This window comes from Podarcis filfolensis (assembly GCF_964270895.1).
Source record: "Podarcis filfolensis genome assembly, chromosome: 5".
Taxonomy (NCBI): domain Eukaryota; kingdom Metazoa; phylum Chordata; class Lepidosauria; order Squamata; family Lacertidae; genus Podarcis; species Podarcis filfolensis.
The window spans coordinates 76,734,870-76,996,241 of NC_139608.1; the positions used below are offsets into that span (position 1 = coordinate 76,734,870).

Here is a 261,372-nt window from a genome sequence, read left to right on the forward strand (position 1 = left end):
ACTACTGCCTCTGAAGGAGGCTAGCTGTTTGTGAAATTAGGAAAAGGATGGAAGATATTGCACAAATTGTATGTAAGGGTCTCGCTCGGAAAAGGGAAAATAGTTGGACTAATTGTGGTGTTCTGCCATTAATGCCACTCGACTGCTGATTGCAGCACCATTGCTTCACAGCTGGCAAAGATCTAAGTATGCTTCCCCCCCGACGGCAAACAGTTCTGAGGACTGACGGGGGCGCAGGGCAAAAGCACTTAATGATACATTTTCTTCAATGATGAAGAATACTTCAGATCCATTTGGGGGATGAGAAATGTGTCCTAATGAGGCAATTAGTCAAGACAAAAAGGCTGTAAAGCAATTTAATTAACACTGCTCCTGGTACATTTGAGGACAACTTTGTATCTTCTGGAGATTACATTTCTCACTGGAGTGAACAATGGGCTGCTGCAGTCCAGGTTTTGCATGGGAGAGTCATTTGAGGATGCAAATACATCTCATAAACGATGGGATGCATCGCAAAAGAAAGCTTGTGTAGCGGATAGAGTATTGAGCATCTAGGCAACTGAGATTCAGATCCCCACTTAGTTTGCTGGGTGCCACCGCTGGTTCCTTTCAGTCTCAGTTGGGAACAGATCATGGTGGACTGCGCTGAGGTCTTCGGAAGAACTGGAAGATGCAGGTCAGATCCACACGACACATTTAAAGCAGGACTGCCTTGTAATTTGATATATCTAGAAGACATCATACAAAGTCTACAGTCTGAGGAGTTGCAGATCCTGGGTAGATGCAAGACTAGCCGCTACCCAAACGTATCTCTCCAAATGTAGTCATCTGAGGATGGTGGCCTTATATCTTAATCATTGTTTGCACATCTTGATTGCACATGATCCAAGAGAAACAGAACTGTCATCCCACACTGCCTATCAAGCCAATACCAGCCCTGAGGTTAAATCTCTGTGGCCAGTTAAACTGCCTCTTCCACCTGGATGCTTTTAGCCACACTGGTGGTGAAATAAGAGGACTCAACCCTTTTGAAAGACAGGGTTAACAACGTAATGGACGATGCAAGGAAAGAGTCTTATTTACCGGTATTTGATGTGAGATTTGCTGTCAAGAGCACACACTGGGCCTCTTACTCAGTAAGCGTTTAACACTGCATGTCTAGCTTCTTGGCAAAGTGGGTCCAACAGGCCATCGCCTCCTGAGAGAGAGAGAGAGATGGACAATGTTAAAACATAAATAGGTAATTGGAGGTTTCCCCCCACCTCTTAAAAAGGACACTGCTGTTCATGGCTTCAGGCAGCATGGAAAAGTTTTGCAATGCTATTCAAGCCTCTTGGTTGGTGTGTGTGTGTGTTGATTTCCCCCTACTGTACCATATAACACTAGAATTCCTCAGCCCGGTATATCTGAAGGAGCATTTCCACCCCCATTGTTCAGCCTGGACACAGGTCCATCTCTGAGGGCCTTCTGGCGGTTCCCTCCCTGCGAGAAGTGAGGTTACAGGGAACCAGGCAGAGGGCCTTCTCGGTAGTGGCACCTTCCCTGTGGAATGCCCTCCCATCAGATGTGAAGGAAATAAACAACCCTCTGACTTTTAGAAGACATCTGAAGGCAGCCTTGTTTAAGGAAGTTTTTAATGTTTGATGTTTTATTGTGCTTCTAATATTCTGTTGGGAGCTGCGCAGAGTGGCTGGGGAAACCCAGCCAGATGGGCGGGGTACAAATAATGAATTCTTCTTCCTCTTCCTCCTCCTCTTCTTCTTCTTCTTCTTCTTCTTCTTCTTCTTCTTCTTCTTCTTCTTCCACCAGCCCAAACCTGGGCACTGTATACTGTATTTGATTGTTGTATCTAATATTTGTGGGAGGCTGAGGACATGTTGCTCTGGAGGCAGGAAGGGCTCTCACACGAGGGTACACAAACATCCAGGTCGATTTCATCTCCTGCCCTCCATTGTTCTTTTGTGTACGTGCTGTTTTCAACTCACCCATCTCAAACAACTCTGAACAATAACTCACAAAGTCAGCCTGAATAATAGTTTCCTCTCTGCAGGCTCAATTTCCACCAGTAGTCGTAAGCTTGCAGGATCTTATCTGGGTCCCCCCCACCTTTGGGTACCATTTTCTTTTAATTCACAAACATGTCTTCCATATACCTAGCTGTTTGGGGGCAAGCTGGGGGGGGAGGGTTTGGGCAAGCTGTGAGGGGAGAGCCAACAGAATAGGTGAGGTGTCAAGTGACGAGGGGTTGCCTAGTTGTGGGAGAAGGGATCGGCTATGGGGTTGGGGGCTAGGGGTTTTTGGCAAGCAGCTCCCATAGTTAGAATCAAAATCTATGAGCCCTACTAAAGAATGGAAGGATCCAGCTGTATTTCTTCTATCATTTTTTAAAACATTGTTTAGAAATGTTTTTTAAAAGCAAAACAGAAAAGAAGTTTATAGTGTACCCCCTTTGTACGCACCGAAATCCAGATCGTTAATGTTGCACTGAAACACAGTCTCTCCATTTACTATGAGCTGCACTTCATTCCAATCTGGTATTTCTTCAAGGATTACTTGGTGTCCATCAGCTTTCAGCACAGCTACAGAAAGGCAGTAGGTAGGTAATGTTGCTAAAATACAATGCTATTGACAACCAGATTCAGGTAAGAGATGGAGAATACTGCTGGTTTATAGTACTTCTCGTTACTTTAAAGGGTACCTTCTCCGAGTAAGCAGCTGAATTTCTTAAAGACACTTAAGATTTATATTAAGAAAGCTAAAAATAATATCGTGCATTCGTTTGGGAGGAATATGCAATAGTACGGTTTAAAAATAGGAGGGGCAATACCGAGTCGGACACTGAAGTTTCGTCATGTGTTCTCTGGGTCTGTAGCAGGAAAGCAACAAACATGGTTTCAGAGTCAAGGGTAGGGTACGAGGGTTTGATATAAGGCAAAAAAGATGGTTTAAGGAGCGAAAGTTACTTCAGACATTTTGGCTAATCCTACTATACATCATCTAAAACATTTTGAGAGAGGAAGAAACTCTGGCATATCAGGACCTTCTCACAGAAAGAGGTTTGCTTACTTTGGAAGTCGAATGGAATCTGTTCTGGAAGTCCGTTCGACTTCCAAAACATTGAAAACCAAAGCGCGGCTTCTGATTGGCTGCAGGAAGCTCCTGCAGCCAATCAGAAGCTGTGGAAGGCCCGTCGGATGTTCAGCTTCCCAAAAAAGTTTGAAAACTGGAACAATCACTTCCGGGTTTCGATCGTTCAGGATCCAAAACGTTCGAGAACTAGGCTGTTCAATTTCCAAGGTACAACTGTACCTTGGTAGCTGTGCACCAGAATGTTATGGAGAACGGCATTTGACAAAATGAACATGCAGGCGCAAGGAATATGGATTGCAGCAGACTTCATATCCCTTTACAAGCATTGTCACAAACACTTGTTTCAAAACTGGGTTTAGGCCCAGGTTCGGCACTGAAGTAGCCTTCATCACCCTGTTGACCTCTTGTGGGAGAAAGCATAGCCTCCGACATTTCTCTGATTAAAATAGGGGTGTCCTATTCAACAACAACAATTTGACTATTCATACCCCACCCATCTGACTGGGTTGGTTATATTTATATCCAACAAATATAAAAACGTAAGAAAAAAAATAAACATTATAAAAAATTCCCTATACAGGGCTGCCTTCAGATGTCTCTAGGGTTGGATAAATCCATACTCTCCAATATTTCTACAATGAAAATAGGGACACCCTAAGAAAAAGCGGGACATCCCAGAGTCAAATCAGAAACTCGGGCCACTTCTGTGCATCCGGGACTGTCCCTGGAAAACAGGGGCACTTGGAGGGTCTGAGAAAGATGAATTCAGCTCTGTTGATTCCTACTGATGTTTCACTGAAGCAGTGGATCCCATCAACCATGGCATTTCACTGGTTTTATAGATTGAGAGTAGGAGTAGGAACAGTGATACGCTGGTTCTGCTTCTGTTTATAGGGCTCCTTTTAGAAGATAGCACTGGAGGCAAGATTACTTGATTCCATGGCAGTTGTGCTGTGGAGTCCTGTAAGGTTCTATCTTATCTCCCATGCTTCTAAACACCCATATGAATCCTCTGGTTAAGGTCATCAGGGAATGTGGAGTGAGATGCCATCAATATTCTGGTGACACTCTGCTGTTCTCCTGCTCCTTGGCTTCAGAGACAGGCAATGCTGTGCCAGTACTGAATTTGTGCCTGGACTTGGCAAGAGTTTGGAAGAAGACCAATAAACTGAAGTTGAATTCTAATAAGATGGAGGCCCTATAGGTAGATGGTTCTCATGCCTGGGAATTAAGTGTAAAGGCCTTTCTGAAGTAAGCCTGGCTTTGACTTCTAGGGGATTTCTTTTTTCTTTTTAAGTGAAAGGGATCTAAAGTCATTGAATCAACAGATGGATTTCGTATGATTAAGAACAATGGGAGGTTGATTAAACTCAAAAGTCGAGAGTAACTTACTTGTTGTGGCATCACACCATAATAACCAATAATTAGCCTCCAAGTGGCCACAACCTTTTTATTTCTAATAATCTGTTTTCTCACTGCAATTCTTTACCCACTTACCTGGGTGTCAGCCCCACTGAACTCAATAGGATTTCTTTCTGAGTAGACATGCATAGCATTGCACTGTTAGGATGGTGTTTGTTAGGAGATATGACTGCTTTTCAAATTTGCCTTGCCTACAAATGTACAGGAATCACGTATGCTTGATTTAAAGATGGCCTTCTTTTGCTTTTTAGTCTACGGTTGCCATACGTCCAGAATTTCCAGGACATAGCCGGGATTTGGCTGTTGAAAGCAGTATCTGGGCAGGAATCACTGTAATGTCCAGGAAAATCCAGATGTATGGCAACCCATGCTGGAAGTGTAGAATTTGGTGAATTTCCTTTTAAAAATGCAACAACTTTGGCAAAAACTTGCTTTTTTCAGATTTTGCAAAAACAAAACTCAAAAACTGCTGTCTGGATTTTCACTTTTTGAAATATGGCAGCCCCTACTCTGGTGTGCAAAAAAAGAGTGAGAGACTCAAAGTTGTTCTACTCCCCGTACTATGGAAATTTCTCTTCTCTCCCTTCACAATGTAGCTTGGGTTGCCAACTAAGCTCATTTGCCCTTAGCTAGAGGAGGATGTGAAACCAGAAAAAGTCCGGCTATGGAAAAGAAGGGTATCCTTGGTTTAATAACAACAAAAGCAAAATGAAAGTCAAAATCATAGAATTGCAGAGTTGTGTTTTTATATTGTAAACTGCCCTGTGATCTTCGGATGAAGAGCAGTATAGAAATTTAATAAAGAAAATAAAGAAATAATAATAATAATACAGTGGTGCCTCGCAAGATGAAATGAATCCGTTCTGCGAGTCTCTTCGTCTAGCGGTTTTTTCATCTTGCGAAGCAAGCCCATTGACGGATTAGCGGATTAGCGCTATTAGCGGCTTTTAGCGGCTTATCGGCTTAGCGGATAAGCGGATAAGCGGCTTAGCGGCTTAGAAAAAGGGGGGGGGGGGAGGAAAAAAAACCGCAGGAACTCGCAAGACATTTTCTTCTTGCGAAGCAAGCCCATAGGAAATTCGTTTTGCGAAGCACCTCCAAAACGGAAAACTCTTTCGTCTAGCGAGTTTTCCGTCTTGCGAGGCATTCGTCTTGCGGGGCACCACTGTAATAATAATAATAATAATAATAATAATAATAATAATAATAATAAATTATTTCTACCCTGCCCATCTGGCTGGGTTTCCCCAGCCACTCTGGGTGACTTTCAACAGAACATTAAAAACAGAATGAAACTTCAAACAATAAAAACTTCCCTAAACAGGGCTGCCTTCAGATGTCTTCTAAAAGTTGGATAGTTGTTCATTTCCTTGACATCGGATGGGAGGACGTTCCACAGGGTGGGTGCCACTACTGAGAAGGCCCTCTGCCTGGTTCCCTGTAACCAGATTTACTGCAATGTGCTCTATGTGGGGCTACCTTTGAAGGGGACCCGGAAACTACAACTAATCCAGAATGCGGCAGCTAGACTGGTCAATGGGAGTGGCCGCTGAGACCATATAACACCAGTCCTGAAAGACCTATATTGATTCCCAGTATGTTTCCGAGCACAATTCAAAGTGTTGGTGCTGACCTTTAAAGCCCTAAACGGCCTCGGTCCTGTATACCTGAAGGAGTGTCTCCACCCCCATCTTTTACCCTGAACACTGAGGTTCAGCGCTGAGGGCCTTCTGGCGGTTCCCTCACTTCAAGAAGTGAAGCTACAGGGAACCAAGCAGAGGGCCTTCTCGGTAGTGGTGCCCTCCCTGTGGAACGTCCTCCCATCAGATGTCAAGGAAATAAACAACTACCAGACTTTTAGAAGACATCTGAAGGCAGTCCTGTTTAGGGTAGTTTTTAAGGTCTGATGTTTTATTGTGCTTCTAATATTCTGTTGGGAGCCGTCTAGAGTGGCTGGAGAAATCCAGCCAGATGGGTGGGGTATAAATAATAAAGTATTATTATTGTTATTATCATCATCATTCCCACCCCATTTTCCTTCAGCATGGGACATGTCTGGCAGGCTACGTCACAAACCTTGTAAGCCCTGCAGACGGAAGGTCCTATGTTCAACGACGCTGCAGCTTCTGTAGGCCCCATATCTGAGAGTCACCAGTGCATTCTTTGGCATTGCTGGACCACGTTGCAGCCCTTGCCGGGAGGGTCCAGAACAAATAGGGGGAAAGGCTGTTTCAGGACAGAAACAGTTGTGGACACTTTCTTTTCTCTGCTGGACACTATGGAAAAGCCTGCTGCTGCTGCTGCCTAAGTTGTGTCTGTTGTGTCATTCACTGCCTACTGTTGTGTCATTCACCGTAACTATGGTGAGCCTCCCTCTCTGAGATGTAACAAAGGACAGCTCCTGATGCCCAGCTCTGGTGTCAGGGACTGTGCGGAGAAGGGTTGCACTGAGGAAGAATGGTGGGAGCCTCCTCCTCCCCCTGCTCCTGCTCCGGATCCTGAATCTTCTCAGGAGCAGGAGGACAGTATACATTGGGAATGGTGGTTTGCAGAGAGGCATAGTTCAGAAGGCAGAAGCTGAGAAGTACTGGATGGGGATCAGCTAGGAGAAGAAGCACTGGGAGAGAGAGGATTAAAGATTCCCTGTCTCTGGAAAGCACTCATCCGCTCTCCACAAGGTCAAGAAGAGCTGAGAAAGTGGCAGAACAGAAAGCACACAATGCGCAGAGGGTACAAGCTCAGATTACAAGATGTGGGAGTGATGTGGATTAATAGGGGGTAGGATTCTTAACTGGGAGCACCGCCATTCCCAGGAGAAAGGTTCTTTGTTTTCTCGCTGTGATTATTAAAGTTTCTAACTGGTAAGAAGACTCCTTTTCCTTTCTTCTGCTTATCTACTGCCCCAGGGGGAGGAAGCCGATTCCCTGAAGCCTGTCATCTGGTGGTATTTGATTTCCAGAGGAAGAGAGGGGAAATTGCTGGGGCTCATACTTGTTTGAACAGACTCTGGTCACTTAGTGGCAAGGGGCAAGTGTCATGGACTGGTTGGACCCAAAGGAATGGTGGGAGGCATCAGCTGGGCAACCCCCAAGGGAAGAAGGCTCAGAGCCTGGGGATTGGTGGTAGGATGACAGTGAGTGGTCAGAGGGAGAATGCCTGGGAGGAGGAGGTGGTGGAAGCCGAAGAGGTAACAGGGTGTGGTGAGCAGGGAGAGTCTGTGGCAGAGAGGTCCAGAATCAGAAGCAGAGGTGGCAGCAGGAAAGGAGGGAGAACAAGAGGCAGAGATGAGTCAGACTGATGAATAAGCCTGGGTATCTCCCCTTCCCGCTGTGACAGGTCCCCCCCCCCCGGTGTCCCAGGACCAAGAGAGGTATGAAGAGGGAGGAGCAAAGGCAGCATGCCAGCATAGTCTCAGATTGCTTGAGAAAGGCCCAGGAAAGGAGGAGACTTAGGCAGCTCTGAGACCTTCAAGCTCCACATTGCCTCACAGAGGCAAGACCCATCAAGAACAGTTGTTCTGTTCATTAGGCTTGGAACTCCTGAGTGCATCCCGTTTCTTCTAATAAAGACTTAACTTCACTTCCACCGTGTGATTTATTGCTGGCTTGTTCCCGACAGCACATGTACAAAATGAAAGCCACACGTCTTTTCTTTGATGTATACTTTTTTATTGACTACAGATTTTAAACTGTTTTCTGGATTCATCATAGCTGGACTACAGTTCACTTTGATATCATCTATCAGAACGACTCGTAGGCCTTAAAGCATAAAACATATAGCTCAGTCTAAACAAAGACACTATAAATACACCTTAGATTTGCCATAAATCTACACTATGTTATAAAAATAAAATATCACTAAAATAGTAACTTTAGGTATATAATATAACGCTCACATTATAAAAAGTTTGGGACATATTGCCACTTCGTATTGTATCATTAGCTCCACGAAGACAGCTCACCTGAGTAAGTCCAGGAGCAAAGGGAGACTATGGGAGAAAGTTATTTCACTTTTAGCTATGCATTGGGGCAAGTTAGACATGACACTAACTTGTGAATGCAGCTGCCATGCAGTACATATGGAGGGGGGGGAACAACCTTTCCCCCATATACTCCAGTGACCTCCCACCAAGCTGTTGTTAGTCTCCAGGGGTGAATCTTCCATGGGAAACTCAGAAAAGCTCTCATGATCTTCCACAAGGCTTTGAACTTGCTCTGTGTGTGTACATACATGCACTGCAGCAAACTTGAGTTCTTCAAGTGAAACGTTGTACAGTGGTACCTTGGTTCTTGAATGGCTTAGTTATTGAACAAATCGGCTCCCAAATGCCACAAACCCTGAAGTAAGTGTTCCGGTTTGTGAACGTTTTTTGGAAGCCAAACATCTGATGCAGCTTCTGCTTGAGTGCAGGAAGCTCCTGCAGCCAATCTGAAGCCATGCCTTGGTTTTCAAACAGTTTCAGGCATCGAACAGACTGCCAGAATGGATTAAGTTCGAGAACCAAGGTACCACTGTACCTAGGAACATGGGCTGGTGTTTTGGCGCTTCCAATCCATGCAACACACAAAGGCCATTCCAGCTTTTCTGGGTTCCTCCAGCGATCCACCCAGAAGAGAGAAAGACTTGTATATTTTCTTTTGCCCAATCTCCAAGGAGCTCGGGACAGCATTCATAGACCGCCCTCATTTTTATCTTTGGAACAACTACTTTGTAGGATAAGTCAAGTGGTGAGAGAGAGACTGGTTAGGCCATCCAGTAACCTTTAGGAATGATCGGGGAATTAAAACTCAAGATCCCCAGTCTACATTGGGGACTATGTCTACTACATATCACCATCAGTCGGAAGGGTGGGGGGACCAGACCAGACTGTGCAGTGAGTCTGCATGTGTGACTTCCTACGGTGATGTGAAGATGCCCTGGAGAAATGCTGCCTTTTCCCAGGACACTTCACACAAACCCAGCCGTATATAGCAGTAGTACACTCTTGGCTTCAGTGGAGGCAAAATAAGAATGTGGAATAATATTTCCTAGGAGGAATTAGATTCACTTGAAGGACATTCTATTTCCAGTGTTCAGGTTCTGAATGCCCTTGGACCATTGGCACACAACAGGGAGGAATCAGGCTTATGGGAACCCCAAAGCTGGCAAAAATTTTAGGACATGCCCACAAGGAACTGAGTGTGCTCAGTGGGCACATAACTGGCTATTGGGGTGGGGAATGGAAACCCAGAGGAGAATGGAATGGAATATCCAGGAAAAGGGCATGGCTGGCTGGTTGGCTGGCTGGTTGGTTGGTTGGTTGGCCGGCTGGAACCCTGAACAGGAGCCCTCCATGCCACATCTTTATTGCAGGTCCCACGCGTAATATTTCTAAATTCAATCTCTCCATCGAAACGCTCAACATGCTCATTGTGGATGGTCCATCCTGCAGTTCTGTAGTTGACGCTTGTGTAAATCTACTGTTAAGTTTGCATAGATACACATGCTGCGGTTATATATTTCAAAGCTGCAGAATAAGCTTGCATTCTACTGCTCTAATAAAGCTAACTTTAAATGAAGTTATTGAGCACTAACAATTCCCTGAAATCCACACAAAAAACAAAACCCACAAACCTCTACTAAGTCACAAGTTATTACATGACCCGGCATGTTCACAGAAGGGTATTCAGACAGTATGTGCAGAAAACAGCCTCATTTCATTCGACAACACATTGATGAGTTACATAGCATCCCATATAAACACCGATTCCACCTGATTCAAAGATAGCTTGATGCATCCCCAACTCTGAAGTTTCCATCATTACCCAATTTTAATTGTGAGCTATGTTGCCATTTACGGAGCTGGAATCTGTGAGTTTAGGACGTAGCTGGAGCTTATTCTGCTACTAGATCTGAGCCTTAGCCCTAAACCTGAAAGTTTCAGAAGATACCCCAAGGGGAAAAAATGCACGATGTTATACAGGGCAACATATCCCTTGAGTTTAGATTGTCAGCTGCATCAACTGTTAGATAGATACAAACCTCCAGGTGACTTGCAGGGATCAGAAGCAGAACATTTTCACACAGACATATCCTAAGAGAGCCTTTGCCAACCTGGTGCACCCTCCAGATGTGTTGGGCTACAACTCCCACTGCCTGTGGCTGGAGTTGATGGGAGTTGTAGTCCAAAACACTGAGATGGCACCACTAAGATATCTTAAGATGCAGAGTAATGATGGGAAGGAGGAAGAGGACAGTGGTGATGATGGCAATGAAATTGTTCTTGAACAGATGCAGCCAAGAGAACACAGGATGAACATAAGAATCGGTCTTACACCAGAGCAGATTCTCTGTGCATCTGAACCCTTTTAAGAGAGACCCTATAGGTTCGCACCGGCATGTGTACAAGAGACTTCTCTGCACCCGACAGCAAGAGGAACTTCACCACTTATGAAGCTGCGACAAATTCCAGTCTTGCATGCAGCTTAGCAGCTGGGAAACATGATGCCGAAGCTTCTCAACCCACCCTGCCAAAAAAACTCAGACATACCACTTCCAAGTGGTCTGTGCACAGTCTGATGGGCAGCCCCCTGGACCAAAGTCGGAGGAAGCAATAGGGGTCTCTCCATGAAAACTATGATGACACAAAATTAAAACCCACAGTGACAAAAAATATAAAAATATATGCTGTACCACCTGAGGTCTGAGAGCTATTCTAGCAGACTTTCATCTGCCTGCTAGTTTAGTAAGTTAATTTGTATGAGGTGGTTCAGAAAGTACCTTTGGGTACATTATTATTATTATTATTATTATTATTATTATTATTATTATTATTCTGCCCTATACCTGGGGGTCTCAGGGGGGCTCACATCAGGACTTCTCTGCTTGTGTGTGTGTGTTTGTAGGAAAATATAATCTAATAGAAGCTGCTCACATTTTCAAAATGTCCAAAGTCTTTCTGCATTTCTATCTCATCTTTCTTCTGTGCATTTCTATCTCATCTTTCTTCTGTGGAGCTTAGTGCAGTCTTGCATGGGGTTATTCCCTTTCTATCCACACCTGTGGCAGGTTAGGCTGAGAGGGTGGGAATGGCTCAAAGTCATTGAGCTCAAAGTCATTCTGTAGCTGACAGTGGAGGTTGGTTCATGAGGGTGAGTGGAGCATTGCTCCATCAACATCAGTCTGCCCTCAGCCAGGCCCATCTTCCTGCCTTTGGCTCTGGCTCCATCTACTTTTGGTTTCGCTGCCTTCCTACCCCACCAGTCTCAATGGGAACTGGTCACAACCCATAACCGTGATGCTATCTACAATACCATGTTGTCTCCTGAGAGGTCAAGTGGTATGTTGGGGTGACCACTAAGAAAAGAAAAGGCTCAGAGTTGCTTCACATATCACATGTGCAGGACAAAAACACATCCCTAACATACATTCATGCTGGGAGCCTTGACTCAGAACGCTCAACAATGAATAATTTGGCTTCTGAGCAATGATGGAAGTCTTGGGCGATACACTGCGCTTCAGCCACAACCTTTCGCAAAATGTTACTTATTGATAACTGGATATTTCTAAGCTAGCATGGAGATGAGTTGCATTCTATCTCAGATTGATAATTAGCAGTTGTGTTCTGCAGAACTGAAACACCAGCTTTTTAGATCATTTACACTCTCTTCTTGATAAATACTGGTGGAGACCACAGCGAAAGATAAAAGAAATCTCCTCCCTGCAATATATAGAGTCTTTATAGCTTGCATTTGTACAGTGACAACATTCTACCTTAAGAAGCAGCTGCAAAATGAAGGAAAGACATTGCACCCTTAGGGCCATGGTTCACACATAACATGGTTCATACATAACACTTAAGCCATGGTTTGCTTAGACAAAGTGTGGTTTGTTTGGGTATCTGCACCCAGCTCAGCAGAGTAACTGTGGTTTTGTTTTGGCTTATGAACCATGACTTGTTTCAATTATAGTTTGGTACTATGTCTGAACTCAAAAGCCCTGCTTAACCATGGTTGGTTTGGCTAGCCCATCCTAGATGCTTTAGCACAGGCATCCCCAAATTCGGCCCTCCAGATGTTTTGGGACTACAATTTCCATCATCCCTGACCACTGGTCCTGTTAGCTAGGGATGATGGGAGTTGTAATCCCAAAACATCTGGATGGCCGAGTTTGGGGATGCCTGCTCTAGCAAGTATAGTTAGAAAAGTTTTGGATAAACAAGTTGTGGCTTGATTGTTCATCTGTGAGATAACTCATGGGTTGCTGAACAAACCACGGTTGAAACAAATCAGAGCTCAGCGTTATGTGTGAATGCAGCCACTTAGTGCTTACTGCCAGGTCGAGGTGTTGAAGGTGTTCCTTGTTTAGTCGGAGTGGTTGTCTTGGGCAAGTTGCATTTGTTGCACAGCTGTTTCATATCCATGAGGCTTTCTCCCACAGCTTTAGCAAATTTGCTGGAGGAGGTCTCTTTGCAGTCTTTAAAACTGGAGATGCAGAATAATATATGCTCTGGCTGTGGATTATAGCAAGCACCATAGCCGTTAGGAATCACAGGTCCATAGCAGCAGAACATTCCCATGGTGGTTGGAACCTGAACAAAGAAATGAAGCTACGTTAAGGTATCATTATTTTCTTATTATTTATTGAATATATATGCCGCTCTATTACCCGGAGGTCTCAGGGCGCTTTGCCGAATAAAAAAGTACTGTTGAAATAACTTAGTAATTGTAAAGAATTACATAGTGTCACATAGCTCAGCTCTTGCCTTCTTAGTCTAGGAGAATAGAAAATGCAAAGTAATAGTTACAATTGGGACTTGCAATAAATGGTTCCAGAATATACTAACCTGCCCCCCACGAGCAGGAGTGGTCCTGTTCAGGGTCCCAGTAAGTCACCCACCCATAACCTCTCATAGGATGCTATAAGCTCTGAGGGGCTATAGCTGCCCAATTTACCCCTCTCTCCAAAGTTTTCCAACCAAGGCTCAACTTTATGTTGGTCCTCAAAGCCCCTGAGCATGCTTAAGTCTTCATTCAGCTGTTTTTTCCCCACAAAAGGTGACCCCTTTGATGCTTTTTTTTTAAAAAAGGTGTCGTACTTCTCCAAACAAACATCCAAACACCTCCCACTTGTTTCTTAGTGGTCCTGCTCGGACTCTTATTTCTGTTGGTAACTCAGACACAAGTTTTGCTGTATGAAGGAGAGAGTTTTGCTTGGTTTAGTATTTATTCAAATATCTTTTCCTGGATTTGGACCGTTGCTTAAAATGGTTCTCACATACAATTGCACGATCTTGATACATTTTAATTTATTATTATTATTATTATTATTATTATTATTATTATTATGCCACCCATCATAATATCTCAGGGTGGTTCACAGCATAAAACACAGGATTAAAACAAGTAAGTCAAAACGGCAAAACAATAACCCCCACCCCTTCCCACAGAGACATTTGAAAGGCTATGGAATATTAGCCAAAGGCCGGGTTGAAGAGGGATCTGAAGACTGACACAAGAGGCATAGACAAGCCCAGTGGGTTTTTTGACTATTTTAATTTGAATCTCTCTCTCTGTCTCTCTCTCTCTCACACACACACCCCACAAAATGCTTTCGAAACCCTGATTTTCAAATATAGTTTGCCGCATGTCAAGGGAGCAGGTGGCACCTGTTCTAGAAAAGCAAGTCTAAAGTCTTCTTGGGTTTCTGATCTTGCCTAGAGATCTTGCCCAATATGATTTGATTAGCTTTGTAAAAAAATAAAAATGGTATGATCTTTAAATGTGCATAATGTGCTCATTGTTTCTTTTGCTCATTGTCTCTTTTGAATAAGAACTGTACTGGTGGTTAAAGATTGCTTCCGTATTCCTGTGGTTTTAATAGCCAACTGCTCTTGAGATTTCATTCAGTTTACTGGAAGGGCTTACATAAATCTCAAAGATTTACTGTTGGGAGGAAGCTTAGGAATCAGTACACGCTGATGGTATCGCTTAGCTGGATCCACACCCCCTCCAATTAAAGCTTTGATTATTCTATAATGTTGTAATGGGATAAAATGCTCCCTAGTAAAGCAAAGATGTTATTTGTTCAGAAATCCATGCATTCCTGCTTTTTCTTGTACTCAAGCTTTCAGAGATGACATTTGGCTTTTTAATGGCACAGGACAGACCATTAGTCCCACTAATAGAGTCATAGAATTGTCAGATAAATTTGCTGTGCAACAGCCGAAGGCTATGAAGCTATTCAGATTCACTTTTTTGCCCATGGATAGTTTCTTGGAGAATTTATGTAGTGGTATTCTGGTTACACTCTGTCATATTTGAAAAGCCACAGACATCATGGCTGGATCCAATTACTTATTAAGGCCGTTGTGTTTGTGCATTGTATTAGCACCACCCCCTTTCAGTCCAGAGGTCTTCTCCATATATATATATATATATATATATATATATATATATATATATTTCTTCGGGGGGACACAGGGGTATGCATACCCCTAAACATTTTGTGAATCTAAGTTTGGCCTCATTGAGGGGCAGTATTTCAATATGAGTGGGAAAATGAGAGTACCCCTAAACATTTTTTTAAGGAAAAAAAGCGCTGTAGATATCTGACATAGTTTCATCAAATTCATTATCTCAGGTGTATTAAATATGTCTTTAAAACTGCTACTGTATATACAGAAATGTGATGTTGCTAAATGCTGGTGGGCTTTGTGGCTTGAAGAACGCTTTAATTTAAACAGTAGAAATTACAATTTTAGAAACAAAGAACCCAGATCATTAATCAACTTGTAATGCCACACTCGATCTGTAGATTAAAGAATGCCTTTTGCATCTTGGAGTTTGTCCTGAGCACGATGCAAAGAGGGGCATGGGTGATTTCTGGGGTCAGCTGTGTGTTTTTTGCAGCTTAAATCCAGCAGATAGGAATTATTATAGGACTCCTTTTCTACAAAGTTTGAAAAATTTGGTGAGGGCATGCTGGATGCAGCTAGCAATTCAGGTTTAGGAGGAGCCCATGGAAATTGGTTTCTCTTGGCCCCAAACTTTCTGCTGAGGGGTAGTTGCCTAGGATAAAATTCCTACTTATCATGTAGTTAGTGGGTGGCTTTGAAGGAATATCTAATTTTCAATTCTCGGTCTGTAAAATGAAAAGAGTAGTGACCTATTTACATGACAGTGTTGTTTTGAAGACGAATGAGACTACACAGCACTTTGAAAATTAAAAGCACTTTCTTTAATTATGATACTAATAAGTAATACTGATGTATGAGCCATCGGGCTCTCGACAGTAGGAATGAGCCAGCAGGAGAGAGTGTTTTCCCTTTTTCTCCTACAGCAATGGAGTCCCATTGACTTTAATGGAAGTGGTCCTTGTATCATATTTGATCTTTCTAAATCTGATCTGTTTCTTTGTTGTGGACTTACACACCTAGGCACTCTCAGCTAGATGGCAGTGAGTGTAAGAGATAGAGAAGGAGAGCCTTATTTAATTAATTGGACTGCTAGCCTACTTTTCCGTAGTGCTTGGGGTGAGTAAATAATACGCTCTGTCCAAAGAGGGCATTTGCCTGGCTCTAATATTGCGATCCCCCAAGAGTCTGACAAAATACCCAGGTATTTTAACAAAGTTAGTTTCAGTCTGTTTTATGGCTTGTCTGCTGTTTTATTTTTGTTTTATTGTATTGATTTTATTTTGTACGCTGTCCTGAAATCTAATGTGACAAAGACTGTCATGTGATTTGTTTTTTATAACAAAAACAAGCATATCCACTCATATCTACTCAACTTGTAGCCACCAAAAGCCCATTTGAATAAAACTATCTTATGCTGCCATTGGGAGAGGCAGATGCTCTCCAGAGGAGCGGTCCAAAATTAAGCAGCTCTGCCTCTTTCTGTGCCTCTTGGAGTCCGAGCGATGTAACAAAATATGGACTTTCTCTTCCATGCAACATTTTGGAAACCACTTTCATTTCTTTAGGAATGAGTTAGATAAAACAGATTTATCTGGTAGTTTACAAATGGTGATTAGTCATGGCAACTGTGTACAGTTGTACCTTGGATCTCAAACGCCTTGGCTCCAGAACAAATCAGCTCCTAAACGATCAAAACCCATGAGTGTGTGTTCCAGTTTTTGAACGATTTTCGGAAGCCGAATGTCCAATGAGTCTTCCATGGCTTCCGATTGGCTGCAGGAGCTTCCTTCAGCCAATCAAAAGCCGCTCTTTGGTTTCCAAATGTTATGGAAGTCGAACGGACTTCTGGAATGGATTCTGTTTGACTTCCAAGGTACGACTGTACTACACCTGCTATTTCAGGAGAATTGACTCTAAATACCAGTTCCTGGTGATCATGAGCGGGTGCAGGCTGCTTTATTCACGTCCTGCTTGTGGCCTTCCCTGGGCACCTAGTTGGTCACCATGTGACTATGTAATTGGACCAGAGAGGCCTTTGCTTTGATCCATCTGGGCTCTTCTTTGTGGTAGGCATCAGGTCTGTGGACCACGGTTTGCCCATCCCTTAGATTTCACCCTCTTACCTTTTTGTTGCCACTGGGCTATTAATTTTGGTTGTCAAAAATGAAAGGGACGAGAACCCCCGAGGCATTTGGGAGTGCTGCCGGAGTCACTAAACCTCCACAACATATGTCAGAAGGTTGTCACTGATTCATAACATCTGTCAGGGCGAGAATAATGGGGTTCCTTTTTTATGACTAATCCCGATATGAATTTCGCTCACCTGGCTGGTGGAGAGAATAAATCGATTGCTTGTCAAATACGTTTCATCAGTAAATATGTCTGGCAGCTCCTTGAAATGTTCACGGGCTATCTCTCGCAGTCCCAGCAAGTGGTTGTCTATTGCCATCCCTGTAATAGCCTGGGCAAAACAGCATATAGAATGGGTTGTAACTGAACATGCCCCAAATTGAAGACACATCCCTTGGATGTCAGTACCAATGAACTTAATTTCATGCTGCTTGGTTGGAGTGGGAGGGATTCTCTATTTCCTCAATTTCCGGTTTTGGTTCAATGCGCACTTACCTGGCAGCATGTCCCACTGAACTCACTGGAACTTAGGTCAGCATATAAAGGAGAGCTCTATCAGTGTAATATACTGTTGCCTGAAATTATTTCTGGTGGGTTCAGAGCACACTTCCAGATCCTACACCGTGGCCCCGTTTGCACTATGGATTTAAACCAGTGCCATACCACTTTAAATAGTCATGGCTTTCTCCAAAGAATTCTGGGAACCATGGTTTGTTGAGCAGTGCTATTTTTCTTGAAAAAGAGGTTTCAGAACTCACCATAAATGCAACCCTCGTTCTCTTATAATGGCAATGGCACCCACCTGGGAGGTGTCATAACTGAGTTCTGGCTGAAAAAAATTCCTGGTGTTGATAGTTGTTCAGAGACCTTATACGCCTCACAGAGCTACTGTACTCAGAGTGACTGGACAGTCAGCGATGTGCAATGGAAATGTTTGCTTTTCTATACTTTTTCCACGAGAAAACCCCCTACTGTCTAGTGTTTCCTAAAATAAGCAACACATTGAATGAACGTCATCTGTGTCAATGTAGATCAGGCAACTGGAATGGATACAATATTAGTCTACTCTAAACTCAAAGTAGTAAATTAAGTTTGCAGTCCTAAACACACCTGGGAATACATCCCATTAAACTCAGTGAAGTTTCTCGCTAGACCTGCACTGCACATTTTTTCAGGTGACTATCCCTAGAAATCACATATATGTGTGTGCACAGCTCTTCAGGACGTTTAAATTTGTATTTTAACAGTGTTCAGTTCCTTAATTTCTCACATAAAAATCTAAATAATTGTAAGAGAAGTATAACCTATTGAGTTGCAGAATATTTTAAAACATGACAAATGCCCCTAATATTCCCCCCCCCCCAAGTTAAGGTTAGAATATGTTCAAACACCACGTTTAGTGCATGTTATTGATTTTCTCCCTCCTGATCAAATATTCAATTGAGGAGCCTGGTGACAGATAATTCCCCCCACCCACCCCCAGACAGCCGACAGTGATATCTGAGGCATGATAGCTTCTGGTATGCAAGCTGATCTTGTGGTCATCTCTGTTTAAAACAAGTCTTGCAGGTTGTTACAGTGCTTTGAAAACCTGCCAAACCTATTTAAACATTGGTGTGAGCACACTATCAGAAATGGTGTCTGTCTCATATTACCTCCACTTGGTTTGTTTCCACCTAGAAATAAATTGGGGAACTATTGATGAGTTAGAGCAGAAAAACTGCAGAAATAACATGAAGAGGCACAGGTCCATAAGAAATGGGAAAGTATGCATGTATTTATTTCATTTATCATTATATCTGTATAGTTATGTCCGTATAGTTAAAGCTATGGTTTTCCCAGTAGTGATATATGGAAGTGAGAGCTGGACCATAAAGAAGGCTGATCGCTGAAGAATTGATGCTTTTGAATTATGGTGCTGGAGGAGACTCTTGAGAGTCCCATGAACTGCAAGAAGAACGAACCTATCCATTCTAAAGGAAGTCAGCCCTGAGTGCTCACTGGAAGGACAGATCGTGAAGCCGAGGCTCCATTACTTTGGCTACCTCATGAGAAGAGAAGACTCCCTGGAAGACCCTGATGTTGGGAAAGATGGAGGGCACAAGGAGAAGGGGACGACAGAGGATGAGATGGTTGGACAGTGTTCTCAAAGCTACCAGCATGAGTTTGACCAAACTGCAGGAGGCAGTGGAAGACAGGAGTGCCTGGTGTGCTCTGGTCCATGGGGTCACGAAGAGTCGGACACGACTAAATGATTAAACAACAACATCATTATATCTTGCCCTCGGTGGCGGAACTTGGTGTCTCAAATTTCAGTGGGGCCCTGTGCGATGCCAAAATCTGGCACCCCCTGTCTCCCACCTTCTGTTGGATGCCATAGTTGTGGCACCCCAGAAGTTCTGTGCCTGGTGCCATAGCACCGTTCATGCTCTCCTAGATCTGCCTTTGCTTCCTTTCCTCCAAAGAGCAATGTGGTTTTGCCCTTCGCTACTTAATCTGCACAACAACCCTGGAAGGTAGAGTATGGTGGCCCAAGGTGAGCATTTACAAAAAGTACTTGCTTATGTTCAAACCATCTCTCATACACTGTAACAGTAATATTTACAACAACCCTATAAAGTAGGGTTTGGGGTTATTATTCTCAGTTTACGGAAAGGGATCTGAAAGTGGGAGGCAGTAGCTTTCCTTAGGCCATGTAGCGAGTTTGTGGCAGAGGCAGAATCTAAACGTTCAGTTTCACAGAATTGAGGAAGGGAGAAGAAGAGGGTTCCAGCTAAGCAAAATGGTGGTTGCCTTTGCTAATGTCTTAGATGGATGATGTTAAGGCCAAGGAATGAATTAACCTTTCATGCCTCATTTGGAAAACTTGCACCCTGGAGACTAATACTGGCATGTCCACTGGTGCACATATTAAATGACTTTTGAGAAAAGATCATAAAACCTAAGACTGGTCACCATCAGTTCTACCCCATCAAGAGGAACAGACTGAAGGATCAATGGAAATATTTTGCTATCCAACATGATTTATAAGCCTCTGACCCATGACGTTTTTCCAAGATAGATTAATATCATGTCGGAAGAGAAAGAGACTAAGCTGAGCTTACAAAATAAAAGGTGAGTCAACGCAGGGGTGGGGGGATGGATATACTATTTTTTTTAATATAAAAAAATAAGATGACAAGTGTAATCTAGCAGCACTGTTTTTTAAACAAAGGGGCAACTAAATAACATTACTCTGTGATGTATTTTGTTGTTGTTAATAATAATGAGAGGGGTATTTTTCCTATCGGGCCAGAAAGAAAACCAACTGTGGCTTTCCTGTTCTTCACTTTGAATGGAAGCCAGATGTGGTGATGTATTAATCCGCTCTACCAATTTGTGTTATATTTTGCACTACTTCATATGAAGGAAGTTTTATCGTCCATCTTCAGAAATGTTTGCAAATAAATAATAAAGCTCCTACTAACTGCTGCCGCAGATCAAGTGGCTGTTAAAGGCCCAGCAGTGGGAGCAAGTTCAAAAGTTGGCAAATCCGGCTCTGTCATCCTTCACACCCCAACTGATGAGCTACACAAATGTTTCAAAGTGTGCTACTTTAAAAATAATTAGGAAATATAAATGATCAAAGCTGACGGGAAATTTACATCTAGTCTCTGAGAATTAAATTCCTGAGTCTACTCAAGGATGTACCATTAATTATTAGTTTATTTCAGTCCGCAGCCCAACCTAACTCTGAAGCACAAGAGATTTGTCATTCATTAATTAGCATGCCAATCGTGGGATTAAGACAGTGGTGGCCAAACCTGGCCCTCCAGCTGTTTTGGGACTGCAATTCCCATCATCCCTGACCCACTGGTCCTTTCAGCTAGGGGTGATGGGAGTTGTAGTCCAGAAACAGCTGGAGGGCCATGGGAGAACCCTTGGATATCCTATGTAGGTGCAATATATAAATTTAGGGGAAGAGCTAGACTAAGCTAGTTGCACACAGATCTCACTGAAATGAACAAGTCTTCAGTTAGTCATTACTAACATTTCACATTGACTTCAGTGGGACTGAATTATAACTAATATGTGTGTGTGTGTGTGTGTGTGTGTGTGTGTGTGTGTGTGTATAATATATATATGTGCTGACTATTTGCCATAATAAACATTGATTGATGCTGTTTTGCACCCATCCCCCCAACCCCACTAATGAGATCTTGACAGCAAAACTGAATCTGAACATTCAAGAATACATTAACCATTTAAACTAGGTTCAATAAATTCCATTAGATTGTTTGGTCATTATGGCTTTTGTGAGAATCATTGTTTATTTTGATAACTGAGAAGAAGAAAGCATTCATTGTCACCCTATTATTCAGTGTGCAAATAATGATCCAGCTAATTCAATAGACCAAGGGTGGATCTACACACTGGGAAAAAGACCCAGCTCACATTCCAAATCTGGTAAAGATGGAGGATAGTTTTCTTTGGTCTGTATGCTCTACATTTTGTGGAATCATATAGGATGTTTGTCAGTATTGTGCTCCATTTTTTAATCTACTGACTTTTGAAGAATAAATTAATTTCATGGTTAGGCATGCCAAACAACTGAGTTTTATCAAGACAACGTTTTGCTTACCAAAATAGTGTAATTTGTTTGAGCTGCTATGGCATCCTTAAATTGTTGCATTTTCTCAGAGTCCTATAGGCAAAAAGAAATATTTAGAAATAATAAACTGGCAGAAGGCTTTGTAACCAAAGTACTATTACTATTAGATTACACAAATTTCATTAGAGATAGTGGACTGAAGCATGGATGTAGCCAGGATTGTTAGGGGGTGCAGTCTTTTGTTGGAGGCAGGGTTTTTTTGGGGGGCAGAACCTCAGATTTGTATAGATTTTATTGATTTGGGAGGGGGCAGCTGCCCCCTACCCTTCCTCAGCTACACCCATGGATTGAATGCAGCCTTTACAAGCAGTAGACAAGCAAATAAAAATCATTCTCATTCTCATTTGTCCAATCTTACATTCAGTTTGCCACATTTCTGTAGCAATTTTTTAAAAAATGCAATCTTCATGAAAATTCTTCAGCATTTTTGTGCAAATTTCTCCTAATAAGCACGTCTATGGATGTACACATTTTTGAATGCATTTTCCAGTAATATAATGCATTTTTGTATGTTGCTTTCACTAATATATTTATTAAAATATTTTAATGGATTTTCCATGTAAACCTATCAAACATACATGCATGTGAATAAACCTAGTGCAGATATATTACTTTTTATGCACATTCCCCCTCCCTCCAATGCATTTTTGTGAACACAAGTTGGTTGGACAACTGTATCAAAATCTGGATAAGTGTGCATTTTGAAGGATGGCTTGTTTTGGTTCTCATATTGCTTTGGAAGTGTGAATTTTATACATTCAGCTTTAAATGTGAACTGAATTGAATTGGTTCCCCATCCCTATCCTTTGCTATCCCAAATATTTATTGTGTGGTGGTTACTTAGAATGCATTGGATTCTTACTTTTGCTGAGAAGTTACAACTGAGTTTTGCAAGGTCTCCAGTGACATTGTCTAAGGAAACCAAGCCCAATGTATGTTGTGGCTTCCCTGAGGTCTTTCACTGCTTTTAAACTGGGGTTCATGTAACATTGCCAAATATTAACAGGGGCAGGTGGAACAGATGATGATGGTCCGCTGTTTTTAGCATCAGCCCTAACATGTACAGCAGTACCTTGGTTTTCGAACGTAATCCATTCCGGAAGACCGTTCGACTTCTGAAATGTTCGAAAACCAAGGCACAAAGGGCGGTCTGCAAATTCAATCGAAAAAATTGAAACAAACTCAGCGGAAGCCGTTCGACTTCTGAGGTGTGTTGAAAAACGGAAGCATTTCTTTCGGGGTTTTCAGCGTTTGAAAAGGAAAACATTTGACTTTTGAGACATTTGAAAACTGAGATACCACTGTAGTTTCATTTTTAAAATAGAGACAGATGAAAGGCTTTTTCAGAGTTACAAGTGAGATGGCAAAAGCACTATCGCCATGGCATATGGCACACTCATCCCACTGTCTTCTCCATTTGCACTTTTCTCATATTTTCTGGGTGCTTCTCAAACATGCACCAGGTCTGTTGGGTCAGAGAAAACACCTGGGCAAAACCAGCACGGGTGACAGAGTCTCTTTTACACCTCTGAGTCGTCCCCCCCCCAAAAAAAAACCCCTATTGTCTCCAGCTGCAAAAAGGAAGTCAAAATGTTGAAAGGAAACAGTAAAGTATATTGCATTTGTAGCTGGAAGGATTTAACGAGTTCAAATGCTATGAGGGGAGATGGGATAATTACCTCAGGGGGAGAAAATATAGTGGGAGAAGGTACAGAATTGGCCCACTGAGCTCCCTGCTGTGCTCATTTGTACTGCAAGCACCACTGAATTGCTTTCCTTAGGGGTGAAGGGCACACTTCACGCAAATGTGTGCCTTGGCAGACTTTTTGTTTGTTCGTGAAGAAAAGCATCTTTGGGACGTTGCAGTCGAGAGCTGCGAGTGGGTGCTTAATTCTTTGCTTGCCTGCCTACCATTTTCCCACACTGAAATGGCTCCTCCAAGCTGATTTCCCCCTGTAGGATTCCAGATGTACGTTTGTTTCTGGAGCTTTATGTCGATGTGAAGAGGGTGGGGTGGAAGGGTGGGGGAAGCAGCTGGGTTGATGTGATTTTGAGCTGAAAATTGCCAGATAGGGAAAGAGTTCATCACTCTTTTCCCTTCTCCCTTTTCTGCTTAGAATTGCAAACTCCAAACCACTGCTTTTCTTCATTGTGTGTACACTGCCCCGTAAAGGTAAAGGACCCCTGACAGTTAAGTCCAGTTGCGAACCACTCTGGGGTTGCGGCGCTCATCTCGTTTTACTGGCCAAGGGAGCTGGCATTTGTCCGCAGACAGTTTTTCCGGGTCATGTGGCCAGCATGACTAAGCCACTTCTGGCAAAACCAGAGCAGCGCACGGAAATGCTGTTTACCTTTCCGATTGGCAAGCCCTAGGCTCAGTGGTTTAGACCACAGCGCCACCCGCACCCCTACATTGCCCTTTACTAAATGTTTAAAAGGCGATCCAGGGCCTATACACACTGGAACTTATGTGGATTTGAAGTGGCTTCTAAATTAATTTGGTTATCATATTATTACTATTACTATACCCCACCCATCTGGCTGGGTTGCCCCAGCCATCTGGGCAGCTTCCAGCGCATATAAAAACACAATATAACATCAAACATTTTTTTTTTCCAAATACAGGGCTGCCTTCAGATGTCCTCTAAAAGTTGTGTAGTTCTTGACCAAAATTTGAGTGTGGACAATGAAAACGAAGTCATCTTATTACATTACAATATCAAACAAATTGAGAGTGCACTCCTTTAATTTTTAAAACAAAGGCGCACACCTTTCTTTGAGGGATGGAAAACCCCCTATGGCAAGAGGCATCATGACATGGGCCATCCCTTTATGATAGTGCAATGTGGGCAGCTGCACTGTGTGGAAGCTGCCAACTCTTCAAGTCACCCTTAAAAAAAACAAAAAAACCCACCCTTTACAAAATTGCTGCGGCCAAATCTGAAGTTGAATTAAAAGCTCAAATTTGCTTCCAAAAATTATGGGCAATCTATCACAACAATCTCTTGACAATCTCATTGCTTTGCCGACTGGATCCTTTAATTTAGGGTTCGTTAATCTGAGGACCACAGGCAGACTCCAATTTTTAACTGCAAGGGGGGCTGAGCATTTGTCAATAATATCTCTTAGAGTAGCAAATGGCACCATTTAGTGGGAAGAAATTCCAATGAAAATTCTTGTTACTATGTATTATGCATGGCTGTTTATTTGTATATATTTTAAAATTTTATATATGGATGTTTTATGATGGCCTATACTTGTAATGCCTAATAAAGATTTGGCGAAGTAAGTACTCCATTTTTTGTGTGAGTTCCCAACTGCCCCAATTGTCATTTAAAAACTTTTCCTCAAGTTTTTTATTATTAAAAACTGACGCATCCAAGTGGTACTCTACTGTGATGCCCAAAGGGGTTTTTTTTGTGGACCTCCAAGTCCCCACCCCTTTGTCCATTTTAGAAACATGAGCAGCAGTAGCTCTCTCAAGTTCCTTACAGGAAGTATTCCCAACTTTACCTGGAGATAACAGGTATTGCACCTTTCACCTTCTGCCTGCCAGGCACATGCTCTGCCACTGAGCTATGGCCCTTCCACAGGAACTGAGCAGGAGAAGGGCCAGAGGGAGAGAGAGGAGTGGTGAGAGTGGTCTCATTCAGAGGAGTCTTACTAAGGACATCTTATTCAAGCCCCGCCTCTGCAAATCCAGAGTTGGCCCTGTTCCTGCAGGATATAACAGCATAAAGGGGTGTGTGTAAATCTTACCTGCAGAGATGATTTTTTATCAACCATTCCTTTGACAAAAGTTAAAGCTTCGGGAGTTGCAGATCGGATGTTGTCTACTCTTCCTTCTTCAAACCGCCGTATGGAAGCGCTTTCATAGGTGGGAACAAGTCTCCCGTATAATCTACAGGCACGGTGAAATACATATAGTGATTTTAGCAGGGGTGACGGTATGAAATAAAAATAGGCTCTCCGGGTTTTCGTTTTGCAGCCTTGACTTTTATTTGGCATAATATTTCATGTTTATGCTAATAGAGTTCTAGACAAAGGCTAGACATGGCATCCCCCTTTTAAACGACAAGATTGATGCACATATGGCTGAATTCATTTTGGTTAATGCGGTACTAGTCAAGAAATCCTTTATGTCTGACGACAGGGCTAGTAAAGCCGTTTGCTTGCTGTAAGCTCAAGGAATATGTCATTTGTGCTACATAATGAAATCACGGCATGATTCATCATTGGCTTGTGGGATGGCAACTCTTTTTATTTCAATTCAATAGAGAAAAAACAACACCATACTGTTCTGTGATTAAAGGGAGACATAGAAGAGCGGTGATTCCTATGCTGTGTACCAGGGCGTGATACCGGTACAGTGGTACCTTGGCTCCCGAATGGCTTGGCTCCCAACAAATCGGCTCCCAAACACCACAAACCTGGAAGTAAGTGTTCTGGTTTGTGAATGTCCATTTTGGCTGTTGGCATTGCTTTCAGGGCCAATCAGCCAATCAGAAGCCGTGCCTTGGTTTGTGAACATTTTTGAAGTCAAACAGACTTTCAGAACGGATTGAATTTGGGAACCAAGGTACCACTGTATGCTATAAGAGGGCCTGATGCGTGTTTTGAAAAATTAAGGCATCATAGATGAGATGCATCCACCATTCTATGTCCATTGGAGTGGAGAGGTCCAGAGGTGTTGATCTTTCCACTCTCTGCCAAAATAGGAGTAGTTTCAAAAGTGCCAGAAACTTACTCCTGATTGTGGGAAGGCCACAATCAGCAAGTGAGAAGCAGGAGCAGACTTTGGTCTTCCAAATTTCATTGGTGCGCTATGTGAGGCCAAAAGTCATTACCTCCCTGCCTCTCACCGTATATTCTTCTCAATTCACTACATCATGCTTGGGATGCTCTGAGGCGCTCCCTAGGCCCAGGCCCCTGGGCGGAACCGGTCACGTTGCCCTAAATCCACCTCTGTCCTGAGGAACCTGAGTGTGCCCCCTTCACTCATCCTCCATAGTGCTGGGACGAATCCCTTGCTTAGAAAGACATGCACAAACCAGAGATCAAAGGTTGTTGTTGTTTTTGCTTTAAACCATGGTGATAAGTCAAAGTTTGTTCTTGGCTTACTGATCATGATTTACTGATCATGGCTTATATGAGTGAAACAAACCATTATCCCTAATTTGGACATGACACTAAGAGATTGTAGTTGGTTTCTCCCTAGCACTAGTGGGAAGGAGCAAAACAGCCCAGTTTGGCATAAATCATTAACAATGGTTTACTATAGTGTGTGAACTAGGGTGGTATATTTTTCAGGAGTTAATGTAATAATGGAAAGTATGAATGTGACAAACTGAAAACATGTGCATAGGCACAGATCACACTGGCTGCAAATCCCAGCTGAGCACAAACTCCATGTTTAAGACTACAAGAACATAAATTGGAGGTTCCATCATAGCTTATATTCATGAGCAACTGGTCTGTATAATCTCTTTTAAAAGCCATCTAAACGGGTGGCTGTCATTCTTGTGACACTGAATTCCATAATCCAGCTGTGAAGATGTGCTTGTTGCAATGGAATGTGTGAAATGGCCTTAAAGTTAAAGCATAGTATCTCTAGACACTCTAGCTGCAGTTCTCACATCTGTATTTCCTCCGCTGTGAGGTCCTCCAGGTTGTGGTTGACAGATGGCACTTGGCCGAGGCAACATTGGTCCTTAGCTTACAGTGGAGAACACATCGAACCAATTTATAGGCACAACTATCTTTCCTCCTCACAGTCTATTGCACAGAGATAGGATATCACATTGTTATTGTGGCACTGAGGCTTGCAGCTGAAGGAATGTGCTGCCCTACCAAGGCTAGAATGAGGCCAGGGCATGCTTTGATCAACTGGGTGGAAAAGCTTGCTGTTTCACGTTAAAGATCCCATGCTGAAAAGCAACACAGAGAAGGCTCCAAGGGAATGTGTATGTTGCTCCCTACCCCACTCTTTAGATTAATTTACTGAAGAGAATTTCAAAGCCATTTGTCTACACTGAAAGCAAACCTGGCTAGGTCACAGAGCAGCAGCTAAGCACCTTAATTTTGTAGAATGCCCTTTGTTCACCTCCATCTTCACATGCCCCTTTTTCTTTAATGTTACGCTGATAAATGTTTGCTGTCTAGCAAAGCTGTTCCCCCCCCTTTTCTTTTTTACATGGCTCCAGGGCATCTCATCTAATTTCCCAGTTAAATTCATGATGCTTTAAGCAGGGAATGTTTGCTACTCTTCAGATTCTAATGGCAACGAGGATAATCTGCATCTATATACTCTGATTTGTCTGCTAATTAGGGCCTATTACTCTTCTGCTTGTTCACTGCAGAGTGGGCTTTGTTTCCTTCCTGGCTGCACCACAGCTAGGAGGCTGGAAGTGGTTGAACAGCTACTTATTGGTTTGACCATTTTACTTTAGTAAAATGGCACCCTGAGTGAGGACAAAAATCCCCCCCCCCCAATTCTTATTTTCACAATAATTCTTTTTGGTACAGTTGCTTGGATCTTCTCAGTAGGCACCTGTGTTGTTGTTGTTGTTGTTGTTTTGTGCCCCCTTGGCTTGCCCCCCTGTGCAGGGGAACCAGGCAGAGGGCCTTCTCGGTAGTGGCGCCCGCCCTGTGGAACACCCTCTCATCAGATGTCAAGGAAATAAACAACTACTTGACTTTTAGAAGACATCTGAAGGCAGGCCTGTTTAGGGATGTTTTTAATATTTGATGTTTTATCATGTTTTTAATATTCTGTTGGAAGCCACCCAGAGTGGCTGGGGAAATAATAATAATAATAATAATAATAATAATAATAATAATAATAATTTTTTGCACTGCCCTAAATCCAGCACTGCTGTTAGCAACAGCCAATGAAGTGGATCAGAGGTGGGGAAATGCATCATGTAATGACATTAGGCCAAGGCCTAGGTTGTACTACAGTTTATGCAGAGAAGGAAGGAAATGCCACACAGGGCTGCCCTTTTCAGAGGGGCGTGAGGTTGGTTTGATTGGGCAACAGGAAGGTGGGAGTTGGGAACTGATCTGCACACTGGAAGCAGAATGACCGAAGACAGGTGTAGCAAAAGCTGGCCAAGGGGAGGGAGGATCATTTGTCCAGTTGTCCTATCTGTTTGCTTGCTTGCATCTTGTGTGTTGATATACCTCCCCCTTTCAATCATTTGGTTCTCAAGGTGGTGTGGAATAAGATTAATAGTGATCAAAACAATAGAGGCATCTGATGAGAGATGAACTTGGACCAAGTGCAAGAAGCAGGAAGGGGAAGGGGAGGTAGACCTTCTGCTTGCATTTCCTGCTTGCATTTTCTAACCATCATAGTTGGACCCAGCATTTAACACCCAGGATGGCCAGGTTCAAACACCACAGCACCAAGATGCTTCTCTAACACAACCTCTATTCTGTCATTCTACTTGGTGCTCCAAAGATGAGCAAGGATGAATTATAATGTTCTCTCTGGACAGACTGTGTGTCTCCACTGGTGATCTCAAGGCTTCCTGGATGTCAGGCTTGACCCAGGTGTCAGGCGGGAGGGCAGGGAGAGACAGAGACAAATATTAGCTCTCTTATTTTGTGCTCTGTGTCCCAAAATGCTGGAGGCAGCATAACCTTGGCCTTCCTGGATATCTGATGGAAACAGATATTCATCTCAGGGCCAACCTAGATGATATATTTGTGTGAAGAATGTCTTTAAGTGTAAACTGTAGGTGTGAGTGCCCATTCTCCACCAATCCAGACTTAGATCCTGATGGAAGACCCCCACGATGGTCTTGAACTGGATTGGGTCCTGCATGTCTGCTATTTGCATGAAGAAGAAAGCTCCCATTCATAGTTGTCAACTTTCCCCTTTGCTTGCGAGGAATCCTATTTGGAATAAGGGAATTTCCCTTTAAAAAAGGGAAACGTTGACAGCTATGCTCCCATTGCCACCAGTGGGAGCTTTCCTCCTGATGCAAATGGCTGGTAAAGGGTTCCTGATGTAGATTGGAAACAAGGGAGACATAGGGTTAAATAAGCATACCCACTGCTAGTGTCCCACTGTCCCAGTCTTGATTATTTCCCCAAAACCTGCAATTTATACTTACATAACCATCCACACAGTTACTAATAGTGTGAACAATTTCTACCTTGACTCTCACTCTCCTAAAGGTGAGCAAGAAGGTGGGGTCCCTGGGTCCTGAGAAAAGGCTCTGATATTTTGCTCATTCTTGCCTGGAGGTCTCCCAGAGCATAATCTGTGGTCAGCTATTGAACTGCAAGCTTCAAATAAGAGATGATAGCTGGTTTATTGATTTTATTATGTGAACTGCTCTGAGACCTCTGGGTATAGGGCGTTATATAAATTCAATCAATAATCAATAATAAAAAATAATCACATACCTGTAAAATGCCAGCTGTAGTGCCACTTGGATGTAGGCATCTGGGCTCATCTTCTGTTTCTTGATAAACTCTTTTCCGTAGTTTTCAAATTTATAAGCAATAAAATCTAGATTTTTCACCATCCTAGAAAATGATGAAAAACTCCAGAAGTGAGTACAGGAAAGTTATTGTGTAATTTATTTATTTTAATCTTTTTTTGTTTCTCCTGGTGTATGCCCCAAAGTAGTTAGGCAGGTGATGTTGTGATCTGGGCCATTGTGACAAATTCCTTGTATTATATGTCTTGTTCAGAGCTGTGTTATAAAAGCTATAAGATCATATCACATGTTGGAAAATGCAATGCAGGAGAAAAAGGCTTTGTAGGGACAGAAGGAAACATGCAAAGAGCTAATACTTCAATTCAAATTGTCTATTCAAATGAGTTGTTTGCTATCACTCTTGCCTATACATTTTCTCCCCACTCTGTATGTCTTGACTTATTCATTTGCTTGCTTAGGGTGCACCATATGTACAAATAGAGGTTGCTCTTTGCATTTTATGCAAAGGCTAAATGCTGTATCCAATTTACTTCCTGTCATGTTTGCAGTCATTTATTATGTGACAGAAACATAATAATAAGTATTACATTGCCATGGCAAATGTGGAGGCACAATCTTGTGTGACGCTTAGCCCTCATAGTTTGCTTTTGTTCTGTTATTCCTCCCCACCCCCTGTTATACTAAGGATGAGATATCATTATGGTGTTCTCAAAACCCTTATTGGTGCAAATTTCCAGGGTTTGCCACAGCACATACCCTGAATTTGGTTTCCCTGGAATGAGGCTAACTGGTGTTTTGTGGTATATCGGATATTTTTGCATATATACAGGTTTTGCTGGTGCTATTTTTTCTAGAAAAAGAGGTGCCAGGACTCAGCATGAACACCTCTCTTGTTCTCTTACAACGGCAATGGCGCCCATCTGAGAGGTGCCAAAACTGAGTTCCAGCAAATTGAAAAAATGTCCTGGATTTACCATATTGGAGAGTCACATCTTAAGTTGCTGCAGCAGATACTTCTTCAGAGCTGCCAGCAAGTCCTACAGCTCTGACCTTTTCCTCAGATCCCCTCAGTCAGAACCTGCAGCTCCTGCACAAACAGCTTGTTGACATCAACCCACAAAGCGAGGGGGAAGCGGAAGAAAGACACACCCCTTTCCCAAAGAAGCCTCCACCCATAGGAGCCAACTATTAGGGGCTGAGGTCCTTTAGGCCCCCCCAATAAAATATTTGAGGGGGCCAGGCCAAAGTTGATGGGCCTTGCCATTCAAATGGTGTGTGTGTGCCACATCATGTGATTGATTATGTGGGGCGGGGCTTACCAGTGCCCTCCTAATATTTTATTCACGTTATCACCTCTGGCTTCACCCATCTCCTTAGTTATGCATTGGACAACCATTTAGGCCCATTGGTGCCAATTATCCTAACGAAAGGGTTTCTGCCAGGCTGAACGCATATTGGCGATCCACTCTAGCACTCTATGACGATAAAAAGAGTCATGGAGATTATTCAGACTCCTACCATCTCATTGCAAGGCATTTGTCCTCTAGAAACGTGTCCATAGCTTATCCCCCGGGGGCAGACAACAGCTTTAGTAAAAGAAAGGGGGATGTTCATTGGGAAAATGGCAGAGAAGAAGAGTTAAAGCCCTTTTCTTCAGCCACAATCTATCTCTGTCGCTGACATGGGTCAAAGCAGAAAGAAATAGGCAATTCAGTCAATGAATATCCACCTTTACTGATTACAATCAGCTCCCATTCAGCGGTTAGTCAATCTGAAAGTCAATAAAAGCTTGCAGCCCTAATAACTTAAGCTGGAACAGCTATGATCTATAGCTTTTACTGTTTTTATTCATTTAAGAAAAGACCAACACATTAAAATAACCACCCATACACACACAAGTTGAAAATCTAATGAAACTATGGTACCTTTGAAGTTTTTCTGCTGATGACGCCAAGTGTCCCTGAATTTCTGGAGAACATTTCCACCTTAGTCTCCTTGGAGCAGGAAGTTCACTCACTGAATCGGCTCTGACCAATTTCTTTGCACCTTCTTTCCTGATTGTTTTAAATGACAGAATGCCAATAAATTTGCTGTTAGACACTCTAGAACTCAAAAAAGTTTTTTTGACATCAGACAGCTGACTGAAGATCCTACTGCAATTAACTAATCTACATGACATTTGCTGCCTGATCTATCTTCACTGCTGCTTCTGAATTGTTAATATTAATGTATTAGTAAGGTACTGTTAGTTACATTAGGTTGCATCCATTGGGCAAAATGGCCATGAATGGATTGGATACACCCAAGTATCCAGAGATGATCAATCCATTTGTGCCAGTCAGTCCACTAACACTGTCACCACTGATCAATACTTCTAGGCTGGTAAACTATTTTACCAACAAGACACACTAGAAAGCTCTCCTCCCCCGTTACTTAAAGTCATTGATGTAGTGACATCAAAGCTGAAATTCCAGGTTTATAATTTCATCACATTACCTAATTCTTTAGAGTTGTTATGCCATGGAAGCGATTGGCATCGCTAGGTGTCTCAAAAGACATCCCTTTGCAAGAGTCAAAAGTTTTTAAAAGGGTTTCACGGTGATTAAATTTCTGCATCTTTTTACATAAGCAAATTATAACCTACGTCAGCTGTGAAACAGCGGCACTGGTTTCCAGTTGGCTGCTGGGAGCAATTCAAAGTGTTCACATTGGTGTTTAAAGCCCTAAATGACTTGGGTACCAAACATCCGAAAGACCCAACTCCTTCCCCAGTGTTTCAATCAGCATATGGGGCCCTCTTGGTAGTTCCAGCGCCCTAGGTAACTTGGGGAGAGTGTCGCAAGTGAGGGAATTCTCTGTGGCAGCTTCTAGGATTTTGGAATCATATGCTGAACACACCTCTTTACCCGGACCTTCGACACCTAAGATATATATATTTTAGGACCCACCCTATTTTTCTGATTTTAAGTTGTTTTAACTGATCTTATTGTATTTTTGCATTGTTGTAACTTGCTCTGGGAATTTATGACAAAGGGTGGGTAAGAAATCTAATAGTTGTACCTCGGAGGTCGAACAGAATCTGTTCTGGAAGTCCGTTTGACTTCCGAAATGTTCAACAACTAAAGCGCAGCTTCTGATTGGCTGCAGGAAGTGCTGCAGCCAATCAGAAGCCCTGGATGCCCCTTCAGACATTCAGCTTCCAAAATAATGTTTATAAAACGGAACACTCACTTCCTGTTTTCAATCATTTGGGAGCTGGAACGTTCGACTGGAGCAAAGGTATGACTGTACGTAAACAACCAAATAAAATTTAAAATGTGCATCTCATCAAGGTGCTACCAATTTCCAAAATGTCACTGGAAGGACTGCATAATTCCAACAGCTGAGGAAGATAAGCAATACTCCAGTGACATTGGAGAAGAGAAGGAAGTAATAGCTTACAGGCCCACCACAGGCAACTTACATGTGTCTGAGCAAATGTTCAATGCATTGTACCAGGACGATCCCATCAAAAGGAGAATGTTCGCACACTGTTCCGCAAACTCCATCTCTTCCCACAACAAACTGAGCAGGGGGGGGGGTATATACAGACAGAAACAGCAAGTGAATCCTTCCACCTCTTTTACTGAGTTGTATATTTATTTTAAAACTTCTAGAAAACTTCTTAAAACTTCAGTTTTTGTTCCGGAAAAATATCCCGAAGCAGTTTAAATTCTGCAGGTATGTTCCCATACCCTCCAACATGCTGCAGTGGGAAAACCAGGATGCCTGGCTTCTGGGGCCATGCGCCTGCATGAGTCACATAACCCATTCAGCTTTAAGTGTGAATTGACCTAGATTTCATACACCATCCCTGTGGCTGCGCATGTGCATCAGTCTTGGCTGCAGGTTTTGGAGGGTCTTTGGGTAATGGGCCTCCCTTCTTCAGGGAGCTTAACTCCTCACTGCAGCAGGTCTAGGGACTTGTCAGTGTACCACCACCACCAACAGGGCATACACATTTATGAGGGTAAGGGATAAATGTGATTCTGTTCACATTTAAAAACAAGCCTACCTAATTCACACTTTCTGAATGAACCAAAACCACAGAAATTCAAAATTCACACTTCTCTCAATTTTGCAGTGTATTCTTCTCCCCCACCCCCCCAAGCCCCAGTCAAGCAATGCCTACAAAACGCACATGCTGAGGCAATGTGTGCAAAAGAATGCATTGGCTAGCAAAAAGAACACACGACAATGTATTCTTTGTACAGCCATCTATTCCAGCAACAAAATCATCAAGTTTGCTGATGACACTACGGTGGTAGGGCTCATTTCAGGAGGGGATGAGTCCGCCTATCGGGACGAGGTGGAGCGGCTCTGTGTTTGGTGTGGAGAGAACAATCTGGCTCTTAATACGGCTAAGACCAAGGAATTAGTGGTGGATTACAGGAAAAAAAAGGCGGACATTCAGCCCTTGCATATCAATGGGGAACGGGTGGAGAGGGTGGCGGAATTCAGGTTTTTGGGAGTAACTATCGATCAGGGCATGACTTGGAGCGCAAATACCACTGCTCTGGTGAAGAAGGCCCAGCAGAGAATTTATTTCCTCAGACTTTTAAAGAAGAACAATCTGAGTGAGAGACTGCTGGTGTCCTTCTACCGAGGCTCCATAGAGAGCATTCTTACATACTGTATTTGTGCTTGGTTCTCCAGTTGTACAGCTAGGGAGAGGAAGGTGCTCCAGAAGGTCATAACCACAGCACAAAGGATTATTGGTCAACCTCTCCCATCCTTGGAAGAATTGTACGGTTCCCGTTGTCTTAGGAAAGCAAACAACATCCTGCAGGATTCATCTCACCCGGGATACAGTCTGTTTGCACTACTGCCGTCTGGCAGGAGATATAGAAACATCAAGTCAAGGACAAATAGACTGAAAAACAGTTTCTACCCGAGAGCTGTGGCCCTTTTGAATGCTGTAACTCGATAGTGTGACTTGGGAGATTGATGGGTGTGGGTGTGGGTGTGGCTGGAATGTGGTTTGTGGGTTGTTGTTGTTGTTTTGCTTTTGTTGTTTTTAAGGGATGGCATCCAATTTCGTTGCACTTGTGCAATGTTGCACGTGTGTAATGACAATAAAGAATCTATCTATCTATCTATCTATCTATCTTTAAAGGATATTGCTTTGCAAAAATGTGTGTGTGTTAGGCAAAATTGCATACAAAAAGTATACAGTGGTACCTCGGGTTACATATGCTTCAGGTTACATATGCTTCAGGTTATGGACTCCACTAACCCAGAAATAGTACCCCGGGTTAAGAAATTTGCTTCAGGATGAGAACAGAAATCGTGCTCCGGTGGCGCGGCGGCAGCGGGAGGCCCCATTAGCTAAAGAGGTACCTCAGGTTAAGAATAGTTTCAGGTTAAGAACGGACCTCCGGAACGAATTAAGTACTTAACCCGAGGTACCACTGTATTAGGAGAAATGTTGATTTCTCATAAGGACTTTGGGTGGGGAGGGGAATCGGAAAATGATGTGGAAATGTATAGAACAGAACTTGATGACTAGGAAACTGAAATTGACAGATATGCCCGTCTCTAGGCCCTTTGCAGATGCCTGAGGGTGGTGACACTTGATGCTGGTCCTGATGCTGGTTCCTCCCCATTTTTCCATGCAGATGCAAATTCACCCCTCACTATCTGCTGTGTTGGGCTCCTGGTCTTGCATGCCTGTATCTGGAGTGGAGTCAAAGGCCACAGCCCCACAAAGTCTTTGGCTGCAGGATGACATTTCCAATGTAATTACGGAACCACTTGCAAGCAGCAAAGGTCCTGATAGGCTGCACAGAGGCTTCCAAGAAAACTAACCCTGTACAAAAAGGTCGTGTTTTTTTTATCAGTAATGTGTGTTAACCCAAGCGAATTACAACAGCAGATATGCTCCACCAGACATTAATATAAAATAATGCAAGATTGGGGAAGACTAGATTCCTCACCCTCCCATGATGGATTCTTTAGCTTAACATTTTCCATTTGACTTAATTGGAAATGAATACAGCTATTTCTGCCTGTTACGCACTGTAGGCCAATTAGACTCACTCTTGTGAGTGTGGAGGAAATTATATGCTGGGAAGCAAATTATATATAGAGGTAGGGGATGTTATGCCACCCCATGTGGAGTCTGACATTGAGAAACACAAATGAGGATAGTACTTGCTTAATGGGAAACCTGAGTGAGGTAGATCTGCTCCTCAGGTCTAGAGGTCAGGGGTTGACCATGTGTGGCTGTGATGCAGAGAGCCGGCCAGTGTAATGTGTTGGTTAGACTAGCATGGTTTTGGCTAGGGACTGGTGATTAGCTAAGCAAACCTCAGGGTCAGGGGACATAAAGTTCCAGGTAATCTTCTATCTATGTAAAAAGGTAAAGGTAAAGGACCCCTGGATGGTTAAGTCCAGTCAAAGGTGACTATGACTAACTAGGCACCATGTGTCTTCAGTCTGGGACAGCAGCTCTGGGAGTATAGGGAAGATTCAGTTACTAATGACATAGTACATGCAACTACAGGTAGGGATGGATGGATCAGTCCGTTTTGGTTCCTTTTGCTAAGTTCAGTCTGAGCTTAGTTCTCCCCATTTCCAAATCAGTTAGCATTTTTTAATATTTACTTTCTATCTCACCTTTTCTCCAAAGAGCTCAAGATAGTGTACATGGTTTTCTCCCTCCCCAATTCATCATCTCATCAACCTTGTAAAGTAGGTTAGGCCCAAGATCACCCAGTGAGTTACATAGCTGAGGTGAGATTTGAACTCAGCTCTCCCAGGTCCTAATCTAACACACTAACTGCTATACTAATTGCATTTAAAAAATGCATGCATTGTCTTGAGCATTTCACGTTTTTGCAAGTGATTTTGCTGAATATCTGCCTGTCTATAAGCAATTTCCCCTCCTGGACTGCATTTCTGGTGCATCGTTTTTGTGACCATTTTTGTGCACACTACCTGCCCAAATACGTTTTGTTATATGTAGTTTTCGGGTTGAAAAATTCAGAGAAGTGCAAATTTCAGAGGGTACCTGCATCCTGGTTCATGTTTGGGAAGTACATATAACCCTTCCATGTTGACCAGCCTTTGACATGAGAACTCACGTGCACCAATAGCAACTTCTTACCTGCATAGGCTTATCATACCAACGATTGGCACCATTTTTACTGTAGCCTCCTCCATGCAGAAGCTGCAACGCCATGTTGGTATCTGTGGGTTCCTCCCCACTTGGACTATCAAGGCATACTAAGCAGATGCTTCGTTCGATCATATCAAGAGAGTCTCTGTTTGTAGAATCTGAGGAGAGAAACAATGGGCTTGGTGCAATGAATTACCGTTGGTTCTTCCTGCCAGGACATGCCTCTTCTGCAGTGTGCCAATGAGAGTTCCAAAATTGTATTTTGCTCTTTGAAAAATAAGCTTAAACTTTTACAAAGGGTGTGTGTTTGTATGTATGATATGATGAAGTATGAGCTTGGTAATGTAGGAATACTTTTTCACACAGCATATGGTTAAACTATGGAACTTGGATAGCTTTAAAAGAGGATTGGACAAATGTGTGGAGATGAAGGCTATCAATGGTTTTGAGCCACGATGGCTCATCCTCCATGGTTTTCTTTTTTTCCAGTGTCTCATTTTTCTAATGTTTCTTCATCTGTTTGCTTTTTTTTTTAAAGTCATGAAAGTTCACCAGCATTTTACTGTGAATTTCTCCTAATACACAGTTCTCTATGCAATTTTGCTTACCACACACACTTTTGTGCAAAACAAGTTCCCCTACTATAATGTATTTTGGTATGTTCCTTTCAATAATATATGCATTTAAATGCACCCTTTACCCTAGTATATACATTTTCCCCCCTTATTTGGCTGGAGGACTACATTGCAAAATTCAGAAAAGTGCAAATGTCAAAGGATGGTTGTGTTTGAGTGGGTGCAGAGTTTCGGAAAGTGCAAATTAGGAAGGTTTGCCTTTAGATGCAATTGATTCAAAATTCTCACCCATCTCTTTTCTGTGCTGTGGCATTTTAGGTTACAGGTGTAGAGTCACCAGATTAAATGTTCTTCAATGCCAAAAATAAAAACTCTGCATGGGGGGCAGGGGGTGGGACATCTGGCATGCCATGAGAGAGGCTTGGCTAGAATCCTCCTCTCTGACATCTAGTTTTGTATGTGTAAGATGTAATGGAGAAGCATTCTGTTGTGTGGTCCTTTCGCCTGCAGTTTAAAGTGGCACAGCAGAGAAACAGTTTTGCCACCTTTTTTTTGCTGTTTATGAGGAGCTGGTCACTGTCCCATCTAGAGACACGATGAGCAGAGAAGATGGGGTGAACAGGGTGAATGGCAAGAGAGGCAATTTGGTTGCCGCTTCCTAACCTTCAACAAGGATTGTCCTAGCTTCAGCCCACTCTGTTCTTCCATCAGATGTCAGGAGACCAATTGGAGGCAGCCTCTCTTCTTCATTCTCTGACATTTTGGCTATCTTCCGCAACTGAGTAAACAGATCCCCCTCACTGAGACGGCGAAAATTAATGACAACATCCAAAACAAAAAACTGGAGAGAAAGAGGTGGGCGAACAGTTAAAAGAAAGGGCAAAGCAATAGCCGGAACACACAATTTTAGTAAAAACGACCCTGCACGTTTCAAAATGAGTTTGAGCCAGGGCACTTAGCAGGATCCACTGACAAAGCTTTATCCCTTTCCTTCTCAACCTCCTCACATCAAAAAACTACACCTTGTTCATGGGAAGATAGTATGTCAAAGCGAAGACTACTCTGCATGGGTAAATGTCCTAGAATTTATCATTCCAGAATATAATAAGTAAAGACAATCGTTCTAAAAATCGATCACTTCGTTCATTATTTGCTCTTCTGTCTTGTATCATTTTGGTCAATAGTACCCTATCCCCATATTTTTCTTTTCAAACAAACGGTGCTGGTGATTATTGTAGTCTTTAATAGATAAACTACAGAAGTGAAATGTGATGGAGCTTAGTGGGACTTACTCCCAAGTACAGATGGGAAGGCCGGGGGGGGGGGGGGGACGGACGGACGGAAAAATCGGGAAAAACTCAGGTTTCTCCCAGTTTTTTTCCAGGCCTTCCCATCTCTACTCCCAAGTAAGTATGCTTAGGCTTGCAGCTTTATAGTGGCCAGTTATGGAAACCCACCCACAGAAAGAACTCAAGTGACAGTTCACCTGTGGTACATTTTTGGTGGTCAGTTAGAAAGCAAACCAGCACCCCCTCCCCTTGCTTAGTCAATTTCATAGCAAAATAGCAGGCTCAAGTTTTGGAAAAAAACTGCGTCCAATGAATATCCACACACCTGATTGTTACAAGCAACAATGATATGTTCCGGTTCAGGCATGATATTGCTTTTCTGGGCCACAAGGGTATCTTTGGTATGTCCTGGAAGACGATAGGAAGAAAAGAGTCCATAGTATTGCTTCATACAGAGAGGATGACCAGACAGCTGTCCACGAGCAAAATCAACAGGCACAGCATGGCTGGAGGGACAGAACGAGAGAGACAAAGCAAAAGAGACAAAAAGAGAGAGAAAGAAGTAGACAGAAAGGAAGAGAAGTCTAATCTGTCCTTTGTCTGTTTACAATTAGGTTAGATACACAACACAAATAGAATCATGCAACAATAAGATTACGGCAATGGGAAATAGACGGGCTCCCAGAGCAAAGCTGAAATTCACGATTCTTGACATGACTTACGATGCAACTGTATTTGCATTCAGTGGGCGAGTGTTAAAAAAGCAAACGGTAATGTATGCAAAACATAAGGACAGAAGGACACATTCCTTTTCCACCTCGTCTCTGTTAATGCACTCCACCTGAACTTCTAACCACACAGGTGAAAATATGTATGTGTTGTCATACATGACAGTGTGGCCTTCTGCCCTCATGTATCTTGTGGGGAGAAAGGGGAGGCCTGCCTGAGTCTTTGCATGGCAAGTGTTTCATAAGGAGAACCTCTACATCTACACCTCTACAAGTAGAGTGGCCCACTGGAGCAGCCCAGCTGAAAAAAGAAATAACCAACACAGTACAACTGCTTCTTAAGGATTGACATCTTGGAAAGACCATGATGCAACAAGATCTCTCAGACAGGTGTTTTGTAAAATACACATGGCCAGCCAGTGATCTGGACTGGTGGGGATTGATTAATTGGATGGATCTGAAGCAGCCACATCAGACACATTTATCATTGCAGAGAAGAAGCTCTCACAGTACATAAACCACAGGAATTATATGAGAAGCATGCTGCATACAAGAGGGTTGAGCTGATGCGCTTTTATTGAATTGGCAGCACTGCTGAGGTAACAAGCTTTGAATTGCACAAATGGACGACCAACATTTATCGGACACATTCAGGAACCTCAATGGAATAAAAAGCCACTCGGGATGCTATGCTGGGCCCATTTATTTATTATTAAGATTTATACTCCACACACACATTATCAAAGGAGACTTACAATATGAAAGTTAGGTTGCTAACCTGACAGAAGTTCGGTTCAGTTCGGTAATGTCTACACTCACCAGGGTGCCATTGGGGCAGACATCTAGCGTCTTGCTCAGTAGAATGAGCAGAGGGCCCCCACAAATGTACCAAGATTGGCTTACCACATTTGGAAGCAAGTGTTGTAATACACATTACCATCTTAAGCAGGAGGCCACCCGTAAGACCAGTAAGTGCAGACTCTAAAATTACATAACCGCACCATTGTCTCTGCACTAGGACTGGTTAGTTTGCATAGCATGGCTTCCTCTCCAATGAACTCTAGGATATGTAGTCTTTGGAGTGCCAGGCAGAGGTTGCTCAGATGCTCAGAAATGCACATGCACACGGTCAATCTTGCCTTTATGCTTTTCATATATTCTAGGGCTAAGACCTGTCATCAAAAAGATATTCCAGAGGTGATGCTAGACTTCACATTCTGGGACTGAGCTGTCTAGAGCCCAGCCGTCAAATGGCTCCTGAGTTAGGACTTTCAGCACACTTCTAAAGTGATGCCAAACTAGTTTTTAGAAACAGGTTTGCTCTGGTAGTGTACATGTAACCTTAAACTACTATCTGATGCAATTGGATCCTGCAGCTTTGTGAATGTGATTGTGTTTATGCTCCCAGTGAAATCATTGATTCTGATCACAAAAGCCAAGTTGCTTACGTGTCCAGCAGTGCTTTGTAATCAAGAACTCCAGAAATGAGATTGGCAGCAAACCTGTAAAAATCAAAGACAGAAGGAGCAAGAATTCCCTGTGATGAAGATCGGGTGGCATTGTCTAAATAATAATACGAAAATAGAACAGATACAATTGACCCTTTACTAGCTGGTAAACACCAGTTACTGGGCGTGTTTCAGATTTCTGATGTGGTGCCCTCAGACACCTATTGGCACCCAAGGCCCCCATCCCCCTCATTTTAAAAATGAGTTATTTTGTTTTATTGTGTGTAGGTGTGTGTGTGTGTGTGTGTGTGTGTGTATCTGTACTTCTTGTCCATATTCACCCAGTGCTTTTCCAGCTGCACTGGCTCCCGGTGGAGTACAGGGTCAGATTTAAGGTGCTGGTTTTGACCTTTAAAGCCCTTCACGGCCTAGGACCCTCATACCTACGGGATTGCCTCTCCTGGTATGCCCCACGGAGAGCCTCAAGGTCCATAAATAGCAACACCCTAGTGGAAGTTAGATTAGCTTCAACCAGAGCCAGGGCCTTTTCAACACTGGCTCCGGCCTGGTGGAACACTCTGCCTCATGAGACCAGGGCCCTGCAGGATCTGATTTCTTTCCGCAGGGCCAGTAAGATAGAGTTGTTCCGACTGGCATTTGGCTTGGAGCCAATTTGATTCCCTCCCCCTCTTTCTTTTTTCTTTTTTTCTTTTTTCTTTTTCCTCCTGTGATGAGGCTGCATTTTAATATCTTAATGTTTCAATATTTTAATGTTGTATTTTAATCTTGTTTTTAAGTTGTATTCATTCAACTTGTTTTTATTATTGCTTCTTAGCTGCCCTGAGCCCGGCCTTGGATGGGGAGGGAGGGGTATAAATAAAAATTATTATTATTATTATTATTATTATTATTATTATTATTATTTATTATCCATGCAGGGATGGGGTAGAGCACACAAGTCTGAGACTCTGTGGCTCATTCCTGCTAGTGTACAGGAATATGCCCATTGGTAAGTTCACAATTCTTGGTAAAAAGTTATCTGTATTTCTCTTTATATTGAGAAACATGCCATCATTTGAGTCTCCACTGGCAGTATGAAATGGAACAGCAGGAACACAAATGCACCATCTCAATGAGGGCCAACCCAGAAGTGATGCAGCAGCCTTGCCAATAGATTTCCTTTATTCTTAAGTATGCCTCTGCTTGCTCCTTGCTTTATATGTGAATGAGGTGATGTGAACAGAAACCCATCTGCCCTCATTGCATTTAGTTTGGTCCTCAGAAGCAGACCTCCAAAGAGCTTTGTCATTGAAATCAATACCTTGGTCAAATTTTTCCTAAGACCCAGACAACAGCCCTATCATTTCCTCCTGCCACAAGGTTCCCCCTGTTAGTTGATAGGCTTCCCATCTGCTCATGAGAGTTTACTGTTTATGGGCTCTCTCCACTGGAGAGATGCAAAACACTGTTTTCTAGAAAACAACGGTCACAATGAAGCTGTTCAGTTTCATGAGAGGAAGTATGTGTTCATGCCAGCATTTAGAATAGGGTGTTGCTGTTGTTGTTTATCCAAGTCTGTGTCCATTGTCATTGCAAAACAGAGTAATTCTGATTGACAACTAGGCCAGAGGTGGACAAATGATGATCCTCCAGATATTGTTTGACATTTTAAAATAGCATTTGCACACAGTTCTAACAGCAAGGAGGAACCTGGCTACAGTTCAGCAGCCGTCTCATGCTCCAGCTGGCAAATTTAGCATAATGTGTAGTTAGGCCCTCAAACACCATAGACCAGAGATGGACACAATGGTGCCCTCCATATCTTGTTGTATTCCAATTCCCATCAGCCCCAGTCAATATGGCCAATGACTAGTGATGATGGGCGCTGGAATCCAGTGGTATCTTGGGGGCATCACATTTGGCTCTTCTGGAGTAGGCAATGCAGAGCTTGATAGACCAATGGTCTGTGCCCATACAAGGTATATTCCTGTATTATTCACCACCTTGCAGTATTAAGGCTGTAATCCTATGCATATTTACATGTACTAGTATGAACCTCTGGGACTTTCCTTTGAGTCCATTTGGCCTGTAAGTTGGTGAATTACAAAAGGGAACATCTCTACCCACAACACTTTACTTTTAGTCTTCTTTCACATGTCTCATTCCCCAATGAGATCTTTCTGATTGACCCATTTAGCGGAACACGTTTTCTCTCATCTTTTATTTCCCATCTTTTTACATATATATGGATTGCAAAGTGCTGATGTTTCCAAAACTGTGCCTAGTCCAGATATGGATCTCTCAGGAGGCTGCATGCCATTGTGAGCACTGATGGGCCCAATCAAGAAATGATTGTAGTGTCATTTTTGCCAAGAATACTTGCCAAGAACCAGTTTGGAAGGGGACGAACTTATGTATTCCATCCCCTTTTCAACAGAAAAAGAAGCCTAGGTCGGCATTGTGAAAGTTGACGTCACTGTTTATGGGTTCACTTGATATATTTGTGTAACACAATATTTCATTTTTGTTCCCAGGTTTTGGGAACATATTCAAAAATATGTTGCACCATCTCTGAATACAAAGTAGGGTGTAGTGACCATTAGGTCACATTGTACAATGTTACTCCAGCGTTGTGGATATTTTGAAATACTTGTGTCATTGTAGCTAAATCAGTGGCTCATCCAGTTTGTCTAGGACTGGGCTCATAAAGGGACCCCTGACCATTAGGTCCAGTCGTGACTGACTCTGGGGTTGCGGCGCTCATCTCGCTTTATTGGCCGAGGGAGCCAGCGTACAGCTTCCGGGTCATGTGGCCAGCATGACTAAGCCGCTTCTGGCGAACCAGAGCAGCGCGCGGAAACACTGTTTACCTTCCCACCAGCACTTTGACATGCTTTCGAACTGCTAGGTTGGCAGGAGCTGGGACCCAGCAACGGGAGCTCACCCCGTTGCGGGGATTCGAACCACTGACCTTTTGATTGGCAAGTCCTAGGCTCTGTGGTTTAACCCACAGCGCCACCCACGTCCTAGGACTGGGCTCATAGTGCTCATAAAATGCTGCAGATCATTTGTGAAAAATGGCAGCTTTTCAAACGGATCTGACTTTTCAGCATTGGACTAGGCATTATTTACACAGCGCTTTGAAATCTGAATAACTTTCCTGGATACCTTTTGTTTTACACTCCCGCTACACCCCCACACTCTGTTCCACAGAGGCTTTAAACTGAACACAAGAGCACTTCCCTTTGTGACATGGACATCTCAGATCAGGCGCATGCTTTGCTTTGCTGCAGTTCAGTGAGTTGTAACTATCGCAAAGCAGAAGCTGATCTCTCATTGGGCAGGATCTCCCTGAAGATACTTTCCCTGCAACAAACTATGCCATAAAGCAGGAACAGAAGCTTCACATACAGTCTGTTGTCTAGGAATGTTGTCATTTTGTGTTCACATACAGTAGCAAAGACACTGAATATATTTTCCTTGAAAAATGTGACCCGTGGCCTCTGGTTTCCACATGACAAGACACAGAAGCTTTCTCTTCCAACTAAGCCACAGACTTTGATCCACATCAACCCTGTTAGGCAGAAGTACTTGCATTGAAACTCATTTTTAAATTCGTAAAAAGTTTTTACAGCAATGTTGTAATACTAACAAAAAGGTGTATTTATATCAATGACATCTACAACATTTTGTAAATACAGTCTGTCCTCAAGTTGAATGTGCTTCGGGTTGAGCGTGTTCGAGTTGTGCTCCGTGGCAACCCGGAAGTAACGGAGCATGTTACTTCCAGGTTTCACCGCTCGCGCATGCACAGACGCTCAAAATGACGTCACGTGCATGTGCAGAAGCGGCAAAACATGACTCGTGCATGCACAGACGCGCCGTCATGTATTGCGTTCCGTTTGGGATGCGAACGGGGCTTCGGAATAGATCCCGTTCGCATCCCGAGGTACTACTGTACCTTGATATCTTACAGATCAATACCAGTAACGAATGAACACAGTCCATTTTATAAGAGAAGTATTAATGCTTCTTCATTTGCATGCCCAGACCACAAAGGCTGGTTTAATGATGGTACTGTTTGGCCACAATAGTAGATGGAGGGATGGTTCGCCCTCCCCCCCCCCCAATGTAATCTACAGATACCTTACCTCAGTTGGTCATTCACATCTTGGAACTGTTGCTGAGCAAAGATAACTGCTGGGCTGGAATTGACTGGAAGGGCCAACCGGTTGTTAAGGTACATGTCATCCAGCCAGTAGTTTAAAACCTACAAGGGGGGGGGGAATGGTTATAGATGATTACATATCTGAGCAATACAGGGCATGCCTACTGTGCTTATTAGTGTGCTTAATTCTGAATCTAGGCATCTGCTGGAATAAAATTCCTTGGAGACTTTTGTTCATTGCTGTAGGAACAGACGCTGAAAGGGAAAAAAAAGTCCTTCCCCCACATTCCCTGGAGTCCTAAGGAAGAAGAGCAAAAGCCAAATTCTGTGTTAGAATCTCTCGGGTTTATGATCAGCCACTGGAATTTTACCCTTAACTGTTGCAGCCTTTTTAAGGTGGAGAAGAAAAACTGGCCTGCTACTATGGTAGAGCTTATGATTTCTATAGTTAACCATGGTTTTGCTTTGATTTTTATAGTTAACAATGGTTTTGTTTTTGTTTTTTTACTCTTGGCTATCATGTACTATAATTGTCACCACTGAAAAGTATCATAATATAAGCTTGGACTTCCAATCCTTCTTCCTATATATGTTTTTTTAATAGCACACCTTCATTGCTATTTGTGTCTTTTAGTCTTGAGTAATGAAATCATTGTTTTTGCATTGCCAGCTCTTTAGGACTGTTTCAGGGAGGGGAATAGGGAAGACTTGGAACAAGAACTTTAGGACAACTTTCACCTGCACTGCTCTAATTCATACTAAGATAGTGAAGTTCTTCTTCTTCCATCTCTAAAAATTGTTTTTACTCAAGGGGCACATTTCTCTTTGACCTTTTCTCTCTTGAAATTCTTGGCTCCTTTGTTCTTCTTTCTCTCAGGCCTCTGCCTCCTCTGGTCATGGCTTTGTAGGCCATTGACTATCTTGTTCTCCTTCATTCAACCATGTGGCCTCTGTCCTGTGACCCCACTCATCTTCCGGGCTCTCATCCTCCCTGTTTTTCTTGTTACCACCAGCATCCCAGCATCTTTGCCCTTCCTGCCAGCAATATATGACATCTTGAATTTCTTTCATATGTTTCATATATATATATATATATATATATATATATATATATATATATATATACACACACACACATATATGAAACATATCTTTAGTTTTACAATGAAAGTTTACATTCAAATATGAGTTAACATCACAAAGATATAAGATTCCCCAAATCCTTGGACTTCCCTCCAACCCATCTGGGTTCTCTTGTTGACCTCTTTCCATTGCATCTTATATTCTCCTCCATTTTTCTTTTAAAAAACTCTGTTATATCCTTAGTTCTTGTTACATTACAAGGGTTGTTACAATCCTGCTAATGTTTTTAATTGTTTACAGTGTTCTCCAAGATAAATTATAGATTCTTCCCATTCCCTTTAAAGTTTTTATCTTCCTGGTTTCTGATTTTCCCAGTCATTTTTGCCAGTTCGGCGTAATCCATCAAGTTGGTCAACCATTCTTCTTTGGTAGGAATTTTATCTTCCTTCCACATCTGGGCACCTTGCGTTTCTTGGCCCTGTGGGACCCCACCCATGCTAATTTCGGTCTCACTGTACGTCAGCTTTTTTTGGTAGCTGAAATATTTCAAAGCCTACCATGCCATCAGAGCACTTGAACCAATCCCAGAGGGGAGGTGAATCAGGAGAGAGGCTATAACACAAGCAAGCAACACGAATTTTTAGATTATTCTACATATTCTATCTGATGAAGATATCTGGAACAAAGTAGCATTGGGCTTACCCAGTTCTCAACTTTTTCTCGTCTTTCTAGCAGTTTTTGCTGAAGGACCTCTCCTGGGCCTCCCGGAGCTTCAAACCTATCCACCATGGCCTTAGTCTTCTTATATTGGTCTTCTGACACCAAATGTTTCATGCAGTGAAGATACATGTGCAATGTTTGTTGCAGTGGTGGGACTGGAAGTTTGGGCAGCACCTATTTAAAAAAGATATTGATTGATCAGACACTGGATAGCTCTTTGAAATTTTGTTACAATTATCAGTTACACGTGTTTGAGATCTGTCAGATTCCATATGGAACAGGATTAATGTCTTTGTTGTCATTGCACCAAAGGAAGGATTTTGGCCAGGGCATCTTCCATTATGGTGTTGCAGTGAGTGACTCAAGTAGTGAGTGAGAGAAATTCCTTCTCTTGTGCAAATTTCAAAGATGCAGGAATCTGATCCCATGACAAACCTATCTGGTACGTGCATATCTTTTGCCTCTGGGGTATAACCCCTACCCTCTCAAATAGTTAAATGCAGAATTTGTAACAATTTGAATTGCAAAAAGCAATGCAACCGTTTCTGTCTCCGAAAACTGCTACAGTACCTCAAGCTGTATGCATTAATGATGTACTGAACAGGGCAGAGATTTAGTTTATTTTAAAAAATGGTATCTTATTAATGTTCTCTGAAAGAAATAGAACAGAACAAGAAATGGTCTAAGTGCAAATGAAATGACAAGCCTTACATCTTGCACACCTGCTACAAAGGGGGTACAGGAAGCAAAAACCAGAGTAGACTACTACAAAATATCTGCTTGTCACAAGGTCCAGTCAGAATTTATGTCCTAGCCATGCAATTCATCATTACATATCAGCTACTTTCATACAAGGGTGTCTTCATGAAAAGAGAGTTTGGGGGTCATGTATCTTTTACTACAGCATTTATAAAGGAAATGAAGTGAAGCCACATTGCTCAAAAGCATAATTCTGAGTCACCCACTTTGCCAAGATTATATCAGACATCAAGTTTGTCAGTAAGGGCTATGAACCAGCTGTGAGTATACCAGCATTGCAAAGAGAGGATGATTTCCATCCTCTAGAAATCACCATTCTGGCTACTACCAGGAGAAAGATTTTTGGATGTTTATGAAATACCCTGGGGCCTTCAAAATTGACAACAGAACCCAAAAGGAGATTTTGAAACCAATTGGTCTGTTCTTCCCAAGATGTGATCAAACACCAGGTCTCAGAAGACTTTCCTATAAGGGCAGTGTCACTGTATGTGAATTAGTGAGCTCCAACCTAATATTTATTTAAAATGAAATAGGTGAATTGATTTATTAAACCTTCTTAATTGACACTCATTTTTCTGATACATTCCACCCTGGTGTCCCTCCCTGCAACCTGGCATGTTATATCTTTCGTTGCCACCTTTTGTGTATTTGCCAAGTGTTCAATTGTCATGAAAAATGACAAGGTCACATCGATCACTTTCACACACACCCAGCCCCTTGTTCAACATCCCATTATTTTCTAGAGACAGTTGCTCACCATCTCATCTTGGCTGCAAGCTTCTTTCTCTTTCTTCTTCGCAGCTTTCTCTAGGATTGGCATCTTTGCGTTGCGTTTGGTCCTTTTGATGGAGAGCTAAAATCGAAAACACTTGCAGGTGATTGCAGAGTCGTACGCCTTAGGTCTAGAAATAAAATAATTGGGAGTGTGTGGGGAGGGGGACAGAAACAAATCATCGATTGGAACAGGGATTCAGGGAAGTCTGCTGCATTATGTTCATGTGTAAACTCGCAGCTATTACAGGAATGCACATGGGGAAGAAAATGGGATTTGTAGTTTTTGGAAATAAAAACATTTTTGTAGATGCGATGCACACTGAAATCTCAGAGAATAATGCATATGGCTTTTCTTCTTTCTTTTCATCCATTTCCGTCACCACCATTATTATTACTGCTAATACAGGCACCCCATTTTCTAAGTAGTGAGCTCCTCAGGGGTGCATCGTTCCTCAAGTTCTGTTTCTTTTGAGTGTCATCTCTAGAGGGTTGTGGTGTGGTATTATTTTATTTACACACATATATACAGTCTGAGACATGGGTGGCGCTGTGGGTTAAACCACAGAGCCTAGGACTTGCTGATCAGAAGGTCGGCGGTTCGAATCCTCGTGGCGGGGTGAGCTCCCATTGCTTGGTCCCTGCTCCTGCCAACCTAGCAGTTCAAAAGCATGTCAAAGTGCAAGTAGATAAATAGGTACTGCTCCGGCGGGAAGGTAAACGGCGTTTCCATGCACTGCTCTGGTTCACCAGAAGCGGCTTAGTCATGCTGGCCACATGACCCGGAAGCTGTACGCTGGCTCCCTTGGCCAATAAAGCGAGATGAGCACTGCAACCCCAGAGTCGGCCACGACTGGACCTAATGGTCAGGGGTCCCTTTACCTTTATACAGTCTGAGCATAAGTGAAGCAACAGGTGAACTCCAACAAATGTCCCAAATTAAAACCATTCTGTGCTATCTTGTTTACATATCACAGGAATTGCAGGAGTCTTACTACTGCATAGTTATGAATGGGCTGCAAATGGGCACCCTATCTCTCATATGCATCATGGGAGATATGTACTCTTTGGAGAGAGGGGAGCACAGAAGAAGTCACTAAAGGAAGAGGGAGAAGAAACAGAAAACAGGTCCACAAAATGACAGCAAGACATTGGAGAAGGCACTTCACTGTCATTTACTCAATTGTTGGTTTGAGGGCTACCATGTTTGTTACTATAGCAAGGGAGTAAACAAAATTAACGTCAGGATGCTGTCAGCGGCTCCCGACTGGTTGCCCAGGAATTATAAAGACAAAGAAAAGTCTCTTACAGTCCTTTTTTATTTCAGTCTTTATAGAACCCAGCCTCTTGGATAATGGCATTGTCCCAAGTGAATCTCCACCCTCCGTCTCTCCCACTTCTTCATTCGTCATTCTCATCACCTCCTCTATGTGTGCTGCTAGGTGCCCTCTGTCTTTGAGCTCTTTGCCCTCCAGCTTTTAAGGCTTGCCAAGTTCTGGGAGATGGGGGGTCTGGAATGCTTTCTAACGACAACGTGTCAGCCTGGTGTTGTTCCGGCTCTCCCAACTTTCCCCCTCATCTGCCTCTGAGCTGTGACCTCCCTCAAACTCCTGCTGTAAATCTATGCTATCTTCCTCTTCCTCCTCCCTGGAAGGGTCAGGATGGGGAGGTGGTCTCCATCATTCCTCCTCTGCCCAGTCCCTGACAATTAAGCAAATACAACGTAAAATGAGAGGAATAGGCATTGCTCATGACCAGTGATGTCACAGGCACCGTCCAATAGGTGCCCGTTATTCCTCACCACCATTTTGCCTCCAGGTGCCCATTATTTCTGAGGAACAGCATTCTACAGAATGCTCACTGGTGTAATGGGAATGCAAGTGAAAATTGTGTGTGTGTGCTGGCCTCAGACTTCCTGATTCCTAGTGATGGAATAATGTGTGATGAGTTTTGTGACAACTGCTAGTTATTCATAGGCAGAGAAATGAAACCCTGCCAAGCTCACTTTGATCAACAATCTGCTCAAGATGTGGAAATGGATATTCCAAGGTGAAAGGTTAATGCATTGACTAACAGCTCCCCTCCACTCTTGGTCTTTGCCAAATATCCATTATCCTTTATGCCAACATAAATTCTCAAAAGGCTCCAAGTGAGCTTGGGTCTTATATTCCACGCCCGGGGAAAAATGAAATAAGATAGTACAATTCCTTTTAACTAATTTTTTTCCTGACTCAACTTAACTGCAGCTTACTGATGCCTTCATTTGCCACCTGACTCAAAATATCATTTTCTTTAAATACCTGGTTTTCATATCATCTTGCACCAACTGAAGGAACCCTGGGCAAGAACTGGATCATTTCTAAGTTCTGCATAGCACCTGGCATATGCCGACAACTGCATAGATCTCTCAAATAATGTTCCAGGTATCCACATGTCTGCCCACTCCCTCCTTCTGAACTATTTCACGGGGGGTGGGAAGTTGAAAACTACACCAGAAAAGTGCATACCAGACTCCCTTGTGATACCTCAATGCTCAAAAGTGAGATCACGTGGCAATATGCTTCACATTTTCTTTGCCCCTTTCTGAAAAGACCACATGGGGGAGCATCACAGAGGTCTGACCTTTAGAAACAGAACAGTTCCCAAGACTGAAGGCAGATTGTCCTGTTGCTTCCTGCCCTCCCCAAGGTTTGAAAAGTGTGCAAGACGAAAGAACCCCTCACGTGTGAACTTAGAATATTGGAAGCATAAAACCAGCATGCCAAAACCGGGATGCCAAATTTCTTTCTTATAACTCAAGGCTCAAGGGAGGTATTGTGCTCCAAACCACAAACCTATAGTCCTCCAGATGTTGATGAACTACAACTCCCATCATGCCTTACCACTGGCCATGCTGGTTGGGCTAGAGTCCAGTAACATCTGCAGGGCCACAGGTTGCCTAGCCTTGCCATAAGCAAGGATGGATACAGCCAGCATCAGAGGCCAACATCACTAGGGATCTGTTGAGGCCATGTCAAGGAGTGAGTTAGAAAGCTCACTGGACCTACTCTGATAATAGGCAATAGAACAAAAGAACAATATCCCCATCTCTCTACCCCACCTTCTCCTTTCTCCCAACTTCAAGATGTCTATGACAAAAGTATCTCTCACCAAACGTAAATGAACTGTGAACAAGACTATGAATTGAAAGTGGAGACAATGACAGCTCCCTGCATTAAATGGGGGGCGCCTTTTGCGTGGTCGTGCGCAGCCCCCTGGACCCTATGCGGCACCATTAACACAGGCTTGGCTTCACCTTCCCCAGGTGGGATACCTGGAGGTCTCCGCCTACCTCAGCCAGTTGCCCAATCCCACCTGAGGAGGCGTTGCCAAGGTGATGTACCTTTCCCTGTTTATCTGTTTGCTTTGTAACACAAACAAACTTAATACGAACTCATTGGACCAGACCTTGCCCCTTTAGCCTAACCTGCCTCATGAGGTTTTTTTGAGGATAACATGGAGAAGGAGAGAACCAGGTAACACCACATTGAGCTCCTTGAAAGAAGGCTAAGCAAAAACAGAAAGTCTCGGTTTTGATACATTTCCTGTGCCTCGCATTTTCAATGTCAAGCGGCAGCTTCTTTCACAAGTGGTTCGTGTTGCAAAAGGAAGACTGGATTATGCCAATGGAAACAATTCCCTGGATGGCTTTACAGCCAGTCGCCCAAATGACTGAAAAGAGCAGAGGACTTTGGAGACAAATGAATGCCAGCTACTTTGATTAGGCCCAGCTCCATATGCGCCTCTCTTCCAGTTAGCCCTGTGATGGGGAAAGTGACATTTAAAGGATCCTGTGGTTTTCACTGTTCTTCAAAGCGACAGCAGTAACTTGTGGTGGAGGAGGCAGACAGAGGAACCCTCTCCAGTATAGACGAGAGAGGTCAATCTGAACTTTAAATCATCGGTTGATTAACATTTACTGCGCTTGTCAGTTAAAAAACAAAACAAAACCCTCCTTAATTTTTCTACCCTTGTAGAAAACGATTCATAGAAACATAGAATAGTAGAATTGGAAGGGACCCAAAAGCTCATCTTGTTCAACCTCTTGCAATGCAGGAATACACAGTTGTCCCATATGGGGACTGAACAATCTATTTGGTTCCAATACTATGGGTGCCTACTCAGAGGTGAATTGCACTGTGTTTAATTAGGCTTACTCCCAGGAAGTGTACATAAGATTTCAGGCTCAGGAAACAATCTGATTTGGTTGTAGTTGGGTTTTTTTAAAAAAACCAACAACCAACAACTATGGTCATAGTTTTAAAAAGCAAAGCAAAGCAAAAGAGATATGCTTGTCAATGACAATTACACAAATGTAAGGAAAGAAATCACAATGACACAAGGGAGGTATCTGTTCTTAAGAGGTCTTAATTAACATCTCTGTTCCTGACAATATTGCTGGATTTCTTTTAGTTTGGCATCTCTATTTGGTCTTGATGCGCTTGCCCAAAAGGTAGGTGTGTGTGTGTGTGTGTGTGTGTGTGTGTGTGTGTGAATAGCATGGCAGAGTTATTCCCTTGATATCACAGTTGCTTGCACTTCAGTTCATTTTCTTTTGGCAATATTTACCCTGGTGTAGTTGCCATCTGTCCCTCTATTATGCTAAAGGTAGACTCAAGGTATGCACACATTACAGATCTGCAGCATCATTTGAAGTATGGGGCAGGGCAGTGATGCCGAGAAAAAAGGAGGAAGAAATGGAATTGAGCTGGGGTAAATAATAGGCCAGTTAGTTAATGGAAATAAGGTTCATTTGTGGGGGTGGGGTGGGGGTATTTTTAAAGTCACCTTAAAAATAAAACACAAGTTTGAGACTTACTAACTGGCATTTTGTTGTTGTTGTTGTTTTTTAATATGAGATGCACATTTGCATAATAGGAACTGGATATTCATACAAAATATAGTGTAGATTAGATGCCTGAAAACAAATACGTACGAAAATGCAAAGACACACAAACAAATTCAGTAAGAAGTTTCTGCAGATAACCGTTTAAAAGGACGGTGCAAAGTGTGTGGGGTGTATGTTTTATCTTGTTTTGTGATTCTCTTTTTTATACCTATGTGTAAGCTGCTTTGTGAAGCGTATTCTTGGAAAGCAGGTTAAAGGTAAAGGGACCCCTGACCATTAGGTCCAGTTGTGACCGACTCTGGGGTTGCAGCGCTCATCTCACTTTATTGGCCGAGGGAGCCAGCGTACAGCTTCTGGGTCATGTGGCCAGCATGACTAAGCCGCTTCTGGCGAACCAGAGCAGTGCACGGAAAGGCCATTTACCTCCCTGCTGGAGCGGTACCTATTTATCTACTTGCACTTTGACGTGCTTTCAAACTGCTAGGTTGGCAGGAGCAGGGACCGAGCAACGAGAGCTCAGTTGGTTAAATAATGTACATTTCTGTTGCCCAGTTAGAGAAACTGCAGTATTGTAATTAACGTTAGTCAGCAGCCCCATTCACAGCAAGCTGTCTCTGTGGTGTGGGGGCCACAGGGAATGGGCTTTCTTCACATGTCACATCGGTGGAACTTTCCATTTCTAATGATGACCACATAGTGTTCCCAGGTCACATGGCTGCATCCAGACCAGTATCACATCTCCAGCTGATGTGGGAAGTAACCATGTGACCTGGGTGATCCATGTAAACTATCAATGCAATCTTGGAGCCCCACCATGGAAAAAGTGTTTTCTCCCTCTCCCGCCACAGTTTGGGCACCTCCTATGCTTCAGACAATATGTCAGGCTAGAGAATGTTCACAGTTGAGCAACAAAAGGCCAATTTGCATGAAAACGTGTTTCTTAACTGAGAGCTGCGGCCATCATCGCTTGACAGCTTGGCAGGGTATGCAAAACGGTTCTCCGCAACTGCCTTTCATAAACAGAGCTTATATCAGAGAAGGCGAGCTTGCCAAGTGATGAGATGTGGCCGTGCAATTATCAACACCTCTGCTGAATGTGTGGGTTGATCCTGCACTCTCTCAGAGTTAGGATCTCTACTCTGAAGGGTGATTAGGAGGCACTGCTTGCAAAGGGCTCAACGTTGAGACTTGGCTCAGACAGGGATGGGGTGTGAAATATTTGTTTTGCTTCCCAATGTTCCTGCTCCCAACCCTGTGAACCAACTTTGACATAATAATGTAATATTATATATTAGCACATGGTTGACATGTGGGTTTCCCTGCCCATCAGCCAAAACCCAGCACTGGTTCTTTCAACTTCAAAACTGTAGATTGAGAGCATCAGTGCAGAGTGGGGTTCTGTCCCTCTTGCATCTCTCCTTAAGCTCTGTAGTCAAACCTCTTTCACCTCCTTGAGTGACACAGGCTCCTACCACCCACCAGCTGATGCCCACTTGGGAACAAACCTTGTTCCAGCATGAAGGAGCAATTGGAAGTCCACTTTAAGCTCCTGGTGGCTCCTCTGAGGGCCACCCTTTCCTGTCCCATACCTGACATCATGTACGAGCATGGTTTCCCCATGGACAAGTGTAGCTTCCTCTAAATAGCCTCATGGGCCAAATGGGGAGGCCTAGTGGGCCATGTTTGGTCTGTGGGTTGCCAGGTTCCCCACCCCTCCTCTAGACGGTGTCCAACTCCAACTCCCATCAGCCCCAGCTGGCATGGCCAGTGGTCCAGAAGGACCAACAACATCAAGGGGCACAAGCTCCCCATCATTGTTCCACAACTTTGGCGAGGGATTGAGCCCTCTGCTGGGGATCAGGTGGCCATGAAATTAAAGATGCTGTGTTGTACAGCTGGACAATTTACAAACTACTGAATAGTCAAATGTCATTCCGTTTAGGAGGAGAGAGGCAGATTCTGCAGACAGGCAGTCATTGTTTTTCAGAGTGTTGATGGTACAATATTGGCATCATCACCACACTGTCATGTCTGATAAACAGCTCAGTTTATTCATTTTCACGTTTATCATAGTCCATAACAGAAATGCAAAAACGCAGTGTCTAAAACAAATGACAGAACTCACACCTTGGTCCAATGGGAAAGGGTAGACCAAAACCGGTTGTCATCTCAGAAAACGTGCTTTATTTTTACTGATTGCTTTAGTACATTTATATGCTGCCTGTATTCCAAGAAGCTCATTTAAAAAGATGAAGAAGAAGAAGCTCAAGTTTAGGCACATAGTTCTTCATGCCTCCCTTTTATCTTCACAACAGCTCTGTCAGGTAGGTTAGGCTAAACCAATAGTCTGACCCAGCCTTTGCCAACCTGGTGCCCTCCAGATGGTTCAGACTATGACTCCCATCAGCCCCAGCCAGACTGGGAGTTGTAGTCCAAAGAATCTGGAGAACCCCAGGTTGGATAAGGCTGCTCTAACTAGCATACCACACGGACTGCAGCTCAGTGCATGGAATTCAATGAAAACAGCATGATTTATATTTTATTAAGATAATACTAAGGCATAAGCAGCTTTAATACTTCCTGACATCTATTTTGCTACCAAAACCACAAACCTTTGAAGGTCAGACTAATTCTTCTTAGCTGACAGCTGCTGGGGTAGACATTTATTTTTTAATTTATTTGTGAATGGGGCCTTGGATGTATATAGGGTTTGCGAGCTTTTTGTAGAGCTTTATAACCTTGTTTGTCCAGTGGGACAAAAAAATGTGCATGGAGACACAAAAGGCAATGATAATACCTCTTCCATGATAGTTGGAAGTATCGTCTGCTTCCAGCCGAAGACAGACTATAACGGTCTTATTAAGTATTTTGTATCTGTATTTGGTCTGCCTATATGCATAAACCAACTCACTTTGTTTCTCAAGTGCCCTTTGTCCTTTAAATAAAGCAAAACAGGTAGGAAAATCCAGGTGTGTTCCAAAAGTAGATTTCAGTACTTGCACATGTGATAAGATGGACATTCTCAGAAGCTGCATCAAGAGGTAACATGAAGAATCATGGAACTGCAGAGTTGTAAGGGACCCCGAGGAACATCTAGTAAAACGCCCTGCAATGCAGGAATATGCAGTTGTTCCATACAGGGATTGAACCTGCAACCTTGGCATTATCAGCAGCATTTTCTAACCAACTGAGCCATCCATGCAGGCCCATAGCTCAGTGGCAAGGCATCATTTTGCATGCAGAAGGTTCTAGGTACAATCTCTGGCATTTTCAGGTTGGGCTGGCAGAGAATCCTGCTGGAAATAGTGGATAGCCACTGCCGGTCAGTTTGGGGCATCACTTAGCCAGGCGGTTGAACAATCTGACTCACTGTAAGGCAGCTCCCTTACGTTCTTCACCTCTAAAAAGCCCCTCATTTGAGCTCTAGCGCTCCAAGGCCAGCTCAGTTCTGGTTCAAGTTCAGTAAAACTAAAGAGGGTGGTAGCTGCTTTTGGCATGTGCAAAGGGCATGAACACCCCTCCTCCAAAACAAAACTTGGGACTAGAGAGTGGCTTCCAGTTACATTTAGATGCACCATGGCCTGTAGATAGCTTAAAGCCTATCTTTGTGGAGTATGACATAGAATCAGAGGGCCTTCTTGGTAGCGGCGCCCATCCTCTGGAACGCCCTCCCATCAGATGTCAAGGAAATAAGCAACTACCTGACTTTTAGAAGACATCTGAAGGCAACCCTTTTTAGGGAAGTTTTTAATGTTTGATATTTTATCGTGTTTTTAATATTCTGTTGGGAGCCGCCTAGAGTGGCTGGGGAAACCCAGCCAGATGGGTGGGTTATAAATAATAAATTATTGTTATTGTTATTATTATTATCATAGATTTGTAGAGCTGGAAGGGACCCTGAGGATCATCTAGTCCAACCCCCTACAATGCGGGAATATGCCGTTGTCCCATATAGGGATCAAACTTGCAGCCTTGGTGTTATCAGCACCATGCTGCAGCCAACTGAGCTAAGCACGGTGATTTGCAAGAGGTGCATCAGAATTGACAAGAGGAGCCTACATGTGGTGGTATATGGTTGTTAGAAAGCAGCAACCAATACATCCCAGACAATATGTGGGGACACCAGTATGCGGATTTATTTATTTTTTCAGAACAACAACATGCCACCATGTCCTGACACCTTATCCATTTCTCTTGACAACCGAGCCTTGCAACCGTCCTTATCAGAGCTTAGCTGTAAGCTCCTGTTGAAAAGGAAGGAATCTGTCTCTTTCTTTCATTCTGTAAACTTTACAAAATAAAAGACAAGGAAAAGCCTGGATCGATTGCACTGCAATGATAAACACACCTTAGAAAACGTTTTCCTGCCTTTTAAACTGTACACAATTTTCATACCTAGTTTCCCAGTGAGAAAACTTACTGTGAAGGCGCCAATATTTCCCTCATCCCTGTGGATGTTTGCTCATCGCAAGGGAGCATCTAGATCAATGTGCTCTGAAGGCAATCCTATGCAGCTTTTAGCTGGGTGTAAGTTCCATTGAATTCAATGGGGGCTTACTTCAGAGCAGACATGGTCAGGATGGTTATACTCAAGGAAACATATATAGCAGAGGGATGCGAGAGGAGTTGCGAGCATCCATTGATTTACAGCTGCTGCATATCCATTTTTCACCAGGAAGGAAAGATATAGGAGAGGAATAGAAGATGAATTGCCAAGACCCATTGATTTACAGTTGCTGGCTATCCATTTTCACCAGGATGGCAGGAGGGGGAGTCTCCCGCTGTTGTTAGACTACAACTCCCATCATCCCTGACCTCTGGTCTTGCTAGCAAGGGATGATGGGACTTGTTGTCCAAAAACCGCTGGAGACCCAGGTTTGGGAAGCACTGCTCTTGACTTTGGAAGCGCATGCTGAGAAATCCCGCATAAAGAGAAGAGCATTTTGCATTAGAGGCATGGGGGTGACTGTGTGGGGCGCGCCAGGGGGCGAGGTGTTGGGAGGAATGGGGCAGGCTCCGAAGCAACGTCAAAGGGACCAAGAAAAATGCCGATCTGTAAAGCTTGATATCCGCATGCTCCTCCTCCTCTCTCGGGAGATCAGAGTCTTGAATTCAAGTCCACCTGGACATACTACTACTAAGCGACCAAGTCCTAAAGTAAGACCAGAGGCTGGTGGGAAGTAGGAAGCTTAAGAGAAAACGATGCGAGAGAGGAAGGATTTAATGGTTCCTGTGAAAGTCTGTCCCCAGCCAACGGCGCCTTGTGAAGGGGTGGTGCGGATGCAACAGGTTATTGCAGCTTTCGAAAACAACTGGGCTGCTGCGATCTCAACCCCCAAAGCTACTTGCTCCCGTTCGTTTCAGGGCCACTGCTCCGGATTAAGCATTTAGGGGACCGCAGCCTCTATGGTCTTTGAGGATCGCGTTCCTCTCCACTCTAGTAGTTCAGCATCACGATAGATGGGCCTGAGGATGATTTCCAGCAGGAGCCTCGGCACGTTTACTCGGGAGTAAGCCCCACTGAGTTCAATGGGCCTCACTCCTTGGGAAGCCCTAGCCGGGAAGAATTCTTTAAACCGGGAGGGTAAGGTTCCAGATCGGATCATTTCGGCGCATGCATACAGTTAGCAAAGACAGCGCTAGCGTAAAATATTTCGCTTACACTCCCCTCCTTCCCCTAAGTTGAGAAAGGGAATGGCAGACTGGAGCGAGGTTAGTAAGATACTCCCCACCAACACCACCAGGCGACCCTAGTTAGCAACCCAGAGCCGGATCCGCCACCCACTTAAAATATGGACATTTTGAGCAGACGGAGAGTCCCACTGAAACCAAAGAGCGCGCAGATCAGCAAGGAAACGGGCGTTCGTTGGCTTTTAAAAGAAAAATATTCCCTCCTAGACGAGGCAGGATAGGATAGAGACGGCAGAAAGTTCTACCGTGTGTGTTTGTTTGTTTGTTTTGTTTGCAAAGAAGTCCCTTTTCCGGGCGACCACCGATTCCCTGCTTTTCAAGGCGACTCAGGCGCCAGACACGCGTTCGCAGCGCGCGTCCTTTGAGGCCATGAGTTTGGAAACGCGCAGCGGCACCTCTCCTTACCTGGCTCTCGTATACCGATCGCGGCGAGGCAAAGTTTCTCCCGAGGACCGGTGCTGATGAGCAAGAACCTGCCAGCGAAGAAGTCTCGGGTTTGGGGCAGCTGGCAGAGGAAGGAGCTGCTCAGCAGCCTCCAGCGGAGCTGTCCATGGTACCTCGGCGCCGCCAGCTGCGCTTTGGCGAGCCTTGTGGCCACGCGCGCGAGCGCTCGGAGGGTTGCCCCCTCTCCACGCGACCCACCTTCCTCCTCCTCCCCCCCGCGGCTGGGTGTGGAAACTCCTCCCCTTCGCCCTTCCTATTCGCGCAGCCTGGGATGGGCGAGGAGGCAGTCCAAAGTAGGGAACCCGACGAGCAACAGAAGCTCACCGAAAATGTTTACCTCTCTCGGGTGGAAGAGGGTCGCTGCTTGTGGATGAAAGGCAGGCTGCTGCTGCTTGATAAGAGCGGTGGCGGTAGCGGTGGGCCAGGAAAAAGAGCACTGCAATAGGCCAAGGAAGGCGCTCTCTGGTTGGACCAAGTGCTTGTGTGAAAAGCAAGCTGGCTGCCGAACTACACAGAGCGCTGCGTCAGGCAGCGTGGGGGAAGGGGTGCTTTCTGGGCAAAATTAGGGCGAGTCTGCACATTTGAAAGAGGGTCATAGGTGTTTCACTCCTAGGGCTCCCTTCAAAGGAGCTGGAGGTCTCTTGAGCGCGAATTCTTAGCATCCTTCCTCCAAACCACAGCGGTAATTTAAACGTGCCCTGCTCTTGAGTAATCCCAGAAAGGAGATTGTAGTGGATTTCCATAGGCACGTAACCTCGCCCCTCTCCGCTCCCCGCCTCCAGACTTACATTTCAGAGATACAGTAATTGCTTCCGTAAATATAACCGAACCTTATAATAACTGGTGTGATTTATGTAACACTCTTTGTTGGCGAAGATGTTTCCTGTCGCTTTCTGGGTTCAAACTCGCCTACCCAACTGCGATATGTCAAGAATATTTCCCTTTCTCAAATTGAGCTAGGAGACTTGCTCAAAGTTTGTGGCAAAGATATTCCAAGTCCAGCACTCTTCTTCATTGAACCTCACAGCCGAGGGGGAAAACACAGACTGTCCCTCACTGCTCCAAGGAGACAAAGAAAGACATCTCTTTGAACCCCCTACTGTAGGATGCAAGTTCTGGGGCGGAGAGATTGCAAAGGACTCCCAGAATCTGGAAGGATTGAGTCTCTCAGCCTATCCTACCTCACAGGGTTGCGAGGGAGACTATTGTATGCTGTCTTGAACTGCTTGGAAGAAAGGTGGGACATAATTGCAATTAAAAAAAAATGTATTGGACATTCGTTGCGACGTTGCAACAATCATGGTACCAGTTAAGTGCCCGCTTCTCTCTCTCTAAAACCCAACAGGGCAATCCTTCTCGCCCCTACTTGGGAGCAAGTCCTATTCAACCCAACCCGGTGAATCTTCGTTCCGATTAAACGTGCACATGAGGCGCAGGTGATCTCGCAGCACGTTACTCTTCTGAAGCAGAAGTTGCAGACCCAGGGCTGCGATCCTATCTGCACTTTCCTGAGAGTAAATCCTACTGAACTCGATGGGGATTACTTATGAAGAGGCAGGCGAAGGCTTGCACCACTTATTTCTCGGTGGGGGAAGTGTTAGCGATGATCTTGCTAATCTGCCAGCTCCCGCCATCGCCCCAGTTCAGTCCCATATCCAGATTCACCGCCTCCTTTTTATAAGCGTGGGGCTAATGTCCCTCCCCCTGAAACGGATCTCAGAATGATCAAGCAACGATAAAGATAAGAAAGCAGCGCTTTCCCTGGATCCAAGCGGCCTTCCCCAACAATGTGTAATCTGCGATCTGTTTCACTCGCAATGTGAAAAGCACGGTGTTAATTCGATTTAGGGACCCTTGATCCTGTGCATCCCACTCCTACTGGCGGGCTGTCTAAATTCAGAGGGGCCTCCTCGCGAGTAAGCGTGAATCGGCTTTCAGCCTTTAAAGTATTAATAACATTCAACGGGCTTAGAAGGAACCTTTTCTTGCGCTTAGGTGACAAACGAGCGAGCTGGAGAGGAAAATTCGTTGCTGGGTTTCTTTCTTTCCTCCCCAATAAAAACCACCACCCCCCCTTAAAGTGGCGTCAGTTTTCCTTTTTTCTTTCCCCCTCTTTTGGCTGCATAATCGAAAGCCAACAACCCCCCACCACGAGCTCCTTTGTCAAGTGTGGCTGAAAATGCATTTCCAAAGCGCTCTTTAGGGTAGATACCCCCAACAGCTCGACAGGGCCCTTCTCGTGCGTCGGAATCAGATGATTTTTCAACGGAGCTGCGGAGAAAATAACCAACTTGTGTGTCTGCGAGGAAATGATTGAATCGTATTGAGCCACAGCTGGAGAGCTCCGAGGGTGGGTGGGGGAGAGAAGGGGGCGCGCGGCGAGAGAAAGAACCGGGGCTCTTGGGGGAAACGAAATATTCGGTTCCCCGGGGTTCTGGAACGAAATGAACCCTTGGATGTGAATGCAGGAGGTCAGATCCTACATCTCCCCCTGAGCTGCAGATACAAAGGTGTGTCCCTCCCCCCCATCAACCCTGGGAAAGGCACCTAGGCCTGCGATATTATATTCTCTCACAGGGGTGCCAACTTGAATAAAATATTGGGTGGGGGGCAGGTAAGCCCCGCCCCGCATAATCGATCACACAACAGGTGCACGGACACTATTTGAATGGCGATGCTCATCAGTTTTGTGGGGGGCCAGCCCCCTCAAATATTTTATTGGGGGCGGGAACAAAGGGACCTCTGTAATTCTCATCGGCTGGATTCCCCTACCCCCCACCCGCCCCAAAGCAGGCGTCTTTAAGATCCGAATGTAGACCGGTTTTGTGTTGCCCTGGGAATGATAGGGGCTAAAAATGAATTGGTGGGGAGGGGTTCGTGGAGAGAGGGCAAGCGGAGATGAAGTGCTCTTGGCTGGGGTTACCGAGTGTAATAATCTCCATGTTCAGAGTCAGTCCGCCACTGAAGACCTGTTGTACACGCAGGTTTAGGCTGCCTGGATTATCTGCGTGACCAGTTTGGGGAACGGGATACTAGACAACACACACACACACACACACACACACACACACACACACACAAAAACCAAACCATTGAGATGCTAGAGAGAGACCCAGCGAAGCTCTTGCGATGCTCCTGCACACCCGGCGCGAAACAGCACCAGGGAGAAGCAAGGGCAGGAAGGAGATGCCACCGTCTAATCGCTCAGCGCTACCTCCGGTTCCCCCAGCTTGACAGAGGCTGATCTGGAGCTGAACAGCGCTCCAACCAACCTCCTTCTCATAGCTTGTCTGCAGGAGAGTTGTGAGATCTCTCTCCCCCCCTCCCTTTTTTTTTCTTTCTTCAATTATGATGACAATTGTATTGACTTTTCTCGAAAGCTGTCCACCAACGCTCTCAACCGATCTCTTGGGTCGCGAGCTCGTTGGGTCCTTTTCCCTCTAGCTGAGGACCCCGAGTGAATTAAGGGGAGCCAGTCCCGCGCACCTGAATACTGGGAAATGCAAACGTGGGTGGGAAGGTGGGGAGAGGATTAACAACTAATCTGCCGGATCCAAGCTGGGTGGGGGGAAGCCATGAACAAAGTGAGTGCCCTTCTGTAGGTCTAGGAGCAGAATGAAAGCGACGACACCAGGTGAACTGGAGACGCTCCAGAAGTTGCCTCTGTCTTTTGAGGGCACGTGGGCTGAGGAGCGAGGCACTTACTCGAAAGTAAGCCCCGCTGAGCACACAGGAGAGAGCTAATTCCGAGTAAAGTTGCACAGGACCACGAGTTCAAAAACCGGGAGCCTGATCATTTAGGATGGGGTCGACCCATCCCCAAGAAACCCATGGGATGAAGAGTCTCATAAGAAGCCGCCTTATAGCGAGCCAGATATTTGCTCCATCTAGGTAGAGCTCAGCTGGGAGAGCATAAGATTCTTAATCTCAGGGTCGTGAGTTCGAGTCTCGCGTTGGGCGAAAGATTCTTGCCTTGCAGGGCGCTGGATTAGATGATCCTAGTGGTCCCTTCCAACTCTACAATTCTATGATACTATTGCATACGTTATGGCGAGCCAGGGTTTCAGGCAGAAGCTCCGACCCGGAGATCACAAAGACTGACCTGGGATCTTCTGCATGAAAAACAGCTGCTCTAGCTCTTCTCCATAATCCATTTGTTGGGAAGTGAGCGCCAGTAAATGTATTGAGACTTTACTCCGAGGAAGCAACTTTAGGACCGCGGTCTTAAGCATCCTAATCCTTGCGCAAGATTGCAAGGAAGGAGATGCGCAGCGGGATCCTAAGTGCCGCTTGGTTGATCCAGTGGACTTTAGGAAGCACACTGCAGGCTCGACTCTGCTTACTCGGAAGTAAGTCACACTTACTCCATAATAAGAAACACAGTCCTTGCACGCTTAACCTCAGGATCCACCGGGAAGTTATCCTGCGCAAGCCCCATGGAAATAAACGAGAGGCGCGCAATAGCACGCTTTCTCTCCTGATCCAGACCCGTCACCAAAATCTTTCCGATCCTTGCTCACAAAACTTTTCAATATACTTTTACTTTGTATAAATGCTTGCGGAGAGCGGTGCGCCATCTGGAGACGCGCAGTTTTGAAAATTCCATTGATTCCAAATCTTCATTTAACCATTGCTAAGGCTGTGATCCTACGCATACCTTCACCAGGAGGCAAGTCCTCTTGAGCTCAGCGCAACAAATTTTTGAGAAACCGTGGGCAAGAGGGAGGCACGTCTCACTGAGTTCCAGGGGCCAGACTGGCAGTGCAATTCTATGCACGTCTACTCAGAGGTTCCTAACTGATTTCAGTTGACCTTACTCTTAGGAAAGTGGGTAATGGATTGTAGCCTTAAGCACACAGGTGTACATTAATGGCAGTGGCTTTTTAAAAAAATTAAAGTGCTTCCCTTTGATTGGATCTGGCCAGCCTGCCTTCGTCTTTTTTCTATAGTATTTGGGTAGGTGGCAGGAGTATATGATTTCAAGCGGATTTCTTGCGGGGGACGGAAGTTGTATTTCCAGAATGACTCCTATAACTTTACTGTTGAAGCCAGGAATTAAAGCTCCTATATGGACCCATCTGACAGTCACGTGCATTATTATTAGACGTTCCACCGAATGCAATGGAATTTGCTCAATAAGCATGCTTAGGACTGCACCCCGAGTCTTTACACAAACAAACAACGAAGCCAAGACGTACGGTTCCCCTGAACGCCATTTATTCAGCCGGCACAACCAGTGTAGCAGTTTCAGACTAAAACATGGTACGGTATATTGCATTTATCAGAGTAGCAGCACAACAGAAAAATAAATAAATGGTTACAGATTTCTTTCCCCCTCGCTGAGAGGAGAAATAATACGACGTGATTTCCATTGCTGGCATTAAATATGAAACCGACAGTTTCCACACAGGTACCTATATATATTTATAAAAATGTACAATATTTATTGAGACCCCGGATGTGCATTTTGCAACTTACTTTTTTCTCCCTTACAATTTTAAGAAGATACTTCAATGGTGTTGTAAGGTGTTTCTATGAGAATTTATGCAGGACAGGGTGATTGGCACCTGTTTCCCTCGAGCTACAAAATCCAGGGGATGGTTCACAAAGGAGGAGCAGACCTTCACAAGCCCAACACCACAGACATAATTTTCAGACCACCTCAAAAACACAACGCTTTCTCGGCGGAGTCAGTTCACACATTCAAGTCATCAAGTGTGCCGCAGTCAAGTGTGGGGGGGGGGAGAAAAAGAAAACCCGTGTAATTGTGTGAAACGCTTCCAAGGGATAGCATTACCCCCGTGTATGTGGCAAACTTAGTGATGTACATGTATGTGTGAACCAGCCGAAAGTCACACACAAACATTGCGAGAAAAACCTCTTGGCACAACAGGCTTTTGTCAGGGAGTTTTGGACGTGTGTCCTCCCCTCTTTTAACGGGAAAGGACCATCACAGATCTCTGCAAATGCACCGTTCATGTTAGGATAGTTATCTGGAGCTTTCATCTTGACAGGGTGTGTAAGGTAATACCTTTGAGAAAGAAGACGAAGAAGAAGAAGAAGAAGAAGAAGAAGAAAGCCATCACATCAAGACAAAGGTTAAAGTAGTATATTGGCACATTGGGGCATAACAGCCAAGATGCTCTCCATGACTCCCTCTTGGGGTACTCCGCCCACCCTCTAAGTATAGTCATAGTCTGAAGAGTCCTCTTCAGACGCCCCTCTGAAGTCTCTATGGAAAGAGTCTACGCTATTCTCTTCAGCGCCCCCTACCGGGTGGAGGTGTTTGCCCTTGCCTTTGCGTTCTTCCATCTTAATAGTGTCGTAGAGTCCCTTGGGCCCCTCCTCCAGGAGAATGTTCCTCTCCGAGTGCGAGGGCTTCATCTGGCAAATGTTTTTGAGGGCCAGGAGGATGGGGGCGTAAAGCACGTTGGCCAGGCCCATGCCCAGGTTGAGTTGCACAAAGCCAAAGGAGTGGACGATCTCCCCGGCCACAATAGGCCCCAGGGCGTATGCCACTGAGTAGGAGATGTCGGCGATGGCATAGACGCTGCCATAGACCGACACGTAGCGGACGTCGACCAGGAAGGCGAGGGTGGGAAGCAGGGCGGTGTCCACCAGGGCAATGCCAAAGCAGATGCCACACAGAGGGACGGTGAGCTGCCAGAAGTTCCGGCAGGCGGGCACCATGCAGGAGGAGGCCCCTATGGTGGCCAGGCCCAGCGCCCCATAGAACCACTGGAGGTGGGGGTACTTGTCTGCCAGCTTGACGGTGACATAGACGCCCAGCACGTGGGGGATGAAGGCCGGCAGCCAGGTGAGGCCCATCTCCCACTCGTTGGCGTCCATGGTCTTCTTCATCCAGTTGGAGATGGTGGGCTCCAGGAAAGCCAAGGGGATGTTGCACGTGGTGAGGGCCCCGGCTACCACCATGATGTAGGGGTCTATCATGAGTTTGTAGATGGGGGTGCCCACGGGCATGTTGTCCCGAGACCTGTCGCTGAAAGGCTTGATGGCCAACAGGAGGAGCAGGCCGTCCAGGAGCGAGATGAAGGCCAGGACCAGGAAGGGCACCCTCTTGCCCGCGAAGTAGTACAGGATGCCTCCGAAAGGGGGCGCCACCAGGCTGCCGAAGGAGATGAAGGCGAGCGCGATGCCCAGCGCGCGGTTGCGCTCCGACTCCTCCGTGTACTTGTCGGCGATTAGCGCGATCCCCGACGTGTCGGCAAACGCCGAGCCCAGGCCCTGCAGGCTGCGCGCCGCGAACAGCGTGCCGTAGTTCTCGGCGAAGGCGAAGATGATGGTGGACAGGAACATGACGCCCAGGCCGATGAGCAGAGGGATGGCGTAGCCCACGCGGTCGATGAACGTGCCGCTCAGCGGGTTGACCAGCAGCTGCAAGATGGCCTTGGAGGCGAACAGCACCCCGATCCGGATGTCGTCGCTGTCGGCCGGGTAGCGAGGCCTCAGCATGGGCCGGGTGCTGTTGAGGGACCAGCCCAGGCCACCACCTGTCGTGGAGATGTTGGAGGCGGCGGTGGCCGGGGCGGGCGCCTGTTGCTGCTGCTGCTGCTGCTGCGCTCCCTGCTGGCGTTCCTCGGCGACGTTGAGGGCGGCCACGAAGTCCGGGACGATGGGCACGATCACCATGTACAGCATGTTGTCCAGCAGCAGCGCCACGCACACGATGACCAGCAGGAGGCGCCGCTGGCGGTTGGCCTCATGCAGGGCGCTGCTCAGGGCTTTCGTGCGCTGGCCCACCGCCTCCGACAGTTTCTCCACCGCCGAGCGGGGCCCCGACGGGGCGGAGGCCTCCTCTTCCATCCTCCGCAGCCGCTGGGAGTCCAGGGAAAGGAGAAGCAGCCGCAGCAGCCGCAGGAGGCGTTAGCTGGGCATGGGGCGAGGGGAGCAGAGGAGCCCTGCTGGGATGGGTGCAGGTGACGGCAAGAGGAGCCTCGTCTGTCCCACCAGTCTCTGTCTCTCTTATCTATCTCTTCCCTCCCTCCCTTCACTTCTCCGTGCCTTTCAACCCCCTCTTTCCCCAGATCTCATTTCCCAGGGTCTAACAATGCTTCCTCTTACCCAGCTTCCCTCCTTTCTCCAGAACGAACTTTCTTTCTTTTCTCTTTCTCCCTCCCTCCTCCACTTCCCCTGGAGGCTCGGCCGCCTCCCTTCACTCCTCGCCTTCCCCCGTTCCACGACGCCACCCCTGGCTTCCCCGGCTTTCCTTCCAGAGGCCCTCTCACCTGCCTCTGCTCCCCCCACCCACAAGCCTTTCCTACCGGCTCCTCTCCTTCCGGTGTTCCGCGCTGCCCTTTGGAGCCAGACGCGCACCTCGGTGGCTCGACTTCCAGACGGAGCCCTCCCTCCTCCCTCTCTCCGTCTGTCTTTCCCCTCCTCCTCCTCCTATCCGTCTCCCTCGGACCTCACTCGCCTGCTCGCCCGGAATCCTGAGCCTCTCTCTTCTTTCGCCCTCTCACTCTTTCTGGTCAAGCGGCGCTCCTTGAGTGCTGTCAGTCTTTCTCAAGAGGCATCCGAGGGTGCGTCCTCTTGCGCTTGCCTTCGCCTTTTCCCCCCTGGCCAAGGCTTGGTGAGGTGGCAGGAACCGAGGGTTGCCCATCAATCCATCCAATCTGGAGAGTAGAGGGCAAGGATCTCTCTCTTTCTCTCCCTCCTCGCCCCCTTGCTTCTCTTTCCAGCTCAGGGACTCTTGGAGAGCTCAGACCGTCCCTTCCGCAACTCCATCCTTGGCTGCCTCCAAGCGCTCTCTCTTTGCCTTCCTTGACGGAGAAGCCTGCCTCTTGGTGCCGCCGGCGCGGATGGACTTGCCAGCTCTTACTTTTTCCTTCCCCTCCGCCCCGCCTCTCCAAAAAAAAAGCCGGCTCCCCCCACCCTCACGCACTCACACACTGGCCTCCCACCCCGCGCAAGTTGTGACGCACAATTCAGCTCCGGTCCCCGAGTGGTTCCTTCGCCAGCTGCGTTTCTTTATGCTAATTTAACACATGGAGGAGTCTTAGCCAATTGCTAAGCGGGGAGTCCGCACCCCGGAGCAGACCCCCCTCGGAAGGAGGGAGAGAGAGCCGGCCCGGTGTGTGTGTGTGAGTGAGAGGGAGAGAGGCGACGCGTGTGTTGAGTGCAGCGCTGCTGCGCCGCTCGGCAGAGAAGAATGCCAAGCCTGCTGGAGCTGGAAAGGGCTTTAAAAAAAAGGAGAAAGTCGCAATCCGCTCAAGTCCGCGCAGGCGAGTGTAGCGGCCACCAATCAGGCTAGCGGAGTGGAGCCTCCAAGCTCAGAAGCAGTCTACGGCGGAGGACTCGGAAAGGAAAGGAAAGGAAAGGAAAGGAAAGGAAAGGAAAGGAAAAAGGAAAGGAAGAAGGAAAGGAAGAAGGAAAGGGAAGGGAAGGAAAGGGGAGGGAAGGGAAGGGAAGAGGGAAGGGAAGGGAAGGGTGCGTTTACTGGAGCGCTTCTCAGACGCATTGGACTAGGTTCCAGCTGGAAACGGGATGTGGGGCGAGGAGGAGCCCTTGTTCTGAGCCAGCCAGGACACACTCCCTGCCCGCCCCCACCTCCTGCTTTAGTAGAAACAGATTCAGCTCTGAAGAGGACTGTATAACGTGAGAATCTGACAACCCCAAGAGGATAATTTCCAGTTTCCCTGAAATGATTTCTGACTCACTGGGGGAAAGGGGACAGGCAGGTGGGTGGGTGGGAAGAGAAGGGGATTCACCGTCCCCACGGGCACTATTGGCAGAGTCGGGACAAAGGGAACATTCAGACAGGGCTGAATTAAGGCTCAGTCTTGGAGTCCCGGTTCACAGCAGAGGCTTTGGTTTAACAGAAAGCAAAGTGATTTTAAGAATATGCAGACAGCATATGCAGAGAGCACAACTGTGATTTTTAGATACCAAGCCTTGCATTACACCTAGAGAAAACTCTTTACAGACCCTACAGAAAAGATCCCCTTGCATTATCTTCTATTCCCGCTCCCCATACAAAAAAACCGCTGCCACCAACAATATTATAGAATTCAAATGTCTTGATTGTGTAATGAACAGCAACACGAAAATGCCCTTTTTTATAATGATGGAAGCAAACTGGACTTACTTCTGAGTAAACGTGCTGGTAAAGTGCTCTATGAATGTGTTAAACCCACCGCTGCCGCCAACTTCTCTCCAACTTACTAACTCAAAGCAGGGCTGTTGCAATAGCCGGTTGCTGCTTCAGAGCCCGTCTTTCACCTGCATTCAGACTGGATGAAGGTTCAACATGGCAGTGAGCTTATACCCTGCTCTGTTGAGCTCATGGTGGCTGCAGTAGGATGGGTGCGTACATTGATTAGGAGTTATTCTATCCAAGCCACTGATGGTAGCAAAGGTTGATAACAATAACTACGGGCTAAACAGCACCGCACAATCACCCCCTTTACTCTCATTGGAGAGAACACTTAGCACAGCCAATTTTCACCGACCATTTAGGTTGAAGGATGACAGCTTGTTTTCATTCACAAGCAAAAGGTGTAATTTTTTTTTAGTAAAGAGCAAGATCAAAATCTAGGGGAAGGTCTTGAAAGGCAAAGCCGAGACAGCCAGAACCATCAGTGGGGAGAGCAGGACAGCTCAAGCCCCCAACGGCTGTGAGGTTTCAATTGCTGTCAAGTCAGCTATCTGAGGAAGAACGACATTACATTGCGTCCTCCCCTTGCAATCTATTGACACTGCTTATGTACATATATTAACTTAGCTGAGCCTACCTCACAAGGCTGTCGTGAATATAAAAGGGAAGGAAGGGAGGCGAGGGAAACACACATAACCTGGAACTCCTGGGTAGAAAAGCAAGATACAAGCATATGTGTCAGGCTTGGGGATTTTCTAGCCCTTCCGCGGTGACAGCAAGAAGTAGACAAAAAACCCAAAGAAGAGTTCTCACTAATGAGTTTATTCAATCCACATAATGAGAGACAAAGGAATGCAGTCAGTCTCCCCTTAATGTTGTTGCTCCAACTGAGCTCCTCCCCTTCCCTTCCTAGCAACAGCACTTCCCCTTATGGTGGCTGCCGTGGACTAATTGTCTCTGAGCCTTTTTGCTCTTGCACTCTCAACAAACACCGGATTATGGGAGAAGGGGGGGGGTCCAGAAATACTCTCCAGTGACAATGTGTCAGCAGGCTCTGCCTCCTCCTTATCTTCTCCCAACACCTCCCAACTCTTCTGTTCGCCTGTCTCTGAGCTGTGACCTTCCTCAAACCACTTCTGTAATTCAATACAGTGGTACCTTGGTTTTCAAATGCCTTGGTTCCCGAAAACCGGGAAGTAAGTGTTCTGGTTTTCAAACATTGTTTGGAAGCTGAACATCCGAAATGGCTGTTGGCTATTGTTTCCGGGGTACCTGCACCAACCAGAAGCTGCACCTTGGTTTTCGAACATTTCAGAAGTCAAATGGTGCTTTTGTTTTTGTTATTTATTTTGCATTTTTGTTTTTGAGGCTTTTTTGGTTAATTTGTTTTTGTGACTGTGGAACCCAGTTCAGCTACTGATTGATTGATTGTGTGACTGCGGAAATGGATAAAAGCCCCCCATCCAAATAATGACTATCATCACTGCATGTAAGAAAAAAAAAGTAATTTTAATTTTTATCATCTACATTACTGTTTTATTTATTTTATAGTACAGTACATTGAATATTGTTTTCATTTTATGGATCAATGGTCTGGTTAGAGAGTAAAATTCATGTTAAATCACTGTTTTAGGGGTTGTTTTTAAAAGTCTGGAATGGATTAATCCGTTTTGCATTACTTTCTATGGGAAAGCGTGCCTTGGTTTTGGAACGCTTTGGTTTTGGAACGGACTTCCAGAACAGATTCAGTTTGAGAACCAAGGTACCATTGTACTGCCTTTCTCTTCTCTGGGCACTTCAGGGAGAGAAGGGGGGCAATCTCCACCATTCCTCCTCAGTCTCAGCCCCTTCAGTCCAGTCCCTGACAACAACACATAGTTAAAGTATGGAATACACTCCTGTGGGAGGCAGTGATGGCCACCAATTTGGGTGGCTTTAAAAGAGGACTAGACAAATAAACTATCAGTGTTTGCTAGCCCCTGCATGCAAAGACAGGCTCTGGTGGATTGAGTGGACTAGACCAATGGTGGGTCCAATGGTCAAGAAGCACATGTTGTAGAAGGAAGTGAGGGGCAGATGGGGTCATCAAGTTGGGAAGGTAGCCCACCCAGGAGAACTCTGATCCTAAAACTTCATTGCCTTGCAGGATATCTTTGAGATAAGTAAAGGCTAAGAAGTGAAGTCCTAAGGCAGTTGGGTGGAGCCTTGTACTCCTTCTGGCAACTCCTGCAGACAAGCTGCTGCCAAACGTATTGCTCTGCTTTCCTTTGGACCACATCAGAGAGGCTGTTTGGGCAGCCCAGGACCCCCATACACACTGCCCAGACTTGTGCCCCAGGAAGGTCATTTCAGTAATATTACTGCAGCGGTTTGACTTTATTAGTGCAACTTCTGTTAGCATGTGTTAGAGAGTGCAAGTTTTCAAGTTTCACAAAACTCTTCATCAATCTGAATGATTCCCATCAATAAAGAAACAAAATCAGACTGAATATATGGGGCATTAGTTTCCCCAAAACCTAAAGGCAGCTGGATACAACGATCCTTGCACATACACATTCATTGTTTTGTTCTCCATCAGTGGTCTCTGGCCAAACAAATTTTGCAGGTTTTTGAAGGGGAGAGTGCTGTTGTGCTCAGGTCCTGCTTTTAAGCTTCCTATTAGGCAACTGGTTGGCCATTGTGAGAACAGGATGCTAGACTAGATGGACCAATGCCCTGATCCAGCAGACCACAACCCTCCAACGTTACCTGTCCCCCTCTGCATATAGTTTGCCTCTGAACAGGGAAGGTCCATTGAGTTGCCTGCAGACCTATTTCCCAAGCATTGATCTAAACTTAAAAATCTAGACAAGGGGCCATCACACATCTACATTGTTGTTGTTTAGTCATTTAGTCGTGTCCAACTCTTCGTGAGCCCATGGACCAGAGCACGCCAGGCACTCCTCTCTTCCACTGCCTCCCGCAGTTTGGTCAGGCTCATGTTTGTAGCTTCGAGAACAGTGTCCAACCATCTCGTCCTCTGTCGTCCCCTTCTTCTTGTGCCCTCAATCTTTCCCAACATCAGGGTCTTTTCCAGGGAGTCTTCTCTTCTCATGAGGGGCCTCAGCTTCATTATCTGTCCTTCCAGTGAGCACTCAGGGCTGATTTCCTTAAGAATGGATAGGTTCAATCTTCTTGTAGTCCACAGGACTCTCAAGAGTCTCCTCCAGCACCATAATTCAAAAGCATCAATTCTTCGGCGATCAGCCTTCTTTATGGTCCAGCTCTCACTTCCATACATCACTACTGGGAAAACCATAGCTTTAACCATATGGACCTTTGCTGGCAAGGTGATGTCTCTGCTTTTTAAGATGCTGTATTAGAGTATTTGGACCTTAAAATAGACAAACCTCTGGTGATTATGTTAGTTGACGCTGAGAAAGCATTTGACAACATCTCATGGAAATTTATGAAAGAACTATTGAAAAATATGAAGTTTGGACAAATTTTTTGTAGAGGAAGAAGTGCCATATATGCTGAACAGCAAGCCAAAATAATTATTAATGGCAATATCTCGAAGGAATGCCAAATTAACAAAGGCACATGTCAAGGCTGCCCCTTATCTCCTCTAATATTTATTTTGATTTTGGAAATCTTAAATAGAAGAATACAAGAAGAAAGACAAATCAAAGGAGATAAGTCTTATAAAATAAAGGCATTCGCTGATGATTTGCTCATAATGACAGAAAACCCAAAAGAGGGCTTATCAAAAATAATGGAAATAATACAAAACTTCGGTGAAGGAGCAGGATTCAAATGAAATAAAATAAAAACAAAACTACTGGTTAAGAACATATCAAACTAAGAAAAAGAAGAACTGGAAAAAATGTTTGGTTTGAAAATCTGCCCAAAAGCAAAATACTTGGGCGTCTGGCTAACTTCAAAGAATATTAACCTTTTTCATGATAATTATGTAAGAACCTGGGAGGAGATCAAAATTAATTTGGATATTTGGGCCAGACTTAAACTATCCTTTACAGGAGGAATCTCAGTCATAAAAATGAGCGTTCTGCCAAAACTACTTTTTCTTTTCCAATCGATCCCAATACTGGGCAAGACGGACCACCTTAAGAAATGGCAACGAGCTATTTCAAAGTTTATCTGGCAGAGGAAGAGGCCCAGAATTAAGCATCAGATCTTAATTGATATTAAAAATAGAGGGGGCCTCTCCCTGCCAGACCTAAGACTGTATTATGAGGCAGCTTGCCTAACATGGTTAAAAGACTGGTGTACACTCCAAAATCCAGAACTGCTTGACTTAGAGGGACACAACAATAGGTACGGCTGGCACGCGTACCTAGCATATGGGAAAGGAAAAGTACATCAAAACTTCCTGAATCATATTGTTAGGAAATCCTTGTATCTGGGAAAAATATAAAGATCTTATAGAACCTAAGATGCCTAGGTGGATATCACCAATGGAAGCCCTAGCAGTTAAAAGGAAAAACACAGAAGGAAACTGGCCGACGTACCAAATATTACTGAAAGAAGAAGAGAACCAACTAAAACTGAAAAAAATGGGAGAGGTAAGAGAATATGTTGTTGATTGGTTCCAATATTATCAATTACTTGAGAGATTTAAAGTGGACAAAGGCTTTGCTCAAGAAAGTTCAAGATTTGAGTTAGACTTAATTAGGACAAAAACTAGAGCCCTCTTGAAAGTACAGTGGTACCTCAGGTTAAGTACTTAATTCGTTCCGGAGGTCCGTACTTAACCTGAAGCACCACTTTAGCTAATGGGGCCTCCTGCTGCTGCCGCACCGCCAGAGCATGATTTCTGTTCTCAGCCTGAAGCAAAGTTCTTAACCTGAAGCACTATTTCTGGGTTAGCGGAGTCTGTAACCTGAAGCGTATGTAACCTGAAGTGTATGTAACCCGAGGTACCACTGTGTACCGACTCCTCCTTGACTGGCAAGTCAAGGAGGAGGTCAAACCTATAATGATTAGATTTGGGCCACAATATAGAGATGTCTCAGTGGGAAAAACTTTGGAGGGTAAATTGGAAGTTTACGTCTTGTTATACTATAAGGGAAAACTTCCAAAAGGTTTTTTATCGATGGCACTTGACACCTTGTAAACTTGCAAAGATGTATAAAAATCTCTCTAATAACTGCTGGAGATGTGGATAACCTGGCGGGAATACATTACATATGTGGTGGACATGCAGGGAGATTAAACCATTTTGAAATGACATTATATTTGGAATTAAAAATAATTTTGAAAGTGAATATTCAACCCCCCCCCCAAATCATTCTTATTAGGTATTACTGGTTTGGATATCCCCCCAAAACAAGGAAAATTTTTCTGTATGCCACGACAGCTGCAAGGGTTATAACAGCTACACATTGGAAAAGTAGATATATACCCACCTGATCTGATTGGATACAAAAGGTAACAGAGTATGCAGAGTTAGACTATTTATCAGAAAGAATCAAAGATAAATCCAAACAGGAATTAGTCTCAAACTGGAATTGTTTTAAGGAATACCTGAAGAGTAACTGCTGCAATTTAAAAATGGTGACGGCTTTTGAGTAGTTTCTGTGGATAATAATTTCAAAAGGCAAACTGATATATAAGAAAACATTATAAATAAAAAGACATTTGATGGATATAGGCAATAAGTTTATTGGTACAAAATGGAAGAGACAGGAATTCACTTATTTATGAAGAATATTATCAGTTTAAAATTACATCTTTTTTGTTTTTTTCTCTTTTTTCTCTTTTTCTTTTCTTCTTCTTTGTGTACAGCAATGTTTGCCGATCTATGATAATAACAATCATGAACCTACTTTGAAAACAAGAATATGTATAATTGCAAGATGTAAAGTTACGACGAAAAGATACACTTGAGAGTACTAAAGGAAAACCAATAAAAAAAAGAAGTTTGTCAGATTCATTTATTAGTTACCTATAGCCACCAGACCTCCACAAAGCAAAAGTTTAGCAACGTAACATGTAAAAAAGTTAGCCCAAATAAAGCTATATGCAAGTCTTACTGAGTTCCATGGAGCACTGAGAAGACGCATAAGGCCATGGATCCTAAGTAATGACAAGGAGGTTGACATCTGCATACTATCTACAGTAAATGATAATGCCTTGATGTTGCAGAATTATGACTAGGCTAATTCAAGGAAGTACTCTGACAAATGCTGTTGAAGCTCATTAAGCCTGCCGGTGGTACAACTTTTGGCATTAGTATGGAGTCAAGACCATCTTTATTTGTGTTATCAGTCTGATGAGGCCAGCAGGAAAGGCAGTGGTTAATATTATAATATAATATAATATAATATAATATAATATAATATAATATAATATAATATAATAATATAATTTTACTATTTATACCCTGCCCATCTGGCCGAGCCTCCACAGTCACTCTGGGTGGCTTCCAAGAGGATCTTAAAAAGACACTAAAACATCATATATTAAAAACTTCCCTGAACAGGGCTTCCTTCAGATGTCTTCTAAAAATCAGGTAGATGTTTATTTCCTTGACATCTGGTGGAAGGGCATTCCACAGGGCGGGCGCCACTACCAAGAAGGCCCTCTGCCTGGTTTCCTGTAACCTCACTTCTCACAGGGAGGGAACCGCTAGAAGGCCCTCAGAGCTGGACCTCAGTGTCCGGGCTGAACGTTGGGGGTGGAGACGCTCCTTTAGGTATACTGGGCCGAGGGCATTTAGGGCTTTAAAGGTCAGCACCAAAACTTTGAATTGTGCTCGGAAATGTGCAGTCATACCTCGGGTTAAATATGCTTCGAGTTGAGCGTGTTTGAGTTGCACTCCTCGGCAACCTGGAAGTAACGGAACATGTTACTTCCGGGTTTCGCTGCTTGTGCATGCGCAGACGCTCAAAATGACATCACGCGCATGCGCAGAAGCGGCAAAAAGCGATGCGTGCATGCGCAGATGTGCCGTCGCTAGTTACGTTTACCTCTAGATGCGAATGGGGCTCGGGAACGTTCTTATCTAGAGGTACCACTGTACTGGGAGCCAATGTAGGATCAGTATTATATGGTCTTGGCGGCCACTCCCAGTCATCAGTCTGGCTGGTGCATTCTGGATTAGTTGTAGTTTCCGGGTCACCTTCAAAGGTAGCCCCACATAGAGCGCATTATAGCAGTCCAAGCGGGCAGGTGGGGTCTCAGCCTGCGTACCAGATGGAGCTGGTAGACAGCTGCCCTGGACACAGAATCGATCTGCACCTCCATGGACAGCTGTGAGTCTGAAATGACTCCCAGGCTGTGCTCCTAGTCCTTCAGGGGCACAGTTACCCCATTTAGGACCAGGGAGTCCTGTTGGCAGTAGCAGGCTGCTGTGTTAGAAGCAAAACTAACATTTAGCCGGGATGGTCAAATGTCTTTTCTCAGTGATCTGCCCTACAAGTTCCATGGCAGGATGGAGACTTTGTCAGAGGATCTGACCCCCTCGTGTGTTATTAGGTTTGTGTTGTGTAGCGCATGTATATACCCCTGCCTGGGATGTCCTATGCAAAATCCATATAGAGACCCCTGACTGAACCCCTGAATAAAGTTTGGTAAGCTGACTGTGAGTCCAATAAGACCTGGTGGCTTGGCAGCTACTGGTTTGTCATTGCTGGTTTAGTCCTAAAAGCTCATCTGCGCCCTGAGGTGCAGTTCCTGCTGGCTGGTGTCCTGTCTTGTTGCAGTTGGGAGATTGCAAGACTGAACTGCTTTCCTTGTGTCAATTGCTTCTTGATCAGAGCAGGCAAGATCCCATGAAGAAGGCTTCTAGCTTGGCAAGTTAGTTCTTTGTGGGGAGGATGTTGTGTGTGTGTGAGAGAGAGAGCGCGCGCATCAAAACATATGCCCCCCCCATTTTGAAGTGGAACAGTCCAGGAACATTTCTACTGCATGATCAGGGCACAACTATGACATAAGTACACAAAGGAATGCCTGATTCAATGTGAAATTGCTTACTTAGATTAGCTTTAGAGTGTCTGTCCAGGAATTAGATAGGAGATGGCGGATGGATGGAACCATTTCTATAATGGCAGTCGGATGCAGAATCACCACCTCCAGAGATGTTCCCCTGGTTTCTACCTTGTTGTGTTGTGGACTCCAGATTTTATTTACCCAGGCGTTTAATGAACAAGGAAGTGGGTTTTTTTTAGCACTGTTACTGCCATTTTATTGCTGTTTTTACTAGCTGCTTCTACTGGTTGCATATTTGGTAACTATGATTTTATTTTTGTTTCGCAATTGGAAGCTTCCTTGTGAATTCTTTGAACTGGAAGGCAAGGTATGAATAAATATCAGAGAGAAGATTCATTATGTGCAAACACTGTTTCATTTTCCACAGTTAAAACCATGCTCAAGGCAGCTTGCAGCATGGAAAAAAGTTACACAGTTCAAAACACTACAAAAATAGCCATCCACCATGAATGAAACATCAAAAAGTACACAACCAAATTGAACAATTTCCACATAAATCATAATAAAAATACAAAATAAAGATTCAAAAAATAATAGCAGCAACAACTCTGCCCCAGCTAAAACCGCTAAGCAATATTTCAGCTCAAGAGTCTGTTTAGCAGCTTTTGTAGCTGCCATCCTCCATGAATTTGTCTGATCCTTTTTAAAAAAACAAAGAACAAATGCCAATCACTCTATCCATCCATTTCTAAAACAGCTTGTATCTTTACATCTTTACAAAAGTGTCTCTCATCAAGGAGGATCTCTTATCCTCTTAACCAGAGCATTTTTTCAGCCAGAATTCTTCAGAACTCAGTTCTGGCATCTGGTGGGTGCCAATACCATTTTAAGAGTTACGGTGAGTTCTGGCACCTCTTTTTGTAGAAAAATGACACCAATCTTAACTAAGGATGGGGAACCTGTGGTTGTTTGGATGCTACTGTACTCCGACTCCCATCTGCCCCAGCCAGCATGCCCAATGAGCAGGGACCATGGAGTTGTAGTTGAGCCACAGGTTCCCCATACCTAAGTCAATGTCTGCAGGTCTTAGATGGAAGCATTAAGTTGTCATGGGGCTTTTAAAAAGAGGTCCTCTACAGACGAAACCAAGAATGTATAAAGGAGGAACTTAGCTGAAGGGCGCTCTCCTTTATTTGAGATGCAGGTCACATCCGCAACGAATGGTAATGGGTTTTGTGGCTGCACTACGAAGAGGGACATTGACTTTGCCTTACTGCTGTGCGGCAGCCAAGAGTATTGGAATCTTGGCCCTTGCTTGACGATGCACTCTATTTGATTAGTCCCTCTTTTAATCAAAGATAAAGCCATTTCCCATCACGAAAATGGAATCTGTCCGAGCTGGAAGGCGGGGTGGAAGTTGACGAGTTGCGTCTGGAAAATGCAAAGGTCTCTTTTCCAGTCTCAAGGGAACCAAAAGCGACATTTATTATTATTATTATTAGCAAGGAGAAGCTGGGATTACGTTTGCTAAGAGGGGCATAATAAATTTAGCCTTCTGGACAAATCAAATCAGCCGATTTGGTTACAGCTGTGGTGGATGAGTCATTTGTACATGGACTTCATTGAGTGGGCAACACAAAGGGTACCTTTGCAATGCGACTATCCTTGAAGGCGTCACTGCAGTATTTTGGAATGAAATATCAATGCGGGGACGCTTACAGGCCAAAATTCTCATTTTAACAAAGGGCCGCAAGCTGATTGGAGGCAAAATAGCATGTCATATATATATAATTTTTCAACTTAAAATTTTACAGAGATATATCAAACATAAATAATAAAAACAAGATTCCAAGGAATCTCCTGGACTTCCACCCTCCCCTATGTGGGTACTATTATTAATCAATTCCTCATACATCTTTTACGATAATCCAAACCCTTTACCTTTTCCATTATGTCCGGAATCAGCCTTAAACTACAAGAGATATTCCAATCCTACTAATGATCTTAACTGTTTACAATGGTCTTTAAGATAAGTTATAAAATTTCCCCATTCCTTGTTAAAATTTTGCTTTTCCTGATTTCTGACTCTTCTGGTCATTTTAGCCATTTCAGCAAAGTCCATTAAGTTAATGGACTATGCTCTGTAAGGTTTTTAAAATGTTGTAACATCTTTGGCACTCAAATGGTAAAAACTACAGGGTAATATTTTTTTAAACTAGCCCTTCCATTTTTACATTTGCAGTCCAAAGACAAAATAAAGGGTTTTTTTTCCAGATGTGGATGATTTATTAGCACTAAACCATTGCTGCCCTTGCTTTAAGCTGGAAGTGGGGGTTACTGTTCTGTTTCTAGATTTCTGGCACTCTTTTCTCTTTTGCGAAGCCCATTACGTAGGTGAAAGGGTGAAAAACATGTTTCCCCACTCTTCACTGTGCTCCTGTTCATAAAACCAAATTCCAATAACATGGGGTGGGGGAGGAAGAAAATTAAAAATATAAAATGAATGCAGTGCTATTTGCAAAAAGATGGGTTGAAGTAATTGAGCGGGATTTGAGTGCAGAAGCAGGCCCCCAGCTTCCCAGCCCCCCCACTTTTTTCATCAACTTTTAAGAGTGTAGATTTTTGCATTGTCACCTGGAGTCAACTCCTGGTGGCCGCAGGTGACTGCAAGCATCTTCTATAGAGCTGAGTCAGCATTTTGTGAACGTCATTTTTTAGTGCCAAATACTCGAACTACTGCACCACACTGGCTTAAATTCTATCTATCACCTGTCTAATCACAGAGGTATGAGATAATTTTAGATCTTTATCAAGAAGAAAAAATAGGTCTACAACTGGTGACAAATCATAATCAAATAATCTTGATAAGATAATTTTAGATCTTCATCAAGAAGAAAAAATAGGTCTATGGCTGGTGACAAATAATAACCAAATAATCTTAAGTGGCTTCACAACATTGCAATGCAGACTTGGTATATAATATCACATAAATATCAGCACAGCCAGATATTCTACAACATATTTAGGGCATTTTACACATTGCAGTGTTGTGAAGCCACTTAAGACTATCTGGTTATTATTGTACATTCTTTTGGCCACCAGCCATAGACCTCTATTTGTTATGTTTTTAAATTATTTAATCCTATGTTATAATATATAAATATTACATTTGTTTAGACCTTGGCATTCATTCATTTGTATCCATATGATTGACAGGATCTCAACCTACCACTTCCCACACTATAGAATCTATAACCTCCCACACCATAGCGTACTTCATTGAAGAGGTTAATGAGCCTTTGAAACTGTACAGGCATCTAACCAAGAAACCCATGTCTAACTAGGACGGAGCCAGTTGTAGGGACCAGGTCTAGGTGGTTTTGTCACACATGAGGTCATCAGACTGAACCCTTGAAACAAGCACTCTTTGTCAAGAGCTGGGAGGAGACCCACCATCATAGGCACACCTCTAATAGTGCAGTGCAAGACTCAATCATAGTTAACTGCCTAGCTCTTCTTCTTTTTTAAAAATATAATTTTCTTAAATTTTCTGTTTTACAACTTAGAATACTCACTTAAACATCCTTAAAACGTCAATGACTTCCCATCTTCTCTTTCCATGGTTCATTTTACATATCATAATTCCCTGCATATTTTAGGTAAGCTAAACCATTCAGTATTCCATTAGTACATCCATCAAAACTTATTTACACTATTGAATTTATTTTAATGCTGCCAGCATTTTCAGCTGTACACAGTTATTTCCCATATATTCAATAAATGTTGTCCAACGTATGTTCTCCTTGTTCTCTTATTTCATATGTTAAGTCTGCAAGCTGCACATGGTCTGTCAACTTAAGTTGCCATTCTTGTTTAGTTGGGACCTCTCTCGTTTTCCATGCTGGGGCTAACGAAACACAGCCCACATACATAACCTTTTTTGACACCTGGTGTCAAAACTACCTAGCTCTTCTGTGACTCAGGTTTATTAAGTCCATTGGCCTACTCCCCTTAAGTCCATTGGCCTACTCCCCTTCAGTCCATTGGCCTACTCCCCTTCAATCCATCCCCATCTTCATTTGCTTCATTGCTAATGCTGGCTGGTTACTATCCCAGCAAGGCCTCGTTGTCTATCGCCCTGCTTCAGTTTTCCATGTCCTGAAGCCCAGTGATATGGTTCACCCCACCCCACCAGGAACTCCTTGGGGACCTTCCCAGTGAAAGTCCCATCCCGAGGAGATCAGCTTGACAATCCTGAAGTCAGAGATGGAGTGACCTCAAAAAGCAAGGCAGATGCAAGGGGCTAGCCAACCTTCTTCTTCTAGCAGGGCTCCTGTGCTTTTGAGAGGCGGACAACGGAGGAGCCGCTGGCAGTGCAGCTGTTAAGGATTCCACCTTGCCTGTCCCCTTGCACGGCAGAAGGGGGAAACGCTTTGGTGTAAGAACACTTAATGATTCATCAAGTTAAGGTCGTTGATATCTTTCAAAATACCCATTTCCTTAATGGCTCCTCCTGTACTTAATGTCTTTAATAAAGATTTCATCCTTTTAAGGATCTGGCAGTACATTTTGGCATTCGTCTCCGAGCTGACTTCTTCTTTCTCACTGGGACCAGAATGTCTTTTTCCTTTACGTGGGAGTGGGGTGGGGAAGAAGAGGAATAATTATTTTAAAGCAATTGTACTAGGTCCTCTTGGACAGGGAATGGCGGAAACAGACTCAAGATACAGACAGGCAACGCAATGTGTTTAATGGGGCTTACTTCCAGGCAAGGGAATACTAGTCAGTAGACTAGTGAAACTAGGCTAGCCTCCCACCACCTTCCGAAAACCAGGTTTGAGAAGGAGGGCTCCAGCATCTTGTTGGAGGCCTGGCGCTTCCTCCCCAAAGCCCAGGAAGCTTCTGTCCAGCTTAGGGAGGGAGGTGTGATGCTTGTGATGTCACAAAGTCACCCCCATCACCCTCACAAGCTGCCCCCTCTAGCCTTAACTTTTCCCCTCCGAAAAATTTCACTGCATGCCACTGAAACAATCATCTACATATATCCAATCAAGGATCACCATCAGCAATGTTGGCAAAGACCTTGACCCATGACTGTGGAGTATTATTTATTTTTATTTACTACGTCTTATACTCCACATTTCTTCTGTCATGAAGCTCAAGACAATGCACATGGGATTCTGAGGCAATCTTGTTGGAATGTTGTGAATACTAGGAGAGGATATGTTGATTAAATATTATCCTTCCTCACTCATGCTTGTGAGACAGCAGCAGAATATATTCCCCAGCATAAGCAGGAAGCTAGTTGGTAGATTGGTTTGAATCTCTTTACTTAAGCAATCCAATCTGGCTTTGTCCAGATTGGGTTTTGTTCCTGGTAATAATACCTTTATTGTCATTGTACAACCTGTATACAATTAAATTAAATGAGCCTCCCCCCCCTAAAAAAACCACTCAATCTCTTATTGAACAACATACCACCTCACAAGTCAATTTCGCTATGTTATTTTCCATTCAACAGCCTAACAGCCCACGGATAGAAGCTATTTTTTAGCCTGTTGGTACGGCTGATTATACTTCTATATCCTGCCTGAGGGTAGAAGATTAAAGAGGTGATGGCCGGGGTGTGAGTCATCCCTGAGAATTTTTCTCGCTCTCCTAAGGCAACGATCCCTTGCGATGTCATCTAGCGGATTCATGATATCATGTGCTGTATTCACCACCCTCTGTAGAGACTTTCTGTCCATGGCTGTCAGGCCAGCATACCACACTGTGATACAATATAAAAGGACACTTTCTATTGTGGACTGATAAAAGGAGTTCATCAATTGTTGTTTAACATTATTCTTTCACAAGACCCTGAGGAAATGGAGTCTCTGTTGGGCCTTTCTGACCACCTATGTTGATTTCCCAAGTGAGGTCCTCACTAAGGTAAGTCCCCTTTTATTCCTCCTAAAAAGAATAAAACAACAATCTTCTTTTAAAAGTAATAAGAAGTTTACTCACGTTCAGTTCACAGTTGGATCCCTGAAGGCAAGCTTAGAGTTACAGAAAAGGGTTTGAGTTCATCCCATATGGGAATGAGCCCATGTCCTGGTGGCTGAGAATCAGCAGACAGCAAAATACATCAGTATCAAGAGATCATGCCATCAAGAAGAAGAAGAGTCAAAAGAGGAAGATGGCTGCATGACCAGCCCCTTTTATGGGGTCTCCCAGGGTCATGTCCACCTACCTGGTCACATGCAGGGGGAGGAAGCTCCAGACCAGGATTGACAGGAAGTCCTCCTGGCTGGAGTAACACCCCCCTGCGTGCCCACTCTGGGTAAACAGAAAGTGTTGTACTTGACTGCTTATGTTACATCCCACAAACCTCCCATCTGAACACTGGCCAGACCAAGATCTGCTTGGCTTCAGCAAAACAGGTACAATGTGCCCTTAGGCAATGCTGGTATTTATTTTACCTGCTCCTTTTCCTCATAACTTGGGGGGTTGGTTTGTGCATGGTTATGCATTATGACAGCTCCAGCATCCATTGGTGACCCCAGAACTAAGTCTACAGGTAGAGCTTCCACATCAGCTCATACACAGTGCTTTTCAGGTATAAAATACCCACAAGTCACTTCAACAGAAAGTCTTGATTTAAATCCAATCAAGAGAATAGTCACGGGATCATACCGAGGCTTTCAGCTAGACATCTTTAAAAATGCCATGAAAACCTACCAAAGATGAAACAAAATTCAGTGTGGCGACATGCCCACCATTTGACGTGTTATAAATTCTGTTAGGTTACCTTGCAGTAAGATACCGCGGATAATTAATAGGGATGAATGGAAAAGCAAGCAACACTTTAAAAGGGTTTTGGCAGAAAGGGGAATGAATGCATTACCACTCTTCTCTGCTGAACCCCTGGAGGGGATTAAGACATATGGAACAGATTCAGCAATAGATTCTTGGCATGTGCTGAGAGACCCACAGTGCCTAGGCCTCCGTAAACTTGCTCCAAATTCTTCAGCGTGTAGATGAAATGATGATACCACTGCCCTCCTTTGGGCACTGGAGACTTTGCAGTGCACGCCTCCCCATGCCCAATAATTAATCTTTCATATTTGGCAACATAAATAGCATTTAATTGTCAGTCTCAGAACTAAAAATACAACGGCTAGCTTATGCACGTCTCTGTAAAATCTCATCAGTAACAATAGGAGACTCAAATGTATTTCGTGTTAGCGTAGAACTAACCTTTGCGTCTCATTAGCAATCCGATCAAAGCCTCTCTTGCTAGGAAGTCGTCTTTCCTTCATGGCAACAAAGCTGTCTTTATTCACCTGTGCTTTCTGACAGGACCTTCAGTTTTCATGCAGGCTATATGTGCCTGCCTTCATATAACCACACCTATTCTCTCCCTACCTGTAAAAGTTGCTTCAAAACAGCTTTTTCAGCCAACTTCAACGCCTTATGCAGAGAATCAGGTTTCCTGATTAATGTAGTTAACCGAGTGATGTTTTCCAGCATTGTGGGCATTCTGATCATGCTTCAGGTGCAGGAGCAGCGTCATAAACAAGCAATCTGGAGAGTCATGTTAAGCAACCAGTAGGATGATTGATAGGTCTCGTGCATCCAAAACACGAACAAACTGGCTTTGGCAGTCAGACTGAATGGATGATGCAGTGGAAGGAGAAGCAGGGAACTTCCGCCGCTCACGGAACAAAGTGTCTAGTGACTCTAATCTTATGACACCTTCATGGCGCACAACTGCCTTCTGGCTTAAAAGACTTTTGACATGTGCTGCTGACACAGGCAGGCAGAGGACAGATGCACAGATATGTGCCTGGCACATTTCAGTCATTTTCATCACTGCATTTTCCAGTATCACGGCAAGTTAAAAAAAGAGATCAACACTGCGGCCAGAGATTTTGAATGTTGCAATAACTTCCCATATGTTAGCTCATTCGTCTGTACAACAATCCAGTGAGGTAGGTGCGGTTGTGTAAGTTTAAACAACAACCACAACACTTTTACATACTGTATATGCAGTCTTTTCTTCCTTTTTTTTCCTAGAGGAAAGTGTCTCACGGATTCGGAAGCTGCCTTTTAATGAGCCAGACCCTTGGTTCATCTTGTCCAGTGTACACAAAGTGGCAAGGGCTGTCCAGGGTTTTGGGCAGAGAGTATTCTTAGCCCTACCTGGAGAGGGCAGGAATTGAAGGTGTGATCATCTTCATTCAAAGCAGGTGCTCTGCTACTTGGGTCATGACAATTCATGTGAAAATTGGGGGGGGGGATAGATTTTTAGTTTCATTTAGGTAACTTTATCTGCAATGTGAAAAGGCTTGTCAGCCTGGCAAGTACAGTGGTACCTCTGGTTACGTACTTAATTCGTTCCGGAGGTCCATTCTTAACCTGAAATTGTTCTTAACCTGAAGCACCACTTTAGCTAATGGGGCCTCCTGCTGCCGCCGTGCTGCCACCACAATCTCTTCTTAAAAATTTCTCAGTCTCAGGTGACAACAAATGGGACTTCCTTCTTGCCTCCAACTCACAATGCTTTTCCAGTGGTTCAGTGGTTCATTGGTTCAGCTGTCAATCACTGAATATTGAGACTGGCAAGAACTGACTGGCAAGCAATCCAATAAATCAATAAATATGTGTACATGTGTGAACCTGGCAACCTGCCCTTTGAGGACCGTGGATCCATTAGATGAATTTTTTTTTTAAAGAGTGGTGCCAATGGCTTGAGGCACATAGCAGCCATGGGAAAGGTTGGGACCATAGTAAGGGCAAATGATTAAAAAAACCCCGTCCAGCTATGGTTCTGATCAGACTCCCCCAATTACTTTAGATCAGCTTCCCCCAATTAAGGGTCTTTCATTTGTTGCGGAACGCCAGCTCTTATCAGACCCTGTTAGCATGGCCAAAATGATCAGCAATTATGGGAGTCATGGGACAACAACATCTGGAAGGTAACAGGTATGGGAATGCTATTCTGAAGAATAAATCACACAAATGCTAACAATCACAAAGAGCACCATGTGTTGCGCAGCTCTGAATGTGAAAGGACTCTAATGTTGGGGGAGTCTATCTGGAGCGGAACAAAGGAGGCGAGAGGTTGCTCCAATCTACCTAGTAGTCCTTGTGACACCTTGTGGCTGAAAAAAAAATACAGCTTGAGTGTGGAAAATTGTTTTTCTTTTACACAACAGCCTCTCCTTTTAGTTGACTTAAAATAAATAAAGAATGACTTATTCCCTTTGATTGCCTGGGGGCAATCACTTGAAGTGCACGTTCCATTTTAAAGGTAGATTTGTCGAGTCTGTTGGTTGTCCTGGCAGGTGTCAAAAGGTCAGGTATCCACGCTGATTCCTTTAGAAGCATCAAAGTAATCTTTGATACCATGGGGACAGCCAAGTGCATGATTCATAATTAATACATTTTCTCAAGGAACTGAGCTGTTCCTGCTTATGAGCTGATATCTGAGTGATCTGGGCTTGTATCGCATTCATAATCTTCTCCCAGGCCTTTGGCCAATTAAACAACCAATGTCCTTTTAAACTGGGTGTGTTTTGTTCGTTACTATGGGTTAACACTCACCTTTTTGCCCTGCTCTTTCAAGGCAGATGTCTGCACTTTAATGCTCCATGTCTGTGTGTGTGTGCCACAAGCTTCCCCCATGAAAATCCACTCTTTAAAGATGAATTGGAGCAAAGACAATTTCCCACGGGTTGCTGTTTGCTCCAATTGAGTTTTAAAAAGCAGCTTTTCGTGTGGAAAGCTCCAGACTGCAGTGTTTCCCAAACTTGGGTCTCCAGCTGTTTCTGGACTACAACTCCCATCATCCAGCAAGACCACTGGTCAGGGATGATGGGAATTGTAGTCCAAAAGCAGGTGGAGACTCAAGTTTGGGAAGCACTGCTCCAGAGCAAAACAGGATGCTCATACCGAGAGCTTTAATTTGTGGACCATGCCTAGAAAGAGTGGAGGAAAGGTAAATGTGGATATGCTATGTATTTTTGTGTTTTTATATCGAAACCCCCCTGTGTTCCTCAAATGAAATTTAATAATAATAATAATAATAATAATAATAATAATAATACACCAGACTGGCAGTTTAGTAAAAACACTTTATGTACCAGTTGGTCTTCATCTGCTGTTTCCTTTCCAGAGCTATGAGCCATTTCTGCTGTTCTCTTGACGCATGATCTTTTACATGCTCCTCCGCCACTCAAACTTGGCACCAAAGCTGTGGGAAACCTACACAAGTGTGTCTGACCTCGTACTCTTGTGGAAAGCTCATAAATGGATTCTGGTGCTATGATTAACATCTGGAGGGCTGCCATAAATCAAACTGTATGTACTTAAGAAGGCTGGGCTAGTCTAATGGGAAACAATGTGCAGGAGCGATGAAAAAAATTAACCCGGGGCAGTGCAGATCAATGCAATCATATGATGCATCCCTTAATGTTCTGATCAGTGCCACTACGATAAGGATCACAGGAACTATCCAAATCTCTCTCTCTTAAAAAAACCACCATGGTCCCAAAGATATCTGACCGAAGCCTCTTGGGTTTTTAAAGGCTAATTGGCTGCAAAGATTGAATTGTTTTTGGCTGGTGAACTTGCTCTCCATTGGGTAGAATAAACTCTGCTCTTTATAGGATATTTTCAGCTGAAAAGGTTTTTTTATTTTTTTTGCTGCTTCTCAGATATTTGCTGATGGTTTGAATATTTGCTAAAGGGTTGCTGAATTTGATTAATGACTACATTTAATTTTAAGATTCATTTTTTATGTTTGTTTTAAGTTCTTTTCATTAGTTTGCCAAATGAAATATAGGTATGCGTTTCAAGCACATTCTCTGTCTATACCACTGAGGTATGCTAAATGCAATCATTGGGTTGTAGCCAACCATGTCATCCTATTAGCACAATAACTTCAATCAATACAATTTTTCCTGTATCACTATCTTCCAAGCTCATAGCAACCAGCTGTTTATCATGGGAATGCCCTGACTTTAATATCTGCATGCTGTCTCCATTCTTGGCAACGCTGAATTAAACTGGTTACTAATTCTATATCTATATAATAGGTATCGCCCAACCCAGCCTCCTCATACTGTGAATGGTGGGACAACTTTGCACCCAGCAATGGATGAGGTACAGGGAACAGACATGTGTACAAATTTTGTTCAGCCAGTTCAGTGTGGAGGCACAGCTCTGCTTGTTAGAAAGCAGAGGCAGGGAAAATTGTTACCTTCCAAACAATACAACTCCCATCATCCATTACTATTGGCCCTGGTGGGAGGGACTGATGGGATATGGAGTCCAACAGCACCTGGAGGGCCACGGGTTCCCCATTCCTCCTCTAGACCAAACCTTCAGGGCTACTAGGTCCAGAGTGGCAAGGGATGGAGTCTATTTTGAACTTGCCTGCCTTGCTCACCCAAAACTAATAGTCAGGGGAGGGTGGAGGGACCTGGTGAGGCCTCCCTTGAGGGTGAGCAGCAGTGAGGAACCAGGATTTGCTGGGTCACCTCATCTTGGGACTTACCGGTAGATGCTGAGCACAATTCAAAGGGTTGGTGCTGACCTTTAAAGCCCTAAACGGCCTCAGCCCAGTATACCTGAAGGAGCATCTCTACCCCCATCATTCAGCCCGGACACTGAGGTCCAGCTCCGAGGGCCTTCTGGTGGTTCCCTCACTGCGAGAAGTGAGGTTACAGGGAACCAGGCAGATGGCCTTCTCGGCAGTGGTGCTCACCCTGTGGAATGCTCTCACATCAGATGTCAAGGAAATAAACAACTATCTGACTTTTAGAAGACATCTGAAGGAAGCCCTGTTTAGTGAAGTTTTTAATGTTTGATGTTTTATTGTGTTTTTTTTTTAAAATAATTTTTATTGATTTTTCCATGTATGCTTCTTCTGACAATATATCTTTAACATTTTTTCATATTTCAACCCTCCTCCCCTGGACTTCCCTCATACTCCCGCTTTGTTTTATTTCCATATTGTTCACCCTGTGTATTGTTTCCCCAAAATTTTCTCAATACGTATAATCTTATTTTTTTGTTGTATACAGTTGTGATTGTTTACTCAAACCCAGCCAATGAGTCCATTTCTTTATGTTGCCTCTTCATATATGTTGTAAATGGTTCCCATTCTCTTTTAAAGTCTTTGTTGTATTGTGTTTTTAATGTTCTGTTGGGAGCTGCCCAGAGCGGCTGGGGAATAATAATAATAATAATAATAATAATAATAATAATAATAATAATAATAGATGTGGAGCATTGACACCTGCAGCCTCAGCCCAGGGAGCTACCTGCACTGGTGGGGGTTTAGTTCAAGTTAAGGCACTTGAATATTCTTTTGGACTTGTATACCCATTCACCTTGGAGTGAGGTCCATTGAAGACAGCAGGGCTTCCTTCTGAGTAGACATGTGTAGGACTGCACTGTTAATGTAGTTGTAATGTAGATGTGTGATGGTCCCTTGTCTAGATTTGTACATTTAGATCAGTGCTTGGGAAATAGGTCTGCAGGTAACTCAATGGACCTTCCCTGTTCAGAGGCAAACTACATGCAGAGGGGGACAGTTAGCGTTGGAGGGTTGTGGTCTGCTGGATCAGGGTAATGGCCCATCTAGTCTAGCATCCTGTTCTCACAATGGCCAACCAGTTGCCTAATGGGAAGCCTGAAAGCAGGACCTGAGGACAACAGCACTCTCCCCTCTTGTGACTCGCAGCCATTGCATTCAGAGGCATAAAAACCCACCCAGTTTATACACAAACACACGTCCCCCATTTAGGAAGCTCACGTACTGAAGCCACTGTGCACAGCTGTTTCTTTCTCCCAAGGTACCTTTGGGAAAGTTCTGCTCTGCGACCTCTGCACCTGCACCATCCCCCTAAGTGCTAAGAGTTATGTTTAGCCTACTAATAGCGTGTCAAGAAACAAACAGCCCTGTCTCGCCCAGCATCTGCTAAGGCTTGCTTACCCCGCAGGGATCTCCTCGGTGTGGTTGTCAGAGGGACAGAGATCATTTTGTTCCCACCTGACGTGATCAGCCTTCAAGGTTACCAACAGATTATTTAAAGATGACTTGGCACGGCCCCTTTAGTTTATCATGTTGGTGACAGAATGTCATTTCCTTTACTGCAGGGATGGAGCGCACCTTTGTCCCAGCACGTCGCCATCTCTTCAGAAGCAGAGATGGGACCCTCAAGTTCTGAAATAGCTTCAGTCTGGAGATTGGCTAAAACTGGCTAATGAGAGTCTCTCTGCAGGTCTATTTTATTGTCAGAGAGCATCGTCTCTATTAATGAGTGCCTTTTATGGTTGGCAAACAACGCCCATTTACAGTGAAAGATTTCCTGGTTCTCACCCCATTAATAAACACACATCTCTTTTTAATATGTTTCCTTGTTCCCAATCAATTCAAATAATACTTGTTTTACAAACGAAGACAAAAACCATGCTACCCCACCCCCTGCTTCATAAAAGGAAACTTATTTTATATAAAGAAATTATTGATATAAACATATACAAATTATAGTAAAAGGGATAAGTGAAACCAATACAAATGCATGCAGAAATAGAAAAAAACACCACACAAATAACATGAAAACGCAGTGCAGAGGAAAATCTGAAAACAACTGACAATACAATATGACACAATACAATAAAAGGAAACTTGAAATATTAGGGAATGGAGCATGAAAGAGAAGAAAAGGCTAGGAAGAGAGGCTGTGATGGAGCCTTTTTCCTCTGAGTCACAAACAGTCTGATCTGGGAAACAAGGTTTTGAGGGAGCATTTTCTGTGTGAGATAGGCAAAATGATACGATATTGGGTAGTGATAAGGCTATAGGAAAGCAAATTCTCGTTCAGGTACCGGAGTCTGCACTCTTAGAACAAACTTGTGGATAAGTGTGCTCAGAGAATTGTGTTCAGCTGGGAATTGCTGTGGATCGTGACTGGGATCATGTCCCTTTCTGGTGCTCCTTGGCTGATTTTTCTTCAGACTAAAAGTGATCTGTTGAAAGGCCCTCAAGCACACACAATTAACTAGCATGAAGGGCAGTCTGGTATTGTATAGCTGGGGAAAGGGAAGGCACAGCGGTGGGAAGTCCAAGGTTCCGTACTTGACACCTCCATTTTAAAAGAACAGGGAGCAGGTGAAGAATTGCCTGACACCCTGGAGAGCCACTAGCAGTTGGACTAGACAACTGCCCCCTCCTTTCTTTAGCATGTTTTAGAGCCTGTGAAGGACGGATGGTAGCTGGAGGGTGGGTGGGTGAAAGGGCAGCTGCTGGAGCTCAGTTGCTGTGTCGCTGAAGCTGTTGGCAAGACCAGAAACAAACAAAGTTCAGAAGTTTAAAACTCTAAAAAGAAAGAGAAATGAGAAAGGGTGGTGGTGGGCAGAGAAGAGCAACCCCCCCCACCAAGAATTGTAAGCTCTTCCCCATCAATCGCATTGGTTCCATTTCTGAACCGTTTTATCACACCCCTTTTATATTTTTGTGGTTTCAGTCTAAATGCCCCACCCTTAAATTCCACCAAAGTGGAATGAAATGAGACCCGCCAGCTAGCTAGATGAACAGATCTAGCCTGATCTGGTCTAAAACAGCTTCCTAAAGGCAGGATATAACTTCTCTTTTACATAATTGCTCAAATAGCTTTATCAATAAGTTCATTGGGTTGCTCTCTCTCTTGCTGAATAAGCAAAGCAGAGGATGCTACAGGCTGAGCAAGCTCCCCAGTTTTATTTCCCAGCCAATGTGGTTATTCATGAATGGAGGAAATAAAGGCCATTTAGCTATCAGTGAAAACAGACTTGGTTGTCCCTTAACTTTGCACAGACATTGACAATGTGGGACGATCCCCTGCTCTGACTTCCAGGCAAACACAAGAGCAGAGAGATATAGTGAAACATTAATAGTCATTATTGTACTATTAAAACGGCATATAAAATTCCCCTTTGTGCAGTATACACCATTTGGAAAGGTAGACTGCATCTGAATTATGCCTCCCCCCCAAGCCATGTTTAGTATTACCTTTTGGAATAGGACCCATTTTACATACAATCTATAATACAGTGGTACCTCGGGTTACAGACACTTCAGGTTACAGACGCTTCAGGTTACAGACGCTTCAGGTTACAGACTCCACTAACCCAGAAAGAGTACCTTGGGTTAAGAACTTTGCTTCAGGATCAGAACAGAAATCATGCTGTGGTGGCAGCAGGAGGCCCCATTAGCTAAAGTGGTACCTCAGGTTAAGAACTGTTTCAGGTTAAGAACGGACCTCCAGAACGAATTAAGTTCTTAACCCGAGGGACCACTGTATGTCAATGAGACAAATTTATTTAAGGGGTAGCTTATCCTACATGCATGCCCACCAGGGAGCCAGGAATGGTTCCTGGTTACCGTCAGGCCAAAGCCAGATGTTTCTGCAATATAATCTGTGGAATAACCATTAGACACAGAATAGTTCATTTATCAGTTTTGCTCACATAAAAATGATCCTTACTTCAGCACTAGGGGATGGCGGACAGCGGATTACAAAGAGTTCAACAATATCTTTGGTTATCTACTGTCACCTTGTGTTTAAAAAATATAATTGCACTTAAGACCCCATTACTGTGAGCAGTAAACCCTGTAATGTAGAAAAACAGCTTGCAAAACATGTATGTCTTTAAAATATGGGTTTTGTAAAAGTCACTGAATTAGCTAATGTGTATTAATTACTACAGCATGGGTCTGTTTCCCCCCTGAAATATATAAAACATGCCTTTTGGGCTTATATATGATTTTTTCATATCAAATTAAACAAACAAAAGAAGTATTTGCAGTCATCACAATAAAGCTTGATTATGACGACCTTTTGGGCTCTTGCTGAAAGAAAGGCATTTAGACTTCCCCATATTTTGTTAATTTCACACATTGTTGCACATATGGTTATGCAATAAGGCTAAGGAATGTAAAATGCAATTCCTGTCAGGGAAGAAACCTTCAGTCATGTAGCCCTTTGACTATTTCCCAGACATTGTTGATGCATTGCACAATTTTTACTGTAACATTCTGTCTCCCTGGATTAGCTCGCAATATTTTTCCCATGCACGGAGATGTTTACCAGACATAAAAATGTTGACTTAGTTTACAAGACTTCTTGATCGATGACTCTATGACCTGAGGATGGATACCTGGCTAGATCTGGAGGGTAGTCATTTCTGACAAAAATGTATTTTTCCTGTATCTGTATACACAAGAATCCTGTGGAGACAAAGCATGACATTCCAGCTGAATTGCAGCTCCTAGACAACAGAGAATGTTTGTGTTGTAAATGATATTGATGCCATTCCAGTCAATATTGTTTTCCCCAGTAGGGGGTGCACATGTCTTTTTATTTTTTATTTTGTGCTGGCGGTGGGGAACATTTCATCAATATACTTGTTTCTGTTCCTAGTAAAAGATCATTTCTGTATAAAAAGGGGTTTGAAAAGTATCTCTGCGGAATGCAGATTAGATAAAACTAAAGTTGACTCAGATATTTCCTAATTCAAACAAGACTTTGCCAACTTCATGCAGTCTCATAAGGTCCCAGTTTATTGTTCTCCTATTCCTAGGATGAGGTAGAATTCAACCAGGTGTGGAGGAGAGGCCTACCCCTCCTTCTAGAGACATCGCTGGCAACACATCTGTGCTTGACCAACTCTTTAGACATGTAAATAAGGTGTGTAACAGGTTGGTCATACCCATTAACCCAACAAAGGACTGGTTTGACCACTTCAGTAGTTCCCTCTACTATAGACCCCCATCCAACAGATACAAAATTAAAGACTTAAAGGTGACCCACAGCATTATCCACTCCCCCAACCCTGTAACAATAAGCTTGACTGTAAAGCTCAGTTGCTACAGCTGCTTGACAAATGGGACCCACAACAAAACGTTGCAGTGTTGAGTGCTCCTGTTCTTGCTGCCTGCCAGCCATGCCTGCCTGCCTTCTTTCAAGATACTCCATTTCACTTTCCCTCAAGTTTCCCATATTTCCCACACTGAACTGTCAATCAGCATGCAGTACCTACTGAGCATGCTTAGTGCACACAGAGATGTTTTTGTACTTCTAAACCTATTGATGATGATGATGATGATAATTTATTACTTATACCCTGCCCATCTGGCCAGGTCTCCCCAGCCACTCTGGGCGGCTCCCAACAGAATATGGAAAACACGATAAAACATCAAACATTAAAAACTTCCCTAAACAGGGCTGCCTTCAGATGTCTTCTAAAAGTCAGATGGTTGTTTATTTCCTTGACATCTGATGGGAGGGCGTTCCACAGGGCGGGTGCCACTACTGAGAAGGCCCTCTGCCTGGTTCCCCATAACCTCACTTCTCGAAGGGAGGGAACTGCCAGAAGGCCATTGGAGCTGGACCTCAGTGTCCGGGCTGAATGATGGGGGTGGAAATGCTCCTTCAGGTATACTGGGCTGAGGCTGTTTAGGGCTTTAAAGGTCAGCACCAACACTTTGAATTGTGCTCGTAAACATACTGGGAGCCAATGTAGGTCTTTCAGGACCGGTGTTTTATGGTCTCGGTGGCTACTTCCAGTCACCAGTCTAGCTGCTGTGACTGGGAGTTGATGCCTACCTCTTGCACCAATAGGGACATGTGATCCATACATGGAGAATAAATTTGTTATTAGTATATGTCCGACAACAATGGTCAGTTGATGGTCCTACACTCATGTTATGAAATAGCATGTAGTCTAAAGCATACCTCATTTTTCAATTGCACCCCTAGTGAACCATTTTCTGTCAGTCATGTCATGGTTTATGCGGGTACAATTTTGTAGCAGAAAAATAATAATAAAAATAGTGTGTGCAAACTCTGACTGTGGATAATAAATCTATCCAGAATAAGAGGACCCAGTTACATACAGGCTCCGGCAATGGGTTTACCCTGCCACTACATGAAGGCCATAGTAAATTACCACTTGGTCACTTGCCTGTATTCACTCACAGAAAGAAGAACCAGAGGCATGTGAGATTTTTTTTTTGTGTGTGTGGCAGTGGATACAACAAAGATTTGCTTTATTTCTGGAAAAGAACAGGAAGTGGGAAGCCCAGCCTGCAAGTAAGTTGTGTTCATGGAAGGTGAGATTTGCCAGGTCCCAAAGGTCATGTCCACAGGTGAGTCACTCCATAAGCCTTATTGGGAGTGCCCCTAAGTATTTAATAAAATTAACCTGTCTCCTTAAATTAGTCACTTGTCCCCTTCCCCCAGTGTGTGTGTGTGTGTGTGTGTGTGTGTGTGTGTGAGAGAGAGAGAGAGAGAGAGAGAGAGAGAGAGAGAGAACTAAAATGCCACTTCCTCACCTTGATGAATACTCAGGACAAAAGGAACCATAACCAGCCTTCTTTTCCTCTTTTAAGCTTTTTATTTCATTTTAGGGGGGGACAGAATCAGTTGGTATTTTGAAACATCAGCCATAGTTTCTGGTTGTGTGATATAAGAGCGTAAGAAGATTATACTAGTTTGAGTTTCCTGTGGAAATCAAAGCACAGGTAACCACTTAATGAGCTAATCTTGTAAAAACATCAATTAAAAAGTTGCAACAAATGGTTCAGACAGAAGTTATATATAAAATTCATTTGGCTTTCAAGGTTGTCATTTAGAAAAGAAAGTCTTTCCCCCTTGCCCCAAACACAAGTGTTTCACAGTACATGTGATTATTCCTCTGAGGGAGTTCTTCCGTAAGAGGTCCCCCAGCCTGTTTCTTCCACAATCCAGCTTGTAATATTAATTTTGCTCCCCAAGGTATTTTTTTTAAAATAAAAAGCCTTACATAAATTAAATCTTTCGGGGGCATGGGAAAGGTGTGGAGGTGATTGAGGGGCAATGTGCATCACAAAAAATGAAACAAAAACAATTTGTCAGATATGGCAACCACGTTGAATGAAGGAAAGAAATAAAGAGCAGCAAAGCACTGAATGAAATACCAATGTCATAAAAATACCCGAATCAACATTTGACTGTACAAATGCCCAGCGTTTCCTGCAAGGAATCATTAATGGTTAAACCACACCAGGAATTGTACCTGTGGGAGGGGAATCAGGGTCTCCTAACAACTCTGAGCACCCTTAAACAAACTACAGTTCCCAGAATTCTTTGGGGGAAGTCATCACTGTTTTAAATGGTATCCCTTTAAATGCACGGTGTGAATGTGGCCTTTGGGGACGCTCAGGCTCCCAGACATTCTGACTCATGGGTTCTATTAATGCAATAATGTATGACACACAGGCTAATTTAGGGAAGATAGGTTTCTTTTGTCTTCAGTTTTCATCTTCCATAGTGAAGGCCTTTGAAGATTTCTCTGATTCTTGTCTATTTCTTACGCTTCGTGTTGAAACCTAAAAAGGGGCCTCAGTACTTTCTCATAATCGTTCTCACTTTTCCCAGCTTGTTTAATTTCTTTCTTTCTTTCTTTCTTTCTTTCTTTCTTTCTTTCTTTCTTTCTTTCTCTCTCTCTCTCTTCTCTCTCTCTCTCTCTCTCTCTCTCTCCCTCCCTCCCTCCCTCCCTCCCTCCCTCCCTCCTGCCCGCCCTTCCATTCTGCTCAACTAACTGGCAATGAACCATCGGAGAAACCTTGTTTGGAATTTCCCATTCCCGCTTTCAGAGAAATAGTTCCAGCTTAATCTGGTTTCGCCATAGTGCCTTTCCTTAAGCATATTAGCTGGCAAGGCTCTCTTGCGGCCTCCACAGTCTGGCTGGAGGTAGTGTGACGTCTATAATAAGGTCTGTTCAGTTTCTAAATCGGTCAAATCCTCTTGGCGCGTTACAAGTTACCAGTCACCTCAAGTAAACAGGTCACTGTTATTGAAGAGGACTTGGGATTTGTAACACATGCAGGAATTGACGTTGATGGGACTTGGTGTCTACTTATTGGTCTGGGGAGTTCTACCACATGTTCTTTCCTCTAGGCCAATCTACCCCTACCTGGAACCCTCCAGAGAGTAATGGCCAGTGGGCCAACATGGCTGGGGCTGTGTTGCTCTCCTGGCTTCCCAACATTGTGTGTCGCTGCTGTTGACAGGGAGGGTGGGAGGGACATGGTAGTAGGAAGCTTGGATAAATGGTATCCTGCAGAATGGTGTGAGCAAGGGAGTATGAAGGTATTGCAGAAGAGCAACCCACCAAGGTACTTGCTTCCCCCAACGTAAGTTGCTGTATAAACCTTATTGTTCAGCAGGGGATACGGGTGGTGCTGTGGTCTAAACCACTGAGCCCCTTGGGCTTGCTGATCAGAAGGTTGGTGGTTCGAATCCCTGCGATGGGGTGAGCTCCCATTGCTCTGTCCCAGCTCCTGACAACCTAGCAGTTCGAAAGCACACCAGTGAAAGTAGATAAATAGATACCACTGCGGCAGGAAGGTAAATGGCGTTTCTGTGTGCTCTGGTTTCCATCATGGTGTTCAGAAGTGGTTTAATCATGCTGGCCACATGACCCGGAAAGCTGTCTGTGGACAAACGCCGGCTCCCTCGGCCTGAAAGTGAGATGAGCGCTGCAACCCCATAGTCACCTTTGATTGGACTTAACCATCCAGGGGTCCTCTATCTTTTATGGTTCAGGACCCCATTATCTTATGGAATGCCTTGCCTAATATGAACTTACTTAGACTCTTGGAGGTTCATCTGAGGACCTCCTCTAAAGAAGTCTTGGAAGCTGTTGATGGGGGAAAGAACCTTTACAATGGTGGCTCCCCATTTGTGGAAATTTCCCCAAGCGAGGTCTACCTTGTGCCTTGGCTGACATATTCTCAGCATGAGATAAAAATGTACCTGTTTACCTGGGTTTCCAATGGGCTATGAAAACATTATTTCCTGTAAATGTTGCTGCTGAAGCTTTTCTGCTGCTGGAATTTGGGGTTGTTTGTGGGTTGTTGTTTTTTTAAAATAATTGCACACTTCTATTATAGTGTGTGTGTACATGTATGGATATATATATACAATGCTTATGCTCTTAAGATGTTGCAAGTTGCTGGGAACCCTTTTTTGTGTAACAAGCAACTGACAAATTCAGTTGATAATAATTCTGGAAAAGATCTGTTGAAAGTTCTCTGTGGACAAAAGTTATTTGCCACTGCTTACTGATGGACTTTCTGAAGCATCAGTCAGCAGCAGAGGTCTTAGAATGGAATAACTATTTTTGTGGTTTTCTGGGTAACAGTGCGTACACTCCTTATAATGTACTCCCTTCCTTGCTATTGGTTTTCTGGATACAATGACAAATCCAGATCCAGGATGGACATCTGGCCGGTCCCAGTTTATAATCTCATGTTTTATTCTGACGTTGAATTGGCTGCAGCACGTTGACACTGTGCATTGTCCTCACAAGAGTACAGTCTTCTTAATCCTTTTCTGAATATATAAGAGGCTTAAAGTATGGAGAAATATAAAGCAAGCACTTGTTTTATACTAAGCTCTGGCTATGCTGCTTTAATCGTATTTGCACTTACACAAATTCCTCATTTGCCATGGAAATTGTTCACACATTGGGATATAGCAATCAAGGCTGTTATTTCCCCCCCTCCTTCCAATACTGCAAGGAAATAACAGATTAATCCCCCCTCCATTTTCTACTGTTCAACCCAAAGCCAAAGCCACATATATCAGGCTTCCCACAACCTCGATCCATGTTTCCTTCACCTTACTTCTTAGTGAGGTAGTAAGTCTCTGTGTGTATCATACGAAAAACATTGCTTCACATAGATAACTAGCATGTCAGGGAGGCTAGGCTAGAACCAGGGACGGTGCCCCACCATAAGGCAAGGCAACCGCTTGTCTCAGATGGAAAGGTGCAGCAAACTGGTGTCCTCTTGGCCTGTTTGCCAGTTCCGAACATTTGCAGAGCCCTGCACTGCCTGTTCCTTTTTGTTGACTGGCTAGCAGATTGCGGCTGGTGCTATGGCCAGCCAGCCACCACCTCCAGCCCAGTGACAGCTAGCCAATTCAAGAGATCTGCCTCTGATTTACTGCCAGAGGAAAGTGGTAGCAGGGGTCCCAAAGTGCTGCCCTTGGCTATTGCCTCTGCCTTTGAGGTCCCTTCCTCAGAACAAGGCATGGAAGGCAAGGAGAGCCTGCAGAGAAGGCCTGTTTCAGGTAATGCTGTTTCTTACCGCAACACGTTAAATGATACTTTGCGGTGGCGGGGCAGGCCTCTTTACCCACAATGCCTCACTCTGAGGAAGGATACTATGCTTTGCAGAGCAAAGTGGCCCCAAGGTAGCTGGTGGAAGCAGTGGATGAGGGGGCATCAGTGGGAGCAGGGGAAGAATGAAGAGGTGATGGTGGTGTGGTGCCAGGAGTGGGGTCCAGGGCACAGGGAGGAGGCAGCTGGTTTGCTGTCTATCATAGACTCATAGCATCATGGAATTGTAGAGTTGGAAGGGACAACAAGGATGAGCCAGTCCAACCCATTGCAACGCAGGGATCTTTGTGCCCAATGTGGGCCTTGAACCCATGACCCTAAGATTAAGAGTCTCAAGCTCTACCGACTCAGCTATCCCAACACTAGTTGGACCTGCTTAAACCTAGCTTTTCATCTGGAGAGCATTAATTTTTGAATGGAAGAGTATTCAGTCACATTAGGCCTTGCCTGAAGTCTGCAGTGGTACAACCTGAGCCCTCAACAAAAACTAGGCTGATATGAGAAAGGGGCAATGTATGTGCTTGTGCCAGGAGGTGGAATGCCTTTTATATCATAATAACCTGCCTAAATAGTTATGATTAGCTGCTCCATCTTTTATTCTGTTTGGGCCTTAAAAAACAACAACAAACTCATTAAGGAAAATTCAGTGTGAAGCTCTTCTTAACAGTGACCCACTGGCAATAATGAGTTAGTTTGACACAAGGCAGTTTAAAAACAAGATGATGTGTGTTCCTTCCTGCCTTGGCTAAAATGAAAGGACTTTAGCAGCCATGTCTCTCTCATGCAAGGCATTCAATCCAAAGTTGCTTAGGAACTCTGCTGAGCATGGGAGATTCCGTACATGGGAAAGACGATTTTTGTTGTATATTGCAGCCCCCCCCAACTCCTTTCCTTGCTTCTATCTCATCATCATCAGATGATGATTATATTTCCACTAACTGGGGTTAAAGAATGTTCAACTCCAGCAATGCCAGAATCTGTGGCCTAGGACCTCAGATATAGCAGAAAGCTACAATTATTGCAAACCAGCTTCCAGCCATAGTTTGGAATCTACTTTGGCAGCACCTCACAAACTATGGCTTGTAAGCTGTTGTAGTTTCAGACATAACACTAAACCATAGTTTGGCACAACACCTGCACAGAGCCATTGTGTGTTATTAAACATTCCGGGGTTGCGGGTGGGAACAGCATCAGCATAAGCATCAGGGGGGCTGCCTTTTGAAATCACAATACATCTCACAACATTAATATAGCAATACAGAACTCGCCAGGCAGATTGCAAAGATGAGAGGCATTAAACCTGCACAACACATTACATAATGAAGACTGATTTGGCAGGCTTGACTGATGAGAGATCCAGTCACGCATCCCTCCGTCAGTTGCCAGATTTAAATAAATGGTATTCATGAAACAGTAAGAATTTTAGAAACAATTCCCTCCTTTTGCAAACACCCATTTTATGCAAATAGGAAAACAGAGGCACAAACACACGGCCCAAATACTGGATACTGCCTTAATCTCTCAACACCCCAGAAATATCCTATGTACAAACAAGCAGGAAGCCTTAACAGATCCCCACTATTTTCCCCCCTGCTTGGTTTCCTGCAGTTCCATCTTGCAACAACAACAACAAAACAATGTGCTTCACAGCTTGCAGTTCATTTGAGTGACATGTAAAATGAGAGTGACCTGCAGAGGTTAGAGGCATCTTATTTGGCAAATGGCACGGGGCAGATGGAGAGGCAAGTTCGGCAGTGACATCTGCAAGGCGTCCTTTCAGTAATGTGATAATTGCTGGTAGACAATGCAAAGCCTTTCTAGCGTGGGACCGCAGTCGATTGGAGTCATAGTAAGTGGTTTCTGCTACTGGATGCCTCCAGTTGGGCCTGCCTCAATTTGGGACTGTTTCACACATTACACAGCAACAAGCCTAACACAGAGTGGGAGACTCAACAAGAGTACGCAACTAAACCTGGATCCCTGGCAAGCATGCCTGTATGACGTACGAGGTTTCAAACACCAATTTGTCACGATATTTTCGAGTGCGCACTTCAAAACCCAACCTAGGTGTACATTTAAGGGATGTAGTGTGTGTGTGTGAAGAGGCCCTTGCTTAATGCTGCAGTGCGTTACTTCGTTTTGTTATCAACTTCAGCCATCTCAATCTTCTGTCCTGTGAGGAACTGCCATATCCCCCCTCTGTAGTTCTCGTTCCCCAGAGCATAAACCAAAGCATTCACGGCTGGCGAGGTTTTGGCAATAACAGCAGGGATCTGTTAGGAAGCAGAGCATTTAAGGAGGTTAGATAAGGAGGGGTTCGTGTTTACACAGAATTTCATAATGAAATGTATGAGGTCTGGGTGGTACCCTGATCAGCAACTAATTTTTAACAGCGGCCATGTTTTTCACTGAGCTGGGGCTGATGAAACAACCTCTCCCATTCTTCCACTCTCTCTCTATTCCTACGTTCTGCCACTTCCAGTTGGGCTCCTTAAATCTTGGGCCTGCACAGCCGTTTTTGGCTCTACCAGAGGAGCAAGGGACCGTACATTTCCTCTGGGTTGTGGTGCATTTGCCAGGATCTCAGGTGTGCTCCTCTTTGCCTGGACTCAGTGGCCAGGCAGGGGGCGATGATGTTTATTTCCCCATTGCCATCCATTTATATGGTGCTTTGCAGAGTTAGGCAAAAGGGTTAGTGGCCTGTTCCCAAGGATTTTACAGTCTAAAATGGATTGTGTTTGGGGAAGACAGCAGAGGGGTGGATGGAGAAGAAAGAGATGGATGGGAACCCAAGAAGCTGCCTTATACCAAGGCAGACCATTGATCCATCTAGCTTAGTACTGCCAGCAGTTCTATGGGATTTCAGACAGGGGACATTTCTAGCCATAACTGGCCAATCCCATGAGGGATTGAACCTGGGGCATTCTGCATGCAAGGAATAAGCTCTGCCATTGAGCTGCATGCTCCAATCTTCTTGCCTCAGGCTTCTGGGTGTTCTTTCTTGTACTCTCCCATTGATACCAAGTGCTTAGAATTGTCTTTGTGCTCTCGGGTTATTTTTACATACCATTCGAATTTTGGGGGAGATGAAAGTCACATTTTCAACTGCGGCATAAAAACATAAAAGTGAGTAGGGACCCCAGCAGATGACCAAAGATTTCACTGGCAAACCAGTATTAAACTGGAAAAAACAAGAACAGAGAATGAATGTGGCATTGCGTAAATAAAACTCATATAAAAAGTTAAGATTGATACAGCTAACAAAAACCCTTTGGTTACAACAGGAGCACATGATTTTGAGACAAAATAAATGTTTTCAGCACTTTGCCACAAATAGATTCCCCCTCCCCCTTTTAAATGGCAACCATGAGGAAGTTGAAAGACTGCTTCTTTTGTGTATCCAGTGGCGTAGCATGGGTTGTCAGCACCCGGGGCAAGGCAAGAAATTTGCGCCCCCTAACCCTGAGTGAGCCAGGTAGGGGCAGAGAGCTGCGAGTGCGAGCGCGCCCCCCCAGATATTGCGCCCGGTGCGGCCGGCCCCCCTGCACCCCCACGCTACGCCACTGTGTGTATCAGACTATATAACCAAGCTATAGGAGATTGTTCCTTGAGTGGGAAAGGAAGCTGTGTACAACCCTTTATATGCTGCAGCATTTTCTTACCTTGAACTGTCCTGTTTTCTTGAATTTGTGATCTACTGATTGATAGGCTGTTAGCATGATGAACACCGGAATCAAGAAATTGAAAAGGGCCAGAGGAATAAGATAGGAAATATAATTCCTGGAGGGGAGACGGGAGGGAGGAAAGGACAGAGATCTGTCATTCTGTTTGCAATGTTATATAACTGATATTAAAAACCACTTAGGAGAGAAAGCATATATTCAATTAGGCTTAGCAAAACATCTTAAGGGGCAGCTCTCTGTGTTAAACATAATAATAGTTCTGTAGGACAACTCTCTCTGGTGGGCTGCCTGATTTCTTCGGAGGCACAATAAGATTAGTGGAGGTGGGGCAGGTGAGGCACAGGGATGGAAAAATCCATCAGTTTCACTTTCTCTCAGTTTCTCATTTTTCTAGCCTTAAGTTCAGTTCTCCACATTAGCTTGCAAACTTTTTTAAAAAACAACCTCACGGAAATCCACCAGCATTTCAATGCAAAATCCTTTGAATATGCATGGTGTTTATTATAGTTTTGCCTCATATACAATTTTTTTTTGCAAAGCAATTTCCCCTAATGCATTTTTGCAAGTGATTGTCACCAACGTGTGTGTTTTATGCATATTTTACCTCAGTGTGTGCATTTTTGTACATGTAACATGGCTGCAGAACTGCATTGCACCATTAAGAATGTCAAAGGATGGCTGCGTTTTAGCAGCACAAGAGCGATATTCTGCCAGGCAACCTTTTGCCACTGCCATGTATATGTTTGTCTGTAAAATTCATTTTTACTAGTTGCGCCTCTTTTTATTTTTATTTTAAAGCCACACAGAAATGCCTAGACGGAACACACCTGTCTCCTTTGCTATAGTCCAATGTGCAACATGTTCTTAGAGGCTCGTAGTCATATTCACCCCATCCTAGAAGAGGCATCACAGCCCAAAAGCCAGCAAAAAGCCATAGAAATATCACCATGGAAATCACTGAGCCCCACTGTAGCTTACTTCCTGTAAATGAGAAGAAATCAGATTCATAAACTTGGAATGAAAATAAAAGCAGCAACTCTGAGTCAATTGACCAGGGATTTCTATTGAGAGAGTAGGCCGTGGTTAGAGAAAGGAGTGACTAACTTATGCTGAAACGGGGAGTTTCCTCTTTAAGACAATGGATGGTGAAATAAAAAGCCAACCTTCATGAAATGCATCTTATTTTGGATTTATCTAAAAAATCTAATATCTGTTTTTTCTACACTCCAATGAAGGCTGCTTTAGATTGACTCAAGATGGATACTTAGGACAAGATAATTTTTAAAATTCTGACTTTAAATTGTTCATGGACAATTGAATCCAATTTAAGGTAGAGATAACACTGTCTTCCCTACTGGTGCACGAGACAATTACAATGTCTCATAACAATAGTACTGCATCATGAGCCCTGTTCTACAGGCAATTTACTGTCATGCCCAAGAATTTACTGTCCTACTGTCATGCTTTGGACTTGTAATGTGGCAGAATGAAGTGGAAGCAGATGTTCCTCATGTTTCCTGCTCTCCATGCCAGAAAAGCATCTCCTCTACCTTGGAAAATTGCAATATATCTGGCGCATCTACCAGAATCCAGAAAATGTGGACATTTCCCCCTTCCCTCACCACCCCAAGGCAGCACCATCACATCCATAGCTCTTGTTATTTTCCAAAATATTTCATGGAAGATTATGCTCTCAGAATGTTAACACCCATTTCAGAGCTACTGCAAACAATGTCTGATGCTTTTTAAACTGATAGGTAAAGATGAAGGTATGTATCAAATAAAGTCAACTGGTTAGTGCAAGGACTTCTGCCTGTGCAACAGGACTTCCCCTCTCTCTCCTCTCCCTATGTGCCCTTGCCCCTGCATGTCTCCAAACTGTTCTGGGTTCCCCCCATTCTCTGGAGAAGATTTCAGGAAGGGCACAAGGGGGGCATATGCAAGGATGGAAGATGGGCAGAAAGTCCTGTTGCATAGGGGGGAGGTCTTTGTGCTAAAGTGGCAAAACTTCATTCTGCTTTCTACCATGGACCAGCAAACCTCTTTTGAAATTCTTAAGTATTTTATTTGTCATGTTTCCATACCAATTTGTAATACTTTTACCTCAGCTCTCCTTCTTGTAAACTGGGGTGGGTGTAATTTACAATGAACTAATGATCTAGATCAGGCATCCCCAAACTCGGCCCTCCAGATGTTTTGGGACTACAATTCCCATCATCCCGGACCGCTGGCCCTGTTACCTAGGGATGATGGGAGTTGTAGTCCCAAAACACCTGGAGGGCTGAGTTTGGGGATGCCTGATCTAGATCTATACAAATACCAGGCTAGTACTTACTAGTGCAGTATTGATGATATCGGTCCCAGGCAATGGAAGCTGCAGAGCTAATGCTAGTCAGTGCTGTCAAAAATCCTTGAAACCCATGAATCTGGCAACCATCAGAGCCATAGGGCCAGTATCTGAAAAGAGATAAATGAAAACATTGGAACCTGCCATAGGTGGAGCGATCAGGACACTGATCTCACACCCTACCTGGAGAGCAAGCAGGGCCTGACCAAGACATTTTGCCACCTGAGGTGAACCACAAAATGGCTCCACCCACCCACCTACCCACCAGGGAAGAAGGGCTGAGGGAAGACCTATGTCAGGAACAAGGGGGAAATAAAGATTTACTTTAGGAACAAGGGGGAGTGCAGCGGCAGCAACAGTGGGCAATGCATCCCTTGGAGGCTGAATCTGCTGCCCTTGTGGATCTTGCCACCTGAGGCAGTTTCCTCATCTCGCCAGCCCCGATAGGAAGGCAAAGTGGGCATCACCAGAGTTATGTGGGTCCACTCATGCTGTATCTTTTATGTTTATGTCGTTGGAAGTACAACGGCAGGGAACATTCAATGTGTGAATTAAGGGATTAATTCTGCTTCTGTTTTGGCTCACAGCAGACTCTGAGTGGCTGGAGGTTCCAGTCCGTTGGGAAAGAATTGCAAGCAAGGAAGACATTTGACAGTTAGCGGCGTTTACAGGGAAAAGCGGCTCTGAAGGAGCTTCTCCTCTGTGCAGGTCTGGCTGAAGAAAAGAAAAACCTATCTGTATATTTCTCCTCAGGTTATACCCTGCTCTTGTTCACTTTACCCTAAGTAAAGTATTATCCATTTCTCTTTCTTTTTATTCCAATCACTCTGCTAACTGGTTATGGGCTCATACAGACTGTGTGAGCTTGCAGATTTAAGCAATGACCGCTCCCCACATCAGATGGGGGGCGCCTTTTGCATGGTCGCGCACAGCCCTCCGGATCCCAGTGCGGCTCCTGGTAGTATGGGCTGGCTTTGCCCACCGCAGGCTGGATACCTGGAGGTCTCTGCCTACCTCAGCCAATTGCACAATCCCGCCTGGGGTGGCGTTGCCAGGGGATCGGCCAGGTAGGGTGACCGCCGTGCCCACACAATGGAAGGTGAATCTTACCTGCGAAGCGTCGGTTGGCTCCAGAGCTTCTCCCACCCTGCCCTCCCTCAAGCCTTTTTTTTTTTTGCAGGTCAACCTCTTCTCCACAGATGCGCGGGCACTGCTACATCATGGTCACGGTTGAAGGGCCGGAAAGGAATTTTCCTGCATTGGCAGGTTTTGCCTTTCTCATAGCAAAACGCCACAACTTTGGCGGTTTCAGGCCTTGGGCAGAATCCTTTAGTCTATCTTCCTAAATGGGGGGGGGCATGAAGCAGTGGTCCACGCCCCCCTTGCGGCGGTGATCCCAGGGTTCCCCGTTAAAGGGGTCTTGAGGGGGGAGGCATTGGCCATACGCCAAGAGGTTGTCATTGCTTTCCCCTGTGACGGCGGCGAAATGGGGGGTGGGCTCTTTGCTTGAACATATGTTCTCCAGAGCCAGCCCAATCCCCACACATTCTGGATAACCCTGATGTCTCCCAGATCCCCAGCTGGGGATTTGGGAAGGATAAACTCCCAATGCCTGAGCAAAGGTCTCCCTACATCTGAAACTTAATAAAGTTGTAGCCAATTTGAATCCCATAGCACGTTGTCTTGTCATTATTCCACTCGGGGGTCGCCTGGGGTTTGGGGGACTCCGTCTGCCCATGCAATAAGATGTATCTGCTGTGCAAACTGTATGGAATCTGGATGCATTGCTCCATTCTATCCTGACTCACTGCACATTGACACTTCTTACCAGGAGCTAACCCCAAGTATAGGAATGGTCAGTTTAAGAAGACTGGGAGCTTCTACTATATAGAATTTTAAATTTTGTATGTCCAGACATTGTAGCACCCTAATTTATTTTCAAAGCAGCATGTGTGAGTATCATACCTCTGAAATACATTAGTTTATCAGTGGCTTAAAAGGACAGATAAAACACATCAATTGTCATTAACACTTTTTTTTTTAGTGGAAAGGCACGTTATATTCTTGAATAAATGAATAAATAAAATCTACCTTAAGAAACTAGAGAAAGCTGCAATGAATGCATTGGTGCAGATTCCACAGTCGGATAGTGCAAGGTTGAAAACCAGAAAGTTGCCAGGTGTTCGAAGTGATTTGATTTTCCAGAAAGAGATGATGGTCAGCAAATTCAGAGAGAATCCAAGCAGCGCTGAAAACAAGCACAGGTTTAAAAGGGTTGTTTTATAACTTTTGCTCACGCTTGGACTCAGACGGACCAGAACAAACTACCATACACCAGCCATACCACCAAGCATTCAACAATGCCCCAACTTTTCTTACTCACATAGTTACTTTTGTATCCCTGTATCTATCTATAACAATCAGAGTTGGCTTGGACTAGTTATGACAAGGAATCAAATTGAAACATGATTTGCATAAAAATAGGGGGTGGTGTCCATTGCTATTCTTCTAGCTAGCGAAAGAGAGTTTTGCATGCCCACACCCAACTAAGATAACTGGTCAAAAGAAAGAACAAAAAAATTGGACAAATATCAGAAGGGGGAAAGGGTTAACTTCACTCCCTCATCATGGTTCCAGTGCAAACTGGGCTTGACCACCCAGGGCTGTTTTTAAAATTAAGCACAATAACTGTGGCAAAACACATTTTCAGTTTTCCTGCATCATGCGTCATTTGGTTCTTTGCTTTTACTTGCATTTTTTAATTATAAAAATAGCATAGTGTTTTCCTTATTGGCATTTGTTCCTCACCAAACAACAACCAACTGTTAGTAACCCAGTTAAGAGATGCAGCCTTTTCCAACCTGGTGCCGTCCAGAAGGGAACAAATTAAATTCATTTTCCAAGAGACCAATGTGGGTTACAGTAGATCCCAGTCTATTGTTTTAATACTTTGCATTTTTATAAAAAAATCTAAACATGTTCAGCAAACAATCATGACAAATAAACAAGGAATTATATTATGCAGATTATAAATATATATAGATTATATAGAATAGATTATATAGATGACAAACAACTCAGGTTTATGGAAAGCTAAATTTGGTATGACAAAAGACTTGAATAGTTGATTAAAAGGAGGTGGAAGAGAGAAAGGATTACAAATTATTCAATGGAATAGCTGAAACAAAATTGGTTAATTCTCAACGTATTGATGGATGGCCCTCAGTAGGAAAGTATGTGTGGGTAAAAGGATCAGACATGCTCTGGTCTGTAAGATGGTGAGATGTTAATACCACTAGTACTGCCAGTCAGGTGACTGTAAGCATGCCATCTTGAGTTTGCCATCTTGAGTATGCCATCTTGAGCTAGGAGCTCCCTCAGCCTCAGGAGCAATCCTAAGTGTGCCTTCGAGCAAGATGGTATAACTGAAGCTTCAGAAAAATCAAATCTCCCATGAAAGCTATCTGTTGTTTGCTAAAACCATCTGGAAGTCTTCCTGAGTTGCCCTGCAATAATTCCCAGTATCCTCAAATTTCCAAAGCACAAGTGTGCAGGATTATTAGAGGCACTTATCATGGCTTACTGGGGTTGCAATCTTAACTCTTCACGCCGTTCTGATCTTCCACGGCCCCAGTTAGGACTGCTCTGCCTGTGAACTAAAATGACCTTGGTCCTTTATATTTTTGGGAGAAAGCCACAGCTCTGCTTTGCATGCAGAAGAATAAATCTTCAAGCCTCAGCATCTCCAGGAAAGCCTAGGAGGGACCCCTGCCTGAAATTCGGAAGAGCCACTGTCAATCATTCATTGTAGATAATACCGAGGTAGCTGGGGATCATAGAATTGTAGATCTGGAAGGGACCATGAGGGTCATTTAGTCCAACCCCCCTGCTATATATATTTGCTCAGAACTGAGGTCCACTGTGTCCAATTAAGTGTGCATGGTATCGGAATTTGAATGATTCCTTCTACTTTATGTGACATCCATTATACTGCTGGATAGTTATAATCGAGGGGCCAGATTCAACTAAATAAAGCTAGTGAGAGCCAGTGCCATGGGTCCTGTTAGTGCAACACAGCTTCTCCCCTCACTTCCCATGTTTCCCCAAATCTGCCCCCCCCCAAATCAGCTCTGAGGAGTCCAGAGAACACCCAGAACAGCATTGGGGGGGGGGGAGAGGGTATATCATTCAATCTGGCCAGCAGAAATGCTTGCATCCAGAGCAACACTGAATTCCATCTTAAGACATGATGTAGCCAGAGTTAAGTAATTTTAATTCCCATTGATTTAAACAAGAGAGTTAAACACACGTGCTTAGTTTTGTGCCATGGATATCAATGAAACTGGATCGTGCCCTGCATTTATTACAAAACTTCAGCGGCGGACATCCGACTTACATTTTTCTTTTTCCTGCGGAGATAATCCCTTGAAAACCCACCACCAACATATTTTTACTAAGACTGTGGCTGCAACCTTAAATACACCTACCTGGCAGTAAGTCCCTTCAAACTCAATGGGGCTTACATCTGGCTGCAAATTTACAGATTTGTATTGTAAATGTATCTGTCATCCACACAACTGGATTGGAGGTCAAATATTTTCCCCAGTCAAAGAATCGAACAGTTCTTTTTGACCATTAGAACAGGACCAAAATACATCAGCAGGAATGAAAGCATTTTTTTTGCTTGACAGTGATATATGCCACCATCAAATTTCATATGCATAGAGTCATCACACATGGAGTATACTTCAGCTACAAAGTGACTGATTTCAGTAAGACAGATGCATTTTTTAATTCTTTGAATTTTTCATTCCTTGGGAACTAAAAGTGTGTTTAATTTTTACCAGATTGCCTTCTTTTATATCATTTTAAAAGTCAGCAAGCAATTATCTGTGTTTTTAGTAACAACATTAAAAAGCACAGTAAAAGGAAAAAAAAGGTACAAAACTTAACAGGTTTCAGCCGAAGTATAAAAACGAAACTATAAATAACCAAAAGAATCAGAATTCTCAGCTAGGCTGTTTGCTAATTTATCACTAGCACAACTGTCTGTGAAGCTGAGACACCCAGCTAATTTATTACTAATGCAAATGCATTTGCACAGTCTGTTGAAATTCCTACAACAAGTTATGTGAAGAAGAAGAAATAGAGGCAAAATCCATTTAGCTGGACTTTTGAGACAGGTTTTTCTTTTGTGAGTATGACATGCTTAAAATCCAGTGCTGTTGAATGATGTGTCCTTCAGCCTATTTTGGGCATCTTCATTCAAGTATACAAGATTCTGTTATATAACCTTGTTAGGTGAAAAAAAGATGGGCACAAATGGAAAGCGATGAGTTTCAGAATAAACAGTAAGATATGAACCATCTGTATGAATCCTCAGTCCTAAATGCAAAACCACCTTTTAAGTCCATACGGAACAGAAACAATAAAGATCTTTATTCCTGGAATCCTTCAAAACAACAAACTTAACTTTCGCTCCTCAATAGCCTTGTTGCATAACATGCCTTGCAAGCAACCTCTGCCCTGTTTCATAAAGGCATAATGAACAATGGCGTAGCCATAGAAACAAAATTTACCCTGAAGCCTATACTGCTCTATTGAAAGTGTTATGTGGTTATATATAATCTTTCCCCCTTCTTCTTCAAACCACAGTTTTGCTTGAGCAGTGAAACAGCAAGAAGGTCTGATCTGATCTAAGAATTCTCTGACCACACCACCCTTCATCCCAGCTTACCTTCTGCCATCATCAGGGTGCCCAAACCAAAGACTTCAACTTCAGTGAAACCTTCAGGGAGAGTGTGTGGTGTTGCCATCTTTAAAGCAGCAAGGCCAGACTAGCTTAGGCTCTGCCTCCCCAACTAGCAAACTCCAAGTGACAATCTCTCTCCTTTTTTTTTTGGCTAGATGTTCTGACTCTTCCGAAAGCCTAAAGCAGCTTCCCTCTTAAAGGGCCAGTTGGTGCATGGACATGGACTGAGTACAGTACAGTGGTACCTCGGGTTACAGATGCTTCAGGTTACAGACTCCGCTAACCTAGAAATATTACTTCTGGTTAAGAACTTTGCTTCAGGATGAGAACAGAAATCATGCACTGGCAGCGGAGTGGCAGCGAGAGGCTAAAGTAGTGCTTCAGGTTAAGAACTGTTTCAGGTTAAGAATGGACCTCCAGAACGAATTAAGTTCTTAACCTGAGGTAGCACTGTATTATGAGAAATGAGCTCTCTGTGCAACCTTTTCCAAAATCCCCATAATACAAGCAACTGACAGCAGTCACCTGCCATTACCAGTAAGCTCTGAAAATTATAGTTCACAGAGGGGGAAACAAAACAGGAATGTGCTGTTGGTCTTTACAGCAGTTACTGTTGCAATATGGATAAGAAATTAATCCATTCCTGGTTTTATGCTTATGTAGATTGAGTGGCCATTATTTCATCCAAGTTTTCCTCTCATTTGTGTACAGCTTAGGCTTCATATGACCATGCATGCAATCATTTAGCTCCAACATAAATCTCAAGTAACAATGGAGTCTAGCCCAACTCCCATTGCTATCTACCTTACAGAAGAGCCCTAGCTTTGTCTACACAGAAGAATGTCCTACTGAATTCAGTGGGGCTTACTCCCAGGTAAGTGGGGTTGGCATAGCAGACTTAGTCTGAAAACCAAAGAATGTATTGTGGTGAACAGCTATTTGAAGTAAGGTAATTGTCTTAGCTAATGGTCAGGGGTCCCTTTACCTTTACCTTTTACTTTAATTTTCTTAGATAATTTGATATGTAACCATAGCTTGCTATCTCTTTCTCTTAATAAATGGCCTACTTGGGCCTCCATACAAATACATTTATCGTGGGTAAATAACCACTAATTACAAACAAATTACATAATGTTAAGCTGCCTTTATCATTTAATTCACTTACATGTTAAATGAGCGACTCAGAAAATGAAATGAGACTTTAAGAGAGCGAACCAAACTCTTTCAAAAACTAGGAACATGGGAAGCTGTCTTATGCTGAGTCAAACCATTAGTCCATCCATCTCAGGACTGCCTACACTGACTGACAGCCGCTCTTCAAGGTTTTAGAGGCTGACACTCCCAGCCCCATTCAGAGATGCTAGGGACTGAACCTGTGACCTGCATGCAAAGCAGACATGCTATAGCTGACCTATGGCCTTTCCCCATGAAATTACCTCAGTGTGAAATGACCATCACAATGAAATATATGATCAAATAAACAGCAGAGCTGTTACCTCTGATGAGCAGATTCCATAGTTTCATAGAAAAACACAGTGAAACATGCAAAACCCACATGGATGCACAGTCTTATCCCAGCTATGAAAACTTTGATAAAGCCTCTTTGGCATCCAGCTTAAATAATAAAGTACCACACAACTCTATAAAATAAATTCACCTGACCACAATTGCTCATTTCTCTTTTTTTTAAATATATATTTATTCAATTTTTCCAAATTTATACAAAAAAAAGAAAAAGAAAAATATTAAAAACGCATCAATTTCAATATCAATTTTTCAATAACATGTTCCTTTGACTTCCTCATACCTCCCCTTCTTGTTTTCTATTTCGAATTATTAAATTCAGCAAATCCTAGTCTCTTAACATTCCTTTTACCTAACACCTTTTTTTCCCAATCAACATTTTGGTTGTTTTTATACCTTAAACCACATTAGTCCCAGTTCTTTTTATCGTAACAGCTAGAGACCACATAAGTTCAATCCAACACACAATTGCTCATTTCTCCATGCCCATAATGATTTTAGGTTGTCACCTGAAAGCCTGCGAACAATGGATTAAGCAGTAGTTCCAAAGGCTATTCTGGAAAATCATTTTAGTTCCCGGGTTTCTTTTGTTTCAGGATTGCTTCTTGCATCCATAGCTGGTCTTCATAAACTATGCAGAGCATCTGAGAAATGGCAAGACCTTTTAATCTGAGCTATGAGGTCTTAAGCAGCTTCAGTCTCTCAACTACAATGGAAAGAATAGCACTGACCTATACTACAGGGTATATTATTAAGTATAATGTAATATTTTAAGGATGATATATAATAAAAAGTGCTTTGAGCTTCTAAAGTGAAAAATAAATGCTAAATGTTATTACATTTACAGTTCCCACCAGCTTTTGAAGGTGTACTAGGTGTTTTGAAGGTATTCTATTGTTCTAGGCATGTTTTGCGACAGGCAATTGCATTAATGCGAGCAGTTTCTGAGCTCTGGGTACAGTACTGAGCCTAAGATTTCAGATTAAAATGGCCACTGCTAGGCAGGGAAAGGACTAGACCATGTGAAAAATGAACGTAATATATTAGCTGAAGTTCATTCATTTTCAGCTTTGTTTTCTTGCTATAAAAAAGCACACCTGGACATTCCATTGTTGCGCCCATAACCTAGGTTTAAGGTGCAACTTAGCTAGCATTCATATCTCAGTTTCTAACTCTGGTTCCACTATATGGTTCATCTCTGTCTTATGCAGAATTTCCACAAGTGATGCACATTCCTGGCATGGAGATTCTGTAATCATTGGGTGAACCAAGTGGTGAGCAGATGTCAAGTGTCTGGTCTTCTGCATTGTGGGATTCTCTTTTGATGGCACCCACGTTAGGATTTGGACCTCATATTTGACGTGACTCATATATTTCAATGAAATCAATGGGTCTTATTTCCAAGGAAAGTATGGAAGAAACCATGAAATATGGTGGTACAATCAAAATTGATGTTCACCTATACCAGTCTGATATAGTACTTACTATTGTACTCCTATTTCTTGATCTATTGTCTGTGGTTCTGGAATTGAGAGCCTTCAATTCTGAGTGGAAGCACCATATTATGAAAGTGGTAATTATTATTAGTTCTATTTAACACAGGCTTTCTTTCTTTTTTCCTTCCTTCCTTCCTTCCTTCCTTCCTTCCTTCGGAGGTCATATCTGCATTTCATCCAGTCTCCATCCCACCTCCAGTTCATCTGAACTGTAGAAGATGTAACCACAGTAACTACAATGACCCTGTACCCAACAGTATTCCATCACAAGCATTTTTCATTGTTTCAAACCCTCCAACATTTTTCCCAGTTGAAAAACTGAGACACTTTTGTAACATTCGTATTCTCACTAAGACTCACCACCTGGGCATCAGTGCCCATTATATTCCTCATATGCTGTATCCAGATACATATAATGAATCAAGTTACTCTGCAATGGTATATCTTGCAAGGGTATCTAAACTGGCCATAACCTTTTCCTAAAAGTGTTTAACAACGAACCTGGGTTTAGTAATCAGGGACAGGTCTTGGGGATAGATGCCCAGGACCCCACTCAGCAGAAAAAGGTGTGTGTGTGGGGGGGGGAAGATGCAACAAACCTGGTTTATCATATTTGGAAGGGGATGAAATAATACATGTTACTATTTACAGATGCCACCCCCCCTTCAACAAGACAGGTAAGAGGTCTAGAGCCAAAATTTGCAAGGGCATGATGAGAACATGCAACCTTTTCCCTCTCCTCCAGTGTATAGCAGGGATTATTGACTTGCACCACTGGTATTACTATGGAACAGCTGCAACTCAAATAAATTCAGCAATGCTTGCAATCAGTGATGGGAGGAAGGGAAGAAAATGCACTGGAAGATTGTGCCCTTGTGAGTGCATGTCCTAGAGTAAGTTGCAACCCACCTCCCATTGCACTATCTTCTAGAGACCCAGAGGAGGGGCTTGAAACTTGAAGGATACTGTTGTGCAACGTTTTAACAATTTTAAAAAGCCATTCATAGCATGTTCCACAAAGCTGTTTTATCAAGATCAAATGCAAAGCACAAAGGAAAATAAAGGCCCGTCCATGATAAATAGGTAAAGGGACCCCTGACCATTAGGTCCAGTCGTGACCAACTCTAGGGTTGCGGCGCTCATCTTGCTTTATTGGCCGAGGGAGCCGGCATTTGTCCGCAGACAGCTTCCGGGCCATGTGGCCAGCATGACTAAGCCACTTCTGGTGAACCAGAGCAACGCACGGAAACGCCGTTTACCTTCCCGCCAGAGTGGTACCTATTTATCTACTTGCACTTTGATGTGCTTTCGAACTGCTAGGTTGGCAGGAGCAGGGACCGAACAACGGGAACTCACCCTGTTGCGGGGATTCGAACCGCTGACCTTCTGATCGGCAAGTCCTAGGCTCTGTGGTTTAACCCATAGCACCACCCGTGTCCCCTCCATGATAAATAGGGGTGGTTAAAGTATATGTGTTGACTTCTATTTCTGATGCCATTTTTATTTGGAGCTACCCCAGCTTACCTTCTACCAGCAGGGCGGTCCCAATACTAAACACCTCTAATTCAGTGAAGCCTTCAGGAACAGGGTATGCCGAAGTAACCATGTCTGCAAGAAAAATGCACCCTATTTTGGGCTCTCCACCCCAGCCACAAAAGTGACCCGATCACTTCTTTTCACTGAATTTCCCAGTAGTTTAAGACATCCTTCCTTCTTAAAGGGCCAATCCGCGTGCTGACACATGAAAGTTCTTATAGAAAAGCTTTGGGGCTTTAATGCCAGCATGGCAATCCTTACAAAAATGCCCTTAATGAGTCTGTCAGAATCCCCATCTCCCCGCACCCCCTGCAACTGCTGTAAATCGCATTTGTGTATTGTGGCAAAAGGAGAAGCATTCACGGAAATCACAACAGGCTCTTTGTAGGGATGAAATTTAAGAACGCCCTCCGGTTAATTCTGCAACACTGGGAAAGAATTACCAGTGGGGGAGTGAGAGGTAATTGGGGAGTGACCTGAATAAAAGCAACAAATGTTATTCAATGTCTAATTAGGGGAAAGGGGACAAAGGGAATTTCTGGAGCACATATTTTGTTGTTCTTATGAAAGAAATCCAATGGCCAGCAATTTTTGTGAAACTTTTTTCCTCCTTTCTGGTCTTGTTTTGTAATGGGCTGCTAATAACTTTACAGATGAGCAAAGCACAGTTACATATCTGAGCTGCTCCCATAGAAAAAGCCTGCTCAAAAGGCCATGGCCCCTTGCAAGTTGGTGCCCGCTGCTGCAAGTCCCACTAAAAGCTGATTCACAAAATACATTTCAAACTTGGGACCAGTTAGAGGTGCTGGTCAATGCTCAGCTGAGCTGGTACAAAATGCTAGGCCATGTGTCAAATTTGTTGTCTAGTAGAACTTACGTTATCGCTAGGAAGGATGGATGGATCTGCCAGTTTTGGTTCTCTCCATTTCTCATTTTTCTAGTCTTAAATTCAGCTTTCCACATTTCTGAACAAGTTGGCAATTGTTTCAATAATAACAAAAAATGCTTGTGAAAATTCATCCACATGTTAGTGCAAATTTCTCTGAATAGACACATTTTTGCTAGGCGACTTTCTCTTACAATGCATGCTTGTGTGCTGTTTTCACTGCTGTGTAGCCATTTATGCACACTAAACCTTATCATATGCATTTTTCTACACATTACTTGACTGGAGTACTGCATTGCAAAATTCGGAGAAGTGCAATTTTTGAAGAATGGCTGCCTTTCGGTTCACAAATTGTTTCAGAAAGTGTGAATTTGGCAGGTTTGTCATCAGAAGTGAGAGACTGAGCAGAAGAATCAATATTGCATTCCCCTTTTTCTTCTCCCAATCCATCAAGGTGACCAAGGCCGATATCATCCCCGAACGGGGCCTGAACTTGGACTGAGATGGGTCTAGATAATCAGTTTCATCCAAGAATACCTGCAGCTACTTCACCACAACTCTCTCAATCACCTACCCAAAAAAACAACGTATTAGCATCCGGCCAAAAACTATTGTAGACTAAAGGGCACCACTCCATCACATTCACCATATCCTGGACCTACCCAGACATGCTGTGCCAGCTAGATTTTATTAACCTCAAGGGACAGGGCACATGGCTGGATGCATAGATACAAGAACCTTGTCAGGGTTCTCAATCCACATCAGCTGAAATTGATCTCATAAAACCTGGCCAGATGTGTCACTGGAGAGCTCACTTGCTTCTGCACAAACTATGTCATCAATAACACGATGAAGATGAACACAGTTTATGAAGCCTAACACTTTGTTTTCAAGTAGTGTTGTCATCTTGGGGTGGATAGGCACATGCTATGTTACTCTTGTCTGAAATGTGTTCAAATGGCCAGGCAACCCATGTTCAGGCTGAAAAGAACTAAACTTTTGGAGTTCTTACTTCCACCGGAAGTTCATAAATCAATCTCTAGACCAGAGGAGGAAAAGCTGTGATCCTCCAGATGTTGCTGAAGTCCATCTCATATCAGCCCCAACTGAAGTGGTCAAGGATGATGGGAGTTGGAGCTCAGAAACATCTGGATGGTCACAGGGATCTGCAACAGAAGCAAAGTATTTTTATTGACTTTGTTAAAGTGGGGATAGCACTAAAAAAATAAAAAATCAACAGGTTACTAAATTGGGGGCATAATGTATTAAGCTATGAGATGTTGTTGTTGTTGTTTAGTTGTTTAGTCGTGTCCGACTCTTCGTGACCCCATGGACCAGAGCACACCAGGCACCTCTGTCCTCCACTGCCGCCCGCAGTTTGGTCAAACTCATGCTGGTAGCTTCGAGAACACTATCCAACCATCTTGTCCTCTGTCGTCCCCTTCTCCTTGTGCCCTCCATCTTTCCCAACATCAGGGTCTTTTCCAGGGAGTCTTCTCTTCTCATGAGGTGGCCAAAGTATTGGAGCCTCAGCTTCAGGATCTGTCCTTCCAGTGAGCACTCAGGGCTGATTTCCTTAAGAATGGGTAGGTTTGTTCTTCTTGCAGTCCATGGGACTCTCAAGAGTCTCCTCCAGCACCATAATTCAAAAGCATCAATTCTTTGGCGATCAGCCTTCTTTATGGTCCAGCTCTCACTTCCATACATCACTACTGGGAAAACCATAGCTTTAACTATACGGACCTTTGTTGGCAAGGTGATGTCTCTGCTTTTTAAGCTATGAGATAGAGCAATCTTAAGGATGCTAACCTGCCCCATCTGGGTTAGTCAAAGTGTATTAATAGGTCTCAGTGAGGCTGAAAATGTCTTAAACTTTATTGGAATGCCAGACAAAGCAGGATAATCGATAATTCTTTCCCATTATTTTTTGCATTATTTTCTGTTTGGCTACAGACTGTATGACCTCAATCTCAAAACGTCCTGTACACATGGCCTTTGTCTATTCTGTGCATTCACAAAAGAGCTGCAGGCTTGATTTCTTTCTCCTACACATTCAAGCAGAAGTAGAGATCCAGGCACGGCAGCCTATTCAGTGCCATCCACTTACAAACCGTTAAAATGGGATTACGAGCCTGTGCTGCTATAAAACCTTTTTTTTCTGTGTCTCTGCTGTCGATTGTTAAACGGCCTTTCCATTATGATGTTCATGAAAAAGGAGAGCAGAGTGTTCTAGGGAGAGGACAGGGCTGTTGCATAAACTCTCCTTTCCAATTGTCCCCTGTGTGCTCTTTTGGTGAGGTCCAAAAGCCTCTTGTTTTGATTTCTCCTGAGATTACACGGTACAAACAGTATGGGTGCAATCAATAAAGAACATCTCTTGTTCTGGCCTTGTGCCCGTGCCCTTCTGGTCTCACATTTATTTCATTCTCTGCAGCACAAAGTAGTTTCTTTGTTTTGTTTTTGCTAGTAAGTAAAGTTTGCTTATTGATAAGCCAATAAAGTCGGAGCAAATTCAAAAAATAGACTTTCAAGTGTCAGAATTCCAGAAATGAAAATGCTCTATTCAGCAACTGGTGAGTGAGAGGGGATAGAAAATATGTTGAACTGGGGAGACCTGAACTTGAGTTCCCATTCAAACTTTAACTCTGTCTCACATTCATTGGAATACAGTAGGGTTGCCATATCCCCAAGAGTGAAGATCCGGTTTTATGAGATCAGTTTTGGGGGATCAAAGTTGTTGAGCTTTTTTGAGGAACATTTCCCAAAAAGACATTCATTTTGGGGGTTTTATTAGATTTTTAAAAATAAAACTTCAGCAAAAATCTGCCCAGGCGCCATTTTTCTTAGCGATTCCAGGACGTGTCCAGGAAAACCAGGACGTATGGCAGCCCTGGAATGCAACAAATCTTCCAGGGCAAACAAAGTAAAGAATATGAAGTAGATGAAGTAAATTCATATTTCTATTTTTTTTATTAAGCTTTTGAAATAGCTAGTTTGTATTTCCTTGCCAAGTCACCACTGGCAGAGGAAGGTGGGTGTGGTAGGTACGGCCTGCCCCGGGTGTCATCCCTGAGGGGGGTGACATTGCTGCCCTGCCCCCCTGGGATATTCGCCGCAGGCAGTGGCGCCTCCCTGGGATCCTCACCATGGGCAACATCCCCCGTGCTCCCCGCCCTCCCCCTATGGGATGCTAGCCCTGCGGGGAGCTAGCCCCACCCCACGGGTGACTAGCCCCGCCCCCGGGTGCACAGCATGTGCGCCGCTCCAGGTGTCAGAGCAGCTAGCTCCACCTCTGCAAGTCACACAGCTGAAGTCAATAGCCAGTTTCACCAATCCTATTAATTATACATTGGTCAGGCTTTGAGAAATACTCAGCAAACTCCATGGGGACTTTTTGTTATTTGATCGACTTCTTGGAACTTTGGATCCACTAAAATTCGCTTCTACCATTGTGCCTGTACTAGTCTATTCCCAGTGTAAGTAACTTAGGAACGCCCCATTTCAGCAGCTTCTTCTGTTTGCCTTAGTCCATGGCAAGGATATTTTAGAGAAGGTTTGTCTCCATGCTTTTAGGATCTTACGGGTTGGATCCAATATCATCGATTGCATGAAGTGTTCAAGACAGATAAGAAAAAAGGTTTCTCAAACGAACCTTCATTATTAGAAAAAGTGTTATTACAAAACAAAACCAAGGTAATATAAAAAAATATATGATACACTATTGGAGTGGGAAGTCAAAGACGAACAAGTCAAGGAGATAATGATCAAGTGGGCTTTAGATATTGGGAAAACCATTAACTTAACAGCATGGGAAGAACTATGGAGAAAGAACTGGAAATTTACAGCCTGTGAAGTATTGAGGGAAAATCTAATCAAGATGTTTTATAGATGGTACTTAACACCTACCAAAATAGCTAAAATGTTATAAGACAAAAACAAATCTGTGCTGGAGGTGTGGTAAAATGGAGGGGACACTTATATATGTTTGGTGGACCTGTGAAAAAATAAAAAAGATTCTGGAACATAGTATATGACAAGTTTAAAAAAATGTTTAAGTATAACTTTATGAAAAATATAGAAGCTTTTCTACTAGGGATAACGGACACAGGTATAGCAAGAGAAGATCAGAAAATATTCCTCTATGCCTCAGGAGCAGCAAGGATCCTAACTGCTAAAAACTGGAAAAAAGAAACTGTGCCACCAAAAAAGGAATGGCAAGACAAACTGTTAGAGTATATTGAACTGGCTAGATTAACAGAGGCAATTAGAGATCACAGTAGACAAGAGTTTCAAAAAGCATGGGGAAAATGCAGAGAAAACAGTGCCCTAAAATACATACCTGGACTTGTTTCGATTAACGTCTGCAGCAGACTTTGTGGATATTTAAGGTATAATTAGAAAAAGCTTAATAATTATTCATAAAGGAAACAGCTTATAAGAAGTAAATAAGAAGGCCAGATACAGGATAAAGGAAGTCTTTTATTTGATTGTTTGTATTGTTGTATGTTATGTTAACGTTTAATTAAGGTGGATTTCTGTATTGAGGGGTGGGGGGTTTATGTTATGTTGTAAATAAAATTTCCAATAGAGAATTCAAAAAATAAAAAATAAAATAAGGATCTGCAATGATTCTGTTGTGGCCATGATAAGGCTGAGCCCAAACTGCTCACTTCATCTGAGATTCATTTCCATGAGTGTCAAAATTGTGTCATTCCCAGCAATTCTTCGTGTCCATTGTGAGCACACTTGTACTGATTTTATTGGGGGTTTTTTGGGGTGTGTGTACTTATTGTTATTTTTTGTCTGTCTATTATGCTTATTTCCTCACATTTCTGTTTCTGCAAAAATGCAAAATGTGTATGCTTCCTTTCAATGGCTAATTGGCATTCCCAAGGCAGTTTATAGAGGAATAAAAATCCCAATATTGTAAAATAAACAAACAATAAAACTACACAGCTTAGGATAAAAACCATTTAAGTCATATTGGCCTTGGAAAGCTACATGATTTTGTTCAAGTTGTTGCAGCATTAAACCTGATAGGATGATGTGATGGATACTTGTAAACAAAATTATGTGGCTTACTATAGCCAATACATTTAAAGGCGTGCAAAGGGGGAAAACGAATTCATTTTTATTTGTTTTCTTTTTAAGTATTCATTTGTTTCGTTTTTAGTTTGCTGAAAATTGCATTTGTTCCTCTGTTTTCTGCAGAAGAGCCGAATTATGACTTCTGCTTGTTTGATCCAAATGGCGTGACATTTGCAGCCCCTCATGGCATTCATCACTCCAAATTACAGATAGATAGGACAATGGAAAAGGGTTGGAATCTGAATACACACTGAGATTTATTGATTTATTTAGTGTTAGTATTTAATTTTTATTGTTGTTGGATAGAACCATCCATGTTATTGAAAGACTGCATTTGTTTTGAACATTTTGTAATGTCAATCCATCATCACAATTTTTCTTTTGAAAATCAATAAAATATTTTTTCTTAAAAAGAAGAAGAAGAAGAAAAGAGAAATCCTATATGATTCACATTGCTTTCAATGGAAGACCCGGCTGAATTTCTCCTGCTTCTAGCTTCAGTGTTTTTGATTCTACTGTAATGAAATTTTATGAATTCTATGTGCAATTTTGGGCAAATGGTTGACAGGGCCGGAAATGATTTTTTTCTCTCAACTTCATCGGCACTTGGTTGGTTCCCTGCCCCACCTTTCTCTTTTTGAAATTATGGCCTTCCTTTGTTAGGTATAAGAAAGTTTGCATGACAAGGCCCCGTGCCCCGTGGTTCCCTTATACACATGGACACGGATAAGTTAGGTTAATGTGCAAAAAATAGGCCAAAACTTTACTGTTTACAGATGTGAGCGGTTTGGCTTAGGCACTGGGTGAAACCAAACTATATCTTGACTCCTGCCCATCTGCAGGGAGTCTCCTAAGGGTAAGCCACTGGTAGGGGGAGCCCTATGATATACATCAAATTGGGGCACCTCCAGGGCCCCCGATGGGGGCGTGGCATGGCCCTAGCCCACGCCCAGGCTACGGACAGAATCCACACACCCGGATCCCTTAAAAGGGATACTCTTATTGAGGAGGGGCAGGCAGAGGCTATAACCATCCTTCCCATCACAGAGGCTTACCCAATGCCTAGCCTCACAAAGTTGTGGCGATTGCTACAAGGTAGGCAAAAACCAAATGGCTGGTGCCAATTTGCCAAGTGGGGAAAAATTCCTACCCGGCCCCATCAATATGGCAGCCGACATATGTCCATAGCAAGCTCATGTCATACCAAAGCTTAAAAAGAGGGTGGGTGGGCTGGGAGATCTGGTGAGGAAGCAAAAGGAGGACGCCTCCCAGCCGCGCCACATTTTAAACGTCTTGAGTGTTAGAATTCCTGCTCCGTGATTGCAGTCATGGGATTATTGTCTATCACATGATGGTATATGTTTTGACTCCACAAAGTGGGAAGTGACAGAGACAGGATGTTTGTGTTACTGTGTTCCGTGAAGTGGGACTATTGTCCTTTGTTCTTTCTCTTTGCTGTCTGATACTAGAGAGAGAGGGAGCTATGTTGCAGTGCTGTGTGTGTGTTTATATATAAATAAAGTAGATTAGCCAAAATGCTGAGTTGCTGAGGTCTGTCACTCAAGCTGCGAAGACTCTGTGGATCCCTAAGTGTGCCGGGTGTCTGTTGGCATCAGTCGCTGTGATGTTCGGGCTGAAGAAAGCTTTTGAAGCTCCCGAATGATAGACCAGGAGGGAGAGAACATGCCAGTCGAGCATGTGTCTCTGCCAGGGTCCTACTTGAGTGTAGGATGAGCTCCTGACACTGAGGTCACATCTCCCAGATTGGCTGGGGGTGTGACACGGCTGGGAGTCTCGGTGACATGGGCGGCATCCCTCCGCCCCCAATCTGGGTCGCTGGGGGTCCCAGATGCCAGTCTGTAACACCGCCCCCCAGGGAAGGGGAGTGGATTTGCTGAGGGCGGAAATAGCTTTGGGCAGGATCAATGTAGTAGAGGTCTGAGGGGAGGATTGACCACAGCACATGCAACTGGGAGACTTTAATGCTCGTATTGCCACAAATTGGGACTTACTAACCAAGTCCAAATGGTGGACTTCCCCATGTTTGGACAATTTTGACTTGGAACATGCCAGAATTAGAACTTCAAAGGACAACAGAGTAAACAAAGCAGGAGTGACCCTTTACCAAATGGCCATTTGCCTGAATCTAGTATTTTTGAACGGCACCTTCCCCCCTGATATACCGGGGGAGTTCACTCACCTGGGACTAACATCGAACAGTGTTATCGATTACCTCCTGATCTCCGCAAATCTGGCCGTTAATGTACTTTCCTTCCAAGTTGAAAACCAACATTTCAGTGATCACCTCCCAATAGTGACCACTCTGTCATTGTTCCGGTGCCAGAATGACAATAAACACTCAGTCCTTCTGGAAACCTCATCATCGATCAAAATAAGAGGGATCAAATGGTCGGAGGCTGTGGCCCAAAAATACCAGGTTTTCTTCCAGAGGGAAATCAACGCCTACTTACCTCAAATAACTACTGATTTACAAGATTCCAATTCGGTTTTGAAACTTTTTAACCTTCTTATAACAAACCTTACCACTTTTTTTACATCACCTCCTCAAAAGGCGAAAGTGGCGCATTGCAGTGCTGGGGCCCCTTGGTTTAACACCTCTTGCAAACAAGCAAGATCCCTTCTTCGTTCCATCTATAATGAATACAAAAACTCTAATGCTCAGGCTCTACCATCTTCCTATTTACAAGCCAAAAGAGCATACAAACAGACTTTAAAGCTGGCCAAACGCTAGTGGTATCAAAAACGTTGGCGAGCCTTGATTGCGGCCTCGAGATCCCGCAGACCACAGGAATTTTGGGCTCTGATAAACAAAAGAGGAAGGAAGTACCCACTGATGATTATCCCTGCGCCCACATGGGAACAATTCTTGAGTAAATATTTCTCCTTGGCAGAGGAATCCAACTCATCCACGGAACTCCGAGCCGACCATCTACCTTTGTGGCCCTCCACTGACCCAGACCTGATAATGGACTTGATATTAGATCTGAAAACGGGCAAAGCCCCCGGGCCGGATCTAGTCCCTGCTGAGGCTATTGTTGCGCAACCGAGGTGGTGGGCTGAAATTCTGGCCAAAGTCTTTGATGCAATTAATTCTACGGGGCTTATCCCTAGGTCATGGAAGGAGGCCGTGATCGTGCCAGTCCATAAAAAGGGTCCCCCTGCTGACCCGGAGAACTATCGGAACATCAGCCTTTTGTCTATCATCGGGAAAATCTATGCAAAATTTTTGCTGTCCAAGCTGTCCCATTGGGCAAACGACTCAAATTTGATTGGCCATGAGCAAGCGGGCTTTAGGAACAATTACTTGACCTCTGACCATATGGTAATCATGTATCATCTTGCCAGAAAATATTCTGCCCCGAGTCGGGGGCGCCTATGTGTCGCTTTTATAGACCTAAAGGCTGCCTTCGACAGTATCCCAAGAAATTGCCTATGGAAGAAATTAGAGAGATGGGGCATAGATAGAAGGCTGTTATGGCTTATAACCCAATTACACCATGGGTCGTCGGCTAGAGTGAGACTCACACCGGCGGGAAACCTATCCAACGAGGTCCCAATAAATAGAGGTGTGCGCCAAGGCCGCATTTTGGCCCCACTCCTCTTCAACCTGTTTATTAGCGATATGAAGCTCTTTCTGAACGAGTCTCAAGCCAACATTCATGCCCCCCGCCTAGCTGATTTTCGCTGCCCTTTGCTCCTATATGCCGACGATGCAGCGATCCTCTCCTACTCTAGAGTTGGTTTATGCAGAGCTCTAAAGATTTTTGCGGCTTATTGCAAACTTAACCATCTGACAATTAATCATGGGAAATCTAAAGTCCTGGTCTTTACCAGGTCTCGGAAAACTTACAGCTGGAAGTTAGATGGAGTCCAATTAGAACAGGTTTTCAAATTTAAATACCTGGGAGTCTTTTTTCATTACAATCTAAGCTGGAAGCCACAGATACAGTATTTACTAAACAAAGGGAAAACAATACTTTATACTCTACTCCAATTTCTTGCGGCCGACGGAGCCTCTCACATCCCTTCTGCATTGAAGGTATACCACGCAAAAGTGGTTTCCACCCTCTGTTATGCTGCCCCGCTCTGGGCCCCAGGGTCCAATTTAACATCACTGGGGACATTGCAGAATCAGTTTCTCCGTCGCCTTCTGAAACTCCCCATGTGTGTGAGCAACGCAGCCATACGTCTGGAGTTAAGGATTGCATCATTGGAGACTGTCATCTGGAAGCGAGTCTTTGGCTATTGGCTGTCCAGCTGGCATAGGCTTCCCGACCATTACCTTTTTCAGTGCCTCTGGCGGGACGTCTTTGTCAATCCGTGGGTAGGGAAAATCCATGCCAAACTTCTGAGCATCGGAATTTCCCCAGTGGACTCCTTAAAGATGAACTTACGCTCAGCCAAAAGCCTTATTGAGCAAAGATTAGCGGACATTGAAAATCAACACAACCTCGCCAGGGGTGGGGGTGTCTGCTCCCCCAGGTATCACGGAATAACCCCACCACTTGGCCTTCCATCATACATGTCATCTCTTTCATCAGTACCACACCGACATGCATTTATTCGTGCAAGGTTCAATGTCTTTCCATCGAACCTGCTGAACCACAGATTTTCCAAGGGTTTGGTGTCTCCGCTATGTGTGTGTGACGGGGAAACTGTTGAATCTCTTTCACATATAATGTTCAACTGTCCCCTACATAGCATAGCCAGGGCTAAATTCCTGGGTCCTGCTTTACTGCGCTTGGTTGGCAGGCCTGTTGAGTCACACGCCGCACTGCTTTTGCAGGATACAGATCCTTCTGTAACTCTGCAGGTGGCGAGATTTCTGAATGCGGTTATCTCACACTCAAAAACCACCAAAAACCAACAACAACATCAAAACTAATCGAACTGTTATGATGAGAGTGCATGTCGGAGTTCGTCTTCAGTTTTCCTTTTCTGTGATCTGTCCCTTGGAGCTCTCCTGGCCCCAAGCTGTCACTTGGCTCTGCTCAATGACCCACCCTTGCATCGTGGTGTTCACCTTCTGTTGTCGGATATATCTGTTTTTATGTCCCTGTGTTTTTATGTTTGTACATATTTTATTGGCTAATAGCCATAAATAAATAAATAAATTGTAAAATAAAACCTGCAACTGCAGGGTGGAGATCTCCCTGTTGGAATCTGCACCCTGGTTGCCCAGTGAGACCTTGTTTGCCTGGCTTGCAGCACGGCATGGTTCAACCCTGGCTGACTCACATGGAACAGGTTTTGGGCGGTCCAAATCTGGTGGATCCATTCCATCAACATGTGGTTTGGGGAATAATGAGCTGATCCTGGCGCCAATGTCATGCCAACCCTTAGCCTACCTGCTGCTGCCAATAAAGATTTGGGCTGATTTTATCCCATCACTGTTGTACAATTTGGCTTTTCGCTGCTCTCATCAGTCACATAATGCACCTACCTGGGCAAGCATGATTAGATACTGGTGTTAAAAAGTCTTTAAGATCTCTCGTCTCCCTCTCCACGGGGTTTCCGGAGGAAATGGAACCATCAGTAAATTACTTACATGTTTAGTCAAGATGTGACCTCAGTCTCAAAAAAAGGGGGACAGTGGGCATTAGGGCCAGATGTTTAGTGCTGGAGAAGTTCCAGTTGGCCAGGTTCCTAATTGAAAAGTTGGGGGTTAGCACAAGTGGCATACTGTTTGAATTTCCCTGAATTAATTTGGCTAGCTTAGTTGGGCTGAATTCTTCTTCACCAACTAGGAATCTGCCCCAACCTTTGTGCAAGCATATGATTGGTACAGTGCAATGATATGGAACACAGCGCATGGTGTTTTCAGCTAATGATGTCTCTTAACACACATTGGCATCATGTTAATAATAATTCCAGTCAAAGCAACAAGAACTTTCATCGGTGTGACTAATCTCATTTTCTTCCTCAATGCTCTGAAAATTGGATTTTTAAAAAAACCCATTGTTGTAAGTTTAAATGTTTATTTTCCCCAAGACAGCTTGGTCTGGATTTTACTTGGATAAATTTCATAAGCTAGTTTTCTGCTGCGTCTAGTTTTAAACTTTTAACTATATTACTGATGATAAGGAATGCTGAAAAAAATTAACTGAGTGCAGCAAAGAGTGTTGCACTGTCATCAATTCATGAATGCAGGCTGGTGCAACATTTTTTGTTGTTGATTGGGGTGGTTGCCTCACTCTGACGAGAGCTAACCCATCTTGCCCTTAAGAACTTCCAGTCATACTGGTAAGCAAACCAAGCTCTCCACAAGACTGAGAAGGGCCCCAAAAGCAAACTGTATTATAGGTGATAACCAGGCAATGCTAAATGTCTCTAGCATACCCAAGGTAATTGTTTTCTTTTCCATTGCAAATCATGTAACTTTTTCCTGCATGCCATTTCTACTGAAGCTAGGGAGACATTGCCTTTAAAAAATTATAATTTTAATTTATATACATTACAACAACAGTTCAACAATAATTCTAACATTTTGAATCTTGACTTCCTTCCCCCTCTTTCTGCGGTTCCTTATATTTATTTTCACATTCTCTGCGTACTCCAAATTATCTTATTTCATTTGTTCTCATATATTTTTTTGAAACTGCAGGTTTTTACAATAATCCTGCCAATGTCTTAATCTGTTTACAGTTTATTTGCAAATATTCAACAAACCATTTCAACTCCTTTATAAAAAGTTTAGTGTCTTGATTTCTTATTCTTCTGTTAAGCTTCACAATTTCTCCATAGTCGGTTAGTTTCAGTATTCATTCTTCTTTCATTGGGACATCTTCTTCTTTCCATTTTTGGGCAAATAATGTTCTTGCAGCTGTAGTTGCATACATAAATAAATTTCTTAGGGAGACATTGCTGGAGCATACTGGAATATGAAAGGCCAGTAAAGTGATTCACAATATTAATTCTGCTTGTGTGCTCTGATGAATCGATGACGAAACTGATTCAGAAGTAAGCAAGCACCATCTCCTAATCCGAGGTGACCCGATAGAGCTTAGTGTAATACTATTATGCTTCAAATCAGAATAGATTGTTTCTGCATAAAGTGACATGTAGGAATAATCTAGTGTGCCCCCCTAAAAATAAAAAAGTATGTTTTGAACAAAAGGTGCCTCATGTTCTATTCTATTTGCAGGAGGAATATTTTGAAGAAAGCATAATCATGTGCCTTACAATTCTGATTTGCAATGTGCACATTTTAGAAGCATTTAAGGTGCCATCTTTTTAAATTCTTCAGCTCGCCACCACATTTCGTTATTCCTCCACTGTGTCTTCTTCTGAAGATGCACCCATGCCTTGTAAAAATAATGGAGGTGGGGACATAGGAAGCTGCCTTATATTGGTCTGTCTAGTTCAGTATTGACTCCTTGATGGGTAGGCAAACTATGGCCTGGGGGCCAGATCCGGCGCAATCGCCCTCTAAATCCGGTCCGTGGACGATCCAGGAATCAGCGTGTTTTTACATGAGTAGAATGTGTGCTTTTATTTAAAATGCATCTCTGGGTTATTTGTGGGGCAAAGGAATTTGTTCATTTCCCCCCTTCAAAATATAGTCCGGCCCTCCACAAGGTCTGAGGGACAGTGGACTGACCCCCTGCTGAAAAGGTTTGCTGACCCCTCTGACTGGCTGTAGCTCTTCAGGGTTTCAGACAGGAATCTTATTCCCAGACCTGCCTGGAGGCACTGGACAAATGTAATATTTACATGCCAGCACTAGCCCCATTAGGGCATCTTGGTGGTTTGCAACCAATGGCCATATCAGAACTGCAATAAAGCCAATCTAAAAGGCAATGGGTTGTATCCAGTGGTATCCTTGCCCTAGTGGAAAGCGCATACATGTTTGCAAGTTGGAGCTGACATTTTTTCCTGAGCAACCTCATCCACTGCAGCTTCCTGTTCCCCTACAGAAAATCTACTACTGATGGTGAACCTGTAGAATAGAATGTGATGTGGAGGGTTTGGGGGATAACAGATGGGACAACTTGTACCAGACTTTATGACAGGAGGAAACAGAGAGCTCACATAGGCCTACCAGTTTGGGCCACAGCCCAATGTTTCTTTAAAGAAACCAGAAGACTGTGAGTTGTGAAGTCCCCAATTCACATCTGATTTGAGTCATGGATTTACTTCTCTTTCAGCTGAAGCAATATGGTCATACAGATATATTGACTTACTTTAAATTTTTTTTAGCAGTAGCATATTATTATTCTTACCATCCATGTGTTCAACTGCAGTGGTACCTCAGGTTACATACGCTTCAGGTTACACACTCCGCTAACCCAGAAATAGTGCTTTAGGTTAAGAACTTTGCTTCAGGATAAGAACAGAAATTGGGCTCTGGCGGTGCGGCAGCAGCAGGAGGCCCCATTAGCTAAAGTGGTGCTTCAGGTTAAGAACAGTTTCAGGTTAAGAACGGACCTCCGGAACGAATTAAGTACTTAACCTGAGGTACCACTGTATCTCTTTTTTCTTTAAATAATTTTTTATTCAAGGTTTTTATAACAATAACAGACATATAACAAATACATAAACAGACAAAAACGAAAACAAAACAAAAACAAAAAACATGTACCATTTCATATCTTAATTTCTTATACCTTTCTTCCCCGACTTCCTCATGCCTCCCTTTTCTGTATTCCAAATTCTTATCAATTACTCAGCAAATCTTCCCTTATTTTAATTTTAATTTAATCTAATCTTCCTTATTCTCCTTGTCTTAACCCTTGCTAATAGTAACCGTTTACTTTCCAGTCCAACATCATTCTAACTTTCGTTAATTTTATAATATTTCTTTAAATAGTCCTTAAACTTTTTCCATTCTTCTTGCGCTGCTTCACTTCCCTGGTTTCGGATTCTGCTCGTCATTTCTGCCAGGCCCATGTAGTCTATCACCCTCATCTGCCATTCTTTCAGTGTGGGTAGTTCTTGTGTCTTCCAGTAGGTACCACTGTATCTCAGACTCACTTTGATCTCCAATGTGGCCCAACTCTCCAGTTATTACAAAGTGAGGTGCTTCTGGCAAAATGCCCCTTGGGATCAGTGGGCCCCCTGGGCTAACTTACCATCACTGGCGGGCAACGGCACTGCTGTGACCAGAAGCAGGCAGCCATGAGCCATTTGTCATTTTAACTACCCACAAGAATCAGGAGGGACCGTGGCCCAAAAAAGGTAGCAGCCATTGTGGGCCATGCTGGGGCATTTGGCCCTTTGTAATTGCCTGATAGTACCAGGTGCTGCCACTGGGTCTGACTGTGCATTGAGTTTCCAGAGGTGCTGTGTGGAAAATGCCTGCATTCTTTTCCAACTGTTCTCCATCAATTAATGAGAAAAACTGTATTTGATAATTATCAAAGGAGAGTGAAATTTTGGAGGAATTATCATTGGTACAGGGGTTTTGTGTGTGTCCCTGCCCCTTATTTTCAAGGTGGCCATGGGATGCTTGTGAGTGCCTTTCATTCTACAAATCATCTTTGCTCTGCAGCCTTCCTGGGTGTCGCACTTATGGAAATCCTCATTTGGACTGTGCTGTAAGTGTAGAAGGCAAGTATGCTGCCTATCATGTGTCTGACTGCAGTCCATTGCTGTTGCTCTTTTAAATGTGAAGTCTTTGCATTTTTAAGAAAATCAGTGCAGAAATAGGTTTTTTAAAACGTAAATAGGAGTTCCTGAAAAAAGAAAAAAAAACCCAGCATGCATCTAAGGCGCTCAGTAGCCCAGTCGCCTGTCTTCTAACACTTCAGTTAAAACCTAGTAGAAGAATATACTGTAGCTTTAACTCCTCTCTTGGGGATTTCTGAGATCAGGAAGCACAGGCAGCTGGGGAGGCTGCAGAGTCCTGAAGGAATATTTATTGGGAAGAAACCATCCATGGATGCTTTGCAATTAAGTCAGTCCTGCATCCACTGGAAGCAATCCTGTAGCACCTTGAGAAGTAGTCGGAAAAGTGGAAGCCTTCTTCACGGGTGAGCAAAATGTTTGAGAAACTGGAGGGCAGGTTTTCACATGGTACAGCCTCCCATCTGGACACAGAGCAGATCCAGTCCTGCTTCCACAAGATTGGTGCATCATGCGCTTTCAGACCACGCCAGGGATTCTGCACTGGCTGTTGATAACACAAGTGCTGAGCACTAGCTATTTCATGCTGTAGTCATCCTCCTCCTATCCCCCCCTTGCTTTGTGTCTTTGATTTTCCTGATGGACAAAGAGGAAGAAAAAACCTTAAACAAGGAAAGGAAAGGAAATGGTGGCAGGTGGTTCAACCTGCTTTTAATCAGGTAATGTTCCAGTTGCACAGCCCTCAAAGAAACCACTCTGATAGGCTTTAATATTCCATGCCAAAATGCATCAGGGTTTCTTTTATTTCATTCACACACCTAGAAGTTCTACTTAATGACTTAAGTCCTATAGGTCTGGAGGAGCTTTCTTCATCAGCCTTAAGTGCAAAATCCAATTGCAAATGACATAATGCATTAATGTGCTCTCAGGCTTGCACCAGTGGGAAGGATCTGCCACTTTCCAAGATGTGCCCTTTCAGAAGCTTTGGCATGATACATTGGACTAATGAAATTGCTTGAGCAGCTGGCTGCAAAGTGCCCGCTTTCAAATCGTCTAAAGAAATGTAAAAATATATTGTTACTGCTGGTAGTTTATTTATACAGATTTTCTGTTTGAACAAGTGTGTGTCTATTGCTTTTGTAAGCATGTAAAATAGCAATCATGGCTGAACAAGTGTCACAAATTCAGAGTGTATTTAGTGTCCAGAGTATATTTATTCTTTGTGGTTCTCTCTCCGCCCCCCCTTAGGGGCCCTGCTGTGTTGCTGCATAGCTGTAAAAGTGCATTATGGAGAGATGATGGCCTCCTAAAATTATTCTCCTTGTTTGCAGGAGGCAAAATAGAGGTAGCCATTTTAGCAAATGTTCTTGGGGTAGGAGCAGAATTCTTCAGCTGTGTAGAGAAGGGTGTTGAAAAAGAAAATTATCAGAAAATTTAATATACTTTTTAAAAGACACCTTGACTGAATGGGACTACAGTATATAGTTACTTCCTTCATTCACCTGTATGAACTAATAGGCAAAGAAAGAAGAAGAAGAAGAAGAAGAAGAAGAAGAAGAAGAAGAAGAAGAAGAAGAAGGGGGAAGTCCATTGCTTCCTTCCATCGTTTTAAAATATATTGGGCTAGATGCACAGTTGTACTCAAAACTTCCCCATCCTACTAATGGGTGGAGAAGCTGAGGGGCATTTTGCTAAATATTCTCCAAGGGTGAGGGAACATTTCCAATCATTTACAGTGGTACCTCAGGTTACAGATACTTCAGGTTATAGACTCCGCTAACCCAGAAATAGTTCCTTGGGTTAAGACCTTTGCTTCAGGATGAGAATAGAAATTGTGCTCTGGCGGCGCAGTGGCAGCGGGAGGCCCCATTAGCTAAAGTGGTACCTCAGCTTAAGAACAGTTTCAGGTTAAGAACGGACCTCCGGAATGAATTAAGTTCTTAACCCGAGGTACCACTGTATAGACAGAACCTGAAAAAAAAAATCTGAGAGAATATCTCCGGTCACCTCTGCACTGTACTTTTGAGGCAGCATCATACCACTTTAAGCAGTAATGGCTTTGCCCAAAGAATCCTGGGAGCTGTGGTTTGTTAATGATGCTAGGTGAGTTGCTAGGTGACCCCTATTCCCCACACAGAACTTTAGTTCCCAGAGTTATCTGGGGAGAGGGATGGTTATACCACTCTAGGAATTTTAATTCTGAAGGAGAACAGGGGTCGCCCAACAACTCCCAACAACCTTAAAAAAATTACAGCTTTCAGGATTCTTTGGGAGAAAGCCACAACTGTTGGTATAATAATGGTTTAGATGTAGAGTACGGATGTGGATGGATATAGAATTGATTATATTGATTAGGAGTCTGGAAAACTCAATAATCATGGGCAAAATCATTTCTTTCAGGTTTAGGTACCTCTCCGCAACAATATGAGGATTAAAAACCTTTACAAAGCCTCTCTCTCTCTCTCTCTCTCTCTCTCTCTCTCTTTTATAAGATATTTATTAAAGTTTTAAAAGTTTATATAACATAGAAAAAACAAAAAACAGAAAACAGAAAGAATAAAAATACATACAAAACACATACAAACAAGTATAATTTCAATCCCTTATATTCATAAAACTTACTTTCCTGACCTCCTCATACCTCCCCTTTCTGTATTCCAATCTCTAATTAATTCAATTCAGCAAATCCTTCCCCTAATTTCTATATAATTTTTGACCTTTCTTTTCTTCATTACATAATCATTATAGCTTATAACCACTTAATTTCTGAATCAACATCGTTCTAACATTCAATAATTTTACAATATTTCTTAAGATAGTCCTTGAATTTCTTCCAATCTTCTTCCGCCGTCTCTTTTCCCTGGTCTCGGATTCTGCCGGTCATTTCTGCCAGTCCCATATAATCTATAACCTTCATCTGCCATTCTTCCACGGTGGGTAGATCTTCTGTCTTCCAATACTTTGCGATGAGTATTCTTGCTGCTGTTGTGGCATACATAAAAAATGTTCTGTCCTTCTTTGACACCAATTGGCCGACCATGCCCAGGAGAAAGGCCTCTGGTTTCTTCAGGAAGGTATATTTAAATACCTTTTTCATTTCATTATAAATCACTTCCCAGAAAGCCTTAATCCTTGGGCATGTCCACCAAAGGTGAAAGAATGTACCTTCAGTCTCTTTACATTTCCAACACTTATTATCAGGCAAGTGGTAAATTTTTGCGAGCTTGACTGGAGTCATGTACCACCTATAAATCATTTTCATAATATTTTCTTTCAAGGCATTACATGCTGTAAATTTTATACCGGTGGTCCACAACCGTTCCCAGTCCTCAAACATAATGTTATGACCAATATATTGTGCCCACTTGATCATAGCTGATTTAACTGTTTCATCCTGTGTATTCCATTCCAACAGCAAGTTATACATTTTTGACAAGTTCTTAGTTTTGGGTTCTAACAATTCTGTCTCCAATTTTGATTTTTCCACCTGGAAACCAATTTTCCTGTCTGACTTAAAAACCTCCATTATTTGATAATAATGGAGCCAGTCTCGCACTTTATCTTTTAATTTCTCAAAACTCTGCAATTTCAATTTATCTCCTTCTTGTTCCAGTATTTCCCAATATTTTGGCCATTTAGACTCCATATTAAGTTTTTTTCACAGCCTTTGCCTCCATTGGGGACAACCACCTGGGAGTTTTGTTCTCCAGCAAGTCTTTATACTTGATCCAGACATTGTACAATGCTTTCCTGACAATATGGTTTTTGAAAGCTTTATGGGCTTTAACCTTGTCGTACCACAAATATGCATGCCACCCAAAAATATTATTGAACCCTTCTAAGTCCAAAATATTTGTGTTCTCCAGAAGTAGCCAGTCTTTCAACCAGCAGAAAGCTGCTGATTCATAATAAAGTTTAAGATCTGGCAGGGCAAATCCCCCCTTTCTTTTGCATCAGTTAATATCTTAAATTTTATTCTGGGCTTCTTGCCCTGCCAGACAAATTTAGAAATGTCTTTCTGCCACTTCTTGAAACAGTCCATCTTATCAACAATTTGCAATGTTTGGAACAAAAATATCATTCTAGGCAATACATTCATCTTTATAGCTGCAATTCGACCCAAGAAGGAAAGCTTCAATTTTGACCAAATTTCTAAATCTTTTTTTACCTCTGTCCAGCATTCTCTCTCTCTCTCTCTCTCTCTCTCTCTCTCTCTCTCTCTCTCTCTCTCTCTCTCTCTTATACACCCACCCCTGTGAAGAAACCCAGAATTAAATAGAAATTACTTACGGATTCTAAAGAAAGAGGGGGATTCTCCCTGCCAGATTTAAAAATCTATTTTGAAGCTGCTGCACTTTGTTGGATTAAAGAATGGATGCAATTAGAAGATACAGATTTATTAGATTTGGAGGGATTTGATACTGTGTTTGGTTGGCATGCATATCTATGGTATGACAAGGTAAAAGCCCATAAAGCATTTAAAAACCATGTAATTAGGAAATTGTTGTATAATGTTTGGATAAAATACAAAGATCTCTTAGAAAGAAAGACGCCCAGATGGCTTTCACCAATGGAGGCAAAGGCCCAGAAAAAATTAAATATGGATACCAAATGGTTGAGATATTATGATTTATTAATAGAGGAAGAGGAAGGTTACCAATTAAAACCATTTGACCAAGTTAAAGATAAGCTAAATTGGCTACATTACCACCAGATCAATGAATTATATAAATTGGATAAGAAAAATGGTTTTGCTTATGAAAAATCTAAGTTAGAGACAGAGTTGTTGGATACTAAAGGTAAAAATTTATCTAAAATGTACAAGCTATTGTTGGAGTGGCGTACAAAAGAAGAACAAGTTAAATCTGTGATGATAGATTGGGCAAGAGATGTAGGACACAATATAATGTTTGAGGACTGAGAAAGATTGCGGAAGAAAGGGGTCAAGTTCACTGCATGTACTTTGCTAAAGGAAAATATAATGAAAATGATGTATAGATGGTATTTGACTCCTGTAAAATTAGCAAAGATATATCATAATTGTGACAATATATGTTGGAAATGTAAAGAAAAGGAAGGAACTTTTTATCATATGTGGTGGACCTGTCCCAAGGTGAAGGACTTCTAGGAAAAGATTTATAATGAATTGAAAAAAATGTTGAAATATACATTTATAAAGAAACCAGAGGCCTTTCTTCTTGGAATAACAGGTTTGGAATTGCCCAAGAAAGATGTTAAATTATTTTTGTATGCCACAACTGCTGCTCTATTTTGTTAGCTAAAAAGTGGAAAACCCAAGAATTACCAACAGTAGAAGAATGGCAGATGAAGATGATGGATTTTTCGGAGCTAGCCGACCTAACCGGAAGAGTCCGCGACCAGAAGGAGGAGGAATATCAGGAAGAATGGAATAAATTTAATGATTATTTAGTTAAATTTGTTAAGTTAAATTAACCGGAAATAGCTTGCAGATACTTAATAGGCTTAGGATTTTATTTATGTTAAGTGATGAATTAATATGTTTAATTATATAAGGTGAAGATTTAAGGATGTTAATGTTTAAGTTAAATTTCATAAAAATTGGGATTTGGAAAACCGTTAAAAGGACATGCAATGAAATTCAACCAAGGGGAAGCGAGGAAGTCACTTAACAAAGTTAATAACTGTAATTTTCAATAAGGCTATGATTTATGTTTGTTATGTTTGTTTGTCTTGTGTGTTTGTTTGTTTGTTTATAATATTGTGAAAACCAATAAAATTTTTTGAAAAAATATATATACACCCACCCCTGCACAGTGGCAGAGCACAGGTAGGCCGCAATATACAGCCAGTGCAGCTCAGTGTGTTTGCCTGCAATAAACCCAGTGGCTGCTCAATCCATGGATTCACTGTGTAATCTACTCAGCATTTAAAGTGATATTTGGCATTTGTAGCACTTGTAAAATATTTGCACATATTCGGGTTGCCATAGGACCTCTTTTTCCAGGACACATCTTCCTTTCCAGGATTAAAATTTCTGGCTGGGAGGATTTTTAAAATTTGGAAAAATGTCCAGGGGGGCGGGTTAGTTAGTTTTGTTTATAGTAACCGAATAATTTTTTCTAGTGCATTAGATCTAAGGCACCCAGCTAAGTTAGTCTGCAGCAGAGAATCACAACAGAGCAGCATCTTAAACTAGCTACATGCTGTATAAATCCCTTGTGGCTGAACTAAAAGGACACTGGCTCAGCTACAAAATCTTGGAGAAGGAGTCTGGGAGGGCAAGAGCTAACATCCCCCTGCCATTAAGGAGAGTCCATATGTACATGTTAAACAGTTTAATAAACTGTTTTGTGCACACTTATGTTCACAAAGATGTCAACATGAGCCCAAATACTTTCATGTGGCAAGTGAGCGAGCAATATGTATTATTATTATTTTGTTGCTGAAAGTTAAGAACATTGCTACTAGCAATATATCAGAGCTTCTATAGCCTACATATAGTAGTATTCAAAATGAGAGTTGTCATAGTGATCCATAATTAAAAGTAGAATGTGTCCTCTTTTTTGCTCTTCAAAATATGGCAACCCTGCCTTATAACCCTGGAAGATAGGCCCATATTATTATCTCCTTATTGCTGGTTCTAGGGGAGGTGCTCAAGCTGAGACCAGTGGGCTGGCTAAGGCAAGCTCCTGAGCTCGTGGCCTAGAGGAGGTCTGAGGCAGAGATTTTCTGCCTTGCAGGTCACGACTCATACCTGAGCTACTCATTCGTGTGAAAAGTCTGTCAATCTTCCTCCGTTTGGCTGAGATTCAGACCAGGCTGTTGCTGTACCACTGAATCTCACTTCAGTTCAGCAAAGATATGTGTGTGTGTGTGTGTGTGTGTGTAAGAACAATATTATTAAAATAATCATATTATGCCTTTTTAAAAGCTATTCTCCCCCCAAAAAAATTTCCACATTTTCTACCCACAGCACGACTCCAATCCATTCATCCATGTGAAACATTTAACACTGAGAGATGTCGCTCCAGAAGACCCAATCCCCCAGATTGTTAAAATATTGCTGTCTGGATAGTGAAAAGGATAATTTTTGTTCCATAAGCAAAAAGCTGCTCATCTTTAGGAACATTGCTTTGAAACTGTGCACTGAGGGAAGAAAGAAACCTCTCCCTCCCTCCTTCCCTCCCTCTGTGTGTGTGTGTTTCCAGGAAGCAATAAGCACCTACATGAAAATAACTCCATCCTTAATCCCCTGCCTATCCGTTTTTATCTGATGGCTTCGGCACGGGCAGGAAGATCACTGCGCGGCAGAAAACGACGGCGAGTTAACAAGATGTGGCCAGTCCCATGGATAAAACAATAGAGAAAACCCTCTTCCACTTTGTCTAGCACCCTGGTGTCGTTCTCATGCCCAGGTCGCAATGTGGCTCATGGTGGGCTTAGTTTGTTGCCTTGTGTTTGGGGGGCTGCCGTTGGCTCTCGCCTCGTGCCCTTCCCAATGTAGCTGCGCTTTCCACAGTATCAACGAAGGGACGAAAGCAAGGTATGTTGGCAACTGTCTATTTCTTTTCTTCCTCGGTGGGCTTTGAAGCGTTGTTTCGTGAGTAGAGGTTAGCGCATCGCCTGAGCAGAACCGCCCCCCCCTCCAAGTAGACGTGGGTCACTCCATGGCTCTTTGTTGCAAATGTTATTTTCCCAATCACTTTGTACTACAGCTTTCTGCACAGTCGGATTAGCTCCAGAGCAGACTGTAATCTGATTTCAGAGATGTCATTTGCTGATCTTCTGTATGCCAAAGGCAGAAGCAATATAATTAACATTGGTACAATGTTAGGCAAAAGGGGCACTAAAATTGAGCTTTTGGAAAATATATGTGCAGGGAAATGGTTTTCATCACCATGTTGGACCAACAAATAAAACATAACCATGGACTTTTCATTTTTTTTTTTAAAAAAACCAGACAGCAACAGTACCTATATATTTTATTTTGCTTCCAACATTCCAGCTGAACGCTTGTTTCTGAAACTAGCTAAGATATGAAGCTTACTCTGTTTTTTCGATCTGTTTTTTTTTAAAGAAAAGCAGCAACAGATGTTTCCATTTTTTCAAGGGCATACATGTTGATCATGGCGACAGAGATGCTCATTCAAAGTATTATGTAAAATGCTTGCAAGCGTCGAACAATATGTGCGTACACTGAGCCTGCCTAAACAGGCAGCCAGTGAGATTTGCAGAGAAGTGAACTTGTTTTGTTTGTTTAACTTTGTAAGCACTTGTTGATCTTCTTTATACCAAAGGCAGAAGCAATATAATTAACATTGGTACAATGTTAGGCAAAAGGGGCACTAAAATTGAGCTTCTCTAGTTCCATATGCCGGAATTAATAACATGTAAAATAAAATGTAATACTCAGGACTCATATAGTGCCTTTTGATCTCCGCCGAAAATACTTTGCATATATTGCCCTGGCTGTTCTTATAACAGCCCAGTAACACTGGTCGGAATTATCTCCACATTACAGACTAGGTTTTTTAGCCTGAGAAATGACGCTTTGCCTAAGGTTACCTGGTATGTGCCAGTGGCTTTGCAGGCAGCTCACATTTGTAGCCTCCCCATCTATACATGCCCATGTGCAATTGCGCATGGATATATAGTGTGCACAACAGGTTTCCTATTGAACAATTAAGCCGAAGGAAATTGGATGCTCAATTAGGACAAAAGGCATTTTGATTGCTGTGAGAGTAATATCATCTAGTAATATCATCCATTCTTACAAATAAACCAATGGCTCTAGTAAACGTTCTTTGGTTACCATTTTAGGAACAAAAGGAGAGTTATTTCTAATTACTGTGCAGATCCCACGACTCCTTATAGAATGATCAATGCTCTGGGGTGTTGGAATATAATCTAATCTAGTTAGAAATATTCAAAGCAGTTAGGCAATGGAGCAAGCTGCCCTAAGAGTTTAAAGAGGAAGGCGGACATTAATTTTATCAGGGCGATTTTACTTATAGTAGCATGTCTCAGCACAAGACATTAGGGCAGATCCTTCCAAGCCGAGCAATTTATATATGAACTTTGAAGTGATTTCTGTTCCATACTGAGAAGCACACATTTAGGGCAGCAGCGTTGCCAAGTAAAGCACTTTATTTTTCTCTCTGTAGGAATGAATGGTGATGTTTCACTTATATGAATGAAAGAAGCAGGAGCAACTGAGGCCTGCTCCCTTCCTCTAGTTAGGAGGAATGGGCAAATTTCAGTTTCTCACAGTTTCTCATTTCTCTATTCTTAAGTTCATTTCTCCACATTTCCACATCAGTTTGCAATTATTTTTTCTAAGCTCTCACGAAAATTTCATCAGCGTTCCAGAGCAGATTTCTCTTCATATATATGTTTCTTTATGCCATTTTGCCAAATATAAACAATTTTGCAAAGCAATTTCATCCAATACAATGCATTTTTGTACGTCATCTTTACAAATGCATGTATTTATATGCATGATTGCCCCCAATATATGGATTTTTATATGCATTACATGACCGGAGAAGTACATTGCAAAGTTTGGAGAAGTGCAAATTCCGAAAGATGGCTTTGTTTCAGATTGTTTTGGAAAGTATCAGGTAGGTTCACCTTGAATGTGAACTGAATCTCATTTACATCTCCCATCTCAACTAGTGAGTGGACCTGGCCACTGAAATTCATCATCTACTTGCACAAAAAGCCATGCTGGATTCTTCTTCTTCGAAGGTCATTCTTGGAACACTGGAGACTGGCTTTCACGACTTGAGTACTTTGGAAAGACAGGATAAAAATATTTTGAGTACATTATTGGAATAATACTTATATAGAGGTGTTACAAGCTTTTTACCTGGTATAATAAACAGCTATGAATCTTAGCGGATTATTCAGATGTTGTTGGACTCCAACTCCTATAATCCCAGGCTACTAACCATATGGACAGGGCTGGCCCACCCAAGAGGCAAGGTGAGGTGACCTCCTCAGGTGGCAGGATCCACAGGGGCAGTAGATCCTGATGTAACTCTTCATCGACTCCTTCTTCCCTAGCAGGGAGAGGAGCGCCATTTTGTGGTTCACCTCAGGTGCCAAAATGTGTTGGGCTGGCACTGCATGTGGGATAGGGCTGATGGGAGTTGTAGTCCGAAACATTTAGAGGGCCACAGGCTGCTCATCCCTGCAATGGGCAGCTGCAGAGGACGGTTAAATTTATTACAGAGTGTGCTGTCACTCTGCATAATACAAGATGTGGCCAATGCCCTGCATGAACTCAGTGTGTATCCTAGAATGCATCCCAGAATCCTCTGTGGTGTACAGGAGTCCTTTGGCAGACATGAAATGGGTGTGGAAGGGGTTCCATGAATTTAGACATGTTCAAGGATTTTTATTTTATTTTATTAATTGCATTTCTAGCTCACCCTTCCTCCCAAAGTAGCTCCAGCAGCAAACAATGACACAATGCAATTTTAAAAATCTGAAACCAACATCAAGTCACGAAAAATGTCCATGTTGCCAGGAACGGTATCTTTCCACCATTAAATGCCTGGGAGAACAGGATTCTTTAGAAATTCTACTAGCGTAGGAACAAGAGGCAACAACTAGCCAATTTTATGCTACTTTATGCTTCTGTTGATTTTGGTGAGTTAAAGATCTGCATTAGGCTGTGATCCTAAAGCATAGTCATTTGGATTTTAATAGGAGTGACTCCCAAGTAGTTCCATTATTTTTGTATCGTTTATAGTCCATCTCCCTTTCATCAAAGTGGTGGCCTACAGAATGTGGTTCCCAAGCCTCTGCAGGCAATGAACAGACCCAGAGCTGCTTAGCTCCAGCAAGGTGGTGCCCACACATGCCTTCAGATCACACCCTGGTTTCAACACAATTAGCCTTAGGTTTCAAACATCTTTCGTTGAAAGTCATGGGGTTGAAAAGTGCTTACCATTGAGTTATGCCAGGACTGGCATGATTAGTCAGCACCATTGGGCATCTGCTGAGACCCCCAGTTTGGGGGAGGGCACTGGTGGCCACCAGAGCCAGGTGGTGCTGTTGCCATTGCCAACTACCCAACCTCTCTGGCCAAGGCTGAGAACATCAGCAAACAATGGAAATGAGTAGAAGGAGCAGCAGTTGCCACTGCCTGCCCACTCATGTGCCCCTTTTGGGGAGCAGAGATGGAGGGGAAGTGAGTAGAAGAAGAAGAGTTTGGATTTGATATCCTGCTTTATCACTACCCCAAGGAGTCTCAAAGCGGCTAACATTCTCCTTTCCCTTCCTCCCCCACAACAAACACTCTGTGAGGTGAGTGAGGCTGAGAGACTTCAAAGAAGTGTGACTAGCCCAAGGTCACCCAGCAGCTGCATGTGGAGGAGCGGGGAAGCAAACCCAGTTCACCAGATTACGAGTCCACTGCTCTTAACCACTACACCACCCTGGCTCTGTAGGTAATTACAGGATATAGGAGCATTTGCCAAGGTCCTCCAGAAACATGCAGCTCACACTGGGTGTGAGCCCTGAAAATTACCCTTATGATTTCCCAAAGATTTAGCCATGTTCCTTTGTCACATAAACGCTCCACCCAAGGCATGACGGAGAACAGCAACAACCAGGAAAAGATAGACATAATATTTTACAAGGACAGGAAGAAACATTACGGACAGAACAATTGCCACACACAGGAAGAATAAGGATATAGTTTGAGTGCTTCACCTGCAGATTTAGAAATCATTTAATGTGTCGATACGAATGGAAGTTGTTAATATTGCAGTTGTTGTATAAGGGATTGGTATTTTGACTGGAGTGTAATTGAAATTAGTAAGATTTTGGAACACAGAAATTAAGTAAATAATCAAACCACAAATTCTAGCATGGAGGGGGCCACCTAAATTTTATAATTTGGCATCTGAATGATTGGTATTAGTAATTGTATATATAGTTTGTCACAAAACAACGGAATCCTGTTGTCACTCAAAGGCTAACAAAAGGACGTCAGGCCAAATCTGACCAGCTCGTTTGACTATTAACCTCTCTTGTCCACCCACTTGGGCATTTTAGCAGTATACAAAAGAATGAGCCATTAAACCCCTTGCTCAGAACCTTGTCCTGCAATGAAGTTCTCTTCCTCTCCCCAAGGTCCAAAATGGTATTCTTCATGTTGACATTCCCAGGTTCAACTCGTGTCATCTTTCATCAAATGATCTTAGATAGAAAGACCAGGAAAATCTCACAGAAGACTCTACCACTGTAGATGGACTGATGGTATAGCCTTTACACACCTTTCTTTGTATGATTCATATAATGCAACAGGTACTGACTCCACAAAACGTTGCAATACTGTGGCCTTTAGAAGACAAACAGAAATAACTGGGAAAAAGGGAAGGCTATCAAAAGCATGCCAGGCAGACACAAGCAGGGATTCGCAGAAGTAATTTATAGCTTGCAAATTTGTACAGTCAAACCTCGCATGTCGAATGTAATCCATTCCGAAACGTTTGACAACCGAGGCGCAGATTCTGATTGGTTGCAAGAGCTTCTTGCACTTAAGTGGAAGCCACATCGGACGTTCGAATTCTGAGGAACGTTCAAAAACTGGAGCATTTACTTCTGGGTTTTCGGCGTTTGGAAGCCGAAACGTTTGAAAACGGAGCCGTTTGAGAACCGAGGTTTGACTGTACCCACTTATTTATTCTTATAAAATGGAACAAAGTTCTAGAGTAAGAATGTGTGTATGGAAATAAAAAGGTTAAAAATGCATATAAATGAACCAATGATTAAAGGGTTTCAATTTGAGAAATGTTCATTCAGCGATCCATTTGTTCCAACAGAGCAGTTCTGTGCAATGACCCAGAGATGACTCTCACACCCGTGAACTTCCCCGCGGATACATTTAAACTCCGGATAGAAAAGACAGCCATCCGCAGAGTCCCGGGGGAGTCGTTCCATTCCCTCCGCAACCTGGAATTCTTGTGGATGCCCTATAACTCTTTGGCAAGTCTCACTGTGACTAACTTCCGGGGTCTCCGCCGGTTGCAAGAGCTGAGGCTGGATGGGAACGCTCTGACCTCCTTCCCCTGGGAAGCCCTTCTGAGCATGTCCCAGCTGAGGCTGCTGGATCTGCACAACAACGAACTTGCCTCTCTCCCAGCTGAAGCTGCTCAGTACATCCGGAACATCACTTACCTAGATATCTCGAGCAATAAACTGGTGACGCTTCCTCAAGAACTCATCGCTGTCTGGTCGAACCTCCAAGCAGTTCCATACTTCCCCAATGACAATTCTAAGATCATCTTAGGTAAGAGGTTTAACTATGAAACTTAATGAAGGAAAGCTCTACTATTCACATTATTTATGAACATGCCTCAATGGGCTGGATCGATTTCTCTCACTTTCTCATTTTTCCAGTCTTAATCACAGCTCTCCTCATTTCCATATCAGTTGGTGATTTAAAACAAATATCCGTGTCAAAATTCACGAGCATTTTCATGCAAATTTCTCCTTACACACACACACATTTGCTAAGCACTTATTCTACATTATTGTCAATAATATTTGCATCTTAATGCCTGCTTTATCCCACCATATTCATCTCCATACACATTACTTGGTTGGAGAGTTGATTTGCAAAATTTTGAGAAGTGCTAATTTTGAAGGTTGGCTGTGTTTCTGTTTACGTATGGTTTCAGGGTGTGCAAAATGAGGTGGGTTTGCCTCTGAACATGAACAGCATCGAATCCCGCCCCCATCCCTAATCCAGACTAAGTTACTAGGAATTTAACTTCCATTGAAATCAATGGGATGGAAGTCATGACTAATGTGTCCTCTTCAAAGATTTTTCTGACTATTGTTAGCAATTGTCATGCTAAAGTGTTATTTAAAAAATCTATATGGATTTCAAACATTAGTACAATAATATACAATAAGAATAAAAAGAAGCAATAAAAATACAATTAAAAATCAATACAAATATTTTAATGTAATGGATATGCCCGCTGGGTTAACAAAATTCTTCAATATTTGGCCTGATCTTTGTTACCATGGATGTGGCACTACCAAGACCACTTCCATAGTTGCTTCCAAACCTACCTCTGAAGGATCTCCAAAGAGGAGATTTTACAAGTGTCCCACATAACTGATTACATTATGTCACGAATGAATGAGGTCTTACCAGAGCTGAACAGCAGTATCCCTTCTTTTACATGATGCACCTCTGAACACAAGCATAAATGACAGCAACTTTTTGTGAGACAACGTAACATGGCTGACTCATTTTCAGCACAACATTCAGTGCATCCTCCAAACATTTCTGAGAGATGCATCTGACTAGCAAGTTATGCTTCAGCTTGTACATTTGCTACCTCTTAAGTATGTGCTTACACTTTGAATTTCATTATGTGGTTCCTTGTCTGGTGCTGCTCACGGTAATTGTTGCATTGAATGCCTAGGCTGTCCTTGAAAGTGTTTGCAATTTGTTGAGGTTTTCTGTCATCTAAAGGCTGCTGCTAGCACAAGAAACCCAAACCGTGGCTTTAGACAAGAATGTATTTACAGACCCTGGAGAAGCAGCCTGAGATCTGAGAGATCCCTTTCCATCTGTCAGAAGAGGTTTGAACAGAACTTTTCAACACCAGAAGAGCCAGATGGGATTAATGGGGTAGAAAGCAGGGATGCCAGTATATGGAGACAGAGCCAAAAATAGGTGGAGCCAGCTAATTCTAGTTTTCCCCTCCTCCTACTCCCTCCTGGCTTGGGGGCCCAGGGGAATGAGAGGTGGAGAAACTCCTGTTGTGGTGGCAGGACTCATTGTGCTGGCTCCAACATTGTTGTTGTTTAGTTGTTTAGTCGTGTCTGACTCTTTGTGACCCCATGGACCAGAGCACTCCAGGCACTCCTGTCTTCCACTGCCTCCTGCAGTTTGGTCAAGCTCATGCTGGTAGCTTTGAGAACACTGTCCAACCATCTCGTCCTCTGTTGTCCCCTTCTCCTTGTGCCCTCCATCTTTCCCAACATCAGGGTCTTTTCCAGCGAGTCTTCTCTTCTCATGAGGTGGCCAAAGTATTGGAGCCTCAGCTTCACGATCTGTCCTTCCAGTGACCACTTAGGGCTGATTTCCTTCAGAATGGATAGGTTTGATCTTCTTGCAGTCCATGGGACTCTCAAGAGTCTCCTCCAGCACCATAATTCAAAAGCATCAATTCTTTGGTGATCAGCCTTCTTTATGGTCCAGTTCTCACTTCCATACACCACTACTGGGAAAACCATAGCTTTAACTATACGGACCTTTGTTGGCAAGGTGATGTCTCTGCTTTTTAAGATGCTGTCTAGGTTTGTCATTGCTTTCCTCCCAAGAAGCAGGCGTCTTTTAATTTCGTGACTGCTGTCACCATCTGCAGTGATCATGGAGCCCAAGGAAGTAAAATCTCTCACTGCCTCCATTTCTTCCCCAGCTCCAACATTACACAATGTCAAAAGAAAACATTGCAAATGAAAATCAAATACAAGATACAATAAAGACCTGCATTTAAAGCAGTATGATTAACAGGGAGACAAGATATTCCCTAAACATAAAAATCAAGTAAAATCAAATATAGAAAATGAAATGAAAACTCCATGTAGAAACATTATTAGCCACTAAACAAAATAATGGAGATAGAAGCTGCTCTGCCCTCACACAGTAACATCTCCCAAAGATATCCTTAGCACTCTTGCACATATAAATTTCACCATCACTCGAGCATTCCTGCCATCCACACTCATAGCACAGACTAACCTCTAAGCAACCATTAGTCACAAAGTGATTGTCTGGTTTATGAAAGATCTCTGGCAGCATTCAGCACAATTCACAACCAGCCCATTCACCGACCTCCATCTAGACTTAACATTTATATAGCACTTTCAAATTTTCAGTGCTTCATCCTATGCATTATCAAGTTGTAAGGTAACACCGTCCTGTCATGTAAGCAAATATGGTTATTCCTCATCTTGCAGACAGGGGAGACCGAGGCTGAAAGTGAGCGATTTGCCTAAGGCCACCTGGCAAGTTTATGACAGAGGTGAGATTCAAACTGGGGCCTTCCTGATTTGTAGCTCCATCTCTTAGGCATTATAAATCAACCTTTTTTCCTCAGACAAAGCTAGCAACACAGCAAAATGTTGCTGCCAAACACCTACCTTTGTATTGAAATTTGCCAGGTTGGCTTTTTCAGGAGGCTGCAGTAAAATCCACAGGCATTGCCAATGTGAATTTTATTCATACTGTCAAACTGGCAAATTGACACATTCCTTTGTTTTCCTGATCAGAGCTCATTCTTGCCATTGATTTATTCAGCGTTTACAGATATCTCAGCATAACATACCCTGTCTCCTTCTCTCTCTCTCTCTCTCTCTCTCTCTCTCTCTGTGTGTGTGTAAAGTCTGAAGCATGGTAGACACTTAATAATTCAGCATTCTTTATATCCTCTGTCACCGCCTTTCCTTCATCACTGAGCAGCAACTTCTCATATACCTCTTTTTTTAAAAAAGCATTTAACTTTTACTGGTCTTTGCTTGTTTCTTTTCTTGATCTTTGCTTTCCTTGAAGACACCGTAAGGTGCAGGTCATCTTAGGGAATGCAGGAAGATAAGAATTCTCTGCATAGTAAATAAGCATATAGAACATGCTTGCATCCTTTGATACATTGTACAGTAACCCTTCATGACTTTAGCACAGGCATAATGGTATGGGGATATTTCCATGCCGAAGTGTTTCTGTACAGCCTGACAGTCAGCAGTTTATGGAATGATCTGTAGACTAGGGGATGATTCTTTTATAAAGACACAGGGAGCTGCCTTTCCTTGTTTGCACATCATGGTAAGCCAAACTATAGCTTTCTGGGACAATGCAAGAATGCTCGCTTCCATCTGCTCCTCCTTTGCCCTTTCAGCACAGAATGGTAATCCAAGGTTTAGCAGAGTGTTTCCTCTGAACCTGGTGTCACAGTAAAAGGTCTTTCCTTCTGAATCACAATCTATAATCAAAGAACAACCAGTGGTTTTCAACCAGTGTTCCGTGGCACCCTGGGGTGCCTTGAATGATGGTCGGGGTGCCACGGGCAACACTGGCCTCTGTCCCTCTTTCCTTCCCTCTCTCCTCTGATGCCCTCTTGCATCTCTGCCTCCCAAAGGCTTGCAATGGCTGTTTGTTGCAGCAGCCCTCAGCAGGTGAATGGAGCCTCTGGGACTGGCCAGGGGGTGCTTCCCAGGCCCCTGTAGGGCAGTGAGAGGAGGCACCTCTATTTGGGACAGGGGGTAGCTCAGAGACCAGGGGTGGCAGCTTTGGCTGCCCAAAGGACTCCCATGGAGAAGGGAGAATAGAGGAAGCAGATGGAACACTCCAAAAGGGAGAGTGTTCAAAAAGGGGTGAGAGGCTGCCAGCTCTGCAGGCAAAGGGTGACATAACTGGGCTCCAGAGCTCCACAGGGGTGCCACAGAAAGAATGCAGTTGGTCAAGGGAGCCATGGATCCATAAAGGTTGAAAACCATGGTCTAAACCATGGTCCTGAGTTCCAATGGCACCTTATCCAGATCTTCACTTAGCTGCTGCATTGTGCTGTGCTGAAAGGTTCAGGGATGAACAAAGTGGGTGTGATCAGTCCCGGTATGCCATTGTTTGGCTTATAGTGACATATGAATGAGGCCGCTGAATCAAGCCATTGATCATAGCTGTCAACTTTCAGATTTGAAAATAAGGGATCAGCAGCCTCACCTGTCCCGGAGCCTCAAAAATAAGGGATCAGCAGCCTCACCTGTCCTGGGGAGCCTCAAAAATAAGGGATCAGCAGCCTCACCTGTCCTGGGGACAGTCTACGGGATATCTAACAATCCGGGATAGCAGTGGGAAGCAGCGGGAAATGGCGCTGGAATAAGGGAATTTCCCACAAAAAAAGGGAAGGTTGACACCTATGCCATTGATCAATCTAGCTCAGTAATCCAGCTCAGTACATGACTGGCAATAACTCACCAAGGGTTCAGACAGGAATATCTCTCAGCCCTTATGTGGAGATGCTGGGGACTGAACTTGCTATCTGAGCGCAAAGAATGTGCTTTAGCATCAACCCTTCCCCGAGGTTTTGTGTTGACCTTTCCATTGCTGTGACTTTGCCATGCTGAACCCACAAATATCAGAGTCGTTCATGATCTTGCGTGAGGAATCAGGGCTGGTTAGAACCAGAAACAAGGAGTGAAGCAGAGAAGGAGGAATGGCCAGAATCAACCTCTGTTTGACCTGGAGAAATTCCAAGAGTCAACATCTGTGGAGAGAGATTTGCATCAAGTATGCATTGGCCATTAGAAGGGCTTCAGATGAATGCAGAAGCAAATTCAAAGCACTCTTTTCAGGATGGTTAGAGGCTATGTAGGGGACTGTTGGTGCTGTAAACACATCACTTCCCCCCTGAGGCTATAGAGCACGCGACAGCAGAAGGCAACCAGACCACATGGGTACACAATAACACATCATACTGTAAGCTGAAGCTATAATATTGGCAATCTGTTTTCTGGGCTATATCTATCTTTTGGATCACAGAAGCTATGATCTTGAACTATTCTTTCTCTGGGTGATGAAGACAATCAGGAGAAATTTGGCTAGCCTAAAGAGATTTAGAATCCGGCACTGGATATTTTTATCCTAAAAAATTAAAGCAGAAACATATTAGGGTAATTTCAACAAATAGGCAAGCTTGCCACATTTTCCCCTCTGCAGTCTTTTTGACAATCTTTGCTTCCTCTCCCGTGATATTTATAGACTGCTTTTCCAATAAACTTGCTCAGGAGCAGACAAAGATGTTAAAAGAAACAGTAAAATCGTGCAGATAAAAAAACAACCCCAGACAGTTTAAAACAGCAGCAGCAAGTAAAAGCCACATGAGAAATCATTGAAAATGATTTACAGATGGTATTTAATTCCGAGTAGACTTGCTAAGATGAATAAGACTGAATCTGATAAGTGCTGGAGATGCAATGAGGTCGAGGGTATGTTCTTTCATATGTGGTGGACCTGTAAAAGGATAAAAGAGTATTGGAAAATAATTTATAATGAATTGAAAAAAAGGTTAAAAGGCCCTTAAAAAAAACAAAAAAACCCACCAGAGTCCTTTTACTTGGGGATAATTCAGATGGAAATTCCCAGGTCTCAAAAAAGGCTATTTATGCATGCCGCTACAGTGGCCCATGTTTTGTTAGCCCAAAACTGGGAAACGAGCGAGGTCCCTACTAAAGAAGAATGGCAGCTTAAACTGATGGAATATGTGCAGCTTGTGGACCTAACGTATAGAATAAGAGAACAAGAAGAACATAATGTTTAAAGAATATTGGAAAATGTTTATTGAATATATGGGGGGAAACTGTGTACATTTAAAAACGTTGGCAGCATTAAGATAAATTCGACAGTGTAAACAAGTTTTGATGGAAATAATAATGGAATACTGAATGGTTTAGTTTACCTAAAATATGCAAGGATTTATGCTATGCAAAATGAACCATGGAAAGAGAAGAATGGAAGTCATTGATATTTTAAGGTTGTCTAAATGAATATCCTAAATTGTAAAACAGAAAATTTAATAAAAATTACATATATAAAAGCAACATGAGGCGATGATGATGATGATATGAAGGAGGAAGATTGTGTGTGTGCACATGTACATGTGGAATGTGGAGAGAAAGTTTTGGCTTTTCTCTCATAATACTAGAACTCAGCAGGTTGAGTCCTGGAAGATTCAGAAGAGGCAAAGTGCATAAGCATTTAAATTTCCTCACACAAGAGGCAATGATGGCCACCATCTTAGATGGCTTTAAAAGACGATTAGAAAAATTTGTGGAGGATACGGCTATTACTTGCCACAACGACTATTTTCTGTCTATGCTGTCAGAAGCAATATGCCTCTGAATATCATTTGCTAGAATCACAGGCGGGGATAATGCTTTTGTACTCAGCTCCTGCTTGTGGGCATCTCATTGCCACCTGGTTTGCTGGGAGCCACCTAGAGTGGCTGAGGAAACCCAGCCAGATGGGTGGGGTATAAATATTATAACAACAACAACAATTAGAAAAGGATGCTAGACAGGCCATTGCCCTGATTTGGGAGGTTCTTCTTATGATGTGTTTGTGTCAAGGTGGTTTGGTGGGCATCAACAAATTATTGAACAGAATACCATAGGAGAATTTTATTTCCCGGTTATGCAGATAAATAATAGTCTAGCCAGCAAATGGTAAGGTAGAGAAGGGGCATAAGAGTCTCAATAGCAACAGTCCTGATGCCTTGTATAAATTCTTATGTTACTCCAGGTTAGGATCGCCATAGCTCCAAATTTTCCTGGACATATCCAGAATAGTGTTGTTGGCAGTACTGTCTGGGTGGAAATCACCCAAATGTCTGGGAAAATCCGGACATATGGTGGTTCATGTCGATTTTCTATAAAAATAGATTAAAAAATCACTAAATTTTCTTTAGTGATTTTGCAAAAACAAAAACAAAACAACAACACCTCAACAACTTTGGCCAGACCCGAAATAGCTCAACAACTTTGGTCAAAAACAATGAAAATAAAGCTCATCAACTTTGCCAAAAAACAACAACTCAATAACATTTCTGTCTGGATTTTCACTGTTTGAACTATGGCAACCCTACTCCAGGTTTAAAGAAGAATGATAATGATTTGTTGTGGTTGCATTCTGTTTGCCTCTAAGGAACCCAAAGAGTGCACAGATACACTAAACGGCAACATTTTAGATGTTTTGTGCCCTCTTTCTGCCACATGGTGGCATTCAAATCACATCAGGGGGGAAATAAACCATTTAACCAAAGTAGGAACAAATAATGACATTACAATTGCATAACTGAATATTATCAAAGATCTTGGGTAAACAGAAGTACTTTTGGCTAGCATTTAAAAGGTACTAAAGTATGTGTAATTTTTGGTGGTAGGAATGGGGACGGGGCACATTCTGTTACTGGAGTATAGGAGGGTAATAGGAAGAATAGTTAGATATGTTAGTGGCCTTGGTTGTGGTGATCTTTTAAATGGGGTGGGGAGGACTTTTTCTGTTTAAATATACTGTCAGACGAATATTTTTGTTTTGTGTATTGTTATTATGTGTGTTTATCTGGTTTTTGATATCTGTGCTGTTTTACTTTACTGTGTTACTTTGAGGCACTTAAGTGAAAAAATGTGACTAAATAACAACAACAATATACAATTCAGAAGATCCTCTTACTGAGATTCACCTTCCTCATCTTCCAGAGATGGACCATGTTTGAAGCACATTTTTTGCACCCCAAGGTGTTTGTATCAAGGACAGAAAATGTGTGTGTGTTGAAAACTCTTCAAAATCTAAATATATTAAATATTGAACCTATTTGCAAGATTAAGACCAGATTTGGATTACCTTTTTAGGGCATGTAATTTACTATGCTTAAGGGTGGAATTCGCTTTCTGAAGCACTTTCTGAAACAATATTCAAACTCAAACACAGCCATCCTTTGAAAATGGCACTTTTCTGAATTTTTGCAGTGCAGTTTTCCAGCCATGCAATGTGTGCAAAAATGCATATAAGCGTAAGCTAACGCTCTCTCTCTCTCTGTGTGTGTTTGTGTGATGCAGATTTTGGTGAAAATAGCATTCACTATATTGGGGAACATTGGTTTGCAAAAATGTGTATATTAGGCAGGATTGCATTCAACAGTAGCTGGATCTAGACGCATCAAAAAAGCGATGCAGTTAAACGCATTGTAAACTTCATAAAGGGAAATCCTGTTGGCAAAAGATCTTCACAGTGCCATCTAGTGTCACAGTGTTATAACTCATATAAAGTGCTTTTTCTTTACTAACGTAGCTGAGTCCAGTGTGTTTCTTAGGAGAAATTTGCACAAAAATGTGATTTGGATGAGGATTTTTTTTTTTAATGCAGATTGCTGTGGAAATGTGGAAAACTCAATTTAAGATTGGAAAAATGATAAATTAAGAGAAGTAAGACTTACTACATGTAAGTTTAGGGAGAGTGCTGTTGCACTTGGTACTGTTTGTGGGAGTCCAATAGGCACCTGATTTTGGACTAGATAGGCCTCAGACCTGGTCCAGCAGGCTCTTCCTTTTTATCATTTTAATTATTTGCATTTCTGGTATAATTCCATGTCAGTGAAATATGGACAAAAAGAACACAATAAGAAAAGAATCTCTGAAATAAAAAGAGGTTACAATTTAAAATTTCTAAAAATAGACCAAAAAACATTCCTAAGCCAACTTCCTCTCCTCTCCTTCCATGGTTCCTTTTATCTCTTTTCCCCATGTTTTGTTGTTTCACCCCATCTATTGTAACTACTTTTATAAACTTTATTTATTTCTTACACTGCTAAAAATCTTACCATCCTGCTAGGTAGATTGTTTTCTTATAATACTTTTTCATATATTCAGTAAACAATATCCAGTCCTCCTTATTACTTTAATCATTTACATTTCTTATTCTAGTGGTCATTCCTGCAAGCTCCACATATTCTAACAGTTTAATATGCCATTCTTCTTTTGTTGGTACCTTATCTGTTTTCCATTTTTGGGCTAGTGACACACGCTTCCTTCTCTTCCCAGGTTTGCAGGACAATCCTTGGACGTGCGACTGCAGCCTCTATGAAATGGTCCACTTCCTCAACTTCCAGTCCCCTAATGTAGCGTTCATTGAATCCAGACTGAAATGCTTCACTCCCCGGAGCTTGGCCGGAGTTTTCTTCAGCCAGGTTGAACTGCGGAAGTGTCAGAGTCCCGTCGTGCACACATCCGTCGCCAAAGTGAGGACCATACTGGGAAGCACTGTACTTCTGCGCTGCGGCACCACGGGAGTGCCCATTCCTGAGCTAAGCTGGAGGAGGGCTGATGGAAACCCTCTAAATGGCACAGGTAGGTTCTCCTTTTTCGGTTGCAGGCCCTGTGACTGTGGTTTGTAAAGAAGAGTGTAATGGTGTCCCTAAAGGATTCTGCTAAGTAGGTAAATGGGACGGAGTTGGCGCTGTGGTTTAAGCCACCGGGCCCCTTGGGCTTGCCAATCAGAAGGTCAGCGATTTGAATCCGTGCAAGGGGGTGAGTTCCTGTTGCTCTGCCCCAGCTCCTGCCAACCTAGCAGTTCGAAAGCACACCAGTTCAAGTAGATAAATAGGTACCGCTGCAGCAGGAAGGTAAACAGCATTTCTGTGCACTCTGGTTTCCGTCACAAGATTCTGTTGCACCAGAAGCGGTTTAGTCATGCTGGCCACATGACCCAGAAAGCTGTCCATGGATAAACGCCAGCTCTCTCAGCCTGAAAGAGGGATGAGCGCCACAACCCCATAGTCAAGTTTGACTGGACTTCACCGTCCAGAGGTCCTTTGCCTTTAGCTCTGCTAAATAATTTGTTAGAATATTCAACAAAGTCCTTTGGGCAGTTTGCATCAAGTTCAAACCATGTTCAATTAAGCCATTGGAACATTAATTGAGACATTAAAAATCTATTGATGTGGTTCGCTGCCTAAAAACCAACATAAGCAGCACAACAGCATTTAAAGCCAGCAGAAATAATCTGTTCCAAGGGCAGATGATTTCTTGAGCTACACAGCTACAATCCTATACATGCCTATTCAGAAATAAGACCTTGTTAATTTAATGGTGATTATTCTCATGTAAATGGGTATAGGATTGTAGCCCAAGCCTGCTGCTCAGGTCATGGTTTAAAGATATACTGTAAATTGCATTAGCATCTTGCATCTGCAAAGGCATCCTGTTCTTATGTCAAAAGATATCATGGGGCCCTAATTAGACTTCTTTAGAAATACACTAGGGATGGGGAACTTGTGGCCATCTAGATGTTGTTGGGCTATACCTCCTATCATCCCTGACCACTGTCATGCTGGCTCAGACTGATGGTAACAGGAGTCTTACAACTCCTGGAGGACCACAGCACAGGTACCCCATTCCTGCTATAAACAGTGGCAACTGATATGATCATATGTTCAGAGCACTTTCCCTTTAAGGAAAGGCAAAAGCACCTGAGGATTTTCAGTGGGACATGGTTGAGGTTTATTAAACAATGGTGCTCCAAGAATGGTTGCAGGAATGGTCTTTTTATTAACACTGGGACTCAGGTGTCACCCTTGGGAACTGAATAAATAGAAGCACTTCTTCACACAGTGTGAATTGACTTTTGGACACTAGCTTAGAGATGGCTTTTAAAAGGATTCTACCACACTGGTTCTAGTTTGCAAGGCTGTTTTTAAGCAGAGGGATGTTCTTGCCACTGCTATGGTTGTTCCCAAGCTCACTTGGGTAATGTCTACAACTTTTGCTCATGCGTTCAGGGTGGAGCAGATGGAAGTCTGTCCAACCAAGCAGAGCACCACTTCTGGTCTCAACTGGGCTATCATCTTAAGAATGACATCACTGTAAAATCTATTCTGATCTGATGTACTTTGATGTTTAGGGAACAGCCATAGTTCAGTAGTAGAACACACACTTTGCAAGTAGAAAGTCCCAGGTTCATTCCTCAAAAACGCCAGGTAGGGATGCAAAGTACTTCCTGTCTGAAACTCAGGAGAGCTGCTTTTAGTCATTACACGCATCACTGATCTAGATGGACTAGGTAAAGGTAACTGCGGGACTCGGGTGGCACTGTGGTCTAAACCACTGAGACTCTTGGGCTTTCCAATCAGAAGGTCGGCGGTTCAAGTCCCCGTGATGGGGTGAGTTCCCATTGCTCTGTCCCAGCTCCTGCCAACCTAGCAGTTCAAAAGCACGCCAGTGCAAGTAGATAAATAGGTACCACTGCGGCGGGAAGATAAATGGCGTTTCCGTGCGCTCTGGTGTTCCGTTGTGCCAGAAGTGGTTTAGTGATGCTGGCCACATGACCCAGGAAGCTGTCTGTGGACAAACGCTGGCTCCCTTGGCCTGAAAGTGAGCCGCAACCCAATGGTCACCTTTGATTGGACTTAGCACACATGACTAAGCCAGCATCAGCCTTTGACTGGACTTAACTGTCCAATGCTCCTTTACTTTTTTTAAAAAAAAGATGAACTAATGTCCTAATTCAGTAGAAATCCAAGGAAGTTATCAGAACAATGATAACTTTCAGGTAATGAAATGATTATCTCAAAGGGGGGGGGAATGGAATCTAAGCAGTCCGTTTTACTGAATTTCATCCTGTTTCTTCCTTCCAGTGCACCAAGAAATTTCCAGCGATGGAATGAGCTGGTCTATTCTAGGCTTGCCTGTTGTTTCTTACCTTGATTCTGGAGAATATATATGCAAAGCAAAAAACTTCCTGGGAGCAACAGAAGCTTTCATCTCCCTTATCATCACTGACTCAGAAAGCACAGATGACCCCACCACAAACTCAAAAGGGACATGGAATGGAAAAGTGAGTGGGATGGAAGCAGCGGCTTACAACGACAATTTGGTAGCCAGGTACGTGATCACCACGTCAACTTCCCCTACCATGGGTGCTCGGTCCATTCGTGCCAACACAGAAGGGAACCTGGCACTTCGAGATCAGGCACTAAATGTGATCAACAACCCAAGAAATCTCTTAGCGAGTCCGCCTACTGCCCAACAGGAGCCAGAGCGCATTGTGAGATCTGTCAGAGTCATAGGAGATACCGACCACAGTGTCTCCTTGGCATGGAAAGCTCCGCAAGCCAAGAACACGACCGTCTTCAGCATCCTTTATGCGATCTTTGGAGAAAGGGACATGCGTAGAATCAATGTGGAGCCAGGTAAGACCAAGATCACTATCAATGACTTGATGCCGAAGACCAAATATATAGTGTGTGTCTGTGTGAAAGGGCTGATTCCCAGGAAAGAGCAGTGCATCATCTTTTCCACAGATGAAGTAGCCAGTGCAGGTGGAACCCAGAAACTTATCAACGTTGTGGTCATCAGCGTGGCCTGCGTCATTGCCGTCCCTCTGACGTTAGTGGTGTGTTGCGGGGCACTGAAACGGCGCTGCAAAAAATGTTTCACCCGGAAACCCAAGGAAATCCAGGACTCTTACGTCACCTTTGAAAGCCTCTCTCCAGGCGCCAAAGCCAAAGGAATGGAAGGGGAATACTTAACTAGACACACACCTGACGAATCCAATAGGTTGCTCTCTGCCAGGTCGAGTGTGGACTCAGAAGCAATACCAAAGGCAGAGGGACAGCCGAATGAGTACTTTTGCTGACACTGATCTGTTAGTGTGCAAAGCGTTTGCGCTTACACCTCTATTGGACAGTGCAGAAATGGCATGACTTTGAAGACTCACATGTCACAAGTATTGTCTCGATATATTTGTCAAAAGAACAATGGACAGCTCTACCTGGACTGTGTTCCCCTCACACTTCAACAGTGAAAAGTCTATGTGTGCATTTGCTGAGACCTCCCCCATGCCAATCCAGTCCGGAATTGAGTGGAGTACTTATTGAATCTACACTGAGAAGATTTCGTTTTTAATTTTTGTCTGTTGGGGCATGCAGGAAGGAAGATAGAAGTGGAAATTGTAGGTTATTAGGACCCAGCAGATGACGGCTGGATTCTAGTTGCCTGGGACTCCAGAAAGGGAGTGGGTGTGAAAATGTTTAGGCTGAGGGGATGGGTGATGAGTGGGTATATTTATATGCAAAGAAGCAGATTGATATGGGAAAGGTAGATGATGCAAAAAGGAAGAACACATCTCCATCACAGAAAAATAGAAAGAAAATGTGGGAAATGACTCAGGTGCAGAATAAACGTTATAATATTATCAAGTACAAAAAGTCTGATCAAGGACAAAATGAAATGTGAACACATTTAGAATAACACTCATATTCAGGAAATCAGTTACAACTATTCTCCTGTTAAAATACAAAGTAAAGGAGGAGACAACTTATCAAGGACTCACAAGAGATGACGACCAAAGGCTTCATCTAGGTGAATACTTTAAAGCAAAGGTAGACAATGTGATGCTCTCTAGATGTCTCTAACTTCCATCAACTTCTATCATGACCAATGGTCAGTGAATCAAAGCAGTTGCAGTCCAACATCGGGAGGGAATCACAATGACTACCCCCTGCCTTAAAGTATCTGTCTAGTCCCAAATTCTCTCACCACTCCTGCTCCTAATAACTGTGTGGTTTCCTGGAAGGAATTTGTGATCAAAGATTAGGGAAGGAAGAAGGATGGATAGTGGGAATGTCCCCCAAGCAGTCTAGGCCTATGGTTCCCTTTGCAAAATAAACCCCGTTCCATGAATACATGTACATATATGTCACGATGTTAAATGTATATTATGGTGTGTTGTCTATTCTCAGTTTTGAAGTACATTAAATAATTTAAAACATGGTTTCCTAAATTTATTTTAGGATGCTACACAGAGAAATGGCTTTTGATAATAATAGGGTAAAATTAAATTACTGTCCAGATTCACAGTCATCCTTCTGACCTAAAAGGGGAGTGACTTCAAGGGCTGGGTGTCTCATCATTCTCTATTCTCTTAGAGCAGGAAGAAGACAAAGAGCTGCATCTGTTGTTGCTCCACATCAACAAAATACTGTATTTTTCGCTCTATAAGACGCACCAGACCACAAGACGCACCTAGTTTTTGGAGGAGGAAAACAAGAAAAAAAATATTATGAATCTCAGAAGCCAGAACAGCAAGAGGGATCGCTGCGCAGTGAAAGCAGCAATCCCTCTTGCTGTTCTGGCTTCTGTGATAGCTGCGCAGCCTGCATTTGCTCCATAAGACGCACACACATTTCCCCTTACTTTTTAGGAGGGAAAAAGTGAGTCTTATAGAGCAAAAAATATGGTACTATTTAGCAGTTATATCTGCTACTGAATCAAGTTTTCTAGCAGCCACCGCCTTTGTCTAGCTAAGCAAGATCAGTTGCTGCTAGAGCAGACTACTCAAATGCTTTTTCTTAAAAAAAAAAAGGTAGTTGGTACTGCTAAATGGGAAGGGTTAAAAAGGAGTGGCAATTGTTCCTCATTATCCTCTGCACCTTCCTATCCACCACCCGCCGGAAAGGACAATATGATGAGCTGTGCATTGGTCCTAGAAATCTCTCTTCCCCTGCTGTCAAGTCAGAGTGCTGATCAACGGGACACCCTTCCATTCCTCATAATTCCAAACTAGCTGGACTCTTCCCCGTGTGGTGGAGAAAATGTTGTAACAGCTTCAGGCCTTTTAGAAAATACTTTGATTGCCAGATCACAAAGTCAAAACCCACCAGCAATGGCACAAAGTTAAACTTTGTATTGATCTAATCAGATACCAAAAAGCTATAGAAACAAGTGACACTTATTTAGAGTGGGGATGGGGGTGAATGATGGTATTTAATTTCGCTTTTTTTAGTGTTGGGTCCTCAAGGAGATTGGCTAGATGATGAGATGACCTAAAATCTCTGACTTGGCTATGGCAAATGTTTAATAAAGTATTTCCAAAACATATCACACCTCTTGCCCCGACATGCACCAGCTGTTAAGTTTGTTGAAAGATCACCAAGATGATGGGTGGCTTTCATGTTGTGCTGCGTCTTCTAAAAAAGTTGTTGAGATATCTGGGTGAATAGATCTTGGAGGTGCTTGCTGCATCTCAACTCTGTGCCTAGGATTTTATATAGTCAGGACAATGTATGGCTTTTGGGGGGTAAATGGAGCAAAGCCCGAGTGATGCATTGTTCTGGAACAAGGCCCATGAAGAGAAATGGTGTGGAGTAGATTGAATTACAACTGCTTCAATTTCAGCAAGACTAGGATGTGTAAAATGCAGGCTCTACAGTAGTAAATGTTCAGTCTACAGCAGCTTCATCTCTCTCTCTCTCTCTCTCTCTCTCTCTCTCGCACACACACACACACACACACACACACACACACACACCATCCCCACTGACTCCTGTGGTCTCCCGGAGACAGACTGTATATACTGAGAGTCCCGACATTGTTTAGTCAATATTTTGACTGTCTGGTAAATTTTGCAGAAGGCAGCTTTAGTCAACAGAAAAGGCAAATGAAGGAGCCTCATTAGTTTAGCACTGAAAGAAAACTGGTGATATGTTCAAAGCCCAGTTATTCAAGAAGAGATGCTGCATTGCAGAGTATCACCTGTAATTCCAGACTCAGATTGGAGTTTTCAGCAAATCACATACAAATAATCAGTGTCATTCTACTACTAGACCGACCAGTTCAAACTGTTACAGTTGCTTCCGACTTCTTACTCTAATGGGTTAGAAAATACAGAAACCATCAAGTCTATCTCTAATGTTGCAATACCATGGTATAAAATAACAGGGAATGGGAACACCTCAAATGTTAGAGTGCTGAACTGAGATCTAGAAGACCCAGATTCAAAACCCCACTTAGCCATGAAGCTCACGGGGTGATCTTGGGCCAGTCACGATCTCTCAGCCTACTCTACCTCGCAGGCTTGTAGTGAGGATACAATGGGAAGGGGGAGAGTCATGTACCATGCCTTGAACTGCTTGGAGGAAGGGTGGAATCTAAATGTAATAATAAAATAAATAAAGACATAAGAGCAGCCCTGCTAGATTGGACCAAAGGCCCAGCTAGTCCAGCATCCTATTCTTACAGTGGCCAACTAGATGCCTATGGGAAGCTTGCAAGCAGGATGCAAGTCGAACAGATGTGGATCTCTAATGTAAACCCAGTTAAAATTGTAATACAGCGGTACCTCAGTTTCCGAGTGTCTCAGAAGTCGAATGTTTCGGTTTTCAAATGCCGAAAACCTGAAAGTAAAGGCTTCCATTTTCAAATATGCCTCGGAAGTCAAATGGCGTCCACTGAGGTACCATTGTATTTTTCTCAATTTCCTCTGCAAATTTGCAGGCCGCCCTTTGCACCTCGGTTTTTGAACATTTCTGAAGTCAAACGGTCTTCCGGAATGGATTACGTTTGAAAACCAAGGTACCACTGTACACAAAAAGGCATTGATTTTTTAGGAATGTGATTTATGATAAAATTTGAGTTCCATAAAACTTTTTTGATGGGACGCAGTCTTCTAACCCAAACTGGAGCCATTCTCTCCTTGTTGTCTTTCAACTGTTCACATGAGATCAACCTTGACAAGCAGATCTTCTTAAATAATGAAATTCAAGCTCAACCTTTGAATTTGGAATGATGATTGGAAAATGTGAGATGCGAAATAGGACTTAAAAATATTTTTTTAAAATGTAAAGTGTGCTATATATTTGGGAGGTGGAAAACAGGAGAAAATTATAATGGAATTCCATTCACTATGCGCAGTGAACTCTTGGAGCTGAATTCATAAGGTGTGTTGGAGGCCACAAGGCAAGATAAAAGATGAAAATGGGAAAGTGACATACACATCCAACCAGCAATCACCTCTAGATAGTTTTTTGTTTGAGAGTGAATTTCATAGGAGAGCTGGTGGATTATGTGCAGTGTTAACTATCAATAGGCTGCAGAGCTGATGGCATGTAGTGTTTAGTTCAGCATCAGTACCTTGGACAGCTCACAGAGGAGGCAAGAGCTAAGAAGCAGGGCTGTCCCACTTCATCTTCAAGCAGCATAAAAACTCTTCCATCTCCTGCCTAAATATGCATTCCATTGACAGCATAAGAAGCAGCCACCTTGCCTGGACAAAGCTACTCCAGCATTTCTATATTTTAAGCATAGATTGTCTGGGAGAATGAAGATCTTCTTTACATGTAGACCTCTGCCTGCTCTTACTTCCTCTCTTGCTTCACCTCCTGTCTTTTTCTAGTGGCACAAGCGCCATCCAGTCCATTTCCACACAATTTAACTATCTCAAGCTGTAGAAGCTGTACTACACATTCAGCAGAAGGCCTCTTCATATGTTGCTTGCATGTAAGTCTTGGCTGTGTTGATCCTGGACCAGATCTTTAGTCCCACCTACGGACATCACAATTCCTTCCTGCAGCAACTGCAGGGCACACATTAGGATGAGGATCAGGCTATTGCTTTGTCCCACCCCAATCTCCAAGTGGTGAGAGACTCCCAGGGTGCCTGTTGTCCACTTCTTTTCCAGGAGGCTGTTTTGGTGCCCCCTTTTTTGGTCCTATTGGGGATTCTTCTTCATAATGCTATTCCAGCCAATCAGGGATTACTTTGCTGATGTCACAATGCCAAACAGCTCAACAGAATCAACAGTGCAGCAATGACACGGGAAGCCAATGTTGCCAGTTCAGAGTAGGGACATTTCTTTCTGTATCACATTGCCCTGACCAGTCTGGCGGGATTAGGGTGGCGGGCACAGCTGCTATTGTAAATGCTGTTGTCTGAGGTGGTTATACAGACGAGTTGTAGGAGCAGCATAAAAAACACAAGAGCCTGTTGGATCAGGCCAATAGCCCATTTAGTTAAATACCCTATTCTCACAGTGGCTGACTAGATTCCTGTGTGAAACCTTCAAGCAGGACCCAAACGCAAGAGCACTATCCCATTTCTGGCTTCTAGCAGCTCCCCTATCCAGACAGAGAGAGCCAGTGTGGTGTAGTGGTTAGGAGTGGTAGACTCGTAATCTGGTGAACTGGGTTCGCGTCTCCGCTCTTCCACACGCAGCTGCTGGGTGACCTTGGGCTAGTCACACTTCTCTGAAGTCTCTCAGCCTCACTCACCTCACAGAGTATTTGTTGTGGGGGAGGAAGGGAAAGGATAATGTTAGCCGCTTTGAGACTCCTTCAGGTAGTGATAAAGCGAGATATCAAATCCAAACTCCTCCTCCTCCTCCTCCTCTCTTCTTCCTCTTCTTCTTCTTCTTCTTCTTCTTCTTCTTCTTCTTCTTCTTCTTCTTCTTCCTACTGTTGTCTATGCTCTGGTAACCTCAAGGTTAGATTACGGTTCAGAAACTTCAGCTAGTGCAGGGTTCAGTGGCCAGGTTGCTCACCGGAGCAAGACAGTTTACACCAATCCTGGTCTGACTGCACTAGCTACCAATTAGTTTCTGGGCCCAATTCAAAGTGCTGGTTTTGACCTAAAAAGCCTTAAACAGCTCAGGACCGCAATACCTCAAGGACTGCCTCTTCCCATATGAACCTACCCCTCTGAGGCCCCCCAACGTGTGCCCCCTCCTTGAGAGATCCGGAGGGTGGCAACTGCAGTGGCTCCCCATCTGTGAAATGCTCTCCCCAGGGAAGTTTGCCTGGCACCTTCATTGTACACCTTTAGGTGCCAGGCAAAAATGTCCCTTTTTAACCAGGCCTTTGGTTGATCTGATTTACATCCTATGCTCTTTTAAAATGTGGGTATTTGGGGGGGGGGCTATTGGGTTGTTATTTTTATTATGTATTTTGTGGTTTTCTATCTTGATTTTATTCTGTGAACTGCCCTGGGACCCCCAGGTATAGGGCGGTATATAAATTCAAATAATAATAATAATAATAATAATAATAATAATAATAATAATAATAATCAGAAGCATTATGGCCTCCAACTGTGGAGTGTTTGGCTAGTAATAAGCTTGACAGCTATCTCCTCCATGGATTTGTCCAATCCTTTTTAAAAAGCCATCTAGATGGGGAGCCATCACTGTTTTGCGTGGGAGCAAGATCACACTTGTACAATAAGAATTATTAGCAAAACTCTGAGATTTTTGGAAAGCAAAAAATAACAGTGAACCAAAAAAAGAGTTAACACTTGCAACAACTTTCTAAATATCTGGCTAGGCTTGTCTAAACAAAAATCTTTTCGGCATTTTGATAAGGTAAGCATCTGAGGGGGCAATCTGTTTCGCTGTGTTGAATGCTCGGCTCCGAAGCAAACATAAAAATTACAGAACATTTGGTGAATGTTTGCGATATAATTGTGGTGGGATTGAGCAAATATGATTTCATTTTGAAATATAATTTTCATTTTGAAATGCTCCTCCAGAGCATTCTTTTTCTTGCTGCTCTAATTTAAATGTAATTGGACACATGGCCACCAGAGGGCAGATGCAAGCTTAATATCTTATGCTTATTATAGCCTATTGTTTACTTCTGGTTTAATACCCAGTTTCTCATATTTTCTATAAGTTGTGTAGCAGTATTCTTGTAACAGTGCATTCTAGAATATGTCTGCTTATTGTGTTGCGTGATTCCTTTACATAGTATATATAATTTTTATTAAATTTTCTAATTTACATTTCAAAATATTCATTTGAACAACGTTAAATCAATGACTTCCCTCCTTATCTTTCCGTGGTTCATTTTGCATACCGTAGATCCCTGCATATTTTACATGAGCTAAACCATTCAGTAACCATTGTTACATCCATCAAAACTTATTTACACTGTGGAATTTATCTTAATGCTACCAGCATTTTGAAATGAACAGTTTTCACCTATGTACTCAGTAAACATTTTCCAGTCTTCTGTAAACGTGCATTCTTCTTGTTCTCTTATTCTATATGTTAAATATTCAAGCTGAGCATATTGCATCAGTTTAAGTTGCCATTCTTCTTTGGTTGGGACCTCGCTCGTTTTCCATTTTTGGGCTAACAAAAACATGGGCCGCAGTAGTGGCACACACACACACACACACACACACACACACACCTGAGAGTTTCCCTCTGAATTATCCCCAACAAAAAGGACTTTTTTTTTTTGGAAAAGGTACTTTTAAACTTACTTTTCAATTCATTATATATCATTTCCCAATACTCTTTTAACCTTTTACAAGTCCACCACATATGATAAAACGTACCCTCAACCTCATTACATTTCCAACGCTTATCTGATTTGGACTTAAACATTTTAGCGAGTCTACTTGGAATTAAGTACCACCTATAAATCATTTTCAGGTAGTTTTTCTGCAAAGAATAACATGCAGTGAACTTCAAATCGCTCTTTCAAAGTTTTCCCTAGAGATTCAAATCTATATTATGTCCTATATCTATTGCCCCTTGTATTATAGAAACTTTAGCAAGCTCATCTTTTGTTTCCCAATCTAACAGCAGATTGTACATTTTTGTGATTCCTAGGCTTGGAGAGATGGCAGATGTGAGATCTATATGTTGGCCTTTATTCTATATCTCATCTTTTGGTTGGTCTTGTATCATGTGATACAAATGTCTGATGCAGCAGCACTACACATACCTTGCGACAGTGTGTTTCCTGACACCTCTGCGGTTGCTCCCTAAAGTCGTCCGTCCCCACAGACACCTCAGAGATCTTGGTTAGCAGTCATGCAAACACCACACCTTTCAAGGCAACCTTCCGGTCACCGGGAGGAAAAAGCTGCAGCAGCCACAACAGCCACTGGCAATTTTGAAGACCCTCACCAGTCATGACGTCACTTGCATGCATCATTACACCAAGCAACAGGCAATGACATCACAAACGCAGAGCTTACCTCACTTAGCCCACTCCCCCAAGGGGACAACGGTACCCTTCCTTTGTTGGCCCCTCTTAGCTCTGTCTCCATTGCTGAGTGGTGAGGAAGGTGACTTGTGGAACTGGGGTTCAAAAATCAAACCTAAACATTGTCCCTTGGGAGGATGGTTCAAGCCTACCATTTGCTCTTGCCAAATCGACACAATGCAATGTCTCTAGACACTGAGGCCACCAGGAACAGCAGACAGATCCAATTTTTATTTCAGTGGTGTCTTTGAGGGCAGTGGAGCATGGCTGCCATTCATATCTATGGGGGAAACCGAGGGCTGCTCTTGAGAACAATGGGGCAAAACACCTGTAATGAACCGGCCCCATATTCTGTGATGAATTGATTTCTGCGATGAACCTGCCCCTGACCATTTTTGCTGATCTGGTATTGATTCCCCCCCCTTTTTAATCCCACCCCCTGTTCTGATATGGTTTCAAATACAGTAGCTGGGTTTTTTTGATGATGTGCTATTATGTTTTATATTTATATGTTTTATATGGTCATTGTGGCGTTTGCCTCCTAGGTGGGTCATAAGGAAAGGGTTAAATGAGTGTGATGTGATTGGCCAGTGGGAACCCAAGGGGAGGAGTTAGAGTGAGAGTTGGAGTTGTGTGAAAGTCAAGTTGAGAGTTGGGAGTTGGAGAAGGAAGAGGGAGGATAAGTCTGTGGGTTGGTCGAGTTGTGTTGTGAGAGAGTGAGAAGAACTGTTAGGTGGAGTCAGATAGATAGTTGGGATAATCAGTTTGAAGTTGTTAGGAGCATTGGGTCAGTAAAGAAACTAAGATTAAGAAACTGCCAAGAAAAATTAACTGAAACCTTAAACTTGTTCACGCTCATAAAAATAAACTTGATTATTTGTTAATGTTAACAACTGTCTGGACTGTGTGTGTACCCGAGAGAAACGGGTTGGTGGCAGTGAAGAAAGCAATCACAGTGGTGGCAGAGGGATCAATAGACCGTCAAACGTCCGGGGACCCTGCGTGATCGCCACAGTCATGTTGGCCACATGACCTGGAAAGCTGTCTGTGGACAAACGCTGGCTCCCTCGGCCTGAAAGCGAGATGAGCGCCACACCCCATAGTCGCCTTTGATTGGACTTAACTGTCCAGAAGAGAAGAAGAAGAGTTTGGATTTAATATACCGCTTTATCAATACCCTAAGGAGTCTAAAGCGGCTAACAATCTCCTTTCCCTTCCTCCCCCACAACATTCTGTGAGGTGAGTGAGGCTGAGAGACTTCAAAGAAGTGTGACTGGCCCAAGGTCACTCAGCAGCTGCATGTGGAGGAGCAGGGAATTGAACTCGGTTCACCAGATTACGAGTCTACCACTCTTAACCACTACACTACACCACACCTTTACCTTTATGTGTTATATGTAAACCACTTTGATGAGACGTCCCAGAAGTGAAAAGTGATATAGAAACTCTCCAAATAGTTAATAAAAAAATACAAGCTTCACTTTTCCATAGGACAGCCACAGTGTCCAAACCAACATTTTGCAGCGAGAAGTACTGCAGATCTAAAGGGAGAGCAAAAGCAAGCTCCCTACAACAGCTTAGTCAACACAGGGACTTCCCACTCAAAGGAAATACTGTCATGGTTAGGATGACTGTATGGGGGTTTATACATAGCACTGATCCAGTCTGAGTAAATAGGATTCCAAGTGAGGTTACTTATCCCATTCTCACCCCTCCTGCTTGCACCCTTTCCATCACTACCCATTTTGACCTTCGTTGACATTGCAGTGTTTTAGTAATGACACGGGGCACAGCATGACAGCAGCATCACAATGTCAGATTATGGCATGCTAGGGGACTTAGTAGTGAGCCTGCCTTGTCCAGCCAGCATAACAGGAGGATAGGCTCATGCTGTAAAAACAGCCAGTAATTAAATAGCTTATTTGGCAGCAACGCTGAGCACACAGCCTGATGGGCTTTGTTATAGTTAGCTAATGACACATAGAACCAAATATGCAAAGCAGATATCTTGGGGGCTCTCTTTATACAGCAGAACTTTTCCAGAATATGTCTGCCATGTTGACTATGTCCATTTCCTACTGGGGATTCAAAGGCTCCTGTGACTTAAAGGGCTCTACAGAATCAGGACCAGTGTTCTCCCTCTCCCTCTCTCTCTCTCTCCCTCCCTCTCTCTCTCTCTCCAAACCAAGTAGGACAAAGATGTTTATAGACCAAATCTGTCACCTAGGTAGCTATAAATACTTTTCTATCCTAGTCTTCTAAGGTGATGGGTTAAGCAGGTTCAGGCTAATCTCTGTTTTCAGCTAGGCTTCATGGGGATGAGACTAATCATTTTTCCATCAACATAGTGTTCTCTGAAAACACTAATACCAACTACTGACACTAGATATCACCAAAAGAATAGATCATTTCCCACTCCAAAAGGTGCTGGCTCTGTGTTGTTGACACATTTTCATGCAGGTGAAGGCTAATACCTGTTTTGGACCCATCTTCCTAAGGATTTTTGTTCCATCAGCAGGGTTTCTGCCTTTGCTCCTTGCTTATGACATATCTAGGTTTTTATTGTTTTATTTTTGTTACTGTTCTTATTTATGCTCCATTACTTAAGCCATGGGACGCGGGTGACACTGTGGGTTAAACCACAGAGCCTAGGACTTGCCGATAAGAAGGTCGGCGGTTCGAATCCCCATGACTGGATGAGCTCCCGTTGCTCAGTCCCTGCTCCTGCCAACCAAGCAGTTCAAAAGCACATCATGTGCAAGTAGATAAATAGGTACTGCTCCGGCGGGAAGGTGAACGGCGTTTCCGTGCGCTGCTCTAGTTCTCCAGAAGCAGCTTAGTCATGCTGGCCACATGACCCGGAAGCTGTCTGCAGACAAACTCCGGCTCCCTCAGCCTATAGAGCGAGATGAGCGCACAACCCCAGAGTCGGTCACGACTGGACCTAATGGTTAGGGTTCCCTTTACCTTTTTTACTTAAGGCATATTTATGCTATATTTGGGTTACAATTTGTGAGAGCTTGCTGAAAACTATAAAACTAGCACTAGATGTTGCCAAAGGACTACAGATTTCTCATTTCAAAATGTTTCAGCCCTGTGTTGATTTTTTTAAGTGCAATATCACTTTTGGTGATCTCCATCAAACCAAGTAAAGAGTAGCATCTAAGCATCTAAGCATTTAGTTTGGGATTTTCATTGCAGAGCAAAAAGCTGATGGGTCCCCCTCTCCCCTGTTAACACCAGCGAACAATTATATATATGAATAGGCTGATGGGAGTACCTTGGTCTTTGCCCAACGACTTAGGCACCACATTTTAAGAGATATTTCATTCGTAATAGTGGGCCCCGTGCAGTTGGCTTGTGAGAACATTGCAGCAACATTGCAGCCATGGCTGTCTTTGTTGGGATACTGCCAGGGAGACGGAGGCATCAGTCAGGCCTCCAGTTGTCTCCGGACGATCACCGGTCTCCCGTGGAACAGCATCAGTCAATTAGCGACACGAGCCTCAGAGACATTCCAAGACCTGTGCACACCCTTTCAGCAGTCTCCACAATGAAAGATGCAGACAGGAGAGCATATTTACAGCTTTATTCAACATAGTTCAGAACAAAGGAAAGGATGACTGCTTGCCTCCGTGTCCAGGAAATAAGTCAGAAACAAAAGCTATATACAAAATGGAAGTTCCCAGCAGACAGTGCTGGGAGTAAACAGGCATGTGATACACAACAATCATGCCTGACCTTTTAAGGTGGAAAGGAACTATATCCTAATAGTCTTGTACAGGAATTACTGTTTGTGTGAACCACCAGCATGGGTGTCGTGTATGTTTCACTTGAGATTTCAGTGGTGGAGATGCTTGTTTGTACAGATGGGTGGTGCTGTGGTTTAAACCACTGAGCCTCTGGGCTTGCTGATCAGAAGGTCAGCGGTTCAGATCTGTGAGACAGCATGAGCTCCCGTTGCTCTGTCCCAGCTCCTGCCAACCTAGTTTTTCGAAAGCATGCCAGTGCAAGTAGACAAATAGGTACCACTCTGGTGGGAAGGTAAATGGTGCTTCCGTGCACTCTGGTTTCCATCACAGTGTCCCGTTGCACCAGAAGCAGTTTAGTCATGCAGGCCACATGGCCTGGAAAGCTGTCTGTGGACAAACGCTGGTTACCTCAGCCTGAAAGCAAGATGAACACCGCAACCCCATAGTCACCTTTGACTGGACTAAACCATCCAGGGGTCCTTTACCTTTACCTTTTTACAGACGGTGGATCCATGCACACATGAGTAAGCCAGCCCTCCATAATGTCATGTGGGCATAATGTCATAGGTGAACTGTTGCTTTGCTCCACCTTTTATCAATCTCACAGGCCCCTTTAGATGAAAATTGTGAGACAACCCCCGGTGTCACTGAACTCTCCCACTCCATTTGATGTTCACCAATTTCTTGTGTAGAAGATCTAGCGACTTTACAGGTTTATTTTCTATTGTGTCATTTACAGCTGGGGTGTGTTATTTTCTTTTGAGTCTTATAGGTAATTTTGGGTCATTTAGATTGTTTTCTGCTGTGTTGTTTACACCTGGGGTGTGTTGCATTTCCAGAGATGGTATAGCAGAGCCAGTGAAGCAATGTGGCTATGAGCTAGAAAGCCCCTTGTTTAAACCTCACCTTAGCCTTATACCCCTCCCCCCAAGAAGCCTATATATGTTCTTCCCTGGTCTCTTATCACAGGCATGTGAACATCCCCCTTCACCAGGCATTTGGGAATTAGATTGAGATTCCATTTTTATTTTCTTTTATGACATTCTATTTTTTTTGAGGCGGGGAGGGAGGGTAATTAATTACATTTTCAGTACTATTTTTCTAGCAATGGTGCCCACCTGAGAGGTTCCGGAACTGAGTTTTGTTGAGTTTCGGCTGAAAAACAGGCCTGTTTATTCTTATATTGGGAACTTGTGTCATGTTGAAAGCTGGTCTCTAAACAGTTTAGAGTTAACCTAACACTTAACCATGGGCTTCCTGGCTGAATGTCCACTGCAATTTCCTTTGCCGTATTCTATATTCTCACTTCATCCATTGAATTAAATATAACTATTACTTAGGGACAGATTCATAGCTACCTAACAGAGCAGTTACTTCTTGGTACAGTGATGTTTGGAAAAACATGTGCAAAAATCCATAGGATCCCACCAGGTCTTCAGAAGCAGCTATCCCTGCGTCAAAGAAGATTATTCCTAATAGGATTTGCTACTTGGAGGCTGTTGTTCTGTCTGTTGCAAAACAGTGTTTACTTCAGGAAGAATATGGATCTCATCTGTCATGCATGTCTTCTTCTGCTGCTGCTTTTCTCTTATGGGACAAACCCAACAATTTCATCTTGTGTCACAGGATGCACCTGTTCCAACGATAACTTTGGAAGGTAAGAAACATTGGCAGGACTATAGAGAAACTTGGGGACAACAAGTAGTGGCTGAATTGTGCCCAATATTGCTAGTATTTTTAAAAAATTCTGTTTAATTTCAAGTTCATTTTTAGGGCATGATTAGTTTTCTGAAATAGTAAGTCTTCGGATATGATGCTAATAGCAATGTTAATGTACTTTTGTTTGGGTGTTAAAACGAGAAAGATGAAAATGAAGCAAGTGCATTCTTAACAGTGTCATAAAAACAGAAACCTTCACTTTGCTGTCATTCCATGTACAGTGGTACCTCGGGTTAAGTACTTAATTCGTTCCGGAGGTCCGTTCTTAACCTGAAACTGTTCTTAACCTGAAGCACCACTTTAGCTAATGGGGCCTCCTGCTGCCGCTGTGCCGCCGCTGCACAATTTCTGTTCTCATCCTGAAGCAAAGTTCTTAACCTGAAGCACTATTTCTGGGTTAGCGAAATCTGTAACCTGAAGCGTATGTAAGCTGAAGCGTATGTAACCTGAGGTACCACTGTAATGGATTAAAACCAACTAAGCAATATGTTAACTTTGCTGTTTTGCTTTCTAGGAGTTTGCTTTGCATGTCAACATCATTGAGAAAGATCCCTGGGGGCATCCCTGAAGATATAAAAAAAATTAGAATAGAAAATTCTCACCTAACAGAATTGCCTCGTGGGTCATTCTCTAATGTCAGTGCCTTGGAATATCTTTGGCTTAATTTCAACAACATCACGGTCATGCATCTGAAAAGCCTCGAGTACCTGACGGATTTGACTGAGCTGAGATTGCAGGGGAACAAGCTGACTTCAGTACCATGGACAGCGTTCCAAGACACGCCGGCTTTGAAAATACTGGATCTAAAGCACAACAGGCTCGATGTCCTTCCAGAACATGCCCTCCGCTATCTGCCTAGCCTGACCTATTTAGACATCTCTTCCAATCAGCTTACTGTCATCTCCAAGGATGTTTTCTATAACTGGCCTGTGTACCAAAAAACCCAGCAGCTGGAGAAGAAGCTGGATGCTATTTCCAACGCGGTCTTGGCTTTGCACGACAACCCATGGATATGTGACTGTCGCCTGCGAGGGTTTGTCCAGTTTATCAAATCTATTAGCCCGCCCATCATTCTGATGAATTCTTACTTAACTTGCTCAAGCCCCAAATTCAGAGCAGGAAAGTACTTTCATGAAGTGGAGCTGAATAACTGCATGAAGCCGTTGGTATCACCCTCTGAGCCAAATCCCACTGTATATGTTGGGCTGAATGTGACCTTGACCTGTCTGGTGCAGGCCAGCCCTTCCCCAGCAATCTGGTGGACCTATATGTTAAAGCACCTACGAGGATTTAATGGTAAGCATTACTCCAAGGAAAGTTGTATTCATTTGCCTCTGAACTTCTAGTCAGGGGCTGACCGCAAACCAGTTAAGCTGAGTTAGCCCACTGGATTCAATGAGACTAAACTGCCTTATTCACTTTTTTTGTGAATGGGCTGCCACTTACTGAATAGAAAAGGTGTGTGAAACGTGGACAACCATTGTGTGATATTATATGAGTAAAGCCAGTCAGATTCTGCTATTGTTAAAAAATCATGTTGATTTAGGAGGGCTGAAGTATTAGATACCTTCACCACCAGTCCCTTCTCTGCCTATTACGTCCATATTCCACCTTTCCTCCAAGAAGCTCAGGGTAGCATGCATTGTCCCCTCCCTCCATTTTGTTCTTACAACATTTCTGTGTCCCCTCCCTCCATTTTTTTCTTACAACATTTCTGTGAAATTGACTGGCAAAGGGATAGCAACTGCACAAGATCACCCAATGAGGTTCATGGTTGGCTTTGAACCTGGGTCTTCTCAGTCCTGTTCGATACAACCAACAACCAACAATGGCTCCCCTCTATATGAGCAGGAGACTGATGAAACAAGCATAGTTTTGGTTTAGACGTACAAAAATCTCTCTCTGTGTCATCAAGAGAAATATGATTGTCATGATTTCAGATTGAGCATTATCATTTGATTTCGGTTTTGTATGTCCTGTCTTCAGTTGGCTATATTATTGAAATATTATTGTTGTTTACTTGTTTCTCTGGTTCCATAATATTTTTTGGGGGGTGGGTGGGTGGTGAAATTAAAACAAAAACATACTATGCCTGGATGGATATGCTGAGCTTCCTAGATGCTCACATTTATTATGACTTGCTTAAAAATACCATACTTTGAGTATGAAGCCCGTACCATGCTGACTTAGGGAAGGAGCATAACTCAGCGGCTGATCACATTCTTTGAATGTAGAAAGTCCCAGATTTAATCCTTGGAAACTCTAAGCTAAAAGGATCAGGTACCCAGTGATCACTGCCTGAGATCTGAGAGAACCACTTACTAGTAAGACTATAATGGGTGAATAGTCAGACCGGATATAAAATAGCACTCTGTGTTCCCTAGAGTACATCAAATGATTTTAATTGGACTGCTCCAGTGTCAATGAATTGCTGAAAATAGCTGAATATATCCATCATATGCCATGTGCTCTCTCACATTTTCTTTGAAACATCTTGATGAGATTGCCAAGTCTACTCATATTTCCCTTCTTCCAGACCCCTCCTCACATCCTCAGGGTTGACCCATCACTGGAGTGCCATTTTGTAACAATGACTGCTCTATATCTAGTATGACTTGCTTCATTAGTAATACTTTGTTTATTAATTACTTTATACATTGGCCATGGTATAGCATCCAATTGAAACAAATTGATTTGTGGGCTTTGAGGATAATCTGGCACAAATTAGCCACAACTGCATTCAGCTAAAATCAAGGGAAGCTAAATTATTTTCTTTTCCTTCCTTCCCTCTTTATCTTTCTCTCTCCCCCTCCCTTTGATTTCTTACCTGTGCTTTCCTCTAATGTCCTGGGATGACTTACATAAGCTAAAAAACAATCACAAAATAGTAAATATAACCCACAAACCATAAAACAACAGTAGCAATGCATGAGATACAACTAATGATACAATTTACAGGGAGGATGATGACGACGATGACAAAATACTTCAGTTACAAAAGGAGAGGTGAAAGATGTAAAGTGTGCCCCTATGGGAGGGAAATTCCACAGTTTTGAGGACACTTCAGAGAAGGTCCTGTCACGAGTCACCACCCTCACACCACAGAGGGTTTCATTAGTCACAATGAAGCCCCTTTCCATTGTTTTTGATAAGAAATAGTTGTCAGCAAATTTTTGCTGGACTGTGACTCTTTAAAGCATATTTGATCCTGGAGCTTTTCACACGTCCATTTACTGCTTATGCATATCTGAACGGTGTATAAAACGAAGGCAAGAGTTAACAATATCAACCGAGCAATTCTATACACTTATACTTGGAAGCAAGCTCCGTTGACTTCAAGTAAACTTACTCTTGCATACAACCGAAGGCTGCAACCCAAAGTTCCAGATGGAGGCAGTAGGGATGAATGGAGCTGCATTTGAATCCCTGCTGCTCGTGCCAGCCATGGCTGAAGTTGGCAGAGTAGAGCAGTAAAACGGGTGATTCTTGCTGTCCCACTTCCAGGCTGCCACAGAAGAGGGTCCTGGGTTGCCCCATTGCCAGTAGCTGCACTGGCTTAGGATACAGCAGATGCTTGGCTGGCTTCCTCCTTTCCCACAAAGTGACCCCATCTGGGGAGTTTATGCTGGCTACCACAGGCGAGCATATAACTAACCAATTGGTAGAATGTGTTGCCAGCAGAAACAGTAGGGACCTCCCTAGCAGCAGAGACCCCCTAATAGCAAAGCCTTGTAGAGCTGAGTGGAACCAAGTGGAAGGAATCCTTTGACACATCCTGACCCCCTCCAAGCCATAAACTGGGGGTGAGGATTGCTATAGCCACATTTGCAGTCTTACTGTATTGGCTAAATTGCATGCAGCTTTCCTAAACTGATTCCTACAGGGCTGGAATTTTCCTAGACTGGACTCAGCCTTGAAGTAAATTATTCTAGACAGTTGAAATGAAATTGCTTCAGCTAGTTTCTGAGTGTATATATATATATATATATATATATATATATATATTCATTCCCATAGGTCTTAATTGCTTCTTCTGCAGTTCACCTGAATGGTTGTAGCTAGAAACAGTGACCTTGATTTGATTCATAGACCTTATGGAGAGGAAAGGAAAGTCTGAAGAGCACAGTAAAAGAGTTCCATATTATCCTGGCATTTTGGGGTCAGTTGCCAACCACTATGGATGCCTGCTGCTCTGTTGACTTAAAAATCCTGAATGACACTAGACACTTCATCATTTTTGAAGTTAGGGTTTGCCACTGCGTAGCTACCTTCAGTCAAGACCTGCCATGTCACACCTGAGAGTTCTACGATCATGGATAAATCCATGTTCTTCATAGCAAGCACTCTTGGGTCTCCATGGTGTATGAAATGTACAGAAGCTGTCGTTTCCTCGATCACTAGGTGATAATGTGCACTAAATAAGTGTAGGGGTATCTGAGGCCTTCTTCATCCTGTGCCCTTTGATGGCACCTTCTCCACCACCATCTCATCTCTTGGTAACGAATATGATGAGGTCTAGTGGTGATTGTAGTGAGGGTCCCAACTTGCTCAGGAGGTCCTCAGATAATAACAGGATCGGAATTCCAGAGTCCACAATCAGGCAAGACTGTTTTAAGGCTAACCAAAATAAGGAGCAAGCTTCTGGGTTTCCCAGAACTCTTCATCGAAAGCTTGCACACCCTTGTGACACTTTTCATGGCATTGCCCTAATATGGAATTTGCTGCTATTCTTATGGGCCAACACAGCTGCCTTTCAACATGGGAAAGTTTAGAATTGTCATTAATATTTTGTCTAGTATGATACCTTTCAAAGATGAGTTTGGAGGTTCTTTTCAGGCAAGAACACCTGAGGTCACTGTGAGAGAAGTGACAAGAAGGGCAGTGAAATTTCTGGGGAAGACTTTCCAAAAAAGCAAACCTTCTGGGAGATTAGTTTGGTCATATTTGCATACTTCCTTTTCCTCCAAAGTAGCATGTGTGGGACTTCCCTGTTTTATCCTTCACATAGTGTGAGGATAAAGTTTCCCACTTGTTCCTCACAACAGAAGTCTTTTAGGCTGGGATTTTTATTTAAAAATAAATAAAAAGAAAACATTTTATTGCGTGTTGTCGGAAGCAGTACCATGCAAGCCCAACCACGGGACACAGGTGAGGTAGCATGGAACAGAGAATCTGAAGGATCCATCAATCATGGGGGAAGGGGGAAGGGAAGAATAACGACTTCCACCCTTGGGGTTGCATCCACACTCCTGTTACCTGAGCAGAATAGGATCGGCTCATGCAATGGGACTCCCTCTGCCTCGCCTTCTTCTTACAGCCCTCCGCATACCCTGAAAATATTCTGCAGAGTATTGAAGGGCTACGTGGGGGAAGGAGCGGAAGGGAAATTCCATGAGCAGGTCTACTTGCACAGTGTGGGATCTCACCCATTATCTGCATTTACAGCAAAACAATGAGTTTTATGCTGCTGAATTCTACCGAGTAAAATTAATGGACCTACGTCAGTTATGTTCACTAGCTCGAAGGCAGAGCTTTCCAAACTGTGTGTTGTGACACATTTGTCTGTTGGCTGCGGTGTGTGGGTGTCACACAAACGCTCCTTGCACTCCTCCAGGGCCTGGAATGGGGTTCGTTTAACCATCATTTTGCTAGTAAAACTGAATGACTGTGTTGCGAAACGATGCGTGTCTAAAGTGTGTACCTGACGTGAAAAGTTTGGAAAGCTCTGCTCTAATGGGTTACTCTGAGCATGACTTGCATTAAATACAACACTTTTATTATGATGACAACAACCAGCAGCATCGTAAGTTATAGGATATGTTGAACCCTAGAGAGATTAAAAAGGAAATGGCTGGCATAAGCAGAGAAATAGTAAGTCCTAATCCAATATCGTTGAGGGAACTTCATGAATAAGCATGGATCTCCCCAGGTCTCCCCAGTCCAGATTCAGTACTTTAAGTATATCACACCTGCTCTCCTAATTTGGGAAACCATTTAAGGAATGTTAAGCCCTTAATGGCCTTGGCCCAGTATACCTGAAGGAGCGTCTCCACCCCCATCGTTCTGCCCGGACACTGACACCCAGCTCCAAGGGCCTTCTGGCGGTTCCCTCACTGCGAGAAGTGAGGTTACATGGAACCAGGCAGAGGGCCTTCTTCGTGGTGGTGCCCACCCTGTGGAACGCCCTCCCATCAGATGTCAAGGAAATAAACAACTATCTGATTTTTAGAAGGCATCTGAAGGCAAACCTGTTTAGGGATGTTTTTAATGTTTGATGTTTTAACGTGTTTTTAATATTCTGTTGGGAGCCGACCAGAGTGGCTGGGGAAACCCAGCCAGATGGGCGGGGTATAAATAAATAAATAATAATAACTGAAATCATTGCACTGAAACCACTGCAATTTTAAAGGAATTTTTGCACATCTCTATGTTGTTCTGAGGCTTGGATCATGCTGTTAAAACATCAGGGGAATGCCGGTAGTACTAACATGTGTGTCCTTGTTCTCCTTCCCCCTCCCTAGCATCCACCACCCATATTAGTGAAGACAGAATTAAGTCAGAATTGATTATTCCTTCCGCCCACCTTGTGGATGAAGGCAATTACACATGCACAGCTGCTAACTTCCTTGGCAACACCTCAGCCACAATGATGCTGAAAGTTCAAGCTCCAAGGGCGGCAGCCTCCTCCTTCTCTTCCTCAGTCTCAGGTGAGAATTCATACATTGATGTGAGGATTGCCAAGCAGACGGTCTATGGAATCACTTTGGAGTGGTACAGCTTGACAGAGAATCCAGGGGAAGCCTGGTATACCCTCCATTTTGGGAAGTATGATGACTCTAAGAAAGACATGATATACATTGGCCCTGGCATCAATAGCTACTCTGTCAACGACCTTCTCCCTGCCACCAAGTATGAAGTGTGTGTTACTCTGAGGAACCAGATGCCTCAAAAGGGGCAGTGCATTGTGTTTGTTACAGGAAGTGACATCAGCGAGCTGGAGCAGCGGGAGAAGCTCATCCATATCATCATCATTGTATGTGCCATGGTGCTCGCTGTCCCCGCCGGGATGTACGCGTGTACCACCGAGACCAGGTTTAATTGCATGGAGAAATGTGCTGACTTCTGCCGCCAGAGCAGGAAAGGGCAAAATCTTCGGGCGGCCAATAAAGAGAACACGTTTGACAGCTTGCCAACGGGCAGTGAAGAGGGGCTGTGCCACCGAGACTCCAGTGACGACAAGAAAAAGCTGAAGGCTTGCGAGGACAAGGAGAAGGCCAACAAGCAGAAACCCGAGCACAGAAATAGCGCTGATCTCTATTAGCCGATCTCCAAGCACAATCCCATGTTAGATAAGAGAAAGGTAAATATAGAAAGACTGGTGGAAATATCTCACACATGTGGATGGTTGGTTTTCATGATACATCAGTGTCAACAGGTGACAAACATACACAACAGAACTTCTGAGGCCACCAGAAACCTACAGCGGTTGAAGTTGTTGGAAGGCAAGAGAGGAACGCACAGCGTCATCATTTTAGCAGGAATGTCATGCCTCTGTCAGCCACCTAGCTGTGATTTATGGTTAACATTGCAGGGGATGGATGGAATTGCATTGCTTGTTGAACGAGCATAGAGTATGATCTATCAATATACAACCAGAGGGTTTTTCTAGAGGCATATCTGTAATTTAGATTACTGAATTGTTTTAGGACATCCCCACACCTTTCCTTCCCATTGTAGCTGCTGGTGATGGTTTTTTTTAATAAATAAATAAATAAATAAATAAATAAATAAATAAATAAGGCAAGTTCAGAAATAGGACCTTAGCAATAGCACTGGTCAGACCAGGAGAGTTTGTCCAAGTGCATTTAAAAGGTGCAAAAAGTGGCGGAGATTTCTAATTCAGATTAAGAACTCTTCTGCACAAAAATAACTCAGAAAGACCGAAACTGTTAAAGAAATAGAAACAAAACGGTTTTCTTAAAATAAACTGTTTGTTTGTTTTAAAATCACATCAGTCCAAATGTGTAATGACTATTGGTTTCAGAAGTAAACATGCATCTCTACCAGCATGAAAAGAACATTAAAGAACATTTAAAGCACATCCATAACAGCGTTTACCCTTAACTGAGCTACAGTTCTTAGCACAATACAGTTATCATGATTGTTTGGGGCAGGGATCTGCTTTCAATGTCTGGTATGTATGCAGCTTTGGTTAGATCCAGCAGCCTCTCCCTAGGTTCTTGTAGATCTCTCTTACTGGTTAAAGTCAGCCATAACTTTAGATTTAACTTTATTGTTGCCTTCTAGTCAGCTTGCAGTAGTAATTTTTATCAGCAGCACAAAAAGTTAGTGGTGTCTTAGTTAATGGTGAAATTAGATAACAGAGCTTATCGTACAGAAACCCTATTTGCTGCTAAAATGAAGTGATACTTAAAAGTACAACCAGCCACACAAGGTACACACTGATCACAACAAGGATTCTTAGTTGTCTGCACAGACCAAAATCCAATGTCGATGGAGAAAAGATGCCACTTTCAGGTCCCCCCCCTGGTATTGGGGGGGGGAGGGAAGGCTGGGTGGGGGGAGAACCTTTAAACAGGCAAATGATATGTGGGGAAAGGATGAAGCACATCTCTCACCAGGGATGGGTGAATTTGTCAATTTTGGTTCTCTCAGCTTCTCATTTTTCCAACTGATACTCAGTTCTCTGCATTTTGCAGCAATGCAGGCTAAAAAAAACCTCATGAAAATTCATTGTCATTTTAATGTGAATTTCTCCTTTAAAAACTACGTTTTTGATATGCAGTGTTGACTAATGTCAAGCTTTGCAAGCGATTCCCCTGAAAATAACACCTTTTTGTACGTTATTTTCACCACTATCTTCATTCTTGTGCCCACTTTCCCCTAATACAGTGGTACCTTGGGTTAAGAACTTAATTCGTTCCAGAGGTCTGTTCTTAACCTGAAGCACCACTTTAGTTAATGGGGCCTCCTGCTGCCGCCGGGCTGCTGGAGCATGATTTCTGTTCTCATCCTGAAGCAAAGTTCTTAATCTGAGGTACTATTTCTGGGTTAGCGGAGTCTGTAACCTGAAGCGTATGTAACCTGAGGTACCACTGTAGATGCATTTTTGTAGACACTGGCTGGAGAACTGCATCACAAAATTCAGCTAAGTGCGAATTTTGAAGGCAAGCTGTGTTTGGGTTTGCTTATTGCTCCTGAATGTGCAGTTTTGATAGATTCAGCTTTAAACACACAATTAATTGGGTTACACCTCCATCCCTACATCTCCTCACCAATCAATTTATCACACACATTGCATTAAAAAAAAAGGGGGGGAGGACTTCTCACATCTTCCATGCCACATCTGATTTTGCCATTAGAAACAATCCAACAATACTTTATTCCCCAAATGTAAAATAATTGATAATAGGACACGAGGGGGGAAATGCAATCCATTTTCAGCAGAACTTACTCGTCTCCTTTTTGCAAAGGACACCCAAGGCACTTTACATTAGAAGCAATTAAAATACAAAGCAGAAAGTTGCCCCCATCAGTAAATGATCATTATGTTTAATGAAGCCATTCTCTTTTAAATGTGTGAAATCCCCCTCTCCTGAAAAAGGTATATAAACACAGTTGCATATCTGCATGCAGAAAAATTATCTACCTGTTATCTACCTGTCTGTCTTTATGTATGCATGTGGCAATTTTGCTCCAGAGTCTGAAACTTTCATCAATATTTTTTAACTGGGCTCTTAAAAAATGATGTAGAAATTGTGCTATTTTTTTAAAAAATAATAATTATTATTTTTGAAGTTTACTCTTCAAAAGAATTCAGCGTATTTAGTTCAATCTCCCACAGCAACTCTATGAGGTAGGTTAAATTGAGTGGTCCAGTGACACTTAATGATGCTGACAACCAAGCAGAGATTTGGCCACAGGTCCGCACTGTTCCCTATGCGATGTTCATAAGCTCAGCAAAGTTCTATATTCCAGAGCTTCCAGAGCAGGCATGTCCAACTGGTCGATCACGAGGTGTCCCTGGTCTATGCTGGTCGATCGTGTGCTTCTGATTGCTCCAAAAAAAGCTCAACAACTTTGGTTAATCCAATGGTTAATCCATTGCCAGTTTATATATATATATATATATATATATATATATATATATATATATATGGAGTAGATTGCAGTCTCTTGGGAGTTGGACATGCCTGTTTTAGAGCAACTAATTTACAGGATTTCCTTGCTCCTCTAACAACGACCATTTCAACACATTATTATCCTGATCCTTAGATATGACTGTGTTATCTTTTGGATATTGAAAGTATATGCGATAGAAAGAAGTTGCTGTTAGCTGGAAACACACGTCTTGAAATAAAAGAAATGGTTTTTCCAAATGCTCTGACGTTTCTTCTCTGTTGCGACACCATTTTGCACATATACATGTGGAGGTTGATGGGGAAGGGGCGTATGGGAAGGACACACACCCCAGCAAAAATGGAAGGCTTCAAATGTTAACGCTTCAAATGATTCAGGTGATCATAATGGCAACCAGCTATTAGGAAGAGAGAACAATTAGGGGAGTTCAGTGACCTCATTAAATAGATTAAAAAAAAGTGGGATGGGAGAGGAGGGAAATGAGCCAGGTTTTAATTTGGCATCTCAAGCATCCTCTGCAAAGCGAAGTGTTCTGAGCATGAAGCACCTTTTGAACAATGTAATCCCACTTGACAATTCTATGCCATTAGCTCATGAGAAGATGGTACAAATGGGGAAATGGAGTGGTCGAAATAAGAATGCATAGATCTCAGGCCTGCCGATAAAGTTTTGACTTTTAAAAAACTTGTAGCGCAATGGAAGTTGAATTGATCATGGCTCAGAACAGTGCTGGATTTACGTATAAGCTAAACAAGCTATAGCTTAGGGCCCCACTCTCTTGCCCCCCCCCCAAATTAAAGAATAAAACACCTGGATGTACATTTCCAAAATATAAGATAAAAAACTAATAAAATAAAACCTACATGCAGCAACAGTGTTTTGTGTTGTGTAGGCTCCTATGATGTAAGTAATGGGCCCCACCTGCTAGCCTGCTCCCTAAAATATCACTGGTTTGCTCATTTCTATATATAGGGTGCCAACATTTAGCATGGACTGGTTGTATGGGCAACATGTGCAAATGGCTTTAGATACCTATTAGGTCCATAAATTACCATATAGCATATATTCAACACAAAAAACAGCAACAACTTGTTGACAAAGGACCGCTGGACATATAAAGGGCACCATTACCTTCAGTAGCTTAGAGCCTCATCGAATCTAAATCTGGCCCTAGCTGAGAACCAGATTCGGTAGTGTTTCTAATGGTAAGAGGGTACTGTTTAAGTGCCATGAAAAACTACTTGTCCTTATCCATAACTTCTGATTCTACTCCTTGCCTCTGAAACCCTACAGTCCATCTCACTGCGATCCCCTTTCTCTGCCAATTGCTTCAAAAGGGTGCGTATTGTATTTGCGCCATGGCAGTGAAATCCTGCTAGTGGGCTTCACAGGGACATCTGATTGGCTATCATAATAACAGGATGCTGGAGTAGATACTGGGGGTGCAGGTGGTGCTGTGGTCTAACCAATGAGCCTCTTGGGCTTACCGATCAGAAGGTCGGTGGTTCGAATCCGCATGATGGGGTGAGCTCCTGTTGCTCTGTCCCAGCTTCTGCCAACCTAGCAGTTCAAAAGCACGCCAGTTTAAGTAGATAAATAGGTACCGCTGCGGTGGAAGGTAAACGGTGTTTCTATGAGCTCTGGTTTCTGTCATGGTGTTCCATTGTGCCAGAAGCGGTTTAGTCATGCTGGCCACATGACCTGGAAAGGTGTCTGTGGACAAACGCCGGCTCCCTTGGCCTGAAGCGAGATGAGCACTGCAACTCCATAGTTGCCTTTGACTGGATTTAACTGTCCAGGGATCTTTTACCTTTACCTTGCTGGAGTAGATGGTACATGGGCTTGATCCAGCAGGATCTTCTTATACCCTTACAAATCAGATATTAGGTAAAAGTACATACCAACTTAGTGTACTAGGATAAATCCACACTGACGTTTTCATGAGGACTTTTTTAAAAAAACGCAAACGGATATGGAAATGTGGATAACTGAACTTAAGGTCGGAAAAATGAGAATCTGAGAGAAGCCAAAATCGATGGATTCACCCATCCCGAATTGTGATCTCGGGGCCCTGAAAGCATTGAAGGCCAAGACATCTTCACCAGTGGCAGGGTTGTGAGAACAGGATTTCACCTATTGATTTGCAGCAACTGGGAAATTTTGGGGCTGGAGGCTTCTGGCAGAATCTGGGCCAGATCTAGGAACATAAAAAAAAAGTTTCAGGAAAATGCGTATTAAACCTCATGATGGGAAATCACGTTGCCAAAAGATGGAACTCCACAGCGCTATCTGGTGTCAGTGTTATAACGCATTTGAAACGCTTTTTTTTTTTTTACTAATGTAGCTGAGTCCCTGGAAGGCCTTCCTGTATGGAGCACTTGCAATGCTGAATATGAAGAATTGAGAGGTGTAACAATGGTCAGAACATCAAAATAAGGCAACAAATGCATTTTACAAGTTTTTATTAACAAAAACCATTTGGAACGCAGTTCACGTAGTACAGAACAACTGCATTCAGTTTGGGGGATGGGGAGTTGCACGATGTAAAAGAAAAACAGTTACCTCTTACTTATGTTGAAATCTATTAAGTCTAATATTATAAGTCTTTTCTTGAACATGATGCTGAGGGTTGCCACCTTTTCAGCTGCCAAAGGATGGGGCAATACAGATGTTTTTCATGTAGGTGGGCAATAGCTGCTCTGGACTCCTTTACGAGGGGGGGAGAAGAATTATTCTTTGCTGCCCAATCCATCAGCGCAATTGAGCTCTTTGACTTGTGAAGGTACAGCACACTTCTGCTGGGGAGAGGGGAGGAGTTGCAGGAGAAATATAATCCTGCTACACCTTTCCTCCCGTCTCGTTCTAATTCCAACATTCTATTGCTAAAACCTAGTAAAATCTTGCGGTACCTTGAACACATTTTATGGTGGCATCTTTAGCATAATCAAATGTGCTGGTCTTTAAGGTTCCACAGGGCTGTTTGTTAGTTAGCTGCAGACTAACACAAATCACCCTCTGCCCCCCCCCAAAACCTGGCAAAATGCACAAGATGCTTTTTGTGGTTCCATAATTTCTTCTCCCTCAAACGCCTCATTTAAAAATAAAATGTAGAACTGATTCAAGTTTGTTTGTGCACAAAATGTTGATTCCAGAAAAAGTATATCTGCAATAGGTTTTTTTTACATATAATACAGACAGATATATTTCAAAAATATGAACAATCCATACAGATTACAAATGGATGGCAGCCCTAGAGTTTTTTTTGACCTTCGTCGCATTGTGCAATTAAACACTTGTGTTAAGAAAATAGGAATGCAGGCAATTCTTGGAAGCTTTTGGTACCTCAAAGAGAATTTGTTTAAGTAGGTTCAGAAACAAAAGGAAAGATGTTGCATGATTTACAAATCTTCCCATGATTTGGATGTGCCCCTCTGGGTGCAATATAAGAGATGTGCCTCTTTTTAAAGCTATTTATGATGCATATACTCAGCTCTTCATCTGAAGAGCTCCAAGCACCTCACATATAGTTCCTGGGAGGACTTTCTTCCAAGCCATTACATGGCCAGACCTGATCAACAATAGGACTCTTTCATGTGCCTTCAAGCTATTATCTTCTCCTGTGACTATTCATGGAGATCTCAAGTGGGGGATTCGCCCAGGAGTGAAATTTATGAAATTGAATGGAGGGACATTTTGTTAATCTGGTTTGGGGGTAGCCAATGTTGCGCCCTCTGGATTTTGCAGGGCTACAAGTCCCAACACCACTGGCTATTCTTATTATTTATTATATTTGTCAGTTGGTTTTCTTGCAAAGCAAATGAAAACAATAAAAAACGAAAAACACAGCAACACAGGCTAAAAACATAGCTAAATGAAAAGGCAGGGATACGTCCCCCCCCCCCACAATGCCACCCTTCAGATCAAGGGCCCAAAACAGAGGAATGAAGAAAGCAAAAGGGGTGCCACTGAAAAGGCCCGTTCTTGCATTGTCACCCTCTAAATCTCCCATGGAGGTGGCACACAAAGAAGGGTCATGCTGGCTAGGACTGATGGGATTTGGAGCCCAATAATATAGAGGGGGGAATGGAACCACGTTGGTAACCCCATGTCTGGTTGAAACAGCCTTTGCCTCCTTCAAACACCCTGATGTTCCTTCCCAAAATGAACCCATGAAGTCACCATGAATTGCTTTGATGGCAACTCTTGCTTAGAACTAGTAAGGAATCAAGTTAGGGCCACCAGCAAACCAGTCTAGATATGATGCAGATAGTGTTAGGCTTCCCTCTGCCTTGTGGCTATTAGAGCCAGGGGAAGGTCAGGCTATCTGGACAGGTCTGTCTGTGTCACAGCTCACCTGTGGACCAGTCACAATGGGTGAAATGGAGGAGGTTTCAGGAAGAAAACACACACAACATCCTCCTATATTCCTTGGTTAGCAGGATGCAGCTTGAAAGCCTTACATCATGTTTATAAGGGTATGGCACTACCATTCCACATGATACGATTTTAAGGGATGTTGCTACATTCCTTAAATGGCCTCAGCTCAGAAGTTTACCTAAATTGCGCTGCATCTCAAAATGATGCAGAGTTGCAAGCGATTTCTGTCTTTCTCCTGTTCACACCTTTTCTTTGCCCAGCTCCACTCCAAGGCAAACACTTCTGACACCATGTTTCTCGTTTAACTGCCTCATTTGTAGTAATTTAACACCAGGGGAATGTTCAGGTTGTCCCTCTGCAGCACCTTAACTTCAAATTCCCATAAACACCGGCATTTTAAACATTCAGTGGTTAGGATGCTCGTAAAGCAGTAAAGCACTGTTTTGCAGCAGTGTAGGGAACAATTTTGCCTTTTATAGAGAAAGAACTCTTGGTTTTTCCACTCCTCCATAAAAAGTTTTACGTCTGTTGCGATGAGGCATATCACATAGAGACGAGTCGACTCTCAATAATACTGAATGTTATGAAAACATTCCTGTTTTCAGTATAACTCATCTGCTTACTTTATGGACAGAAGTGGCTCAGATCTCTATGTCTGATAAATTTTTGTCAACCTATCCTTACTTGTCATTCAATGCATGTGCCCCAATACTGTTCATGTTACCTGTGATTAGGGATGACATGAATACCCCTGACTGCACACCTGTGAGCAGAATCAGAGTAAACACAACTCTCCTTGCTGTCTGTGTTCATTTCAGTCCTGAGAACTGCCTCCTCCCTCACCTTCCCAAAGGTGGAAAAAACTGGATTGCAACTAGAAATACCACAGTCCTTGCTGGGAAAGTGATGCTGTTGGCTGTCACCTCCTGCCATGATCCCTCACCTCCTTCCTTTCTCATTCAAGAGATTTTCTTGGACAGGTTAGGGAAAATCGCATCATTCACACCTCACATTGGGACATGTTAATCTGTATGCTTGATGCCTATATGATTGGGAATGCTGTCAAATTCCAGCCCCAGTAAAGCCCGAGTTATGGCTGGGGCAGAACAATTTAAAAGGTCAATCAACATCTGAGCTGGACCCTGGAGCTACTGAATTTCAGTGAGTGGCATGATAGGAGATGGGGCAGCTTGTTAGGCTTACTTGCCTATTCCTTGAGGACTCTGGCATGAGATACTTGAAAACATTCAATATTTCAAGCTGAACTTTAAAACAGATCACTGGAAAGCATTGGCCAGATACAGAACAAATTGGCATCCTGAAAATTGCAGCACACAAACACGCAAGCAGACTTTGCAGCCGGAACCTGTATAAAAACATTGTAACAAATGCTCACCACATATTACCATAAAGTTATAGGTGAAACAATTGCACCGGGCGAGAGGATATGTACCGGCATGCGATCCGGGTGAATGGATGTGAAACACCGAGAAGAGATAATGAGCGTTTTCAGCTTGCGGGGAGATGGGGAATTGGTACAAAATGCAAAATAAGAAAATCACACCATGTACCCGCAATGGCACACAGAAGACATACTCCCCATGCAAGCTGTGGGGAGGAGACACTAAATGTGAGGGCTTGCCGCATTTCTCATTTCAAACCTCTGCTTGAGCTCCGACACCAGGGCATTGTGGGATGTGCAGACCGCGGCACCTTTCTTCGCCTGTTTTTTAATAAGCTTCGGACTCAGCGATCCAGATACTGTGGGGACCCTCCATTCAGAGACATTAGTCTTGAGTGCCGGGGCTGGAGGTAGGGCTGGAGCAGTGGGTGGCGGAGGAGGAAGGGGCACCTGGAAGTTGTTGTTGCCGTTCTCATTTTGCAGACTTTTGGTATCCTCTTCGACGACAAACTTCTCCGCAGCGTTGCTGGGCCTCTTGAATTTCAGCCACTCCATTCTGATCATCCTGGTTGGTTGGTGGTTCTGCCTTTTTTTAATGATCCGTCTCACGGGCATGATTTTGTTGGACCTCTTATTGCGCCAGAACATGGCGGTGGAGATTAAAATGGTGATCGCCACCATCACCCCCATGACACCAGCTAGCACTCCTAAGGCTTTCATGGGGTTATCTTTTGTTTGCATCAAAAAGGCAGCCATAGGCCCTTTGTGAAGAGTCTGTAAAAGAGTACAAAGAGAACATGGTGACTTAACTCTGGGGCACAGAGAGAGAGAGACTGCGCTTTCATTTGTCCAAAATATGTGATCCACACCACCAAGCCACCTCCAATTTGGCATCCAAAATTCAAATTTAACACTAAGAAGGCCAACTGCAGCCATTAAATAGTGGAGCCTTTCACTCAGGATGTGGGGAGTTTTGCATCATTCCTATGCAATACTCTATCGTCTGTCGGTTGCAAGTGGAAACAAAACCACTGGGTTGTGCAGTCAAGGACATACCCATACAACAAACTGGTGACAACAGTCATTCCCTATTCTCTGAGGAACCCTGGAAATTGTAGTCCTGTTAGATTGGACACCAGGGATCCCTAACCAGGCAGAGGGCCTTCTCGGTAGTGGCGCCTGCCCTGTGGAATGCCTTCCCATCAGATGTCAAGGAAATAAACAACTATCTGATTTTTTTAATGTTTGAAGTTTTATTATATTTTTAATATTCTGCTGGGAGTGGTTGGGGAAACCCAGCCAGATGGGCGGGGTATAAATAAATAAATAAATAAATAAATAAATAAATAAATATATTATTACTATGATGATGATGATTATGAACACCCATAAACTAAAATGTCTCTGATTCTTTGGGGAAAGCTGTCACAGTTAAAACTGGTATCAAACTGAGATAAACTCAGTATATTTCCATAACTGGAAGGTGTTCCTTATTCTTTAGATTTCATTTCAGAATCTCCCAAAATCAAACAAATGCTTTCAGAGAAAATACTAGTAATAAGATTTTCTCATCCTATTGATGCATCTTCAACTGAAAAAATTCTGAAGCTGTCAAATTGGTTCTTAAACAGCAGAAACTGAGCATGTTCTAGTACTCTTTTACAGACATTACAAAAACAAAACAAACCACTCCAATGCTATGAGGTAATGAATCTGAGATGAAGAGACAGGCTGTTTGTTTCCCTTTTAAAGAATCCAAAGCTTGATTAAGAGGTAATGCAGCCTCTCAATATGGCATATTGAGGACAAATGAATGAAAAGTTTGTATAGCATTTTAGCACACAGAGCGCTGTGGTAGTCGCCGTTTAATTTTCCTGATTTTTCCCTGAGGATGGAGTCTGGATCTTTTCACACTTTTCCAGTACATGATGGTGGAGATCACCATGGTAACAGAAATGGTAGAAAGGACGCCACTTGTGCAAATCCCAAATAATGTCCATGGACGTTTCTTGAGGCCTAAAATATAGGACCTTACCCTTGATTTGATCTGAAAATGTCAAAAATAAGAAAACCAATCAACCTGTGGACCACCGTCATAAAGGAAACAGCGGGTTGCATCCAATGTAGCGCAAAGTACCCCATTCTGTCAGTGCAAGGATGTCTGCTTGTGGGACACAACTTTCTCCTCCCTCCCTAAATCTGGTCTGGGATTCCTCCCAACCCCCTGAAATATATTTGGGGAGGGCGAGGGGTGAACACAGGCAGAAGAAAGGGGAGGGAGTTCTGTTGTGCAAGTGGAAATCCTCGCACTGCCAAAATACATTGGCAAGTAACTGAAGCAGATAATTTAATTAGACAGTGCCTATGTGATATCGAGCAACAGAATTTGGCCATGATAAAGAAATTTTGTCCGTTGTACGATTATTTCCCACCTAGTCATTTTGACACTTTGGCACCCTATTTGCAAAATTTAATAATTCCAAAATATACAGATGCACTTTTACTTATGCAAGATTAAATATACTGCCTACAGCTGTGCTTGAGGGTCAATTTCATAAAAATCTGCGGGAAAAAGGGCTATGTCCATGTGGAGAGGGCAGAATTGAATCAGTAGCTCTTGTGCTTCTAGCTTGCATTCTGTATAAATATTTGAGGAGTGAGGTTATTACCCCTCTACTACTATCTCTACCAGAATAAAAAAATTCATTCCAGTAGCACCTTAGAGACCAACTAAGTTTGTTATTGGTATGAACTTTCGTGTGCATGCACACTTCTTCAGATACACTTCAGATCCCTACCAGGTCGCTCAACCATTGCTACTGTGTGCTTTCTTTTAGCAGATCAGGATAACCAGGTGACAGCAAACACTGCAAAAAATAAATAAATTAGCAGGGGCAACTAGAATAAGATGTATTATTTGATTATTGATGTAAATCTCCAGAATGTATTTTGTATAGTTAAGTTTTTACCTCTATCTTCAGTACATTTTTTTCCCTTTTACTGCTATGGCTAGTAGCTGATGCAAAAAAAGATTCTTCTGAATATATTGGTTGGAGACCATCATAGGACCCTCCCCTCTTTAAAACATAGCAGGGCTAAGAAGCAATTGGGCGGGGGGGATACAACTGCTAAATATTTTTGAGCCCATCCTCCTCTAATACATGATGCTGGGACAGAACACAATAATAAAATTAAAACACCAAACAAACAAACAAACAAACAAACGAAACAACAACACACCACTCAGTGTAAACACAGACAAAAGAATAACATCACAAAATTGGTGGTTAAAAGACCAATTTTAGAAGCTAAAAAAACCCTACCCAGGTAACATGGATAAATGAGTGCCTGTAATTGCACATAATAGTAAGAGAAACAGCAAGGCTTGAAGACTGGAGAATGGAAACATGCAACTACAGGAGATGTTTATAAGTCATTATTACTGTAACCATGCAGTTACATATGTGCATGTATAAACACTTTCAGAACGAGACTGGCTTAGTTGTACGGTACCTATATCTAATCATGAAGCAGGTGTTCTTCACCTGAGACCAGGGACTGGAGCCTGAGCTGCAGAAGCAGGCAGAAGATACTGCTCTCTTGAAATGGCAAAGGCAGATATCCAAGCTCCCATTATCTAGCTTGGACTTGGCCAACTTTTCCTCCTGACTGTCCATTGTAGGAGACTGCAATCTCCTCACAGAAGAAGAAGAAGAAGAAGAAGAAGAAGAAGAAGAAGAAGAAGAAGAAGAAGAAGAGTTTGGATTTGATATCCCACTTTATCACTACCTGAAGGAGTCTCAAAGCGGCTAACATTCTCCTTTCCCTTCCTCCCCAACAACAAACACTCTGTGAGGTGAGTGGGGCTGAGAGACTTCAAAGAAGTGTGACTAGCCCAAGGTCACCCAGCAGCTGCATGTGGAGGAGCGGAGACGCAAACCCAGTTCCCCAGATTACGAATCTACCGCTCTTAACCACTACACCACACTGGATTGTGAAGCAGCAGATTGTGAAGAAGCAGATTGCCAAAACCTGAGACACCATCTCTTTCCAGCTTGCCACCCAGTGCTTTCTGCCTCCTTTCTTGCTTCCTGCCAGCTGCCTTGATGGCGACAGCACAGTTACAACCCAGAGGTAATGGTGTGCTGAATTCCAGCCTTGAAGACTGACTACACTGCAGCCCAGGTCAATGGGAAGATTCTTCTACTGATTTGAATGGTACAGAATCTCGTCTTCCGAGGATTTGTGGAGCAAGCCACAATCAATGCATGTTCTCTTTAGCTGCCTGAATAAGATTATCTGTTTCACACTTGACTTGGCAATGAGCGTGCCAGAGAAAAACATATTCATCGCATGAGGCACACTTAATCTGAGTCCCATCTTCTCAGTGTCCCTGCGCGTTGTCACGACACATCCTGAGTCTGCTTATGTCAAATGCAAAGGAGATGAGGCTGTTAATAAAACACTCAGGTGTGTATTCAATGATACCTGATTTCTCATACGAAAGCTTCCTGCTGCATGCCGTGCTCATTTTCCACATGGCACTAGGATGCTACTGCAATGATATGTATCGGGGCTGGAGAGTCCAGAAAATCGTGGAGCTGCTAGGCTGCTAATTGGGATCAGCCATTGTGAACCTATTTTGCCATTGCTTAAAGAGCTGCCCTGGCTCCTGGTTCGTTTCTGAGAGCAATATAAAGTGTTGGTGCTCCCTGTTAATGCAGTATATGGCTTGGGATCTGGAAACAGCTCACATAGCTGCCTGCTCTATATTCACCTGCCTGTGCACCAAGATCATCTTTGGATGTCCTCCCCCAGGTTCTCCACCATCTGATGCAAGGCATGTGGCAGTTGGGAAGAGGGACTTTTCCAGAAGGCTAAGCAGGCAGAGCCAGGCTGCCTCCCAAGCCCACACGAGTGTAACATGTAGCTCGTCTCTGAATGAACCTTGTTCCTATCCATTTATGTTCAGGGCAGAGGGTTAGGTAGCCACCCCTTCTAATCTTGTGGACTATAGACAAACTTTCTCAAAACTATTGGTGTGCTCTGTCACTGCAATGATCAGTCTTTCTATTCCAGGCCACAGAAATCTAGGACTACATATTCTGTCATAAAAAAATACCTGTAATGAAGGATAGGGGGAAGCAAACAGCATATGTACTTCAGCACTTTCCCCCCAGTGGGTATGAAAGAAATCATTGGCTTATCATCAATATCCCTTTTTTGTGTAAAAATAGGATCCGTTAAATAAAATAGCCTTGGGATTTTTTTATTATCACTGCATTGTTTCAAGAGCAAAAGGTATTTTTGATGCTTGAAACCACCAAACCTAGCCGCAGGGCATCCATCTCGAAGGGAGCAGTGTTCTGCTAATTGTGATGGTAAATGTTAATCAAAAATAGGCCTGTTTAATTACTCATGTGATTAACACTGCTGGACACCTCTAGTTGTGTTGTCAAAGAAGCTTTTCCTTCAGAAAGGAAAACAGAGCACTGTTCTGCGGGATGAAGAATGCCGGGTCAGACACAATGGAAGAGGAACAGATGCATTCAAGTACATCCTGGGGCACATTATACAAAGAGAATGCCTTATTTGCATGCCACTAGCTTTGATCCTGCCATCTCCAGTTGGAAATGATTCCCAGTGTAGTATATGCTAACCCTTTTCCTCCTGAAAAAAGGTCACAAAAACTTAAAGAGGGAGAGCACAGTCTCAGAGATGGATTCATGCACCATGAAAGTTTAGGGTTCATTCACACTTCTGCTCACTATCGAATTGGAGCAAACATCAATCAGGTTTTCTCCAGATGGACATTTGCTCCAATTTAGTGCAGAAGTGTGGGTTTCCTGGGGAAAAGCTGTGAGGAAAAGGCCAAACTGCTCGTGGGAGAAGTGGAAATGTGGATAAGACCTATTTACAGGAGCTAAGCACCGTTGCAATGAAGGCACAAAGAGGACAAACAGTCACTATGAAGAGACCAAGATATGAAAGCAAGGAACTAAGCTATTGCAGAGGAAATTACAGACAGCATAGGAAAGACCGGGGAGTTTCAGGTGGACACTTGTAAATTGTAAGGTTTTGGGATAATAAAGCTAGATATGGCTGAGGGGGTGGCATTTCAAATCTCTTCGCCACCAATTTGCAATGCTTATTCAAGGGAAATAAATATTCTAGAACAGATGGGTGGCATTCTGTTTGCTGATATTAGATTGCCACATGTCTAGGTTGCCCCTGCCACATCTATGTAGTCTGCAGGGTATAAGGGAAATGACAGTTTAACGAATCCTCTGTATATGTGAAGCAGATTGACAAGTCTGTCACACACCCCAATACACTCACCCCACCATTGGACCCGCCATCGCAACCATTCTGAAAATATTGTTTGGGAAGTTAAATGTAGTAATAAAGGAGGAGTTATTCTACTAATGAACCATCTGGAGAATGGTTGGTAAAATCAAGGGTGAGTTAAGATACAAAGTTAAAAGAAGAAGGACGGATTAGGTGTGGACCTTTAAGACCGTTGTGGTGGGCCTTCATAAATTTCTATTTCTCCATTTTAAGTATAGGGAAAGCAATCGTAACTTCTATTTGGTAGCAATGAGGCTGAACAATGCAACAGAGAGGTCAGGGATGGACTCATTGCCAGCAGCTGAAATGGCTTAGGATCCACTTGATCCTTAGGCAGACTGTATGCTTCCTTGACCCAGAAATGCCAGAAATTCTCATTTCACAGCTGACAGCACTCCCTTACTTCAATTTAACTTCAATGACTCAAATTATGACGCTTTTGCAGTGGTGCCCATTACAAACCACTGTTTCTCAGCCACATAACTTGGGTCTCCCTGCTTGCCATTTCCCTCCAGTATCCTATCCCCTTACCTCTTCTGTGATATCAATCTTCAGGACAGCGGTGGTGCTAAATGAAGGAGAGCCCCGATCTTTGGCTTGAACTACCACTGACCATATGCAGTCTTTGTTGTTGGTGATGTTGTGAATTATGTCCAAGGATCTTATGTAGGATTTCAGTTTTATTTCTCCGGTGCTTTGGTCTATATCAAACACATTGGCAGGATCTGCTTGCATAATAGAATAGTCAACTATGTTATTGGGTTCTTCCGCATCTTGGTCTATTGCCTGTTAGGGATGGGGAGAAAAAGTGAAAGAGAAATGTTTATTGAATGGCAATCTATTTTAAAGAGGACTGGTTCTTTTTGATTCTGAAGTTCCATACTTTGAGCATGGCTTCTGTACCAGAACTTTGTGGGGTGGGATTTGGTTGGATTCCGGAGTAGTTTAAAAATCTATCTTGTACCAGTCTTCCATTTTATATTCTGCTTGGTATAGAGAGGTGTGTGATACAGCTATTAATGATAAATTGACATGTGTCATTAAGGTAAGGCAGGGAATATGCAGGAGAAATGATTCTGAGGAGATATGGAGAATGTTTGTAGAATTTGTACTGTTAAAAGGGAAAGGAGTCAAACCATCGCAAGAGGTGTTGAAATTTTGGAAGGCCGGATAGTTGCAATGGAATGGTTTCAGTGGTGGGGTGCACATTTTTATTCTTATTTGTTTATGATTATTAATTTGTATACAACAAAATCTATCTTAGAGAAAATTGAAATGCTAGGAGTTTGAAGGAACAGTTTCCCCCCCCTTTTTTAAAAAAAACCACCTTGGAAAATTCAGATCTCCTACCAATTATCCCCTTCCCCCTTTTTATTTGAAAAAAACTGCAATGGGGGAATTTTTTAATTTTTTTTTTTACAAAAATAAAACCAATGTATGTTTAATTTTCTGATTTGAAGTAAATGGCCATTGTGCAGAATTCTGCCTGCTGCATCTGAAACCAGCATTTCCCGTCAGAAAAACAGCAGGGAGTTGGAATTCTAGAACAATTCCAGAATGGAATTTACTCCATTCTGCTTGACCTATTAACAATTCTGTTGTATTCCATCAAAGCGGAAGAGTAATGAGGCACAGCAGAGAAATCACATCTGTGATGCAAATCTAGTATTCGAAGAATGGTTCTAGACTAGCCTTTTATGATTATTTCTTGTAAGCAATGGACCCATGGCATTTCATGAGTAATAATAATAATAATAATAATAATAATAATAATAATAATAATAAAAATTATTTATACCCTACCCATCTGGCTGGATTTCCCCAGTCATTCTGAGCGGCTCCCAACAGAACTTTAAAAACACAATAAGATTGGAGATGCGCCTCATCATTTCCTACTCCATCCCTTCACCCTCTTCACTCTATCCCAGTTAATCCCTTTCTTGCAAATATCCTCTTGGCCCCCTCTCTCCCCTTCCCTAACTCCTAAATCGTCTTTCCTACGCCACCTCTCTGACACAATCTTCTCTGTCTCTCGCCACCTCTCTGACACTGTCATTCTCTGCCTCCCACTCCAACCTTGACTCTCTTTGTACCCAAACACTCTTCTGGGTCCTCTTCTTCACCCACTCTGTGCCCTGATTTGTCTTCCTATTGGTATTTCCATGGGAATGACTGGCAGCTATTCATGTATGAAGCAGAATGTAACGGGATGCCCTCAAGTGTACCCTTAGGGCTTAAGGCAGGGTGGGGAACCTCTAGCCTGCAGGCCAATGTTGGACTGCCATTGGGCTCTTGGTTGGCCTGTGAGGCCTTTCCCCCAAACCATTCCCAACTCCCAATCAGCTGACTTAATTTGTGATGTCATCTGATGGGCACTTGAGTATGGTTAAATCCTGTGCTGACCCTCTGTCCGTTCCCAGCAGGGAATAGCAGTGTGTACCCAAACTGAGCAGGATTTAACCCCCCACTCATTAGTTGCCTGCTCCGAGCCATTAAGAAGAATCAACCCTGCTCTTACAAGCCTTGATTTTCCATGGGTCTCTCTAAGCTGTAAAGGTAAAGGTAAAGGACCTCTGGATGGTTAAGTCCAGTCAAAGGCGACTATGGGATTGTGACACTCATCTCACTTTCAGGCTGAGGGAGCCGGCGTTTGTCCACAGACAGCTTTCCAGGAACACCATGACAGACGTGCACAGAAACACTGTTTACCTTCCCACCACAGTGGTACCTATTCATCTACCTGCACTGGCATGCTTTTGAACTGTTAGGTTGGCATGAGGTGGGACAGAGCAATGGGAGCTCACTCCATCACGGGGATTCGAACTGCTGACCTTCTGATCGGCAAGCCCAAGAGGCTCTGTGGTTTAGACCACAGTGCCACCCGTGTACTCTAAACTGTAATGGAATATTGAAAAGTGGATTATACCCATAGCTGCACAGATTTACTTACAGAAATGTAAGCTCCTTATTTAGCCTTTGAGTCCATAACAGGAACCGTTGCAACATAACGAATCCATTGCAATCACTTCAATACCAGTCACTACAACCAAACACACAAACGTGCAAATCGACCAACCTCCACTTTCACTGGAGTGCCTATAATCATGGTTTTTTCCTGGATGTTCTCGTTGAACTCTGGGGAGTGATCGTTGACATCAAGCACAGTAATGAAGACTTCAGCCAAGCTATACTTCCCCTCTGTATCTTCTGCCTTCACATAAAAGTTGTACTTGGATGTAACTTCTGCATCTAACGTGGCCCACGGTTGGGTGTAAATGATCCCAGTGGATGGATGGATGAGGAATCTGGAAGGAAAAAAACCAATGGCCAATATTTTATCTATTTCCTAGTCAGCTGCACAGACAGAAGAAAAGAGATCACCCTTATCTTCGGATGCACCCTTTTCAGAGTGATTTCTCCCCCTATGTAGCTGCTGTGGGTGGCTGCAGTCCCAATTGTGCTTGGAAAATGGGAATTTATTTGTTACAAATCCTATTAGCCAATTCTCTATAAAATACTCTGAACAACATACAGTAAAACAAGTGTTTAACGTGATGCATCTCTTAAAAAGAACATTTCATACCAATTGCTACAAAATACCAATTTAAAATCAAGCTCAACTCAGCTATTCAGCATTTTTGAAAGTCGTGGCGAATAAAAAAATATGTTCACCTACAGGTAAAAAAGGGAGCACAAGGATGGAGTCTGGTATACTTCTATGTGTACAGAGTTCCACAGCAAAGAGTGTTATATAACCGAAAGCCTTGCTCGCCGGCCTTACTAAAATCAGCTTTCTACGGAAACTTCTCAGTTTGTACATCTTATGGGCATGGAAAAGATCCCAGGAGAGGCCCATTTTGACTTATTAAGATTAATGAAGGATGGAGTTATTTGTGTAAGATGGCAGAAGTTATTAACACAAGGGCTCTGAAGTAGGAAGCAATGTCTTATATTGAGGAAAAACGTTAACAACTTTGGACTCCTCTAATTTGAGTTATTCTGACACACCCAGGGAATAACTTATATATAAGTTCATGTTATCTGTTGATCTGTATATGCTTTCATCCTTCACCTTACTTCAACATATTTTAGAAACCCCTACAAGAGTTGAAAACTGCTCAGAGGTGTGTGTGTTATTTGCTGCCCATTGGATATTTTGGTTTAACTCCCCCCAACAAAAAAATAAATAAATTCCTGAGCATTGGCCATGCTTGCTTAAGCTGATGAGAGCTGCAGTTCAACAACAGGCATGGGGGGGGGGGGCAACGCGTTGCCGAAGAGAGGCTTAAGGCATGCCTTCTCTCTCTCTCTCTCTCTCTGTCTGTCTATTTGTATCTATATATATCTGCATGCAATGGAAGTGAGAGCTGATCGCCAAAGAATTTATGCTTTTGAATTATGGTGCTGGAGGAGACTCTTGAGAGTCCCATGGACTGCAAGAAGGTCAAACTCATCCATTCTTAAGGAAATTAGCCCTGAGTGCTCACTGGAAGGACAGATCCTGAAGCTGAGGCTCCAATACTTTGGCCACCTCATGAGAAGAGAAGACTCCCTGGAAAAGTCCCTGATGTTGGGAAAGATTGAGGGCACAAGGAGAAGGGGATGATGGAGGACGAGATGGTTGGACATTGTTCTCGAAGCTACCAGCATGAGTTTGACCAAAGTGCGGGAGGCAGTGGAAGACAGGAGTGCCTGGCGTGCTCTGGTTGATGGGGTCATGAAGAGTCGGACACGACCAAACGACTAAACAACAAAATATCTGCATGCAAATAATAATATTAAATCCAAATCTGCAAAAGTCAAAACAGAGAGGGGGGCGGGAATCAGTTCCAGTGTAACATGGATATGTTTAGATGTAATACTATTTTTATACCAGGTCTCTGGAGCCTTTGAATATGGCGAAAAAAATGAGGGGGTGGGCGAATTGATAGCCTGCCATTTCAATTTTCATATTTTTTAATCCATTTTGGATGTGTCCCTTGTTTTTGTGAACAGCACAGTGCGGTGGATTTCCACTCAGTCCCTCTGCACTGAAACAAGGGAGAATGGTGCAGATGTTCACTTTGTAACAACAATGTATTGTATCATGCGCTGAATAAAACAACGCAGAGACCTTCAGCACTCAAGCAATGGAAGTGTGATGAGTGCAATGTTTGGCTGTAGGTTAGTTTGGCTGAACGCTGCACTAGATCCCTTATAAAACAAGAAAGGGGAGAAGAATTGATTTCCTCCTGCTTCTAAAGGGAGTTAAGCTCTGCTCCTCAAACACTGAGGTACATTTAGACTATCTCAGAGTAGGCAAGTCTGAAAACCTTAGCTTAAATGAGTGTAAGACTGCAACTTCATCACACACAGACACACCCTGAAGGCAGCAGGTTAGCAAAGCTATTTGTCAAACATTATATACCAATCATTTCAAACTACAGACTGAATTTGTTTGAAAGATGCTAATGTGAAATCTGATTCTATGAATTTGCAGCTTGAATGATTTGGGGGTGCCTTTTTTAAAACACAAGATAGTGCTAAATGTTCTGGGGTCCCCTCACCACTATGACTTTTCCAATAGCAAGGCCAAGTCATAAATTCTTGAGTAAACTTATTTTACTCAAAAATAATTTGGGGGTAATGGCAGTTGCCCAGAGTGGCTGGGGATGGGTGGGGTATAATAATAATAATAATAATAATAATAATAATAATAATAATAATAATAATAATAATTATTCTTCACAAGCCCCTGCTCTCACCTTTTCTTTTTTGCTACCAACTCCTCTTCCGGCCCTTACTCCATATTGGCTTCATAATAAAGCCAAATCAGAATGAGGGCAATGTGTCCTGTCATTACTCTGATTGGCTTAATTGTAAAATAAAGACAACAAGGGTGTCCAGTAGCACACAGAACCATTGCTACGGCAACCAGGAATACCAGTAAGTGAAATAAACTTCACAGAGCCCCTACAAAATTGCTGAAAAATTGCCCCACCCAACTCTTGGATTCAGCCCAATAACAACAGTAATAACAACCGCCTAATGTAAAATGTCCCAAGCAGAAATTAAAAATCAACATTGTTTATTGTTTTTTTTCATGCCCAGTGAGTTGGTGTAAATATTGGAAGTAATTAAAAATCTAATTATTTTTGCTAATTCCTTTTGAGACCATTTGCTGGGTATTAGAGTTATGACTAGGGATCTATGTCCAACTTTCTGCAAATGCAAAGGGCAAGATATTCAAAAGGTTGTTTGTGAAGACAGAGAAATACTATTAGAATTCTGCTCTTGCAGAAGTGCCTTGAGTTTTTCAGGTGTAACCAAAGAGACAGCCCATCCCACGAATGGCTTAACGGCATCCTAAAAGAGGGGAGAAATATCTAAAGGAGATGCTTAACTGTTGTTGCATTCTTTTCTGCATGCAATGCAGGAGACACTGAGGTTTTTCAAGGTCACTTAGGAAATGTGGCTCAGAACTGGAGGGAAAAGGACATGGTTTTCTGACTCTCTATCAGTGTCTGTCCAAACCTTTTTGTTGTCCAAGGGTGACGTGCTAAGCGTCCTGCCCATGGATGTGCAGGAAGAACAATGGCTCCCAGGACCAGGATATGGCTGTGCTGGGCAGCAAATACCACTTATCTGAAGCCCCAGTTCAGTGGAGATAATCAGAGTTCTAAGGAATGCAGGTGGCGCTGTGGTCTAAACCACTGAGCCTCTTGGGTTTGCCGATCAGAAGGTCGGCGGTTTGAATCTGCGCAACGGGGTGAGCTCCCTTTGCTCTGTGTTAGCTCCTGCCAACCTAGCAGTTCGAAAGCACACTACAGTGGTACCTCGGGTTACAGATGCTTCAGGTTACAGACACTTCAGTTTACAGGCTCTGCTAACCCAGAAATAGTACCCCGGGTTAAGAACTTTGCTTCAGGATGAGAACAGAAATCGCACGGCAGTGGGAGGCCCCATTAGCTAAAGTGGTACCTCAGGTTAAGAACAGTTTCAGGTTGAGAACGGACCTCCAGAACGAATGAAGTTCTTAACCTGAGGTACCACGGTAGTGCAAATAGATAAATAGGTACCGCTGCGGCAGGAAGGTAAATGGCGTTGCCATAAGTTGTGGGTCCTGTCACAGTGCTCCATTGCACCAGAAGTGGTTTAGTCATGCTGGCCACATGACCCAGAAAGCTGTCTGTGGACAAACACTGGCTCCCTCAGCTTGAGATTGAGATGAGCGCCTCACCCAATAGTTGCCTTTGACTGGACGTAACCATCCAGGTCCTTTTAAAATCAGAGTTTGAGGAGATTTCCAGCCAGGTGAAGGCACCAAAATATGACGTGAAGCAGGAAAAGGAAGGGGCCTAGATGGGGGCCAGATTTTTGGCATGAGGAGAGTCCAGAGGGCCAGATGGAGAGATTTATTAGGCCCCAGGGGGCCTTACAGTGTTCCAGAAGGGAGATTATAAGTGGCACATCTTTTGAACGACATGCAGTTTACATTGATAACCTCCTCAAAATTATTTGCTGCCCCCTAAGTGGCACATCTCTTGAATTGCATGCAGTTTTATTTGGTATCCTCCTTAAAACCATTTGCTCCTCCCGATCCCAATTTTTTATGCTTTTACGTTTTATTTATGCAAAAATTTTACAACCCACAGTTGCTCAAGGCGGCTCACTCCATCGGTTTCACACAGTTCCCTACATCAAAACAAACGAAAAGCACACACTAAAACGGCAAACGTTAAAATGAAAAACAGCAACACCCTTTCCACAATCTGTTCTTCCTTTATGCATTATTGTTAGGTTCATGTGGAAGAACCTGGAGGTTTGGTCCTGTGCATGTTGCTTTGCTTGAAATAGACCACTGTTGGTGTGAAACAGCCAGGAAAGATATACACCCCCTTTAAGAATGAATTTCATCATGTTTGAATTTGATGCACCAGACAGAACGTTACTCTCATTCATTTGCTAATAGCAATAAAAATTATGCAAACTTTTTTTAAAAAACAACAACCACACCCTTAAATAAAAATATGTATATATCCTTATGTAAGTTTAAACTTACAGATCTGCACCTGTTCCATAAATGGAGTATTTCATTTCGCCCCAAAGTCCTGAATCAGGGTCTGTTGCCTTAAGAAGAAAATGGAAAGGGGTACTGATGGATTAAAACAGAAGCAAAGCAGACTTTTGTGACATGCATAATTGGTCACGTTGAGGATGGAAAATAGCAAAAACCAGAAGGCTACTTTCCCTAGGGGGACACAGCTTTGGGAGTGGGATTTGTAGGGCAGAAGTAGCCAAGGTGAAAGAGGGTGCTTCACCACTCTTCAGTCTAATAATAATAATAATAATAATAATAATAATAATAATAATTTATTCCCTGCCCATCTGACCTGGTTTCCCCAGCCACTCTGGGTGGCTCCCAACAGAATATTAACAACATTAAAAACTTCCCTAAACAGGGCTGCCTTCAGATGTCTTCTAAAAGTCAGAAAGTTGTTTATTTCCTAGACATCTGATGGGAGGGTGTTCCACAGGGCAGGTGCCACTACCGAGAAGGCCCTCCGCCTGGTTCCCTGTAACTTCACTTCTCGCAGCGAGGGAACTGCCAGAAGACCCTCGGAGCTGGACCTCAGTGTCTGGGCTGAACGATGGGGGTGGAGATGCTCCTTCAGGTATACTGAGCTGAGGCCATTTTTGGCTTTAAAGGTCAGCACCCCAAATGGCCACCACAAACTGCTTCTATCTCCCCACCTCACCCTTTCGCCGCCAACGTATTTGGAGATCAAAATGTGCAACTGAAAGTTTGTGGCGGGGGTGGGGGTGGGGGAGCCAAATTTAACGGTGGGGAAGAGTCATGTCAATTAATCTGCATCCATTTGCAAGGTGTTGGGAGAGGATGTCGCTAAGAGATGCATGTGTGTGAGAGAGTAAACTTCAGGATCAGGCCTACAAAGGACACACAAAGAAAAGGTGAAAAATTCCACCTCTGTACTAGCAGCATAACCAAGCGGGGCCACTGGGTGGCTCCCCTCACTTGAGATACATGTCACCATTAAAGTTTGGGACATGGAAAATGATGAAATGATCCTCTTTCTGAGCATATTATTCTGCTAAGAAAATATCTAGGCATATCAGCTAACTTTCATATCTTCCACTACAGAATCATAGGAAGTATAGTTTGTAGTGCAATCCTAACCAAGTTTGTCCTGCTTACTTTGGTGGGAGGAACATCAGTGGGAATTATGTTAATCCAGAAGATATCATCATTATCATCATCATTTATTATTTTTACCCTGCCCATCTGGCTGGCATTCCCCAGTCACTTTGGGTGGCTCCCAACAGAATATTATTATTATTAATAATAATAAAAGTGATAAAGGGTCAAACATTTAAAACTTCCCTAAACAGGTCTGTCTTCAGATGTCTTCTAAAAGTCAGATAGTTGTTTATTTCCTTGACATCTGATGGGAGAGCAAGCACCACTACCGAGAAGGCCCTCTTCCTGGTTCCCTGTAACTTCACTTTTCTCAGTGAGGGAACCGCCAGAAGGCCATCGGAGCTAGATCTCAGTGTCTGGGCAGAACGATGGGGGTGGAGACGCTCCTTCAGGTATACTGTGCTGAAACCATTTAGGGCTTTAAAGGTCAGCATCAACACTTTGAATTGTGCTGAGAAACATACTGGGAGCCAATGTAGTCTTTCAGGACTGGTGTTATATCAAATTATAGTGTGAATATTCTCCTGGGGTCCCTGCATATTCTACAGAGTCCAGCAACATCTGGACCCAGTTTATCCACCCCCACTTTAAACAGCCATATATTCTGAATTTGTAGAACATGGAAAAAAATTCAAGGATAGACTTAGCTTGGACAGACAAACCATCTATCAAGTAGTTTCAGTACAGTTTTAAAGTGGTGGCATTATTATTTTATTTGTGTGGATACTGACAAACTATAATTTAATTTAAGAAACACACCCTTGCTCAGCAGAGCAAATTCCAGCCTGCATTGCTCTGTGCAGAATAACAGACTATGGTGAATTCAAATTCAAATTCTAAAAAGCAATCCTAGCTTGCGTCTGGGCTTAGACTCATGAGAGATTCAGCTCTACAACTTTGTGATTCTATGATTCTATTTTTTTTGTCAGTTTCTGAATATATAGATCCCCACCTCCTCCCAGGGGCAATAATTACAGATATCGAGAGACTCATGGAACTACACAGAATTATAACTGCAACAGAGCATGGCTCTAGAGGAATGAATAAAATTTACCGTTACAGCCACAACATTGGAGCCGCCAGGAGAATTCTCTGGGATCCTCGCGATGTAGTAATCAGATGAAAACTTTGGGACATTATCATTCGTATCCAAGAGACGGATCACAATATCTGCTGTTGAACTGAACTTCTCAGGTGTGTTAACTTCTATTGCAAGAAGCTAAGGAGGTAATTGAGAAATTACGAGCTAGTAAGTCATGCAAAATCCAACAGTTGTGCTTCTACAGAACCCAGCTATTTTATATGGAACTGACTAATTTGCGTTATGGCTAATAATGATGATAGATAATCCCATCAACAGAATATATTCCACATGGAACAGAAAGAAAGAAAGAAAGAAAGAAAGAAAGAAAGAAAGAAAGAAAGAAAAGAAAAGAACTCACAAAAGTTGGAATTCCGTCATTGTTATGTTAATAAAAAGTTAATTTTCAAATGACTGCAAAAATCTGAGTATAAATCCCTTATGGCATAGCCATGTCTGTGTGCTGCCTGTATATCATTTCGTTAACCACGGGAAGGACTCAAGTTTTCAGCACATCCTGAATCAAAGAGATTCAGCCAGTGGCGATGGAACATTAGCATCGCCACCAAAGAAGGAAGCAGAACAAAAGAACATAAGAAGAGCTCTTGCATTCCTTCTTTGTTGAGACCTTGGTGGCGATGCTCGAGAAAGCTACATGGCAACTAGCGACCCCAAATAAAATGAAACCAATAAAGCAGAATAAAATGAAACAAAATCAATCTTGAACATCAATACACCAGAACAGGTTATTTGGCTAAGGCATGAAGACGTTAAACTGTGTGTGTGGGGGGGGGGATATGAGTGGGATACAGTTATGAGAAGTGAATAATAATAATAATAATAATAATAATAATAATAATAATAATAATTTATTACTTATACTCCACCCATCTGGCCAGGCCTCCCCAGCCACTCTGGGTGGCTCCCAACAGAATATTAAAAACATGATAAAACATCAGACATAAAAAACTTCCCTAAACAGGACTGCCTTCAGATGCTTCCTAAAAGTCAGGCAGTTGTTTATTTCCTTGACATCTGATGGGAGGGCGTTCCACAGGGCGGGCGCCACTACCGAGAAGGCCCTCTGCCTGGTTCCCTGTAACCTGAGTATTATTCTTGTGACTAACTTAAAGCCAACATTTTATTATTCTGCGTCCAGCAATTCCTCAAAGAGAACATGGAGCAGCATCGAGAACATGGAGCAAGATGGAGCAGGGGTCTGCCTTATGTCTCTGGGAATCTTATTTGGCCACTTCCACAGGGATGTTCACATGCCTCCACGCATTGAATACAGTATAAAGATTGGCGGAGTCAAGAGCCAAGGAGGTCATTTGGAGTAATAGCAAGATGGTAATGAATCGAAGTGGGCATCTAGCTGCTCCCCCGGGGGAACATTCAGGGGCAGAAGTCAGAGGTGACTATTCCTCCCCCCCCCATTCAAATGCCCAAGGACCCAATCCAAATCTGGCTCTGAAATATTGCTTTCAGCTTGAATCGAAAGCTGCTTGCGAATAGATGATGATATGCCTATTAAAGACTGTTAATCATTCCCTCCGCTACGAATAATCAAATATCGGGGACCGACATAAAACAAAGGTTATCTAAAATTAACTTTGTATATTCCATCGCTCTTGGATGAAAACAACATATCTTAGATATGTCAGATAACGAACCACTGGAGGCAACCCCAACACAACAAAACATTTGGAATGTACGATTTCATGTGGAAATGTGCTCTCCAATCAAGTTACATGTCTTTAGGTGCCAGGCAAAAACATTCCTCTTCTCCCAGGCCTGTGACCAATTAAACAATTTATGGCAAACTGTGTGTGGCGAGGTTGGGGTGTTATTGCTTTTGCTTGTTAGTATGTTGTGCATTTTTGTGTTTTTATATCGTAAATTGCATTGTGTTCCTCGGATGAATGGCAGTAAATAATAATAATAATAATAATAATAATAATAATAATAGTCAGTGGAGAACTCTCTACTGGCACCCATGGTGAATGCATCTCTGCTTTTCTTTGTTGCCAATGCATTTGAAATTTACAAAAGAGCTTTAAAATGTTGTATAAAAGCCCTTTGCTGTTTATCTTCAATCACTTGCAAACAACAACAACAACAACAACCATTTTTCAGAGACAAAGTGTACAATTTCTCAAGTAAAAAGAAACACACACTTTTCTCTTTTAATTACTTCCTTTGGTGTTTACAGCGGTGCTCTTAATCATGCTGAATTCTATTAGTATTCATGAGGCCACGCTTTGTAATTTCCTTACCATGCATACTTGGGCAGTGCTTTATAACCTTCTGAGAATTTTCTAGTTGTAACAGGAATAATTATAGGTTGTGTTCCATGTGCACCTCTTGGATGAAACACCCCATGAAATAAGCAGGCAAGGGCCTTGACAGGGCTCAAAAGGAGCACACGGTCATCAAATCCAGCCCTCTCCCATGAGGCAGAAATATCCACACATCACCTCTCCTCCCCCCTCCGAGATTTACCCACACAAGCCAGAACACTGTATGCCACAAACAGAGAGGTCAAACAAGTCATAAATAAGACAGCAAGATACTTGCAAATCGCGTAAGTTGAGGTGGCTCTTGCAAATGAGCCAAGGGACACACTTTGGAAGGGCTTCTATAATTTTAGCCGCATGAAAAACTATTTTGGGGGCGTTTATTGTTTGTTTACAGATAGTTGCTTGGTGATGTTATCTTGCATCTGTTGAAGTAGCTGTTGCATCACCACCTGGTTTATTGTTTTTCAGTATATATATGATATGCAGTGTTTTTTCCTTAAAAGTATGTTTAGGGGTAGTCTCATTTTGACTCAAGAAAATCACCATTTTATAGTTCAAATCGGGGGAAATAAATACAGTAAACGGACAAATGGACAAAGATTCACAAAATGTTTAGGGGTATGCGTACCCCTTTGTCCCCCCAGGAAAAAAGCACTGTATATATGACATCTCAAGATTCTATGCTGCAGCTTTAACCCTTTGCATAGTATTTTGGATGCAGGATTTCCCCCCCCATTCCAATCCCCCTTCAGGAATTGGAGGGCAATTTTCTGAAGGACGAAGCCTGCTGTAAACCCACAGAGGCTTTCTGCACATTTAAGAACAGGGTTCTAAAACACCGAGGGAGAGTCGGCCACGGCAAGAGACTCCCCACTTCAGAAGATTGTGCTCCAGCTCATGATGAACGATCGGAACGGCAATGCAGGAATGAAGTTAGCATGAAGGCAGAAGTTAAAATACCTTGAAGGTGAAGACCTGGAACTTTTCGTAGTCAATGGCAGCAGAGTTTTCTACAATGATTGTGACCTGCGCTTCATTCAGCACAGTCTGAGGGACAACGCGGAAAATGCCACCTGGCCCAACAAGCCGGAGGTTGAATTTCGCATTCGCCCCCTGTGAAGAAAGAGTCGGCATTAAAAAATAAATGACAAATGTATCATAGCATATAACCCAGTACTGTTGATTTCCTTACAGAAGAGACACACACATGTGTGTGTTAAGTGTAAAAAAATCCTAGTCTTCCCACAATAAATGTGAAAGTAGTGGGATCGTTATTGGTAGTTCTACCCTTGACCTAAATGGGCCTGCCAGCTATCCAGGTCTGCACAGTACAGTGGTACCTCGGGTTACATACGCTTCAGGTTACAGACTCCACTAACCCAGAAATAATACCTTGGGTTAAGAACTCCGCTTCAGGATGAGAACAGAAATCGCGCGGCAGTGGCAGTGGAAGGCCCCATTAGCTAAAGTGGTGCTTCAGGTTAAGAACAGTTTCAGGTTAAGTACGGACCTCCAGAACGAATTAACTACTTAACCTGAGGTACCACTGTAAATGGAAAGTATGCTTGCATAAGCAAACATGCGGAGGTCCTGCATTCACAACCAGGAACTCTGCTGTTATCATGGAACCCTGTACAATATGTAGAAATTGGGGGATAGAGTCGGCATTTCATTTTCCCCATGTGGGGGAAAGAATGAGAGGAGAGGGAAAGAACGACTGCTTAGTATCTTCAATTCAGCAGTTACTGGATGAGAGAGAACTAAGAGGCTTTCTGAAGTAATCTCCCCAAGCTTTGGCTCACAAGACGTCGTGGTTTTGATAAAAATAGTTTTGGGAGCTTGCCTATTCCTCTAGTCACACTGGAAGAGCACCTAGCTTAGGTTGGCTAAGTGTGAGAATAATCTGGAAGGTAGACTCTGAGATGCTGAACATTCAGAATGACCCGATTACCTAAATATGGGTCATTTTAGGTACAAGGTACACCTCCATATACTTTGACCAGGGACTTGTTTGAATATTATCCCTCCTTCTGCTAAAAAAGTACTGGGAGTGGCCTTAGGTTGGTGGCATGGGTCTTTTTATTATTATTCCAGATTAATATGGTTGCTGCTCTGGAAATGTCATTACACCTTTCTGAGAGGAGAAGAATACGATTGGGTACAGTCAGGGCCAGCCCACCCATGAGGCAAGATGAAGCTTTTGCCTCAGGGTGGCAGGCTGAGAGAGGCGACAGATCTGCCTCTTGTGCTTGTCGGCCTCCTCTTCTTCTTCTGCTCCATTGTATGCATGTCCACCCTGCCAAGTGGGGCTCCATCTTGAAAACGTTGTCCTTACAACGTTGCCTGTCCCCAAGGAACGAGACAACAGGAGGAGGGGGTGACATGATTGGGTCATACGCAGCTTTCCGTGGGGTCAAGTTGTAACAGTGCCGTTTTCCAAATGGAGCCCCGCAAGGAAGGAAGGCCATGCGATAGTAACCACAGCAGTGGACCTACTATAAAAGTAATGAAGCTTAAGCTTCAGGGTCTGTGGTTCACATTGCTTACAAACATTTGGGCCTAGTAGGCCCAACCCGAGTCTCAAATTGTTGCATATGTTTCGACAGTCCAAAAATTTGGGAGTCAGCATCAGAAAATTGTCATGATCTGATGTGGAACAGCTCCATTGGAGAAGATTGCAGCAGTTCTGCGGACCTCGTTGTTGGTTACGAAGGGTCTCCCATGACAGCTCAAGCTTTGGGGCCCCCGAAATGTTGGTCCATCGCTGAGTAAGGGTGTGACAGGCAGGCACATGGCAGTGGTGAGAGTCCAGATACTCTGGGGAGGGGACAGGGCCCTGGATATGGCAGAGGGGTAGACCTATGGGGGACATCAAGTGGCAAAACATCTCAGCCTGGCTGTACGTAGGGTGAGGCGGTAGCCTCAAGCACCAGATTCTGAGGGGTGAGGAGTGGCTAGAGCTGTGTGTCACAAGTAATGTTTTGGGGGGACAGGGGGAAGGCAGGTGTGGGGGACTCCCTGGTCCTGAATGGGGTATCTGTGCCCCTGAAGGACCAGGTGTGCAGCCTGGGAATCATTTTGGACTCACAGCTGTCCATGGAGGTGCAGGTCGATTCTGTGTCCAGGGCAGCTATCTACCAGCTCCATCTGGTATGCAGGCTGAGACCCTATCTGCCCGCAGACTGTCTCGCCAGAGTGGTGCATGCTCTAGTTATCTCCTGCTTGCACTACTACATGGGGCAACCTTTGAAGGTGACCCAGAAACTACAAGTAATCCAGAATGCGGCAGCTAGACTGTTGACTGGGAGTGGCCACTGAGACCACATAACACCAGTCCTTAAAGACCTACATTGGCCCCTAGTATGTTTCCAAGCACAATTCAAAGTGTTGGTGCTGACCTTTAAAGCCCTAAACGGCCTCGGCCCAGTATACCTGAAGGAGCGTCTCCACCACCATTGTTCAGCCCAGACACTGAGGTCCAGCTCCGAGGGCCTTCTGGTGGTTCTCTCACTACAAGAATTGAAGCTACAGGGAACCAAGCAGAGGGCCTTCTTGGTAGTGGTGCCTGCCCTGTGAACACCCTTCCATCAGATGTCAAGGAAATGAACAACTTTCTGACTTTTAGAAGACATCTGAAGGCAGCCCTGTTTAGGGAAGTTTTTAATATTTGATGTTTTATTGCGCTTTTAATTCTGTTGAGAGCCACCCAGAGTGGCTGGGGAAACTCAGCCAGACTGGCGGGGTAGTAATAATAATAATAATAATAATAATTACTACTACTACTGATACTATTACATGGTCTGCCTTGCATCCTATCAGCTAGCCTGCTGCCCTCATGTGTAGTAGACAATGCACACTGGTTGGGCCAGTGAGTGCTGCTAAACTTTCCCCTTGAACACCCAAAGACGGCTCCAGTGAGGAACAAACAGGTGCAGGTGGAACCAGAGATCAGTTTTGGGTAGGGACTGGAAATATAAATATAAATTAAAAAGCAATCTTGAAGCTCAAAAGAAAATTGCATGGTTTCTGTCAAGGAACTGCCATCGGAACTAGAGGAGGAGGAGGCGAGGCTCCACAGCGATGCTGGAGAGGGGCCAAGCAGGGAGAGAGGCAAGTCTCCTGTTGGGGAAGAAAATCAGCGCAACACCAGGGATAGAGGGGGGCCAATGGGGGAAGCAGAGAGCAGGCTCCGGGACTCTTCACTGGACACCAGCGGGGAGAGCACAGGTCCTCCGCTACCCACGCCCTCCCTGCGCAGAAGACTTCCACGCAAGGAGAGTAGGAGGAGACTGGGCGTCAAACAACTTTTATGTTGGAAAAGGTTTAAGAAACGCCCACTGACGGATTCTGCCAGCGACTGAACAGCCACGGAGTGGATGGCTGTCCAGCGAGAAATGGTTTAACCAGCCAACCTAGCCCAGAGCGGTGGCAACTTACGCACAAGCAACCCCTAAAGCCATCACAGTTTCCTTGTGATAGGAAGGGGAGTAGAACATAGCAAACAAAAGATCTGTGCAAAATATACTGGCCGTGACAACTTTTGGCTGGTCTCTGCTTGCTCCGTAATATTAGTAAGCAGTTAATTTAAATTTTGCTGCCTTCTGCAACTGCAGAAGCAGCAATTACGAGGCTGGCTGCCTCAGAAGTAGTTACTTATCCCTTTGCAGCAGGCCGGCAGTGAACCTGCTGACTTTTATATAGAGCAGAATGCAACCATGTTAGCACAACACTGAGTATATGCTACATGTTGATGGGCTAGATTTTCTTTTCAATAATTGCAGTCCTTTCATGTGTATTAAACTTTCAGGCCTCAACTTTTCCTCTCCGCTTAGCTCAGGTGGAAGCTATTACAGAGGTTTCCTTAGCAACCTTTGCCATAGTTTCCACATAAAATAAACTGTACTGAACCTAAAGGAATCCCATTCCTCTGGTTAAAGAATACAGCGCTCACTGCATATGGGGTAGAGTGCTTATTTTCCAAAATAAGGCTCTAGTAGAGTAGCTTTAACAATGCTCCAGAAAGATCGGGACCAGAATTATTATTTTTTTAAATAAAAACTAAGTGGGGAAGCATGGAGTATTATTTCTATCGGCTGATGAAGTAAATCAGTAATAATGCAATAAAGAAAGGGCACGAGCTAGTCAAACTAAGAAGACAAGGCTTGCTGAATCAAACAAAATATTCATCCATTAACAGCATTTTGTTTCAAGGACACAAATGTCATATGCCTCTGGAAATCAAGCAGGACAAGAAGACAGTGGATTGTTGGCTGTACCATCACCTAGTTTTCAGTGCTGTGATATTTAAAACAAAAGATACAGTGGTACCTCGGGTTACATACGCTTCAGGTTACATACACTTCGGGTTACAGACTCCGCTAACCCAGAAATAGTACCTCAAGTTAAGAAATTTGCTTCAGGATGAGAACAGAAATCATGCTCCGGCAGTGCAGCAGCAGCAGGAGGCCCCATTAGCTAAAGTTGTGCTTCAGGTTAATAACAGTTTCAGGTTAAGAACAGACCTCTGGAACGAATTAAGTTCTTAACCCAAGGTACCACTGTATATGGAATCAAGGCCAGCCCACCGATGAGGCAAGATGAGGCAACTGCCTCAGGTGGTAGGATCCACAGGGGCAGCAGATCCTGGTGTAGATCTTTATCCGCCCCCACAATCTTCCCTGGCAGGGAGGAAGCATTTTGTGGTTCGCCTCAAGTGCGAAAATGTCTTGGGCTGGCCCAGAATGGAGGTATAAGAGAGAGGCAAGGAAGGAGAGATAAACAAAACAAAACAAAAACACCACACTGGCCTGATCTGAATCATTGACGGTAATTTTGAGGCCTCTCAGAATCTCGCCCTCCGGCGGATGCTCGTACATTGTGAGCTCAAATCGGTTCTGCGGCCCGTTTTCTCCGTAGAACGTTGGTGGGTGGTTGTTGAGGTCCACAACTCGTATGGTTGCCGTGGCAAAGGCGTGAGCAGTCGCCTCACCCTCCGGGCTGATTTCGGAAGCCTGTAGTGAACAAGAAATGGATTTGCATGGGCTTTCCCTCTTGCTTACGATGCTTCATCCAACATGCAATTCTAGAGTTTGATCATATCAGTATCTTGCTGGTTGCATTTGAGACTTCATCCAACATGCAATTCTAGAGTTTGATCATATCAGTATCTTGCTGGTTGCATTTGAGACTTCAGCGACGTCAGCTCTTCACCATTGGCCTCAGGGCTGACCAGAGGTGGAAGGTCCAGATTTGACTTCCCACAGCCCCAGCCTTGCACAGTGTTAAGCATACTCAGCTAGAATGAGGAACTGTCAGCTCTGTATGCAGTTGCCCTATATATTAGAGCACATTGCTGACAATGAAATATTTCTCGAGTTCAGACCTACTCTGACCATTTGGTCCTCCTGGACAGAAAGAACTCCAAAAGGCTTCCTGACCAACAAGGACTTCCTAGTTCTGGTATGTTTCTGTGCATTCCTCCCTGACTCTTGGCTTAGTCCCTTGCCTCACAGTCTCTGGTGCAAATCTGACAGCTTAACCTATGGTTTAGCCATAATACATAGTACATATGTGAACAAATTTGCATAACTTGAATAATGCATACCTGTCTGGTTACCTAGTTAAAGAATCCAGTTCTTTTCTCTTTAACACAACATACCCTTTGGGTAGAGTTGGCATTGACAGAGAAAATTGTTTCTTTTTAAATGGTATCATAGCAGAAAGCAGCAATATGCATCAATTCTCCTATGTAAAGAGGGCACTACATTTGCAGTAGTTGAAATTCTGCACACTGCAGATCCATCAGAAGTGGTAAGGGGAAACATTTATAGCAGGAGAGTAAGACAAATACCTGAATTTTCAGTTCATATACTTCTTTCTTCAGCTGATTTGGGCTTTTAATAACAGAAATGGCTCCAGTTGCGTTATTTATTTCAAACGAGCCTTCACTTCCTGTTACAAAACAGAAATATACCTTTCAAATTTTACAGCCCCCTCAAAAAGAATCCGCTTAAATCCAGTTGCAGTCAGAGGTAACTAGTTGTGCAACTACTGGCCATACCCGGAGTACTGGGAAGTTATATTAATTGAAAATAGCTTCCCAACCATGCTGAACATGTGACCTGCTGTTTAAGAGACCCAGGACTCATCTACACAGCTGCAAATGAAATGTTTTAAATGCGTTGTAAAGTGCAATATACAAATGTGACACTAGATGGCGACAGTGAGCTATGCCAAATTGAATGTATTTTTCAAAACTTTTAAAAAGCATTTTCACAGCGTTTTTTATATGTGTGTAGATTACACCCTACTTGTGCAAATACACAGGTACATATGAACCTGTATCTTACTGATTACATGCGTGTTCATGGAAATATCGCTTTGGGGGGTCTTATCTGGAGTTGATTGTATACCACAGAGGCTATTGTAATGGACACCATTACTTTTAAAATACCAATCTTGTCTTGCTTACTGGGGGAATTACCAACCACCAACAAATGCCAATATAAACAAATGTAACAAGTTTGTTTACTAAAAAGGGTGGTCAGTGAGTCAAATGGTTCTGCTGTTTGAAGTGACAGCACAGAAATGCAAAATAGCAAGGAGTTACAAAAACATCAACACATCACTTGGGAAGAAAGGCATACTAATGCCAGTGTACTGGAAGAAGCAAAGACCACCAGGGTTGAAGCAACGATTCTTCAAACATCAACTTTCTTGGACTGGTCATGTTGTTCGAATGCTGAATTATCGTCTTCCAAAGTGACTATTCTATTCCAAACTTAAAAATGGAAAGTGTAAGGGTAAGACAAATCTAAAAAAATGTAGAATAAGCACCGACAATTGGGAAACATTGGCCTACGAGCACTCCAATTGGAGAACAGCCTTTACCAAAGGTGTCATGGACTTTGAAGACGCTCAAGCTCAGGACGAAAGGGAGAAATGTGCTAAGAGGAAGGCACGTTTGGCAATCCCTCACCATGATCAACTCCCACCCAGAAACCTATGTCCCCACTATGGAAGGATGTGTGGATCCAGAATTGGCTTCCACAGTCACTTACGGACTCACTTTTAAGACAGTGTTCATGGAAGACAATCTTACTCAGCTATGAGTGATCGCCAAAGAAGAAAGAAGAATTATCCATCCTTTTGCTGGTGGAGCCATCCATGCACAGAGGGGTTAGCATAGGGCTTAGTAGAACCTGGTACTTTTCTGTGTCCTTTATGAACCCACTTTGGAGCATGACACGCCATTGCTGGGAATGAGAGGCCTGTGTAAGATTCCCATAGGCAGTTCCACGTTACCCTCCCTTTTTAGTACAAGTTACTTGCATGCATTCCTGCGCCAATACCTCCATGTGTGGTTGGCTCCACCAGGGTGGAAATGGATCATGTCACAAGGGAGTGGAACTAGTGAGGAATAAGCATATGTGCTCCATACAGGATCTGGAAGAAGGTGCGCTCTCTCCGTGCGAGAGATTTTTCCCTTTAAATGCTCAGTATCCATCTTTGAATGCCGTATTGCTCGGGTGTGCAAAACATAAGCAAAAGCTGAAAAAGAACACTTTTCTTTTGCTGGGGCATAATTATATCATCCAACAGTGCAAACACCTCTCACAAAGCTCAAGTAGGTGTTAAGTTAAGGTAAGTTAAACTTTCACAGATTCCTTTTCCTGCACATGTTTCTGAAAAACACACAACAGCCTCAACCACAAACTCAGTTCCTTGTATCTTGGGCATTCAGTGCTCAACAACAACAACAGCAACAGAAGCGGCAAACCCAAATCCTTGTATCTTAGGTGTTAAACATTCCATTTCCAAGTAATCTTAAAAATATGAAAATTAATGAGTCATGCAAGAGGCTTGGGTTTTTTTCCTGATGACTATTTGAGGCAGCTGTAAGTGTTAAAATCTTGATTTTTTGATCTAGTTAGTCTTCTAGAAATGGGCTGCTCATGATTCACCCAATCTAGAACCAGCACCAGACCAATGTGGATTGCTTGCATTTGGCTTGTTGAGTTGTATGTGGTCAAAAAGGGGCAAATAAATATTGGTGATGTATACATACATAAATCAGAATATTTTGCAGACCTAGAGAAAGAGTGACCATCTTTTGTCTTCACAGCCAAGTAGAAAAAGGAAGGTGCTAGAGAAAATATTGAGTCTAGTCCTCATTTACACAGAACCCCATTTCTGCCATACATGGAACTATGGGTAGGATAAAAGAAGTCTCTCTTCCAATCATATCTCTAAACAACTACAATTTTTACCTCTCATACCATAATTGGTCCAATCTAGCTAGTGACATATGCACACAGAGTTAAGCTTCCACAAAGAACACACACAGAAACTGCATACATGAGATTTCTGACAAAGTTCAGCAGCCAGGTAGGATTCCAAGCTACTACTAAGTTTACTGGTCCACTCAAAATATTATACTCTTGGCCAGCCGCTAGAATCATAGAATCAGGGATTTGTTTTCAGCCGGAACTTGCCAGAACTCAGTTCCCACACCTCTCTGGTGGGTGCCATTGCCATGAAAATAGAACAAGGGAGGTATTTGTGGTGAGTTCTGGCACCTCTTTTTCTAGAAAAATAGCACTGCATGGAATCATAGAATTGTAGAGTTTGTAGGTCATCTAGTCCTGTCAGGAGCTCAGCCTACACTCGAGTAGGACCCTGGCAGAGACACATACCCGACTGGCATGTTCTCTCCCTCCTGGTCATTGTTTGGGAGCTTCAAAAGCTTTCTTCTTTTCGAACATCACAGCGACTGATGCCAACAGACACTGGCACACTTAGGGATCCTCAGAGTTTGCGCATCATGTGTAACAGACCTCAGCAACTCAGCATTTTGGCTAATCTACTTTATTTACAAATAAGCACACATAGAGCACTGCAACATGGCTCCTTCTCTCTCTAGCATCAGACAGCAAAGAGAAAAAGAACAAAGGACAACAGTCCCACTTCACGGAAAAGTAACACAAACATCCTGTTTCCGTCACTTCCCACTCTGTGGAGTCAAAACATATACCATCATGTGAAAGACAACAATCCCATGACTGCAATCATGGAGCAGGAATTCTAAAAAGTCCAACCCCCTGCAATGCAGGAATCTTTTGCCCAATGTGGGGCTCAAACCCATGACACGGAGCTTAAGAGTCTCATGCTCTAGTGACTGAGCTATCCCAGGTCCATGTGCAGCCAGAAATTGTTGCAGTTGAGCATACATTGCTGTCAATGTGCATGCATGTGCTGGCACAATGCATGCCTTTGTGAATGCCTGGGCACTGACAGCAACCTCAGCTCAGCTCGAATCTTTTCTGACCCTCTGATCCTAGCAACTGACTAACAGGATACTGTAAGGTTGTGATGGATACTACACTGTTGGGAGAGAGAGAGTTGTGAAGGCCAAGCAGTCTAAAAGCAAACATGTACCTTCACTTCAAGCTCAATCCCTTCACCAGAGCATCACCGAAGGTGGCTGGCAGTGATCTCTGAGTGCATTCTCCAATATGACATTTATACAGTTTGCTCTCCTATTCATAGCACAGATAAAGGTAAAAGGTAAGGCAAAGGACCCCTGGACGGTTAATCAAAGGCGACTATGGGGTTGTGGTGCTCATCTCGCTTTCAGGTTGAGGGAGCTGGTGTTTGTCCACAGACAACTTTCTGGGTCATGTGGCCAGCATGACTAAACCACTTCTGGTGTGACAGAAACCAGAGCACACAGAAACACTGTTTACCTTCCCACCACAGCAGTACCTATTTATCTACTTGCACTGGCGTGCTTTTGAACTGCTAAGTTGGCAGGAGCTGGGACAGAGCAACAGGAGCTCACCCCATCATGTGGATTCGAACTACCAACCTTCTGATCGGCAAGCCCAAGAGGCTCAGTGGTTTAGACCACAGCACCATCTGTGTCCTAGCACATATAAACTAGGGAACCCACAGTAGATCATGAGCTCCTGTCCCTCAGAAATCTCACCCCAGGCCTTAAATCTCACTGACTCAGGTCTACTCTCAAGCAGTGCAACATCTGGGGACACTGCCATAGGGAGATTGAGTGCCCCTGTTCCCTGTTCCCCTACCCTTCAGACCTGACAAAAAAATTATCAGTGCTATCCTCTGGTTTTCTGACCAGAGCTGCATGCATACGACCCTGACTGGTGCATGCGCGTTCAACATGTTCAGTACAACAGGAGTGCAGCATGTGTTCAGAATTTTCATACGGGGGATGAAACACGTTCTGTAGCTTAGCCAAGCCTAGTTTGAAACTAGGAGTGTAGGAAATCCAGTTAAAGAAAACATAATCAATATTCTTCTCTGTTTCCTTCTCTAATTTAATACTGATGCTCATTTTGAAAACTGTCCAATAATGTCTCATTTTGCTAATATCTGCAATAACTGTGACTTCATTAGAAGGCATAAGACTTCATACTGAACACGGATTGACTTATGTGGAGGGCCATTATCAAGATTCATAGGGCAGAAAAGGAAAGCTTGACTACAATGGAAATGAAGTCAATAGCAGTTTCAAGTGCTCATATATCATGCTATTCACTGCCTAATTGCTATGTGGAAATAGATAATTCAGAGCATGGTCCATCATGTGTTTTCTGGAGGATTTGCCAGCATATAAAATATAAAGTTCTTTTCAATGGTTTAGCATTATTTATTCTTTAATAAGAATAATAGACCTTCCTACAATTCTACTGGGTAACAGGTATGAAACATCACATGGGACTGAGATGGTACAAAAAGCTTGGAGAAGGACAAGTATGCAGAAAACCTGCATCTGTTGTTACAACATGTAAGGAAAGTAATTGGTAGTTTAAATAACTCACCATGATATGTGTGTCTGTTTTGTGCTATGCAAAAACAACCACAGCAATTTAAATGCATATACAGGGTGAGTCCTTTAAAAGAGGCCCCATGGATACAGAGTACACATATTCCACGGGGCCTGTTTAAAAAGACTCACCCTGTATTTTCACATTGACAGATATTGAAGTGCAACCTAAGACGTGCAAAATAAACTGATTGCAGAGGAATGGAAAAGACCAGATAAAAATGCAAATAAATGTTGGAACAGATTGAGGCATGTCCGTACGTCATTCTTATAAAGCTACTGAAAGTCAAACAGCAGAAAACCTATTCCTTGAAACTGGGTGTGCCCCAATCACATATAAATTCAGAGAGGGGGGGGTTGAAGAGCAAAATGGGATGTAGATGAAGGGAGCTGCACTCTCCCATTCCAGTTCTATACCTCTCTTCCCCTGGCCCCCACAGTTTGGACCCCAAAACTGAAAGCAGGACTTTCAGGGAGGGGAAAATAATACCTGGGAGACAATCTGTGAGGAGATAAACTGCAAAAGTGAGGAAGGAAGGTTCTGCTCTTCAGCTGCGGAGCATATGCCCACGCTGCCCAGGGCAGGTGAGCTCCCAAGGGGGGCAGGGCACGGAGGATGCCCCCCCCAGGCACGGGGTAGCTGCTCGGGTGCATGGAGCGGCACGCGTGCCCTGCAGCTGGGGGCAGAGCGAGTCGCCGATGGCGGACATTTGGTGCGCCTTCCTCCTGAGACTCCCAAGCCTCCCCCAGACTCTCAAAACGAAGGGGGAAGAGGGGAATGCCGCTGGCAAAGCAGCACAGCTCCCCCTTCCGCCAACAGCTCGGGGTGAGCTTGGGAGTCGTGGGCGAGCAGCGCGCCAAATGTCACCCCCCTCAGTGAAAACACCTGGGGCGGTCTGCCCCCACCACACCCCCTTCCTCCACCCCTGCTGCTCTTCTCACTTGCATTCCCCCTTTCTCTCCACAACTTCAGCTTTTATACAGCCTTTTTTATAAGGCCACGGTCCTGTATACCTGAAGGAGCATCTCCATCCCCATCGTTCAACCCGGACACTGAGATCCAGCGCCGAGGACCTTCTGGTGGTTCCCTCCCTGTGAGAAGTGAGGTTAGAGGGAACCAGACAGAGGGGCTTCTCAGTAGTGGCGCCCTCCATGTGGAACACCCATCAGATGTCAAGGAAATAAACAGCTATCTTATTTTTTAAAGACATCTGAAGGCAGCCCTGTTTGGGGAAGTTTTTAATATTTAATGTTTTTAACACTCGAGAGTCGCTGGGGAAACTCAGCCAGATGGGCGGGGTATAAATAATTTATTATTATTATTATTATTATTATTATTATTATTATTATTATTAACGTGATTGGGGCCGGCAGGCACTTAAACTTAAACTGCTGCCATCACTTGTAGTCTGAGCTAGCCAGGTTGTGCTATCTCCCCAAGGTCCCATTAGGAGGATTCCAGGTAAAAAAGGCACTCTCAACATCATCCTTCACACACCAGGTACTTGACATTACAAAATGGGCCCTTTTCCCAATATGAAGACAGACGTTACGTGTGAAATAATCCTTAGTTTGAGGGTAAATATTCTGCAGATAATGCCATGCTCTACTTGGCTCTCTCTCTTCCCCCACAACCCCACCACCAAGAGCAGCTGCAAATAATAGACTAACCCCTCCCAACAAAACTGCCCTGATTGAATTAACAGAGTTTTAAGTTAAAAACAAAAATCAAGACAGTCATATGGATTTAATCTATCATGTCTAGCTTGGCTGTCAAGGGTAAAAACAGAAACATAGTCTCTGTGCGGAGGGGCCAGAGTTAAGGAAGCTGGCTAGTTCATCTGGACTGAAAACCTTTGTCATTTGTGACTGTATAACAAAAAATTCGTTAAGACGATATAAAATGTAAATTGAAAAATAAATAATAAAAAAGGAAAACCTTTGTTGTTTGCTCCTGTCACCCCGTGTCTATCAGAGTTCCACTGTGACATCATGTTTTTCCCTTGCCTGGCATTGTACTGCTTTCTGCCTCCACTAAGAACTGCTAGACCCAGATCTTATCTCATGCAATTGTACTCCCCATGATCTGTCACAAACCGGCCCTTGGCTCTCAAGCATTATCCCTGCAACAGAGTCTCGGCCAACCGGCAATCCTGCCCAGTGGCTTAAAATTGGTTCACTCATCATCACAATCCTCATAATCAAATGCAGTTCATTAAAATAGGAGAAACAGGCCTGCTAAGACACAGGCAGACCTGGGTGGTATCTACACACACACACACACACACAAAAACCCCCTCAACGCTGTGAAAATGCTTACCACCCCCCCAAAAAAGTTTTGAAAAATGCATCAGATTTGGCATAGCTCACCGTCGCCATCTAGAGTCGCATTTGTATATTGCATTTTACAACACATTCTAAATGTTTCATTTGCAGTTTTATAGCTGAGTCCCATGGAGGCCAATATGCCCATTCCTGATGTGTACAACTCCTATTATCCCTGACCAGGGGGCTGAAGGGAGTTGTAGCCTGAAGGGCACTATGTTGGGAGAAGCTTTTGACTCTCCTAGAACCTGCCTGTGCCTTCTTAGACACAGTGAGAGCGAATATCTATTTTGATTATATATTTTGCGGTTTTATATTTTGATTTTGTTCTGTGAACCGCCCTGAGACCTCCGGGTATTGGGCAGTATATAAAATAAATAAATAAATAAATAAGCTTCACAGCAAACCAAAGCAATGTTTAGTATACCTGTTCTTTTATATCTGATAGGCTTCCTTGCATATATGAAACTAAACAGTGAGTTTGATGGCTTTAGGTATTCCTTTAGGATTTCAAACCAACCCAGTAAACTTACCATTCAAAAGACGGTAATGAATGTCATTAGGCTTCCCTCGGTCCCCATCAATAGCAACAACCGTTATTACCTCAGAACCCTGGAGAGAGAGAGAGAAAGAGGGAAAGAAAACAGGGAGCGCAGGGAGGTAAAACTGCTGTAAAATATAACTCCAAGCCAACCTAATGCATCAGCTCTCTCCCATGTAGACAGGCAACACAATATAAACTGAGCACTCTACTTGCAGACAGCCTTGCCAAACACAAGCTCACCGGCATGATATGGTAAATGATCAAAGAGAGAGGAACTAAAGGTCCTGTTCTGTATTTGTAGTTCTGCTCAGAGAATAACTTTTCTATATTTTTTTTTATGGCGTATTTTAACAGAGAACGCGGCAAGACCAAGTTCAAGGAGCTGGAAACAAATCAAGGAGCTTCGATATCTCTGGTGGAAGAAGTAAGGACCAGCAACTTTTTGCTCAGTGATGGGAGGGGTTGGCCACATCTCAGAGTTGCCTTGGACTCTAATGAGCGAGACACATCCTTCTGCAATTATTTGGAAAGCTTTGGGGGGGGGGGAATTGCAGAGCTTTGAAAAGCGCTTTAGGAAGAAATCCTCTTCAATAGCTAAGAAAGCAATATGCTAAAAAAAGAGAAAAGAACGTTTGACCTGAAAATCCACTCCCTTTGCAAGTTTAATGGGCGACACCTGGATCTGTAAATAATAGTAAACCTGGAAATAGAATTTTACTATGTGGAGTTTCTGACATACTAAGCAGGGAAAGAGGTGAGTTTTTCCATCATTATAATATGATAATATTTTTGGTTATGGGGCTCACAGTGGAGGTGATTAATGCTTAATTATCCCTGATTTCCTCTGTGAGCTCCATAAAAACCCGCACAACTTGGCGTATTTAATAATTATAGGCATTTCCAGATCATTGGTTAATAGCAGCACAAAGTAAATTATTATGTTTCACAGGTTTATAGCACCTCTTATTGCCAAGGATTATGAAGTGCATGAAAAACACCTCCAATATTCCTCAAAATCATTCTCTCCTGCCCTCTAACTGGGCAGACTACAACAATATGGGTAGTGAAATATGGTACCAGTGTCGACAGAAATAACTGCAGATTGTGGAGGCGGAAGCCTCCGTAAACATGGTTTGAACAGCAAGTTGCAGCACCACAGAGCTAAACTATGAGCTTGCTTCAGCTCTGGAGAATTTTATATCCACTTGCACAAGCTAAACCAGGATTAACCAAACCTTATAAGCTCCTGCAGGTTTCTGCCGAGGTTGAAAATGCAAGTGGATGTACTACGTAACTTCAATTTGGACATTAAGCAGGCTTGGCCTTACCATTTGGCAAAGTCAAATAGCTGGGGACAACATGTGCATATAATCTTGCTACAACCCTTCGTTATATCTGAGCATCATAAATGAATTCTGTAAGAACATGGCTTGTCTAAGCAATACTTCTGCTAAGCCATTTATGGTACGTGTTTCCCCTCAGTCTGCTTCAACTCTCTCTTTGTTCATCTCCTTTCCGCCTACTGTCTTTCCAAAAACACTTGGAAAACTTGATGCAGTTTCAATATGATCTGATTTTAATTGATTAATTTTGAGCATCAGGCGTTATTCAAAGGTGTACATACAATCCACTGCACTTGAAGTGGGGTGGCCCACACTCCTGTCAGGCAGGTTGCCAGGAATGGACAAGACAAGTAAACGTCCACACCACCTGCTTTTTATTCAATATTCACAGAGAGAGGCTTGGAATGCAGCCTCTCAGAATAATGGCATTGCTCTGAGTGAGTCTCTACCCCCTCCATCTCTCCCACTTCCTCATGCATCATCACTACGGGTGCTGAAAAGTGTCCTTTGCCTTTGAGCTCTTTGCTCTCCTACTTTCAATGCTTGCCGGGTTCTGGGAGAGGGGGGTTGTGGAATGCTTTCTAAAGACACTGGGTCTGTCAGCTGTCCCCCCTCTGGTGCGTCTTCTTCCTCCTTTCCCATTATTTCCCATCTTTCCCCCTCATCTGCCTCTGAGCTGTGACCTCCCTCAAACCCCTGTTGTAATTCTGAACTGTCTTCTCCTCTCGAAGGGTCAGGATGGGGAGGCAGTCTCCACCATTCCTCCTCTGCCCAGTTTCTGACAACTCCCCTGAAAAGTGACCCCTTAAGGTCCGGGGACCTTGGGCATTTTGTGGGGAGCAAAGAGCCACTCACTGTCAGAAAGGAAATCGGCAATCACCTTGCACATGTGAAATTTGCATCCTCCCCCCTCCAGTTATTTGTTGCAGAAGCTGCATCATTTTGGCAGGGTGCACAAGAAATAATTCTTGCGGTACTCACGGCCAGAGTGTCCTCATAGACATATCCATAGTAGGGAGTGCCGACAAACATCGGAGGTGTGTCCTGAACATCTTCCACATTGATTGTGACGGTGGTTGTGGCTGAGAACACCTTGTTGTTGCCACGGAGCTTGCCGCCGCCATCCTAGGATGTAAAACAGTTCCAAGATCTTAGGATCCCTTTGCATTTCACAAAAAAGCATGCGCTCCACACATTTGGGCTGAGAGATCAGGCTGAGAAGTACAGCTCTGATGAGGAATGGTGGGAACCTCCCCCCCCCCCCCCCGTGCCTGATCAGGATCCTGAAGCTACCCAGGAGCAGGAGGACAGAATAGATTTGGAACAGTGGTTTGCAGAGGGACATAGTTGTGAAGACAAAAGTTGGGAAAAACTGGGGGTTGAACAGCAAAGTGAAGTAGAACAGGAAGAAATAGAGCTAACAGACTCTCTCTCACTGGAGACTGTCCAGCCTATCAGTCCAAGGACACATAATAATAATAATATGTGATCATGCTTCCCCCTGTGGAAGTGCCATGGTCTGATCACTACGCTCTGAAAGCCAAGATTGACTTCCCACTCCTCCCCTGCTCGGGTGGCGAACCTATTTGGGCTCGTCCGTGAAAACAGATGGATCCTGATAGATTCTGACAAGCCTTGCGGGACCCTGCTCCTCCTGGTGACTCATTAGATGACATTGTTGAGGACTGGAATAACCGGCTCTTGGCAGCCATTGATAAGATTGCGCCTAAGCGCCCTCTGCGACCCCGTCGAAACCAGGCCCCTTGGTTTACTGAGGAGCTCCGGAAAATGAAGCGGGATCTCAGACAGCTAGAGCGAGTATGGCGACGGACTCATGACGGAGCCTCAAGAACATCTTATAGGACGCTTATGAAAGCCTATGAGATGGCTTTGAAAGCTGCTAAGAAATCTTACTTTGCAGCTTCCATTGCATCCGCTAGCTCTCGCCCGGCACAACTTTTTAGAATAATTAGGTCAATAACGTCCTTAGGAGGACATAGAGCAGATAAGGTGGCTGCACAAAAGGCACAATGGTTGCGAGATCAGGTTGCAAGGCGCAGAAATGACGAGGGGGGAAGTGGGTGGAAACCTTCATTGGAAACACCGTCATTCCGAGAATGGCTGTGTTGTTCTTTTGCTGTGATCATTAAAGACTCTTTAAATGGTAAGCAACTCTTTTCATTTTGGCCTGCTTATCTACGGCAAAAGGGTCCCTGAAGCCTGACAATTGCTCTGCTCCTGGTAGAATAGACTAACTGGACTTGTTAAAAATTATGCATACACCAGAACTGATGGAAATAGGAAATATCTGATCTGGCACAGATAGATGGGGCTCATTCCCTGAACCATAGGAAGCTTTTCCCTCATTTTCATCTTTTCTTCTGTTAACTACTTCTGAGGAGGCCTGACCTTAAGTGTCCAAGTTTCTACATGCCCTGGATTCTAATGATAGAGGCTTTTCCCCAGGGACCACTCCCAAGGTGACAACGGTTACTGTCACTAGACCAAGGATTTATTGCAGTGCTCCTCATGGATGCAAGTCTTTTGCTGTGTCAGCACAGTATCATTGGTATCAAATTGCCAGCCAGTATCCCCCCCCATTCATCTGAATTAATCCTCTCTGCAGAATATACGATAAGCAAAGAACAAACACTTGTTGCCAACAACCCATTTGCAATATCTCAATGACTGATTTGGAATATGAACCCAGCAGTATACAAAACGCTTCTACGCATTTCTAAATTTTGCTTTATTTTTAATTGCTCTTGTTTGTTCCTTAAATAAGCAGCTGAGGTAAATCCATCACATATGCTTTGTTTGCTTTTCTTTGAAAGGTTTGCAGATTTGAGCTTCAACTGGTCAAAGGGCAGCTAAGTCGGAAAATTCCGCTCTCCTATAGGGTACCAGAGGCTGAATTTACCCAGAATCCTTAAATACAGGCCTTGACATGATGGTAAGACCCCACTGATCTTGGCAACGTTATTTCTGAAGGAAAAAATCTGAGGACTGGAGTCCCTTAGAGACTCCCTTGTGATGGCATAATCAAAGTGCAAACATCCTCTATGGACTATGAGAGAATTGACTCCTGCTGGAGCTGCAGGCACAACATAGGCAATTAAGGAGACAATTTGACATATGTAACCAGAAGGAGCCTTTCAACACCCAGTGTTTATCATGGCTGAGCAGGGCTTTGAACTTGAGAGATCATCTACACAAACAACCAGATTATGCCCTGAAACCTTTAGCTCATATAGTCACTATGTCCATTCCACCCTTTCTTGGGCCAGGGGAATTGGCCTGTAGACTAGAATGTACAAAGCATCTGTACGAAGGAGTCACAGATCTGCACAAATCTGTTTTCAATCAATTATTACTCTCTTCTCCCCACACACCCCGATTTCATTTCCTCCTCCTCCTACACACCACACAGATTGATGTCTAAAAGCTTGGAAATGGTATTCAGAAATATAATGAGATAACAGTCCGTCTTGGATTGTCCAAGTTCAGAATGAAGGTGGAGGAACCTTTTGACTGAATGCTCTTTCTCTCCTGAAGCCAGAAAAAATAGGATGTCAGGGAACAGGAGTCTAACCTAGCCTTCACATTGAGATGTGCAGGGTAGGTTTATTGTTCACAAATATTTTTTAAAGTAAACAGGAGTGTATGGTGAGGAAGGTTCTGTTGTAGATCTGGCCTCCCAGCGGTGGTAACATTGCCACATAAAATCATAGAATTGTAGAGAACTGTAGACCACGAGGATCGTGTTGTCTGACCCTCTGCAATGCATGAATCTTTCGCTCAACATGGGGCTCGAATCCACAGCTCTGAGATTAAAGAGTCTCGTACTCTACTGACTGAGCTATCCCAGAACAGCAAGGATAGGTAGCAAGGTTGGGCCATACATGCAAGACCAATAGATTGGCTTCACTGATGCACTTGAACCATCCCAACTATGCTGCTGAATAATAATAATAATAATAATAATAATAATAATAAATAAATAAATAAATTTTTATTTATATCCCACCCGCCCAGGCCAAAGCCGGCCATCACAGTACACAGCAGAAACACTGCTGCCAGGAGGCCAGATCCATAGTAGGGCTCCTCCTCACCAGCTCTTATTGGACTTGAAGTTAAAAATGGGCAACCACAACAATGGATCACACCTGACTACACAACAGGATTGCAAAGCAATAAAGAGACCTGCTGGTTACAACACTGAATATTTCAAGCTTGTATGGGATAAGTGAAATATATATAACGGTACTATATATGGCTTGTGATACCATAAATATGTAATATACCATACCGTAAGTATGGTATAATATACCATACCATAAGTATGACATAACGTTTCAGAGATGGAAAGAAAGCAAGGTCCCTATCAGAGAAGAATGGCAAAAGAAGCTGATGGACTATGCCAAAATAGCAAAACTTGACTGGAAAACTCAGAAACCAAGAGGACAAAAACTTTATAAAAGAATGGGAAAATTTTTAAGTTATTTAGGAGACCACTGTAAGCAGATGGAAACATTGGCAGGATTTTTATTTCACTTGTAGTGTAACAGTTACAATGGACAATATGGGTTGATATAAAATTAGAGTATGGAAGAATATGCAGTTGTAAATGTTCAAAATGGGACCCCATGGAGGGGGCGGGGGGAAGTCCCGAGATTCGGAGGAATCTCTCTGTATGGATATATATCTGGGTTTTTATAGCTTGGTATTTGTAAAACCAAATAAAAGTGATTTCAAAAATAAAAGAAAATAATATGACATAAGTTTTCATGGACTATATTAGCATTAGGCTAAGTTGCAGGAATATGGTTGGTGTGTGCATTTAGAAGTGCAGTCAGAGAGAAATAAGATGCAGAAAAGTACAGACAGCAATAATACGGCAGTGGTAATTTTTTAAAAAAATGTCGGTGGTATAGACCAGGGGTAGGCAACCTAAGGCCCAATCGCCTTCTCAATCTGGCCCACGGGCAGTCCGGGAATCAGCTTGTTTTTACATGAGTAGAATGTGTCCTTTTATTTAAAATGCATCTCTGGATTATTTATGGGGCATAGGAATTTGTTCATTCCCCCCCCAAAAAAAATATAGACCGGCCCACCACATGGTCTGAGGGATGGTGGACCGGCCCACGGCTGAATAAGGTTGCTGGCCCCTGGTATGGACACCCTGGCATTGGCAAGTGAATTAACACATATTTTGGTTCTGTCCATAAGTGATAACACCAAGACTCTTGGTGTAGTTTAATTCAGCACTTTTCCATTGCAGTCTCCCTTCAAATGTCAAAGTGGACCTGTCTGGGCTAAATGGACCATTGGCCTGGCTCTGTAATAAGGGAGGTCCATACATTCTCAAGACCAGAAATTGTCCACCCCTGCCCAATCATCACCATGCCTTTCAAAATGTGCACAGATATCTTGCACCCACAGACTCTGCAGGATACCACTTGCTCTGTTATGGTAAAGCTGGATATGTTTGGCTGCCATAAACCATTTCTCCAGAACTTCACACGGCAAGAATACGGAAAGATACTCAGGCCATGTCCTTCACTGTAAACCCCAGGAGAAATCACAGCAAGACTTTTCGAGGATTGCTTTGATAGACTGGCAGAAGTACTGTAGATCCAGTGTCGAGAAAATATTAGATGTCACAAGCTATTTTGGGCCTGTTAGATCTCACACCATTTCTATCACCTGCAAGGGTGCTTTTCCTTGCCCTTGTACAGTTTTCCCCACAGCTGGAAAAGTATGATCAGGCGAATATATAAATACCTTTGCCACCACAGTAACAAAAAAAGTTCTGGATTTTTCATAGTCAAGAGTGATCCCGGTTTTGATGCGAAGGACACCACTGTGGCGATCTATAGTAAACTTATTTGTATGGATGTTCTAGAAGAAAAGAAAAGAATTGTAAGATTGTGTGTGTCTTTAATGCACAGGTTGATATCCTCCTGCTGTCAGAAACCAACTTCGTATTATTTGCTCTGAAAGAACAAGACCTACGGCAAGGCAGAGAACAAGCGGCTGCCCGTGAAAAGAACGAGCGCTCTGCACAATGTGAATTTCCTTGAGACAAATGGAGTTTTAATCTTCAGTAGGTCAACTAACTGGAGCAAGCACAGAATTCATCCCCTCTGACAGTAGCATGGCCAATTACCCACTGCCGAGAAAGGAGATTTGCATTACCAAAGAGAACACCAATCGGCATGTGGTAAATTTTATGTAGAGGCACAAATTCAGAAATAATTGATATAGTTTAAATAGAAGTGCATACTTCCCACCATACTGGGGAAGGCACCGGGTGACTCGGGTTACTCGTTCAGTCTGCTGACCCACAGCTGCCAATTGCTCCTCAAAGCCCTCCCTTTCTATGACCTGACAGCCCTCAAAATAGAGGACCGTTCTCTTTAAAGTAGGGCATAAGGCTACCCTAATTGTCAGGCGTCTTTTTCTGAGTGAGGAGACTCTACTCATGTTATGCTCTGCAACCGCCAAGGCTCCTCTGCTCACCCCATTGTGAGTACCCATTTATTTGCACTGTGCAAAGAAGGGGGAAGTACAACAGGGAAAGAGTTATGTTGATGTAAGGTAAAAGGTAAAGGTAAAGGTTAAGTCCAGACGGTTAAGTCCAGTCAAAGGCGACTATGGGGTTGCGGCCCTCATCTCGCTTTCAGGCCAAGGGAGCCGGCATTTGTCCACAGACAGTTTTCCAGGTCATGTGGCCAGCAGGACTAAACTGCTTCTGGTGCAACGGAACACCATGACGGAAACCAGAGCCCACGGAACGCTGTTTACCTTCCTGCCGCAGCATTACACCAACCTATAACATACTTCCTTTTGAACTCCTTGTCATCTCTACAAGTGAAAATCTAGAAACACAGAGGAGGGGCTGGTGATATGACCTGACGAAAGGATTCGAGAGGCAGAGTATAGGACCAGCTCTTAGCATTTATGAATGTTGTGACAGGCTCAGCAATATCCTCAGACTTCTGTAATTCTTACTCGAGAACTCAAAGCATTTATTGTAAAGGACAATTGAGTTGTATCCAGGATAGCGCTATGTGAATGTTCTTTCCAAAGATTTCTGCTTGCGCAGCAAAATGTTTGCCCCCTCTCCTCCCCTGTGCATCCTAAATCTGTTCCATGGGTTCTTCCAACCCTCTGGAGCAGATCGGGGGAGTGGGAGGAGAGGGAGTAAAGTCCTGGTACATAACAGGGGGAAAAATTGCGCATATGGGACACATTGCCTCAGGCATCCCCAAACTCAGCCCTCCAGCTGTTTTGTGACTACAACACCCATCATCCCTAGCTAACAGGACCAGTGGTCAGGGATGATGGGAACTGTAGTTCCAAAACAGCTGGGGGGCCGAGTTTGGGGATGCCTGAATTAGCTGCATACAGCCCTGTAGTCTGCCATCTTAACAGTAACAGCATCATCAAAACACAGGGTGTGTGTGTTTTTTTCTTTCTTTCCTGCCTCTGGGCACATCCTACAATTTTTAGCAGTATAACAATTCTTATACAGCTACATGTGCTTTACCAGAATATGTATAGAGTTTCATTTCAGGTAAAAGGACAGCTAGAAACACTCCTTCTGACAGCTTAGCAGTAAGGAGATTTTGTTGTGTTACTTGTGAAAGCAATTATACCCCACTTTTCGGCGCTCAGAGTGTTTTGCGGTAAAAAAATAAAATGAAATACAATAGAGCCGAGGGCTTTTAAATGGAACCAAAACTTAAACAGGATGGTGGAAACAAACAAAAAATCAACCAAAGTTTAAAACCATGTGAAAGAAAAGGGGCTTCAGAACTTTGCTTAAAGTTCAAAAGGGAGGCTCACCCCCTTAGCACTGTGTGCTTTCTGAGGAGGGGCAAATCTGTGAGAAGACCATATTATTTGCCCCTTAATCATCTGGAACACTTAGGACAGGGGTTGCTCAAAAAAGGAGAAAGAAAAATGCTAAGGTCTCTTTTCAGCAAAGAAGAATGATCGCCTTCCTGTCTCCCTTGGCTGTGCACAATGCTCAGCTTATGGTTTCTCTCCTTTCAGTATTTTTCTCCTGTTAAGAAGATTAGATTTAATCCTACTTAAATATTTGTGCTTTCAGAAGCAGCTACTTGATTAGTGAGCTCTCCAGTGTCTGAGGAAAGACCAAAATGAATTGGTTTACATGGATTCTTTTACCTCTAGTTGGGTGGGAATCAAAATTACTCAGCTGTAAGATTTTTATATTGCAAGCTCTATTAGTTCAGGTAGACAGTGTCTTTTTTTGCACTGAAGTTTTGTCTTTGAAAGGGGAAAAAAATCCATGAGAAGAACCGGAACTGTTTCCATTGAGATATTGCCCCCTCCTAGATGGGTCATTCGCTGATACACAATTGCAGCCAAATAAATTGGGACTTGTGTATAGCTAGCTGGCAACTGATACACTTGTGGCAAAGTATCATTAAAAGGTAAAGGTAAAGGGACCCCTGACAGTTAAGTCCAGTCACGAATGACTCTGGGGTTGCGGTGCTCATACTGCACTCAAAAAACCCATATGTGTGAACAGTATCAAAAAAAAAAAGAAAAGAAAAATTAGGGAGAAAGAAACACAAGTAAAAAGTCATATTTCAAATGGAGAAATCTCTAAGAATTGCTCTCTCCCTTTCCAGGATATGTCTGTCTTCTGCAATGTGTATGGCTTTTTGCACTGTAGGGAGGGGAAATGAGAAGGTCACGAAACCATACTTTTGCCTGCAGCTCAATACACAAAACAACCTTTCCTACCTCATCGTCTCAAGTAACCCTGGGAGGTAGATAAGTGATGCTTTCAGTTTATGAATTGGAAACTGAGGCAGACAGCTGCAGCGATCACAGAGCCTAGGACTTGCTGATCAGAAGGTCAGCGGTTCGGATCCCCGTGATGGGGTGAGCTCCTATTGCTCGGTCCCTGCTCCTGCCAATCTAGCAGTTCGAAAGCACGTCAAAGTGCAAGTAGATAAATAGATACCGCTCTGGCAGGAAGGTAAACGGCGTTTCCATGCGCTGCTCTGGTTCACCAGAAGTGGCTTAGTCATGCTCGCCACATGACCCGGAAGCTGTATGCCGGCTGCCTCGGCCAATAAAGCGAGATGAGCGCCGCAACCCCAGAGTCGGCCACGACTGGACCTAATGGTCAGGGGTCCCTTTACCTTTACCTTTTACCCATCTAACCTCTGAGTCACACAAGTCCGCTTACTTGCTCTTAGGGGTGTGGCAGCTTTGCGGAACAGCCAACGCCTCTCCTCCTGCCAACGATGCAGGGCTGGGCATCAGGGTCTGATCCTTGCTGGACCGCGAGCTTCAAATCTTGCTCTGCATCAGCCTGCCAAACTGGCCAATGGCAGGCTGGTGTAGAGGGCTGGGCTCTCTGGGGGCAGGCTGGAGGGAACAATCAGGCTTCCTACAGGTCCACTCCTGGAGGATTTAAAACAGCCCGCACCAACCCGCGATGCCCAGCTCTTCTTCATTGGATCAAACCAACTCCAGTAATTTTGCATTTACTCATTGAATTGACCTTGCTATGGCTGTGGTGGTTGCTGCATTTATGGGGCCAGGTAGGAATTTGCCTACTAGGTGAATTGGCTGTGACCTGGAGGTTTTGCCTCCATCGTAGCAATTGCCACAACCTTTAGAGGTTTAGGCATTGAGTAACCTTAGCCTGGGTTGGAAGGGGGGGTGTACCCTCGCCTTCCCCTCCAGAAATAGAGTGTCCTGTTAAAGGGATCTGTGATAGAGTTGCTTCGGTCCATTTGCCCAGACAAGGGACTTGGGCCTCAACGGTCCTGGAGGTGGTGATCCCTGAGAGGATCCCCCTATTTGATGTAAGTCGTAAGAATCCCCGCTGCCAGCATTGACCCTGATGTCATTTCCGGTAGACAGCCTGGAAATAAATGCTTACCCAATGTCTATGCCAAACCACTTCATCTGAAGTCAATAAAGTTGTGGCCTGATTTGATCCCATTCAACTGTGTGGTCTCCTTCATTGGTAGCTCACCTGAGTGGAGGGGGCATGGCCTGGCCCTGCAAGTATCATTTCAGAATATTTTTATCTCATGCTGTACCAAGCTGAGCTCATAGATGGGGAACCTGTGACCCTCTAGAGGTTGTTGGACTGCAACTCCCATCATCCTTGACTGGATGATGGAGGCTGAGGTTGATGGGAGTTGCAGTCCACCAATATCTGGAATGGCAAAGGTCCTCATTCCTGCATTATATCATTATGGAAGTTCTAATGTTCTTGGTCTTAACTTCATAGTCGGAAGGTACTCAAACAAACAGACACCATGAGGTGGATTTTAAGTGGCTCCCAGTGCTTCCAGTCCACTCTTTGTCTCAGGCCTTTGTCTTATTTGCCTAGATACCTAAGTCAATATTTACCTGCAGAAAGTAGGTTATGCTCCCCCCTGAACCGGTGTCTCTGTCTATGGCTTCAATTTTCAAGATGCTGCTTCCTGAAGGTGTGTTCTGCGAATCCAGACAGAGAACATAATCAGAGATGGGCATGATATAAGAAATTAGGGGGTATTAGTAAAATATACTCCTACGATGGGAAGGTAATGTGTTAGGAAAGCAAAAAGAGAGAGTAAGAACAATGAGATATTGCATTGGGAAGAAGGGGAAAGAGAATCAAGTTCATTCCTTCCCCATCCATCCCAAAATCACAGCAGCAACAAGGAGAGACACAGAGCAATGAAGAATATGTCCATGTCAGCTGTTTTTACTCTTCACTGAGCACTGAAGTGTACAATCTGAAGCTTAGGGAAAGTCTCTGGAAAGGCAGGGTAAAAACTGACATAACATTTGACAGATGAAACCTCTATAGAGCAGTGGGAATAGTTTTAGATACGCTCTCAAAATGATCAATACCAACTTACTTTTTTGAGCTCTTATAAAAGGATTTGGGCAGTTTCCTGGGGAAGCTGATTGCGGGCAGCTGTAACTGATTGGCTAGTGCCCAGGAAATCACCAAATGCTGCCTCCCAGTCCCCAAGGCAGTTTGTAGTAGTTGTTATTACTTTTTTACCTTACTTTAAAAATGAAATAAAATAATGACACCTTTTCTTTCCAGACAAGGGATAACGACATTATCATCAAATTGCAAAGCTCATCAGAAACCTTCATTTGAAGTGGAATTGCATATGTCAACACTGCTTGAATCTTACCACAAAAGCAGCCAGTGCACAACTTGCAGCCATGCTCATCATGGGGTAGCCGAACCCAATTTCCTCTCTTTTTACATTTGCTAAAAAGACTGAGTTAAGTTTCACCAACCTCCAGGACTTGGGCTATGTATGGTGTGTTGGTAAATTCTGGGCTCTCGTCATTGGCATCTGTTACTAGGATCCTGACTTTCTCAGCCACCTAAAGTTGAACATGATGCAATTTTAGACAGGAAAGTGCATTTATACCAAGGAGTGATCATATGCACACTTTGTTGCATCTTAGCCCTAATGACAAGAAGAAGAAGAAGAAGAGTTTGGATTTGATACCCCGCCTTTCACTCCCCTTCAGGAGTCTCAAAGCGGCTAACATTCTCCTTTCCCTTCCTCCCCCACAACAAACACTCTGTGAGGTAAGTGGGGCTGAGAGACTTCAAAGAAGTGTGACTGGCCCAAGGTCACCCAGCAGCTGCATGTGGAGGAGCGGAGACACGAACCCGGTTCCCCAGATTAGGTGACTACCGCTCTTAACCACTACACCACACTGGCTACCAACCATTTTAAGAACTACTAGGATCAGAACAAGTGTTCCTCAAGGGTGGCAGGTTTGATCCCCGTATGGGGCAGTTGCATATCCCTGCATTGCAGGGGGTTGGACTAGGCCAGTGGTCCCCAACCTTTTTTTGGCCATGCCCCACCTAAGCATCTCTAAAATCCTGATGCCCACCCCCGCCGTGACATATAATTCTTATTATTCAAAAAATGAACTCCTGTTCACATGGAGGAAGCCTAAAAGGCCATTAACTTGGTCTAAACAAGCTTCCAAAGAACATGGCATCCATGAAAGAGAAAAATAAAAGAACGAAAGAACAGTTGAAGTACAGTGGTAGCTCAGGTTACATACACTTCAAGTTACATACACTTCAGGTTACAGACTCCGCTAACCCAGAAATAGTACCTCGGGTTAAGAACTTTGCTTCAGGATGAGAACAGAAATCATGCTTCAGCGGCACGGCGGCAGCAGGAGGCCCCATTAGCTAAAGTGGTGCTTCAGGTTAAGAACAGTTTCAGGTTAAGAATGGACCTCCAGAACGAATTAAGTACTTAACCCGAGGTACCACTGTACTGAGAAAGAAATCACTAAGAAATTTTAAAAATGTGTGTGTTGCAATATATATTTATATAGAAGAAGAAGAGGAGGAGGAGTTTGGATTTGATATCCCGCTTTATCACTACTTGAAGAAGTCTCAAAGCGGCTAACAATCTCCTTTCCCTCCCCACCCCCACAACAAACACTCTGTGAAGTGAGTGGGGCTGAGAGACTTCAGAGAAGTGTGACTAGCCCAGCAGCTGCATGTGGAGGAGCGGAGACGCGAACCCGGTTCCCCAGATTACAAGTCCATCGCTCTTAACCACTACACCACACTGGCTCTCTGTATATGAGGCCCCTAGAACCATAAGAAGTGCAAAAAGGTCACTGTTAATAACTCATTCTCAAATTGCCTCCCTGAAAAATCAAATTGCCCCCTGTGGGGCATGTGCCCCACCTTGGGAACCATGGGACTAGACGATCCTTGAGGTCCCTTGCAACTCTACAATTTTATGATTCTTTGATTCTATCCGTTTCATTGAGGGACCTACTCTTCTAGCCTTTGGGGGGGGATGTATCTCTGTCCTCTTTCTTCCAACAATTCACAGGCCAGGGTTCAAAGCCCCACATATGGGAGGGCTTCCCTCCAATGTGAGGAAGTTAAACATTCACCCACTTCCCCATGCAGTGCAGATGAACGTTGTGCCTTTTTTTGTTCACAAGATGCTATTCCCACTAAGAAAACCTTAATATGGAAATAATGTGTTTATCTGTGTCTACTCGTGAGTCAGATGCACATGTGCCAAGCCACTCTTGGAGTCTTGGTCATGCCCATGTCAGAATGAGTGACTGAGTTACAAGGATCTGGCTGGAGGGTGGAGATATGGAGGGGAGATATGGAGGGTGGCAAAGAGCCCGGGGACTGCCCCGAGATAATACATTTTTTTTAAAAAAAATGTTTATTTGGTCTTCAGATCAAAGTTTTACAATCACATATCCAATATACAACATAAAAACAAAATTCCAAAGAATCTCCTGGACTTCCCTCCTCCCCTTTCTGTGTTAATCATTTCCTCCTGCATCTTTTATGATAATCCAAATCTTTTACATCTCCATTATGTCCAAAATTCACCATTAAACTACAAGTGTTATTCCAGTCCTACTAGCGGTGGGTCGGTTATAATTTATCTTAAAATCTGTTGTAAACACTTAAAGCCCCTGATATAATATATATCAGATAAAACAAAAAACCTAGGGGTGATTCCTCACATCCCACAATCTATCCCTTGGAAATATCCAAGCAGTTGATTTGGCAGTTAGGAGAATGGCAACTGTTTCCTTTTCCATTATCTGATACAGAATAGAGTGTGAATACGCAACAATGAGGAAAAGCCCTTTTCTCTTGAAATACTTACCGTACTTAAGCCATCTGAGATGCTGACAACAACTTCAACCTCATCTTCTCTCTTAAAATAGAAAATAAAAGAATTGTTGTCCACAGGGTTGATGGGATCTAAGGCTCATACTTTTAGAAGTGTAAAAATACAACATTCATCAAATATTTGCTTGCTTTCTACGTAGTATCGTTTTAGCTGGCTAAATAAGTAACACATAACTGTATGAAGAAAAGAGTTAGGAGACCATTAACAGCAGAAACCTAGGGATGTCTGCCTAAATGTCTGCTTAAATCTATTGAGTTCAATGGGGCTTACTCCTAAGTAAGTGCGGGCAAGTTCATGTGTACACTTATTGTGAAGTAAGCCCCATTGAATTCAGGAATTAATTAATTCTCAGTAAATTTCCACATTGACTATAACTGTTTGTAGAGTAACCTTTTGAATATATGGAGTTTATCTTCAATTTGTGGACTTCTTGGAAACATCCCTTTGGTAGACATTATTATGGTTACTAACATTTTACTTTTAGCATGTTTATTTATGTGAAACATCATACCACAACTATTCTTTACAAATATTAGGAAGTTTGCAATAAACCCAAATCACCCAAATTTTCAAATTACATGTTTTATAAGCTGAAAATGAGGCTAAAAAATTATCGTTATTTCTGCCATTTGCTTCATACTGATTATACTCATTTTGTCCCCCAAATTAATGGATGGTATAACCAGTTGTCCTACGACTGATAGATATGGCCCTAAATTTTCACTGGAGGCAATAAACCTGTGTCAGGACTGAACCATTTTGGACCACAGGTAGACGATCATATGGTTGAATATTCCTCCCTGAAAGAAAACAAAACCTTTGCACAGAGTAATGAGCATATCAGGGAGACGGGCTTAAACTTAGACCTTTCCCTAGTTTCCTTTGTGTGGTTTTTTTGCATAAAGCATTTGATTACGTGAGTGCCTCCCTTCCGAAATTTTAAGTGAACAGCCCAGGTAGGGGGTTATCAGCTCAGTGGGAACTAAACTACAAACAGCTGACACAAACAACCATCTTAAATTGATCATGACACCACAAATAGATTCCACTTTATTGCACTGTACCTCACGGTCCAGCTCTTCAATCAGTGTAACATTTCCATAATTTTCATCAATAGCAAAGTACTTTCTTGACCCAGATTCAAAGGTCATGCCATAGGTTACCGGATCCCCTTCGGGATCTGTTCCATTTAACGTGTACACGTGTGTACCTGAAAGAGAGAGATTAGGACACCTTGTAGGAAAAAAAATGTTTTTTGGGGGGTATTGTGAAGAGCCACTGCAATTGTTATACAGTGGAACCTCGGTTGTCGAAAGTAATCCATTCCAGAAGACCGTTCGACTTCTGGAACTTTCGACAACTGAGGCGCAATTGCTGGTCGGCAAAATCCATTGTAAAAGTGGAGAAGCCGTTCGGCTTCTGAGGCGTGTTCGAAAATGGAAACATTCACTTCTGGGTTGTTGGAGTTCAAAAGCTGAAACATTCGACTTCTGAAATGTTCAACAACCAAAGTTCCACTGTAGTAACATTTTTTGTGTGAAAAAAATTGAAGTACATTGCTGACTTTAAGAAAAAACCTAGGTCATTCTTTTTTTCACTTGAGATTGAAACTAGTTTGGAGGGAAATGCATCAAAACACAGTATTTCATAAGCAATGAGAGGCAGTGTCGTAGCTTGGGGTGGTTGCCCTGAGTGCAAAATTGTCAGGGGTGCAAAATTTCGATACTTTACCTTTGGTGTGTTAAAGGAGTTCTCGCGTTTTTATTTTGTTTTGTTTTGTTTTGTTGTTTTGGAAGCAAACAAGCACCAAAAGCCCTGCTCTTCCATGCCTCCCTCCCGCAAGCTGATATCAACTGATGTTTCACTGGTTGTGCGAAAGCCAGGATGTTAATAGGATGTTAAAATGGGAAGGTTTTACGGTTTCTCCTTCAGATCAGGCTTGGTGTCTGGCTGATAATTTTTACACCTTTCTCAACACAAGCTCTCCATATCATTAGCACCCGGGGAACACTTCTCAGCGCAGAATTAACACCGATTTAAAAAAATCTATATTTGGCATTTCTGCCTCCTCTTGCTGAAAAGAAAAGCGAATTTAAAATTAGTCTTATCTTTGTGGGCACCAGCAAATGGAAACAGAAGCAAACACAGCAGTCTTCATCCCTTGGGGAAGGGGAAAACAGAAGCCTTTTCCTAGGTCCATTGTGATTTGTGAGCTGAAACTGAATCTTGGCATTAATCTACCTACCTAGTCAATATATCAGGTGTACAGTGAGGAGCAGTAAAACCAGTGCTATTTTTCTAGGAAAAGTGGTGCTGGAACTCGCCACTATCACCTCCCTGGTTCTCTTAGAATGGCAATGACGACCACCTGAGAGGAACTGAATTCTGGTGAGCTCTGGCTGAAAAAAAATGTCTTGAATAAAACTCTGGAGGAAATGCCCAAGAAAAAGGTAAAACGCTGGACAGGTGAGAAGGGAAAACAAGAAGTATAGTAGGAATGGGAAAGTAAAAAAAAGGTAAACAGGTAAAGGACCCCTGGATGGTTAAGTCCAGTCAAAGGCGGTTATGGGGTTGCGACGCTCATCTGGCTGGGTTTCCCCAGCCACTCTAGACATAGTTTGGTGTAGGTCCAAGTAATGCCCACAAAAAGTATGGAGTAAAGTGGGAGGGGAATTTTGGGGTGCAAAATGTCTACAAGACCCCCAGTGTAGCATTTTCATTTCTTCTGTGGCAGTTCACAGCCAGGGTGATCCACTTCTCTGCTCCCTCCTCCATCATTTTGTTTTCTCTCTCTCGCCACATGATCCTGGCCAATCGAGAATCGCGTAGTGAGCGGGAGGATTTTGCACGTAGCCAATCGGAATTGGCCACCTACTGTTATTACTGGGAGCGAGCGTTGCACTCACGTTGGTGGGAGGAGGGATGGATAATCCTCGTGTTGTCCTGACAGACCAGATGACTCTTCCTAGCTTCTTACCCTTTGCCCGAATGGGTGGTGGCACGGTGCAGGAAGAAAAGGAATTTGCCCGGATGTCTGGAAAGTGCAGGGATGTGCACAAGAAAGGAACATTTTGGAGGGCGGGAAGGTGGAAAGAGGCTTAGATTGTGGCATTCAACTGCTAAAGAGTGTTCAAGCCTGGGAAGGGAAAACTGGTGATGGGTGCCAGCCATGGTTTTGGTGAAGGAATTTGGTAGGCAAAATATGGAAGGCTGGCATGTTTGGACTGATTTATGAGAGAATGATTAAAAGAAATTAAACTCTGGTCCCCTAACTGGCAAATTTCTGGTTAAAGAAAGTCAGGCATCTGCTGGAAGTGGAGTTTTGTGTTTGAACCATGTGAGTGTAATGTTCCTGCCCTATAACAAATCCCTTGTGCATTAATTGTGTGAAAAATACAAGATGGATAACTGATTCCAGCAAGGAAGTTCTAGAAACAAGCTTAAGCGTGCAGGGCCAATGGAAATGGAAATTCATGCTTACTAACACTTGCATCGCAATGCTCACCCAGGCCCCATTGAATTGGCTGAGTGTCGCCATTTGTTGTGCAAAATTATAGCCAAAATAGCGTACATGCATGCATTTGAAGGCACATGATTGCTACTTACACAAATGACCCATTTAACTCATTTCATTTATAGATAAGTCATGGAGTTTAAAGACAAGAAGAGTTTTTAGGTAGACACAACCTGCACAAATACGACTGAGTCTCTTTTCTTAGTACTTAACAAATGAAAAAGAAACCAGCAAATTAATACTGTTATTTTTAAAAAGGAGTGGGCTATATCGTAAGACTGACCGACAGCTGTGTCTTCTGAAAGGCTGAGAAGTGCCATGTTCCCGTTAGTGCTGCTAGCTCCATTGTCGAAGAAATAGGGAGCGTAATTCGCCTGAGCTGCAGGTCGAAAAGAAAACAGAACCCAAAACAAAAGCATTCTTTAGATCACAAACAGATGAATTTGCTACCCCGCCTGCCTCTGAGTACAAAGCAAAGATCAACCCTCAAGAGAATAATCTGAGTTCACAATATATCCAATTATGCTAATAGATCGCATCTACATTTTAGAAAGTTTATGGGCATATTTAAGGGATCCTGTACTATCTGGTTAATAATACAAACGGCTATGAATCAGTTAACATATTACAGATGTACCCGTATATATAACACACAGAAAACGAATTAATCAGGATCCCACCAGACAGTCTGAAGTTTTCTGCTTGTTGAATGAGCCTTCATTAAATGCTCACTACCTCCAAAACGAGCATCTTTGACCTCCAGGCAATCCCTAAGCAATCTACTGGAGATTCTAAAACATTTTGATTTTCAGGGATGCCTATCAAGAAGCCATAATGAAATAATTACTTACTTGCTGCAAGAGAACAGCAAAGTTCAAAGAAAAAAAAAGTAAAAATGAAATGAAATTAGTTATCATTCTAATCACAGATCAAGAATCAATAACAGCCCACTTGGAGCTACAGGTAATACAATCGGGGGGGGGGGGGGTGGAGGGGGGACAGCCAGCAAGCAGTATTTATTTACACAGTTATCAAGAAACAGTTGCAAGGCCACATTATGAAGGATTACTAACAAAGCTTAGGCGTACTTTGCTGTCCTATAGTTTCTTAAGGAGCCAAGAGGTTTTTTGTACTTACCCAGGCAGACATGTATCAAATTGAGGAACAAAGATGGGGGCAGCTGCCATAGATGCTTCATCCCCCCAAAGCAAGGGTCAGTATCTTCCGAGTTTGGGGGCAGGTGGGTGGAAATATGGCCCCAAAGACCCGGCAGTAAGCTGTCCTTCAGCCCCGTGCAGCGGGGAGAGGCAGGAGCAGATGTTAAGATGTTAAGTGGATGACGCGTCTTAATTTCCGAGGAATTTAAAGGCGCTCCTTCCTTCCACCTAATTAGACCAATTACTTTGCAAGGAGCTCTGGGACTCATTTCTCTGCAAGAGAGTTTGGAGGAACCAACATCACTCTCTGCTGGGGCTGTTATTGTCGTGCGCTGCACTCACACCACCCAATAAAACATTTTCCAGATCTGGAAAAAGACAAGGTAAAACCAGGGTTTGAAATATCCCTCTCCTTCTTTTTTCTAATCTCGCTTTTCTTTTTTCCAGAAACAGAATGAAGGACAATTTTTACCTCCCTCGAAAGGCTGATGGAGCAAATTCTCAAAAGTAAATCTACTTTGACTTACTGAGTGAGCAGCAACATGTAGCATTCTTATAACCAGGAAATCTTTGCCTGAAAGATGGATGTAAATATAATGAAGAGAAGTGCTCGTTAATCTAGATAATTATTTTACTACATTTTCAAGACTGACTTTGTATTAGGTTTCTAATACTTGATTGATAAGTCCACGAATTTGACAACCAGTACAGATAACATTTAAAAACAACGGGGCTTTTGTTTCTCATTTCACTTTATATTTGATAGAAAGAAAACTGTGGTGTTTTTTAAAATATCATTTTGAAGATTCGTGCATCGCAGGGGGTTGGATTAGATGATCCTTGTGGTCCCTGCCAACCCTACAATTCTAGGGTTCCATGAAACACTTATTAACATAATGCAATTCATTAAATCAAGGGCTAAACTAAAGCACTTGTCACCCAAATTTGTACCTCTAGCTTCATAAGCTTCATAAAAAAGTGCTTCATAAATGATTTAATAGGCCCCATTCTGCAACTGAAAGTGTCAGACTGAGTTCAAAAGGATTGCAGCCTTAAGCAGGGCTCTCCAAATTTGGATTTAAGAAAAAAAAAGCAATGAGAAATTGACTTGATTTTTTTTTTTTTTAAATGGGACTAAATCATTAGAGTTTGCACCAAATAGCACAATTGCTAGGAGTTAGGCTGAATGGAGAAAGCATTGTGCTGTTATGAAGAATAAACCTGTCTGCCCAAAGTCCTGAGGCCCCTTGGTGCTTATTGCTTACACCTTCAACAAAAAAAGTGTATTGCTTTTGCGTTTCATATCAATGCAGGAGAGGACATACGGATTTGGTCCACTTTGCAGTGACGCATCTCGCTAGCAACCAAACCACACAAAGCTGTTTGCCCGCAGATTGTTCTAAGTCGCTGTCTCGATGTCGCACCCGCAGCAAGAGGTGTTATAGCACATAGGAAGCATAACAAAATATCACCTCCATACCTGGAGGTGAGCTCTGTTCTGCAACACCTTCCTTGTTAATGCTTCTACGGATCTAAATAGGACTGAGGATTATGGACAGAAAGTGATACAAAGCTAAAAACACAAGCCGCAAACTCAGCAAACCCCCAAAATAAAAGCCAATTCTCATTCATTGCCCGTGTGCTAAAAATTATCCACTGCGTACTACAGTTTAATAATACATTTGAAATTTCTTTAAGACGCACTGATTTCCCCCCTTTCTCATTTGGGGTGTGTGGGGTGTATGGGTGTGTACTATATTTACTCGTAGTTACTTCAGGACAGTCCCAAAATACAGACATTTGAAACAGGAATTGGAAGGTAGGTGAAAAATTGGCACGAAGCAAATTGACTCTGCTGCCTACAGACATGTCCAACTTCCAAGAAACTGAGATCTACTCCGACTATAAAAAAACAACTGGCAGTGATCTACAAAAAGTTGTTGAGCTTTTTGGGGCAGGTAAAAGAAGTTGTTCAGCGTTTCTTAGAAAGTCAAAGTTGTTGAGCTTTTTTGTGGCGGGTCCAATGATCTACCGCAATCTGCCACGGACACCCCACAATCTACCTGTTGGACACCCCTGCTCTAGTAGTTTCACCTTTCAGCAGCTCTTGAATCCATTTCTCCAGCAGTTTGAAGCTCTGGTTCCTTGATCCAACTGAGGAATGCTGCACGCAACATCCATGTGCATGGGTTGGGCTAGATCAGTGTTTCTCAACCTGTGGGTCCCCAGATGTTGTTGGACTACAACTCCCATCATTCCTAGCCAGCTTGACCAGTGGCCAGGGAAGATGGGAGTTGTAGTCCAACAACATCTGGGGACCCACAGGTTGAGAACCGCTGGGCTAGATGAACCTGGGCATCCCTCCCAACTCCACAGTTCTATGATTCTATGAATGATACCACAAAATTTCCATGCGAATCAAAGCCTGCTTTCATATGCGTCCAGATCCTCTTTGCTAGAATAGGGTTCCATATCTCAGGCTTACAAGAATTATGGATCCCCATTTCTTTTCTTGCAGTATGCGAAAGCACAGACTGAAAATTCCAAAGTGGATCTACTTTGTCCATCCGTATTTCACATCCACTATGAGGTGTGCAAATTTAGGGATGCTCTAAAAGCATGCTTTCTTTGAAAAACATATTCAGATTGCAGAAACAGGTAGAGAGGAGGGCTGCAGAAGTTGGAGTCTGTCAAAGGAATTCCAAGCCCCACCCCATCTCTGTCACTTTCACAGGTTTAGAATTTCTTTCTTCTTGTTTGGCAAAATGAGGTTTTTTAAAAAAGGGAGAGTAAATACGAGTGCTAAAGCTGGTTGATTTTGCTCAGTGATGCCACTGTGATAAAAACCATCTTATTCCAATTAGTTCCAAATAAAACCATGATCCCCTCAAAAACACAAAACAACAACCCTCCAATAAAGTATACATTTTTATGATCCAACTGGCAGTAATTGCCAAATAAATATTTTCCACAGAACTCAATCTGGCCCAATCTGAGCCTGATAAACAGAAAGTACCCCTAGTCAATATTGTGGATTGCCGTGGAAACAAAATCCATTATGCTGAGACTTTGTGACATTCTTTATCTGATCATAACCTAGAAATGCAGAGGCACTTTCTCCCCTCAGGGATGCAAAATGGTCTGTCGTTATGACTGGATTTTAAACTACTTTCACTAGGGGCAAAATCACTTGTAAACAACCGTGGTTTTAGCCCAAGTATACATTTCCCTACTTTCTAGAAATGAGGAGCAAAGATTTTTCTCAAGGTGGAACTAGATACGACGCAGGGTTGGAGCCAGACCATCATAGGATTGTAGAGTTTGGAGGGACCATGCGTGTCATCTAGTCTAACCCTCTGCAATACTGGATTTTTTTTCCAATGTGGGGCTCAAACCCATAACCATGAAATGAAGAGTTTCATGCTCTATCGACTGGGCTAACCCCACTATCATTAAGAGTTCGTCCAGACTGGGTTTTGGGGTGTTTTGAGGATGTATTCTGAGACATGTCATTGATGTCTCATATTCCTGGTGGATTTGCCATACTTTTCCGTGTATTAGATGCCCCCATGTATAAGACACCCCCTATTTGGAGGGACTCAAATTTAAGAAAATGGGCTCAGAGTTGTTGAACGTTTTGGGGGAGGATTACTCAGGGTTGGTTAGCTTTTTAAAGGGGGGATTGCAAAAAATTGCTCACCTGCACGCGTCAAAAAATCAGTCTTGTGTCTGTCCCATCGCCGGCAGAAGCTGCCAAACGTCCGCCCAATTACCACAGCATCAGCCAGTCAACACCAGCCATTGACGCAGGAACCAATAAGCCACTGACAGCTACAGCAGCAACCAATCAAACGTCCACCCTATGCACTATCCATGTATAATACCAGGCACCCCCAAACTCAGCCCTCCAGATGTTTTGGAACTACAACTCCCATCATCCCTAACTAACAGGACCAGTGGTCTGGGATGATGGGAATTGCAGTCTCAAAACATCTGCCAACCTAGCAGTTTGAAAACATGCCAGTGCAAGTACATAAATAGGTACAGCTGTGGCGGGAAGGTTTCCTTGTAAATGGAGTTTCCTTGCACTCTGATTTCCATCACGGTGTTCCATTGTACCAGAAGCAGTTTAGTCCTGCTGGCCACATGACCTGGAAAACTGTCTGTGGACAAATGCTGGCTCCCTTGGCCTGAAAGTAAGATGAACGCTGCAACCCCATAACCGCCTTTGACTGGACTTAACCGTCCACGGGTCCTTTGCCTTTTTGCCTTTTTACCTTGGCTGTTAGATTTCTAAGATCCTCAGGAAGGCACTGGCCATTTTGCTCATCTGTAAAGCAACATGTTCACCAAACGTTACTACATAAATTGTAAATAATAAAGCATCATTCAGCTTTAAGTGGCAGGGATAAGGTAAAGGTAAAGGGACCACTGACCATTAGGTCCAGTCGTGACTGACTCTGGGGTTGTGGCGCTCATCTCGCTTTATTAACTAAGCCGCTTCTGGTGAACCAGAGCAGTGCATGGAAACGCTCTTTACCTTCCCGTCGGAGTGGTACCTATTTATCTATTTGCACTTTGACGTGCTTTCGAACTGCTAGGTTGGCAGGAGCAGGGACCGAGCAACGGGAGCTCACCCTGTCGTGGGGATTCGAACCGCCGACCTTCTGATCGGCAAGCCCTAGGCTCTGTGGTTTAACTCACAGCGCCACCCGTGTAAGTGGCAGGGATACCTGGGAGCAAAAAGGAGAATGAGGTATCTGTCTCTCTGTCTCTCTGTCTCTCTGTCTCTTTCTCTAGAAAGCTTTCGTGTTTTGTTTTATTTCTGCTTTTTAGTTTCCTGCTGGATCCTCATCTGTCATTCTGTAAAGGGTAAGGAAACGGTTACCATGTGCAATGTGCAGCAATCCTCTTGGCTCTTGAGCTAGGGCATCGGAGGCTTACGAGTGCATGACTTGGGTCTCCATGCTCTAGCTGGGACAAAACGATGGCGCCTCTGGGCTCTGCCAGCAGATGATGGATGTCCACTTTATTAGGTCTATGGCTGACTGAATGCAACAAGATCAGCACAAGCCTAATTTACTCACCCTGTCAGCCGTAAAAAGGCATTACATAAGCAGCTGCCCAATGAGAGAGAAAAAGGAAATGGATCAATACATTGGAAACAGTGGTGTGGGAGTTCCTGAACAAGTAGCTGTTTGGCGGACAGGCAAATTGTGTCCTTTGGTAGACCCAAAAGTCATGCAGTGGCTTTGGGTTCGAGAAATCGGCATGGCTGCAGTTGTAATATAAGCCACAGAGCATGGGCTCAGAAATACTCTGGAATATACAATCCAGAGCTTGGAAAATAAGGTAAAGATATTGTCTAAAATGTATAAGATGTTGTTAGAATGGTACACTAAAGATGAAGAGGTTTAAGCAGTAATAATACATTGGGCAAGGGATTTTGGATATAATATTCAACTCTCTTCATGGGAGAAACTCTGGAGAGAGGATTTGAAATTTATGGCATGCAGTACATTGAAAGAAAACTATATGGAAACGATGTATAGATGGTATTTGACTCCCAGTAAATTAACAAAGATGTATAAGTATTTTTAGGGACGCGGGTGGCGCTGTGGGTTAAACCACAGAGCCTAGGACTTGCTGATCAGAAGGTCGGCAGTTGGAATCCCCGCGACGGGGTGGCTCCCATTGCTCAGTCCCTGCTCCTGCCAACCTAGCAGTTTGAAAGCACATCAAAGTGCAAGTAGATAAATAGGTACCGCTCTGGCGAGAAGGTAAACGGCGTTTCCGTGCGCTGCTCTGGTTCGCCAGAAGCAGCTTAGTCATGCTGGCCACATGACCCGGAAGCTGTACACTGGCTCCCTCGGCCAATAAAGCGAGATGAGCGCCGCAACCCCAGAGTCGGCCACGACTGGACCTAATCTCCAGGGGTCCCTTTACCTTTACCTATAAGTATACTTCAGATATGTGTTGGAAATGCAAGGAAAAAGAGGGCACCATTTATCATATGTGATGGACCTGTAAGGCAATAGAAGCATATTGGGAAATGATATATAATGAGTTGAAAAAAATCTTTAAAATAACATTTGTTAAAAAAACCCCAGAAGCCTTTTTATTAGGAATTTAGGTGCAGAGATACCAAGGGAGTACAAAAGATTGTTTCTGTACGTGACGACAGCAGCCCTGATGCTTCTAGACCAAAGATGGAAGGAAGATAAAATACCTACATAAGAAGAGAGGACAACAAAACTGTTGGGCTACGCAGAGATGGCCAAAATGACTGGAAAAACCAGAAACCACAATGGCAAAAACTTTAATAAAGACTGGGAAAAGTTTGTAATATATTTAAAAGAACACTGTAAACAGTTAAAAACATTAGCAGGATTGAAATAACACTTGCAATGTGAAGAGAACTATGGATTTAAATAGAATACTATGAAAAAATCAGAGGAAAACATGATATGCAGTGAAAAATGTTGACGAGAGGACTCCATGGAGGGGAGGATGGAAGTCTGTGAAGTCTGGAAGTCTGGCTCTGCCCCTCTGGTGCTATTTACCTGTTGCTCATAAAATACATTTACAGCTGCTGTTTTATGAATTTCATCAGCCATGACAGAAGCTGGACAAATGTACTGCGGTCTGGAAAGTAAAAGTTTCTCTTAAAAACAAATTGTGCGGGCAAGGGTATGCAATTGTGCCATTAATTGTACTGTTAGCCAATCCATCTGTGCATGCAGTTGACCAGGAGATGGAATTTAATATTGCAGTTTTTACAATGCCTTTTTGCCTATTCGGCTTTTTACCCATTCTGTAGATCAATTAAGGGCTTTATGACCACTGTTTAATATTCATTTTAATGTATTCTAACCTTTTTTACTTTCACAACAGAATGTTAATTTTAAACTTCTAATCTCAAACACTGCCTTGTGAGGCTGGATAGATGAGATAAATAAATACATAAATAGAAGAACTTCCAGACACTCAGCAATTAGGGACGGGCACTCTGTGCGTGCTCCAAGGCACTCATTCCCAAACATAAGCAGCAAGTGTAATCTGCCTATAGCATCATGAAAGAGCTGAAAATGCTTTTGCTACAGATCAAATGAAATGTAGCATGCCAGGAACAAGGATTCACCCTGGACTTTTCCACAACTTAATAGCAGCCATGTTACTACTTGACTCTTTTGAGTGAAAACCACTGAGCCTAGGGCTTGCTGATCAGAAGGTCGGCAGTTTGAATCCCCGTGACGGGGTGATCTCCCATTGTTTGGTCCCAGCTCCTGCCAACCTAGCAGTTCGAAAGCACGTCAAAGTGCAAGTAGATAAATAGGTACCGCTCTGGCGGGAAGGTAAACGGCGCTTCCGTGTGCTGCTCTGGTTCGCCAGAAGCGGCTTAGTCATGCTGGCCACATGACCCGGAAGCTGTCGGCGGACAAAGCCAGCTCCCTCGGCTTATAGAGTGAGATGAGTGCTGTAACCCCAGAGTCGTCCGCAACTGGACCTAATGGTCAGGGGTACCTTTACCTTTACCTTTATCTCTGAGAAGAGCATAGTTTTTTTTATTTAATAATTTATTTATTTTTGGTTTTACATATTTAAGTTTACTATCATATCACAAAACATCCAAAGTTACAAGATTCTTCCGAATTCTCCCGAATCTTCCCCTCCATAGGTTCTGTTATTAAACCTTTTCTACTGCATCTTTTTTAAAATAATCAGGTTTTTTTTTAATAACTCCATTGTATCCATAGTTCTCTTTACATTACAAGTGCTATTGCAGTCCTGCTAATGTTTTCAACTGCTTACAGTGGTTTTTAAGGTAAAATGTATTTTTTCCCCATTCCTTATTAAAGTTTTTGTCTTCCTGGTTCCTGAGTTTTCTGGTCAGTGCTACCATTTCAGCATAGTCCAACAACTTTATTTGCCATTCTTCTCTGGTAGGGACTTTATCTTGTTTCCATCTCTGAGCTATCTGAGAAGAGCATAGGAAAGGCAGGGTGACTTAGCTATAAATCACTCTTCCCTTATTCGAAAAACCAGAATTAGCAGTTACTATTATTTACTGGCAAGATGTGTGTCATGATGATAAGACCTATAAATATTACCCAGTCCGAAGTTCCTCCTTCTAAGGCCTTCTAATAGGAACAACAAGGGGGCAAAGTCTAGCCCCTTCTACAACATTGTTCCCAAGCACAGTGTTTTCTGTTTCTTCATAGGAAAGAATGGCAGACATCTTTCCAGCAATCTTGGAAGGATGACCGAACAGTTCCAACGGTGACCCTCGCGTCACTCTCTATGTGCCAAGGTGAAGAAGGTCCCTTCTTCTGAGTTGTGTCCCAGCTCACAACTTGTCCCGCAGAACTGTGACAGGCATTCGGTGGGGGCTGTTGAGAAATCAGCCAACTCTTAAGTTCCTACTATCATTTATTAAATTTATATATCACCTTTGTCTAGGGATCACGGGGTGGTTTAAGTTCCATTCACTGGGCCATGTTATAGGCTGGTTACAATATCATCAGTTACATGAAATGTTTAAAACAGACAGGAAAAATGACTTTTTGGACTGAAGCTCAAAATTTGAAAAAGATCTTCTACAAAGCAAAGAACAACTTTTATCTAAAATGTACAATCTCTTATTAGATTGGGAAACAAAAGACGAGCTTGTTGAAGCTTCTATGACACACTGGGCAATAGATATAGGACATAATAGAGACTTTAACCTCTTGGGAAAACTTTGGAAAAGCAATTTGAAGTTTGCAGCATGTTATTCTTTGAAGGAAAACTACCTGAATATGATTTACAGATGGTATTTAACTCTGAGTAGGCCTGCTGGGATGCTAAGATGTGTAAGACTGAATCAGATAAGTGCTGGAGATGCAAGGAGGTTGAGGGAATGTTTTTTCATATGTGATGGACTTGTAAAAATGTAAAAGAGTACTGGGAAATGATCCATAATGAAATGAAAAAAATGTTTAAAAGTACCTTCCCAAAAAACCAGAGTCCTTTTTGTTGAGAATAATTCGGACAGAAATTCCCAGGTGTCAAAAACGGTTATTTATGTATGCTACTACTGCAGCCCGTGTTTTGTTAGCCCAAAAATGGAAAACGAGCGAGGTCTCAGCTAAAGAAGAATGGGACCTTAAGCTGATGGAATACGCCCATCTTGCAGACTTAACATATAGAATAAGAGAACAAGAAAAACATAAGTTTAAAGAAGATTGGAAAATGTTTATTGAGTAAATGGGGGGAAATTGTGTACAGTCGTACCTTGGTTTTTGAAAAATGCCACAAATCCAGAAATGAATGTTCCAGTTTGCAAACTATTTTTGGAACATCCGACAGGGCTTCCATGGCTTCCAGTTGAATTCAGGAGTTTCCTGCAGCCAATCAGAAGCCGTGCTTTGGTTTTCAAACATTTTGGAAGTCGAACAGACTTCCGGAACAGATTCCGTTTACTTTCAAGGTACGAATGTATGCTTGAAAACGCTGGCAGCATTAAGATAAATTCAACAGTGTAAATAAGTTTTGTTGGATGTAATAATGGAATACTGAATGGTTTAAACAAAACAAAAAAAATTTTTTTCCTTCCAGTAGCACCTTAAAGACCAACTAAGTTAGTTCTTGGTGTGAGCTTTCGTGTGCATGCACACTTCTTCAGATACACGGTTTAGTTTATGTAAAATATGCAGGGATTTATGGTATGTAAAACAAACCAAGGAAAGAGAAGAAGGGAAGTCATTGATATTGTAAGGATGTTTAAATGAGTATTTAAAATTGTTAAACAGAAAATCTAATAAAAATTAGTGTGTGTGTGTTCCATTCATTGGTCATCCGAGTACGATGGGGTGGAACGCACACACAGAGACACGGCTCCTAGTCGGCCTGCCACACCACGGAAATCAAAATGGCCATGCAGTTGTGGGATCTGCCTGTTTGTGCTGCCACAGGGTGACCTGATTTCTCCATTTACACTTTGATAAGGAGGACAGATGGCATTGTGCTTATGAGAGGATTATCACACGGCAAATCCATGTTCTTATCCCTTGCCAGGCAGAAGGTGAGTCAAAGGGAAATTGTGAACTAAGTCTTCCCCCGCAACTGAAGACATTGATGGGAAACGAGGTTCAATGGTATGACTCATTAACAGAGATGTTTAGCTTTATTCCGAATGTTGCACTGAATTCTGGTTTCTGCAGTCAATTTTCAGGCCAGATTAAGTGGCTAAAGGCTTTTCGCAAATGTGCTCACGCATGAAAACCAGCAAGAAAATACACAAACCTTGTATCAGTTGAAACCTGTGGTTCAATTGAAAGAAACAGTTGCAGCCAGAACAAATACAATGGCAAATACAATGAGAACAGTTCTCAAACGTAATCTGTTCTGGAAGACCATTCGAGTTCCGAAACATTCGACAACCGAGGCACAAAGGGCTGTCTGCAAGTTCAATGGAGAAAACTGAAAAACACACAGTGGAAGCTGTTCAACTTTTGAGGCGTGTTTGAAAATAGAAGCATTTATGTCCAGGTTTTCGGCGTTTGGGTTCCGAAATGTTCGTCAACGGAGATGTTCGAGAACTGAGGTACCACTGTATGTCTGTGTTTCATGCATGGCTCCTCCACTTCCCCAAACAGTAGAAAGTTCTAGAAACATTTGATACAGGACCTTATTTCCCACAGAAGAGAAAAACAAGAGGGAAAGTGCAGCCCCCCTAACTCCAAAAGTTGTTACTCCCATGCCTAGGACAGACCCTCTGAGTGTCCCTATTTTTCTGGGACAGCCCCAGATTTACAGAAGCCGTCCCGGTTTCTGATCTGATCCCATAATGTTCTGCTTTTCCTTAGGATGTCCCTATTTCACTGGAGAAATGTTGGAAGGTATGGAGTTATCTGACCCCCGCACTATCTGAAGGCAGCCTTGTATAGGGAGGGTTTTTTAACGTTTAATGTTTTCATATGTTTTTATATATGTTGGAAGTCACCCAGAGTAGCTGGGGCAACCCAGTCATATGAGTGGGGTATAAATAGTACTGTTGTTGTGGTTGTTGTTAAATAGGAGATCCCTATTTTCATCAGAGAAATGTTGGAGGGTATGATAGGCTTGTAGGGTGCTTTTCATGATAGCTGTTTATTTACAAATATACATCATATAAAGATATATATTTTTTTGTGTGAGGGAGGCACCAAGTACCCATACAGAGCAAAACCACTTTCTTTTTAGTTGAACACATGCATATTATTATTATTATTATTATTATTATTATTATTATCATTATTAAGGACATCCGTATTTTCATTGGAGAACCGTTGAAGGGCATGATAGGTTTGTAGTGTGCTTTTCATATTATTATTATTATTATTATTATTATTATTATTATTATTATTACACCCTATACCAGGAGGTCTCAGGGCAGTTCACAAAACAAAATAAAAATACCAAACCACAAAATGCGTAATCAAAATAAAAACAACAGCCCAATAACCCGCCCCCCAAAGAGCCACATTTTAAAAGGGCATAGGATGTCAATCAAATCATCCAAAGGCCTGGTGAAAAAGGAACGTTTTTGCCTGATGGCTAAAGGTGTATAATGAAGGCACCAGGCGAACCTCCCTGAGGAGAGCATTCCACAGATGGGGAGCCACTGCAGAGAAGGTCCATTCTCATGTTGCCACCCTCTGGACCTCTCATGGAGAAGGCACACAAAGAAGGGCCTCAGAAGATGATCAGGGTCTGGGTAGGTTCATATGAAAGAGGCGGTCCTTGAGGTATTGCAGTCCTGAGCCATTTAAGGCTTTATAGCTCAAAACCAGCACTTTGAATTGGACCCAGAAACTAATTGGTAGCCAGTGCAGTCTGACCAAGATCATTCAGTCTGCAAGCATGCCACAAATATGTTTGAGGCAAAGTGGGTCAGGGCAATGGGGCTGCTCATACCTCTGGATTCGGCAGCCCTCTGCTGGTTAGTTAGAACTACTGTAATTGCTTAGCAATAATGGGAGCATATCGAAAATTCACCCCACCCACACCATGAAATGAAAGTGAGTGAATCACAGAGATAAGTGCTTAAAGAAGAGTTTGGATTTGATATCCCGCTTTATCACTACCCGAAGGAGTCTCAAAGCAGCTAACATTCTCCTTTCCCTTCCTCCCCCACAACAAACACTCTGTGAGGTGAGTGGGGCTGAGAGACTTCAGAGAAGTGTGACTAGCTCAAGGTCACCCAGCAGCTGCATGTGGAGGAGTGGAGATGCGAACCCGGTTCACCAGATTACGAGTCTACCACTCTTAACCAGAATTCCCCAGTACTGAAACTGATTTACTCAGAAGGAAATCTAATAAAAGGTCTGCAAACATGCCACAGTTGGAAGTAAGTCCTGGAACTTACTTTTGAGTAGACCTGCATTGTGTTACACCCTTGTGGGTTAAACCACAGAGCTTAGGGCTTGCCAATCAGAAGGTCAGCAGTTTGAATCCCCGTGACGGGGTGAACTCTTGTTGCTCGGTCTCTGCTCCTGCCATCCTAGCAGTTTGAAAGCACGTCAAAGTGCAAGTAGATAAATAGGTACCGCTCTGGCAGGAAGGTAAACAGTGTTTCCGTGTGCTGCTCTGGTTCACCAGAAGCGGCTTAGTCATGCTGGCCACATGACCCAGAACCTGTACGCTGGCTCCCTCGGCCAGTAAAGCAAGATGAGCGCCGCAACCCCAGAGTCATCCGCGACTGGACCTAATGATCAGGGGTCCCTTTACCTTCTACTTGTTGCAATAAGGAATTGTGGCTTTGGGGCCAATATACTGGAATGTCACACTAAATTTCATTCATGTACATGCAGTGTGGAACAAACCACAAACTTCATGCGATGTTGCTGCACCCCTATGTTCCCCTATGACTCTCCCATGAAAACAGCAGGAACGGGTTGCTTACAGTCCCCAGATTTGATCCCTTCACTCCCACAATGCTCTGGATCCATGGGGCTGCAAGCAGATACAACCATGGAATGCAAATAACCTGCTGAAACTGAGTTTTGGGAACCCCCAGTTATAAATCCAGATGCCAACGTCACTCAAGAATACCCCGTGGATGGATGGAGAAAGTTTAATGAGGGGATGAAGGCGGGAAGGGAGAGCTCAAAGCCATGTGCGCTTATGAAATGTGTTTGCCCAAATCTTCTGAAACTTTCACTTCAGTTGAGAGGAAGTGGTCCAACAGGAAGAGGTATGTTTGGATGTCTGGATCTCTGACAAGGCACACAGTTGTGTCGCTTGGCACTTCTGGTATTAATCTCTGTAAGACGAAGAGAGAGAGAATGTTCAACTGAAAGAATTTAGCATACATGTTAAGACATTTCTCCTCATGCTCTAGCTTAAGCCACCCTCCCTTAACTTAAAAAAGCTATAAATCTAGCTCTGGCCCTGTGCAGCAGAGAATAATTATAATTATAATTATTATAAGAATAATTATAATTATTTCCCCTCTTATGTATGACAGTCCTTCTGGAACTTGCAGAGCAACCTCAGTCTTTTCTTCTCCTGTTTCCAGAACTTATCTTCAGTCTTTCTTGTTCTTCCCTATTCCTGTTTGTCTAAATCCCATGATGTGAAATGCTGAGGGCAATGACTTTTCATAAAGTAACTGATTTTATATAGATATAGATGAAATATAGATGATATAGATATAGATATAGATATATAGATACAGTGGTAAGGTAAAGGTAAGGGACCCCTGACCATTAGGTCCAGTCGTGGCCGACTCTGGGGTTGCGGCGCTCATCTCGCTTTATTGGCCGCCGAGGGAGCCGGCGTACAGCTTCCGGGTTACGTGGCCAGCATGACTAGGCCGCTTCTGGTGAACCAGAGCAGCGCACGGAAACACCATTTACCTTCCTGCCGGAGCGGTACCTATTTATCTACATGCACTTTGACGTGCTTTTGAACTGCTAGGTTGGCAGGACCGAGCAATGGGAGCTCACCCCATCGTGAGGATTCGAACTCCCAACCTTCTGATCGGCAAGTCCTAGGCTCTGTGGTTTAACCCACGGTGCCACCCACATCCCACAGATACAGTGGTACCTTGGGTTAATAACTTAATTCGTTCTGGAGGTCTGTTCTTAACCTGAAACTGTTCTTAACCTGAGGTACCACTTTAGCTAATGAGGCCTCCCGCTGCCACTGCCGCGCAATTTCTGTTCTCATCCTGAAGCAAAGTTCTTAACCCGAGGTACTATTTCTGGGTTAGAGGAGTCTGTAACCTGAAGCATCTGTAACCTGAAGCATCTGTAATCTTAGGTACCACTGTATAGACATTCTCCTTAAAAAGTAGTACCCAAAGTGAGCTCCCGTTGATCTGTCCCAGCTCCTGCCAACCTAGCAGTTCAAAAGCATACCAGTACAAGTAGATAAATAGGTATCGCTGCGGCGGGAAGGTAAACGGCATTTCTGTGCGCTCTGGCACTTGTCCCATTGCACCAGAAGCTGGCCACATGACCCAGAAAGCTGTCTGTGGACAAACACCAGCTCCCTCACCTGAAGCGAGATGAGTGCCACACACCATACTTGAACTCAACTGGACCTAACCGTCCAGGAGTCCTTGACCTAAACTTTACCTTTACATCAGAAAAAACCTGATGTCATGCAATTGCAGTAACTTATAGCTACAATCACAGTTTTGGGATGGTATTTCCTATGCCATCCATATTGAAAATTTTATGAGTTAGGAAGCAAGAAATGGCACGAGGCTTGGCTCCATGAACAAGTGGGTTGTGAGTGGCTCCTTCTTCCATTCTAGGTGCTAATAGCTTTACAAAGTTCCCTTAGTTTCATATACAATTATACTAGGGATTATTATTATGAACAGAATGTAATTGAGATCAATAAGATTTTGGAACACAGAAACAAGGAAAATAATCAAATCATCAATTCTAGCATGTGGGGGGGCACCTTACTTAAATTATATAATTTGGTTAAATGATTAATGATTGATATTGGTAATTGTATTATAAATTGGTATTGTTATAATGAGGCTATTATTGGATTATAATTGAAAATTAATTAAAAAAAATTATCACATTAAAAAAAAAAGTTCCCTAAGTTTCATTCTAGTTTCTGTCAGTAGGCGTTTGGTGTGGTTTGCATTAAGGAATGCCCGGCGGACACCCATATCTTTGTTCATCATTAACAAAACCATACTTCTCTTGTGATGTGCAGTCTTCATTTTGTGGCAGCAAATTCTTCTACTTTTAGGACCTAGGGAATGATTTAAAAAATGTTGCTGATAAATATTGAGGGAAAATATAGATGATAGATAGATAGATAGATAGATAGATAGATAGATAGATAGATAGATAGACAGATAAGTTGTGAAAGCATCAAACAGCACTTCAGACAAATTTGTTCTGAATCCTGGTAGGGTGCAGTAAATGACTAAAATCATATACAGTGACTAACAGAACAGAAATTTTAAATTCTTACAGCAAAACTTTGCAGCTTCCACCTTGATCTAATAAGAATGATGCCGTTTCCAAGAGAGTGGTTCTAGAACTTTGGAGATGGAATGCAATTATTGATGAATCCTACAGGCTATAGAGCTGCTTGCTACAGAGAGGCCCAGAAATTCAACAATGCAGCAACAAGGGATAACTTCAGGATGGATATGCCAGACATGTTAAGCCTTGCATGGCCTCAGCCTGGAGGATAGAACCAACATTGCTTAGCTTCGGCAAATGAACCTGTCTGCTCATAGAGTCCAATGATCTACATGAAGGGTGGATTGCTATAAGATCCACTATCCTGTAATATTACATATGAGCCCGTTCTACTGATGAAGCCTAGGATGACGAAACAAGGCTAAGATTCTGGAAATCCTTGTCTTAGGCTCTGTGAAAGGATTCTGTGGAACTGTAACAACCCTGTAACTGTAACAAGTGGAATAGACATTTATACATGTATGGACCTTATGCATGAACTGACTAGAGAATGAACTGATCCACTGGGTCTTCTGCTTTTTTCATTGAAATTTATGAGACTTCCATTGAAATCTACAATTTGATACAATGAATAGTATATTTATTCAAAAGTACAGCCGGTTACGTCTTGTGTGTTTATTACGTTTCACTTAACCATAGGTTTGTTGTTGTTTTACTATGAATAACCAGCCAAGAATGAAAATCTGTAACGTACATGAAGAAAGATAAGGATGAAAGATTGGCGACAAACATCGCTCCCTCTGCGAGCAAACTTAGTCTTACAGAAGTACAGCAAATATTTATTTTTAAGGGGTTGCCTCTGGCACATGAAGCCAGCCAAATGAGGCCACAGAATTATGAGTTTCACTTGAGAAGAAAACTGGGTGATGGTTGGCAGGCTGGCAGGCACTCTGAAATGAGGGAACCTCTTAGGTTGTCAGGAGACATGGCAGCATTTTGGTGTTGCCCTTCCTATTTATGAAATAGCAAAAACAAAAACAACAAACAGGCGTTGTAGGGATTAAATTCTAGCCTCATATTCTGAAGACTGCAGAAAGAAGCCCAGCAGTGTGGCCTGGAGAAATAGAGGATGCGTAGCTTTCCATGATTTTACTCAGATTGCCATCAGAAATGCATCAACACAACTAATTATTATTTTTTAAGTTTCTTAAGCTGTTTTCAGCATATTTTAAATGCTCGTAACCCACCCTGGGAACCAAATTTTCAGAATATTCTCTGGTGAAATAATAGTTCTTCATCTTCGGCAGTCTGAGGGCAATTCCCCCATTCCCCATGTTTTGGTTATTCTTTTCACACACATCTCGAGTTATTATGAGGTATACAAAAGTAATCCCCATAAGTTATTTTCCAATATACTTCTCTTTGCTGTTTTCAGTCACTGGTGTACTGCTTCCCCACAAGATTGTGTCCGAAGCAACTTGCAAGATAACAATTTTTTTTAAAAGTACAATTCAGAATATAATGTGAAACACAGACCACCTGAATGAAACTCGTGGACCATTGGTGGTCTGTATACCACTGTTTTTGGGAACCCCAGATATTAACAATTACATATATCAATCACAGAATCAATATAAAATTAAAGCACCTGGAACAAAAACTACAAGCAGACTAATCATTTTATGGCAACCATGAACAAATAATGGAGCAGACATTTGAATCTTGCCATAAGTTCCACCCTGTCCCCCATGCTAGAACCTGAAATGGCCTATTTGGGCATAGGATATTCATTTATTTAAAAATAGATAAATATTTATTTAATCTGAATATATTATAAAATATATTTCATAAGTATATTTAATATAAATATAAATTGCACTTTCATATAAAATTTCATTCAGACTAAAAAACACATTATGACATGTAACGCATCAGTAAGAGCTGCTTGGCAAAGGATCTCAGGTTTGAAAGGCCTGTGCGAATAATCAGACATCTAAAAATGAGCAAGTGCCGTATTGGCCCGACTATAAGCCGCACCCGCAAATAATCTGCACCTTTAAAATTCAAGACTTATTTGCTGGTGCGGCCCACCTCGTGGCACTACCGCCCTGATGGCAACAGAGCACTGGGTCGGAGAGACTTTTGGTGCAACCCGGCAAATAAGTCCTTGTGAAAATAAAGCCCTGCCAAGTGTTCCCAGCTGTGGAGTCCATAGCTTACCGGCACTTTCAGCCGAAAAGGTCCCGAGGCAGAGAATCAAGATGGCTAGGAAGCCGAGGAGTTTCAAAAACTTCATGGTTCCACCCGGCTGCAGACTGTCACCCAAAGAGACTCAGGCAGTCGTTGCTGTTCACCAACAGCGATGCAACATTTATTTATCGGGGCGGCCCGGTATGATAAAACATGATTGCCGTAGGAGCCTCGGCCTTTGTACTGGTTTATTCAGGACTAACAGATAGCCAACTCTTGCTCCCACGCTCAGAGCTGGATGTCTGCCAATATATACATATCTATATCATAAAGCAGCTTCACTGCTCAGATCGGGGATTTTGGGACTAATAAATCAAACCCCGCTTCCCTGACAGGGAAGGTGGAAAGAGAGGGAGGCCTTGAGAGGGGAAAAGGTCTATTTGTTTCACAAGCCTGGAGACTTTTATAGGATTCAGGGAGGACAATTGCTTTCTCCAATCAGGTGTTTTGGACTACAATTCCCACAATCTCTGTACCTTGACAGAGGGAGTGATGTTTTTCACCAATTTTGAATCCTTGATTATGTACATTATAGAAGCAGGACATTCCGGGATCGCATCAGAAACCAGGACAGCCTCTGTCAATCCAGGACTCTCCTTGGAAAACAGGGACACTTGGAGGGTCTGAGATGTATAACTTGGTGTCTGGGGACCTGTCCATTTAGTCCATAGCATTAGTCATACTTCAGCCCACCAGATATTTTGAACTGTAACTCGCACTTTCCCTTTATCTGGTTGTAAATACTAAGATTATACCAGCAAGAATGATTCTTTCTGTAAAAGGAAGGAAGGAAGGAAGGAAGGAAGGAAGGAAGGAAGGAAGGAAGGAAGGAAGGAAGGAAGATTTAAATCAAGTCTTACTGACTAGTGATTTAAATCATGATTTAAATTGATTAGATTTCAATCAAATCCACCCCGGTGGCAAGCAATCCTATGTGGTACACTGAAGCATGTGCAACACACAATCATCTAATGCCGGTGGGCTTTTTCAGGGTGCGGAAACCTATTCCCACAATGGATCACTCTTGTAGAGTGAGAATATTGTCATTACAATATTGGCCCGAATATAAGCCGCACCAGCAATTAAGCCGCCCCTTTAAAATTCAAGGGGGGAAAAAAGACAATACCCGAATATAAGCCTCTCCCTTAAAATTGGGTTACAGGCTGAAAATTGCTGCGGTTGGTAGAACTGTAACTCCAAGCCAATTTGAGCCTTTGATCTTGAAAGTCCACAAAAGTTACCGTACAATTGCTAAAATCGCAAAATGATATTCAGTTGCGACAATTCCGTAGGCTCTCACACCCGTAAATGGCAAATGAACAGTCTTAAGCTTGCAAATCGGCAAGAAAACTTTTGTCGTTGTTCCGCTTTACTGTATGTCTGTTTCAGCAGCGATATCGTAAAAGCCAATTTTTCTAAGGTAGTGAATTTGGAAAAGAGGTGTAGCTTATATTCGGGCGAATAAGGTATTTAATCTTAATTTTTACTGTGCATTATACAATAGTACAACAGGTGACAAGGGGAGGGAAATGAACATCATATATTAATTTATTAAACCAACAAAAATAATATATACGGTCTTAACATTTTCCCCAAATCTGTCACTCCCGACAGAAATAATATTACCCATATTTCAATACATCTGTTTTCATATGATCCCCTCCCCCCCCCCCCGACACAAGTACATAGTAGGTTAATTTATGACACTGTGGCATTCCAGGATCAGAGCATTATGAACTGTAAATAATAAAATTCTAACACAGCACTATAATGTTGGAGTTTATGATTAACAGAAGGATATGAACCTTTGCAAATACTTTCGTAAAACACCTCCTGGGCTGAAGGCGTGCAGTCTCATCAGGATGGTGTCAAAGTCCAGAAGGCCACGCATAATGAGTGCTTTTAAAAAACAATGAAGTTCAAAATAAGGAGCAACAGTAGCACACCTTTCTTTGCCAATGATTCACAAACTATCAATGGTTTCAAGGCACTGGGGGACAACACTCAAATGCACCTTAGACATTAAAGCTACAAGAAATTTTTGAAGGGTTTTTAAAAGGCACTATTTAACCCCCGTGACTGGTTTTACGGGACATTTGCCCGATTTCTGAAAACTAATCTGATGGCTCATTTTTTGGCCTATGTGGAAACATGGCGTGTGCAGCGCCAAACTCTGCAGGGGGCAATGTGCAGATGTATTGTGCTGTTTTCGAGTGAACCGGACGTCGGAATTTTGGCAAAAACTGTGTCAGGGCACTAAGGGCTCATTTGGGGGCCTACCAGGAAATGCAGCATTTGCACCGATTCACTCAAAAACGGTGCCAAACATCTGCAGATTGGCCACTGCAGCATTTGGCGGTGCATATGCCACATTTCCCATGTAGGCCAAAAAATGAGCCATTGGCGCTCTGACCAGTGGGCTTTCACCAAAATTCCAACATTGTCCGATTCATTCGAAAACGGCACCAAACACCTGCAAATTGGCTACGGCCTACAGACGGCCATTTGCAGGTGTTTGGCAGTTTTCAAGTGAATCAGACGTCGGTACACAGGTTAGAGCG

The 261,372-nt window shown here is 43.1% G+C and overlaps 7 protein-coding genes and 3 long non-coding RNA genes across 24 annotated transcripts; 3 read left to right on the forward strand and 7 right to left on the reverse strand.

Annotated features, from left to right (window-relative positions):
* Nucleotides 1–342: 342 nt before the first annotated feature.
* Nucleotides 343–6,832, reverse strand: LOC310762987 (UPF0728 protein C10orf53 homolog). The gene is made up of 3 exons (XM_083614910.1): nt 6,589–6,832; nt 2,460–2,579; nt 343–1,198 (listed from the first exon to the last, which is right to left on the reverse strand). Exons 1-3 carry the CDS (start codon nt 6,680–6,682, stop codon nt 1,134–1,136), a joined length of 279 nt encoding a protein of 92 aa, XP_083471036.1. The 5' UTR covers nt 6,683–6,832; the 3' UTR covers nt 343–1,133.
* Nucleotides 6,833–11,475: 4,643 nt separating this feature from the next.
* On the reverse strand, nt 11,476–59,972 carry CHAT (choline O-acetyltransferase). Its single transcript, XM_083614728.1, has 15 exons — nt 59,827–59,972; nt 48,829–48,973; nt 47,295–47,486; nt 45,493–45,611; nt 41,342–41,395; nt 39,491–39,671; nt 38,540–38,717; nt 37,290–37,459; nt 33,606–33,706; nt 32,068–32,196; nt 30,105–30,227; nt 25,449–25,590; nt 21,660–21,722; nt 17,232–17,369; nt 11,476–13,081 (listed from the first exon to the last, which is right to left on the reverse strand). The coding sequence occupies exons 2-15, from the start codon at nt 48,889–48,891 to the stop codon at nt 12,812–12,814; spliced, it is 1,923 nt and encodes a 640-aa protein (XP_083470854.1). The 5' UTR covers nt 48,892–48,973; nt 59,827–59,972; the 3' UTR covers nt 11,476–12,811.
* A 5,088-nt stretch (nt 59,973–65,060) lies between these two features.
* On the reverse strand, nt 65,061–68,704 carry SLC18A3 (solute carrier family 18 member A3). The gene has a single exon (XM_083615133.1). It carries the CDS (start codon nt 67,687–67,689, stop codon nt 66,046–66,048), a length of 1,644 nt encoding a protein of 547 aa, XP_083471259.1. The 5' UTR covers nt 67,690–68,704; the 3' UTR covers nt 65,061–66,045.
* Nucleotides 68,705–82,908: 14,204 nt separating this feature from the next.
* LOC310763044 lies at nt 82,909–89,666 on the forward strand. 3 transcript variants are annotated; one of them, XR_014548422.1, is made up of 5 exons: nt 82,909–83,012; nt 83,768–83,842; nt 86,751–86,878; nt 88,071–88,255; nt 88,993–89,666. It is a non-coding gene; the product is annotated as an uncharacterized lncRNA (long non-coding RNA). The 3 variants fall into 3 exon arrangements; XR_014548423.1 differs by lacking the exon at nt 86,751–86,878; XR_014548424.1 differs by lacking the exons at nt 82,909–83,012; nt 83,768–83,842; nt 86,751–86,878 and adding an exon at nt 87,554–87,893 and having other exon boundaries at nt 88,016–88,255.
* Nucleotides 89,667–99,201: 9,535 nt separating this feature from the next.
* Nucleotides 99,202–116,745, reverse strand: RGR (retinal G protein coupled receptor). 3 transcript variants are annotated; one of them, XM_083614838.1, is made up of 7 exons: nt 116,438–116,745; nt 108,233–108,389; nt 106,130–106,251; nt 104,622–104,775; nt 103,774–103,891; nt 103,179–103,292; nt 99,202–102,384 (listed from the first exon to the last, which is right to left on the reverse strand). In XM_083614838.1, exons 1-7 carry the CDS (start codon nt 116,517–116,519, stop codon nt 102,241–102,243), a joined length of 891 nt encoding a protein of 296 aa, XP_083470964.1. In that variant the 5' UTR covers nt 116,520–116,745; the 3' UTR covers nt 99,202–102,240. The 3 variants fall into 3 exon arrangements, with proteins under 3 accessions (XP_083470964.1, XP_083470965.1, XP_083470966.1); XM_083614839.1 differs by lacking the exon at nt 116,438–116,745 and adding an exon at nt 111,879–112,030; XM_083614840.1 differs by lacking the exons at nt 108,233–108,389; nt 116,438–116,745 and adding an exon at nt 106,466–106,774.
* Nucleotides 116,746–134,196: 17,451 nt separating this feature from the next.
* LRIT1 (leucine rich repeat, Ig-like and transmembrane domains 1) lies at nt 134,197–159,343 on the forward strand. 4 transcript variants are annotated; one of them, XM_083614729.1, is made up of 5 exons: nt 134,197–134,298; nt 139,283–139,533; nt 144,827–145,293; nt 154,617–154,922; nt 157,208–159,295. In XM_083614729.1, exons 2-5 carry the CDS (start codon nt 139,412–139,414, stop codon nt 158,206–158,208), a joined length of 1,896 nt encoding a protein of 631 aa, XP_083470855.1. In that variant the 5' UTR covers nt 134,197–134,298; nt 139,283–139,411; the 3' UTR covers nt 158,209–159,295. The 4 variants fall into 4 exon arrangements, with proteins under 4 accessions (XP_083470855.1, XP_083470857.1, XP_083470858.1 ...); XM_083614731.1 differs by lacking the exon at nt 139,283–139,533 and having other exon boundaries at nt 157,208–159,343; XM_083614732.1 differs by lacking the exon at nt 139,283–139,533 and having other exon boundaries at nt 134,198–134,294.
* Nucleotides 141,500–146,218, reverse strand: LOC310763070. The gene is made up of 3 exons (XR_014548451.1): nt 146,167–146,218; nt 145,182–145,314; nt 141,500–141,780 (listed from the first exon to the last, which is right to left on the reverse strand). It is a non-coding gene; the product is annotated as an uncharacterized lncRNA (long non-coding RNA).
* Nucleotides 159,344–163,135: 3,792 nt separating the features above from the next.
* Nucleotides 163,136–179,819, forward strand: LRIT2 (leucine rich repeat, Ig-like and transmembrane domains 2). Of its 7 annotated transcripts, none has more exons than XM_083614721.1 (4): nt 163,136–163,190; nt 171,478–171,748; nt 172,325–173,106; nt 178,332–179,819. In XM_083614721.1, exons 1-4 carry the CDS (start codon nt 163,175–163,177, stop codon nt 179,129–179,131), a joined length of 1,869 nt encoding a protein of 622 aa, XP_083470847.1. In that variant the 5' UTR covers nt 163,136–163,174; the 3' UTR covers nt 179,132–179,819. The 7 variants fall into 7 exon arrangements, with proteins under 7 accessions (XP_083470847.1, XP_083470848.1, XP_083470850.1 ...); XM_083614722.1 differs by lacking the exon at nt 163,136–163,190 and adding an exon at nt 168,512–168,527; XM_083614724.1 differs by lacking the exon at nt 163,136–163,190 and adding an exon at nt 168,551–168,566.
* Nucleotides 179,820–184,418: 4,599 nt separating this feature from the next.
* On the reverse strand, nt 184,419–241,417 carry CDHR1 (cadherin related family member 1). 2 transcript variants are annotated; one of them, XM_083614644.1, is made up of 17 exons: nt 241,120–241,417; nt 240,266–240,361; nt 237,533–237,678; nt 236,442–236,492; nt 234,049–234,138; nt 233,155–233,241; nt 228,526–228,642; nt 223,723–223,866; nt 221,388–221,466; nt 213,529–213,629; nt 212,486–212,689; nt 207,639–207,791; nt 204,352–204,516; nt 202,140–202,207; nt 197,175–197,403; nt 194,630–194,884; nt 184,419–188,524 (listed from the first exon to the last, which is right to left on the reverse strand). In XM_083614644.1, the coding sequence occupies exons 1-17, from the start codon at nt 241,406–241,408 to the stop codon at nt 187,973–187,975; spliced, it is 2,826 nt and encodes a 941-aa protein (XP_083470770.1). In that variant the 5' UTR covers nt 241,409–241,417; the 3' UTR covers nt 184,419–187,972. The 2 variants fall into 2 exon arrangements, with proteins under 2 accessions (XP_083470770.1, XP_083470771.1); XM_083614645.1 differs by lacking the exon at nt 184,419–188,524 and adding an exon at nt 189,413–189,797.
* Nucleotides 241,418–254,221: 12,804 nt separating this feature from the next.
* LOC310762992 lies at nt 254,222–258,937 on the reverse strand. The gene is made up of 3 exons (XR_014548338.1): nt 258,782–258,937; nt 256,326–256,382; nt 254,222–254,424 (listed from the first exon to the last, which is right to left on the reverse strand). It is a non-coding gene; the product is annotated as an uncharacterized lncRNA (long non-coding RNA).
* Nucleotides 258,938–261,372: the final 2,435 nt, after the last annotated feature.

Excerpts from the sequence above, each read along its gene's own strand:
- LOC310762987 (XM_083614910.1), bottom strand. The coding sequence starts at position 6,682 with ATGCCAAAGAATGCACTGGTGACTCTCAGATATGGGGCCTACAGAAGC. Across the intron at positions 2,580-6,588 it reads CCGTCTGCAGGGCTTACAAG|CTGTGCTGAAAGCTGATGGA; the intron begins GTTTGTGACGTA and ends GCCTTTCTGTAG. Across the intron at positions 1,199-2,459 it reads CATTAACGATCTGGATTTCG|GAGGCGATGGCCTGTTGGAC; the intron begins GTGCGTACAAAG and ends TCTCTCTCTCAG.
- CHAT (XM_083614728.1), bottom strand. The coding sequence starts at position 48,891 with ATGCCAATCCTAGAGAAAGCTGCGAAGAAGAAAGAGAAAGAAGCTTGC. Across the intron at positions 47,487-48,828 it reads CTTGCAGCCAAGATGAGATG|GTGCTGCCCAAACTTCCAGT; the intron begins GTGAGCAACTGT and ends TTTTTTAAATAG. Across the intron at positions 45,612-47,294 it reads GAGAAAAAGTTGAGAACTGG|GTTTTAAACTACTGGCTGGA; the intron begins GTAAGCCCAATG and ends CCCCCCTTGTAG.
- SLC18A3 (XM_083615133.1), bottom strand. The coding sequence starts at position 67,689 with ATGGAAGAGGAGGCCTCCGCCCCGTCGGGGCCCCGCTCGGCGGTGGAG.
- RGR (XM_083614838.1), bottom strand. The coding sequence starts at position 116,519 with ATGGTTACTTCGGCATACCCTGTTCCTGAAGGCTTCACTGAATTAGAG. Across the intron at positions 108,390-116,437 it reads GACCGCCCTGCTGGTAGAAG|CGCTGCTTGGATTCTCTCTG; the intron begins GTAAGCTGGGGT and ends GCTTGTTTTCAG. Across the intron at positions 103,293-103,773 it reads AGAAAACAGGACAGTTCAAG|TTTAATACTGGTTTGCCAGT; the intron begins GTAAGAAAATGC and ends TGTTTTTTCCAG.
- LRIT1 (XM_083614729.1), top strand. The coding sequence starts at position 139,412 with ATGTGGCTCATGGTGGGCTTAGTTTGTTGCCTTGTGTTTGGGGGGCTG. Across the intron at positions 139,534-144,826 it reads AACGAAGGGACGAAAGCAAG|AGCAGTTCTGTGCAATGACC; the intron begins GTATGTTGGCAA and ends TTGTTCCAACAG. Across the intron at positions 145,294-154,616 it reads CAATTCTAAGATCATCTTAG|GTTTGCAGGACAATCCTTGG; the intron begins GTAAGAGGTTTA and ends TTCTCTTCCCAG.
- LRIT2 (XM_083614720.1), top strand. The coding sequence starts at position 170,761 with ATGTTCACCAATTTCTTGTGTAGAAGATCTAGCGACTTTACAGGTTTA. Across the intron at positions 171,749-172,324 it reads TCCAACGATAACTTTGGAAG|GAGTTTGCTTTGCATGTCAA; the intron begins GTAAGAAACATT and ends TTTGCTTTCTAG. Across the intron at positions 173,107-178,331 it reads GCACCTACGAGGATTTAATG|CATCCACCACCCATATTAGT; the intron begins GTAAGCATTACT and ends CCCCCTCCCTAG.
- CDHR1 (XM_083614644.1), bottom strand. The coding sequence starts at position 241,408 with ATGAGTCCCAGAGCTCCTTGCAAAGTAATTGGTCTAATTAGGTGGAAG. Across the intron at positions 240,362-241,119 it reads TTTGATACATGTCTGCCTGG|CTCAGGCGAATTACGCTCCC; the intron begins GTAAGTACAAAA and ends TTCGACCTGCAG. Across the intron at positions 221,467-223,722 it reads TCTATGAGGACACTCTGGCC|GGTTCTGAGGTAATAACGGT; the intron begins GTGAGTACCGCA and ends CTCTCTCTCCAG.